The following is a 258,155-nucleotide window of genomic DNA, read 5'->3' on the forward strand; positions in this document are numbered from 1 at the left end:
AAATGTGAGGGTCGGACCACCGCTGATCACATATTGATGTGCTATCTTGAAGAAAAAACCTTTAACACAACAGAATAAAATAGTCATTATTTGAAATATGAGAATTCCCTATACACTTTAGCTCTTAAGACTTATATAGAATATAGCATAAGAAACATGATACAATAATAATTTCTGGTTCAGGACATGCTAAAAGATGAAAAAACTTTCATGTGCTCCGTATGGCACCAAATTCTCTCACATAAGTAATGCTTCTAGTAAAGAATACTTCCATAAAGCAGCACGTTTAAGGGAGACATTTCCTCAATCTGTTGCAGGAAAATTTTATGGGCCAGTTTGTGGAAGACCCGACTAGAGGTGAAGCTCTGTTGGATCTGGTCATTTCTAATAATGCAGATCTTGTTGGGAATGTCAATGTTCGTGAAAACCTCGGTAACAGTGATCACAATATAGTTATATTTAACCTATACTGTAAAAAACAAACGCAGGCTGGGAGGGCAAAAACATTTAATTTTAACCCCTTAATGACCAGCCTATTTTAAACCTTTTTATTTTTGCGTTGACATAGCTGCATAAGGTCTTGTTTTTTGCGGGACAAGTTGTATTTTTTAATAGCACCATTTTGAGGTACATTTATTTATTGATTAACTTTTATTTGGGGGGAAATAGAAAAAAACCTGAAATTTCGCCACTCTTTTTCGCGTCTTAAATCTACGCCGTTTACCGTGTGATATAAATAACACAATAACTTTATTCAGCGGGTTGTTACGATTGCAACTATACCAAATTTGTATAGTTTTTGTATGTTTTACTACTTTTACACAGGAAAAACGCATTTTTTTTCAAAATTATTTGTTTTTGTGTCTCCATATTTGAAGAGCCGTAACGTTTTTATTTTTTCGCCGATGCGGTTGTATGAGGGCTTTTTTTTTGCGGGAAGACTTGTAGTTTTTATTGGTACCATTTTGGAGTAGATGCGACTTTTTGATCACTTTTTATCACATCTTTTTAAAGTCAGTATTCACAGAAAACAGCAATTTTTCCATAGTTTTTTATTACATTTTTTACTGCGTTCACCGTGCAGGTTAAATAATGTAATAGATTTATAGTCGGGGTCGTTACGGACGCAGCAATACCAAATATGTGTAACTTTTTAACTTTATTTTGTTTTTTTAATAGTAAAGCAGTTTGTAAGGGGAAAAGCTGGGTTTTTCATTTTTTTTCACATTTTTTTTTAAATTAACTTTATTAAACTTTCTTTTCACTTTTTAACTAGTCGCACTAGGGGACTACAATATGCGATTCTGCGATCGCATTTATAATACACTGCAATACTTTTGTATTGCAGTGTATTACTGCCTGTCCGTTTAACACGGACAGGCATCTGCTAGGTCATGCCTGCGGCATGATCTAGCAGGCATTCACTCCAGGCAGACCTGGGGGCCTTTATTAGGCCCCCGGCTGCCATTGGAGACACAGACACTCGGCGATCATATCGCCGGGTGTCGGTGGGAGAGAGAGGGAGCTCCCTCCCTCTCTCCAAAACCACTCAGATGCGTGGCACTATTGTGCACCGCATCTGAGGGGTTAAACGGGTGAGATCGATACTAATATCGATCTCACCCGGCAGAGCAGGGACGCTCCCAGCCCTCAGCTGCCTCTGGCTCCCTGCTCTGTTTACTTATTCCGATGCCGCGACGTAAAAAGTCTATGGCATCGGAATAAGGCCCGTTAGTGACCGACGTAGAAACACGATGGGCCGGTCACTAACTGGTTAAGAAAGTCAATTTCCCCAGGATGAGGGCTGTAATTCAGGACATAGACTGGGAAGAACTAATGTTAAATAATGGTACAAATGATAAATGGGAGATTTTAAAATCTACTTTGGGTAATTATAGTGCAAAATTTATTCCTATAGGTAACAAGTATAAACAACTAAAATTAAACCCCACATGGCTTACACCTTCTGTAAAAAGGGCAATACATGACAAAAAAAGGGCATTTGAAAAATACAAATCTGAGGGTACAGTTGCAGCCTTATTAAATTAAAAAGAGCTTAATAAAATCTGTAAAAAGGTAATAAAATCAGCAAAAATACAAAATGAAAGGCAGGTGGCCAAGGAAAGTAAAACAAATCCCAAAAAATTCTTCATGTATATAAATGCAAAAAAGCCAAGGTCTGAACATGTAGGACCCCTAGATAGTGGTAATGGGGAGTTGATCACAGGGGATCAAGAGAAGGCAGAGTTACTAAATGGGTTCTTTAGCTCTGTATATACAACTGAAGAAAGAGCAGCTGATGTAGCCGGTGCCAGTGCTGTTAATATATCAGCTAATATACTGAATTGGATGAATGTCGATCTGGTCCAAGCTAAATTAAATAAAATACATGTACACAAGGCCCCGGGACCAGAGGGGTTACACCCTAGAGTTCTGAAAGAGCTTAGTTCAGTTATTTCTGTCCCCCTCTTCATAATATTTAGAGATTCTCTAGTGACTGGTATAGTGCCAAGGGACTGGCGCAGGGCAAATGTGGTGCCTATTTTCAAAAAGGGCTCTTGGTCTTCCCCGGGTAATTATAGACCTTTAAGCTTAAAGAGGCTCTGTCACCAGATTTTGCAACCCCTATCTGCTATTGCAGCAGATAGGCGCTGCAATGTAGATTACAGTAACATTTTTATTTTTAAAAAACGAGCATTTTTGGCCAAGTTATGACCATTTTTGTATTTATGCAAATGAGGCTTGCAAAAGTCCAAGTGGGCGTATTTCAAGTAAAAGTCCAAGTGGGCGTGTATTATGTGCGTACATCGGGGCGTTTTTACTACTTTTACTAGCTGGGCGTTCTGACGAGAAGTATCATCCACTTCTCTTCAGAACGCCCATCTTCTGGCAGTGCAGACACAGCCGTGTTCTCGAGAGATCACGCTGTGTCGTCACTCACAGGTCCTGCATCGTGTCGGACGAGCGAGGACACATCGGCACCAGAGGCTACAGTTGATTCTGCAGCAGCATCGGCGTTTGCAGGTAAGTCGATGTAGCTACTTACCTGCAAACGCTGATGCTGCTGCAGAATCAACTGTAGCCTCTGGTGCCGATGTGGCCGACACGATGCAGGACCTGTGAGTGACGACACAGCGTGATCTCTCGAGAACAGGGCTGTGTCTGCACTGCCAGAAGATGGCAGTTAGATCGCTTGCACGATATACTGCAATACTAATGTATTGCAGTATATCGTGATTCTGACAGGCATCTATTAAGCGCTGCCAGTGGCAGGACTTAATAGGTGTACAAAGATGGCGGACCTGGGGGTCTTTATTAGGCCCCCAGGCAGCCATAGCAACCATCATCCCCCTGCGATTGCGTTGCGTGGGGCGCGATGAGCTGTTAGAGCGGGTCGCCCCCCTCTTTCTCACGATTTAAATGCTGCGGTCTGTATTGACCACGGTATTTAACTAGTTAAACTAGCGGGATCGCGCTCAAGCACGATGCCGCTAGTTATTCTGAAGTGTCGGCTGTAACATACAGCCGACACCGGCATCGTATGGAGCGAGCTCACTGCGTGAGCCCGCTCCATACTTTCCCTTCCCGGTTATGACGTAACTGTATGTCATATGTCGGGAAGGGGTTAACATAAATATTTGATTTAAACAATTGGCCATTTTCTGATGACACTTTCCCTTTAACTTGTAGTGCTCCTGAGTTAACAGTTCTAATATATTTATTTTTAACTTCCTAAGGCTGAATTAACACACAGCATTTCTTTCACTACATTTTTGACAGCATTTTTTTTCTGGTAAAAAGATGCTGAAGTCAGATGTTAGTGAAATACTGAAGTCTACAAACACAGCACTTTGGTTTTTGGGTTGAGTATCTTTTATTTTTTTTAAATGCAGTACGCTCTAGGTATGGCCATGTCTAGAATGTTTCAAAATAAACACCAAACGCCACCAAAACGGCGAAAAAATAGTGTGTGTGATTAAGACCCTTTGTAGAAATATCGCCCAGAAAGCTTCAAACGGTACTAAATGATCAATTATTTACACACTAAATCTATTTTTCATAGAGCACATGCAGATTTCCAGTAGCTCTTGAGGCAGCACAGACAAAAAGGTTTTCGTTAACATCTTGATATTCAGAAACTGGGTTAATTGCAAACACAATGCAGCTTTCCAATCCAGCAAATCGCCGGACAGTGTCTACAATGATAGCATCTCGTGAGATATCTTCCGCACGTCTGAAGGGTTTCACCGTTATTCTTCTTTTCTTTGTAAGCTTACGTATCTCTTCACGCAGTGGTCCTACGTATTGGCTGGTATGGTTTTCTGTGCTGCATAAAATAGCGATATCGCTTTGTGTGTAACCCTTAGAAAGATATCTCTCACAGTTTTGAGAGACATACTTTACGATGTCATCATGCACCAGGTACTTTATTTCACAAAATCCCTGTATCCCATGGCAACACCCACTCCTTTCTATCAGCTCAACCAAAAAAGGATCCTTAGCTTTGTCAGCAATATTTTTCATTTCTTCAAGAATTTTGGTGTATATTATCTGAGGGCTCCGAACCACCTTAGTTAAAATTTGCTTATTCTGCAATTTGCGTTCTGGCAGACCAGTCAATACATTGTGGTATGACTGAAAATAGTCCAGGAAAACCCAAAATACACCATCAGACTTCCAAACAATATCTTTTGCTTTTCCAAACCAATTACCTTCCTTTTGGCGAAAGTTTTGAGCCTCATCAGCTACAATGTGTTTGACGTTAATGTGTTCCTGAGTTACAAACCTCATACGTGTCATGGCCTGACAGATGTTGTAACTCCTGAAAATGAAAAAAAAAACCATATGGTTAAAATAATACATATAACGGTCATGTAGTCAAAGAAATAATTTTATTGTCAGTAACACCTGAATTTGATAAATGTAAGAAGATGGAGCACCCATGAGTTTATAGATATAGGTTTTTTAACACACAAAAAAAAATCTAAAAAGATAAGGAAAGACCTTCCATTAGAGGAAATATCTACAATAAATTTGCTAAAGGAAATCGGTCACAGTAAAGCCCTATTACACCAGCCCATAAGCGGCTAGCACCGATCAACGAGACATCGTTGATCGGCGCTCGTTTGCTCCTGTCACACGGAGCTATGGATGGGGACGAGTGGTCGTTACTCCGATCGCTTGTCTCCATACATTATTACCATGCCGGCGCCGCGTCTCCGTTTACAAAGGGAGATGTGCTGCCGAAAACGATAATAGTTTGCTTTTTAAAATGATACGATCAGCAGATGAACGATTGTTTGCTCGGTTATCTACTGATCGCTGCCCTGTTTACATAGGGCAATTATCGGCAACGAGCGTTCTACAAGCGCTCGTCTTCCCGATAATCACCCAGTGTAAAACCCCCTTTAGAAAGAGTTCCCTGTATATTAAATGAACAATACCACATGGCTGCATTCACTGCACCTTACATACTAGTTTGTTAATAGGGACACATGGTCCCACTTAGAATGGCCAATTAACCTACAGGGCATACTTTCCAGTGGTGCCCAAATGAGGCGTGCCCACTGCCTTGTTTATCTATTGGCATCCTTTAGATATCCCAAGTTAAACAGATACGTCTAAGGCTGCCACTAGGAGGAGAAAACAGAATCTGGATTTATATGACCAATTAGGTTCAATGGGAGCTGTAACATCCATCTTTAGTTTGTTTCCTCAAGTAGCAACTTTGTTGCAGAAATGACTGTATTTAATGTGTAACTTCAACTTAAATCAACACAGAATTGTAGGCCTAAGGGCATGCTCACATCAGCGTTAGGTTCCGTTGATGGGTTCAATCAAACCTTATGGAGCGGAGACAAACGGCAACCATTAGCAACGGAAGCATTACCATTGAAATCAATGGTACAATGCAAACGGAAGCTCTGGTTTTCGTTTGCTTTTCCTTAGATGGGTTCCAACGGAAAGGTCTGACAGAACCCATTATCGGAAACCGTAGTTTTGAAATGATAGTTACTTTCATAAATCTTTATAATGGTCAAAATTCTATTTTTCTGCTATGTTTTTCTCCGGTGCATACCCATAGATCTCCAAGCTTACAGACTACAAACAAATCTGTATGTAGTCTGAACCCGCAGTTATGTATTATTTTACACCATAAACTCCCTCTTCTACCGTCTTTAAGTTAGGAGGAAGAGGAGACAAATGGAACATATGACTGCAGAATGAAACAAACATGGAGTCTACATAGAAGTAAGACGCAAAATGGTAGCATATTCCAAATCCTGATTATTTGCTAAACTGTTTCATTTCTGATTTTAAGTGCATTGGAGCAATACATTTTTTTTCTTCCATAGGTACACAAAGTTCTGTCTGTCTACAGCCACCATTAGGGGGCGCTCACTGCATACAGATGAATACAGCTTCTAGAGAACGCAAAAAAGTGCATTTTCACCAAGTTTCCTCTAGTGGTTGTTGCAGTTAGCCAGTAGTATTCCAGCGGGGCAAGTGAATTTGCAGATATATTTTAGACTTGTAAAAATGAATAAGTCAAATTGCTATATTTACCTCACATAATCTCTTAATGGTTTATTCTCACAAATATAGAGAATATCATCAGTTGAACAATTCCGCATATTTTTTATTCTCTTGATTATCTCCAGAGCAATAACAGTCTTTCCCGTTCCTGGTGGTCCATGCACAAAGAAAATCTCGTTAAATAATTTCTTTGACAACACTTTATACTGTTCTATGGTAAGAAGGTTGAAGTACTCAATTCCAATCTTGTCCCTTAGCATGTTTCTAAAGCTGAGAATCACTATTGTAAGTGACTGCAGTAATGCTTTCACAGTGACCAAATTATTTAATTTGTATGTTACTGGATACTCAATATCAGGCCAGAAGCTTAATTTTTCATGCTTATCATCTAGACACAGTATTGCAGGGATTACACATAACTTTCCAGCGTAGCTTCCAACATTGATTAACTTTTGCTTCAAGGCGAAGGCTGTTCTTTTTGTATAGTCAAATTCCTTTTCAGAAACCTCAGAATTGAAGACAGAGTATAGTGTTGGATAGTTGTTCGGTGATAAAAGCAAAACGTCGCACACAACATTTGGGCTACTCTTCTGATCTACATCCACAGCCCAGCTCCTGGATACAAGGAGTACTGCCCCAGAATTTGGCAGTATAGTATTCATCTTGTCTTCCAAGCCAGGGTGCTCTGCTTTAAGCACCTCATACAATTTATCTGGTTTTATGATTAATCCATTCTCAATACCTGTGAGGTAGGACAAGCAAAAAAAAAAAAAAATTATTTATACCATTGAAAGAATTTCACCAAAGAACAATAACCATCCTAGTATCATTATAGTGCCTGAGTTTCTCTCTTGTGACGAATATCTTGATCTTTTATGACTAATGCCCTATACCAGATATAAATGGTTACATAGTATGTTAAAAAAATAAATATGTATTTTTCAGTTAAGATTCATAGGATTCTACTCGCCCCAAAGTTTTTTTTTTTATAACATTATTTTATTGGTTTTCAAAATAAAAGTAAACATAAGTGAAGCAGTACATTCGGCAGTAAAATGAAACAATCATAAATGCCAGTATAAAATCTCATATATCATACAGAAGAAGATGGTATGAGTCCATTGGCCGAATTAGCCGATGCGTTGTAGCAAATTTAACAACGGAGTTAACAAAGTGTAACAAAATTTAACAACCCCCCTCCCCCCGCCCTATGACATCTAGATAATGCAATTTCAGGGTTACATAGAAAAAAAAAGAGATAATCACAAGTACAGGAGAGTATCATGGACTCACAGCATCCCCATAATGTTACTACCTACATATGCGCCTCAGCTTACTCCTTCAGAACTCCCAACGTCCCTGCCACTGCCCTCGTCAAGTACCAAGAAGTAGAATAAAAGGGCACCATCAGATCTTTAATCTCAGAGGGCTGGAAATGGTTACATATAAAAGTTTTCCATTTTTTTGAAAAACTTCGAGGAACAAAATTCTGCAGTACGCATAATTTCCAGTCTATCCATAGAAATACACTTTTTCATTTGTCATATAACCTCAGCAATTGATGGTATCTGCGGTTTAAGCCAAAGGGCGGGTAGGGATCTTTTGGCCACCAGAAGGAAGGCATGTAAAGCATCTGGAATGCTCGGGAGTACCGGAAATACATGAAACAAAAGAGGTAGCGGCTCCATTTCAAGAGATAACCCCCATGTATCTCTTATGACCTCTACTATCTCCTTCCAATACATAAATTATTTAGGACAAGACCACAGCCCATGAAACAGATTTGTCTTGGGAGAATGGCATCTTGGACAAGCCACCAGTCTATCCAGGAAATTAGGATGGGGGGGTATGTCAAATCCATAGATAGCCCTATGGAGGAATTTAAAGTGTGTTTCTCGTCATTGTTCACAAATGACTGCTTTACGCACACAAGCCCACCCCTCTAGTAATTGCTGCGTAAGATCCAGAGAAGGTATCTCCCTATTCTAAACCTTAAACATTGTGGAAGAGGTGGCTTTGGTAAGCGCTTCTCTCAGTTTACGATAAAGAAAGGACAAGGAAGATTTAACAGGTGGATCCAGGATTAACGTATCTAAGAGATTCCCAGAGCATTCCGGAGCAATATCATGTATCCTCGCCTTCAGAAAAAATATTAGTTGGCAGTAAGCTAAGTGGTGGCGTGAGGAGACATTCTTTGAGACTTGTAGTTCTTGGAAAGTAATGTAACGACTGTCAGTGGAATGCAACAAATGGCTCAATCTAGATATCCCCAACAAGTGTAATTCATGAAAATGAGGGTTCTCCCTCCCTTGTGGAAATTCTGGATGACCCCATAAACTCATATGCTTGGAGATGTGTTGAGGGGGACCTAGAAGAGATCTAATGGACTTCCAAGCCATAATGGTGTCCCGAAGCAGGATACGATGTTCCGAAATGAAGTGTGTAATAAAGAGGACAGATGTAAAGGAGCCACCACCCCTGCCTCTAGAGTGTAATTAGAGTAGAAATTCAATCCTTGCAACCAATCAAGGCTATGACGTGCTAAGCATGCTAAATTGTAGCGGCGAAGGTCAGGAATATTAACTCCCCCCCCCTCCTTCGGTACCATGAGTTTAAGGGCAATTCTATGTCGTTTTTTATTCCAAATGTAAGAGGAGAACATTGAATTCATCTTCATGATGTCAGTGTGTTTCAGAAGGAGAGGAATTGTCTGCATTGGGTAGAGTAATCTTGGGAAGCTAACCATTTTCAGAAGATGACATCGTCCTATAAAGGAAAGGGGTAAGTGTTGCCAGCGCTGTAGGTCGTAATTTTATTCATAATTGGTGGGTAATTGAGAGTGTACAATGTATCGGGAGAGCGGCCAATATATATGCCTAGATACTTAATAGATGACTTGGCTATAGTCACCGGAATATTCAATGCAGAGAGAGAGGGCTTAATACCTTTGCCGGACAGGTCTTACAGTTCGCATTTTGTGACATTAATTTTGAAACCCGAGTGACATTTAAAATCTTTCAAAAGATCGAATATACGAGAGAGATCATGGAGAGGATAAGATAAGAACACCAAGACATCGTCAGCAAAGAAAGATGCCTTAAGAACTTCGGTTCCCACTTTGATACCTTTAATGTTATCATCAGCCTTCAATGTGCGGATAAAGGGTTCTAAAGCAAGGTTAAAGAGGAGTGGCGAAAGCGGACAGCCCTGCCGTGTCCCTCTGGATAATGGGATCGATGAGGATAGAAAACCTGGAGTATATATATTTGCAGACGGCGTTGAGTAAAAGGCACGAATAAAGGAACGGAAAGGCCCCACAATGCTCATAGAGTCCAATGTTCTACTCAGCCAATCCCAACTAACCATATCAAAGGCTTTTTCAGCATCAATAGTGAGGATAGCTGGGGATGAGTGTGCAGAAGGATTGACTTTAATATCATCAAGGACAGTAAGTATCTTACGAATGTTAGACACCGCTGAGCGGCCTTTCACAAAACCCACTTGAGTAGGAGAGATTAATCGAGGGAGTATAGTAGCTAGTCTATCTGGCATAATTTTAGAAATCAACTTTAAATCGGAGTTGATTAACGAAATTGGGCGATAGGAGGAGGCTAATTCAGGATCTTTTCCTGGTTTTGGTAGCACCTTATGTATGCAACATTGGAGGAAGCAGGAATTTGGTGGCCTGACATATATCCATTATATAAACGAGTCAAACAAGGTGTAATCTGGTCTCTCAGGATCTTAAAATATTCGCTTGCGTAACCATCAGGACCCGGTGCTTTCTGGAGTTTCAAGGAATCTATACATGTTTTCAGTTCTGCTTCTGTAATAGGAGAATTTAAGAGGGTTTTTTCCTCTTCCGTGAGAGCAGGTAAATTCAAGGACTCAAAAGCGGAAGGGAGCGAGTCCGAATTATGTGGAGGTCTAGCATATAAATCATCATCAAATTGTCTCAAAATGGTATTAATCTGTTTTGGATGTGTATGTGACTGCCCATCTTTATTGTTCAAAGAAGTAATATGAGTCTGTGATCCCGCAGGTCTGGACAAACGGGCCAATAATCTCCCCGCTTTATTACCATAACGAAACAGTTTAGCTTCCAAAGCCGAACGCTTCAGCCTCTCCCCTTTGTCCATCCACAGTTCATATTCCCCCTTTGCTTTCTGCCAAGCATCTTTATATTGTGGAGTTGGAGTGGCCTGAAAGCGGGTGTAGGCCTGTCTTAGTGCAAAGCTAAATTCCGCTATTTTTTTCTTTGTCTGAGATTTAAATTTTGCAACATATGCTATAAGATGACCTCTCATAACCACTTTTGAGGTATCCCAGAATAATTGAGAGTCTAGTGAATGAGCCTCATTAGTGGTTTCAAACTCTAGCCACCATCCCTTGAGCAGAGTCTGGAACGACTCATCTGATGCCAGATTGCCTGGGAATCGCCACAGAATATCCGTGCCCCTAGGAAAGAAATCATGTATGTCTAGAGTTACTGGAGAATGATCCGAAATAACCATAGCTTCAATGTCGCAGCGATGTATCCGCTGTAGGAGAGAGGTCGATACTAAAGTGTAGTCTATACGCGACCATGATTGTTGAGCGTGTGAGTAGTGGGTATACTCCCTACCGTCAGGATGATATATAGGCGCCAGGAGTCATGCAGGCCTGTTTCGGCAAGAAAATTTTGTAGTGTGGTGTCTTTAGGATGTACTGTTAAGAGTGTGGGTTTATTATCGTTACGCCTATCCTCCGCGGGTTGTAGCACCACGTTCAGGTCACCACCCACAAGTTTAGTTGGATTAGGATCTGCCACAAGTACATTACTCAGAGTGTGAAAAAAGGGGGGACTACGGACATTTGGACCATATACATTGTAGATACTAATAGAATCTGTAGGACCAGTAAGTTGCACATTTACCCACCTTCCCTCTAAGTCGGATGTAGTGCTCGAGACCGAATAAGGGAGATTTTTACGTATGAGTATAAGAACTCCGGCCTTAGAATGCTGGGCAGGGGACCCATAGACATGAACTACCCACAACTTTTGCATACGATGATAATCTGAAGCTGTAAGATACGTTTCTTGGAGAAGCGCGATGTCTGTTTTTAGTCGTTTGAGATGGCGCAGAACCATCATGCGCTTATGTGGCGACTTGAGCCCTTTAATGTTCCACGATACTATTCTCATAAACAAGTAACATTAGTGGCATATCTTTGTGGATGTCTAAGAGCATAAACTCCCCTTTAAACCAAAAATATATAACCAAAGTGGTATCTAACAATGGGAATACCCCACAACATGGTAGTCTATGCAAAAGTGTACCAACCATGTGTTTGTGTCGTTGAACTTCACTTATTTCCGACATATAAAGATACAACTGTCGTGCAAAGAGTTAGAGCAATAACGGAGAGCTGTTCCTATCTATCTAAACCGCTGGTGTGGGTGTAGTGCTACATATACATGCACAAGATGTAGTAACAGAAGATAAATAAGCTAACATATGGCTTCAGAAGTGCCATATCGAGCATGACATGTAACAGATATAAGAGTTTCAAATATCATTAACCACAGAGCATTACAATCTTATATTAATAAAAAGGATATCCTGCCCAAGTCGTGGTCGTCTTCGAAAACTTGGCCACTTCTGATTAGGCGCCGGTCATGGAAGTTGTTGCAGGAGATTTAGAAGTCTTTGTGGTTTGAGTGTCGAAGATGAGAAACCGTCCGATGAAGAGTTGTCGTCTCTGGTCTTCTCACGCGATTCAATAACCGGAATGTGTGGAGAAGACGGAAGTTCAGCAGATATGGGCTCCAAGATGGCCGCTGCTGCTTCCGGTGAATAAAAGGTATCGTAGGAGCCATCTTTGTTAGCAACCTTTAGGATTGCTGGGTATAGTAATGCAAACTTGACTTGTCGTTTGTACAAGGCTGAACAAATCTGGGAGAAAGCTCGTCGTTTTTTCGTGACTTCCGCTGAGAAGTCACCGAAGATCAAAATGCGATGTCCTTTGTAATCCAGACCCTCACGCCTGCTTTTAAAGGCCTTTAATAAAGACATTCTGTCCGAGTAATCTAAGTATTTCACAATGACTTGACGCGGTCTGTCTCTCTGCATTTGTTTTTCTCCTGCGGCGGGACGGAGATCCGGCCCGACTCTATGAGCACGCTCCACCTTGCACGGCTGGCGAATCCCCAAAGCGTCAGGTAGGTCTAATTCACACAGGCGCCGTAGATCTTTTGCCAACACCGACTCTGGCAGTCCCACTATACACAGGTTATTTCTACGAGACCTGTTTTCCAGGTCTTCAACTCTTTCCCAGAGCTTCTGGTTTTCTAATCTCGTGTCCTGAACTAGTTGACGGAGATCTATAAAGTCAGTGTCCACGTGATGCATGGCTATCTCCACCGCCTCTAATCTTTCTCCCTGCTTCGTCACAGTGTCATGCAGTTGAGACAGAGAAGTATTTACTTTCTTAGAGAGGGAGTCTTGCAAGTCTGGGGATATCAGCTGTGCTACTGCAATCGCCAGTTGTTTATAGTCGAGATTAAGTGGAGACTCACCAGCTGTCGAGGCAGACGCGAGTTGTGGGACCTCAGGCTCAGCCGAGGAACTTTGCAGGGAAGTTTCATCCGCCATGATGGTTGTCTGGTCGACCACGCGGCTCTGTTTGCTCTGCGCTCTGGATTTGCCCTTGATATGGACAAATCTATCCATACACCCACACAGTAAACTCCCGTGCTGATGAAGATAAGGTTCAGTCGTCCCAGCGGTGTGTAGTGAGATCTGACAGAGAGATTATTGGTTTTAGAGTAGGAGCGCTCTCACTTGTGCGTCCTCACATGCCGGGACCGGAAGTCCCAAAGTTTATTTTACCTGGTACCGTTAGATCTCCCGCAACTGCCATTTCAGTAGTACTGAGCTGTTTTAGCAGCGCCACTGATTGGAGGAGAGCTGCTGACTGACAGGCGATCATAACGATAATTTTCCAGAAGAAAATCAATAAGAAATAATTGTCATTAATCGGTCACACTGCCACAGTTTGAGAAGCACCCGCTTATATGACTCTAGACGCATATAGGTTTGTGTGTGTATGTGTTAGATCTCAGAAGTTATGTAGCCAATGCGCCTAGAATTTTTTTTCTTGTAGCCTAGCTTTTTCGGTTTTTCTCTGTTAATGTCTATGGATATTTTTTTATAACCTGGTTCCTGGAGTCTTTTTCCAGAAAACAATGTAGCGGTGTACGGACTCAATAGAAAGTCTATAAGTCCATACACCGCTACATCGGCTTTCCGGAAAAAGCCGAACAGAAACAAAGCGGCTGAACGATCACACGAGCACTTCTGCAGCTTCGTTTTAACGATTGGTGTGGGGTCAAGGTGCTTGGACCCCCACACTATAACATGTCAGAAGTTTGAATATTTAGTTACCCTTTAACTTGTTATTTCAAAAAATACAATAAGGTACATACAAGTACAACACAGAAAACATATCGTGCTGTATTAAGCACATTGGACATCGACATGTCCAGTATTATGTCAGTTCAGCAATTTTAAGAAAGGAAAGTAGAGAGACAAAAAAAAACGGAAAAATAACTTCTAGTGTGATCTACAAGGTAATGGGCTTCCAGAAAATAGAGAGATATTTTCGTTTTCTTCTCTAAGCGGACAGCATATTAGATGAACAACCCAATGAGTGAACCTTTTGATCAGTTCATATTTTGTGGCTAAACCTAAACTTCCATACATTTTAGGAAACAAAGGATTGTCTCATGAAGTGGCTGTCCCTGTAATGCATACATATTCAGGGGCGTAGCTAGGGGGGGGGACAGGCGGGGCATGTGCCCTGAGCGCAACCCGGTGGTAGGGAAGGGGGAGGGGCGCCGAAGAGAAGCTGATCGCTGCTGATAGGCGCCCCGTATGTCGGACATCTGCAGCAGCTTAGGAAGAGCCAGGACATTACGGCGTTCTGACTGGGGTCTGTGACGGCCAGGCAGTGGACCAGTCCAGTCACCTGACCTCACGTCAGTGACATGAGGTCAGATGACAGGTCAGGGGACAGGTCCACTCCCGTGCTGCACCCTCCCAGCATCTGCCTCTACTCTGTGCTCTGTCGAGAAGCAGAGAGGAAGCTCCGCCCACACACAGCCCGTCCTGACCTGTGATGCTGTCAGCAAGGAGACATGGTGAGTGTCTGTGTGTGTAGTGTGTGTCTCCGTGTTTGTATGTGTATAAGTTACAGAGTGTGTGTGTGTCTCTGCATGTGTTTGTCTCTTACATCTACTACATTATCTGTAGTCAGAGAGTTATCTCTGTGTTATCTGTGGTGTTACATAGGACTGCAGGTAACATCTACTACATTATCTGTAGTCAGAGAGTTATCTCTGTGTTATCTGTGGTGTTACATAGGACTGCAGGTAACATCTACTACATTATCTGTACTGTGTGCTAAATTACAATCTCAGCTGTGCTACACAGTACAGATAATGTAGTAGTGTTACCTGCAGTCCTATGCAACACCACAGATAACACAGTGATAACTCTCTAAATACAGATAGTAGTGTTACCTGCAGTCCTATGTAACACCACAGATAACACAGTGATAACTCTGATTACAGATCATGTAGTAGCTGTTGCCTGCAGTCCTATGTAACACCACAGATAACACATTGTGCTAAATTACAATCTCAGCTCTGCTACAATGTGTTATCTGTGGTGTTACATAGGACTGCAGGTAACACTACTATCTGTATTTAGAGAGTTATCACTGTGTTATCTGTGGTGTTACATAGGACTGTAGGTAACACTACTATCTGTATTTAGAGAGTTATCACTGTGTTATCTGTGGTGTTACATGGGACTGCAGGTAACATCTACTACATTATCTGTGCTGTGTACATATGTGCCTGTGTGGGTATATATGGGTCTGTTTGTGAATGTGTCTTTGTGCTTGTATATATGTGCCTTTTATGTATTTGTATATGTTCCTGTCTGTGTATTTATCTATCGGTGTGTGTGTATATGTGTCTGTACGTCTATATATTTACCTGTATGTATGTATTCCAGTATGTGTGTATGTATATTTGTCTGTATGTCTAAATATCTGTCTTTATGCATGTACAGTATATATGTTCCAGCGTGTCCATATATGTGGTTAATTTTTGGTTTGTGTAGGGGGCGGCAATAGAGAGTCCCGCACAGGGCGCCATCCAACCTAAGGCCGGCCCTGGCTGTCACCAACCCTAGTCAGAAGAAACTCAGCCGCCGCCTGCGCCGCATGACCTCCTCGGCTCCTCCGGTAAGTCACACCAGGCAGAGCGGAGAGTGGTAGCGGTAGGCTACCGCTCACCAGTCTGTTCACAGTGTGGCGCTAAGTACAAGGTGTGGCGCTATTTAAAAGGGGGGGAATGTGGCACTATTTACAAGGGGGGGGGGGGGAGTGTGGCGCTATTTACAAAGGGGGGGAGTGTGCTTCTATCTACAAGGGGGGAAGCCGGCTGTGCGTGGCACTATCTACAAGGGGGGCTGTGTGGCACTATCTACAAGGGGGGGGGGAGTGTGGCACTATCTACAAGGGGGGGGAGTGTGCTGCTATTTACAAAGGGGCAGCGGGCTGTGTGTGGCACTATCTACAAGGGGGGGGGGGTGCTGCTATCTACAAGGGGGAAGCCGGCTGTGTGTGGAACTATCTACAAGGGGGGGGGGGAGTGTGCTGCTATCTACTAGGGGGGAAGCGGGCTGTGTATGGCACTATCTACAAGGGGGGCTGTGTGGCGCTATCTACAGGGGGTTGTGTGTGGCCTCTTTAATTAATTTTCTTTTAAATTTATTTTTATGTTAATTACATTATAGAACTATATCGCTTGTAAAATGTAGAAATGCTTTTATACTCGAGTTACATTAAAAAAATTGTGAAAAAAAATTACATCTCATTGATTGGTAGGGAAAGAAAACATGGCGAGGGGGAAGGAGATGTCGGGAAATAAGTTGGGGGGGGGGGGGGGCGGCAATCTGGATCTTTGCCCCGGGTGCAGGAGAACCTAGTTACGCCTCTGACATATTTTACATATAGGTAAGTTCATATGTGGTAGACTTGTTGTAAAAAAGTTTTAAAAAATATATTCTATATGTCGGAATGGGGTTGTTTTTGCAGCATCCACGTGGATTTTTCCAAGGGGCTATCCCAGAATAAAAAATTAATTTGTTTTGTTATTTATGTTATTTTAGAAAAATGCTCCAGTTGCGATATATTCCCTTTAACTCATTATAATGGTGCCCCTTGGTGTTTAATCTGTATAGTAACGTGCACGTCCTCCTACTGAGCTGAATGAGGGAGGACGCAAATGCTCAGTTCTATTCTCCAACAGCTTGTTAGAATGTCTCCTCACTTTTAGTACACAACACTGGACAACTTCTTTGATGACATATTGGGTTGGTTTCCTATTTGTCATTATAGCATTATTATAATGCCTAATTTTACATTACTGTCTAAGACCTCACTTTTTTTTTTTACAAAAACATGAATGCATGGCATTGCTTAAAACAGTTTCTGTTTTTAGTGGTGGTGTGAATGGAGAAAGATTGCCCTCAGACCCTTGTGCAATGTTTACCATATTTAGATTTTTGAGGTAGGAAAGGGAGCAGGGGTTTCCTAGAGAATGGAAAACTTCTTCAGGGTAATAAGGTTATGAATCACTGCCCTAATGTATATGAACCCCAAAGCTTCATTTACATAACACATTTTTGGAGTCTGTATTAGCTCCATATTAAAGTAGATGTTAGTCAATGTAGTTATTCACCTGGCCTTAAATTCTTAGCATAGGTCATCAATATCAGATCAGTGGGGGTCCCACTCCCAGCACCCTCGCCGATCAGCTTATTGAAGGGCAACCCCTTTAAAATGCAGAGATTGCTCTATGAGCAGCCATGTTACAGTCGTATATATAAGGACATACACAGTGTTCAACCATAACATTAAAACCACTGGCGTGTGATGAGAATAACATTGATTATCTCGGAACAATGGCTTCTGTCAAGAGGTCGGATATATTAGGCAGCAAGTGAACAGTGTAGCGCTGTCGGCGCTCACCGTTATCTGGCTTCCCCTAGCAGCCACCAGCATTTATTATCTATGTGGCGGCGTCCTGCTCCTCCTTCCCGGGGACACCGGCATGTACTGCTCCCATCTGTGCCTCGCTCCGGTAGGGTGGGTGCGCACACGCCCACGAGACCTCTTAAAGGGCCAGCATGCGCACCACTATATCTCTCCCTATATGTGCACCCTGTCCTACATAAGTCCGTCCTGTACTCCTTCCTGTGCCTGAGCGTTGTTGTGTCTACCCATGTTCGTTTAGCAAATGGTCCCTTAGTTGTATCCTGTTCTCAGTGTTCCCATATCCTGTGTCCCGTATCCAGTATTTGTGCTTGTTCCTGAGGGAAATCTAGTGTTGAAGTCGATTTCATCCTCTTTGCCACGTGTCATCTGCCACGCCAAGTGTCATCCGCCACGCCAAGTATCATCTGTGCCAAAGTGTCTCCTACTCCACGTGTCTGTCAGAACCTCTGTACAGGTACTGTAGTTCGAGACTTTCATTGTAGTTTGGCCAGCTGCTACGGCAGAGCGGCCCAATGGGCCCACATACCCCACAGCTGTGACAGTATGCTCAGGCCAGACGTGACAAACAGTCAGTTCTTGATGTTGATGTGTTGGGAGCAGGAAAAATGGGCAAGTGTAAGGTTCTGAGCGCCCAAGGTCAAAGTGTGATGGCTAAAGACTGGGTCAGAGCATCTCCAATACGGCAGATTTGTGGGGAGTTCTCTGTATGCAGTGGGTACTATGTACCAAAAGTGCATCAAGGAAGGACAATGGGTGAACCGGCAACAGGGTTATGGGCACCCAAGGCTCATTGATACGTTTGGGGATTGAAGGCTAACCCACAAAAGAGCTACTGTAGCGCATATTGCTGATAACGTTAATGCTGGTTATGATTAAAAGGCGTTAGGGCACACAGTGTATCACAACTTGCTGCGTTTAGAGCTGTGTAGCCACAGACTGGTCAGAGTGCCCTTGCTGATCCCTGTTCACCACCGAAAGCGCCTATAGTGAGCATCAGAACTGGACCATGGAGCAATAGAAGAAGGTGACCTGTTTGATCAATCAGCTTTTATTTAGAAATGAACCATATAGCAATGGAAGAAGATGGCCTGTGTCTGATGAATCACATTTTCTTTTACATCATGTGGACAGCCGGGTGCTTCGCTTACCTGCAGAAGAGATGGCACCAGGATGCACCATGGGAAGAAACAAAGTCAGCGTTGGCAGTGTGATGGACTAGGCAATGTTCTGCTGGGAAAACTTAGGTCCTGGCATTTATGTGGATGTTACTTTGGCACGTACCAAGTACCTTAACATTGTTGCAGACCAAGTACATGCCTTAATTGCAACTGATTTGTAGGCTTGAGAAAGTGCATCGACGCGAAACAGCTGTTGCCTGTGTAGTACTCCCTGTTTTTACCCACTTTTTCTAAAAAATAACAATTAAAAGAAAACTTCATTGGGTGAGTGCCACTCTTTCCCTCTACTTGGAGATACTGTTTGGACTTGCTGTTTCCTGAGTTGAGCACCCCTTGCATTACTTGACCTGCTGGAATTCCTAGGCAGTTACTGTCCTCCGCCTGAGGCCTCATGCACACGGCCGTGCCCATAATCACTGCCCACCATTGTGGTCACGGCCGGGCGCATTTGCGTGCCGTGCTCCCATACAAAGTATAGGAGAACGGCCCGTAAAAAACGAAAAGTAAGACATGTTCCATAATTCCCGGCACGGTTCTACGGCACGGACACCTATCCGTAGCGATACGGAAAGGTGTCCGCGACCAATAAAACCAGGCGGGTCCGTAATTGCGGACCATATTGCGGTCCGCAATTACAGAGTTTTTTTACGGTCGCGTGTATGGGGCCTGAAGGACTGTTACCCCATGCAGTGCCAACCCACTCTCTCCTGTTTTACTTAATCACAACTAGATTTCCTAATGTCAGTGGCCTTTCAGAAGGATAATCCACCCTGCCACACTGCAAAAATTGTTTAAGAATAGTTTGAGGAACATGACAAAGTGTTCAAGGTGTTGACTTGGCCTCCAAATTCCCCAGATCTCAATCTGATTGAGAACTGTGGGTTGTGAAAGAAAAAGAACTCCGATCCATGGAGGCACTAACTCGCAACTTATAGATCGCCATATATACAGATTTATCACCAGATACCACAGGACACTTTCAGAGGTTTTCTGGAGTCCATGTCTCAATGGGTCAGAGCGGGTTAGGTAGCACGAGGTGGACCTTCACAGCATTAGGCAGGTGGCTTAATGTTACCGCTGAATGGCGTGTGTATATATATATATATATATATATATACACATGCATACATACACACATACACACACACACACACACACACACACACACACACACACACACACACACACACACACACACACACACACACACACACACACACACACACTTTATTGAAATTGCAAAACCAAGAAGTGAAAGCCATAAGGTTATTCCAATTGAGGAAGTGGCAGGTGTAGATGTGCAAATAATCAGATTTTGAAGCTCCTAGCTCCAATATGTGGCAGATGGGAGTGGCATAAAAGTCAGCTTGAAAGCAAAGTTTTTCAGCCACATGAAACCTCAAAAATCAGATTGAGTGGTGTGGGATGATTGTGTGATTCCTCCTGTTCGTCGATGTGCCAGTTATCGCTACTTTTCAAACTGAGTGGGACAGAATCCTTGAACTGTGAGAACTTGGTTTATCACTCTGGAAGATTAATACGCGCCTCATATCAGCGTTGCGTGTCCCGGAGGCTGGGGGAACAACGACGAACGGGAATGACAAGAGGTGCGCGTAGGTGAACCTCTGCACGGATGGATCGTCTGATTGGAAAAATGGCACGTAGTGATCCATTCTGTACTGCAAGTTAAATAAGACGTCACATTCCAAGCCTAGGGCGGTAACCAGTGTCGACACAAACCATCAGAAGGCGTTTGAACGTCATTGGGCTATGAGCCAGAATTCCAGCTACAGGTGTTCCATTGACCACATGACAACGCTTTCAAAGGCTATCATGGTGCACAGCAAGACGGCAATGGAGGTCTATCCTCTTCAGCAATGAGTCCTGGTTTTGTCTCGGACACAAGGATAGCCAGAGATTGGTCTGGAGATCACGTGGGCAACGCCATGAAGAGGTCTTACTCCCGGTATAATGGTGTGTGGGGGGGGGTATAATATACGGTAGCCGGACCCCTCTAGTTCTAATTTCAGGTACACTAACAGCTTGGCCTTACATTGATTTGGTCATGGAACCAGTGGAACGGTCATTTCTCCAAAGTATCATAGAAGCCGTCTTTTAATAGGACAACGTCAGTACGCATGTTGCTCGTGCTACTGTGAGCAGCCTGCGTGGCCTAAATATGCTACCATGGCCTGCAGCGTCTCCGGACTTGTCTCCCATCGAGCACATCTGGGACATTATTGGTCGGATTTGCAAAGGGAGCTGCCAGCTGTCAATCTTGATGATTTGCGTGCCCAAGTGCATTCAGCATGGCATAACATTCCTCAGACAACCATTAACAACCTCATTGATAGGATGCCAAGGCGTGTAAGTACGTGTATTTCTGCACGTAGTGCTCATACTTTGTTTTCATTTGCATATCATTAACAGGTCTATTGATCCTGTGATTTCCACAATTCCAAAACGTTATAGATAGATAGATATGCACTCCTCCCATTCTGCCCTGGGTGATATTAATCAGTTCAATGCTGGATCCTACCATCCCCAGATATATGTAGGCTTAGTCCCAGTTCTGGGTGTATGTGCAGAGTAGATTTCCACCTATGGAGGACGCCTTGTCGTGGCAGGTGGGAAAACACAATTTGATCAAAACGTGTACTAAGAACCTCCCTATTGGAAGTAGATTTAGCAGTAATGCATATTTATTTATATTTAGTGGCTTAGGCGACATTAGTGTTCGCAGTGTGCTGTCGCCATTTTCTTGTGTGCTATCTATATTTATAGATATAGAGATCTATAGATATATACATACAAGTAGAAAGCAGTTGAACTCACCACAGAAAAAATTAATAAGCAGGTGCCAAGCAAGTAGTCCCAATCCAAAGACTGTATAAATATATGAAGAAAATTGTGCAGCACTCAAATTGAAAACATTTAGTTTATTCAGCCAACATCAGACAGTGCAACGGTCCAATCCAACATTGGGACCATGCTTGAGAAAGGCCCCAATGTGGGATTGAAACGTTGCACTGTCTGATGTTGGCTGATTAAACTACATTTTTACAGTTTGAGTGCTGCAAGATTTTCTTATATATATATATATACACACATATATATATTTATATTTTATGTCCAAATTTTAATGTGGTCATGTCAGTGAGGCATTGCTGTAACAATGTTTCATTTACTGTGCAATTTGCTACTTTGTCATGGTTTACATTTTACTAAATAAAACTAGTTTAAGAAAAGACAAAAACTGCAGTAATTGCAGATAATTATTTTTTTAGAAGTACATACTGCCAAACAGACTGTCTTGTAACTCCTGTAAAGGTTCCAGGCCTTTCTTTATGTACACTGGCTTAGCCAGAGGTGGTCTGTCATCAATGGCTAGTCTTTCAAACTGTGACTCCAGAGAAGGCTCTATGAAAGCAACATATTAACAAATTAATTAGGAAAGTGTTAAAATTGTCAAACAAATGTAATAAAACAGCAGATAGAAATAAAAGGTCATAAAAAGTGCAAAAAGTTCTAGGAATAACATCTACCGTATGTAATACACAAAATGTGCTCCAACATTTTGATCAGCCAGTGTAAATGTAAAGTTGTATTCACACAGGTGTAATATGTATATTTTCTGTTGAGAACAGGATAAGATCTGTCAGGACAAAGCAGGGAAACCTTTCTCAAAGTTTTGGGCTTGTGAAATGTTTGCTTGAATAATATTATATTGGAGGGATCTGATCCCATCCTTGGCAAAAAATATGCAGCTCTAGTACGGAGGCATATAAAGCCATCTGACTGAAGCCCATGGAAGACAAGTCCGGTGTGCCTAATATTCATCCTTTTTTTTTCCCCTCTATAAATTGTTTGTTATGTCTCCATCTACTGAAATACAGATTAGCATTTTAGGCTGCCAATACACATTATATTGTGTTCGTGGATTACCGATCCACCGATTGTCTAACGGGGCCTCCCTACTTTCTTCCAATGGCAAATGTCAGGGTAAAAGAGGAACGAACATGATGGATTTTACTATGGCTAATTTTAACATTCCTATCTATCAGAGACTTAAACATGCACGACCGAGTGTGCATGTTTATGGGTCGGTCGGTCTAGATAGCTGTACAGTGTAACCAGGTTGAGGGGGCTTAGCCTGGCAGCAGTGGTTCTGTTGGGCTGCATCCTCTACATGTCCTTGATATTAGAGCAGGGGCTCAGTTGCATGAAGTCACTGTGAAGTGCATGGGGGGTGGGGGGTTATGTACTAAGAACCTCATGTTAATTTTTTTTTTACGTTGCATAAATAGATCACTGTAAAAAATGTTAAGACCATTTTCTTTTCCTTTTTGTAATAAATGCACATATTTAATTGCCACATTTTTGAGCCTCAATATATAAGAAGTTGGTAAATTGAAAGGGTTATAGTGGAAATCACTCTGGTGATCTTTTCACATAATAACAGTGATGTAGGATATGTCACATACAGCTAAATGGGGGCATTTTACCCTCTTCCTACCAGTGTAGCTAAAGCCGTCTGCACTAAAGTGTTTTGTTTTTCTTGTATAAGGCCAGAGCTACATAGGTGATACTGCTGAAGGAACAGCATTGCCCGCAATGCATCCATGTAGAGCTTTGTCATAACCACATGAAACCCTAGTTTCCCCATTGTTTCCGTTTTTACTGCAATCTGACAGTCAGAGTAGTTTAGCATCCATACTGGAGATGATGGATTGCTAATGTGGGGTGTAAAACGGCATTTCAGGGGGTGCCACAAAGCGTGGCTTGTGTCCTTGAGTGACATGTGTGCTTTGAGAAGTGGTAGTAGATGGTTGTCTTGTTGGTTATTCAATCAAAAGGAGAAAATGACAGAATTAACATATAAGTAAAGTAAGTAACTTATTGTCAGAGGACTGCTTTTAAAATCATTATAACGCATCATCTAACATATTCATTGTATATTATTTGAAATTCACGTTCATCCGCAGTATTGTATTCGGTTTCATTTGTAGGCGGTGCGAACATTAATCAACATTTCCTTGAGGTGCGTGGCATAGAAAATTAACGAGGCTCTGTCACCACATTATAAGTGTCCTGTCTCCTACATAAGGAGATCGGCGCTGTAATGTAGGTGACAGTAATGCTTTTTACTTAAAAAAAACAATCTGTTTTCACCACTTTATTAGCGATTTTAGATTTATGCTAATGAGTTGCTTAATGCCCAAGTGGGCATATTTTTACTTTAGACCAAGTGGGCGTTGTACAGAGGAGTGTATGACGCTGACCAATCAGCGTCATGCACTCCTCTCCATTCATTTAGTCAGCACACAGGGATCCTTTTATACTGTCTTATACTGACACATTAATGATACTGAAGTGTTTAGACAGTGAATAGACATTCCACGGGATGTCCATTCACAATCTCTGCACTTCGTTACTCTGTCTGTGGTAGTTACAGCAGAGGAAGGGTAATCTCGCGAGATTACGGTGTAGATGACAGGTTACAACGAGATTACGCTTCCTCTGCTGTAACTACCACAGAAACAGTAACAAAGTGCAGAGATTGTGAATAGACATCCCGTGGAATGTCTATTCACTGTCTAAACACTTCAGTATCGATAATGTGTTCGTATAAGACAGCACATAGTGATCTAAATGGATCCCTATGCGCTGCCTAAATGAATGGAGAGGAGTGCATCACGCTGATTGGTCAGCGTCATACACTCCTCTGTACAACGCCCACTTGGTCTAAAGTAAAAACACGCCCACTTGGGCATTAAGCAACTCATTAGCATAAATCTAAATTAGCTAATAAAGTGGTGAAAACAGATTGTTTTTTTTAAATAAAAAGCACTGCTGTCACCTACATTATAGCGCCCATCTCCATATGTAGGAGACAGGGCACTTATAATGTGGTGACAGAGACTCTTTAAGGAAACCACTGCTGCAGATATAAGGTGGGGCTGGCACATCGTACCGCAGAATAGCCGACATTTATATACATCTTATAACACAATGTCTATAAGAAAACAAAAATCATTTACCTGGACCCTGGTTGGCCAAGATCTTCACCCACTCAGATGCAGTCAGCTGCTTTGCTTGCAGATGTTCTTCCAAACAGTTGTCAGCTTTAGAATCTAAGATCCAAGACTGAGGATCCTTCACGAAGCCGAGGCAACAGAATGGCTTCACTTCCAAAAAAATTACATATCCTGAATGCTTGTTCCCATCCAAAACATCTTTAATTGTGAGAGTGTAAAACTCATTTTCTGCTTCGCAGTCACCGAGGTGGGCAAATCTCATACTTTTCAAATCTTCTCTAATAAAAATTTCAAGATCTGAACCTTTGGTTTCTCTTCCACAACCTCTTACTGTTCTTTTATCATCTACTCCAATAATCAGGCACCCTCCATCACTGTTTCCAAATACTGAGAAATATAGTTTCATTACTTCTTTGATTCTTTTCGGTGAGCTTTCTGTGGAAAAGTCTTTGAATTCAACATGCTTTGATTCTCCAAGATCCAGTTTTTCACCCAGACATAAAAATTCTTTTGCTAGCAAACGTTCCATGACACGACACTTACCAAATGGGACCGTGGAAAAGCGAGCACGCTTTCCTATTCCTTGTGACTTTTTTTCTATTAGGTCCATCACCTGCCTAACATTTGCCAATTTCTTTGAGGTGAAGTTTCGAATATATACACCAGTATCTAGAGCACAAAGCATGGGACCTTTTTTTTTCACACCCCAGCTTTTAACAAATATAAATAGATATAATCCATGCTGAGAAATATCATAGTATTCGTCCTCATCTTCGTCATATATCAGTTTATTTAATGTGCATTCAAGATCCAGCCCTAACCCATCTGTACTGTAATTGAAATCTTCATCATCGCTTTCAATCAATACTATTCCTCCTCCAGAGTTTAGTAAGGCACATACAGCTTTACTTATATTTCCTCCCTGACATAAACGTTTTTCTTTATTCATGTTTTTTCTTCGCCCTTCACCCAGCGTGGCTTTGTCCGTATAAAACAATTTATCAGGGTATTTAAATACTTGTCTTAAATAATGGCAACTAGGGAGAGAATAAAAAAACAAGTTATGTTATCAATATAATTAATAATTACTTGTACATTACTCTAGATTACAGTGTTTCTCAAATGTTCCTAAACCAGGTACCCCCTACTCAAATAAATTACCTCTGAGTACTCACAAGGCTATGATCATACACTGTGCTGGGCATTAGAAGCACAGAATGAAGACAGTGCAAGTATCCTCTAGAGACAACCAGGCACCACAGGTTGAAAACCTCAGCTTTAGGCCTCATGCACACTTCCATCACCGTTTTCACGGCGGTTTCTCACGGATCCGTGTGTCCGTTATGATATCCGTGTGTCTGTCCTGTGTTTCCGTTTCAAACGGACGTCATGCTTCCGTCAAAAAAACGGAAGGTATTGAACTTTATTTGAACTTGTCACATGTCCCAGTCTGTGAAGTTTTGCAGTTGCTAGGGCAACGGATCCGTCAAAAACGGACGGCACATGGAAGCCTTTCGTGTGCCGCCTGTTTTTTTTGACGGACCCATTGACTTCTATTGGCCCACGGTCACGGAATCACTGACAAAAGTAGGACATACTCTACTTTTGACGTAACGGAACAACGGATCAGTCAAAATAAATTGCTGTTTGTACCCACGGCATGGCTTAGAAGGGAAGGAGCGTTATTTGGGTTTTGTAGCTCAAATTTTGCTAGAATGGTTTGCAGCGCCATGTCACATTTGCAAAGCCCCTGCGGGACCAAGTCACCACCAAAAATGACCCAATTTGGGAAACTACACCCCTGAAGGCATTTATTGAGGGGTATAGTGAGCATTTTGACGCCACAGGTTTTTTTGCAGAATTTAGTGTAATTATGTTTTGAAATTAAATTAAATTTTTCGGATAAAATGTGGAAATTTTTACAAGGAATAAAGGAGAAAATGCACCCCAACATTTGAAACCCAATTTCTCCCGATTACGGCAATATCCCATATGTGGTAATAAACTGCTTTTTGGTCCCAAAGCAGGGCTCAGAAGGGAAGGAGCGCCATTTGGCTTTTAAAGAGGCTCTTTCACCAGATTTTGCAACCCCTATCTGCTATTGCAGCAGATAGGCGCTGCAATGTAGATTACAGTAACGTTTTTATTTTTTAAAAAACGAGCATTTTTGGCCAAGTTATGACCATTTTTGTATTTATGCAAATGAGGCTTGCAAAAGTACAACTGGGCGTGTTTACAGTAAAAGTACAACTGGGCGTGTATTATGTGCGTACATGGGGCGTGTTTACTACTTTTACTAGCTGGGCGTTAGGAATGGGAGTGTATGATGCTGACGAATCAGCATCATCCACTTCTGTTCGTTAACACCCAGCTTCTGGCAGTGCAGACACACAGCGTGTTCTCGAGAGATCACGCTGTGACGTCACTCACTTCCTGCCCCAGGTCCTGCATCGTGTCGGCCACATCGGCACCAGAGGTTACAGTTGATTCTGCAGCAGCATCAGCGTTTGCAGGTAAGTAGCTACATCGACTTACCTGCAAACGCCGATGCTGCTGCAGAATCAACTGTAGCCTCTGGTGCCGATGTAGCCGTCACGATGCAGGACCTGTGAGTGACGTCACAGATCTGCACTGTCAGAAGCTGGGCGTTCTGAAGAGAAGAGGATGTTACTTCTCTTCAGAGCGCCCAGCTAGTGAAAGTATTAAAAACGCCCCGATGTACGCACATAATACACGCCCACTTGGACTTTTACTTTTAAACACACCCACTTGGACTTTTGCAAGCCTCATTTGCATAACTACAAAAATGGTCATAACTTGGCCAAAAATGCTCGTTTTTTTAAAATAAAAACGTTACTGTAATCTACATTGCAGCGCCGATCTGCTGCAATAGCAGATAGGGGTTGCAAAATCTGGTGCCAGAGCCTCTTTAAAGCTCAAGTTTTGTTGGAATAGTTCTTGGTCGTCCTGTCGCATTTGCAAAGCCCCTGAGGAAACAAAACAGTGAAAACCCCCAAAAAGTGTCCCCATTTTGGAAACTAAAGCCCTCAAGGAATTTATTGAGTGGTATAGTGAGCATTTAGACCCCACAGGTTTTTGAATATCAACATTTTATTACACTAAAATATTGAATTTTTTAATTTCCACAAGGGATAAAGGAGAAAAAGCACCCCAACATTTGTAAAGCAATTTCTCCTGAGTACGGCAATACTCAACATGTGCTCATAAACTGCATTTATCATTTGCCTGGACATATGACAGGGCTCAGAAGTGAACAGCACCATATGCATTTGAGGCCTATATTGGTGATTTTCACAGCCTAGGCCCACAATTGCTGGGTTCCGAGGTCAAATAGTAAAACAATCCCACAAGTAGCGACCCCTATCTTGGAAACTACTAAAGTAGGACATTTTAAGGGGTGTAGTGAGCATTTTAACCCAACGTGTTTTTTCATTAGAAATGAATGCACAGCGGATGGTGCAAAGTAAAAATTCCAATTTTCCGTTGTTATGCCATTCTAGTACACAATATGTTGTGCCCAGTTTGTTCCACTGAAGTACCTCATAAAATATTAAGCGGGTTCTCCCAAGTATGTGGGAGTTTAGGTGGCGCTATCTACAGGGGAGTGTTCCAATCTACAGGGGGGGGGGGCACTATATACAGCAGGGATGGAGTAGCAGCGGGGGCTCCCTCTAGGAGGGGAATCCCCAGATAGAGAGCTATCTGCAGGAGGGTTGCGCTATCTACAGGGGGTAGTGTGTGGCGCTATCTTCAGTGGTGGGTGTAGCTCTTAAAGTCCAGGCAGACATGAGAGTGCAACGCTGCTCACACTGAAGCAGCACTACACTCATTAACCCGTTAGTGACCGGCCCATAGTCTTTTTCCGTCGGTCACTAACGGGCCTTATTCCGATGCCATAGACTTTTTACGTCGCAGCATCGGAATAAGTAAACAGAGCAGGGAACTGTCAAATCTCCCTGCTCTCAGCTGCCAGAGGCAGCTGGGGGCATCTCTGCTCTGCCGGGTGAGATCGATATTAGCATCGATCTCACCCGTTTAACCCCTCAGATGCAGCGCTCAATAGCGAGCACCGCATCTGAGTGGTTTTGGAGAGAGGGAGGGAGCTCCCTCTCATCCCACCAACACCCGGCGATAAGATCACCGAGTGTCTGTGTCTCCAATGGCAGCCGGGGGCCTAATAAAGGCCCCCAGGTCTGCCTGTTATGAATGCCTGCTAGATCATGCCGCAGGCATGACCTAGCAGATGCCTGTCCGTTTTAAACGGACATGCATAATACACTGCAATACAAAAGTATTGCAGTGTATTATAATAGCGATCGGAGGATCGCATAGTGAAGTCCCCTAGTGGGACTAGTAAAAAAGTAAAAAAAAAAGTTTAACAAAGTTAATAAAAAAAAAATGTGAACAATTTTTTAAAAACCCACTTTTTCCCCTTACAAAATGCTTTACTATTAAAAACCCAAAATAAAGTTAAAAAGTTACACATATTTGGTATCGCTGTGTCCGTAACGACCCCGACTATAAATCTATTACATTACTTAACCCGCACGGTGAACGCCGTAAAAAATTAAATAAAAAAACGACTGAAAAATTGCTGTTTTCTGTGAATCCTGACTTTAAAAAAATGTGCTTAAAAAGTGATCAAAAAGTCACATCTACTCCAAAATGGTACCAATAAAAACTACAAGTCTTCCCGCAAAAAAAAAAGCCCTCATACAACTGCATCGGCGAAAAACTAAAAACGTTACGGCTCTTCAAATATGGAGACACAAAAACAAATAATTTTGAAAAAAAAGCGTTTTTCCTGTGTAAAAGTGGTAAAACATACAAAAACGATACAAATTTGGTATCGTTGCAATCGTAACAACCCGCTGAATAAACTTATTGTGTTATTTATACCACACGGTAAACGGCGTAGATTTAGCACACAAAAAAGAGTGGCGAAATTTCAGATTTTTTTCTATCCCCCCCCCAAAAAAGTTAATCAATAAATAATATGTACCTCAAAATGGTGCTATTAAAAAATACAACTTGTCCCGCAAAAAACAAGACCTTATACAGCTATGTCGACGCAAAAATAAAAAAGTTATAGCTCTTGGAATGCGACGATGGAAAAACGTAAAAAATAGCCTGGTCATTAAGGTCTAAAATAGGCTGGTCATTAAGGAGTTAAACCCCGTTCAAGGCTGTCAACGTTTATACACGTGGCAACTGCATCGGGCGTCGGCAGTTGGAATATATATATAGCTGTATGGCAGTCGTGAAGAGGTTAAAGTGTTTTTTTTTTTTAGTAAAAGTGTAAAAAATAAAGAAAAACGACACATATATGGCATAGCCACAATAGTAATGACCCAAAAAATAAAGTTAGAATATTATTTAAACCGCAAGGTGAACACCGTAAAAAACGCAAATAACAACGGCAAAATTGGTATTTTTTCCATTCCCCCCCCAAAAAAATAAAAGGTTAATCAATAAGTCCCATGTACCCCAAAATGGTAGCAATGAAGTCCCGGAAAAAACAATCCGTCATATGGCAACATCGACGGAAAAATATAAAGTTATGGCTCTTGGAAAGCGGCGATGCAAGATCAAATCATTTTAGTTCAAAAGTGTTTTTATTCTGCAAAAGTAGTAAAACATAAAAGAAACTATGCATATTTGGTATTGGCGTAATCGTACCGACCCACCAAATAAAGGTAGCATGATATTTACGCCGCATGGTGAATGGCGCAGAAATGCATAGAACAATGGCTAAATTGCTGATTTTTTATATTCCCCAAAAAAAGTTAATCAAAATATACTATATAAACCAAAATGGTGCCATTGAAAAATACAACTTGTCCCGCAAAAAAACAAGTCCTCATACTGCCATGTCGACGGGAAAATAAAAAAAGTTATAGCTCTTTGAATGTGACGTTGGAAAAACTAAAAAAAATTGCTTGGTCTTTAAAGAGGCTTATGTTACCACATTATAAGTGCCCTGTCTTCTACATAATGTGATCAGCGCTGTAATGTAGATTACAGCAGTGTTTTTTATTTAGAAAAACGATCATTTTTGACGGAGTTACGACCTATTTTAGATTTATGCTAATGACTTTCTTAATGACCAACTTGGCATGTTTTTACTTTTGACTAAGTGGGCGTTGTACAGAGGAGTGTATGACGCTGACCAATCAGCGTCATACACTTCTCTCCATTCATTTATTCTGCACATAGTGAACAACGCAGGTTTACTATGTGCAGTTACTCAAGTGTCCTGACAATGAATAGACATTACCTCCAGCCAGGACGGGATGTGTATTCAGAATCCTGACACTTCTCTGACGTCTGTGGTTGATTTACAGCACAACAGGCGTAGTCTCGATGTAAATGACAGTTTACTGACTATGCCTGCTGTGCCGTAAATCAACCACAGACGTCAGAGAAGTGTCAGGATTCTGAATACAAATCCCGTCCTGGCTGGAGGTAATGTCTATTCATTGTCAGGACCATAATATAATTAACTTCCACTTATCTTTTAATAGGATGTTTTGTGGAGGAGCCACAAAAACACTGAACTTCAGGAAGGCAAAATTTGATCAGCTTACCTTATGGGAATAAAAGTGCTAGGAACAGGAGAAAACCAATGTGGATAAATAAAAATGTAAAGGGGGCAATAAATTATAGAAAGAAAAGTATTTTTAAACTATTAAAACAGGAAGGTAGTGAAGAAGCGGTAAATAGATATAAATTATGTAAAACACAGATAAAGATAGCAAAGCAGGAGACAGAGGGACTCATTGCCAAAGAAAGAAAAACTAACCCTAAAATGTTCTTCAATTACATAAATAATAAAAGGGCTTAGGCCCCATGCACACGACCGTATTTTTTCCCACCCGTAAATACTGGCGTAAATACGGGTCCGGTGTCACACGTATTCGACCCGTTTTGCACCAGTATTTACGGACCCGTGCCCGTAAATATGGGTCCCGTGTCACCCGTATTCCACCCGTATTTACGGGCACGTTTTTGGCTGCAAAATAGCACTGCACTAATCGGCAGCCCTTCTCTCTATCCGTGCAGGATAGAGAAGGGACAGCCCTTTCTGTAATAAAAGTTAAAGAAATTCATACTTACTCAGCCGTTGTCTTGGTGACGCGTCCCTCTCTTCACATCCAGCCCGACCTCCCTGGATGACGCGGCAGTCCATGTGACCGCTGCAGCCAGTGATTGACCTGTGATTGGCTGCAGCGGTCACATGGGCTGAAACGTCATCCAGAGAAGTCGGGCCGGATGTCGAGAGGGACGCGTCACCAAGGCAACGGCCGGGAGACCGGACTGGAGGAAGCAGGAAGTTCTCGGTAAGTATGAAAGTCTTTTTTTTTACAGGTTGCTGTATATTCTAATCGGAATTCACTGTCCAGGGTGCTGAAAGAGTTACTGCCGATCAGTTAACTCTTTCAGCACCCTGGACAGTGACTATTTACCGACGTCACCTAGCAACGCTGCCGTAATGACGGTTGCACACACGTAGCCACCCGTCATTACGGGAGCTCCATAGAGTTCTATGGGCTGTCCGTGCCGTTATTACGGCCTGAAATAGGACATGTTCTATCTTTTTCAGCGGCACGGGCACCTTCCCGTAAGAAAACGGGAAGGTACCCGTGGCCAATAGAAGTCTATGAGCCCGTTATTACGGGTCGTAATTACGACCCGTAATAACGGGTGTTTTTACGGTCGTGTGCATGAGGCCTAAATCTGGAAATATTGTCTCTTTAAAAAGCAATGAGGGAGAAATTATGGAGGAAAAAGCTAATTTGTTAATCATTTTCCTGGCTCTTAGAGCAGGGGGTCAGCTTCTGAACACACTCCATACTTACCCCCTCCCGGCAATGATGTACCTATATGTCGAATGTCAGGTATGGGTTAATGACATGCCACAGATAGTCTGGTTTTACATGGTGCATTCCTGTTAACTGAATACCTTAGTGGGTTCAGACCATTCTACTTAGTAAACTTGCTTTTAGTGATTATAGTTTACTTTAACTTGCTTTTGTTTTGCTTAGCTAAGGCCCTGTTCACATCAGCGTGGTCTTTCCGTTGATGGGTTCTGTCTGAGGTTTCCTTTGACGGAAAGGCAAACGGAAACCATAGCTTCCGTTTGCATCACCATTGATCTCAACGGTGACTGATACTTCGCTAATGGTTTCCGTTTGTCACCGCTGTGAAGGGGTTCAGTTTTTTTTGCCGGAATCAATACCGCAGTCAACTGTCCTATTGATTCCGTAACAAAAACCACGCTGATGTGGACAGGCCCTAATAACTTTCTCTGAAGTGCCTCATATCTGACACCACACAAATCTGCCTTTTAACTGTTGCTAAAATTGCAGTTGTCTGACAATCTGCGCGGTCCAGCAATGTAAACCGCAATGCTTTCAACTGGAAGCGGATTCCTTTTGTTGAACTGGAAATGTCTTATATTTCAGATGCTGCACTGTAATGATATCTTTATAAGAGTATTCGCTAGGTTTAGCATGGGACACCATATATTGGACAATATAATAGTTCTAACAATGTCTTGGTGCCTATGACACTCAGCAGCACAGCACGTTTCTGACCAGCATCAGACACTCCATATGCTAAAAGGCTCATATTTTACCTGGAAACACATAAAGGGCTGGAGACATCATATTCCCCCATTTGATCGATAGTAGACATTTTATAGGTGCAGTATTAAATAAGTAAAGTATTGCATTAACTGAAAATCAATATTTTCTTTAAAGGGGTTTTCCATTCCCTAAAAATTGCTAGCCTATCCTCAGGATAGGCCATCAGTATCCGATGGGTCGGGGTCCAAATTCCGGGACCCCACCGATCAGCTGTTTTGAAGGGGGTGCACTGCTCGTACGAGCGCTGCTTCCCCCTCATTTCTACTTGCTCACTGTGAATTGTTGACACGGATGTAGCGGCGATTCACAGGTATTGCAGCCTATTCTCCCATTCACTTCAATGACAGAAAAAGGCTGCATTACTGTGAGTCGCCGCTAAATGTGTGTTGACCAATAACAGTGAGCAAGTAGAAATGAAGGGGAAGCAGCGCTCGTACGAGCGCTGAACCCCCTTCCAAACAGCTGATCAGCAAGGTTCCCAGGATTTGGACACCAACCCATCAGATATTAATGGCCTATCCTGAGGATAGGCCATAAATTTTTAGGGAATGGAGAACCCCTTTAATCCAACTGAATTCTGTGTAATATTATGACTTAGCGTCGTCATCGCCAAGTTCTGAGTTTATTATTAAATGAAACTAACAGTTAACAGCTGTATATAATCGTTTTTTCTAGTCAGCAAAAATGGAGGAATGGACATAAAACCAAGTATAAATATACGATAAAAGAACATACTAATAAGGGACATTGCTTTACAAACCTCCAGCAACAATGCCCTCTAGTGACACTGGAGAATAATTCAATATATAACAATACAAAACAATGTTAATAACTTACTCCGGATCTTTCAGCAGCACGGATGGCAAGCCTGTGTTTGTGGAAATTGTTCCAAGAGGTGTTCTGCATAAAAAAGTGGCATTATTAATAAAATATAAAGTTTCTAATAATAGTCCACTTGTGGCATACTGATAAGATATGTGGGGTCCAATATGCTAGGATCCCTACCAATTGCTAAAATGAAGTGGCTGTAGCACTCCACAAAGAGTCGCGCCCTTTCGACTGCGCTCAGTTTTAATAGATCAGGTCAACCCATAGACTATAATGGGCTGGTGTATTCAAAGAAAACCCAAGCATGGCCATCAGGAGCAGCAACTCCTTCATTTTAATGATTGATGGGGTCCAGTGATCACACCCTCACCGATTATATATGTACGGCATAAAAAAAAATAAGAATGTGGAGAAAAACTGTTTTAGATAGGTGCTGCACTTTAAACAAACTTTGCATAAATTAATAGTTCAAAGGGGTTTTCCCAGACAGTAAAAATTGATGGCCTATCCTCAGGATAGGCTATAACTAGCTGATGGGTCAGGGTCCAAATCCCGGGACCCCCGCCGATAAGCTGTCTTGAAGGGGCCGCGGGGCTTGTACGAGCACTGCTTCACCTTAATTTTCTTCTTGTTCAATGTGAATGTTCGACAAGCATTCAGCGGCGGATCACAGGTGTTGCAGCCTTCTTCATCCATTAATGTGAAGGGGAGAAGAAGGCTACAATACCTGTGAATCGCTGCTAAATGCGTGTCGAAGATTTACAGTGAGCAAGAAGAAATGAAGGGGAAGCAGCGCTTTTACGAGTGCTGCGGCCCCTTCAAAACAGCTGATCGACGGGGGTCCTGGGAGTTGGACCCCGACTCTTCAGCTATTGATGGCCTATCCTGAGGATAGGCCATCAATTTTCACTGGCTGGAAAACCACTTTAAGCGAATATTAGAAACTTCGTAACATATCTTATTAGAGAAAAATGTGTCTTTCTCTACTTATCAGGCTTCTATAGCCCCCCCCCCCCCTAACTGTTTACACACTCGAAATTTACTTCTATTACCGTCTTGTCTTAGGCAGGCCATACACTGACAGCTATTCCTTCCGACTCCCCCATGCACATGCGAGTGTGCATGTGTCTTCAATGCAGAGAAGGGAGAAAGTCACTGCCAGACCCCTGTCAAAGCGGCTTATCTACTAATGAGCAAAAGGATTAAGGATTTTAAAATTCAACATGCCCAAAATTCCTCTCCCCGTCATCTGCCATCGTGGCGAGAGTCGGGACACTTCAGTGCTGTCTAAATCGGCGGGTTCCGCCGATTTACATCTAATACGTATGGCCAGACTTAGATAAGATGGGCTCTCAGCTCACTTAAGGATCAGGTTACGGCTGCCCATAGAAATCTATGGAGAGGGGAGGAGGAGGAGAGCAGGAGCAGAGTGAGAGAGAGGAGAAAGCTTCATGGTGTTATGTCACCCCAGTGCTGGATGCTCAGCTACACTGCTCATAACTGCTGTATAATCTCCTCCATGCTGCAGCATCTTCTACATATATATGTAATAGATAGAGACAGAAGGTTTCTCCTCTTCTATGGGTACTATGTATAGAAGACATGATGAAAGCCTTTAAGGCTCCACCTACTGGCTCAGAGAAGACTGCAAATTACAGATAGAGCCTGCAGAGGGGAAAACATAGGACAGCTTATTCTGAAAAGTCATCTCAAAGTATAGGTACGCTTTAAGCTTTTCATAACAAAATCTCTGACATGCGATCACTTGACAGTGAAGCTCAATGTATTAAAAGGAGATGTTAGAAATGTTGTAAATTCTTTGTCAAACATATTTACTGTGTACTGGTGTCATTTCTGACCACGTCACCAGGATAATATATTTTTTAATCAATCTTCCTTCTTTCTCTGCAAACCCATTTCTAATGGTCAGTTTTTAATGAGCTAAGCTCAAGAAGTGTTGGGCACTACCTACTATAATGTTCTTTCATGTTCAACAGTACCCAACCCTGCCCACCAAGTTCTGTGCCTACTTCTAATAAACTAGCAGAGGGTTCTGATCAGTCTCCTGGGTGAGATCCCCATGTTCTCCAGCCTCAATAATATGATCAATCTGCTCCTTCATAAGATATGGAGTACTTGCAGCATGTGAGTTAAATTTTGTACCATTTTCAAGGTATTAGTATATGATTGCAAGCGATCCTATGTATGGCCAGACTGATAATTATCAAGAACTGGATTGCACCAGAACCCCCAGATATAAATGAATTGCTGAATTTGTGTAATAAGGTTAAAGAACATGAACGCATATGTCATAATGATAAGATGAAGTATTGGGAGGGCACGTGGGGAAAATGGTAAAATAAGGGTGTTGTTTTTTTTTGGTGAGTTTATACATTGTAGCAGACTGATACATTGTGGGAAACTATAAAGAGATTTGTGCATCTGCTGCTAATGTACATGTCACAGAGCATTGCCTACATCGGATACAATTGTATTCACTTCTTAGTTGAGAGCAGGACTAGTTATGAGTTTGCAGACTCTGAACGTAAACAAGAATGTTCTCATTCACTGACAACAAGCAAATATCCTGAAAATTGTGAGGGATTGAAAAAAACAAAGTATATTAAAAAGTTAAAAAAATTGAATTGACACAATTATTTACATAAACCAGAAATCCCATTTAATCAAGATCTGGTGTGACATATAAGGAGAACTTAGCGTGTGGAGGCACAACGTGTCTCTGTTCTATGATCCCTCTTTCTTGCTCCATAGTTGATGTTGTTTTCAGTGAGTGCAGAGTTTCTGAACAGTTAAAAACAGTGTAATAGCCAGGTATCTTTAACAAGATATATTACAAAGTTTATTATTTTTGCACTCTATTGACATGAAAAAACACATTAACCCTTAATGACCCGGCCTGAAATGGCATTAATAACCAGCTAATTATTTTTATTTTTTTCGTTTTTTCCTATTTGTCTTTAAGCAGCCATAACTTTTTTTATTTTTTCATTGATGTGGCTTGTATGAGACCTTGGTTTATGTGGGAGAGATTGTATTTTTTTTTTTTCCGTTTGGGTGTACAAAATAGTTACTGTGTAAGTTATGTAATTTATTGTTGTCGTGTGAATATAGGAAAAAGCGATTTTCAGCATTGTTTATTTTTTATCCTGTTCCCGTTTCACGCTAAATAACCAGTTAAATTAAGTCTTCATGTTATTACAGTCGTGGTGATACCTAATATGTGTAGGTTTTTTGTTGAAGTTGGGACAATAGAATATACTTTATACTAATAATTTTTTTTAATCCCTTGAAGGGATAACATTTTTACCACTATTTTTTTTAATTATAATGTATTAGCGTACTCCTGTATGTTGATGTATTACTGTTTCACTATAACACAGGCTGGTCTTAGGGCAACACATACTGAAAAGACAGCCCTGGGGTCCTTTCCAGGTCCCCACGGCTGACTGCAGAGAATTTCCCCAGTCTCTGACCGCATCACCGGGTTTCTGGTGACGTGATTGAAGAGGGGGGTCCCCTTTTATCCTGCCTCGGTCACAGACTGCGGGGATCAAAGGGTTAAACAGCTGGGGTCAAAGTTTTCTGTATTCACTTGTCTTCTTTTGGTTCAGGAGCTGTTAGTTACTCGCTCATAAGCCTTTACTACAGCAACGCCAAAAGACGTCGCTGTAAACTAAGGATCTGCACGGCCTGCCATCAAAAGACGGTGGGAAGTCGTTAAGGGGTTAAACAATACTTATGCTTTAAGCCACTTCCCTATGGGTCAAATCTGCTATTGAATTTCCTCAGTGTTGGCAGCTTTTCAGCTCCTCTGTTAGGGCAGAGCTATGATCAGTGACTGCAGCTTAGCTACATGGTAGTCTGAGCTGCAAAGCAAGTCTGAAGTTGTCTGAAGCACACCATGTGCCTCAACAGTAAATCAGGCTGCTGCTCTATTCCCCTCATGCTTCAACTTTGTGTGTTTACATTGGCTGCTGTGTATAAGCACACCAGGAAGACAATGCATGGTGAGTTGTTTGCCTTAAGTATTCGGGTATGTGCACACACAAAATAAAAAACGTCAAAATACGGAGCGGTTTTCAAGGGAAAACAGCTTCTGATTGTCAGACGTTTTTTATTCAAAGTCGCATTTTTCACGGCCGTTTTTGGAGCTGTTTTTCTATAGTCTATGAAAAAGGCTCCAAAAACGTCTGAAGAAGTGACATTCACTTCTTTTTCACGGCCGTTTTGAGAAACGGCCACGTAAAAAACGCCCCGTCGGAACTTCTGCTTCTGATGTTTCAGCCATTTTTCTGGACGTTTACGGCCAGAAAAACGGCTGAACACACTACGTGTGCACATACCCTTACATGAATATAAACTACAACTAACTTCTTAACGACCGGGCCTGAAAAGGCCTTAATGACCCGCTAAATTTTTCCGTTTTTGCCGCTCTGCCTTTCAGCAGCAATAACTTTTTTATGTTTTCATTAACGTGACTGTATGAGGCCTTGTTTTATACAGGAGAAATTCACTGTGTAAGTTATATTATTTATTTTTACTGCGTGTATAAAGGAAAAAGTGATTCTCAGCATCTTTTTTTTTAATTATTATTATTTACCCCGTTCACGTCTCATGCTAAATAACCTGTTAAATTAATTATTCAGGTTATTAGAGTTGTGTAGATACCTAACACCTGTAGTTTTTTTGTTTTTATATAATGTGTGGGCAATAAAATACACTTTATGCAAAATAATGCCTTTTTTTTAACATTTTTTTATTTACCGTATTTTTCGGACTATAAGAGGCACTTTTTATCAAGTATAAATCTTAAAAAGTCCCTGCAACTTATAGTCGGCAGTCAAGTGACCCGGCTGCGCCAGACTTCTTTAAAGAAGCACTCCACTTTTGTCGCCTAAGTGATCTTCACTCCGACCTGTCTGGAGTCACTGTGCTTTTCAGTAAACCGGAACTCAGGCTCTCAATGCATTTCTAAGGGAGCCAGAACGAGGCTCCATAGGAATGCATTGAGAGCCTCACTTCCAGTTTTCTGAAAAGCAGAGATTCCAGATCAGGTCAGAATGAAGATCACGGGAGCGGCGCTGGACCCGAAAACGACACGATGTAGGGATCGGTAAGTATTTCTTAACACAGCACTCCACTGAAACACCAATGTACAAATGGAGTATGCAATAAAAGAAAAAAGTGGAGTGCTTCTTTAACCCTTTCCCGACCCATGACATGCCGACAATTCCCCCAAGCACAATGTAAAAAAAAATAATAAAATTGGTATCGCTGCGTCCGTAAAAGTCTGAACTAATACAATATACCACTGTTTAACTTGGATGGTGAACAGAGTAAATTTTATTAATAATACCAAAATCATTGTTTTTTGGTCACCTTGTTGATAAAAAAAAATAGAAATGAAAAGTGATAAAAAAAATCGTATGTACCAAAAAATGGTGGCAATAAATACTACAGCTTGTCCCGCAAAAAAATAAGCCCTCACACCGCTCAAACGATGAAAAAATATAAAAGTTATGGCTCTCCGAATGTGATGAAACAGAACAATTTATTTTTTTAACAACTAGATTTTTCTTTGTAAAAGTAGTAAAATATTAAATAATTGAGTACGTCTTATAGTCCGAAAAATACGGTATTTATTATTATTTTTTAATCCCATTAACCCCTTACCGACATTTTCCGTATGGGTACGCCATGGAAAGCATTGACTTCCCGCATTTTGCCGTACCCATACGCCAAATGTTTGGCACCGGCTCAGAAGCTGAGCCGGTGCCATCATCGTCGGATCTCAGCTGTATCTTACAGCTGACATCCGACTGTAACAGCGGGGACAGAAATTAGCTGCGATCCCCGCCATTAACCCCTTAAGTGCAGCGCTCAAACGCGATCGCTGCACTTAAGGTGTTTGCAGCTCATCGGAACCCCAGCAATGAAATTGCCGGGGTTCCGGTGGCTTCAATGGCAACCGGAGGCCTAATACTGGCCTCCTGGTCTGCCTAGCACGGAAACCGGTCAAGATCCGCCCGGCGGCGGAGCCTGATCGGCTTCCGTAGCCGCCGGCAAGATGGCGCCGGGTCAGGAGCTGATCCGGCGTCATCAGCGGTGGAAGTCAGCTGTATGTTACAGCTGACATCCACCTGTAACGGCAGGAACCGGAGCTAGCACCGATCCCTGCCATTAACCCCGTCGATGCAGCAATCGAAAGCGATTTCTGCATCGTAGCGGTTACTAGCAGATCGCCAGCCCTGACAGGCAATCGGGACTGGCGATTGCTGCTATGGCAACAGGAGACACAATGGCCTCCTTTTCTGCCATTACAGAAGCCGATTAGGCTCCGCCGGGAGGCGAAGCCTAATCGGCTTGCTGTCAGTGAATAACCGACAGATCTAATACATTGCACTACGTAGGTAGTGCACTGTATTAGGAAAAAATAAATCGGACAGCTGGACCTTCAAGTCCCCTAGTGGGACTTGAGAAAAAGTGTAAAAAAAGTGTAAAAAAAAAAGTGAAAAAAATAAAAGTATGAAAACAATAAAAGTTGCAAGTAATAAAATAATAGTAAAAGGGGTATTGTGTTTTATCAAGTCCTTTTATTATTGAAAAAAAATAATAAACCATGCGTATTTGGTATCTCCACGACCGTAACGACCTGAGGTATCAAAATATTATATTATTTATTGCACGCGGTGAACCGCATTAAAAAAACAACGTAAAAAACTATACCAGAGATTCTGTTTTTTGGTCACTTTGACCTATAAATATTGGAATAAAAAAAGATCAAAAAGTCGCACGTATTCCAAAAACGGTACCTATAAAAACTATAGCTCGTCTTGCAAAAAACAAACCCTCATACAGCTGCGTCAACAAAAAAATGTAAACGTTATGGTTCTCACAACTAAATTATTTTTAGAAAAGTAGTTTTGTTGTGCAAAAAGTTGCAAAACATAAAAAAGTCCTATAAGGCTATGTTCACACGGAGTATTTTGGGGGAGGAATATCTGCCTCAAAATTCCGTTTGGAACTTTGAGGCAGATATTCCTCTCCCTGCACGCCGATTTTCGCGGCAATTATCGCGCCGTTTTTCGCCCGCGGCCATTGAGCGCCGCGGGCATAAAACAGCGAGAAATACGCTTTCTCCTGCCTCCCATTGAAGTCAATGGGAGGTCAGAGGCGGAAGCGCCCGAAGATAGGGCATGTCGCTTCTTTTTCCCGCGAGGCAGTTTTACTGCTCGCGGGAAAAAGACGCCGACGCCTCCCATTGAAATCAATGGGAGGCGTTCTCGGGCCGCTTTTGCCGAGTTTTGCGACGCGGTTTCCGCGTCAAAAAACTCGGCAAAATACCCCGTGTGAACATAGCCTAAAATAGGTATCGCCGGAATCGTACTGACCCGCAGAATAAAGTTAACATGTAATTTATAACGCTTGGTGAACGCTGTATAAAAAAACAAAATAAAACTATGGCAGAATTGTGGTTTTTTGTTTATCTGGTCTCCCAAAAAATAAGGTAAAAGGTGATCAAAAAGTCGCATGTACCCCAAAATGGTACCAATAATAACTACAGCTCGTCTCACAAAAAAAAGCCCTCATACAACTACGTCTATGAAAAAATAAAATTAGTTACGGCTCCAATAAGTCAGGAAATAAAAAATATGCAGTTGTTTGAAGAGGCGATTTATCAAGGACCAAAAATTAGGGAACCAGGAAAGGGAGGGCCCAAACATGTCCGCTGGAAGCGACGGTGCCCGTATTATACCAGGACAACACTTTCCCAGCAAAATTCCCGAAACTGCAAAGGTGCGGAGTGTGGACCAAAAGGGGCCTAAGAAAGGAAGCCATATATCAGTGCGACACCGGCCTGTGCAGAAAGGATTGCTTCACAGCGTAACACACATCTATGGATTATTTTTTACCCCATTATTATACCACCTGACTATGCCCCTTATATACTCCGCCCGGCTTACATGTACCCCCACATTATAAACGGAAACACCAGCAATACTCAAACAAAACTACTACCAAGCAATATCCGCTCTCCAAAAGCCAAATGGCGCTCCCTCCGCTCTGAACCCTACAGCGTGCCCAAACAGCAGTTTCCTTCCACATATATGGCATCGTCATACCCGGGAGAACCCTTTTAACAATTTTTGGGGTGTGTGTCTCCAGTGGCATAAGCTGGGCATGACATATTTGCCACTGAAATGCATATCTAGGGAAAAATCTACATTTTTAATTTGCACCATCCCCAGTGCAATCATTTATGGAAAAGACCTGTGGGGTGAAATGCTCACTACACCCCTTAATAAATGCCTTGAGGGGTGCAGTTTCCATAATGGGGTCACTTCTCAGGGGTTTCTTTTTATTATTTCACATCTGAGCCTCTGCAATTGTGAACCACTACTTTGTAAATCGCCAAATTAGGCCTCAATTTCGAATGGTACTCTCTCACTCCTGAGCCCTGCCGTATGTCCAGGCAAAAGATTAGGGCCACATGTAGGGTGTTTCTAAAACCGGGAAACACTGCATAATAATTAGAGGGCTGTCTTGTTATGGTGGCACAAGCCGGGCACCACATATTGGCATATCTATGGAAAAAATCCCATTTTCACTCTGCAACATGGAGTGCACACTAATTTCTACAAAACACCTGCGGGGTTAACATGCTCACTACACCACTAGGTAAATGCATTGAGGGGTGTAGTTTCCAAAATGGGGTCACTTCTGGGGGGGTTTCCACTGTTTTGGTCCCACAGGCGCCCAGAAAGCAATCCAGCAAAATCTGCACTCCAAATGGCGCTCCTTCCCTTCTGAGCCCTGCCGTGTGCCCAAATAGCAGTTTCTGACCACATATGGGGTATTGCCGTACTCGGGAGAAATTGCTTTACAAATGTTGGGTTCTTTTTTTTCCTTTATTTGTGGAGAAAATGAAAGATTTTGTGCTAAAGCTACGTTTTATTGAAGAAAAAGGATTGTTTTTATTTTCACTGGCCGATTCTAATAAATTCTATGAAACATCTATGGGGTCTAAACGCTCACTATACCCCTAGATAATTTCATCAATGGGTGTAGTTTCCAAAATGGGGTCACTTGTGGGGGGTTTCCACTGTTTTGTCCCCTCAGGGGCTTTGCAAATGTGACATGGCCTCCGCAAACCATTCCTGCTAAATGTGATCTCCAAAAGCCAAATAGCGCTCTTTCACTTCTAAGCCCCGCCGTGTGTCCAAACAGCCATTTATGACCACATGTGGGGTATTGTTTTACTCAGGAGAAATTGCTTTACAAATTTTGCGGTGCTTTTTCTCCTTCAGTCCTTGTGGAAATTAGAAAAAATTAGCTAAATCTACATTTAATTTGAAAAAAATGTAGATTTTTATTTTCCGGGCCTAATTCCAATAATTTCTGCAAAAAACCTGAGGGGTCAAAACGCTCACTATACCCCTAGATAATTTCATCAATGGGTGTAGTTTCCAAAATGGGGTCACTTGTGGGGGGTTTCCACTGTTTTGTCCCCTCAGGGGCTTTGTAAATGGGACATGGCCTCCGCAAACCATTCCTGCTAAATGTGAACTCCAAAAACCAAATGGTGCTCCATCTCTTCGGAGCCCTGCCGTGTGTCCAAACAGCCGTTTATTACCACATGTGGGGTATTGTTTTACTCGGGAGAAATTGCTTTACAAATTTGGTGGTGCTTTTTCTCCTTTAGTCCTTGTGGAAATGAGAAAAAAAAATGCTAAACCTACATTTTCTTTGAAAAAAATGTAGATATTAATTTTCACGGCCTAATTCCAATAATTTCTGTAAAAAACCTGTGCGGTCAAAATGCTCACTACACCTCTAGACAATTTCCTTTAGGTGTGTAGTTTCCCAAATGGGGTCACTTTTGGAGGATTTACACTGTTTTGGCACCGCAAGAGCCCTTCAAACCTGACATGGTGCCTAAAATATATCGTAATAAAAATAAGGCCCCAAAATCCACTAGGTGCTCCTTTGCTTCTGTGGCCGGTACTTCAGTCCAGTAGCACGCTAGGGCCACATGTGGGATATTTCCTAAACTGCAGAACCTGGGCAATAAATATTGAGTTGCATTTCTCTGGTAAAACTTTCTGTGTTATAAAGAAAATTGGATTAAACATTAATTTCTGCAAAAAAATATGAAATTTGTAAATTTCACCTCTACTTTGCTTCAATTCCTGTGAAAAGTCTAAAGGGTTAAGAAATTTTCTAAATGCTGTTTTTAATACTTTGAGGGGTGACGTTTTTAAAATGGGGTGACTTTTTGGGGGTTTCTAATATATAAGGAACTCAAAGCCACTTCACAACTGAACTGGCCCCTGTAAAAATAGCCTTTTGAAATTTTCTTGAAAATGTCAGAAATTGCTGCTAAAGTTCAAAGCCTTGTAACGTCCTAGAAAAATAAAAGGATGTTCAAAAAACGATGCCAGTTAGGGCAGCTCATAGTGTGTCCTAACATCAGGCAAACTGAACAGACAGTCCTGGGGTCCTTTCTAGGTCCCCATGGCTGACTGCAGAGGGATTCCCTCATCTTATCGTGTCACCGGTTTTCGGGTGATGTGATCAAAAAGGGGAGTTCCTTTTGATCATGCCACGGTCAAAGACCGCGGCGATCAATGGGTTAAACAGCTGTGGTCAAATGTTTTCCGACCCCAGCTGTATTCAGCAGGCTGCTCTAAGTTCAGGAGCGCTCATCAGCCTCTTCTACAGTGATGCCAAAAGACGTCGCTGTAGACAAAGCACCAGCACCGCCTGCCATCAAAAGACGGTGGGCGGTCGTTAAGGAATTAACTAAACCACCAGAATTTGGAGTTACGCTTTAAAGAGTCTCTGTCACCACATTGTAAGTGGCCTATCTCCTATATAAGGAGATCGGCGCTATAATGTAGGTGACAGTAATGCTTTTTATTTAGAAAAACAATCTATTTTAAACCACTTTGTGGGCGTTGTACAGGAGTGTATGACGCTGACCAATCAGCATCATTCACTCCTCTCCATTCATTTACACTGCACTAGCGATATAGCTATATCGCTATGTGCAGCCACATACACAAACACTAACATTACTAGTGTCCTGATAATGCGTAATCCCGTTTGAAATTACAGGTTACATCGTAATTTCGCGAGATTACGTTTGCCTTGCTGGAATCTCACAGAAAAGATTCAGAAGTGTCAGGATTCTGAATAAACATCACGTCCTGGTTGGTAGTGATGTATATTCATTACCAGGACACTACAGTAATGTTAGTGTTTGTGTATGTGGCTGCACATAACGATATAACTATATCGCTAGTGCAGTGTAAATGAATGGAGAGAAGTGTATGACGCTGATTGGTCAGCGTCATACACTCCTCTGTACAACGCCCACTTGTTCTAAAGTAAAAACACGTCCACTTGGGCATTAATAAACTCATTAGCATAAAGCTAAAAATCGCTCATAAAGTGGTTTAAAATAGATCGTTTTCTAAATAAAAAGCATTACTGTCACCTATATTATAGCGCCGATCTCCTTATGTAGGAGATAGGGCACTTATAATGTGGTGACAGAGCCTCTTTAAAAGGTGTATATCCACACGCTATGCCTTAAATGCTTGATAGTTACTGCTTGCTGAGCTATTTCCATAACTCGCCTATTTCATGGCCGCCTCTCCACTGACTTCGGTACAATTCTAAGCGATAGGACTCACATCTCTGAAGCATTTATTGCATATCTTGTGGATTTTTTTATTAATTATTTGCTTCCTAAATGCAAAATGTAACAACTTTCTAAATAGTCTTGGTTGAAAATTTCCTACCATTTCTATAATTTAGCTTACTATTCCAAGTCTTGCTCCATATAGGCTTCACTTACCTCTGAGTCATCTTTTTTTTACTAAAAATCACGTTGGCAGAAACGCTATCACACACCTACAAATACAAAGAAAATAGTCAACTTAAAAAGATGCCATCACGAACATAAAGAATGATGTCTTACATTCAAAACAAAAGCTAAGCTTACTGATACATTATTTCATAAAATAATAAACACTATATAATAGATTTGTAACTATATTTGAATATGTTTGTTGTGGTTGTTAAAGAGGTTCTGTCACCACATTATAAGTGGCCTATCTTGTACATAATGCGATCGGCGCTGTAATGTAGATTACAGCAGTGTTTTTTATTTAGAAAAACGATCAATTTTGCCGTTGAGTTATGACCTATTTTAGATTTATGCTAATGACTTTCTTAATAGACAACTGGGAGTGTTTTACTTTTTGACCAAGTGGGCGTTGTGGAGAGAAGTGTATGACGCTGACCAATCAGTGACCAATCAGCGTCATACACTTCCCTCCATTCATTTATTCAGCACATAGTGATCCTGTGTTGTTCACATACTCATACATTAATGTTACAGAAGTGCCTCGAGCGTTAATAGACATCGCGTCCAGCCAGGACGGGATGTCTATTCATCACTGCCGACACTTCGGTAAGGTTTGTGTGGAACTTACAGCACAGCAAGCGTAATCTCGCGAGATCACGCTTGCTGTCATTAACTCCCACACTAACGTTACCGAAGCGTCGGCAGTGATGAATAGCAAAAAATGGACAAGGAGGCAGCATGCTTGAGAAAGGTCCTGAGGGATTGAAACGTTGTATGGGTGATTAAAGGTTTTCTACGTTTTATTGGAAGTGCTGCCTCCTTGGACCGGGTTCTGAAGAGGCGTGCACCGCTCTAGCGGTTCAGTGCTGTGGTAACTCTCTACTTTTGGCAGTGTTGAATAGACATCCCGTCCTGGCTGGACGCAATGTCTATTAACTCTCAAGGCACTTCTGTAACATTAATGTATGAGTATGTGAATAGCACAGGGTCACTATGTGCTGAATAAATGAATGGAGAGAAGTGTATGACGCTGATTGGTCAATGATTGGTCAGCGTCATACACTTCTCTCCACAACGCCCACTTGGTCAAAAAGTAAAACACGCCCAGTTGTCCATTAAGAAAGTCATTAGCAAAAATCCAAAATAGGTTCGTTTTTCTAAATAAAAAGCACTGCTGTAATCTACATTACAGCGCTGATCGCATCATGTACAATATAGGCCACTTATAATGTGGTTACAGAGCCTCTTTAAGTATATTCTCACTCAGCTGTTATCTAAGCCAGAGTCTCACTACGATAAAGCGGCTGTCACGATTCTGGGGTTATGCGGACCCACTAAACTGCTCCTCTGTAGCAGAGTAGCAGCTAACCAAACGACAGTCAATGGAAAGACTAAGTACAAGAGTACCTGTATGAGAGTCCAGAGAAACACGATATGTAGCAGATGCTTTGGCACTGATGATTCGTGGCACAGACGATACTTGGAGTGGCAGATGACACAGGAAGTGGCAGATGACACAAACACGACTCCAGCACTGACTTCAGCTTAGGAACAAACACAGTTACTGGATAAGGGATACGGGAACACTGGGAACAGGATACAACTAAGGGACCATTTGCTTAACCCCTTTACGCACCAGGACGCACCGGTACGTCCTGCATTGAAGTGCTTTAAGGCACAGGGACGTACCGGTGCGTCCTGGCTAAAAACTGTCACCCTGTCAAATGACAAGGTGACAGAACTGTGCCGTCAACTGTTTATGACAGTTGACCGACACAGTAAGACGGCAGGGGACCATTCACAGCGGTCTCCTGCCGGCGATCGCTGTCATTGGTCAGTCAAATCAGACTGGCCAATCACGGCTCCATGACGTAAGGCATGTGATGGCGCTGGCTCAGCTTGAGCAAGCGCTATCACCGCCGGTAATCAGATGTCCGGCACCCCTCTGTAATGTCCAGGACCGGAGCTAGGCTCCGATCTAGCCGATTAACCCCTTCGATGCATCGATCAACGCGATCGATGCATTGAAGTGTCTTGTAGCCTGTCGGCAACCACGATGGTTGCCACGGGTGTCAGCTGTTTGTCACAGCTGACATCGTGCTCTAACGGCCAGGACCGGAGCTAGGCTCCGATCCGGCCGATTAACCCCTTAGATGCAGCTATCGCTGCATCTAAGTGATTAGACCGCACGCTATGGTTGCTAATGACAACCATCGGCACACGCGGGTGTTCCGATGGTTGCTATGGCAACCATAGCCTAACAATCGCTTCCTAGTACGGGAGGCGAAACCTAATAGGCTTGCTGTCAGTGAATAGCTGACAGCTCTAATACACTGCACTATGTAGGTAGTGCAGTGTATTAGAATAGCGATCAGGGCTTCATGCCTTCAAGTTCCCTAGTGGGAAACAAAAAAAAGGTAAAACAAGTTAATAAAAATGTTGTAAAAAAGTTAACAAAAAATAAGTTTCATAAAAAAAATAAGTTGCAAAAAACACTAACAGCCTTTTTTCCTATAATAAGTATTTTATTATAGGAAAAACATAAAAAAAAGTACACATATGTGGTATCACCGCGTCCGTAACGACCCAAACTATAACAATATCACGCTATTTTACCCGTACGGTGAACACCGTAAAAAAAAAAAAAAACGATTCCAGAATCGCTGTTTGTTAGTCACTACCCCTCGCAAAACACAATAAAAAAAGGGATCTAAAAGTTGCATGTACCCCAAAATGATACCATTAAAAACTGAAGCCCGTCCCGCAAAAAACAAGCCCTCCCGCAGCTTTTTTGACGGAAAAATAAAAAAGTTATGGCTCTCAGAATCTGGTGACACCAAAAATAAATTTGAAACAAGTGATTTTATCATGCAGACGCTGCAAAGCATAAGAGAAACTATATACATCTGGTATCGCCGTAATCGTGCCGACCCGCAGAATAAAGTCAAATTGTCATTCATAGCGCATGGCGAACGCCGTACATTTTTTTTATAAAAAACATCAGAATTGCAGGTTTTTGGTCACCTTTCTTGCCAAAAAAATTAAATACAAAGTGATCAAAAAAATCGCATGTACCCCAAAATGGTACCAATGAAAACTACAGATTGTCCCGCAACAAATAAGCCCTCACACAGCTCCGGTGGAGAAAAAATAAAGACGTTCTGGCTCTCAGAATATGGCAATGCAAAATGTGCAGTGTCCAAAAGCGGATAAGATCTGGCACCATTTATCAGTGCGACACAGGCCACATATCTGCGGATTATTATTTATTTACCCCATTATTACACCCTCTTATTATGCCCCTGATGTTCTCCGCACAGATTACATATGCCCCCACATCATAACTGAAATACCAGCGAAACCCCAAACAAAACTGCCACTAAGCAAAATCCACGCTCCAAAAGCCAAATGGCGCCTCTCCCTACTGAGCCCCACAGCGTGCCCAACGGGCAGTTTACGTCCACATACATGGCATCGCCATACCCGGGAGAACCCGCTTAACAGTTTGAGGTATTTGTCTTCAGTGGCATGAACTGGGCACAAAATATTGTGCACTAAAATGGCACATACCTGTGGAAATTTGCAATTTTCACTTTGCACCATCCACTGAGCATTCATTTATTATAGAAAAAAAAACCCGTGTGGTCAAAATGCTCACTACACCCGTTAATAAAATGCCTTCAGGGGTGCAGTTTCCAAAATGGGGGTCATTACTTGGGGGTTTGTTTTACTATTTGACCTCAGAGCCCTGCCGTTGTGGGCTAATGCTGCGAAAATCACCAAAATAGGTCTCACATGCGCCTTTCACGCCTAAGCCCTGTCATATATCCAGGCAAATGATATATGCCTTGAGGGGTGTAGTTTACAAAATGGGGTCACTTCTCAGGGTTTTACACTCTACTCTGGTACCTAAGAATGCTCTGCAAATGCGACATGGCGCCTATACACCAGTCCAGCAAAATCGGTGCTCTAAAAGCCACATGGCACTCCTTCCATTTTGAGCTCTGCCATGTGCCCAAACAGCAGTTTAGTGCCACACATGGGGTATTGCCGTACTCGGGAGAAATTGGGTAACAAATTATGTGTGTTTTTTTCTAATATTACTGCTTGTGGAAAAAAAATTGGGTGCAAAACTACATATTTTTGGGGGAGAAAAAAAATTTTTCATTTTCACTGCCTCATTCTAATACAATCTATGAAACACCTGTGGGATCAAAATGCTCAGTACACCCCTAGATTATTACCCTGAGGGGTATAGTTTCCAAAATGGAGTCACATCTCAGGGGTTTCTACTGTACGGGTACCTCAGGGGCTCTGCAAATGCGACATGGCGCCCAAAAAACAATCAACCAAAATCTACATGCCAAGTAGCACTCCTGCCATTCTGAGCCCTGTGGTGTATCCAAGCAGCAGTTTATGACTACATGTGGGGTATTGCCGTACTCGGGAGAAATTGGTTTACAATTGTTGGGGCGCTTTATCTCCTTTATTCCTTGTGAAAATGAAAAAAATTCAAGATTTTAGTGGAAAGAATGTAGATTTTCATTTTCACTGCATAATTCCAATAATTCAGCAAAAAAACTGTGGGGTCAAAATGCTCACTATACCGCTAGATAAATTCCACGAGGGGTATAGTTTCCCAAATGGGGTCACTTTTGCCGAGTTTGCACTATTTTGGCCCCTCAGTGGCTCTGCAAATGTGACATGGGGCCGCAAACCATTCTAGCAAAACTTTAGCTCCAAAAGTCAAATGGCGCTCCGTCCTTTCTAAGCCTTGCCGAGTGTCCAAACAGCAGTTTATTACCACATATGGGGTATTTCTGTGCTCAGAAGAGTTTGCTTTACAAATATTGGGGTGTTTTTTTTCCTTTATCTATTGTAAAAATGAAAAAATCTGGGCTAAAACGACATTTTATTAGAAAAAAATTTAGATTTTCAATTTCACGGCATAAAGTTCAGCAAAAACCGTGTAGGGTCAAAATGCTAACTATACCGCTAGAAAAATTCCTTGAGGGGTGTAGTTTCCAAAATGGGGTCACTTTTGGGGAGTTTCCACTGTTAGGCTGGGTTCACACGTGGCGGAATTTCACTTGAATTCCGCTGCGGACACTCCGCAGCGTTAATCCGCAGCGTAGCCGTTTCTCTATTGACTTCCACTTCTATTTAGAAGTGTTCGTTTAGACGAGGCGTAAAATTCCGCTGCGGAGCATAGGCTGCAGAGCGGAATTTGATGTCCGCAGCATGCTCTGTCTGTTGCGGACCAGTGGCGGACTGGTTGCAGACTCATGGCGGAATTTCTCCATTGACTTCAATGGAGATTCTAAATTCCGCAATGAAGTCCGCAGCTGTCATGCACATGTTATGTGTGCTGCGGATGCGTCTTGCTTTTTTGACATGACATTTCTTCATTCTGGCTGGACCTATGTATTTCTAGGTCTACAGCCAGACTGAGGAAGTCAATGGGGCTCCCGGAATTACGGGAGCGTTGCTAGGAGACGTCAGTAAATAGTCACTGTCCAGGGTGCTGAAAGAGTTAAGCGATAGGCAGTAACTGTTTCTGCACCCTGGACAGTGACTACCGATCCCAATATACAGCAACCTGTCAAAAAAATAGAAGTTCATACTTACCGAGAACTCCCTGCTTCTGTCTCCTGTCCGGCTTCCCAGGATGACGTTTCAGTCTAAGTGACGGCTGCAGCCAATCACAGGCTGCAGCGGTCACATGGACTGCCGCGTCATCCAGGGAGGTCGGGCTGGATGCCGAAAGAGGGACGCGTCACCAAGACAACGGCCGGTAAGTATGAAATTTGTTTACTTTCACTAGGGAAAGTGCTGGCCCTTCTCTCTATCCTGCACTGATACAGAGAAGGGAAGCACTTTTCCCGCAGTCCGCAGCAGCTAGTCTGATTCAATTTACTGCACATTTTGGGCAGATCCGCCGCAGAATCTGCAACGCAGATTCTGTGCGGCATTGATGCGGACAGTTGCGGAGGAAATCCGCCACGTGTGGCCATGCCCTTATGGTCCCTCCAGGGCTTTGCAAACACGACATGGCACCGAAAACCAATGCAGCAAAATCTGCGCTCCAAAATCCAAATGGCCCTCGTTCCCTTCTGAGCCCTGCCGTAGGTCCAAACAGCAGTTTATTACTACATATGGGGTATTGCCGTAATCGGGAGACATTGCTTTACAAATGTTTGGGTGCTTTTTCTCCTTTATTCCTTGTAAAATCTAAAACATTGTATGCTTTTTCAGAAAAAAAGTAGATTTTCATTTTCACAGACCAGTTCCAATAAATTTAGCAAAAAACCTGTGGGCTAAAAATGCTAACTATACCTTTTGAAAAATTCCTTGAGGGGTGTAGTTTCCAAAATGGGGTCACTTTTGGGGAGTTTCCACTGTTTTGGCACCACAAGACCTCTTCAAACCTGACATGGTGCCTAAAATATATTCTAATAAAATAGAGGCCCCAAAATCCACCAGGAGCTCCTTTGCTTCGCAGGCCTGTGTTTCAGTCCATTACCACACTAGGGCCACATGTGGGATATTTCTAAAAATTGCAGAATCTGGGCAATAAATATTGAGTTGCATTTCTCTGGTAAAACCTTCTGTGTTACAGAAAAAACTGTATTACAAATGAATTTAGTAAAAAAAAATAGAAATTTGTAAATTTCACCTCTACTTTGCTTTATTTCCTGTGAAATGCCTAAAGGGTTAAAAAAAAATCTGAATGTGGTTTTGAATACTTTGAGGGGTGCAGTTTTTAAATGGGGTGTTTTATAGGGGGTTTCTAATATATAAGGCCCTCAAAGACACTTCAGAACTGAACTGGTCCCTGAAAAAATGGCCTATTGAAATTTTCTTGAAAATGCGAGAAATTGCAGCTAAAGTTCTAAGCCTTGTAACGTCCTAGAAAAATAAAAGCACGTTCAAAAAACTATGCAAACATAAAGTAGACATATGGGAAATGTTAACTAGTAAATATTTTGTGTGGTATTACGATCTGTTTTACAAGCAGATACATTACAATTTAGAAAAATGCAGATTTTTGCAAATTTTCTCTAAATTTTGGTGTTTTTTACAAATAAATATTGAATTTAACGACAAAATTTTTTCAGTATCATAAAGTACAATATGTCACGAGAAAACAATCTCAGAATCGCTTGGATAGGTAAAAGCATTCCGGAGTTATTACCACATAAAGTGACACATGTCAGATTTTCAAAAATCATCTGTGTCCTAGAAGCCAAAACAGGCTGTGTCCTTAACCCCTTCAGGACACAGCCTGTTTTGGCCTTGTGGACACAGCCTATTTTTTCAAATCTGACATGTGTCACTTTATGTGGTAATAACTCCGGAATGCTTTTACCTATCTAAGCGATTCTGAGATTGTTTTCTCGTGACATATTGTACTTTATGTTAGTGAAAAAATTTGGTCGATAAATTCAATATTTATTTGTGAAAAACTTCAAATTTTAGCAAAAATTTGCAAAAATTAGCATTTTTCTAAATTTAAATGTATTTGCTTGTGAAACAGATAGTAATACCACACAAAATAGTTACTAGTTAAAATCCCCCATATGCCTACTTTATGTTTGCATCATTTTTTTTCACGTACTTTTATTTTTCTAGGACGTTACGAGGCTTAGAACTTTAGCAGCAATTTCTCATATTTTCAATAAAATTTCAAAAGGCTATTTTTTCAGGGACCAGTTCAGTTCTGAAGTGGCTTTGAGGGCCTTATATATTAGAAAGTCCCCATAAATCACCCCATTTTGAAAACTGTACCCATAAGGGATTCAAACCCACATTCAGAAAATATTTTAACCCTTTAGGCGTTTCACAGGAATTAAGGCAAAGTAGAGGTGAAATTTACAAATTTCATTTTTTTTGCCGAAATTCATTTGTAATAAAAAAAAAAATCTGTAATACAGAAGGTTTTACCAGGGAAACGCAACTCAATATTTATTGCCCAGATTCTACAGATTTTAGAAATATCCAACATGTGGCCCTAGTGTCCTAATGGACTGAAACACAGGCCTCAGAAGCAAAGGTTTGAGGAGGTCTTGTGGTACCTAAACAGCCGAAACACCCCCAAAGTGACCCCATTTTGGAAACTACACCCCTCAAGGCATTTTTCTAGGGGTATAGTTAGCATATTGACACCACAGTTTTTTTGCAGAATTTAGTGGAATTAGTCTGTGAAGATGAAAATCACCTATTTTTCTGTGGAAACATAGAATTTTTTCATTTTTACAAGGAATAAAGGAGAAAAAGTACCCCAAAATTTGTAAAGCAATTTCTCCCGATTACGGCAATACCCCATATGTGGTCGTAAACTGATGTTTGGACCAACAGCAGGGCTCAGAAGGGAGGGAGCGCCTTTTGGATTTTGGAGCGCAGATTTTGCTGGATTGGTTTTCAGTGCCATGTCGGGTTTGCAACGCCCCGGAGGGACCAAAACAGTGGAAACCCGCCAAGTGACCCCATTTTGGAATCTACACCCCTCAAGGAATTTTTCTAGTGGTATAGTGAGCATTTTGGCCCCTCAGGATCTTTTTTAGAGCTAGGGTGACCAAAAAACAGCGATTTTGGCGCTTTAAATTCTTTATTTATTACAGCGTTCACCGTGCGCAATAAATTACGTTTTAATTTATTCTGCCGGTCGGTACGATTACGGCGATACCATATGTGTATAGTTTTTTTTAAGTTTTGCAGCATTTGCACAATAAAATTAAGTTTCTATAAAATAATTTATTTTCTGGGACACCCTATTCTGAGCCGTAACTTTTTTATTTTTTCGTCAAAAAAGCTGTGGGAGGTCTTGTTTTTTGCGGGACGGGTTGTAGTTTTTATTGGTACCATTTTGGGGTAAATGCGACTTTTTGATCACTTTTTATTCTATATCTCGGGAGGGGTGGTGACCAAAAAATAGCGATGCTGACAGTTTTCCGTTTATTTTGTTTGCGGCGTTCACCGTGCGAAAAAATTAACATTATAGTTTCATAGATTGAGTCGTTAGGAACGCGGCGATACCAAATATGTGTACTTTTTTTTAACGTTTTCATTTTTTCCCTATAATAAATGACTTATTATAGGAAAACAAAACCTTTTATTTTTACACTTTTATAAAACATTTTTATTAACTTTTCTTTTACTTTTTACACTTTCTTTTTTTTACCTGCAGCTTTGATCGCTGCTAGAATACATTACACTACCTAGGTAGTGTAATGTATTCCAACTGTCAGTGTGACGTCACAGTCACTCTGACAGTTGGTCTACGAGGATCAGCAGAGGCTGATCCTCATAGGCTGACATACATGGCAGACCTGGGGGCCGTTGTCTGGCCCCCGGGTGCCATCACAAGCATCAGAAGCCCCCACGATTGTATGGGGGCTGCTGATGCGCTACAAACCCACTACATGCGGAGATCGCAATCGAGCCCCGCATGTAACGGGTTAATTGCCGAAATCAGCGGCGATGAGCTGCTGATCGGCAACACTGGAGAGTGTCAGCTGTCGGGGACAGCTGATCTCCAAGTTCCCGATGCACACTGTCGCCGACAGTGTGCATCGGGAACGGCACAGTGACTTTCTGTCACTCTGACAGGAAGCCTATCAGGACCAGCCGAAGGTTGGTCCTGATGGGCTTCCGTCCATGGCAGACCCGGAAGCCATTGTTTGGCTTCCGTTTGCCATACTAACTATCGGCAGACCCCGCGATTTCGGACGGGGGTCTGCCGATATGTTAGAAACCCCTAAAATTCGGCGATTGCACCCGATCGCCGAATTTAAGGGGTTAATGCTCCGAAATCAGCGGCAAAGGACCGCTGGCCGGCAAGAGGGGAGTGTCAGCTGTCGGCGACAGCTGACCTCCTGGTTCCCAGTGCACACTGTTGCCGACAGTGTGCACCGGGATTAACTCAGTTGTACGTCCTCGTGCGGGAAGTAACTTCCCGCAACGACGGACAGTTACGTCCTGGTGCGGATAGGGGTTAACGAACATAGAAAGACAACAACAACAACGCACAGGCAAGGAGGAAGAGGGCAGAGATCCATTTTATAGTCCAGGGAACATTTTACTGGTATGCGCGCTGGCCCTTTAAGGTCGGGGATAAGCGCACACCCTAGTGGAGGCAGAGGACAGCTGCCGCTGCGTGTGCCAGCGTCTCTGGAGAGGGAGACGTCAGCATGAAGAAACAGTCCTGCAGTGAGACATGCCGGCGGTCAGCTTCCGCTGGCACAATAGTGGCCATACACATTAGATATATGTTGGCCGAACCTGCCAATTTTAGTAGGACTGGTCGATTATCTCTTCTCTTTATTGAAAACACTCAGCTGAACGTGCATGTGTATGGGGAAGTCGGGAGGAATAGCTATACAAAGTGTATGGCCAGTTTAAGACTATTTTGAACTCTCTGGCTTATTTCTGGTTATGCCATGAGAAAAAAACAAAACTGAAAAAACATGCTGTGTCCGAGTACTTACAGTACATTGATCAGACTACATCAATGTCCCAAAGGGAGATTTTCCTCAACAAGCTACTGTCTATCCATGCCTGCTTATAAATGGCAACCTTTAGAAACCTGCCTTCGGATGGGTAATACAAAATAACAAATAAGCAACCATTCACTTATGCCTATATGGCATCACTGTAACATTACTTGTCAAAGCAGATTATGCAGGAATCAAGCTACTTTTGAATACCAGCAGCTTCCTGCTCTCTACACGGCCTGTAGACTGTAATGGGGAGGTAACTTACTTGTAGGATAAGGATATGTTCACACGGAGTATTTTGGGGGAGGAATATCTGCCTCAAAGCTCCAAACGGAATTTTGAGGCAGATATTCCTCCCCCAAAATACTCCGTGTGAATAGCAATGATCGCGCCGTTTTTCGCCCGCGGCCATTGAGCGCCGCGGGCAGAAAACACGCTTTCTCCTGCCTCCCATTGAAGTCAATGGGAGGTCGGAGGCGGAAGCGCCCGAAGATAGGGCATGTCGCTTCTTTTTCCCGCGAGGCAGTTTTACTGCTCGCGGGAAAAAGACGCCGACGCCTCCCATTGAAATCAATGGGAGGCGTTCTCGGGGAGTTTCTGCCGAGTTTTGCGACGCGGTTTCCGCGTCAATAAACTCGGCAAAAGACCCCGTGTGAACATAGCCTAACAGTGTATTAGCAGTGCCTAGTTAAAGAGGCTCTGTCACCAGATTTTGCAACCCCTATCTGCTATTGCAGCAGATCGGCGCTGCAATGTAGATTACAGTAACGTTTTTATTTTTTAAAAACTAGAATTTTTGGCAAAGTTATGACCATTTTTGTATTTATGCAAATGAGGCTTGCAAAAGTCCAAGTGGGCGTGTATTATGTGCGTACATCGGGGCGTGTTTACTACTTTTACTAGCTGGGCGTTCTGATCAGAAGTATCATCCACTTCTCTTCAGAACGCCCAGCTTCTGGCAGTGCAGACACAGCCGTGTTCTCGAGCGATCACGCTGTGTCGTCACTCACAGGTCCTGCATCGTGTCGGTCACATCGGCACCAGAGGCTACAGTTGATTCTGCAGCAGCATCAGCGTTTGCAGGTAAGTAGCTACATCGACTTACCTGCAAACGCCGATGCTGCTGCAGAATCAACTGTAGCCTCTGGTGCCGATGTGTCCTCGCTCGTCTGACACGATGCAGGACCTGTGAGTGACGTCACAGATCTGCACTGCCAGAAGCTGGGCGTTCTGAAGAGAAGTGGATGATACTTCTCGTCAGAACGCCCAGCTAGTAAAAGTAGTAAACACGCCCCGATGTACGCACATAATACACGCCCAGTTGGACTTTTACTTTAAACACGCCCACTTGGACTTTTGCAAGCCTCATTTGCATAAATACAAAAATGGTCATAACTTGGCCAAAAATGCTCGTTTTTTAAAAATAAAAACGTTACTGTTATCTACATTGCAGCGCCTATCTGCTGCAATAGCAGATAGGGGTTGCAAAATCTGGTGACAGAGCCTCTTTAACCCCTTCTTGACATTTGTCGTATGGATACGTCATGGAAAGCTAGTGCTCCCCGCATTTTGCCGTATCCATACGACAAATGGTGGACACCATCCCTGGGTGTCAGATGCATGTTATAGCTGACACCCTGGGGTAATGGCGAGCATTAACCCCTTAAATGTAGCGTTCAAACGCGATCGCTGCATTTAAGGTGTTTGCAGCTCATTGGTACCCCAGCAATGAAATTGCCGAGGTGCTGGTTGCTGCAAAGGCAACCGATATGCCTAGTACGGAAGACTTTCATGCCCCAACCGGAGGCAATGCCTAAAAGGCTTCCGTAGCCGTCGGCAAGATGGCATCGGCTCAGGAGCCGAGCCGGCATCATCAGCGGTGGATGTCAGCTGTATGTTACAGCTGACATCCACCTGCAACGGCAGGAACTGGAACTAGTTCCGGTTCCTGCCATTAACCCCCTACATGATCGATGCATCTTTGTGGAAGGCAGCAGATCGGCAGCCCTGCCACGCTATAGCAGCGCTGCCGACTGCTGCTACAGCAACAGGAGGCCTAACAATTGACTCCTGCTCTGTTATTACAGAAGCCGATTAGGCCCCACCTGGAGGCGAAGCCTTATCGGCTTGCTGTCAGTGAATGACTGACACATCTAATACATTGCACTACGTAGGTCTTATTATTTTCAAAGTTATGAGCATTTTCTAAATATGCTAATGTGGCTCTAATAGCCAAGTAGGAGGTGACTCTTTCTTTTCACTCTGGGCGGTGTAATGTTTTCTGTATGACGCTGTCCAATCCGCATACAGCATCTCCCCTTTCCTGCCCAGCAACACAGCGTGATCATATAGTATACCGCTTCAATTCCCGACTGTGTATTCAACTTGTGATACCTCCGGTTGTGTCACAGAGAACTGTGATCCTGGTGGCACCTCTTCTTTCATATACCACCAGAACCACTTTTCTAGGTTGTCCACAGCCGGAGATATGGCTATTTGAAGTGATCCTCCTTCCCTCCAGCCTCAGTCTCTCACACTGTGTGAAGCAGCTTCATGCTGATAGGACAGCGTCAGAGGCTGTGAGGTGACTCCACCTCAGGAGAATCGCTGGTGTTGACACCTACTTGTCTTGTTAAGCCTCATTTGCATATTTAGACAAAAACGTATAACTTTTAAAATAATAAAAATTTTGGGACACAATTTTCACTAGCATTGTCAATGTGACAGCGCCTATTAGATTACCCAGTAGATAGGGCATCACTAAACTAGTGACAGAACATGTGCAGCTGAGTGCAGCATGTTATAGGAAAGGCTTCACAAACACCGTCTCACGTAAAATTATTTCTCTAACTCCCTCCGTTATTTACATATCGGTGCCGTTATATTTGGCGCCCGATATGTGAATAAGCCCCTGAACAGTCAATGGGGCATTGACACTGTCCAATCAGCTGCGGACAGTATCAGGGCTGCTAGCGCTGTGTTCTTTGTGCTGCAGGTAGCGTGGGCGCACGTGAACGCACGGCCGTTCGCGCGCACATCGACGGATATAAGTAGATCTCCTCGTCTGCTTCTTGTCTCTGCTTCTTCTCCTCCTCCCGTGGCGGCGGGAGTGATGACGTCAATGTGTGAGCGAACAGCCGTGCGGGAGAGAACAAAGCACCAGCCGTCCTGACACTGTCCGCAGCTGATTGGACAGTGTCAGAGAGGAGACATCACGCCCCCTTGCCTTTTAGTTAGATAGAAATGCCCCATTGACTGTTCAGGGGCTTATTCACATATCGGGCGCCAAATATTACGGTAAATAACGGAGGAAGTTAGAAAAATAATTTTACGTGAGACAGTGTTTGTGAAGCTTTTCCTATTACTTGCTGCACATGTTTGAAAGGTTCTCTTTAAAAGAGGTCACAGTGAAGTGGTGAATGGGCTTATACAGTTTAATCAAAATGTGTACTAAGAACAGACTGCTCATCTTTTACATGGCAGCAATAGATCACTGTATGGATTGGATGTGTGGACCGCGTCTTTTCTTGTGTTGTAATATAATTTTACATGTAACATCAATCTGGTCACTCAACACAACGTCTGAACTCGGCCTGAAAGGCGTACTGGAAAAGGGCGTGGTTATGACAACAGCTGCTGCCACCTACGTACTTTAGTAGTTGTCCTGGGGTGGGGACATTACGGGGCTAAAGCAGCCGACATGCTGAATAAACACAATTCCCATCTTATCATTGAAACATTTAGCCCATGCATATTAACACCCAAAAGACAGTTTTCCAATACAGCCGGATTACCGACAGAGCGGAGAACCTTCTTCTTCCGCGTCCGGAGTTATATTTGAATTTCCCGCCTGCGTGATAAGAGCGTCAGGTCAGGGGGTGTGGCCAGTCAGGGGGTGTGGTCAGTTAGGGGTGTGAGGCTCCGGAGGAGGCAATGTTATGCAGCGCTTACTCAGTCCGCATATGTTTGTATGGCTATGTTCGTGGACAGCGCGCCGCTTTTTACTGTATTGCTATCAATAAAGATGTGTTCTTATTTGGAAAAAAAAAGCAATAGACGTGATCTGACGTCAATACTCACGAAGCCCGCCTCTGTACGCACGCAACGTACACGCCATTTTACGCAAAGGTCACGTAGCGCTCCGCCCACTTACGAGCCTTAAAAGGACCAGAGGGTAGAGTTTCGTACACATCGGTTGCTGGAAGAGGTGAAAAGCGAGAGCACGCCACATACAGGTGAGACCGCGATGCGCAAAACGATGGAGCCGAGGGAAGCATTCTATAGACCAGTGCGCAGGCGTGACTTCCATCTGTTAGGCTTCTTTACAGACGATAGAGCTACGTGCGTTTTATTAGGTCGCCCTTGATTGCTTGTTCTCAGCTGTGATGAGTAGGATATAGTATGACCTGGTATTGCAACCGTTAAATGTGCTTTGACCAGTAAATGATCACTTAATCTTCTCTCTGAGCTGAGACACGGGCGTGTCAGGTAGTCTATGAGCTTCTATTATCGCGCTGTATTACACCTCCTAGTGTGACTGGTGCCCTGGAACTGAGACTCAATGCACTAGACATTTTACCTGGCACTCTGGAAAGGGGCACGATGCTTGATCGTCTGGTTCCCTTAGGGGTTGTCCACGATTAGAAAATACTCTACTCTCACTTGAATGGGATTGAGTTGTAATACCTGATACAGGCCATAGCGATAAGTGGTGGTGTTTCTGGGGGTTTTGTTAAAGTTTATTTATTTATATTTTCTTTTGGAAAATCCCTTTAACCCCTTAATGACCAGCCTATTTTGGACCTTAATGACCAAGCTATTTTTTAAGTTTTTCCATCGTCGCATTCCATGAGCTATAACTTTTTTATTTTTGCGTCGACATAGCTGTATAAGGTCTTGTTTTTTGCGGGACAAGTTGTATTTTTTAATAGCACCATTTTGAGGTACATATTATTTATTGATTAACTTTTTTTTGGGGGGGGAATAGAAAAAACACTGAAATTTCGCCACGATTTTTCGTGTCTTAAGTCTACGCCGTTTACCGTGTGATATAAATAACACTAACTTTATTCAGTGGGTTGTTACGATTGCAACGATACCAAATTTGTATAGTTTTTGTATGTTTTCCTACTTTTACACAGTAAACGCTTTTTTTTCAAAATTATTTGTTTTTGTCTCCATATTTGAAGAGCCGTAATGTTTTTATTTTTTCGCCGATGCAGTTGTATGAGGGCTTTTTTGCGGGAAGACTTGTCGTTTTTATTAGTACCATTTTGGAGTAGATGCGACTTTTTGATCACTTTTTATAACTTTTTTTTTTAAGTCAGGATTAAGAGAAAACAGCAATTTTTCCATAGTTTATTAAATTTTTTACGGCGTTCACCGTGCGGGTTAAATAATGTAATAGATTTATAGTGGGGGTCGTTACGGACGCGGCGATACCAAATATGCGTATTTTTTTTCATTTAGTTTGTTTTTTTAATAGTAAAGCATTTTGTAAGGGGAAAAGCTGGGTTCATTTTTTTTTTTCACTTTTTTTTTTTAAATTAACTTTATTAAACTTTTTTTTTTTTCTTTTTTACTAGTCCCACTAGGGGACTATAATTTGCGATTCTCCGATCACTATTATAATACACTGCAATACTTCTGTATTGCAGTGTATTACTGCCTGTTAGTTTAAAACGGACAGGCATCTGCTAGGTCATGCCAGAGGCATGATCTAGCAGGCATTCATGTCAGGCAGACCTGGGGGCCTTTATTAGGCACCCGGCTGCCATAGAAGACACTAGGCGATCGTATCGCCGGGTGTCGGTGGGAGAGAGGGAGCTCCGTCCCTCTCTCCGAAACCACTCTGATGCGGTGCTCGCTATTGCGCACCGCATCTGAGGGGTTAAACATGTGAGATCGATACTAATATCGATCTCACACGGCAGAGCAGGGACGCCCCCAGCCCTCAGCTGCCTCTAGCAGCTGAGAGCAGGGAGATTTGACAGCTCCCTGCTCGGTTTACTCATTCTGACGCAGTGCCATAAAAAGGCACATGCATCAGAATAAAGCCCGTTACTGGCCGCCGTTAAAAGGCGTATTGGCGGTCACTAACGAGTTAAAGAGGTTCTGTCACCAGATTATAAGTGCCCTATCTCCTACATAATCTGATCAGTGGTTTTTATTTTGAAAAACGATTATTGAGCAAGTTATGAGCAATTTTAGATTTATGCTAATTAGTTTCTTAATAGACAACTGGGCGTGTTTTTACTTTTGACCAAGTGGGTGTTGTAGAGAGGAGTGTATGAGGGTGACCAATCAGCTTCATACAATTCTCATTGTTCCAGCCCAGCATGATCCACAGCACAATCACACTAACAATGGGCTGCAACAATGAGAAGTGTATGAAGCTGATTAGTCACTGATTGGTCAGCCTCCTAGACTCCTCTCTACAACGCCCAGTTGTACATTACCTTGGTCAAAGTGAAAACACGCCCAGTTGTCCATTGAGAAACTCATTCGCATAAATCTAAAATTGCTCAATAATCGTTTTAAAAATAAAAACCACTTATCTACATTACAGCGCTGATCAGATTATGTAGGAGACAGAGCATTTATATTGTGGTGACAGAGCCTCTTTAAATTAAATGGGGTCTTCCTAAAGTTGGATTGGTCATACAGTTTGGGAGCATTTTCAATAACACTGGGCAATCGCCAACTCACTAATGTAGTAAAGTGGCTTCTGAGGCCGTTTCAATTTGTCTTTGGTAATGCTCTTTCCTAAGGGAAGGTGTCATGATTTTTTATTTTTTGTAATGCTTTTTATATAATGTCAACAAATTGTAGTTATGTTGTCACTTTCAACGTTTTAATGTATTCTTACTTCTCTATGGGCTGCCATTTTTTTTTTTCATCTGTCGATTAACGACACATACTAAGATGCTATACAGCACATACAAGCCCACAGAGAATGCGAACGGGAGCCGTTCCGTTCTCAGGAGCGTGCACCGTCTCTGAACTGCACGTGCGCAGTTCCCACTCAGACCAGAAAGAAGCTTGTTCATAGAGCGAAATCCGGCGCCATTTTCATGTGGAACGGAAGCCGCTGCCAGACAGTACGATGACTACTTCCGGCCATATGTTAGAGGCTCTGTCACCACATTATAAGTGGCCTATATTGTACATGATGTGATCGGCGCTGTAATGTAGATTACAGCAGTGTTTTTTATTTAGAAAAACGATCATTTTTGACGGAGTTATGACCTATATTAGCTTTATGCTAATGAGTTTCTCAATGGACAACTGGGTGTGTTTTACTTTATGGCCAAGTGGGTGTTGTGGAGAGAAGTGTATGACGCTGACCAATCAGTGACCAATCAGCATCATACACTTCTCCCCATTCATTTACACAGCACATAATGATATAGCTATATCGCTATGTGCAGCCACATAAACACAGTATAACGTTACTGCTGTGTCCTGACAATGAATATACATTACCTCCAGTCAGGACGTGATGTGTATTCAGAATTCTGACACTTCTGTAGCGTCTCTGAGATTTTCAGCAAGGCAAGCGTAATCTCGCGAGATTACGATGTAACCTGTAATTTCAAATGAGATTACGCTTGCCTTGCTGTAAATCTCCGATGTCACAGAAGTGACAGAATTCTGAATATACATTACCTCCAGTCAGGACTTGACGTGTATTCAGAATCCTGACACTTCTGTAGCATCTGTGTGAGATTATAGCACAGCACAGTGAGATCTCGCTGTAAATTACAGTTTACAGCGTAATCTCGCGAGACTACTCCTGCTATGTACCCCCTGAGGAAGCCAAAGATAGCGAAACGCGCGTTGGGGTTGTACTGTGGACCTTCCAGCACGGACATATCGTGAGACTCCCACCTTTTAATGGGTAAGACAGCATCAATATAACTGATCACCATACAAGTACTGAGTTTCCCTATGTCACTATATTTTGGCCAGGCATTTATCCACTGTTGCCACAAACATTAGGACATCAAGAACTAGCAGTATATGACCCACTTGGTTGAGATATTCTATATACTTTATTGTATGGGTAGTGAATTTGGGTCTGCCCTAATATACCACTCCTTTATTGAATTTTGTCCTGTGCTGTATTGTATACCACGGTATTAGTACTAGAGTCTTCTTATGATGTGTTTTTAAATGTATGTTATTTTCTATCAATAAAATTTATATATTCTTGTATACTTAGACGCTATAGCTCTCTTCCTTCGGTATGGTTCTATAATTATGGAGCAGTCTATTTGATATAATATGGGGGGAAGTTGGTTCTCCAAACTTTACCTAGCCTGTAACCAACATATGCTTAGAGTTTATATATCTATACTCCTGCTATGCTGTAAATCATGGAGAAGTGCAGAGAAGTGGTCAGGATTCTGAATAGACATCACATCCTGGCTGGACGTATTGTATATTCACTGTCAGGACACTTGAGTAACGTTATACTGTGTTTATGTGGCTGCACATAGCGATATAGCTATATCGCTATCTGCTGTGTAAATGAATGGAGAGAAGTGTATGACGCTGATTGGTCAGCGTCATACACTTCTCTCCACAACGCCCACTTGGCCAAAAAGTAAAACACGCCCAGTTGTTCATTAAGGAACTCATTAGCATAAAGCTAATATAGGTCATAAATGATGGTTTTTCTAAATAAACTGCTGTAATCTACATTACAGCACCGATCACATCATGTACAATATAGGCCACTTATAATGTGGTGACAGCCTCGTTAAACGAAGGTGCAAGGAAGAGTAGCGTAGGTGGCAAGAACTTGCTAGATGAGCGGAGGCAGGAGCATGTAATTTGTTAGTTTATGATGTGCGACTGTGATACAGTCTGCTGAGCCCTGTATCTAATCCCATCGTGTGTGATATTGTCTGCTGAGCTGTGTATCTAAACCCGTCATGTGTGATACTGTCTGCTGTGCTGTGTATCTAATCCATCATGTGTGATACTGTCTGCTGAGCCCCTGTATGTAATGCTGTATGGTAGTTGGCAGAGACGCGGCGGCGTGTTAGAATTTTCCAAATCATCTGTAGATAATTGGTTGTATTTCTATATTTATTTTTTTAGTGTTTGTTTTTTGTTTGTTTTTTAGGAGAAGGACCGCGCCAGTCAGGAGTGAAGGTAGCGGAGTGGCTTAGCACGGCGTGGACGTACAGGGCATTTTGAGCAGCAGTACCCAGGATTTTTAGAAAGTAAGTATGACAGGTCCAAGGGAGTTCACCGGATTTTAGAGAATACATCTAGAGAAACATAGTGAAACCCACATTGGTAACACCTAATGAATAACAACTTTCAGACTTGCCTCAGAATGGTGTGAAGGTGGTTACTGCTGCTCCATTCACACAACTGCCATGCTATTACGTGTGCAACACCTCCTTATGTGTGGCAACATTCCTCCCATTCACTCTATTCATGTGGTACAGGTTTCTCGTGGTCTTTGGCCTATGCTCAAAAGTGCACCTACGACTGCAAGTAACCCCGACCATGTCAAGCAGCCACTGACATCTGTAATATTCCAATTGTTTTATGGTCCGGTTTGAAGGAGATTTCCATGCTGGGGGACTTCTGATCCCTGTCATGTAGAATTACAAGTTGATGCTTGGTTTCGTTCTGCCATGGTAAAACTTTGCTTCGTGCGGCAGATCTTTGTGAACTGGGAAAGTGGCGGAGTGGTGAGACAGGGAACGCATTTTAAACCAGCTACCATGTTGCACATATTTCACCGATTGAAGGGGATAAAACCAATTATTAATTGATTTCATTCTTCTATAGGAAATATTACTTTGGCATGTCAAATGATTGGCAGTACCAGGATTTTTTTTATGCACAATTTATTTGACTACAGAACAAAATAATAATTTATGTTCTGGATGTAATTCATATATTTGTGTTTGATGAAAGACACTTTGTGTTGCTTTGCAATCCACTTAGGGTTTCATCAAAAAAATAGAACTTGGTTTAGAAATGTTGTTGTCTTTGATTCCCTGTCCCTATTCCAGCCCAAATACGAGTAATTTTTGCTAAATCACACATCTGCTCTGCCAATGCCACGGAGATGGTGAAACTGTCTGGCACTGCGGCCTTTGACTGTTTTGCAGTGATAGTGCCACATATGACTCCTTATTTTTCAGCCTTGATGAACAGTCCATTCCCTGTGCCAAACCGTTACCTAGAAACTATTTTACATTTCCCAAACCTAATCGTACACATGACATATAGCTGTCACCCACCACAGTCAGTATTTATGGAACACTTTTAGGAAACAGAACCCAACCATCCGTCATTGTAAGGCCCCCTGCACACGAACGTGCTTTTGTGGCCGCAATTCCCCCGAAAATCCACGGGAGAATTGCGGCCCCATTCATTTCTATGGGGCCATGCACACGACCGTGGTTTATACGGTCTGTGCATGGCCCGGAAGACTGCACCGCAGAAAGAACGGACATGTCTTATTACGGCCGTGTTCTGCGGTCCGGGCTCATAGAAAATAATGTCATGTGCATTGCCGGCGATTTGCGGGCGTCTTGTGGCTGACAATCCGCTGCCGGCCGACCTGAAAATCACGGCCGTGCACATGACTACGGTCGTGTGCATGATTCCTTACCCAACCGTCCGTCATTGTAATTATATCGTTATACTTTCAGTCGAGTGCATTCATGATTTTGGCATATAAATACAGCGACTGAACCAGACATGGTTATCCATGTTTTTGGTTTGTCATCTTGGTTGATGTTGTAGTAATTGACTCGTATCACTCCCAACAACAAAGGTATTGTACCTACAGTAAATCCTCCAAGTTCCTCACACAAGGTCATCTATTCAGCTGTAAGTGGTTATGCATTTATTTTTCAAATGCCAAATATGTAATCCTACATAATAGTGAAAAATCTAAACTGCAAAACTTATACAAACTGTAGCTAGATACCTCCATGTCTCAACCTGTGTTGTGTGTATTTTTAAGTTATGGCTCCGAAGAGAAATCGGAAATCCGGTGATGAGAACAAAATGAGACCAAAAAGAATTCCACCCACTTTTACCCCAGAGGAGAAAGAAAAAAGAGCCCAGGACGTAAGACTTTGTGCAGTTGATGTGTTCTGTTCTTCACTGTGCTATCTGTTTTTTTTTGTTTTTTTTTAAAGATATCACGCTGACTCATTTCTATGGGGCCACACACACTTCCATCTAGCGGTTCTAACAAAATCTAAGGGTATGTTCACACGGCGGGGGTCCGTAACGGCTGAAATTACGGGGATGTTTCAGCCTGAAAACATCCCCGTAATTTCAGCCGTACCGGCATGTGCAGGCGCTTGAACGCCGCGTCAATTACGGCCGTAATTAGCGCTGCTATTCATTGGAGTCAATGAATAGCGGCTCCAATTACGGCCAAAGAAGTGACAGGTCACTTCTTCTACGCGGGCGTCTATTTACGCGCCGTCATTTGACAGCGGCGCGTAAATATACGCCTCGTGTGAACAGACAAACGTCTGCCCATTGCTTTCAATGGGCAGATGTTTGTCAGCGCTATTGAGGCGCTATTTTCGGGCGTAATTCGGGGCAAAAACGCCAGATTTACGTCCGTAAATAGGCTGTGTGAACATACCCTAAAAGGTACTATTCCTGTCTGTTTTTGCTGGAACCGTCTCGGCCATTCCATTCTTTGTCGTGTCCTATATTTTGTGCCTTTTCACTCACCTTGTCGCCTGTTGCAGTAAATGGAGCGCACACTGAACATACGTATGCGACTGTGTGAAAAACACATGCCACTCTCATCAGTGATGAATAACGCAATGCACATGTAGTGATTTCCGTACGTTTCTTACATGATAAAATCTGTCATGCTCCTAAATGTAGACTTACAGTACATTTTACAGTGACAACATTTTTTTTTTTAGAGAGAGATATTATATCAGGAGCTTCGTGAACGGTGCAGATTCTATCAAGATCCCGATCGAATTCTGGCAGTGCAGCCTATGAGAAAAAGACAAGAACGACGTCCATTGCCATCAGTAAGAACTGTAGCATCGTGGTTAAAGTGTGGTAAATGTATGAATTTGCCTACTGAAGAGGAATGCGTCTGTTGTCGAGATATACGCGGTAAACTGAACAAACAGGAACAAGTAGACGAGCCTATGCCGTGCATTACAGAGCACCCTACTTTTATTGACATGTGTCTCAACAAGGAGAAACTTTCACTCTGTGAAATGTATCGACGTTTTGGTCCAACACGTACACCTCCACTGGATAACAGGTAACCACATTAGTTTGTGACATTATTTGGTAGCTCTGGTCTTGTAATTTTAGCATTGTTTAACCAATGATGCGAATGTGAACATAGCCTTATGCCTGTAATATATATATTTTTTTTTAAATATTTTGATTTTGAGCTGCATGCATGTGGCTAACATGTATATGTCAGCCCAAATTCTTAATGTGATTAGTGTAAGACTAGCAGTAAACTATGATCGTATAACACGCTGCAATCTACCTATGCGTGTCGCCACAGCCTTTGCGAGTTCTTATGTTTGCAGATTCTCCAGTCAATAATATGACCATGTTGGGGTTGACAGTATAAGGTTGCTCTCTGTATAGTGTTCAAATGTGACTGACTAAAAATTTTGCTTTGCACTTTTACTAACACATTTTTTTTTTTTTTTTACTCCTGTATAGATCGTTACGGAAGGCGGCTTATCGAATGTTCACTCTGTGGGATCACAAATACCTTGGACCAAATCACTACAGTACGATACCAGCATGTGCTGTCCGTAAAGTCAGAGAAATGTTTCCCAAAGAAATCCAGATACCTAGGGTTCAGACAAGCCACGGACTATAATAATGCTTCTGATATGGCAGGTTTATGAATTTTTTGTTGTAATGGAATGGTTTCACGTTTTAGTTTCCTATGTATATTTTTGAAAGAAAATCATTTATTTGTGTCAAACACCAGAACAGATTTTAAATAAAGAGATGTTGAAAATTATTTACGATGGCTTATTTTTTCTAACATAGTAACACAGGATAAGTATTGTACATAATAGAAAATAATAGACTAAAAAGTGCTGGTCTGATTCCAAGGAAGGCAAAAACCCCCAGGTTTGCAGAGGCCAATAGCCCCCTAATTTCTAAAGGTCTTCACTCTTGACTGGCGCAGTTCTTCTCCAAAAAAAAAAGCACTCAAAAAAAGGAAGGAAATTACAAATCTAATTATCTACATATCATTTGGACAATTGTGTATTTGTATACAAACATGTCACCACTTCTCTGCCAACTACCCCACACAAGACAAGCCAACACTAATCACTTTGTCTGCACGTGGATCACGAACTTCACTTTTCCAACCATGGGTGAGTGGACTCTTCCCTGGCTGTATCTGGTGATCCCAGATGAATAGCCTTGCACACTCTGCACATCCTGCTTATATATCGCAGTTATACTTGATGGTACTCCTTTCTGTTCTTGGGGACTTGTGTACAGTACATTTAGACAATATTAAAGAGGCTCTGTCACCAGATTTTGCAACCCCTATCTGCTATTGCAGCAGATAGGCGCTGCAATGTAGATAACAGTAAAGTTTTTATTTTTAAAAAACGAGCATTTTTGGCCAAGTTATGACCATTTTTGTAATTATGCAAATGAGGCTTGCAAAAGTCCAAGTGGGTGTGTTTAAAAGTAAAAGTCCAAGTGGGCGTGTATTAGGTGCGTACATCGGGGCGTTTTTAATACTTTTACTAGCTGGGCGCTGTGAAGAGAAGTAACATCCTCTTCTCTTCAGAACGCACAGCTTGTGACAGTGCAGATCTGTGACGTCACTCACAGGTCCTGCATCGTGACGGCCACATCGGCAGCAGAGGCTACAGTTGATTCTGCATCAGCGTTTGCAGGTAAGATCGACTTACCTGCAAACGCTGATGCTGCTGCAGAATCAACTGTAGCCTCTGGTGCCGATGTGGCCGTCACGATGCAGGACCTGTGAGTGACGTCACAGATCTGCACTGTCACAAGCTGGGCGTTCTGAAGAGAAGAGGATGTTACTTCTCATCAGAGCGCCCAGCTAGTGAAAGTATTAAAAACGCCCCGATGTACGCACATAATACACACCCACTTGGACTTTTACTTTTAAACACACCCACTTGGACTTTTGCAAGCCTCATTTGCATAACTACAAAAATGGTCATAACTTGGCCAAAAATGCTCGTTTTTTTAAAATAAAAACGTTACTGTAATCTACATTGCAGCGCCTATCTGCTGCAATAGCAGATAGGGGTTGCAAAATCTGGTGACAGAGCCTCTTTAAGATTTGATGTCTTTTCCTCCTGAGCAGCTTTCTGATTTTTCTGATGCTGTTTCAACTGTAGGATGTGTATTTGAGTAAGTGGTTTCCTGACTTGGATTCCCCCCCCCCCCCCCCCTACTTTTTGGAGTGATACAGTTAGAGCAGTGTGAGATTTAAAATTAGCAGCTGCTTTTGCAATTACCTACTAGTTACTATCATATTACATACCTGTATCCTTCTGTGCTATCTATTGTTATGCTCATGTCCCCATGGTCATATATATTACTTGTTATTATATATTACTTGTTAGTGACCCATATGCAATTTCTTCTTTTTTAGAAACCTCGCCATGTTTTTGATATGTAAATTATATGTAATAAAATTTATTTTTTGTACTTTACATATAGCTTTAAAGGAACAGTGTCATCACAAATTATTTTTTTATATGTTAAAGATGTTAGTGCTTTATTAAAAACGTTTATATTCATTTGTGTGTTTGTGTTTAACTTTTTCCTATTTTTACACTTTTTCTTCCCTATGGGGGCTGCCATTTTTTGTTCCATTTCTGTGTGTCGATTAACGACACATACAGACATGGAATACGGCAGCCACAGTCCCATAGGGACTGCGACCGGCTCCCGTCTCATTGACTTCAGTGTACGGCGTCTGTGTGGGAACTGCGCATGCGCCGCTCCCACACCGTCCAATTCGAAATTGGCGCCGTCCGGCGCCATTTTCCTGTGGACCGGAAGTCGCGGCCGGACAATAATATTACTACTTCCGGTCGCGGCTTCCGGATTTGTGCACTTGCACCAGCGGCAGCAAACGGAGCGGACGGGCCGGAGGGAGCCGCGGCGGCAGGAGCAGGTAAGAGATTTCAATGTATGTTCGTGTTTGTGTGTTACTACTGTATGTAAACCTACTACACTGTGTGTTCGCTCAAAAAATGGCGACACACAGTGTAGGAGGTTACACCGTTCAAACCCCTCGTTTATCCCGGCACTAGCCAGGATCAAGGAGGGGGGGATGCTGAGAGCTCACTAGAGCGAGGGCTTTTTACCCAATTTTGCAAAGCTGCAATTTTGGGAATAGCTCCATCTAGTGACCAAAAATGGGTAGTATTATAAATTAGAATTTATATTTCCTGACTCGTGAAAAAAATAAAAAAAATGTGAACAATGTTTAATCACCCACACACTAAATGTTTAATTTTTAAAAAAAAAACATGTTTTTCTGGCAACACATTCCCTTTAAGGACTTTTTTTTTTTTTTTCTCAATTTATGCTATGAATCAGCGAGTCTGCTATTTTGCGACATTTTGGGGGTGCCTTACACCAATGTTGGCTGCACCTAACCAGTTATCTGTCCCTGTGAGACATTTGTTTATAATCACGCCTCCCTGTGTGTACGGTGGCCCACAGCCTCCCTGTGTGTACGGTGGCCCACAGCCTCCCTGTGTGTACGGTGGCCCACAGCCTCCCTGTGTGTACGGTGGCCCACAGCCTCCCTGTGTGTACGGTGGCCCACAGCCTCCCTGTGTGTACGGTGGCCCACAGCCTCCCTGTGTGTACGGTGGCCCACAGCCTCCCTGTGTGTACGGTGGCCCACAGCCTCCCTGTGTGTACGGTGGCCCACAGCCTCCCTGTGTGTACGGTGGCCCACAGCCTCCCTGTGTGTACGGTGGCCCACAGCCTCCCTGTGTGTACGGTGGCCCACAGCCTCCCTGTGTGTACGGTGGCCCACAGCCTCCCTGTGTGTACGGTGGCCCACAGCCTCCCTGTGTGTACGGTGGCCCACAGCCTCCCTGTGTGTACGGTGGCCCACAGCCTCCCTGTGTGTACGGTGGCCCACAGCCTCCCTGTGTGTACGGTGGCCCACAGCCTCCCTGTGTGTACGGTGGCCCACAGCCTCCCTGTGTGTACGGTGGCCCACAGCCTCCCTGTGTGTACGGTGGCCCACAGCCTCCCTGTGTGTACGGTGGCCCACAGCCTCCCTGTGTGTACGGTGGCCCACAGCCTCCCTGTGTGTACGGTGGCCCACAGCCTCCCTGTGTGTACGGTGGCCCACAGCCTCCCTGTGTGTACGGTGGCCCACAGCCTCCCTGTGTGTACGGTGGCCCACAGCCTCCCTGTGTGTACGGTGGCCCACAGCCTCCCTGTGTGTACGGTGGCCCACAGCCTCCCTGTGTGTACGGTGGCCCACAGCCTCCCTGTGTGTACGGTGGCCCACAGCCTCCCTGTGTGTACGGTGGCCCACAGCCTCCCTGTGTGTACGGTGGCCCACAGCCTCCCTGTGTGTACGGTGGCCCACAGCCTCCCTGTGTGTACGGTGGCCCACAGCCTCCCTGTGTGTACGGTGGCCCACAGCCTCCCTGTGTGTACGGTGGCCCACAGCCTCCCTGTGTGTACCGTGGCCCACAGCCTCCCTGTGTGTACCGTGGCCCACAGCCTCCCTGTGTGTACCCTACTGAACAAAAAGACAATGCGGAACAGGGGAAGTAGAGACTCCTAGCATCATAAATGTCTGTTACCTACAGCACCTGTAGCATGGTGACACGGCCCCACTACTATCATGTGTATTCGTGCCGCCACCGCTCCTAACCCCATCTCCGCATTACCCCATCACATAATTACCTACCTTGCATAATTACTCGTCTCCTTGCCTCGCTGCTCGATGGTCTCCTCACTGTAGAACAGGGGTCTCAAGCCCGCGGGCCGCATGCAGCCCCTGGTGCTGTCATCTGCAGCCCGCGGGACACAGCCGCTAGTATCGGCTCTGCTCCGAGACTCTGGAATTCCCTGACATCGCTGTTCACATATGAACAGCGATGTCTGGGGCTTCCCCAGAGCCGGAGTCCCGAGCAGAGCGCTGGTGTCGGCTCTGCTCCTGGACTCTGGAATTCCCTGACATCGCTGTCCACATATGGACAGTGTGTCAGGGTCTTCCCCAGAGCGGAGTCCCGGGCAGAGCGCTATTATCGGCTGCTCCGGGACTCTGGGGAAGCCTCTGACATCGCTGTCCATACATCGACAATGTCAGGGGCTTCCCCAGAGCAGGAGTCCCAGTGATGTCAGGAGCACAGCTGGAGTCCCAGGAAGAGCCTACTAGCTCTGGGCAAGCCCCTGACATCACTGGGGCAGCCTCTACAGAGGGCGCTGGGGCCGCCTCTACAGAGGGCGCTGGGGCCGCCTCTACAGAGGGCGCTGGGGCCGCCTCTACAGAGGGCGCTGGGGCCGCCTCTACAGAGGGCGCTGCCCAATCTTGACATGTGTGCTAACTGAGCTGCCGGACTGTATTTAGCGACACTTAAACTGGAAAGCTGGATTGTTGAAATAAGCACGTGGAGAAATATCTCAAATTTTAAACCTAGCGGTATTATTATAGTAATGTAGTATTATTATAGTAATATAGTGTTATAGTAGTTCAAATAACTAATTGATTAACAATAATTTTGTATTGTATCAAATTTGAAAGTAATGCGGCCCGTCAACTTCCCATTTTTTCTATATGCGGCCCACTTACCCGGCCGAGTTTGAGACCCCTGCTCTAGATGAATAAGGGATACTGGATCCAACTGACGAGATCCAAGTAAGGCTTCGTTCACATCTGCGCCAGGATCCCGTTCCGACATTCCGTTGGAGCTTTCCGTCGAAACCGGACCCTGGCTGACACCAAAACCAAAGGAAGCAAGGTTCCCGTCGTTTTGACGGAATCAATAGCATAGTCGACAACGCTATTGATTCCGACAAATGGAAACCATTGGCACCGGAACCATCACAATTGAAACCTTTGGTTTCCATTTGTGTCAATCAGGGTCCCGTTCCGACGGAAAGCTCTGGCGGCGCGTCGGAACGGGACCCCGGCGCATATGTGAATGAAGCCTAAGGGTGCCTTCACATATATAAGGGCCTGTTCACATCACCGTTCATTTCCATTCTGGGGTCCCGTCGGAGGTTTTCATCGGATGAACCCCGCAACGGAAAGTGAAAGCACAGCTTCCGGTTCAGTCAACATTGATCTCAATGGTGACGGAAACATCGCTAATGGTTTCCGTTCGTCACCATTCCGGCAGGTTTCCGGTTTTCCAACGGCATCAATAGCGGAGTCGACTGCTCTATTGATTTCGACAGAAAACAGGAAACCTGCCGGAATGGTGACGAACGGAAACCATTAGCGATGTTTCTGTCACCATTGAGATCAATGGTGACTGAAACGGAAGCTGTGCTTTCACTTTCCGTTGCGGGGTTCACCCGACGGAAACCTCCGACGGAACCCCAGAATGGAAATGAACGGTGATGTGAACAGGCCCTTAGTTGCATCAGCACTGGTTTTTTGTCTCAAGTGATTACAACTGATGCAAAAACGGATGCAAAAATTGATCAGTTGCCATCAGGCTTTATCACAATTTTTACTACAAAACCATCAGTTGTCATTTGTTGTCATCAGTTTTTACCATCCGTTTTTAACATCAGTTTTTACCATCAGTTTTTACCACAATGGTCCACAAAAAAGAGACAGTCTAGGGCAGGGGTCTCAAGCACGCGGCCCGCGGGCCGCATGTGGCCCCTGGGGCTGTCATCTGCGGCCCGCGGGACGCAGAACCGCTAGTATCGGCTCTGCTCCGAGACTCTGGAATTCCCTGACATCGCTGTCCACATATGAACAGCGATGTCTGGGGCTTCCCCAGAGCCGGAGTCCCGAGCAGAGCGCTGGTGTCGGCTCTGCTCCGGGACTCTGTGGAATTCCCTGACATCGCTGTCCACATATGAACAGCGATGTCTGGGGCTTCCCCAGAGCTGGAGTCCCGAGCAGAGCGCTGGTGTCGGCTCTGCTCCGGGACTCTGTGGAATTCCCTGACATCGCTGCCCATATATGGACAGTGTGTCAGGGTCTTGCCCAGAGCGGAGCAGAGCAGAGCGCTGGTGTCGGCTCTGCTGCTGGACTCTGTGGAATTCCCTGACATCGCTGTCCACATATGAACAGCGATGTCTGGGGCTTCCCCAGAGCCGGAGTCCTGAGCAGAGCGCTGGTGTCGGCTCTGCTCCGGGACTCTGTGGAATTCCCTGACATCGCTGTCCACATATGAACAGCGATGTCTGGGGCTTCCCCAGAGCCGGAGTCCCGAGCAGAGCGCTGGTGTCGGCTCTGCTTCGGGACTCCAGGGAAGCCTCTGACATCGCTGTCCATACATCGACAATGATGTCAGGGGCTTCCCCAGAGCAGGAGTCCCAGTGATGTCAGGAGCACAGCTGGAGTCCCAGGAAGAGCCTACTAGCGCTCTGCCTGGGACTCCAGCTCTGGGCAAGCCCCTGACATCACTGGGGCAGCCTCTACAGAGGGCACTGGGGCATCCTCTACAGAGGGCACTGTGGCAGCCTCTACAGAGGGCACTGTGGCAGCCTCTACAGAGGGCACTGTGGCAGCCTCTACAGAGGGCACTGTGGCAGCCTCTACAGAGGGCACTTTGGCAGCCTCTACAGAGGGCACTGTGGCGTTATCTACAAGTGGATGTGGGACAGTATCTGAAGAGGACACTGTCATTATCTAGGGGTGTGTTGCATTATCTACAGCGGGCACTGTGGCCTTATCTACAGCGGGCACTGTGGCCTTATCTACAGCGGGCACTGTGGCCTTATCTACAGCGGGCACTGTGGCCTTATCTACAGCGGGCACTGTGGCCTTATCTACAGGTGTGTTGCATTATCCACAGAGGGCACTGCGGCAGCATCCACAGTGGGCACTGCGGCAGCATCCACAGTGGGCACTGCGGCAGCTTCCACAGTGGGCACTGCGGCAGCATCCACAGAGGGCACTGCGGCACTATCTAAAAAGGGGCTGCCCAATCTTGACATGTGTGCTAACTGAGCCGCCGGACTGCATTTAGCGACACTTAAACTGGAAAGCTGGATTGTTGAAATAAGCACGTGGAGAAATATCTCAAATTTTAAACTTAGCGGTATTATTATAGTAATATAGTGTTATAGTAGTTCAAATAACTAATTGATTAACAATAATTTTGTATTGTATAAAATTTGAAAGTAATGCGTCAACTTCCCATTTTTTCTATATGCGGCCCACTTACCCGGCCGAGTTTGAGACCCCTGCTGTAGAACCTCCTACCACTGTGCAGTCGCTCAGAAAATGGCGGCACACACATGTAGGTGGTTTGAATACCTTCAAACCCCTCCCCCGCCTGGCACTAGGCAGAAGAAGGGAGGGGGGGATTGTGTGAGGACACTAGAGGATGTGTAAACCCCAAATTTGCAGCAGAAATCCAATGAGGTTGCTTTACCACAGTGACCATGCTGCAATCTTGGGAATTGCTCCCTCTAGAGGCCAGCACGTGGAAATTTTATAAATTAGTATCTAATTTATAATTTCTGACTTGTGAAAAAATGAAAACAATGTGTAATCAGTTATATACTAATTGTTTAGCTGAATAAAAAAAAAAAAAAAAAGTTGTAGCGACACATTCCCTTTAACCTAAAACTAACCTTCCCCTTGTCAACTTTTGTCCGGGATATACGATACCGTAAATCGTATAAGAGACTGCCGTTTTTTTTTTCTTTCATTTACTGTTTTCTTAAGGGGATTTTGGTCTTTTAATAATAGAAGTAACTGCGGTAAGGGTCCATTCACATGTTTTCACAGCAATTTGGTGTGTTTTTCAATGTGGTAGCAGTGAAAATAAAACTGCATAAAAAACCACCAAATTGTGGTGAAACAGCTTGCAGTTCTAACCGCACCGCAACCACAATGTGTGAATAAACCCTAGGGGTGCCTTCACACAGAGCGGCTTTTTTGTTTGTGTAGTCTTTACAATGATTGTGCATAGCTTTTAATTTTTTTTAATTTTTTTTTACACAAACGCTGCGGTCAAATGTTAGCTGGAAGTCAACTGGAAAATAACGAACACTTTCCCCCTTTTTTTTTTTTTTTTTGCAATGTGTAGCTGAGAATTCTGCTGTGGAAGTTCCACAGCGTATCCTGCCTTTGGGAACGTAACCTTGGGTTGGATACTCTGCGTAAAAACTGCGCGGCGTATCCAACCTGGAACTTGCGACCTGTTTTCAAACTGAATTTCCGCTGTGGAAAAATAGCGCTCATATTTACGTGGGGTCTTCTCTGCTTGTAGTCCGGCCTCCTACGATTACGTTGGAGGCCATTTGACGCTGCAGCCTGTGATTGGCGCTAGCAGTCACACAGGCTAAAATGTCATACCAGGAGGCTGGACTGCAGGAAGGGGAGCATTCTGGGTAAGTGATTATCATTTTATTTATTTTTTATTTCCAGAGTTGCGACTTTTGCAGTGTAATCGCTGCAAAAATCGCAACACTTGGCTTTCTGTTGCGGGTTTTGCATCCCCATTGAACGCAATAGAGAACCACAACAGGAAATCAACAAATGCAGCATAAATTTACATGCAGCGGAGTTCAATTCTGCACTGCAGGTCAATGTATTAACTTTTACACTGCGTTTTTTCCGCAGCGTGGGCGGGAGTTTCTAAATCTCATATTTTGCTGCTACTGTAAATGCTGCATAATTTACACACTTCCGTTGCGGAAATCTCGCAGCGTTTACACTACGTGGGAACCCGGCCTTAGGCTGGATTCATATGGGATAGGAACCCTGCAGATTTTCTGCATCAATGTGCGGTTCTTGCCATGGCCTTCAACCCTTCTGCATTGAAAATGGTGAAATTTGCAATAAACATCAGAACACAATCTGCATGCTGCAGTGCCCTGATGAAAGCCTTTTGTCTTTAAGGGGTTCAGTCAGTGTCCATGGGTCTTCGGCATTTTACTGGATCAGTGTTGCGCCTCTAGCAGAGCCTCCATCTCTGATGTCAATATATCATTAGTTGCTGTTAGCTCCAGTGGTCCCTGCAGCGAGGGCTTACGACATCATTCATGTAACCACTTCAACCAATCACTGGTGTTTGACCACTAAGGCCAGTGATTGGCTGTGGTCGTTATGTGAATGTGTGATGTCATCACTGCAGGATTGGCAGTGGCCACTGCTGGAGCAGCGGGGGATTTAACAGATTAGAAACTACATTAACACCAGTTAGGTCTGTAAATTTAAAGAGGCTCTGTCACCAGATTAAAAGTGCCCTATCTCCTACATAATGTGATCGGCGCTGTAATGTAGATAACAGTGGTTTTTATTTTGAAAAACGATCATTTTTTAGCAAGTTATGAGCAATTTTAGATTTTTGCTAAATAGTTTCTTAACCCCCTCCCGCCCAATCACGTACAGTTACGTGATTAAAACTGGTGGCTTAACACCTTTTCACGTAACTACGTGATGGAGATGAAGCTGGCTCAAGAGCTGAGCCAGCGACATCACCGCCGGGTGACAGCTGTATGTTACAGCTGTCACCCTGAGGTATCGGCCAGGACCGGAGCTAGCCTCCGATCCGGCCGATTAACCCCTCAGATGCTGCATTCAATAGAGATCGCAGCATGTGAGGAGTTTTTATAGCGACCAGCACCCCAGCAACGTGATCGCTGGGTTGCCGGTGGCTGCAATGGCTATCGGAGGGGTAATACTTACCTCCCGGTCCGCGAGTAACGGAATCCTCCTATGCCCCGTCGTCGGCGGGGCCCAGGAGGCTTCCGGTACCATCGGCAAGATGGCGCCGGCGTCATCCACTGTATGTTACAGAGGACACCCCGATCTATCGCCAGGAACCGGAGCCAGCTCCGATTCCTGGCATTAACCCCTTCGATGCAGCGATCCATTGTGATCGCTGCATCCTAGAGGTTTGTAGCAAATCTGCAGCTTTGCCACACGATGGCAAGGCTGGCGACTGCTACTATGGCAACAGGAGCCCTAACAATGGACTCCTGTCTGCCATTACGTAAGCTGATTAGACCCCGCCCAGAGGCGGAGCCTGATCGGCTTGCTGTCAGTGAACAACTGACACTTCCAATACATTGCACTACATAGGTAGTGCAATGTATTAGAACATCAAACAAACAGTTGGACCTTCAAGTCCCCTACAGGGGCTAAAAAAAAAGTGTAAAGAAAAAAAAAAGTTAAAATAAAACTTGTAAGACATACAATAAAAGTTTCAAGTAATAAAATAAAACACAATCGCCCTTTTTCCCTTATAAAGTCATTTATTATTGAAAAAAATAATAAGCCATACATATTTAGTATCGCTGCGACCGTAATGACAAACTATAAAAATATTATGTTTATCCCGCACAGTGAATGGCGTAAAAAAAAAACTCAAACACTGCCATAATTACTGTTTTGTTTGGTCACTGTCTTCCAAAAATTGAAATAAAAAGTGATCAAAAAGTCGCATGTATCCAAAAATGGTACCTATAAAATCTATACCTCGTCTCGCAAAAAAAAAAACCCTCACACAGCTCCGTCGACAAAAAAATGTAAAAGTTATGGCGCTCACAACATGGCGACAGAAAAAATACATTCTCTTTCCAAAAGTAATTTTATTGTGCAAAAAGTTATAAAAAAGTTCTATAAATTAGGTATCGCCGGAATCGTACTGACCCGCAGAATAAAGGTAACGTAGATTATAACGCATGGTGAACGCTGTATATAAAAAAAAAAACAGCAATTCTGCCATAGTTTTTTAGTTTGTTTTTTTTAGTCACCTTGCCTCCCAAAAAAAGGATAACAAGTGATCAAAAAGTTGCATGTACCCCAATATGGTACCAATAAAAGCTACAGCTAGTCCCGTAAAAAAAAGACCCCTCATACCACTACATCTATGAAAAAATAAAATAAGTTAAGGCTCCAATAAGTCAGGAAAGAACAATATCCAGTTGTGCCGGCCCGAGGGGAACACTTCTTCTGTTTCAAAAGGCGATGTATCAAGGCACTAAAATTAGGGAACCAGGAAGGGGAGGGCCCAAACATGTCCGCTGGAAGCGAGGGCGCCCGTATTATACCAGGACAACACTTTCCCGGCAAAATTCCCCAAACTGCAAAGGTGCGGCGTGTGAACCAAAAGGGGGATAAGAAAGGACGCCAGATATCAGTGCGACACCGGCCTGTGCAGAAAGGATCAATCAGAGCGTAACACACATCTATGGATTATTTTATTATTTTTACCTTATACCACCTGACTATGCCCCTGATGTACTAGGCCGAGCTCACATAAGCCCCACGTTATAAACAGAAACAACAGTGATACTCCAAACAAAACTATTACCAAGCAAATTACACGCTCCAAAAGCCAAATGGCGCTCCCACCCAACTGAGCCCTACCAGCATGCCCAAACAGCTGTTTACGTCCACATATATGGCATCGCCATACCCGGGAGAACCTTTTTACAATTTTTGAGGTGTGTGTCCCCAGTGGCATAAGCTGGGCACGACAATATTGGACAATGAATTGGCATATCTAGGGAAAAATTTAAATTTGTATCTTCGGCAGCGCAATCATTTATGGAAAAAACACGTGGGGTGAAGATGCTCTTAATAAATGCCTTGAGGGGTGCAGTTTCCAAAATGGGGTCACTTCTCAGGGGTTTCTTTTATTTAACATCAAAGCCTCTGCAATTGTGAACCAATACTTTATATGTCGCCAAATTAGGCCTCAATTTTACATGGTACGCTTTCACTCCTGAGCTCTGTCGAATGTCCAGGCAAAAGATTAGGGCCGCACGTAGGGTGTTTCTAAAACCGGGAAACACTGCATAATAATTGAGAGCTGTCTTGTTATGGTGGCACAAGCTGGGCACCACATATTGGCGTATCTAAGGAAAAATTCCCACTTTCACTCTCCCACATCGTGTGCACACGAATTTCTGCAAAACACCTGTGTGGTTAACATGCTCACTACACCCCTAGGTGAATACCTTGAGGGTGTTGTTTCCAAAATGGGGTCACTTCTGGGGGGGATCCACTGTTTTGGTCCCACAGGGACTTTGCAAATGCGACATAGCGACCAGAAACCAAATGCAGCAAAATCTGTACACCAAAAGCAAATGGCGCTCCTTCCCTTCTGAGCCCTGCCGTGTGCCCAAACAGCAGTTTATGACTACGTGTGGGGTATTGCCGTACTTCAGAGAAGTTGCTTTACAAATGTTGGGGTTCTTTTTTTCCTTTATTTGTTGAGAAAATTAAAAATTTGGAGCTAAAGCTACATCTTATTGAAGAAAAAAGATTATTTTTTTTTTTCACTGCCCAATTCTAATAAAATCTATGAAACACCTGTGGGGTCAAAATGCTCACTACACCCCTAGATGGATTCCTCAAGGGGTGTAGTTTTCTCAATGGAGTAACTTTTTTGGCGTTTTCACTGTTTTGGTCCCTTAGGGGCTCTGCAAATGCGACATGGCCTCCGCAAACCATTCCTGCTAAATTTGAGCTCCAAAAGCCAAATGGCGCTCTTTCCCTTCTAAGCCCTGCCGTGGGTCCAAACAGCTATTTATTACCACATGCGGGGTATTGTTTTACTCGGGAGAAATTGCTTTACAAATGTTGCAGTGCTTTTTCTCCTTTAGTCCTTGTGGAAATTAGAAATAATTAGCTAAACCTACATTTTCTTTGAAGGAATGTAGATTTTAATTTTCACGGCCTACTTCCAATAATTTCTGCAAAAAACTTGCGGGGTCAAAATGCTCACTATACCCCTAGATAATTTCCTCAAGGAGTGTAGTTAGCCAAATGGGGTCACTTTTGGTGGATTTCTACTGTTTTGGCACCGAAAGAGCCCTGCAAACCTGACATGGTGCCTAAAATATTTTCTAATAAAAAGGAGGCCCAAAATCCACTATGTGCTCCTTTGCTTCTGAGGACGGTATTTCAGTCCATTACCACACTAGGGCCACATGTGGGATATTTCTAAAAACTGAAAAATCTGGGCAATATATATTGAGTTGCATTTCTCTGGTAAAAACTTCTGTGTTATAGAAAAAATAGATTAAAAATTAATTTCTGCAAAAAAAAAAAAAATGAAATTTGAAAATTTCACCTCTACGTTGATTTAATTCCTGTGAAACGTTTAACGGGTTAAGAAACTTTCTAAATGCTGTTTTGAATACTTTGAGGGGTGAAGTTTTTAAAATGGGGTGACTTTTTGGCGGTTTCTAAAAAATAAGGTCCTAAAAGCCGCTTCACAACTGAACTGGCCACTGTAAAAATAGCCTTTTGAATTTTTTTTGAAAATGTGAGAAATTGCTGCTAAAGTTCTAAGCCTTGTGACGTCATAGAAAAATAAAAGGATGTTCAAAAAACGATGCCAATCTAAAGTAGACATATGGGTGATGTTAATTAGCCACAATTTTGTGTGGTATAACTGCCTGTCTTACAAGCAGATACATTTACATTTAGAAAAATGCTAATTTTTGCAATTTTTCACCAAATTTTGGTGTTTTTCACTGATAAATATTGAATTTATCGACCAAATTTTTCCACTATCATAAAGTCCAATGTCTCACGAGAAAACAATCTCAGAATCGCTTTGATAGGTAAAAGTATTCCGGAGTTATTACCACATAAAGTGAAATATGTCAGATTTATACACCACTCTGGAGGAATGCTTACTTGGGGGAATTGGGTAAATTGGAAGGGATGCAGGGGTGGGAGCAGCGAGGCATAATACGATTGAGTCAGTTGTACGAGGGAGGCATACTTAAATCTTTTCAGCAAATGAGGGAGGAGTTTCAACTGGACTCCCGCATGTTCTATCAGTACCTGCAGATTCGGCACGCTGTGCAGACACAAGCGGTCAGTATGGACCTGACGATGCACGCCGCGGGGGTGTTGGAGCATATTGCAAAAGCAGTAACGTCAAAAGGATTAATTTCATTGGTTTATCGCAGGTTATTGGTGGAACATCTGGGGGATCCTATGGCACCAGTGAAAGCTGTATGGGAGAGGGATGTGGGTCCTATTACAACAGACCACTGGGAGGCGGTATTGGCAGCAACATGTACTTTGTCCATTAATGTAGCACAACGAAGATCGCAGTTGTTTCTGATACGTAGGGTGTATAGGACCCCGTGGGTGCTGAAACAAATGGGATTAAGAGCGGATGCCAAGTGCCCTAGGTGCCCGGAAGAAAAAGCAGACATCCTTCATATGTTCTGGACATGCGGGAGGTTGGGGAGTCTGTGGACGGAAATATTGGAACTAGTGGGGAGAGTGTTTGAGGTACAGATCCCATGGGATCCTGTGGTAATGCTGCTAGGGTATGTTGGAGATTTGGTGGGAGATAGGATGTCAGGGTTGGCAATTGCTAAAATACTGTATCAAGTTAGGAAAGGAATAGCAAAGCACTGGCTGGATGCGGAGCCACCATCAAAACAAGAAATCATAGGGGCACTTAACTCACAGGTTCTGATGGAATATAGGATATACTCCAAGAGGGGGTCCAGGGTCAAGTTTGACAAACAATGGGCTAGGTGGATTGATCAATCTGGGTATGCTTCTGTGGAGCTAATGACATTAAGGCAACAAGTGCAGGTATAGGGCCACTGACGGGGGGGTGCATACAGAGAGCAGGGGTAAAATGGGGAATGGAAAAGGGGAAGAGAAGGGGAGAGAATTGGAAAAGTGGTACTGAGTAGACCGGCTGGGGGGATACAAGGGGGAGTTGGGGGGAAGGGAATGTTTGGTTGGATGTAAATAATCGGGTCTGTTGAAATTTGCTTATACACTGTATGAGAACGTACAATGACCTGTAAAAATGTGGAGTTTTTTGAATAAAATTGAACTGATTAAAAAAAAGAAATATGTCAGATTTGAAAAAATGGTTCTGGTCCTGAAGGCCAAAATGAGCTTGGTCCTGAAGGGGTTAATAGACAACTGGGTGTGTTTTTACTTTTTACCAACTGGGTGTTGTACAGAGGAGTGTATGACGCTGACCAATCAGTGACGAATCGGCGTCACACTTCTCATCGTTCCAGCCCATTGTTACAGTGTGATTGTGCAATGAAAGCAGCTGGGCTGGAACAATGAGAAGTGTATGACGCTGATTGGTCACGGATTGGTCAGCGTCATACACTCCTCTGTACAATGCCCAGTTGGTAAAAAGTAAAAATACGCCCAGTTGGTCATTAAGAAACTAATTAGCATAAATCTAAAATTGCCCATAACGTGCTCAAAAATGATCGTGTTTCAAAATAACCACTTATCAGATTATGCAAGAGATTGGGCACTTGTAATCTGGTGACAGAGCCTCTTTAACCTCTATCGTGGGTAAGATTTTTGAAGGTTTTCTAATAGATGGTATCCTTGAGTATCTCATATAACTGCATATATCCGTATGGGTTTATGAGGGATCGGTCCTGTCAAACTAACCTGGTCCGCTTCTATGAGGAAGTCAGCGCTAGACAGAACCTGGGTAAGTTACTGGCTGTCAAATATTTGAGTTTTTCCATAGCATTAGTCATTCTATCGTCCTAAATGATGCTTAGGGTATGTGCACAAGATAACGGCAAATACGTCTGAAATTACGGAGCTGTTTTCAGGAGAAAACAGCTCCTGAATTTCAGACGTAATTGCTCGTACTAGTCTTTTTCGCGGCGTCCATTACGGACGTAATTGGAGTTTTTTTTCAATGGAGTCAATGAAAAACGGCTCCAATTACGTCCCAAGAAGTGTCCTGCACTTCTTTTGATGAGCGGTCTTTTTTTTTTTTTACACGTCGTCTTTTGACAGCGACACGTAAAATGACAGGTCGGCGGCATAGTACATCGTGAATGGGCAGATGTTTGTCGGCGTAATGGAGGTGGTTTTTTTCAGACGTAATTCGGGGCGTAAAACGCCCGAATTACGTCTGAAACTTGGTCGTGTGAGCCCAGCCTTATTGTGCAGGTTGTTATGGTTGTGACTATACCAAATGTGTGTAACTTTTGGGACTTACACTAAATAAAATATTTATTTATTTAAAAAAAAAAAGTAATTTGTTGTTTTTATATGGGACTTTATTTTGAGGTTCCTCTGATCTCTGCCGTTAGAGCTGGGCTGTGCTTTATTACTTAACTTGTTTTAGTATTCACACAATGGAGGACTGAATTCTACAACTTCTGCATTACAAATGGATCTGGAGAAGTTGGAGGCTTGGGCAGAAAGTGGAAAATTGGGATTGATCAGTGAAAAATAAAGTTATGGACTTGGGAAGAGAAAATACAAGTCCCCATTACGTACTAAATGGGTAATACTCAAATAGAAAAAGACTTAGGAATTTTAGTTGACAGTAAATTTAACTGTAGCAGCCAGTGTCGGGCAGTTGTTGCCAAGGCAAGTAAGATCATGGGGTGCATCAAAAGGGTATAGATGCACATAATGAGAACATGGTTCTACCACTTTACAAATCTCTAAGACCGCTTGAGTGGGTTTAAAGGCGGGCAATTAAAGTAATAAATGTGAACGGTGAACTACAGTATCCAGAAACATGATTGTAATTAGGGAAGTTTAGAAAAGATGGATGAGGGGTGACCTAATAACTATGTATAAATACTTTAAAAGGGGCTGTCCAGGCTGGGGGGTGTTTTTTTTTATACTGATTACTGGTATTGGTATATGATCGTGGGGGGGTCTGACACCTGGACACTTCACTGATCAGCTGGTCCAGCTACCTCTGGGTGCCGGAAGCAAATGACTCTGACCGCTGTATGGCAGCTGTGGTGGGTTACTATTTACTTGATCTATTTATACCTTGGGATTGTAAGGGCCCTTTTACATCGGCCAATTATCGGGTAAGCAAGCATTCACAGGTGGGGAAGAGCAATCCTAGTTACAAGTGCTCGTCCCCATACGTAGATCCTTGTGAAAGGAGCAAACTATCGTGGATCAACGAGCGGTCTCGTTGATCTGCGCTCGCTTACATGGCATCCCTCGGGCCATGTAAGCATACCGTAACTATAACAAGGGGCCTCCTTTAGCGAAAAGAATGATAACCTGGTGGGTACAGTAGACCCCAATGGTTTTATTACTAGAGTGCTAACCAGAGGGGACTCCAAGGAAATGTGCTGCATGCTAAGCACCATGTCGCTATTGCCCAATTTGCCAAGAGATGTCACCTGGCAGGCTTCAACTATAAGATTTTTATATTGGACACGAAGTTGGTCGTATTAGGGCAAGTCATTTAAAGTGTACTTCCAACGTTGCTGAAGTCCTAGTCTGCCAGAAGTTTCCATCTGGTGCCAACAGACGCAGTTGGTGGACTTGTGCTCCTAAGCAACGCTAAGGCCAGGTTCCCACAGGTTGGATATGCTGCATAAAACTGGCTTTAGCTTATCTGAAGTGAAATCACTACAGTGCAACTAGGTTGTTTTTAACCACTCAGCCCTTCTTGAAGCGAGACCTTTTGACCGGGTTCCCACAAGTCTGATACTCTGCGTAAAAACGACTACACATTCCGTCCTTAAAACAGCACCACATTGTGGTGCAGTTTTTCGGATGGCATTTCCACTGCGGTAAGCAGCATATAGGAAAAAATAAATTGCCCATACTTGCCTAGGCAGTTATCCTGGTAGCGTGGCTGTCCGGTCCGGCCTCCCAATCCACAGTATAATGTAACGTTTCAGTGCAACAAAACCTTCGTCATTTAGCCTGAGGATGGACTCCATACATGAATTTCATGCTCACTTTTTTTTTTTACATTAAAAATTAAGTGGGGTATTTATCAATGGATCCTTGTGTTAAAATAACAGATCGCAATAATTTATTACATGTCACCCAGTCGCTATTAAAAGATTGCTCTCCGCTTAAATGTGTAAGTTGCATAGTGTCCAACGACAAGAAAACTGTTATGCATTAATGAGATGCAACAAAAATTCACTAATAGGAGATAATTTCCGCAAGGTACTGGAATCTTACAAAACCCCCCCAAGGATCCCCAAACCCAGTGAGCCTTTGTACAAATGGTATCCTTTTTAGTCTTTTCATCCATTTGCATATAAGATTCATAACGTGATTCAAAATCAATGGTCTATTCTTCATAGTTCAGGTGTTTAAAGAACCTTTCTTTTCGTTGTTACCAGAATTTAAGAACTAATTTGATTCAAAACAATAAATTGTTCAAAACTCACTAAACCTCGACGGCGTTTTTTTCAGACACAAAATAGAGGCACTTTTCCTTCCCGCCACTGTTCTCAGTATATGATCGTATTGAAGGGAATGAAGTGTGTCATCCCTTGACAGGAAAGGGTTTCCCCATAAAGGGTTTTTTCATGTGAGTCACCTTTCATTGTCTACACCAAGGGTCTCAAGCACGCGGCCCGTGGGGCTGTCATCTGCGGCCCGCGGGACACAGAGCCGCTAGTATCGGCTCTGCTCCGAGACTCTGGAATTCCCTGACATCGCTGTCCATATATGGACAGTGATGTCAGGAGAAGAGCTGGAATCCCAGGCTGCACTCACAACTCTACTATTATATCATGTACTTTACTCCAGTCACATCCAGAGCTGCAGTCATCACTCTACTGTAACATGTTATACTCCAGTCACATCCAGAGCTGCAGTCACCACTCTACTGAAACATGTTATACTCCAGTCACATCCAGAGCTGCACTCACAACTCTACTGTAACATCATGTACTATACTCCAGAGACATCCACAGCTACACTCACAACTCTACTATTATATCATGTACTTTACTCCAGTCACATCTAGAGCTGCAGTCACCACTCTACTGTAACATGCTATACTCCAGTCACATCCAGAGCTGCACTCACAACTCTACTGTAACATCATGTACTATACTCCAGAGACATCCACAGCTACACTCACAACTCTACTGCAAGATCAGTAGATGCAGATGCAAACATCTTGTCTTATACGCCAAACAAATCCAGAGCTCCAGTCACAACTCTACTATTATATAATGTGCTATACTCCAGTTACATCCAGAGCTGCAGTCACAACTGTACTGTAACATCAGGTCCCATACTCCAAACAAATCCAGAGCTGCAGTCACAAATCTACTGTAGTTCGAGTGCTAGAAGCGGCTCTGCTCCGGGACTCCAGCTCTGGGCAAGACCCTGACATCACTGTGGTAGCATCTGCGGAGGGCACTGTGGCCTTATCTAGGGGTGTGTTGCATTATCTACAGAGGACTCTGTGGCAGCATCTACAGAGGGCACAGCTGCAGCATCCACAGAGGGCACTGAGGCAGCATCCACAGAGGGCACTGTGGCACTATCTAAAAAGGGGCTGCCCAATCTTGACATGTGTGTCTGCCAAACGCTGCTAACTGAGCCGCCGGACTACATTTAGTGACACTTAAACTGGAAATCTGGATTGTTGAAATAAGCGCGTGGAGAAATATCTCAAATTTTAAAACTAGCGCTATTATTATAGTAATGTAGTATTATTATTATAGTAATATAGTGTTATAGTAGATCAAATAACTGATTCATAATAATTTTGTATTGTATCAAATTTGAAAGTAATGCGGCCCGTCAACTTCCCATTTTTTCTATATGCGGCCCACTTGCCCGGCCGAGTTTGAGACCCCTGGTCTACACCATTAAATGCCCTTGCGGTCTTGAATATGTTAAAGACTACCCAACATATACTGTACGAGACCGCATTTCTCAGCATAAATCCATGATCATGTGCAAGAATCTACTATTACCCTATCACTTTGATAGAACAGGCCATACAGTAAAACAGTAAAAATTCCGGAATAGGTGTTTGCATCACGTAAAGGAGGGGAACCTGTAAAAAGGTTGTAGCTTAGAGAAGCATTCTGGATCCATGTTATGCAGTGGTTAGAACCTCGAGGGCTCAATAGGGAATATGATATACACAGATTTTGCTAATCGGATATCATTTTTATTTTTGGAAGCGATGTATCTTCTATTTATGGGGGAAACGAATCTATTCATAATTAAATATTTTATTAAAATGGGTTTTTAATTTTTATCTCTATTCTCATAGGCTCATTAGAACTTAAGGAAAATATTTTAAAAAAAGATGCCCTAACATTATTTGATTGCATCATGTAGGATATGCATTTCGTCTGAATGATTAAAGAAGTACGATAGTTTGGCTATCATATGTTATACCTTTACCAGTGTATAGTTGTGCATACGGAATTACATATAGTACTGCATCTAAATAGACCGTTTTCATATTGCAACGAGACAGACGTTAATTGTGATTGACTCGTCACATATGTCATTATGTAGGTCACATGATAGGAATTTTGAATATAAAAAAACAGCGATTTGGATCAGTATATAGCGCATATCCCCTTAGCAACGGATATCGTATATACGAATGTTTGGTTTTCGATTTTCTTCCTTGATCTACAAATGGAAATCCGGTAAGACCACTATGTACTTATCTAGGAGTAGAGTTATAAGTAATGTCAGTCTATTCTCATGGGTATTGTATTTAAAAGGGTTGTCCGAGATTTATTTATTTTTTTTACATTTAAAACCACATTGCACATATTTACAATTTCATAATATACTCACCCTTGCAATCTTGCTTCGGTTCTTCACTCTGGCTGCTTTCTCCTGCTCATCACATGAGCTCCTACGACACATTTTCTGCCTCCTCCACTGTCGTGTCGTATACCGTTCACATGGTCTCGGACCAGAGAGACTTCGGATGGTAGACACGTCACGTCACTGATGACGTGTCGTTTCTGCGGGTGCTTGTTCTTTAGTGCCCGCCCAGCCTAAGTAGTTGTTCACTGTGAGCACGCCTGTGCGTGTTCACAGTGAACAAGGACGGCACCTGCGAAACACAACCACTTGTAGATACCCCCCACAAACGCCTTTATATACATAGCACCACTGTGGCCGGTGATTCCAGTCCAGAACGGATCGCTTGATGTCTCTGTACCTAACTATGATGCTAGGAGCCCGGCTCCCTGCAGTGTGTTCGGTCCGGGATTAGCGGCCGAAATACGTTCCGTCCATTACGGACATAACATGGTCGTGTGAATCCAGCCTCAGGGTATGTTCACACAGCTTATTTTTGGCCGTTCTTCGGGCCCAAAAATCGGAAGCAGAACGCCTCCAAACATCTGCCCATCAAAAACGACGTTCTGTTCCGATGTGCCATTTTTTTATGCTGCCTTTTTGAAAAACGGCCGCGTAAAAAAACGGCCGCGGAAAAGAAGTGGATGTCTCTTCTTGAGACGTTTTTGGAGCCTTTTTCATAGACTTTTAGAAAACGGCCCCAAAAACGGCCGTAGGGTATGTTCACATGCTTAGCAAAAAACATCTGAAAATATGGAGCTATTTTCAAGGGAAAACAGCTCCTGATTTTCAGCAGTTTTTTTAGTAACTCGTGTTTTTCTCGGCTGTTTTTCTATAGTCAATGAAAAACAGCTCAAGAAGTGAGTTTTTATAAACTGTTGCGTAAAAAAAACAGCCCGTTGGAACAGAACGCCATATTTCTTATTGAAATCAATGGGCAGATGTTTGGAGGCGTTCTGCCTCTAATATTTCGTCCGTTTACGGCCGAAAATAAGCCGTGTGAACATAATCTTAGTCTTTTTGTAAGCTATGTGTATATCTACATTGCCCTCAAAGAAGTTCTTCAGAGAATATACTCTCATCAGTCTTTTGCTCTTGGAGCTTATAATGGTATTTCCTTACCACAAACTTGCACCAACAGAGACCTCTCCAGTTTAAGCTTATCAATTTTTATTCGGGTCATGGTTAAAAAAGTTCATATGCAAAATTGAAGCAGGAGTGTCGCTATCTATGTCTAGAGGGATTGATATATCAGAACTTATTGTCAGGTATTTGCTACAAGTCTAAAAGCTGATATACCTGGAGATATTTTCCCCTACCCAAACTTTGCAGTGCACAGTGCCTATTTAAATGAATGAGTAACCGGTTGTATTAAAGGGGTCGTCCTACAAATCACATTTATCGGCTGTTTATAGTGATATACTGGTTTCGTCAGCCCCGTCCAATAGATAAAGCGGCAGTACACATGCTTGATCGGCGCTCCACTGAACTCCTCACCATGGTTAAACAGGATTCCCCTAGATTTATTACATGACGCTCGTGGGGAAATCCCCTTTTAGGCAGCAGTATTTTTTATCAGTATTTATACTTTTTTCTTTGTGTAGCTCCTGCTCCTGGTTTTGGCTTACAAATACTGCCATGTGAATGAGGCCTAATCTCTGCTGCAGCTTTGGATAATGGAGGGGGGGGGGGGGCTGAGTGAGGGAATCCTTTTTTCTATGTTCTTGTAGGTTATATAGAACAAGGTTGTTTTTATCTGTTATTTAGGGGTCCAGGAAAATTGATATCCTATCATCAGGATAGGCCATCAATATCTGATCGGTCAGGATCTGACTCCTGGTACCGCTGACTATCAGCTGTCTTGAAGGGGCTTCAGCACTCGTATTCACTTTAATGTGTGAAGACACTGACACTGATACTGTGAACCGCCACTACACGTGTGTTGGCGATTCACAGTGTGCGGAGTAAAGAAAATGGAGGGGAACCAGTGCTCGTACAAGCATTGCGGCTGCTTCAAAATAGCTGATTGGTCGGGGTCTGACTCTTGGCACCCCCATCAATCAGATATTGATGACTATCCGGCGGATAGGCCATTCATTTCTTAGGACTGGACTACCACATTAAAGGTCATCTCCTGCCCCACTTGATGGCTTCCTGAATGGCCATTTATAAGCAGCTTTGTATCCTAATAAGGGCACCATGATTTTGCATGCCCCCCCCCCCTTCATATCAAGTAAAGAAATGCTAACTACTGCACCTGACAACTGCGAGCAAGCGACATGTCCTGTTATGCCACTGTATTGTGTTGGAAGATCCATGCGCTTAGCAACTAAATAAAAATTTTCACATAGGAATGTTTTTCTTCCCTGTTCCCCTTCCTTTGGGACCAGAATTGCTAGTAATGTGAAACTATATGCGCCCTCACCACTTGCATCTAATATTAAAACATGTCTCCATAACTGTATATAGCAGCTGGCATCCTGCAATAGCCTGAACATAATCAAATGAACAGTAGTGCTAGTTGTTTATTTAACCCTCTATAGGCCTACCTAACAAATAATTACAATGGGGAAACGTTGCCCATTAAATGGTTTGTAAATGAAGGGCAAACCATGAAATTCATCTAATGCAGGTATGTCTGCGTCAAAGAAAGAGCTGCTCTTTTCTATGTATGTACAGTAGTTTCCCATATTGAATAGACCCACTTCTTCAGGCCGGGCTTGTGGCAGTACTGAAGAATCCTTTTAGCTGCAAAGCTATGCTGGGAATGGTGGCAAATAATCCTATAGAATGGTAGCCCTGCCCTGTAGCCATAGAAAAAAGACCTATAGAACAGATTTCATAGAAAATTTATACAGAAATACAAAATAAAAAGTCTTATTCTAGACTTGGCCAAATGTTACAAAACTCCTCTAAGGGTATATTCACACGTGCCAGATTTGTTGCAGAAATATCTGCAGCTATCCTATTCATTTGGGCTTGCAGAAATCTATGCACAAATATGGAATTGATTTTCAGTTGCAGACATTTTTGGAAAAATTTCCCCCGTGTAAATATACCATAACTGAGTTGAGAGTTGACTGCAGCACGGTCATAATTGTACATATATGGAAAAATTACTGTTACTATGTGTAAAAACTATATTTTTTAATGCTGATAGCACGGTATTCAGTGATCTCCACGCACATCGCTATGCAGTAGTATCACCCACGTTTGCGTCCATATTCCGCTGTAGATTTTGTGCTTGCTGCAGAATCAACCCCATTGAGATAAATCAAACTGATTTTCTGCAACAAAATCTGCAGTGTGCAAAGGGCCTTACATTGTAAATACTAGTAACACAGTATTGACCAGTACACTCTGAATCATTTGTAAAGATCTGTATACATGTAGCAGTTATCGTTAAAGGGGTATTCCGATTACAAGAAGTTACCCCCTATCTGTAAGGCTTGCTGATCGGTGGGTGTCCGACAGCTCTGACCCCCACAGTTTACGAGAACGGGGAGCCCGAACTGGCCCAAACCCTGAGTTTGCACCGAGCAGCAGGTCGCTCATACGCGCTGCTGCTGCATTCATTCTCTATATAGATAGCCGAGTGCAGTGTCCAAGAGGTCCGATACCCACTGATCAGAAAGTTACCCCTTACCCTACGGATAGAGGGTAACTTGTAACCGGAATACCCCTTTAAGGGAATAAACGTATCTTATATATAGTGTATGCATCAAATTTAGATGGTTGTGACTTTTTCTGAATGGAGAGCGTAACCAATAAACCATGCATTTTTAACACAAAAGAAAAGCGTCAGACCATGGAGGGATCAGTGCTATGCGCTTTCTGTAACTGGTGAAGATTTTACTCTTTGGAGAAAGTAGGCCGTATATCGGCAAACAGAGGTCACTGGACCTCCGTTTTGGTAGGTGAGGGTCCCAGAGATAGGAACGACACCTATAAGGTATTTATGACATACCCTGTGGATAAGCCATAAATGCTCAAGATTGTTGCTACACCTTATTGAAAGTGGTATTAATAGGGATGTCTGCTGGCGATAAAAAGTACTACATAAGGCTGGGTTCACACGAGCATGTTACGGCCGTAAAGGACGGAACGTATTTCGGCCGCAAGTCCCGGATCGAACACACTGCAGGGAGCCGGGCTCCTAGCATCATAGTTATGTACGACGCTAGGAGTCCCTGCCTCTCTGGGGAACTACTGTCCCGTACTGAAAACATGATTACTGTACAGGACAGTTGTCCCGCAGCGAGGCAGGGACTCCTAGCATCGTACATAACTATGATGCTAGGAGCCCGGCTCCCTGCACGGTGTTCGGTCCGGGACTTGCGGCCGAAATACGTTCCGTCCATTACGGACGTAATGTGCTCGTGTGAATCCAGCCTAATGGGACGGAGTCTGGCCGTACTACTAAAGGGCCGCTGAGTAAGTGAGCTCCGTCGGTAGCCCTGTTACAGCAGCTCATAGCGACATTCCACGACCCGGAACACACTTCACAACCTCTCCCCTCACTCCTGGAACTTGGAGGAATCAGGGTGAGGAGGAACTGTGCCAAATCCGGTCCACGTCGCCTTTCAAGATGGTGCCAGCTGCAGCTCTCCCACACTGTCTGCTGATCCTGAGAGGGAGAATGCACATTCCTCTCCCTGCTCGTCCCCGGCTCGCAGCGATGTCTCGCAGCACAGGTAAGGACCACAGATTGTCACCACATGCCTCCCCTTCATCCAGGGGCCCTGCTCAAAGATAGAGCACATGTACAACCAGCTCAGAAAATGGTGCCCTTACAGATGAGACGGTGACTATCTCTAAATGGGACTTGCATACGTTATCTCCTACTGAGAATCCAGTCACTGAAATAGTTCTAAAAGGCAGGTTACTATCCCTGCAAAAGCACCTGTGCTCTGATATGGGGAAATTAATCCATGGGCTGCAAAAGGACATTGATGATCTGGGCAATCACACTACACACATGGAAAACAAAATGGGTGACTTCTCTATTGCTTATAACTCCGCTGAGGGGGACATTAGATGGCACAAAGATAAGGTCACTGACCTAGAGGACAGATCGCATTGGAATAATATCAAGTTTCGGGGAATCCCTGATGATGTTCAACCCTCGGATCTAACAGTCATCCTGCACAATTTGTTTAAAGCTCTTCTTCCTATGGCTACCATTGCCGACTTTGTCATAGGCTGCGCTCACCGCATCCCTAAAGTCAAATCTGCACCTGACAATGCAACTTGCTACAAGCAGCCCGTTAGATGACCTCGCTACTGGATCCGTTTGCCCACATTCTGCTGAACCCTGACCTCTCAGCTGCTACATGGCAAACCTGTCACACATTTTCCAGTGACGAGAGCTCTCCAAAATGTGTCTATTCCATACAAGTGGGGCTTTCCAACAAAGCTGATTATCACCCGACGAGGCGTGCTACACACAGTGCATTCGGTGGAAGATGGTTTATTGCTGTTATTTAAGTGGAATATTGCTTTGACAAACTCGCTTCCCATAACTACTTCTATAGCCCCTAGGAAAGTTCATGATCGATGGCGAACCGCTGGAAAATGATGGAACCACTCTTAAAGCGCTTATGTGGTGACATCATGTCTTACTCCGTGGTTGTGGAAGCCCCGCTCAAAGTTGGGCTGACTGTTGTTCGAGCTCAATGTTCGCCCCAATGGAAGAATAAAACCCTGTTCACTGGGTGACGTCAATCTTGTTCCTTTTGACTTTTTTTTTATTTTTCATTGCTGTATGTTTTTCTTGTTGTTTTCTTACTCCCATATCTTTAGATTCACCCTTCATGTCGGGTATGCCGATATTCCGCGTCTTGGTTTTTGTTACATTCTGCGAGATGTGAGTAGTGACACATCTTCTAATACATGGTGTCATCTCCTGGTTACAATGTGCACACTTTATAAAGGTTCTTAAATGGCAGTCACGGTATCTTCCATTAATGTGAAGGGTCTTAAAGAGGCTCTGTCACCCGATTATCAAATCCCTATCTCCTATTGCATGTGATCGGCGCTGCAATGTAGACAACAGTAAAGTTTTTTTGTTTTTAAAAACGATCATTTTTGGCCAAGTTATGCGCTATTTTATATTTATGCAAATGAGCCTTTCTAATGGACAACTGGGCGTGTTTTCTCTTATTTCCAACTGGCCGTGTTTTCTCTTATTTGCAACTGGGTTTGTATTGTGTTTGTAACATCTGGGCGTGTTTACTTGTTTTACTAGCTGGGCGTTGTTAATAGAAGTGTTTGTCAGCATCATATGTCAGCATCATACACTTCTATTCACAACGCCCAGCTAGTAAAACAAGTAAACACACCCAGATGTTACAAACAAAATACACGTCCAGTTGGAAATAAGAGAAAACACGCCCAGTTGGAAATAAGAGAAAACACGCCCAGTTGTCCATAAGGGTATGTTCACACGGCGGGGGTCCGTAACGGCTGAAATTACGGGGATGTTTCAGCCTGAAAACATCCCCGTAATTTCAGCCGTACCGGCATGTGAAGGCGCTTGAACGCCGCGTCAATTACGGCCGTAATCAGCGCTGCTATTCATTGGAGTCAATGAATAGCGGCTCCAATTACGGCCAAAGAAGTGACAGGTCACTTCTTCTACGCGGGCGTCTATTTACGCGCCGTCATTTGACAGCGGCGCGTATATATACGCCTCGTGTGAACAGACAAACGTCTGCCCATTGCTTTCAATGGGCAGATGTTTGTCAGCGCTATTGAGGCGCTATTTTCGGGCGTAATTCGGGGCAAAAACGCCCGATTTACGTCCGTAAATAGGCCGTGTGAACATACCCTTAGAAAGGCTCATTTGCATAAATATAAAATTGCTCATAACTTGGCCAAAAATGATCGTTTTTAAAAAAAACAACAACTTTACTGTTATCTACATTGCAGCGCCGATCACATGCAATAGGAGATCGGGATTTCAGAATCCGGTGACAGAGCCTCTTTAATAGTCCCTACAAAAGACACCTTATGTGGAAGGAGGCACTATCATTAACATGTGATGTTTTGTTTGCCCAAGAAACTGTCTTTCATAGTGAGAAAACCCCCAGATGTAAATCATCTTAAATTCCGACATGTGTACTTCTGCTTCAATGGCTAGTAGAAAAAAAAAAGGGGATTTATGATCGCTATCAACTCTAATGTAGCATTCTCTTTTGTGCACTCTATTTCTGATAGGCAGGGTAGGTTTCTTATTCTTATCTGTGAAGTTAACCATGTTAAATTTACCATAGTTAATGTATACGCTCCAAATTCAAAACAGAATGAATTCGTATCCAAGGTATTTGCAAAAATTAGGAGGGTATCGTAGGGCCTTGTCTTGATCAGTGGTAATTTCAACAATGTTATGTTCCCAGATCTTGATTCCTCAGTCAAGACGAGGCCTTCCTCATCTATTTAGGGTTTGACTGTCCGGTAGGGTTATCTGGATGTATGGAGGTGTTTACATGGTACGGAAAAAGACTACACATTTTCCTCCAATAGTCATTCCTCTTACTCTAGGATAGATATGTTTCTGGTAGGAAGGCATGACCTCCTCAAAACCTCTAATGCTAAGATTGGCCTGATTACGTGGTCCGATCACACTCCTATCCGAATATCCCCTCTGTCTGGAGTGCGCATAAAGCCTACATGAGGGGGTTGCTGCACGTATTAAAAGAATGTACAACCATGAAACGTCTCGCCTTATCTCCAAAATTGCAGATCTTGAGAAGTTAAATAAACGGTCCACTTCCAGTACTGTCACCGGGGAGCTTCAGACCCTGCGTTCTGAACTCCGCTTAGTTTTACTGAACGCACATGAGTATATTTTGCAAAGATATAAACTTAACTTCTATGCCCATAATAATAAACCTGGGAGGTTTCTAGCCAAACAGCTGAAATCAAGACAGGCTGGACAAAGGATAGCTTTTCTGAGATCCCCTGCGGGTCAAAAAAAATAATACTGCCCGGAGAGGTTGTGGCACAGTTTAGGGAATACTACTACTACTAAAATTTGGGCTTACTGGGCAAATTAACTACGCTATAATGGCCTTATACCCCAAAACCTCAGGAAGGGTCTTCTCTGGTTACCTGCCTCAACCCTTCGAATGGTACCCATTAAGGTTGTCCTCTTTCACCACTTATTTTTGCACTAGTTATGGAACTGCTGGTGGAAGCTATTAGGGCGAATAAAAAATATTCAAGGATTAGTAGTTGGCACCACAGAACACAAAATAAGCCTGTACACGGACAATGCCATTCTGACCCTATCTAATCCACATACCTCTTTACTAGAAGCACATGCCATGTTACGTAATTTTGGCGCTTTATCGTACTATAAAGTGAATGATAAAAAAATCCCAGATCTTACACCTGGGCATTCCCCCTAGGCTCCGCTTAGCACTAACACAGGAATTTCCCTACCAATGGAACTCCAAGTCTATCAAATATTTAGGTATTAAGTTAATCTCCCCTAGTTCAGCTCTTTACCAAGAGAATTTTAGGTCTTTATTACAGCCCGTGCCCAAGCAACTTAGCCCGTATGCAAAAGGTACAGTTATCTTGGGCTGGCAAAATAGCAGTGTTCAAGATGATTGTGTATCCCCTCGCGCTCAGGCGGTAGGATAGCACTTATTAGATGCCAGAAGCGCAATTGCTAAATCATGGCAAAGTCCGATAGCCCATTCTCTCTTGGAGATTTGGGCTCATGTTAAACAGAGTCTGTCACCAGAATGTCCGAGTTAAACTAGTAATAGGGTATTATAGAGAAGACTAACCGGTTTCTGATGATTATTCTCTGCTTACTGCCTCCTTTGAAGAGAAATAAGTTTTATGATGTTTATGCTAATGAGCATTTAGGTGCAATGAGGGCGTTACCATTGCACCTCAATGCTCTTACTTCGCTCCCCATTCAACCCTCCCTTCTTACATTGATTGACAGGGCCAGGCAGTGTAATCGGCGCGTTCATGTCTAGCCCAGTACTATCTGTAATGTGCGCGCACCCCTGCTCTTCACTTGGCGCATGCGCAGTACGATCTCTTTGCTAGATGTTCTGATTGGCAGTACTGCGCATGCGCCGAATAAAGAGCAGGTACGCGCGCGCATTACAGATAGTACGAGGCCGGGCATGAATGCGCTGATTACGCTGCCTGGCCCCTGTCAATCAATGTAGGGAGGGGGGGGGGGGTTGAACTGGGTAGCGACGTAGGAACATTTAGGTGCAAGGGTAATGCCCTCATTGCACCTAAATGCTCATTCGCATAAACTTAATAAAAAGTATTTCTCTACAAAGGACGCAGAATGTGAAAAACGCTAGAGACAGGTTAGTCTCCTCTACAATACCCTGTTACTAGTTTAATATGGCCATTCTGGTGACAGACTTCCTTTAATATTGCACACAAAATGGAGTCACAATACGCAGCCTACACTTCACCTCAGGGAAAATTGTGAAAAGATGTGCCTGTTGGGATTGGGAGTTCCTATGATGTGAGCCTCTTATAGGCCTAGAGTAGTCTGAATAGATGGTAGGTGTGTTTCCCTGTCCTTGCCTGGGAATGGAGGAGTGTTGATGTACCCGGCTGCAGGAGCCTCACAGTACACGGGTGTGTTTAACGGATCTATATTAGTTTGTGCTGCTCACTTCAATGATTTGTTCATCTTTTCTCTTATTTCTAGTTTGTTTGTTGGAACCAATGTAACCTTAGGCCATACTTTGCTACATCAACAATGTTATATATTCATAACGACGACTATTGTAAAATTCAAACATACTGTTTATTTTCACTCAAAGTTTCATGTCTACCTGTGATTTGTATCAGTTGTTTTTGCAACTCACAACATATTACTGATTGTGATGTATACATTGGCAATACTTTATTTGATGTCTTTCTTGTATACTTTTCTGTAAAACCCAATAAAAAAAAAAAAAAAAAAGTACTACGTAATGAAAAGTTGACACCTTGTAGTCATATCAGTTTTTTGCCACAATTTTCACCACAGTAAAGAACGCTGTGAACACAGATTAATAAACCAGAGTTGAAATATGTTTACATTCATTATAGACCTTAAAAAAGGAATATATTTTACCAATTAAAACCTAAATATTAATATAATCATTCCAGCATTCAGAACTCATGATTTTTCAGTCACTGCAGTTGTAGTATTTTTTCTTTTTAAGAAATTATAAATATGCATACGATTTATATTAAAGGGTAACTAAACTGTCAGAAGTTTTGATCGAGTCTGAGCACAGAGACCCGATCACTAAAACGAAGCGGCAGAAGCGCTCGGGGGTGCACTAAGCCGCTTAGCTTCTGATAGGGGTTTCTCAGAAAGGTGTACGGGCCCGTAGACTTCCTATTGAGTCCATACACCGTTACCTCAGCTTTCCGAGAAAATCCGATCAGAAACAAAGCAGCTCAGCGATCACCCGAGCGCTTCGGCCGCTTAATTTTAGCGATCGGTGTCTCAGTGCTTATGCCCCCACCGATCAAAACTTCTGACATCACTATGACGTCAGAACTCTTCTGAAAGTTTAGTTACCACTTAAAGGAAAAAATACTAAGTAAACTATTTGTGAAAAAGATGCAATTTTTACAAATGTCTGTGTGGTTATTTTTTATTTTTAGGTGGTAAAGTGATTGTCTAGGCTTATGTCTAAAACAATACCAAAAAGAAACCTCTATATAAAATCGGAGGCATACAAAAGGTACATTAAAAGCCCATAATATTCCATGGGTGCCCTACTGCGACTTTGTACAAAACGGAGCTGTAATATGGCTGTGTGCATTAAGACTCCAGCTTTATGTGAATCAAACTTGCTGTTTTAGCACTCATGCACGCAGCTGTATTACGGATCCGTTTTGTACAACATCGTAATACAGCTTCCATAGATGTCCATGAACCCTCTACTGCAAACTTCCAATTTCATACACAGGTTTTTTTCTGTCAGATTCTATACAAATCCAACAGAAAAATGGTGGCATACTCCATTGTACTCCGTATGTGCATAGCTCCCTGCTAAAGGAGCAGTGTCCGTGCACAGGGCTCTGCCAGGAGCTTTGTGCCCAGACCTGAATCACGACATGCATGATGCGTTCACTGCCTAAACATACCTTGTCCATCAAACAGTTCTATGCAAACGTTCTTATGTAAAAGTGTATTTAAACAAACCATGGTCCAAATCTGCTAAATTCACGGGCCAGATTTTAGCATGGTTTACGAGAATGTATTGATTGTTTATCACAGTTTATATTGACAGAGAAAATTCCTCTATAAAAACACATCTAAACAGTCATTTGAAGTTAGAAAATATCACATTTGAGCATTATCCTTCATCCATATTTCATCTTTCACATTCTACTGTTAAAGGGCTTGTCCGAGATTAAATGACTGTGTTAATGCTTGTAATTTCTAAATGTAAATACATTTGTAATATACTTAAATTTTCCAAAGTGGCCCCGTTTCCAGATCCTGCCGTGGGGAACTTGACGGGTGAAATCACTCTCTGCACTGGCTCTGGCCGCTTTGTTGATCTTGAATTCTTTGCCGTGTATGGCCTGTTCTGCTTCACAGCCCGTAACGGGCATGCACTGTCACTGCTGTTTTCGCGGTCCCTGCTGTTCTCTAGATAACAGCAGGGGCCGCGCATGCGCGTTACAACAGAATAAGCCAATATACACCACGTGACAAGTGACGTGTCGTGTACCCGGAAAATGATTCAAGATCAACAAAGTGGCAGACCCAGTGCAGAGAGAGACGTCACCCGTCAAGTTCCCCACGGCAGGATCTGAAAACGGGGCCAGTTTGGAAAATGTAAGTATATTACAAATGTATTCACATTTATACATTGCAAGCATTAACACAAAGTCATTTAATCTCAGACAACCCCTTTAAATAAATATCTTGTTGGTAGGAAGTAAAATAAATTACTTTGTCAATTCCCGTTATAAAGCGTCGACCAAAATTCTGCATCTAGATTCGAATATCAGTAATTCAAATATTAAAAAGCTCATTCCATTTCTTCACGGAAATAACAAAAATTAATTCTAATCACATTTTAGTGTCTTTAAACAATACGGTAGCTTCTGTTTTGTCAAACATCTGCAATTCTTGCTGTGGTTCTGTCTACATCTAACACGGTGCTGGACCAATCCCAGGAGCCAAAGTATTGAATGGCCCTAAAAATTTGCCAACGTTGCGGGTAGTTCTCAAGATTGGCTTCTCGAGTGGACAAACTGACTCCCAAAGCCTACAGTTGTCTTTTCATCCCTAGTCTAACCATCAGGCGTATAGAGTCGTATTAGATGCTGTAGCTCAGTAGGGAAGCCACTTACTGGGCATCGCTGATGATTTTTCACATAGTAATAAGCACATCGGTAGCAGAAGACATAGCCGGAGGTGCCCAGAGCCGTATCGTTAACTCTTACTTTACGACAAAGTGGGCAAACAGTCTTTAATTTAGGCAGGAGAGGGGAATAGGTTTCCAGATCAAAATGAATGGGAGCGGAGGGGGGTGGCAATGTGTTCATAGACTTAACAGTCTCTTGGTTTTCGGCTGAGTACCACCATTCTAGAAACTGCAGGAAGAACACACCCAGTGATAAGCTGGAAGATAAGGTCATAGATACGCCACAAAGAGCTTTCTTCAGTATGCTGCCCACACTAGGGGAAAAATAAAAAACAAATGTTATGTTAAAGTCCGGAAAGAGTAAAAAAAAAAAAAATCCAATTAGTTATTTTTTCTAATACAAGGGCTCATTCACATTGCCATCTTACGGTTTTTACATCCTCCACATTGTATGGAGCTTTAATAGGGCACCCATAGACTACTATTAGGCCCTACTGTACCTCGGTTTGTTTCTGTAAGAAATCAGAGGCAAACAGATAAAATATAAAAAAAAAGCTTTTAAAAGGGACAATCTCATCGTGAGGAGACGCAGGGACTCCATATGCTGCCATACAGCCCCCAGTATCCAGCTTGGCTGTGTGCATGAGGCCTAACTGCAAGACTTACTCTAGTTCCAATAACAAGTTTCATTGGGGGGGGGGGTTTGATAAAACAACTTACACTAAATGATAGTGTAGTAAAGGACACAATAATTATTATGTTCAGCTATTTTAACCATGTAATTGCGAACCGTTGCATAAAAAAAAAAAAAGCATTCAGCCATGCAATCTTCAAACACAAAGAATAGTGAAGTAAGAGTGTTTTGTACTGAAGAATTCAAAGACATGAACATTCAACATGGTATGGTCATAGGATGCCACCTTTTCAAGTAAGGCCAAATTCAGATGAACCTGAGGAAAATCGGACGTGAAAAACTGCAGTTTTTCACTACTGAGTTGCCCCTGTGCGGGTCCCATTTTCACGGATCCGCATAGACTTGAGTCTACGGAGGGATCTGTGAATACGGAACAAAATAGGACACGTTCTATTATTTCAACAAACCCTTCACATGGTCCGAGGAAACAACGGCCCTATTGAAATACATGAGTCCTTTAATTAACAGCCGTCACTCTGGCGTGTACCACGTTCGTCTGAATTCGGCCTACGTTTGTTAAAATTCTGCCCCGTAAGACTGGTTACTCTTCCAGAATGGCACATTGTACCTTTATTTAAGAATCTATAGTCCAGGTGTTCTATTGAACCGAATTTATGGAACCAAAGATCATCTGTACTTGAGCCAATTAGGGCTGGGGCGACTTTTAGTCATCCGAATGATTATAAAATCACTACGGGACTTCAACTGTTCTTACAAGCAAGCTTTCCCCCATAGAAATCAATTGAAGTCCTTCACCCGCATCTAAAATGCGTTGTGTAACCAGAGCCTAAAGCGGTTGTGGCTGAATGAATGAACTCCAGGATCTCAGGGAAAGTCTTCACATAAAGGAGGTGGGGGTGGGGTTGTAGCACCAATGGAGGCACCAGGTCCACATATTATTAAACTACATGTCCAAAAATAAGTCTACTCCCTGACAGGAGAAGATAGAAGCTTAGCTGGTACTTTTTCTTTAAAACAACGTTTCTGGAAAACATGATCATTAAAAGGGATTTATCAGCCTTCTTTATATTAATGTCTTTATAAGATGCCATAATAGCGCTATGTTAGTGGATACAGCGGCACCAACTGAAGGATCACCCAAATGCCAGATCGGGGGCATTGGAAATATATTAATAAATAAATAAAATAGCACGGCCCTCTTGCTGACTGGACCTAAAAGGGTCACCTGACCAGCTCAACAACTTCTTTATTCCCATGAAAGGTGTCTAGGCAAATCGATAAAATGGTAGAATTTAGACGTTACCCTACTGTTTAACTCCTTATGGTAAGTCTATATTATTAGGAAATCATTTTTGTTGGATGTGATATAAGTCCTAATATTGTTTGTGGTTGGTTGTTGTCAGTAAACGAATGACAACATGAAAAGCTGTAGTCACACGGATTATCACAAATCTTAATTTCTGTACTGAAGATTGTATTACGGAACATACAGAATATCTCTCTGTAAACCCGAATGAAGGACTTTGTTAGTATGACGGTATCCACTTACCTGAGAGCAGACGGTGTCGAGGCCGTCTTTTCTGAAGTAGCATCCATGGCTTGTAAATCTTCCAGTGTAAGTCTAGCGAGCTGCACTCCAGCCAAGCGGAGAAGCGGTGAGTGATGACTTGTATTCCACAGAATATATCTCAGCTGATAAAAAAGAAACAAGCCTTCCCAGGACAGTTTGACAAAGGGGTAGGATGCAAGAAATGCCTTATAACATCTTTTACTAAAGGAAGCTGCGTTTTGTATAGAATAATCCTCTTCCTCTCGCAGTCTTTTAACAAACTTCTCCAGTTTCACTCGTAGGTAAGGTACGAGCACCAGCAGCACGAGGGACCTCCAATACTCCTTCCGTTGCAGAGTATGTTGCCCACTGCTTTTTGCCATGGCTACCCTCTTTAGTCCATAGAAGTTCTCAGAGAAAGAGGCACTGGCCCATGACAAGTAGTGCTGCTGGAGAAGCAGATCAAGCAGGGTATAAAATTCATCAAACCATCTCCACAAAGGGCCAAAGCTTGCAGGGTTTGATTCTGCAAGGACCTGTAAGATGGGCATAAAGTTAATGACATTTTGTGCCGCAACAGTCCATGCCGATTAATGATTTATGGTGTATTCACACATGAAGCTTATGCTATATTTTTGATGCGTTTGTCTTGCATTTTTGTCACTTTTTTTTGTACAAATGTTTTTTTCTTTTTTTTTTTAAAAGTGACAAAACTTGCATGTGAGAATACACCCTTACATTATAATATGCGATTATATTAGCCACTATTTTAGTTTACGTTCGTGTGCAATCTGTGTATTTGTTCAAAAGTTATATTCACTATCCTTCAATTATATAAATGGCTCTTTTGTACACAAAAAAATGTAATAGCTTACTATTTTTTGAAGGATTATTGCTGCTACATGCCAGAAACATGCAAAATCTCTATGCCTACGTCCTTATGTCAACACTATACAGGGCCGTAAGATACATAAAGTAATGGAGATGGTGAAAATACGGCAAATTGTACCAAATTTATTAAAATGTCATATGTGGAATAATGTATTTGGTGCAAATTTTCTAGGCATGATATTGAGCAATGGATGCACCCACCTCTTGACCTTGTCTAAGTATGCTGGTGGTTCAGGTCCCCACTGCCAGAGAACAAACTGTCATACAAATGCAAAAAAAACTTTTTGGACCTATAGTCTCCTATCAGGCTGAGTAATCTATAACGCTCATTGAGAGGAACCTATCATACCAAAGTAAACTTTACCAAAGTGCCAGTGAAGTTAGGCTCTGTTCAAATCTGCATTGGAGGCTCCGTTAGGGGCCTCCGTCGCAGATCCAGCAGGGATTACCAGAGACAATAGCTTGTTTCCATTAGAATCATGGACACTCCGACGGAACCCATTAAAGTCAATGGGTTCCGGCGGAAACAGGCGGTGACCACTGTGCAACTGAACCGTTGGTTCCGTTATGCCCTTGTTCTGCTCTGACGGAGCAGAACAACGGAACTGCACAATGCAGATGTGATCATAGCCTTAGCTGTCATCTGTGGGGAAACCTAGTGGCAAATGTTCCATTTCCCTGCAGCACCACCACCATGGAAATGAAAGGGGTTATCCTTAGGATTGGCCACGGCGCTCCAGCAAGCGCAGAGTCCACTTAATTGTTTACTAGACACAGCTTCGTACTTTTGAATGGGTTTTCCCCATCTCAGCCATTTATGGCATATTCATAGGATATGGCATAAATGTCTGATAGATGCGGGTCCCAGCCCTGGGGTGCAGAATCCAGGCGGGGACTACTGGAGAGAGGGTCGTGCGTGCTGCTCTCTCCAATCTATTCAATGGGAGTTATGGAAACACCTGAGGAGCGCTTGCTCGTCTGTTTCTTGAACTCCCACTGAAAAGAATGGAGAGCCGCAGCACGCGCGACCCTCTCTCTACCAGCCCCCAACTAGATTCTGCAGCCAGAGGCCACCACACCAGCTAAGACGAGGGTGGGAGACTTCTGTTCTCGATATAGGTGCTGGTCCCAGAGCTGGATATGCCATAGATGGAAAAACCGCTTTAATAGCGGCTGTGCCTGGTATCACAGCTCACTATAGCTTCATACCGTTCAAGTGAATAGGACTGAGCTAGAATAACTGGCACAGCCGCTACCAAAAGTACAGCGTTGTGCAGCAAACGGAGATGTGTAAACAATGAAGGGGATGCAACGCTCGTCAAAGCCCCTTCAAACAGCTGATCGGCAGCCGTGCCATGAGTCGGACCCTCACCGATCTAATATTGATGGCTGTCCATGTAATGCTGGGTCCTCCACAGGTGCTCTTTGTAGCGCCTCTACACTGTGGCTAATAAGTGAGGGTCTTGAAGATTGATCCCCTGTATGAATTTAGAATTCTCTGATAGGGTATTTAAAATGAATTTTCTAAACCATACAATCCCTTTAACAAAAGGACTTTACTGCCACAGGATTCCTTTTGGTTCGTGCATTTGAATATATTTGTTAGAGCATCTCTTAGAAAAATTTGGCCATTTGTGAATTCTATTTGTATTTCAATTCCTCACGACTATTAAGCTTTCGGTGCATGAAGTATATTAGTTCATGATAAAACATAATACAGCTGGAAAACACAATAACAGGGTTTATACTATGCATTTCCCTTCTGTACAGCTTCATCTTCTACAGTTCGGCTGACGGTATCAAAAAGAGAGCTGCTTACAGATGTAGTTAACACACAATGGGCAGAGCGTAAACTCATTGGCATTGTAGAGCACGATCCAAAACCATCATATAGCACCAAAATAATATCCTGTAATAGGGGCACAGACTTACGTTAATGAAGGATGCCAGGTCACTGCAGTCTACCGAAGATACCCTAATGATTGATCATGGCAGTCGGGTGTGCAGTCAAGGGGGGATTTGTCAGGTCAAGGTGTACAAATGTTTTTATCCTTTTAGCCCTTACCTTAACAATATGATGCAATGCAGGTCTCACCGCTGCCATCAAGCTCTCCTGTGCCACAACTTCAAAAATAGAGGGTCGATCATCGTCTGTGGAAGCTGTAGTGATGTGAGCCCCAAGTTCAGCCATTTTCTGGATTTTTTTTTTGTCAAAGTCTTGTTTAGAATCCAAGACCGTTAAACCTATGAATATAGTCTGGATGTTCCTATGTAAATAAACATGGTTATTTAGTATTTTCTAAATTAATTAACATGTTACTTGGATATATATTCCTTGCCTCTAGATATGGCTGAATTATAGAAAATGAACAAAACATTATGGATGACCTTTGCTGCCCGCCACATAATGGACCAGATGTTCTTCATATTACGATCACGCTGTGCTATTTTCTGGGACATTCAGTAGTGCGTGTCATACACCCCAACCACTGATCGAAGTGGCAGAAAACATTTAAGGCATGACTGACAGATGGCATATCCCTAGGACTACCATCGATATGTGATCAATGGGACCCAAGTGATCAAGAGAACTTGTTTCCAGACACAGTGACATTGAATGGGGTTAACTTGTGAGGTACGGTGTGTGGGCTGCGATCTCTTGATCGATGTGGCCCCCAGAACCCCACCGATCACATATCCTATCAATGTGAGAGGTCATACAACCCATTTTAATAAAAATCAGTCACACTTGGTGTGATTGGAGACCACAATGATAAATGTGGAGTGGTCCTTTATAAATAAAATTAGAAGAATACCATTTGTTTTGTTGAATTACTATTTTTCCAAGTGACGCATAAGATCTGCGCAAAACAAACATCAAATACAATAAGGCCACAAACCTGGGGTCGCCGCATTATTAGATAGCTGCACGTTAGACAAGGTATTCATTTATTTTGTGGACCCTAAACAAAGTGCACAAAAACAACAGTGTAGATTTGCGGCGCCTACAGGATCATCGCGTGTGGCCTACTCTATGTCATACATCACTTTGAGTAATTTTCCGCAAAAATTGACAACGAACGTGAGTACTGCTGGTTCCAGTGACGATATTGATACATATGGTCCCTTGTAATTGCCCCCTTGTTTATTCTGTTGTAGAAGGGGCACATACTTACGTATATGAGGGATGTCAGGTCACTGCAGTCTACTGAAGAACTGAAAAGTAGCAAGATCCCCTGAGGCAGGTGAAGGACGTACAGTGCATGCTAGGGTTAAAGGTGAAAACACACGTGTAGCAGGTAATTGGCAAAGCCACAGCATGGCAGCAGCTGCTACACAGTGAATTAAGATGCAGCCTTCAGCTTACACTCCGGATCTGTCTTCTCCTTATGGAGGAAGAACACCAAAACAATCTGCGTCCCCGAGGCTCACTTACAACATCGCTTCTATGCTTGGCACGGGCATTGACAGCCGCAGAAAATTGACTTCCTGTGTTTGAACCGCAGACAGTGCACTTGTGTGGAACGCAGGGGGAGAAGCCGAAGACGTACTTCCGGTCTGTGAAACGCAGGTGGGCGCTCTGCGTGAACTCTTGGTTTCCGGAGCCGCTGTCTGGAAGCTCGAATCTCTGGGCTTGTCTGTTTCCGGCTGCCAGTTACATCCCGGTGCTGAACCCTTGTTTTTCCAGCAGGTGAGTAGCAACAGGGACAAGCCGGGCACAGTGTCACTTCTATCTCAATATAACGGGAGGCAGCAGGGAGCCGCCTGTATAAAGCGCTGGCTCTGATGTCATACGATGGATGATGCCCCTTTAAATTTCCTATATTATCCATCCTACCTATGTCTTTCTACTGAATCCCCAATTCCTAAGAGTCAGGAGAATATAGAGGAAGACTGTGAATCCAGTGACCTCAATAGAAATGAACCGTCCAGGAGAGCTGCCAGCAGGCTTTATATTGACCGTTATTGTGGTATATCTATAGAATGCGCTATATGTCACAGGGCTGGTGGAATTATTGATTTTCATGGGTGGTACAATTAATATTTATTATATTTGTATTCACCTTTTTTACTTTGCCTGTTGATGAAAGAGGTAAGAAAAAGAATGCAGTAAAAAAAAACGCGTGCGGTGCAAAACCACTTAAACAGCTGATTTTTCCAGGCAGAATTGTCTGCCTGCAAAAAAAACTCTGTGTGAACTAGGCCTAAGGGCGGATTTACACGAACGTGTAATACGTCCGTGCAACGCGTGTGATTTTCACGCGTGTCGTACGCACCTATATTAGTCTATGGGGCCGTGCAGACTGTCAGTGATTTTTGCGAAGCGTGAGTCCGCTGCGTAAAACTAACGACATGTCCTATATTTCTGCATTTTTCACGCATCACGCACCCATTGAAGTCAATGGGTGCGTGAAAATCACGCGCAGTGGTGGCTCAGTGGGTTGCAGTCCTGGGCAACAATATGTGCATAGAGACTGTATGTTCTCCCTATGTTTGCATAGGTTTCCTCCTACACTCCAATTAATCTTCCTGTCAAATTGTCCCTAGTACCGGGACTGATGTGAATAGCGCCAATCTCTGTACAGCACTGCGCGATATGTTAGCGCTATATAAGTAACAGGAAAAAAAATAAACCATTTGTCCCTCCCCGGTATATTTATCAGTCATTATCATATTATAACATAAAGAAGAGAGGCTTGGGAGGAAATGCATACACTTTATCAGATATTCCCTATTTTACTAATGTGATGTGTTTTCTGTATGTGTGTACTAGGCACAAATATGTCTTGGTGTCTTTACAGCAGTGCAGTAGAGCGAGACATCTTGGCACGTTTTCTTCAAATTTGTTATATCTAAACTAAAATCACAGTCTACACTAAATCAATCCCCAGTGAACATGTCCTTCATTGCAGCACCCATGAAAGTTGTCACCTAACTTCTCCGGGCTTCTGAATATATACTTACATGGTGGGAAAGGACTGTAATTCAGGAGTCTGGGAAAGCTGAGTGACAACCTCTATGGGAGGTCATTTTGCTTGTCACACTGCTTTTCCACAAACACATTCAGGCCTCTTTCACACACACTTTTAGGGCGGATTTACACGAGCGTGTGTGTTTTGCGCATGCAAAAACGTGGCGTTTTGTGTGCACAAAATGCACTTAACATCTCCGTGTGGCATCACATAGGATGTGTGGCTGCGTGGTTTTCGCGCAGCCGCCATCATTATGACACTCCGTTTGGATGTTTGTAAACAGAAAAGCAGATGGTGCTTTTCTGTTTTCATTCATACTTTTGACAGCTGTTGCGTGAATCATGCGCGTCACACTGAAGTGCTTCCGTGTGGTGCGCGTGATTTTCACGCACCCATTGACTTCAATGGGTGCGTGATGCGTGAAAAATGCAGAAATATAGGACATGTCGTTAGTTTTACGCAGCGGACTCACGCTTCGCAAAAATCACTGACAGTCTGCACGGCCCCATAGACTAATATAGGTGCGTACGACACGCGTGAAAATCACACGCGTTGCACGGACGTATTACACGTTCGTGTAAATCCGCCCTTAGGCCTAGTTCACACAGAGTTTTTTTTGCAGGCAGACAATTCTGCCTGGAAAAATCAGCTGTTTAAGTGGTTTTGCACCGCACGCGTTTTTTTTTACTGCATTCTTTTTCTTACCTCTTTCATCAACAGGCAAAGTAAAAAAACGCAAGCAGTTTAAAAAACAAAATACGCGTCCTAAAGCGCCGTGGCCAGTCACTGTGTTTTTTTTCCATCTCCCATTGATTTTAATAGGGGTTCTCTGGCAGAAAACGCCTCAAGATAGGTCATGCCACTTCTTTTTGCCCCGAGCGTTTTTATTTCCGCTCGCAGGAAAAAAACACCTCCGTCTCCCATTGAAATCAATTGGAGGCGTTTTTTGACGCGGTTTCCGAGTGTCTCAGTGAACGGGACAGAACTGTGCCTTTTTTTCCTCTCCAAAAGAGAGGTTAGTTGTGCCTAGCATGTGTTTAATATGGGGAACTAGATTGTGCGCGCCATTGGGGACAGGGACTCATGAAAATCTCTGTACAGCGCTGACGAGCAAGTGACAGGGAATAAAATTTTTTTTTAGCAGTAGACCTCCGATTGAGCAGCAGTAGATCCTAGATATTAGGTCACCAGGATGATTTCCTGCTGGCTCCCTTAGGGTATGTTCACACGGCCAAATTTCAGACGTATACGAGGCGTATTATGCCTCGTTTTACGTCTGAAAATAGGGCTACAATACGTCGGCAAACATCTGCCCATTCATTTGAATGGGTTTGCCGACGTACTGTGCAGACGACCTGTTATTTAAGCGTCGTCGTTTGACAGCTGTCAAACGACGACTCGTAAAAATACAGCCTCGTCAAAAGAAGTGCAGGACACTTCTTTCAGACGTTTTTGGAGCTGTTTTCTCATAGACTCCAATGAAAACAGCTCCAAAAACGGACGTAAAAAACGCTGCGAAAACGGCGCGAAAAACGCAGCGAAAAATGCGAGTTGGTAAAAAAACGTCTGAAAAGCAGGGTCTGTTTTCCCTTGAAAACAGCTCTGGATTTTCAGACGTTTTGGTTGACTACGTGTGAACATACCCTTACAGAAGTGGGAAAACTGTCTCTTCATAGGTTTATGTTCTTGTCTAGTGAAAGGACCATTGATAAATCATGTGACTAGTCCTATTAGTTATTGTGACACACATTCTGATGGCTATAGCACTATAGGGTAGTAGCACGGTCATGTATGAGGAGAAAGTGCAATAAGTAACTAGCTGTCACTTTAAGGGCCTGTCCACATGTAACGGAATTGCTGCAGAAATGGTGTGGATTTTGCTGCATTTTTTACAATGTTGGGAGATGGTGACATCTCTGAAAAATGCAATTCTGCACACTTTCCACAGCAGGAAATGACATGCTGCGGTCCGAAAAATACGCACCGCAGGTCAATTTCTGCTCTGAATTTTTACGCGGCGTGTGGATGAGATTTGTTAAATCTCATCCACTTTGCTGCTACTGTATTCTGCTGCGTATTTTCCCTCCACAATTCCTGACAGAAAATATGCAGCAATTCCGCTACGTGTGGACAAGCCCTTAGGGTATGTTCACACGTAGCGTAAATACCGCAGAAAATCTGCAGCATAATACAGTAACAAATATAAAAAAAAAACTATATAAATTTGGTATCACCGTAATCGTATTGAGATGCAGAGTAAAACGAAAGTTGTCGTTTTTACTGCACGGTGAAAGACTTAAAAACAAAACCCCAAAAACAATGGAGGAATCACAGTTTTTTCCAATTTCAGCCCGCAAATTATTTTTTTTCAGTTTCCCAGTACATTATATGGTACTTTAAATGGTGTTAATACAAACTACAACTCCTCCCTCCAGAAAATAAGCCCTCACACCACTCTATTGACGGAAAAATAAAAAAAATTATGGCTCTTGGAAGGCGGGGGGTGAAAAACGAAAATGAAAAAGCAAAAAAGGATCAGTCCTGAAAGGGTTAATTAATTTCTAATGAAAAACCATTTATGACCACATATGGGGTATTGTCGTAATCGGGAGAAATTGCTTTACAAATCATGGGGTGCTTTTCCTCTTTTATCCCCTGTGAAAATCAAAAAATCAACATTTTAGTGGACAAAAATATTGATATTCATTTTCACGGCCTAATTCCACTAAATACCATAAAAAAAACTTTGGGGTCAAAATGCTCACTATACCCCTAGAAAAATTCCTTGAGGGGTGTAGTTTCAAAAATAGGGTCACTTTTGGGGGGTTTCCACTGTTTTGGTCCCTCTGGGGCGTTGCAAACCCGACATGGCACTGAAAACCAATCCAGCAAAATCTGCGCTCCAAAATCCAAATGGCGCCCCTTCCCTTCTAAGCCCTGCTGTGGGACCAAACAGCAGTTTATTACCACATATGGGGTATTGCCGTAATCAGAAACAATTGCTTTACAAATGTTGGGTGGCTTTTTCTCCTTGATTCCTTGTAAAAATGAAAAAATTCTGTTTCCACAGAAATAAAAGGTGATTTTCATCTTCACAGACTAATTCCACTAAATTCTGCCAAAAACTTGTGGGGTCAAAAGTCTAACTATACCCCTAGAAAAATGCCTTGAGGGGTATAGTTTCCAAAATGGGGTCACTTTTGGGGGGTTTCGACTGTTTAGGTACCACAAGACCTCTTCAAGCCTGACATGGTGCCTAAAATATATTCCTAAAAAAAAAGGAGGCCCCACAATCCTCTATGTGCTCCTTTACTTCGGAGGCCGGTGCTTCAGTCCATTAGCGCACTAGGGCCACATGTTGGATATTTCTAAAAACTGCAGAATCTGGGCAATAAATATTGAGTTGCTTTTCTCTGGGGGAGAGCATTTGGACTGTGCAGATGTTGTCCTGAAAGGGCTCAAACTCAGGATCCCGCTAAGCACCCGGATAGTAGAAAACATGCTTGCATATCTTACTAGCGCAAATCATTTCAGGCTGGACAAATTGTTGATCCCTGTACGAGCAGTACATAAAAATATACCAAGTATATTCTGCTATGACTACCACTTCTGATCGCGTTGGCAGTTTCTTTGCCCACACATTTTCTTCAGTGCACAGTTTGCCATATGTATGCACGACTGGAGCCGGAGTTCCAGGGTGAATATCTCTGTGGCAGATGTGAGCATGTTGTTCACCTGGAATCTCGTATTAGAGATCTGGAGGAGCAGAATGCAACACTGAGGAGGATAGACAATTTTGAGCGGAGCTTGCTGCTCACAGAGCATGCAGTTAGTGGGTTACAACTGGAGGGTGAAGACATGGGTGAGCAGGATCAGGTAAGTAGCTGGGTTAATGTAGTTAGGGGCAGTAGAAAGGGGTCAAAGACAAGGAAGGCCGATCCGGTTTCTGACATTCCAGGCAAAATTGCCAAGTTGGGTGATGATGCGGGGGTGTCAGTCTCAGAAATGGCAGCCCTAGTGGATACTGATCTCCCTAACAGCCGGGAGAACAGCCCAGCTAGTAGTCGGCGGGATGGTAATGCAGGTAAGCCAAGACAATTGATAGTCGTAGGGGATTCTATAATCAGGAAGACGGATAGAATAATTTGTCGCCAAGACCACCTCAACCGAATGGTTTGCTGTCTCCCTGGTGCCAGGGTTCGGCATGTGGTGGAACGGGTGGACAAATTGCTGGGAGGGGCTGGTGATGATCCAGCTGTCGTGGTCCATGTCGGTACCAACGACAGAATAAATGGTAGGTGGAGGAGCCTTAAGAATAATTTTAAAGAACTAGGCTACAAGCTGAAGGGAAGGACCTCCAAAGTAGTATTCTCAGGAATACTGCCTGTGCCATGCGCATCACAGGAAAGACAGCGGGAGCTCAGGGAGTTAAATGCATGGCTGAAGTCTTGGTGTAGAGGAGAAGGATTTGGGTTCCTAGAGCACTGGGCTGACTTTTCATTGGGGTACAAACTGTATTCTGCAGATGATTTGCACCTAAATGGAAGGGGGTCCGCTGTGCTGGGGGAGAGAATTCTAGCTGGGGTGGCGGAGTATTTAAACTAGGGCTGAGGAGGGAGGTCAATGTAGAAAAAAAAGGGGTAGCCAGGTTAGAGAGGGGTCAGACTATATTGGTGGGGGGAGAAACAGAATGTGGGGAGAGGACTAGACAACAGGATAAGGAGATCCTTTCGTTACAAAACATCAATGTAAATAAAAAGGCCCGATTAATGTCAAATCACATTTCTGATAATAAAAGTGAAAAACTGACAGGCAAGTTAAAGTGTATGTTCACAAATGCCAGAAGTCTAGCAAGCAAAATGGGGGAGCTGGAGGCCTTGATACTGGAAGAAAATATAGATATAGTTGGTGTTGCTGAAACATGGCTGGACTCTTCACATGACTGGGCTGTAAATCTACCGGGTTTTACACTTTTTCGGAAAGACAGGACAAATAGGAAAGGTGGTGGTGTATGTCTGTATGTGAGAAGTGATATGAAGGCGAGTGTGAAAGAGACAATAGTGGGTGAATACTGTGAGGAGGTTGAAACCTTGTGGGTGGAACTAGAAAGGGAGGTAAACACTGAAAAAATTACTTTTGGTGTAATCTATAGACCCCCCAATATAACTGAGGAGATGGAAGTTCAGCTATATAAACAGATGGAGCGGGCTGCACAGGTGGGTACTGTAGTGATAATGGGAGATTTTAATTTCCGGGATATTAATTGGTGTCATGGTTCGGCTTCAACTGCAAAGGGGAGACATTTCCTCAACCTGTTGCAGGAAAATTTTATGGGCCAGTTTGTGGAAGACCCGACTAGAGGTGAAGCTCTGTTGGATCTGGTCATTTCTAATAATGCAGATCTTGTTGGGAATGTCAATGTTCGTGAAAACCTCGGTAACAGTGATCATAATATAGTTACATTTTACCTATACTGTAAAAAACAAACACAGGCTGGGAGGGCAAAAACATTTAATTTTAAGAAAGCCAATTTCCCCAGGATGAGGGCTGCAATTCAGGATATAGACTGGGAAGATCTAATGTCAAATAATGGAACAAATGATAAATGGGAGATTTTCAAATCTACTTTGAGTTATTATAGTGCAAAATTTATTCCTACAGGTAACAAGTATAAACGACTCAAATTAAACCCCACATGGCTTACACATTCTGTGAAAGGGGCAATACATGACAAAAAAAGGGCATTTAAAAAATACAAATCTGAGGGTACAGCTGTAGCCTTTGTAAAATATAAGGAGCTTAATAAAATCTGTAAAAATGTAATAAAATTAGCAAAAATACAAAATGAAAGGCAGGTGGCCAAGGATAGTAAAACAAATCCCAAAAAATTCTTCAAGCATATAAATACAAAAAAGCCCAGGTCTGAACATGTGGGACCCCTAGATAATGGTAATGGGGAGTTGATCACAGGGGATCAAGAGAAGGCAGAGTTACTAAATGGGTTCTTTAGCTCTGTATATACAACTGAAGAAGGAGCAGCTGATGTAGCCGGTGCCAGTGCTGTTAATATATCAGTTGATATACTGAATTGGATGAATGTAGAGATGGTCCAAGCTAAATTAAATAAAATAAATGTGCACAAGGCCCCGGGACCAGATGGGTTACACCCTAGAGTTCTTAAAGAGCTTAGTCCAGTTATTTCTGTCCCCCTTTTCATAATATTCAGAGAATCTCTAGTGACTGGTATAGTGCCAAGGGACTGGCGCAGGGCAAATGTGGTGCCTATTTTCAAAAAGGGCTCTATGTCTTCCCCGGGTAATTATAGACCAGTAAGCTTAACATCCATCGTGGGGAAAATGTTTGAGGGGCTATTGAGGGACTATATACAGGATTATGTGACAATAAATAGCATTATAAGTGACAGCCAGCACGGTTTTACTAAGGACAGAAGTTTTCAAACTAACCTAATCTGTTTTTATGAAGAGGTGAGCAGAAGTCTAGACAGAGGGGCCGCTGTGGATTTAGTGTTTTTGGACTTTGCAAAGGCATTTGACACTGTCCCCCATAGACGCCTAATGGGTAAATTACGGACTATAGGTTTAGAAAATATAGTTTGTAATTGGATTGAGAATTGGCTCAAGGACCGTATCCAGAGAGTTGTGGTCAATGATTCCTACTCTGAATGGTCACCGGTTATAAGTGGTGTACCCCAGGGTTCAGTGCTGGGACCCCTACTATTCAACTTATTTATTAATGATATAGAGGATGGGATTAATAGCACTATTTCTATTTTTGCAGATGACACCAAGCTATGCAATATAGTTCAGACTATGGAAGATGTTCATGAATTACAGGCAGATTTAAACAAACTAAGTGTTTGGGCGTCCACTTGGCAGATGAAGTTTAATGTAGATAAATGTAAAGTTATGCATCTGGGTACCAACAACCTGCATGCATCATATGTCCTAGGGGGAGCTACACTGGCGGATTCACTTGTTGAGAAGGATCTGGGTGTACTTGTAAATCATAAACTCAATAACAGCATGCAGTGTCAATCAGCTGCTTCAAAGGCCAGCAGGATATTGTCGTGTATTAAAAGAGGCATGGACTCGCGGGACAGGGATGTAATATTACCACTTTACAAAGCATTTGTGAGGCCTCATCTAGAATATGCAGTCCAGTTCTGGGCTCCAGTTCATAGAAAGGATGCCCTGGAGTTGGAAAAAATACAAAGAAGAGCAACGAAGCTAATTAGGGGCATGGAGAATTTAAGTTATGAGGAAAGATTGAAAGAATTAAACCTATTTAGCCTTGAAAAAAGACGACTAAGGGGGGACATGATTAACTTATATAAATATATTAATGGCACATACAAAAAATATGGTCAAATCCTGTTCCTTGTAAAACCCCCTCAAAAAACAAGGGGGCACTCCCTCCGTCTGGAGAAAAAAAGGTTCAAGCTGCAGAGGCGACAAGGCTTCTTTACCGTGAGAACTGTGAATCTATGGAATAGCCTACCGCAGGAGCTGGTCACAGCAGGGACAGTAGATGGCTTTAAAAAAGGGTTAGATAATTTCCTAGAACAAAAAAATATTAGCTCCTATGTGTAGAAATTTTTCCTTCCCTTTTCCCTTCCCTTGGTTGAACTTGATGGACATGTGTCTTTTTTCAGCCGTACTAACTATGTAACTATGTAACATTATCAGCACTGTAGTTATACGGCACAGTGTGGAAAACTACTCCCGCTGGTGCTGTACTAAAACGGCAGATCAGTTAATCGACACATACAGAGATGAAAAAAAAAATGGCAGCCCCCATAAGTAAAAGTCAGAAAAAAGTAGAACACAAAAACACAAATAAATAAAATTAATTTTAACAACATACTAAAAGCAATATTATATAAAAAACATTTTTTTGCGACACCTTCCCTTTAACATCTCCTGACTTTTGACCCTAGCCTTGCAAAACCCTGAAAACATGTGCAACACCCTGCTGTGTGGGTGTGTGTAGGAAGTGTAGGGCCATGATGTCAATGTAAAAGGTTTGATGTATAGTTGCCCTGACATGTATTGCAGAGTGCGACCAGATAACTGATTCTACCTGCAAATTGCCAAATGGCAACAAAATACCCGTTTCCCACTCTACTTATAGTAGATAATATTTGTTTTTGGATGTGTCTGCAGATCGCATCCTATAGAGCAAATTGAGCTAGATGGCAATTATTTAAAAAGCAATCAATGCCCCCCGACATGTTTCACCGTAGATAAGGCGTCTTCAGGGGTATATGGGGCAATCGACCTAAAAGTCTGACTATGCTGCATCTCCGGACCATTCCAAACTTGGCGGCATGATGGAGGGGGATGTAGTTTGCTCGATCGGGGCACTTGGGAATTATGGGGCAACTATAAAGTATTAAAGATTATAGTCTTAGCAATTTAATGTTTATATTCTGTTTATGTCTGTCTTCTATAGGTGCCTGAAGAGAACGTGCAAACATGACTGATTCAAAGTATTTCACCACAAACAAGAAAGGTGTGGTATTTTTGGGATTTTATTTACTGACATAAATGGACCTATTTGTAAAATATCTAAAAGGCTAGTCGAGATTATTAGTTCACTATTTAAAGGGGTTTTTCCACGAGGGACAATTATGACATATCCATAGGATATCAGAAAAAAGGAGATTTTTGAAGCAGCACTAGTCCCGAGTATGATGCGGTGCACGCTGTCAAGCCAGGCAAACCCACTCCAGCACGATGTATATCCAAAGAAGTAGTAGGACAACAGCACACGTCTTCAAATCATCAAAGTGGTTTTATTGTCAAGACATCCACAAACATGTGGATGTCTTGACAATAAAACCACTTTGATGATTTGAAGACGTGTGCTGTTGTCCTACTACTTCTTTGGATATCCATAGGATATGTCATAAATGTCAGATAGATGCGGGTCCCATCTCTGGGACCCGCACCTATCTCTAGAATGGGCCCCTAAACTTTGTTCTACCTCTGTGTTTTTCGGCTGATTTTCCACCATGAAGGTGAAAACAGCGTAGCTCGCTGTTTACGTATGCCCCATAGAACTGAATGGTAGTTACAGAAACAGAGTAACTCGCATGCTACGCTGCTTCTGTAACTGCTATTCACTACTATGGGAGTTACGGAAACAGCGTAGCTCAGCGAGCTGCGCTATTTTCGGAACTCCCGACCATAAAGTCAGGAAGTGGCTGGGAGTCAACGATAGCAGACACAGCTAGAACGGGGTTTAGGGTGGCCTATTCTAGAGATAGGTGCTGTTCCCAAAGGTGGGACCCTAATCTATCTGACATTTATGACAAATCCTGTGGATATGTCATTAACGTCCCTCATGGGAAAACCCCTTTAATACTTGAATATGCAAAAAATTCATTTTGTCTGCCATCAGCATAACTAGCGCTCCTATATTACATTGGATGAGCGCGCACGTCTTCACAGGAGCATGTAGATCCAGTGTGTGGAGCTTCTTAAAGTTTTTCCATAATCAATATTTATCACCTATTTACAGGATAGGGGCTAAATATCAGATTTGTGGGGGTCTGACCGCTGGGACCCCCACGATCACAATATGAATGGAGCGGTACTGTGCATGGTCGGCCACCGCTCCATTTATTTCTATGGGGGTGCCATCATCGGCAGCCCCATAGAAATTAATGGAGGCGGTGGCCGAACATGCGCAGTATCGCTCCATTCCTATGGAGCTCCGGAAAGATAAGCCTGTTCTTGTGATCGGTGGAGTCCCAGCGGTCGGACCCCCACTGATCATATATTGATGATGGCAAAATCCCTTTAAACCATTAGGATGGGGCCTATTTTGTCTTTCAGGATGCAGCAATTCTATTTATTTTTTTTGCTTTTCATGGTTGCATTTTAAGAGCCATAATTTTTTTACTTTTCTGTCAATGGAGCTGTGTGAGGGCTTGATTTTTGCCGGTTGAGTTAGTTTTCATTGGGGTATATACGACGTTTTTATTGCTGTTTATTCGGATTAGCAAAAAACAGCAATTATGACATTTTTATTTTGTTTTTACGGAGTTTACTGTAAATTGTCATTTTTGTTTTACTTGACTTTTTTTTTTTCCAAATGTTTTGTCTTTTTCTCTTTTTTTTTATTGTTAATATTTTTAAATATTTTATTGTTACTTTTTATTTTATTTTTTATAATATTTCACCCCCCCCACCACTAAAACACTAGACTGTGCAATCTCTTGATCGCTTCTATAATACAATCCCTCTGTCTCACAATTCAACCATCTTGGGCCCCATACACACGACCGTATTTTCATCTATCCCCAAATACTGTCCGTAAATATGGATCCATATTTCATCCGTGTATACAGAAGGGTGGCCGTAAATACGGTCCGTATTGCATGCGTATTCAATCCGTATATACGGATCCGCAAAAAAAAAGAGGAAGGATGCAAATGATGTCATCAACATGTTGCATAGCAACGGACAGGAATAGGACAGGAATAGGACAGGTTCTATAATTTTTTCAGCACGGACACCCATCAGTAAAAATACTGAAAGGCGTCCGTGGCCAATAGAAAGGAATGGGTCTGTAATTACTGTCAGTAATTCTGATATAAAATACTTTCGTGTGCATGGAGCCTAAGGCCCCATGCAATTTTGGACCCATTCTGTTCTATTGGCCGCGGACACCTTTCCGTATCGCTACTTATGGGTGTTCCGAAAATTATGGAACATGTCCGTTATTTTGCTTTTTGCGGACTGTGCTCATACTTTGTATGGGAGCACGGCTCAAAAATGAGGGCGGCATTCGGCGGCCGGCCGTGCCCGCAATCGTGGGCCGTGATTACGGGCACGGCCATGTGCATGGGGCCTTAGGGATTAAAAAATGTCCGTGTCCGCTGTAAAATACATCCAGCACCGCAAATGATCATGCCGCCACCGCTCCTTCACTCGGACATACATTTACGTCATTTCGCGGGTACTTCATAGTTCCCATGACGTAAATGTACATCCTGGGGAGTACAAAGTAAATATATGTCATTGGGCTCGAAGGGGTTAATGAGCTACCCGAATGTATTTAAGCCCTGCTTACTTTAACAAATGTGCAAAAAATGATTAGGCATACTAAGAAATAATTCGAATTGTCAGCTCTATTATAATTAGCAGAGTTTCCGTCTAAGATTAATTGCCTTTTCCAGGTAAACCTCATCTAATTTTGTGCTTTCCAACCTGCAAACTGTTTGCTTGACTATTTAAATTTTTCTTCTTCATATTATATTTGATAAATGGTTCTCTCTTTATTTCCTTCTGTTCCTGAATAAGTGTCTAATACTGCATGGACACATATATTATTTGTCTGATTTTAGGAGAGATCTTCGAATTGAAGGCAGAATTGAATAATGAAAAGAAGGAGAAGCGCAAGGAAGCTGTGAAGAAGGTCATTGCTGCGATGACTGTTGGCAAGGATGTGAGGTAATGTGAAACCTTCTTCACAATGATTCTAAAGCATGTCTGTCACGAAAATTTCCATTTTCTGTCTTTGGAGCAATCATTATAGAGTCATGTAATAAATATATTCTATTGTGGGACTGAGATTTTCTTCCAGTTACTTACACTGCATCTTAACTAAACGGCTGGTGACGAATAGTCATGAGGGGTTCTTGTCAAGCCCTCATAGAATAAAGGGTTTAGTAGATGATTGGTCGATCATGCCACCTGACATACTATGCTCAATCTGATTGGTCAGAGCCCTCAATCCAGCTCCAGCCTTTAGACTCATTCAGACACAAACCATTATTCTAGACCCATTCATGTGAAAATTACTCAAAAATGGCAGTCACTGAAAAAGTAAAATATATATTTTCCTGAATATCCACAGGGGGATACTGATTACACCCCAAAATTGGTGGCAGATATACTTTAACATGTATTTAGAGCATAAAATAACATAATTTTACAATTTATAGTCTCTGCATTCTAATGTTTGGCCTCAATTGAAGGGTTAAGGTCCCTTTTACACTGGCCAATATTGGACGTAAAAACGAGCGCTGATAAAAGTATCCAGGCTTATACTATAAGGTCCCGGTAGACTCCTATGGGCCACACGTATAGCAGAAGAGTGTCTGTATGGCATATGTTTGGCTGGATTATGTTTAGATGCTTTTGTTTTTTTCCTTCAACTACTAAAAAGCATAGTTGACTACACTTTTCATCCCAAGAGGATAACGAAAAAAGTGCACCCTAAAGTGAATATCCACCATTAAATACCATTTTAACTTTTTATTTTTTATTTGAATAGGTTAAAAATGATGTGCTGATTCGTTTTTTTTTAACCCCTTGACGCAATATCATGTACGTGATATGCGTCATAGCGAAGTATGGAGCGCGCTCCATACTCAGCGGGTGTCAGCTGTGTATTACAGCTGACATCCGGGACGAACGGCCAGGAACAGCGATCGCGTTGTTCCTGGTAGTTTAAGCCCTCAAATGCTGCGGTCAATCGAGACCCCAGCATCTGAAGCTTTGAAAGGAGGGGGCAGACCACTCCGACATCTCATCGGTGCCACCACAACGCGATCAGGGATGCCGATGGTTGTCGTAGCATCCCAGGGGCCTAGTGAAGGCCCCCAGGACTGCCTTCTGCCTCTGCAGTGTTCTCTGATCATGTTTAACCCCTCAAATGCGGCGGGCAATAGCGAACGTTGCATCTGAGTGGTTTTAGAGAGAGGGGGCTCCCTCTCTCACCCCATCGACACCCCGCGATGCAATCGAGGGGTGCCGATGGTTTTTATAGCTGCCTTTATTAAATGCCTGTTGGCCATACCAGAGGCATGGCCTAACAGATGCCTGTCAGTTTTACACTGACAGGCATAATACACTGCAATACAGAAGTATTGCAGTGTATTATAAAAGCAATCAAAAGATCGCACAGTAAAGTCCCCTAGTGGGACTAAGAAACATTTGAAATAAATAAATAAAAGTCCCAAGTAAAAAAATAAAAATGAAAGACCCACTTAACACATATTTGGTATCGCCGTGGCCGTAACGACCTCAACTATTAAACTGTTGCATTATTTAACCCGCACGGTAAACAGCGTAATAAAATAAAAAACAATACCAGAATTGCAGTTCTCTGTTCATCCTACAGTCGCATGTACGTCAAAATCGTAACAATAATAACTAGAAGTCGTCCCGCAAAAAAAAGCCCTCATAGATCTATGTCAGCAGAAAAATAAAAAAGTTATGGCTCTTAACCCCTTAACGCACCATGACGTAACTGTACGTCATGGTGAGCAGTAAGTTCGCGCACCTTAACGTACAGTTACGTCAGTGCTTTGACAGTTAACCGCCGCGCGGCGCTACACCGCAGCGGCGGTTAACTGTGCAGGGTGTCAGCCCTGCTCTCCCCGTTGCCGATCAGCGGCCTGTCGCCGCTGATTTCGGCAGTTAACCCCTTAATTGCGGCGCTCGATTTTGAACGCCACAATTAAGGTCTTTAGCGCCGATCGGCAGCCCCCATGTGAAATCACGGGGGCTGGCGATGGTACCCATGGCAACCGGACGCCAGACAATGGCTTCCGGGTTGCCATGTACAGAAGCCTATGAGGACCACCCCGAGGGTGGTCGTCGTAGGCTTCCTGTCAGTGTGACTCTCACGTCACAATGACAGTTGGAATGCATTACACTACGTGTGTAGTGTAATGTATTCCAGCAGCGATGAGAGCTGCAAGTCTAAGTGTCCCCTAGTGGGACAAGTGAAAAAAGTAAAAAAAAGAATAAAAATGTTTTAAAAAAAGTGTAAAAATAAAAGTTATAAGTGACATAAACAAGAACTGCTTTTTTTCCTATTATAAGTCTTTTATTATAGGAAAAAAAATGAATACGTAAAAAAAAAGCACACATATTTGGTATCACCGCGTTCGTAACGACCCCAACTATAAAACTATAATATTTTTCCCGCACAGTGAATGCCGCAAAAAAAATAAACGAAAAACAATGCCAGAATCACTATTTTTTGGTCACCACCCCTCACAAAATATGTAATAAACAGTGATCAAAAAGTCGCATGTACGCCAAAATAGTACCGATACAAACTACAACCCGTCCCGCAAAAAACAAGCCCTTACACAGCTTTTTTGACTGAAAAATAAAAAAGTTATGGCTCTCAGAATACGGTGACACAGAAAATAAATTATTTTCTAAATAAGTTATTTTATTGCTCAAACGCTGCAAAACATAAAAAAACGTATATACAAATGGTATCGCCGTAATCGTACCGACCCGCAGAATAAAGTATAATAGTCATTTATAGCCCAGGGTAAACGCCGTCAAAAATAAATAAAAATCATTGTCAGAATTGATGGTTTTTGGTCACCTGGCTTGCCGAAAAATTGAATAAAAAGTGATCAACAAAATCGCATGTACCCCAAAATGGTACCAATGAAAATTACAGATTGTCCCGCAACAAATAAGCCCTCACACGGCTCCGGTGGTGAAAAAATAAAAAAAGTTCCGGCTCCCAGATTATGGCGATGCAAAATGTGCAGAGTGTTCCAAAAGTGGATAAGATCGGGCACCATTTATCAGTGCGACACTGGCCACATATCTGTGGGTTATTATTTATTTACAACCATTATTATACCCTCTTATTATGCCCCTGATGTACTCTGCCCAGCCTACATTTGCCCCAACATTATAAACTGAAATACCAGCAAAACGCCAGAGCTACTACCAAGCAAAATATGCACTCCAAAAGCCAAATGGCGTCCCTCCCTTCTGAGCCCTACAGCGTGCCCAAACAGCCGTTTATGTCCACCGATATGGCATCGTACCAAAAAATGGTACCAATAAAAACTACAGCTCGTCCCGCAAAAATAAGCCCCCACACCGCTCTATTGACAGAAAAATAAAAAAGTAGTGGCTCTTGGAAAGTGGGGAAGAAAAAACGAAAAAGCAAAACATGAATCAGTTCGTAAAGGGTTAATTACTTTCTAATGAAAAAACATTTATGACCACATGTGGGGTATTGCCGTACTCGGGAGAAATTGCTTTACAAACGTTGGGGTGCATTTTCTCCTTTATCCTTTGTGAAATTGAAAAAATTCAACATTTTAGTGGAAATAATGTTGATATTAATTTTCACGGCCTAATTCTAATAAATTCTGCAAAAGACGTGTGGGGCCTAAATGCTCACTATACCCCTAGATAGATTCCTTAAGTGGTGTAGTTTCCCAAATGGGGTTACTTTTGGGGGGCTTCCACTGTTTCGGTCTCTCAGGGGCTTTGCAAATTCGACATGACACCCAAAAACTATTCCAGCTAAATTTGAGCTCCAAAAGCCAAATAGCGCTCCTTCCCTTCTAAGCCCCGGTGTGGGTCCAAACAGTAGTTTATTACCACATATGGGGTATTTACGTAATCAGGAGAAATTGTTTTACAAATGTTGGGGCGCTTTTTCTCCTTTATTCCTTGTAAAAATTAAAAATGGCTACCTTTTTTCAGAAAAAAAAGTAGATTTTCATCTTCACATACTAATTCAAATAAATTTAGCAAAAAAACTGTGGGTTCAAAATGCTAACTATACCCATAGATAAATTCCTTGAGGGGTATAGTTTCCAAAATGGGGTCACTATTGGGGGGTTTCCACGGTTTTCATCCCTCCAGTGCATTGCAAACGCGACATGGCACTGAAAACTATTCCAGCAAAATCAGAAATCCAAAATCCAAATGGTGCTCCTTCTCTTCTGAGGCCTGCTGTGGGTCCAAACAGCAATTTATTACCACATATGGGGTATTGCTATAATCGGAAGACATTGCTTTACATATGTTGGGGTGTTTTTTCTACTTTATTCCTTGTAAAAATTTAAATTTCCTAAGTTTTTCACAAAAAAAGTAGGTTTTCACTTTCACATACTAATTCAAATAAATTTAGCAAAAAAACTGTGGGTTCAAAATGCTAACTATAGCCATAGATAAATTCCTTGAGGGGTATAGTTTCCAAAATGGGGTCACTTTTGGGGTGTTTCCACTGTTTTGGCAGCACAAGGCCTCCTCACACCTGACATGGTACCTAAAATATATTCTAATAAAATAGAGGCCCAAAATCCACTAGGTGCTCCTTTGCTTCTGAGGCCTGTGTTTCAGTCCATGACCGCGCTAGGGCCACATGTGGGGTATTTCTAAAAACTGCAGAATCTGGGCAATAAATATTGAGTTGCATTTCTTGGGTAAAACCTTCTGTGGTATAGAAAAAATTTATTACAAATGAATTTTTGAAGAAAAAAAATGAAATTTGTAAATTTCACCTCTACTTTGCTTTAATTCCTGTGAAACGCCTAAAGGGCTAAAATACTTTGTGAATGCTGTTTTGATTACTTTGAGGGGTGCAGTTTTCAAAATGGGGTGATTTATGGTGACTTTCTAATATATAAGGCCCTCAAAGCCACTTCCGAACTGAACTGGTCCCTGAAAAAATAGCCTTTTGAAATTTTCTTGAAAATATGAGAAATTGCTGCTAAAGTTCTAAGCGTTGTAACGTCCTAGAAAAATAAAAGGATGTTCAAAAAACGACGCAAACATAAAGTAGACATATGGGAAATATAAACTAGTATGTATTTTGTGTGGTATTACTATCTGTTTTACAAGTAAATACATTAAAATTTCGAAAAATGCTAATTTTTGCTAATTTTCTCTAAATCTTGGCGTTTCTTACAAATAAATATTGAATTTAACGACAAAATTTTTTCAGTATCATAAAGTACAACATGTCACGAGAAAACAATCCCAGAATCGCTTGGATAGGTAAAAGCATTCTGGAGTTATTACCACATAAAGTGACACATGTCAGATTTGCAAAAATGGGGCTGGTCCTGAAGGCCAAAACAGGCTTAGACACTAAGGGGTTAAAATATGGCGATACAAAAACAAATAGAAAAATGTAGAAAAAAAGTGTTTTTTTACTGTGTAAAAGTAGTAAAACATAAAAAAAACTAGATAAGTTTAGTATCGCCGCCGTCATAACGGCCTGCTGAATAAAGTTATTACATTATTTATACCAGACGGTAAAAGGCGTAAATTTGAGACGCACAAAAGTGGCAAAATGTCAGTTTTTTTTCCTATTACCCCACCAAAAAGTTAACAAAATGTAATCAATAAATTATAAGTACCGCAAAATAGTGCTATTAAAAATTACAAGATGTCCCGCAAAAAACAAGTCCCTATACAGCTATGTCGACGGAAAAACTAAAAAGTTATAGCTGTTTGAATGCGAAGATGGAAATACGGTTCTTAAAAAATTGCTTGTTCATTAACCCTTTCATGCCGACAATCTGTAGATTCACATCCTATTCGCATATACCCCGTGCAACGATGACGTGAATCTGCAGACCTCTGCTTCTGCCGGTATAGCGCTGGGGAGATCGCTCTGACGCCGGTGGTGTCAGTGTCCGCAGCTCCCCAGCATTCTGTTCTCTGACAGCCAAACCGATTGGTTCGACTACAGAGAATATGATCGCCATTTTTAACTGTTTCCCGACCGCACACAGTAAATTCACGTCGGTGCTTGCTGGGCTCTGTGCAGCGCCGACGTGAATTCACAGTGGGTATTAAAAGTGCGAACCGGGTGTCTGAGTAGTGCTGACACCCGGATCGCGCTGTTAAATCCTGTTAATGTCCCGATCATGTGATCGCAGGGAAAGTTTGTTGTAGCAACAAACTGGAAAGTTTATTTCTACAACAAACTTTCCCGGGGACCGATTGCGGGTGCTGCCGTCGGTTGCATGTCAAAACCGGAGGCCATACAACGGCCTCCGGGTCTGCCATGCACGGAAGTATATGAGGACTTGCCGGATGCTGGTCCTCATAGGCTTCCTGTCAGTGTGACTCTCAGCTACACACACACCCGTTTATAACACGTTACACTACCTAGGTAGTGTAATGTATTATAGCAGCAATCAGTGCTGCAGGTCTTCAAGTAAAGAAAGCAAAAAAAAAAAAAAGTTATAAAAATGTTTTATAAAAGTGTAAAAACCAAAAATGCTTTTTTCCTATAATAAGTCTTTCAAATTAAAACGTTAAAGTACACATATTTGGTATCTCCGGGTTCGTAACGACCCAAACTATAATAAGATTTTTCCCGCACGGTGAACACCGCAACATTTTTTTTGAAAACAATTCCAGCATCACTATTTTGTTTGGTCATCACCCCTCCCAAAATATAGAATAAAAAGTGATCAAAAAGTCACATGTACCCCAAAACAGTACCAATAAAAACTACAACCCATCCCGCAAAAAACAAGCCCTTACACAGCTTTTTTGACTGAAAAATAAAAGTTATGGCGCTCAGAATATGGTGACACAAAAAATAAAATAATTTTATCAAAAAGTGATTTTATTGCGCAAATTCCACAAAACATAAACAAAACTATATACATATGGTATCGCTGTAATCGTATAGACCCGCAGAATAAAGTAAAATGTCATTTATAGCGCACGGTGAACGCTGCAAAAAAAGAAAAAACATTGTCAAAATGTATGTTTTTATTTTTGTCACTTTGCTTGCCAAAAGATCAAATAAAAAGTGATGTACCCTAAAATTGTACCAATGAAAACTACAGATTGTAACGTAACAAATAAGCCCTCGCACGTCTCCGGTGGAGAAAAAATAAAGTCTGGTGCTCAGAATATAGCGACAGAAATTGTGTAGAGCGTTCCAAAAGCGGATAAGATTGGGCACCATTTATCAGTGCGACACCGGCCACATATCTATGAATTATTATTTACCCCATTATTATACCCTCTTATTATGCCCTGATGTACTCCGCACAGATTACATATGCCCCCACATTATAAACTGAAGTACCAGCAAAACCCCAAACAGAAATATTACCAAGCAAAATCTGCGCTCCAAAAGCCAAATGCCGCTCCCTCCCTTCTGAGTTCTGCCATGAGTCCAAACAGCAGTTTATTATTACATATGGGGTATTGCCGTAATCGGGAGAAGTTTTTGGGTGCTTTTTATTCTATATTCCTTGTAAAAATTTACATTTTTATATTTTTTCAGAAAAAAAGTAGATTTTAATTTTCACAGACTAACTCCAATAAATATAGTAAAAGGCCTGTCGGGTCAAGATGCTAACTATACCCCTAGATAAATGCCTTGAGGGGTGTAGTTTTCAAAACCATGTCACTTTTGGGGAGTTTCCACGGTTTTGGAACCACAAGACCTCTTCAAACTTGACATGGTGCCTAAAATATATTCTAAAAAAAGGAGGCCCCAAAATCCACTAGGTGCTTTTTTGCTTCGGAGGCCGGTGCTTCAGTCCATTAGGACACTAGGGCCACATGTGGGACGTTTCTAAAAACTGCAGTATTTGGGCAATAAATATTGAGTTGCGTTTCTCTGGTAAAACCTTCTGTGTTACAGAATTTTTTTTATTACATAGGAATTTCGGCAAAAAAAATTACATTTGTAAACGTCACCTAAATGGTTAAAACACTTTGTGAATGCTGTTTTGAATACTTTGAGGGGTGCAGTTTTTAAAATGGGGTGATTTATGGGGTCTATCTAGTACATAAGGCCCTCAAAGCCACTTCAGAACTGAACGGATCCTTGAAAAAAATTGCCTTTTGAAATTTTCTTGAAAATGTCAGAAATTGCTGCTAAAGTTCTAAGCCTTGTAACGTCCTATAAAAATAAAATAATGCTCAAAAAACAATGCAAACATAAAGCAGACGTATGGGGGATGTTAATTAGCAACAATTTTGTGTGGTATTACTATCTGTCTTACAAGCAGATACATTTAAAATGAGAAAAATCATAATTTTTGCAAATTTTAGTGTTTTTCACAAATAAGCAATGAATTTATTGACCAAATTTTGTCCACTAAAATAAAGTACAATATGTCAAGAGAAAACAATCTCCGAATCGCTTGGATAGGCAAAAGCATTCCAGAGTTATTACCACATAAAATGACACATGTCAGATTTGAAAAAATGGTGCTGGTCCCCAATGGCCAAAATGACATTGGTCCTGAAAGGGTTAAAGGGGTATTCCCGTCTTGAAGATCATACTTCAATAGGTTCCTTATGTAAATTAATAAAACTTAGCGATTACCCTTATTTATTTTTTTTACACCGTTTCTGAGATATTCCTCCTCTTGGATCTGATGTCCTTTTCTTTGTATATTGTCTGTTTCCAATAGATGCGACCACCACCAGGATCCTGCAGCAGTGGCCGCGCATGCGCAGATGCGCCTTTACATCTTTCTATTTCTCTGGCCGGGTTCTCAGTAGCGCGCATTGGTCTCGCATGTGCAGAAACTCCTGGCCCGGCCACCTCTCTCCTTTACAATATAAGTGAATAGGACAGGTCTCAGCCCAGCCCCCCCTCCGCTATAGAAGTGAATAGGAACGGCTCCCTGGCATGTGAAGTAGCCGGAGAGCCGTCCACGGCACTGCCGAGACTACTATAGCAGAGCCCTTATCAGGGCTTTCACACTTGTGCTTGCTCCTAATCTCTGTTATCTCTATATGTAAATATAGAGATATCAGAATGAACTTTGGAGCAAACAAAAATAGTTTTTATTACTGTGGACAAATTTAGGAGACCGGAACACTGAACTGGAGAAAGAGGGGAGAGGACATTGTACTTTTACACAGCTCATAGAGAATGATAACGAGGGAGGAACGAGTAAACCTCCTGTTAGAAGTTATTTTGGCACTATGTTACTGTATAATCCCAATACTGCATGTAGCAGCATCGGGAGCATGCATGCTGATGCAAGTGGTGCTGTGATATTTTCACAGCGCCATCTGCTGGTTATGTGAATGGAAAGATCTTTGTACCGCCCACTCAAGCAGAAATGATAGGGAACAAGGTGTTGGACCTGTAGTGTGATTATGGGGGAAAGGTCAAACAATGGAGGGGTGTAATATATTTATTTTTGATAAATAAGATTTAGCTTATAAAAAAATAATAATTAAAGAGAGAAGATGGGAATAACCCTTTAAGGTTTAAAATACATTAAGGGGTTAAGTGTACATGCAGAGAATTTGGAGTATCAGAAAAACAAACCACAACTATAAAGTTATATTAAGAATTTATTGTGTTTAGAATTTGAACCTATTTAGAATAAAAAACAAAAACTATATATTATTCAATGGGGGAAATTCACAGAGTGACCATAATGAATAGCTATAACAAAAAACACCTCCAATTGTACCAGAATTTACTCCTCCAGTGTTGTGAGCCATTCGCTGAGGATTTCCTCCAGAAGACTTTTGCAGAAAGATTGCGTTTCAGGGAATTTTGTGGGATCGTTTAGTTGCCATTATTTAAAGCAGCACTATCGCTCTAACGTTGTTGGCCTGTACTTGAAGGGGTATTCCCATCTCTTTAATCCATTCTCATATGACCGCCAACCTAAATATGTATACTTTCCTATATACCTTGAGTGTCCAGTTGGCCAGATATTTCTCCACATCGAACCTGGACCCTTCTCTTTGACAGCTAACACAGTGGTCCTGCAGAGGTGGCCGCACTTGTGCAGTGTTCTCCCATTTCTTTGGCCAGGGTTGTGGGAGTGCGCCTGCTGGCGCAATCGCAGTAGCTCCTGACCCGGTCACTTATCAGCAGCTCCATCGAGGTCTTTGGACTGCACTAGCCCAGTAGCAGTACATTAGTGCTGCACACCAGGAGTACGCAAGTTCAGGGCAGTAGCATGACGAGATCATCACGTTGCCCTGAACTGTCAATCAGACTGAGGAGTACCGTCCCCCTCAGAGAGCAAAAAACGCGGAATTGGCAGGTAGCAGCGGACATGGCGTGCAGGTAAATGGGGAGACGGGAATACGCCTTTAAAATAGGTAATCAATGTTTGATCGGTGGGTTCCAACCCGGCGCTGTTCTGCAGTATGAAAGGGCCATGTCACTTCTTCAAGCACCGTGTTCACTTCATTGTACTGCTGTGCCTTGTACTGAAACTCATCCCATTCAAGGGAATAATAGGATGAATTGTATGACTTTGCAGGAACAATTGGTTTGATATTGCATTATTGCTGGTCCAAAATGAAAGAATAATCTGACTTTGGGTGTGCTCACGTCAGCGTTCGGTTTCCGTTGATGGGTTCAGTAAGACCATTCCGTTGAAGAAACCCACGAACGGAAAGGCAAACGGAAACCATAACTTCCGTTTGCATTACCATTGATTTCAATGGTAATGCTTCCGTTGCAAATGTTTTCCGTTTGTCTCCATTCCGTAAGGTTTCCGTTTTTTTTGCCGGAATAAATAGCGCAGTCAACTGTGCTATTTATTCCGTCAAAAACAACGGAACCCAACCTCTGATGTGAACATGCCCTTTATTGTGCTCTCTAGCCATTGTGTTACCATGGACCCTTTAAGTGAGCCATATTCTCTGCCAGCTGACCAGCCAATAAGGGCAATTGGCTCTAAGCAGGTGGATATGGTTGAATCCCTAAAGAAGTTTCTATTAAAACCATACATTAAAAAGACACTTCTCTTCTTTATTAACTGTAAGTGTTTTATGTATTGCAGTTCTTTGTTTCCGGACGTGGTGAATTGTATGCAAACAGACAACCTGGAGCTAAAGAAACTTGTGTATCTTTACCTGATGAACTATGCAAAGAGCCAGCCGGACATGGCTATTATGGCCGTGAACAGCTTTGTCAAGGTAGCCGCATTCTTCAACTATTTTTCCATTATGTCCATAAATTAAAATGATAATTGCATTGTTAGTTAGGTAATGTCCAATAAAAGGGTTGTGCAATTAGGACTATCCCTACTCATATTCCCTCTCAGAGTATATTGATGTCACATAGAGGGGTCCGTGTTCAGGATCCCCCTGTAGTAACCAGAGCGGAGAACTTTTATTAAATTGATAGGCATTCTATATGCATTTTAAAGGACGAGTGTCACGGAAAAAATTTTTTTGCTATCAATTTGCATTTAGTGTTTTATTATAAAATCTTTTATTTATGTGTGTGTTTGTGTTTTACTTTTTTCTTTTTTCTAACTTTTACTTCACTATGGGGGCTGCCATTTTGTTTTTCATCTCTGTATGTGTCGATTAACGCAAATACAGAGATGGAATACGGCAGCTACAGTGCATAGGAGTCAATGAAGGGGAGCCGTTCCATTGACTTTGCTCTATGGCTCTGTACTGCGCAGACGCAGGTCAGAGTCACACAGCAGAGCAGCTGTTTGCAGGGAGAGAGCAGGCGCCATCTTGAAGACAAGCTGCACTGCAGGTAAGATGTGCGTCTCTGCATGTCCCACTCTCTATCTCACAGACCCCCGCTCTCGTGACCCCCGACGGGCTCCCCCCTAACGCCCCCCCCCCTTGTATGAAGGACACATGATGAAACTGTACTGGGAAAGCCCTGAACGATAAATCTCTAGTTGTGCTGAGACTGTTTGGGGATGTGACTAATGAACCTCTCAGTCTCAGCACAATTAGAGAGATTTACCGTTCAGGGGTCTGGGAAAGCTGGGTGACCACCATTACCCCTCCTACTGGAGTGTGAGAGGTTCATTAGTGTCATCCCCAAACACTCCAGTAGGAGTAATGGTGGTCACCCAGCTTTCCCAGACCCCTGAACGATAAATCTCTCTAGTTGTGCTGAGACTGAGAGGTTCATTAGTCACATTCCCAAACAGTCTCAGCACAACTAGAGAGATTTATCGTTCAGGGGTCTGGGAAAGCTGGGTGACCACCATTACCCCTCCTACTGGAGTGTGAGAGGTTCATTAGTCACATCCCTAAACACTCCAGTATGAGGGGTAATGGTGGTCACCCAGCTTTCCCAGACGCAGATATAACCAGGAAAGGGCTGGATGGACGGGCTGAGGGTGCACAGGGTTTTTGGTGATCCCCCTCTGTCATATGATCGGACCTAGGTTACCGGTTCATCAGACGGGGTTCATGTAACTATAAATCTGTCCATAACAAGAGACAGTGCACTCAGGATAAGCCCTGCCCTCTTGCCGTAGTTGTGTGGTTCTGTCTGCAGTGATGGCGGTGGGTGGCTCTGACACCCGCCTCCCCCGTCGGGTCATCTCAGGACAGAAGGGGTGTCCGGATTGGAGAGACAGCGCCGCACCTGTCCTCAGGTTGTGTCTGGTATTGCAGTTCACCTCCATTGAAGTGAATAGGACAGAGCTGTAATACCATACACGACCTGAGGACAGGTGCGGCGCCATGTTTCCCTGGACGACCCCTTTAAGACTTTTCCCGTGTGTGTGTGTGTGTGTGTGTGGCAGAGCGGAGTGTGCACGGGTGCCGCTGATACTTCATAGCCGCTTATCAGCTGTTTTGAAGAATCAGCGGCGAGCACCCCCCCACACACACACAAATCCCCCAAACACGCAAAATCAAGTGTAATCAAGCGTTTTTTATGTGTTTTTTTTTTGCACGTAAAATGTGCAAAAAAAAAACATGTCAAATACACGGCGTGTGAACCGGTCAACTGAAAAGTCATTCACTTCACTTTCATCATTTTAAGGCTGGGTTCACACGACCTATTTTCAGGCGTAAACGAGGCGTTTTACGCCTCAATTTACGCCTGAAAAGACGGCTCCAATACGTCGGCAAACATCTGCCCATTCATTTGAATGGGTTTGCCGACGTACTGTGCCGACGACCTGTCATTTTACGCGTCGCTGTCAAAAGACGGCGCGTAAAATAACAGCCTCGGCGAAGAAGTGCAGGACACTTCTTGGGACGTAATTTGAGCCGTTTTTCATTAAATTCAATGAATTACGGCCGTAATTGACGCCTCGCAAAACGCGAGTACGAGCAATTACGTCTGAAATGACGGAGCTGTTTTCTCCTGAAAACAGCTCCGTCATTTCAGACGTAAATGCAGTTAGCGTGTGCACATACCCTAAGGGTATGTTCACACACAATGTTTTCAGCTGAAAAATCGGAAGCAGAACGCCTACAAGCATCTGCGCATTGGTTTCAATGGGAAATACGGCGTTCTGTTCCGACAGGGCGTTTTTTACGTGGTAGTTTTCCAAAAACGGCACATAAAAAGACGCCCGACCAAAATGAAGTGCACATCACTTCTTGGGACGTTTTTGGAGCCGTTTTTCATTGACTTTATAGAAAAACAGCTCCAAAAATGGCCGTTAAAAAAAGCGAGTTTGATTAAAAAATGGCTGAAAATCAGGAGCTGTTTTCCCTTTGTTTAGTAAGCGTGTGAACATACACTTAGCCTTTTGGTGGGTCCTATAACTTCTTACAGCTGCAGAATCACACCCAATATGGCTGCCGGACACGGCTTAGCAATTTGAAGACACCTTTTCCTGGCTTGTGAGAGGGGGGGTGAGGTTCCCTCCCACATTTACAGCAGCTGTGAGTCAGGTTGCTTTGCCTTATTCACCTTGCTGTAATTCTGGGAAGTGCTCCCCCTGGTGGCTAACATTGGAAAACATGTCAAATTATTATTGAATTTTTAATACTTTCCACCATACAGAAAAAAAAAAAAAATACAGCAAAAAAACTTAAAAAATATAATAGAAATAAGTAACGACACTTAAAAAAAAAAAAAAAAGGTTTAATTTGCGACACATTCCCTTTAAGGCTACGTTTGGCATAGGTTTGATGTATACTCCGGGAAAAGCTTTCGATGTGTACATTACATATACAGGTTGTGGCATCCGTTGCCCATAGGCTATAAGGTTATCCGTTTAATGGATACGTCAGGAAAAGCTATGGAAAAGCTCATGATGTATAGGTTTAACAGATGTCTGTGACAGGTGCCATAGAGTGGCATCAGTCACCCATAGGTTACTATGTTAAAAACCCCAAAAAATACACTTTTAACATATACTTTTTTTTTCACGGGATGGAATCCAAAAGGACACTTTTTTTTTTGTTGCCTCTGTCTGACAATGGAGACCTATGGAGCTTTCCCGACGTTCATGTTATTCTGCCTATCTAATTCAAGCTTTATTTATTATTTTATATATTTTTTTGTTACATTAGTGGGTGCTCCTACATTTGTTGAGCGCTCTCCCTTTCCCTTAACTTTTTTTTATGGGAGCTGTTAGTAAGCACACGTCCTGCTTCAATCTTGAAATAAAAACGAATTCCTCCGGTATAGGAGTCTATGTGAAAGTGTAACCTATTTAAAATATTTCAGAGGGAAAATGTAATCTTATTTGTTTTAGATAGGTAGACCAAACCGTGTGGTGCACTTTGAGCCGTATGTTCAGTTTGAAAATCCTCAGCATTTTCTAAAATCCACATGCCGTAGAAAATCCTATTTACATTTATTTTGGTATCTTTAGTATGGATTTTTGGTGCAGAGTCCTTGCTGAAAATCTGATATTTTTCTTTACTAAATTAACCTATGTACTGACCTAGAAGGGCACAATATTTTACAGAACAATTCTTGTAGCGACCCAACCATTGTGTTTTTTTTATTTTATAGGATTGTGAGGACCCAAACCCTTTGATTCGAGCTTTGGCTGTTCGTACCATGGGCTGCATTCGTGTAGATAAGATCACAGAGTACCTCTGCGAGCCTTTGCGCAAGTGCCTAAAGGATGAAGATCCATATGTGCGCAAGACAGCAGCCGTGTGTGTTGCCAAGCTTCATGACATCAATGCACAGATGGTGGAAGATCAGGGTTTCTTGGACTCCTTACGTGACCTCATAGCAGACTCCAACCCCATGGTAAGCTCTACCAGAGACCTCCGTTATTCTCCTTTTCTCTTATCTCTCATATTATTTAAAGAGAATCTGTCGGCAGTTTTGAGGCATTTAAAACTGCTGACGGCGCATTATAGGGGAAGTTGGATCACAGAAAAACCGACATTTAATCCCCCATGCCCCGCTGACGCACATGCTAATCTCTGTGTGACGGCTCTAGCAGCCAATGAGGAGACCGCTAAAGCTGTCACATTGTTAGTGCCCTATCTCCTATATAAGGAGATCGGCGCTGTTATGTAGGTGACAGTAATGCTTTTTATTTAGAAAAACGATCTATTTGAAACCACTTTATGAGCGATTTTTAGCTTTATGCTAATGAGTTTCTTAATGCCCAAGTGGGCGTGTTTTACTTTAGACCAAGTGGGCGTTGTACAGAGGAGTGTATGACTCTGACCAATCAGCGTCATGCACTTCTCTCCATTCATTTACACTGCACTAGCAATATAGTTATATCGTTCTGTGCAGCTACATACACAAACACTAACATTATTGTAGTGTCCTGATAATGAATATACATCACTACCAGCCAGGACGTGATGTGTATTCAGAATCCTGACACTTCTGAATCTTTTCTGTGAGATTCCAGCAAGGCAAGCGTAATCTCGTTTGAAATGACAGGTTACATCGCAATCTCGCGAGATTACGCTTGCCTTGCTGGAATCTCACAGAAAAGATTCAGAAGTGTCAGGATTCTGAATACACATCACGTCCTGGCTGGTAGTGATGTATATTCATTATCAGGACACTGTAGTAATGTTATAGTGTGTGTATGAAGCTGCACATAACGATATAACTATATCGCTAGTGCAGTGTAAATGAATGGAGAGAAGTGCATGACGCTGATTGGTCACTGATTGGTCAGCGTCATACACTCCTCTGTACAACACCCACTTGGTCTAACGTAAAAACACGCCCACTTGGGCATTAAGAAACTCATTAGCATAAAGCTAAAAATTGCTCATAAAGTGGCTTAAAATAGATAGTTTTTCGAAATAAAAAGCATTACTGTCACGTATATTATAGCACCGATCTCCTTATGTAGGAGATAGGGCACTTATAATGTGGTGACAGAGTCTCTTTAATTGTAATCTAGGTTGCATGTTCAAATAATCGGGATTTTGATTTAGGTCATAATCGCCCAGCCCTAGTTTGGCGGCCTCAAAACTGCTGACAGATTCCATTTTATACAGTTTTCGCAACTCTGTAATTTTAATTGAAATTGATAATGATCATGTTTTGGTGTGTGTCCTTTCCGTCTTGATTACAGAAGTTTCAGAATGCCCCATGTTGTCGTAATTGACAAAATGTTGCTACGGCCTAGTGGATGCACAGACTCCTTGGGGGACGGAGCAGAATGTTGGCTGCAAATTTCTAACTTTTTTTTTTTTGTCTGGCCTATTTGTGCGATTTGTCCAAATTTCAGACTATCCCTTTAATTTAGAAAACTATTTATTCATTTATTCAGACAATGAGTGAGAGGCTGTGCCCCACCTGAATGTTCATGTATGTATGTTGTGTTTTTTTTTTTGTTTTTTTTATAATTTACCCTTCCTATGTTTGTGATCACTTGATGTTCGTATTTAGCTGGTGCATTTACATTTGCTGCTCTGCCCCTTATGTTGTTCTTGTCTTTGTTTATCTTCCATAGAAATTGGTGTAATATTTCTGTGACGTCTCTACACGAGACGGCTTTATTGTGATACTGTTGGATTTAAGATAATTCTGTTCTTTACGCTAAGTAGACTGGAATAGGTTTTGGCACACTTGGCCTGTGGTTTCTGTTGTTTTGGCATGCATCTGTAGCTGGTTGCCTAGCAACGTGCTGTCTCTACTCTAGATGACTCTGCATGAAGTGATACTCAGGGTGAAGACAGTGTTTATTGGTTGCTTGGCAACTTGACTCGTTCCCTTTAGGTCATTCTATCCTGTTTAGAACTTAAATCCGTTTTTCTGCTTTAAAAAATAAGTCTTATGTAAACTTTGTTTTAGAATTAACTTAAAATTAAGGTCGCTTCATGTTAAAGAGCGAACAGATTTATAGGAAAATCTTCCCTCCTGCTAATAAATAGAAAATGTCATGCAGCTGACCATGTCAATGCACAAATCTGTACAGGGCTGTAAGTTTGGGGTGCATATTCCCAATATATAATTCTTGGGGGGTGGGGGGTTTGTAGATAACTTCTGGCATGTAAGGATGGGCTAGGGCTCCTGCTCTGGGTCTCCTATATACCATTGTTCTGCCGTTATTAACCGGCCAAACCTTGCTTAGGGGTCAGCTCACACCGAGTTTTTTTACGCGGTAACCGCGTCGGAAAACGCGCAAAAAAACAGCCGAAAATACCTCCCATTGATTTCAATGGAAGGCGGAGGCGTTTTTTCCCCGCGAGCAAAAAAAACATCTCGCGGGAAAAAGAAGCGACATGCCATATCTTCGGGCGTTTACGTCTCTGACCTCCCATTGACCTCAATAGGAGGCAGAGAAAGCGTATTTCGCTGAGTTTTTTGCCCATCGGCGCTCAATTGTCGCGGTGAAAGCTGGCGTGCCGTCAGAGCTAAATCTGCCTAAAAATTCCAAATGGAATTTTGAGGCAGATTTTCTGCCTGCAAAAAACTCTGTGTGAACCCAGCCTTAAACCGATAGCCTGGGTCTCAAAGGAAGGTTGGCAGACAAGGTTAAGGACACTGCCGCAGCTACGAAAAGACTTGTACTGGAGTGTCCTGAAGCATGATCTCCAATCTCTCCATCCCCTTAAGCCAGAGACACCAACGAAGGTGTACCTTAAAACAGATCTCCGATCAGTCACTGGGGCCATAACTGCTTGCTGCACCTACCTTACTGATAAACTGGGAGGTGAAGATAGATAAAGAACTTCTGCGCCAAAATCTTTGAGAACTGCAACAGGCCGAGACCCACATCTTGCAGGTAGATGATACTACTACACGTACAATGCCCAAAAATATCCTTAATAACAGAACTGTATGCCAGCAACCTCTCATTTATTTGTATTGTTTGCCCTGTCCCATATGGCTGCCACCTCAATTTACCTGTGGTTTATACCGGTCTATCAGATCCTGGGCAGTGTGTTTGCCTGTGGTGCACTACAACCTAGCTCCAGGGGCTTCTCCGTTATATCTGCCACATTTAGTACAGGACGCGAGGTGTCCTAGCTGCACTTACTCTCTTATTGGACTGCTCAAAGCTTGTAGTTTTGCTTCCTTCGGTTAATTTGGTTTGTTTGCAGACCTAATTTATATGGTGTACTTCTCGATTATTGCTATATTACGTGTATGGTTTACATGATATTAGATAATCTCAGGGAGTAACATGATTCCACTGTTAGAACTGTCTACTGCTATAATATGCTTAGACAACGAGATGATGATCTATATGTCATGGAATGTTAAGGGTCTGGGGTCTCTTAGAAATTTGAAAATATTGCCCTTGTATATTTGGTCCCGAACTCATGCAAATCGATTAAAAAAAAACATGGGTCCAGTGCGCAGCGCTGAAACACTGGCCGCGGGTCCTGCTACTGCCGGCAGTTCCCGCCACCAGGTTTGTTACCTTGTCCGGCGGACTGTCCCTCCTCCAGGCCGCTGGCGTCTGCTTGTGTCCCCTTCCTTGTGGCTGCACTGTTCTTAATAAAAAATGCCTCACCAATCACTGTTGCTCCCCAAGACTATTTAAGGCACATTCACCAGGTTCCTGAGCAATATTGGAACAACCTAGTGTTATTCAGCAAAGGTTCCTGTATGCATCTGATCCTGTCTGCCATTGCTATCAGTTATCAGCCTGTATCCAGTTATCCGTTACTACCCTGTATCCTGTTTGCTCTTGCTATCCGTTATCAGCCTGTATCTGGTTATCCATTACCAGCCTGTATCCAGTCCGCTGTTGCTATCTTTAGTCAGCCTGTACCAGTCCGTATCTAGTCTGCTGTTGCTATCAGTTATCTGCCAGTGTCTAGCTACCTGCCTGTGTCCTGCTATCCGCTGTCCCTCCATGACCAGTGTTCTGTTATCAGCTTCCATTCAGCTGCCCGCTGTCATTCTGACTCCAATTTTTGGTGACAAGCCTGAAGCATCCACCCATCAAGGTACCATCTGCGAGTGCCTGTTTCTGGTCTGTGTGGCATGCAGCTACTCCGCAGGGACCACCTCTAAAGGTAGCAACCTGGTAGCCTCCCTGCAGGGAAGACCAGATGCCTGCATTGGCGTTAAAGGGTGAAAACTGAGGAGTCTACTTAGATAACACCATGGCCCTAAACCAAACCTGTAGAGTAGCCCAGTTGGTCCACAAACCTGCTGGTCGTTACAAGCCCATAGGATTTTAAACCACAATTGGTAATAACCCTTAAAAATAAATGCCAAAAACTACTATTAAAATAAATAAGACCCGTAGAAACAATAATTAGTGGATATTAAATTGGCCACGGCCATCTTTATTAAAGATCAACTATTAAAGATCAAGTAAACAATAAAAATTCATCAAATTATTTAAAATACTTCAACTTATTATTCACATCGTAGTTCAGCCATTAACTTAGACTAAACTGAGTTACGAACTACCTGTCCATGCGCCAAGGTGAGTGACTTGCCCCAATTTCTAATAATAGATAGAACCCTAAGGGAGGGAGGGCAGTGAGCACAGAAGCCAGCTGTCCTAAAGGGTTTGAAGATGACCGCTCCCAACCCCAGGACCCTTCTAATAGGTGGGTCGCATGGACTTACTAATCCAATGGCCCACCTGTAACTGGGCAGAGGATATGGCTTAAAGGGGTTTTCCACCTTCTGACAACTGATGACCTATCCACTGGATAGGTTATCAGTACATGATCTTTGGGAGTCCGACACCCGAACCCCGCACAGATCAGCTGGGCCGATACCCCCGTGCATTAGACGTACATGCCGGAAGCACTTCTCTCCGGCCACATAAAAGCGGTGGAGCTGCAGTACTGCTTCTCTGCCCCTATTCAAGTGAATAGGAGTGGACATGCAGTTCTGCAGCACGGCCGCTATGCTATGTACGGAGCCAACTGCTTCCGGGCTCCGTACATAGCTATTACATTGAGAAAAAAAGTGCTTGCAAGTGCGTGAAAAACACATGCCACACGCAAAGCACACTGATGCAAAACGCAAAGCACACGGACAGATTTACGCTCATGTGAATGTATCCTAACTATTTTACACCTCACGGCTCATTTTCCTATTGCCTATTCACTTGCTCAACTGCTTTGTATGGGAGTCCTCAATCTGAAGCTGAACCCCAGGCTGGATAGACATTGTTTCCTTTCCGACCAGCAATCCGATCCTACTCATCTTTCCATGTTTCTGGGTGAGATGGGCTGGATTTAAATTTCCAGATAAGTTGTCATTCTTTGGCAGAACTATTAATAGACCTGCTTTATCCAGGATTGATTATATGCTGGACAATGCAGGCATTTGCTCCTCTGTACAAGTCATAAAGTATCAGTGGAAGTGTATACCAAGTATTCAGACCTGGTTTCTCCTGCGCTTCTAAAAATTTATGTTTATTCTTTTCAACAAGGGAGGCTGCATGACTGGCCATATAATGCAGCCGGAGAATGATCCCTTAGAATTTCGGCCTTCTGTATTGGTTTTGTTGCTCAATCTCGACTATATTTTAGTTTAATATATTGGCGAAATGCCTTAATTTTGTTATAACCTCAATAGTCGGGATTGATCAATTGGGCTTTCTTCCAGGCACATCATTGACGGATAACATCAGATGATAACTACTAAAATAGGGCGCTCCATGGTGAAGGATTGGACTTAAAAGCTATGGAAATCTTTTGCAGTTTTTTTTTTTTTACTAAAACAATGTGGTATAGTGCAACTTTGTCATTTTTGTTTTTATTAAAAAATATTTTACTTTTTGAGATACAGCTTATATGTTTCCTGGATACATAGAAGCTGTATCTTGCGCTGAAAGCCGAATCTATCAGGTCAGCGGGACTGACAGCTTCAGTGACAGCGGGTCCTATTTTGAACTTGGATGTGATCGATAATGGGTGTATACTGTGTGTCAGAGACACGCAGGACCCGCTGTCACCGAATCAGTCAGTCCTGCTGATCTGACGGATTCGGGTTTCAGATCAAGATACAGCTTCTAAGTATCCAGGATTTTTTTTTAAATATAAACAAATTGCAAAGTTGCACTAAACACTATAATACATTGTTTTAGTAAAGAAAAAAAGTCTTCAAAGGTTTCCATAGCCTTTTAAGCATCTTTAGCTAACTTGGTTTTGGTTTAAATGTTTTGTGCAAAGATTTCACTCTATTTCCCTCTTGGCTGAAATACCTGTCAAAGCTGCCCCTCTTATTTGTATTGGCAATTGAGGCTTTGCAATTGTGAGCCAGGCAGGATCATATCTATAAACCAATCTGTGTTAGGCCTCAAATGGAAACCATTGGGCTTTATTCAGATGACTTATTACTATTGTTAGCCCAGCCAATGGCTCCTATGCAGCACACTTTATCTTTAGTTGATGAGTAGGGGAAGTGCCCTGAGCTATTTATAAATTAGCAGAAGTCTTTTTTTTTTCAATCTATCGAATAATTCCCTGGAGTACCCTAGTGAAATACGTTGATTTAAGATGGTAGATTTCTTTAGCTAACTTTTAATATTTCAGCCATACTTTATTTTTTGCGAGACAACTTTAAAACATGGAGCTCCCTTCTGCTTTCAGTAGCAGGTAGAATTAGGCGGGATTGGAAATGCTGCAGATTTTGTGTGCAGAAAATCGGCAGCGGATTGCAGTCCCAGCCATGTGGAAGGGATTTAAACAAATCTCATCCACATGCTGTGGAAAATCAGAGCGTTCTGTTCTGGCTGTTCCCTCTGGATTTAACCCCTTTGCAGGAACAACCCTATTCAGATGAGTTTAACTGATGTTTAGTGGCAAAAATTTCTGCAACAAAATCTTCAGCGTGTGCAAGGGGTCTAAGGGGTAAAATCCACAGCAAAATTTGCACTCCTTTCCGTCCCATGTGAATCCAGCCTAAGGCCCCATGCACACGACATGTTCTATATTTAGGCGTTTTTCGCGCATCACGCACCCATTGAAGTCAATGGGTGCGTGAAAATCACGCGCACCCCACGAAAGCCCTTCCGTGGGACGCGCGTTATTCGCGCAACAACAGTAAAAGAATGAATGTAAACAGAAAAGCACCACGTGCTTTTCTGTTTACAAACATCCAAACAGAGTGTCATAAAAATGGCGGCTGTGCGAAAAGCTCGCAGCCGCGAATCCATATGAACAGGATACACGTAGCTGCCACGCGCGCAAAACGCACACGTTCGTCTGAATCCGCACTAAGTTTGTATCCCGCATTCCTTGATGCGATTAGATATAGACCCATGCGTGAGATCATACAGTCTCGTTAATTGAGAGTCTGAGAGAGACTAGTTCAAATCATGTTCCCATTTACTCACGAAGGGAGGTGGAGGTTGCGTCAGGGGACACACCAACATAGCCTAGATGGAGGACAGGGCATGTCGCACTGAACCCTTAGCAGCACAGAGGGTTTCCAATGGTGTGTTGGAACGGGAGAAGGAGTATGGGGATGGAAGGAAGATAAGGAAATGATGGAGTTGGTTCACTCTCCAGAATCCCAATGGACACAGGTCAGAAGTAGAATTAAGAGACTCCAGTGAGGGCCAAGAATCCCCTTACAGAAAATGAGTGTCCCAAAATCGGCCAGAGGATGCCCATCTCCGAAATACAGGGCCCGACAGGCTTGGTGTGAAAGAGGGATGGCCCAATATTGGAAGCAAAGGAGAAGGATAGGGTAGAAATTGGTCCTCAGTAGACTTTTTGATTACTGCCAAGGTGGGTGAAATGATGGGATTGGGAGGGTAAAGAAAAGTCTGGTAACCAGGGTAGAATCTGAAGAGGGGAGGAGCAAAAATGCGATTCCAGTGGGACCCATAATTTGGTATCAGCATTACGATGCCAGTCTACTAACCTGTTGAGATGAGTGGCTCTGTAGTAGGCATAAACATCGGGTAATCCAATTCCCTCATGTCTTTTAGTTCTATGTAGTAACGACTTTGAAATTCTAGCTGATTTATTATTCCATACAAGTTTGAAGAGGGAGGCAATTACATTGAAGTAAGAGCGAGGAATATGGATGGGAAGGGCCTGAAACAAATAAAGTATCCTAGGAAGAACATTCATCTTCAGTATCGAACGACGACTAAACCATGTAAAGGTACCTGGAGTCCACCTATCTAGGTCTTTTTTAACAGAGGATAGCAGGTGAGAAAAGTTATCTCGGTAGAGTTCTGACGTGTGTGGGGTAAGTTGAGCCCCCAGGTATTGTAGCGTTGACGGGGACCATTTGAACGGGAAAGATGAGGCTAAAGAAGCAAGGGCCGTCTGGGTTAGAGACATATTAAGGGCTTCTAATTTCTGGAGATTAACTTTATAGTTCGATAGGGCTGTATATTGAGAGAGTTCAGAAATGGGGTTTGGAAGAGAAATTAACTGTTTGGATAAGAAAAATAAAGTCATTGGCGTATTCAGCAATTTTATGCGTAGTGTCACCAACCTGGACTTCTGTAATATCAGCATTCTGTCGAATGCGTCTAAGGAGAGGCTTTAACGTGAGTATAAAAATGAGAGGGGACAGCCTTGACATGTACCATTCGTGATGGGGAAATAGTCACAGAGTACGGCAATAATATTAACTGCCGCAGATGGGTGTGAGTATAAACATCCAATCCATCGGAGCATGTTGGATCCAAGTCCTATGTGCTTCAGGGTCTGGGTAAGGGATTTCCAATTCACTTGATCAAAGGCCTTTTCGGCATCAGTGGAAAGGAGAACGGCCGGGACAGGGGAGGTGGAAAGGTAAAGAAGGATGTCAATGGCCCTAGTAGTATTGTCTCTAGCCTCTCTGGTGGGCATGAATGCAACCTGATCTTGATGGATGATGTGTTGGAGTAAGGGTTAAGATGGGTCTTTACTATCTTTGGGGATAACTGAAATGTGGGCCCTGAGCGTGTCTGGAGGGAGGATAGTATTTGTGGCAAGGGAACTATAGGCAGAGAGAAAATGAGTTTAAAGGTCAGGCAGGAAGTTTTTGTAATATGACCACGTGAGCCCACCCGGACCTGGGGCTTTGCCCGTACGGGATTCTTTAAAAGCGAGCTCGAGTTCAGGAAGTGTGATAGGATCCTCCAGAACCTAGAGAGAATCCTGGGGGGAAGTGGGAAGGTCTGAAGATTGTAGATAAGTCTATGGAGATTTGACACTCAGGGCCTGCGGATGAGGGGGGAATTAATATTATAAAGCGTGGAGTAATAGGACTGGAAGGTATCTGCTATGTGGGAAGAAAGTGTATATTTGTGTCCGTGTTCATCCGAAATGTGGCAAATAAACAAGCGTGCCCTCTGTAGTCGCAGGACTTGAGCCAAAGTTTTCCCCGGCTTGTTCCAAAACTCAAAAAGTGACAATTTAGCCAGAGAGGCTTTCGCATGGAAAAGGGACAAGTTTTGAAGCTGTTCTCTAAGTTGACAGAGTTCAATTTTAGTCTGAAGCGCAAGGGAGCATTTATGAGCTTTCTCCAAGGTACCGGTCTTGGAAAGTAAGTCTGTGAACTGAGAGTTCCTCAGTCGTTTAATCCGAGCGCCATGTTTAATGAACGTTCCTCTAATAAAGCATTTATGGGTTTCCCAAACCATCGGGGAGGAGACATCCTATGTTGTGTTATTGGAAAAGAACTCCTGGAGATCTGTGCGTATACAATTCAATACTGTTGGGTCTTTCATTGAGACGCCATCTCCAAGAGCGTGGTTGAGAGGATGGGAGGATAAGTAACTTGGATATTGAGGCAATGGCCTGAGAAGTATCAATGTGAGCATACTGCAATAAGGAAAAGTAAGTGTGGGATAGAAATAGATAGTCAATGCGTGAGTATGAATCCTGTACGTGAGAGAAATGTGAGTAATCCAGAGTAGAGGGGTATAACAGGTGCCACGTATCCAACAGTTGAAAGTGATGTAGGGTAACCTTGGCTTTTCGAAGAAATACATACGGTAGGTGAGAGGAGCCGTTAGAGGTATCAAGCAAAGGATCGAGAGCCATGTTAAGATCCCCCCCCCTCCCGAAGACAACCACCCCTCCGGGAAATCCTCTACCTCCCGGAGCATGCTATCTAAGAAGCGATACTGTCTAGTGTTGGGGAGATGCGCCGTACCAAACGTAAAAATAGTCTACCGTCTTAACTTTGACAAAAATATAACATCCCGCTTCATCACGGCGACAGTCCTTATAAGCCCAAGGTGTAGTGCGAGCAATTAGAATTTAAACTCCTTTAGTTTTAGAGTCGGGAGCAGCTTTGGAAGACGTCTGAAAGTCTCCTATCCGATAGTCCCGGGATCTGATCTTATCGAAAATGGGTTTCTTGTAAGAAGGTTACAGAAGCACGCTTCTTTCATAGAAGGTGGAGCAAGGAGGGAGATTAAGGCCTTTTACGTTCAGGGACACCGTGATGAGTGGATCCATCTATCTGTCAGTAGCAGGAAAAGAAAAAAGAGGGTAGACTGGGCAAGAGAGTAAAGCGCAAGAAGAAAGGGAAGAGAAAAAGGACTCAAAGTGGGCCTATGTATACAATGGAGAGACTGTAAGTGCAGAGACTATCCAGCAGAAAACTGCCAGCCGGACAGTATCCGATAAAATTGTAGAGCACGTAGAAGGAATGAACAAAGCAAGTCGCTCCAAAGAGAGACCAAACAACGGCTAAAAAAGGAAAGTATACTGTATACTAGAGACAGGATATAATTACATCATAACAATATAACCTAGTATGCATACCAAGGGGGGAGGAAAATGTCAGGAAAGAAACCGAGAGTACTGCAGGAAGTTAGGAAGGGGAAAGGTAAGATAACAGTGACAAGACGGAAGGAAAAGACACATGGGAGAAGGAAGAGGTAGTTATGTCTACCGATTTAAACCCTATGTTATTTGCCTTCGCAAGGGAACTGGGAAGGTAGGGACTAGAGGGAGAACAGCGAATCTCTGATGAACCAGACATGTATACACAGTACCAAAAATGAGAGGTGCATGTTGCAAATAACGTATAAACAGTAGGCAAACGGGGATTGTGTCAAAATGGAAGTACAATAGCTGCCCGAAGAGATCAAGCAAGTTAAGGATGTCTCCAACAAATATGCAATACATATTAACTCGTATAAGAACTCCGAGAACTGGCACATCCTAGAAATTCGGGTACATCATTAACACAAAACCCACGTTCTTATACTGCCCTTGGAGAGGGCATAATATGTCTATCCGTGGGCAAAGAATCAGTACTCACAAAGTTCTATCGACACTGGGGAAAATAAGTGTGGATTCGGGCCGTGGGAAGGGTAAGAGGGCCCCTGGTCGGAGGGTTCCCAGCCAAAGCACCATCAGCAGGATGGACCATATAGACTTGCCAAGGAAGGGCTGGTGATCTGTCCAAGTTGGGACGGTAAGGGGCTCGCAGGAAAAGTAAGTTGACTGTCCTGTCTGGGACTGGTATGGGGTTCACCCTAGAAAGGCAAATGCATCTTGTTGGTCCTCAGAAGATGATATGAAAGTTATGGCCCCAACGATATGAGGTACCTGCCTCGCGGGTCTTATCCAGCAGGGGCTTCACCATTCGTCGTATGTTGGGTGCGTCGTGAAACATCTGATAGTAGACTTCTAGAAGCACCTTTATGTGCAATTGTTCCCGGATCCCAAGCTTAGCAAACCAGAGCTTCTTTTTGCTGGAAAAAATGGGCACGGCAGAGGACATCCCACGAGCCACTTCTGTTTCGATCTTGTACCCTAGATCTATACACCCTATGAACTCTTGAGTTCCAGGTCATCCTAGTCCGCTAAGACCAACATCTTGCGAAATAGGGTAATGACAGAGTGCCATAAGTCGGCGTTACTCACCAATTCTGGCAGGCCTCGAATTTTGATGTGATTGCGGGGGCCCCGATTTTCCAAGTCCTCAATATGGAGAGTGAGGTCGCTCAGCAAAGTAGAATGAGACTGTAATGTAGTCGTAAGATTAGAGAGAGAGCTATCCAGATCTTGGGATCATTGTTGAACCTGTGCAACTGTAGTGCAGATTTGTTCAACAGTCTGCTCAATGGCGGAGATGTCCCTGGCATGGTGCTCTTCAAGGCGGGAAAATTGAGCCTACAAATTCACCCTGGTAGGGAGAGCCTGTAAAGATATGTTCACACGCAGTGGTTTCAGACGTTATTCGGGCTTTTTACGCCTCGATTTACGCCTGAAAAAATGTCCCTAATACGCCTACAAACATCTGCCCATTGCCTGCAATAGGTTTTACGATGTTCTGTTCCCACGAGACTCACAAGTATCAAAATACGGTGCGTAAAATGACGGCTCGTCAAAAGAAGTGCAGGACACTTCTTGGGACGTTTTTGGAGGCGTTTTTCATTGACTCCATTAAAAAACAGCTCCAAAAATGGGCATAAAAAATGCAGCGAGTTGTTAAAAAAACCGATTGAAAATCAGGAGCTGTTTTCGCCTGAAAACAGCTCCGTATTTTCAGTTGTTTTTGCTCATTACGTGTGAACATACCCTAACATTTTCCGAGGTTCCGACAGCAGTGGGACATCAGCCGAGGGGTCCTCAACGCCAATGGAGTGAGACATCGAACCTCGGGTTTAAGGTAGGAACATAGCCGGTACAGGTTGGCTTAGAGCGCAGGGGCTGGGAGGCCCTCGCAAAGAAGGTTGCCTGTTCTTCGGCGTGGGTGCTATGATGGGTCGAGGAGAAGGGGAATCTCCTGCAGATTGACTGGAATAATATGCCAGCGAGGCAACTGGGGTGGCTGGGGTTTTAGGGTCTGGTTTCTTTCCCTTTGGCATGCTTTGTGTGAAAGGTAAGTTATGAAAAGTCTCTGTAGTTAAGCTGCGGTCTCGGCGCTCCAAAAGAAAGCAGCCTGACTCCGCCATGTCCAAACCACGCCCCGCGGTAGAACATTTTTAATTAAGACCTAATGTTTTCTAAAAGTAGGCACCTGGCACATTGTCAAAATGCCACTCAGCACTTTATACATACAAGCACCGTCATGCAATTTTGTGTTTAAAGTTTAATTATTCACACAAAAATGCATAAAATTGTATATTTGACGCTGAAAGTGTGGCCCAAGCTGAAAAAAAGATGAACCGCGCATCCTAAAAAGGTTTTTAATAAGTGACATATCACTTATACATACACTATATGGACAAAAGTATTCATTGAATTCAGGTATTTCATTCAGTCCCATTGCCACAGGTGTATAAAATCCAGCACCTCACCATGCAGTCGCCTTTACAATCATTTGTGAAAGAATAGTTCGTTCTAAAGAGCTCACTGAATTTCAGCGTGGTACTGTTAACAGAATGCCACCGTTGTAACAAGTCAGTTTGTGAAATGTTTTCCCTCCTAGATATTCCACAGTTAACTGTGAGTGGTAGTATTGCAAAGTGGAAGCATTTAGGAACCACAACAACTCAGCCACGAGGTCGCAGAGCACGTAAAGTTAGAGCGGGATCACCGAGTGCTGAGGCGCATAGAGCATAAAAGTCACCAACGTTCTGCTGACTCAACAACTGCAGAGTTACAAACTTCCTCTTGTATTAACATCCTCACAAAGTGCATAAAAAACTGTAAGTGTGAGGTCATAGCTCTTATACAAAGTCTAAGGCCTCATGCATACTTCCGTTGGCTGTCATACGGCTTGTTAATGACGGATCCGTGAAACACGGACCGCACACAGATGGCTTCCGTGTGCAGTCCGTTATTTCACAGACCAAATCAATGAAAAAGCCGAGACTGTTCCGTCAAAAGCGGACAGGAGTAGGACCTATCCTGTTTTTGAGGGAGTGGCAACACGGTTCCGTTAATACAACGTTGGTGTGCATGGCCCCATTGAAATGAATGTCAGGGTGCTGTCAGTTAAAAAAACGGATAGCACCCTGACGAAAATAACTGAAGTGGGCATGAGGCCTTAGGTCCAGTTCACATGCCGTTTTTTGAATCTGCACCAAAAAAAAACCCTGAATTTTTCTCCATTGACTTAAATGGGAGGTATTTGACTTAAAGGGAATGTCGCTAGAAAATTGTTTTTTCGTTTTTTTTAGTTAAACAATTATTATTTGAGTTTTAATTGGTTTAATTTTTTTAATTTTTTTCAAGTCAGGAAGTATTATAAATTAGGTTTTCATTTATAACATTTACATGTGCTGGCCACTAGAGGGAGCAGTTCCCAAAATTGCAGCATTGTCAATGTGGTAAAGCAACCTCATTGCTCTATGCTGCAAATTTGGGGTAGACACACTCTCTCTAGTGTCCTCACACAATCCCCCCTCCCTTATTGTGGCTACTGCCAGGAGAAGGAGGAGTTTTAATCTTCAAACCTCCTACACTATGGGCCGCCATTTTCTGAGTGACTGCACAATGTAGGAGGATTAGATACATTGCTCAGCAGACAGTATCACACGAACATAATACACAAATCACGAACATAACTTACCTGCTCCTGCCGCCTCCGCTCCTATGCCTTGCGCCTTCGCTTCCTTGAATATATGGCCGGATGCCACGGCCGGAGGTCATCATCTTACTGTCCAGCAGCGGCTTCCGGTCCACATGAAAATGGCGCCGGATTTCGCTCTGCTAACTAGCTTCGTTTTGGTCTATGTGGGAGCGGTGCAAGCGCAGTTCCCACACAGACGGCGTATGCTGCAGTGAATGGAACGGCTCCCGTTCGCATTCTCTATGGGGTTGTATGTGCCGTATGCCATCTCTGTATGTGTCGTTAATCGACACATACAGAGATGGAAAAAAAAAAATGGCAGCCCCCATAGAGAAGTAAAAGTAAGAAAAGTAGAACACAAATAAATAAAATTTATTTTAATATCATACTAAAAGCAATATTATAAAAAAATAATAATAATTTCATGACTCCTTCCCTTTGAATGGGGGTTGTTGTTTTTTTACCGGGCGGTTTCTGTTAATTCCTGGAAAATAAAGCATTATGCCCTAGCTTTAAAGAGGCTCTGTCACCAGATTTTGCAACCCCTATCTGCTATTGCAGCAGATCGGCGCTGCAATGTAGATTACAGTAACGTTTTTATTTTTAAAAAACTAGCATTTTTGGCCAAGTTATGACCATTTTTGTATTTATGCAAATGAGGCTTGCAAAAGTCCAAGTGGGCGTGTTTACAGTAAAAGTACAAGTGGGCGTGTATTATGTGCGTACATCGGGGCGTTTTTACTACTTTTACTAGCTGGGTGTTCTGACGAGAAGTATCATCCACTTCTCTTCAGAACGCCCAGCTTCTGGCAGTGCAGACACAGCGTGTTCTAGAGAGATCACGCTGTGACGTCCCTCACTTCCTGCCCCAGGTCCTGCATCGTGTCGGACGAGCGAGGACACATCGGCACCAGAGGCTACAGTTGATTCTGCATCAGCGTTTGCAGGTAAGTCGATGTAGCTACTTACCTGCAAACGCTGATGCTGCTGCAGAATCAACTGTAGCCTCTGGTGCCGATGTGGCCGACACGATGCAGGACCTGGGGCAGGAAGTGAGGGACGTCACAGCATGATCTCTCGAGAACACGCTGTGTCTGCACTGCCAGAAGCTGGGCGTTCTGAAGAGAAGTGGATGATACTTCTATACACAACGCCCAGCTAGTAAAAGTAGTAAAAACGCCCCGATGTACGCACATAATACACGCCCACTTGGACTTTTACTTTAAACACGCCCACTTGGACTTTTGCAAGCCTCATTTACATAAATACAAAAATGGTCATAACTTGGCCAAAAATGCTCGTTTTTTAAAAATAAAAACGTTACTGTAATCTACATTGCAGCTCCGATCTGCTGCAATAGCAGATAGGGGTTGCAAAATCTGGTGACAGAGCCTCTTTAAGTGGTTTCCACTTTTTAAAACTAATCGAAATCAATGGAAGGCAGAAAAAAAACACTGTTTGTTTGGAGAGGTTTTTGACATGCTCCTTGACCAAAAACCACCTTGCGGTTTATCTATTTACTAAATTAAAAAAAAATAAAAAATAGCGTGCACTTGAAAATCTGCCTTGAAAAATTTCAGAAGGAAATTTTGAGGCAAATCTTTTCTGCTTGACAAAAAGCACCGTCTGCACATACTCTGAGACTGTGTCGTAAAACGGCTCCATTTTGCTGCGATTCTTCGAAAATGTTTGCCAACAAACGCAAATTTACCGCAACGTGTGAACATAGCCTAATCCATAATCGCAAATCCCTAATCTAATGCCTTAACTCATACTGCTTTTTTTTTTTCTGTGGAGCGAATTGGATACTATCGTTTATGGCGACCGTTAGCGGATGAGAATGTCTTTTCTGACTGATGGAAATGTTTTCCTTCGATCAAAAATGTATTCGACATTCCTCTCTAGTAATAATAGTTATTGCTATGACTGTACCGGGTAGCAGGTATCACTTGAAAAGCGGACAGTAAGTTTTACGCAAAACATCTAGCATGAACAGGATAGGGACATAGTAAATCACATAGATTTTATTGATATATGTGTATGATGCAAGTGTTCAATGTGACTTATTTGATGACGAGATCTGTTTGCTGGTAAATGTGTGGGTAGTGGAAACAAGAAACGGCCAATAAATGGCCTAATAAGACGCAGAGGGGTGATTAGATGGGCTACAGCTCCTCTTCTCTCTCTCTCATTTATTTATTTATTTTTTTATAGAAAAGAAGACCCCTATATGTGACCGTAAGATTGGTTTTCTTTTAAATTAGTTTTATTTAAAATGTTGCAGACAGGATGAAGGGCAAACAAGTGCACCAAGAAAATAAAGTATATTACATCACATGGGATACAGAAAGGAAAAAAAAGAAGGGAAGGGGTAATCAGCAATATTCAAAACTGTTATACAGTTCGTCAATAATATCTCTTAACCCCTAGGCGCACCACGACGCAACTGTACGTCCGAGCGGCCAGTGTCTTAGCGCACAAGGACGTACAGTTACTGCGCGGTTCCCGGTGCACACTGTCGGCGGCAGTGTGCACAGGGAATGGGGAGGACAGCTGTCACTCCCCAGTCACGGGGATTGGACCCGTAAAAGCGGTCCAATGCCGGTGATCGATGTAACCGGTGGATCTGTACAGATCCACCGATTACATAATTTCTGCAGACAAAGTGTAAAAAAATGTTCCGGGACTTGTAATTAGTCCCGAAATGGTTACTATAGACACCCCCCCTGCCTGCCCGTTGACCCATGTGACCGGCAATGGACCAATAGCAGTGGCCATTGCCAGCGATTGCCTTGATAGCTGGGTCTGAACAGACCCACCTATCATAGTTCATTCTCTGCCGGGGGTGGGTAAAACCCCCTCCCCCGACAGCTAACATTCCCCAGTCACCGGCATTGGACCCGTAAAAGCGGTCTAATGCCAGTGATCAATGTAATCGGCGGATCTGTACAGATCCACCGATTACATCGCTTCTGCAAATAAAGTGTTGAAACCTGTTTCTGGACTTGAAATTAGTCCGGAAACAGTTACTATGGCCCCCCCCCCCCTTGCCCCATGCCCCATGTGACCGGCAATGGACCAGTAGCAGTGGTTCATTGCCGGCGAGTGCTGTGATTGGGGAGTCTGTTCAGACCCACCAATCACAGTGCGGTCTTCACCCAGGGCGGGTGAAAAATACCGGACACAGGCTCTGATCTCTTAGTTGGTAAAGAGAAGTTGGAGAGATCAGAGCCTGTGTCGTGTTGTGTGCCCCACACAAAGTTAAAATCAGAATCAACCCCTAATTTCCCTCTCCCCTCTTCCTAGTGTGTGACCCCGCACACCTCCCAGTGTATAAGGGAGATTTTCATTTTTATTTTTTTTCATCTAATTTGTTAGCATCAATCCGTAGCGTCAGTTGTCAGTGTCAATCCGTCACTGTCAGTCTCGTCACTTGTCAGTCAGCGATCGTGTCAGTTAGTAAGTGGTACTAAGTATTATAAACAAAAAAAATAGTTTGTTCGTGTTTAGTATTTTCTGTTAAATTTAAAAAAACAAAACGTAGTGTTAGTGTCTTAGTGTGAAAAAACGAAAAAAATAAACTTTGTTATACAACGGTTTATTATAGCTGCGTGTGTATAAACTACATATGTATTTACACACAAATTAATAAAATGGCTGCGGAGCGTTACTCCGCTGAAGAGGCGTATGCCATGATCGCATCCGATACGGACTCCGTGAGCGGTGAGGAACCAGAGTTCTTTCTATCCTCCACCTCCTCTAGTGACAGCGAGGAACCTCCTCGTAGTCGCAGGAGGGTTAGTGCCCAGATTCTGCCTGACACTGAAACTGCCGTTCTGCCTGACCCTGGTACTGCCAGCAGTGATTGGTCACCCCCAACTAATTACACCCCCCAAATCCCAGAATTTACTGCTGCGGCTGGAATTCATTTGCAGACGGAAAGACTGCCTGTAATTGGATATTTCAAATTGTTCTTTACCGACAATTTGATAGAGCTCATGGTGGACCAAACCAACCTCTACACCCACCAATTTATAGCCGAACACCCAAACTCGTTTTATGCCCAGCCCAATCGTTGGCAACCAACTAATTGTGCAGAAATGCAACAATATTGGGGGTTAGTCCTCAACATGGGTCTCCGTAAAAAGGCCAAAGTGAGATCCTACTGGTCCACGGAAATTCTTTATCATTGTCCACTGTACCGCAATACAATGACCAGACCCCACTTTGAGGCAATCCAAAAATGTCTGCACTTTAGTGACAACTCCCTATGCCCCCCCCCCCTCCCCAGGATGACACCAATTCTGACAGACTTTTTAAAATTAGGCCCCTCATAAACTTTTTTTCCCAAAAGTTTCCCTAAATCTACACCCCCGACAAAGAGATTTCAGTTGATGAATCCCTTGTGCACTCCAAGGGTAGGCTGAAGTTTCGCCAATATTTGCCCAATAAGCGTGCCAGGTACGGGATCAAGGTCTACAAACTGTGTGAGTCTGAGACCGGATACACACATGCTTTCCGGATCTATGAGGGGAAGGACAGGACAATACAGCCCCCAAATTGTCCCCCCGTACTGTCCACAACAGGGAAGATCGTGTGGGACCTCCTACACCCGCTGTTAGATCAGGGGTACAACTTGTATTTGGACTACTGGTACACAAGTGTACCCCTGTTCAAATGTCTAAAAGACAAAAAAACTGTGGCATGTGGCACGGTCCAAAAAAAAACAAACCAGCGGCACCTACCCAAGACCCTCATCGGCCAATCCCTGCAAATTGGAGAAATTAGGGCATTGCTGCAGGATGGGGTCCTGTGTTTGAAATACCGGGATAAAAAAATATGTATGCATGCTGACATCTATCCATGATGCCAGCTGCACCCCTGTCCCCACACGTGGATTCACATCATCCACGATGAAGCCTATGTTCATTCAGTAACCGTACAGTGCCATGCGGAAAAGCAAAATTTGGTACAAAAAATTGTCAGTGTACCTTGTACAGATGGCACTATACAATTAATTTTTAATTTTCCGTAAAGCTGGCCACCCGGGTACCTACTTGGAGTACCAAGAAAAAAATTATAAAATGTCTATTGCTTGGAGACGAGGTGGGGGAAACATCTGCTGCTTCAAGTAGTTCTTGCCGTATCGTTCCTTGGCAGCACTTTCCAAGTGAAGTGCCTGCAACACCAAAAAAGGTGCCGTGTCTGTGCAAAAAGGGGTATCCGTATGGATACCATATATCAGTGCGACAGCTGTCCATCTAAACCCGGACTCTGCATGATGGACTGCTTCCGCATCTTCCACACCTCCCTGGATTAATTTTTTTTATAATTTTGAAACCCCCATACCTCCCTTTATCATTCTGGTCTTTTACCCATTTTTAAAATTGGACACACAAAAAAAAAACTTGTTTTAAAACGAAAAACTCTTATTATACCCCTAGATGAATACCTAATACTATAACAAATGTGTATGATCTGCACAATTTTTTAGGCCTATGCTTGTGGCTAAAAATCATACAAGTAAAAATAAGGCCTCAAAATCCTTGTGGTGCTTCTTCACTTCCAGGGACTGCTATGTGTCCAGACAACATATTTAGACCACTTTGGGGGTATTTCTAACGTAAGAAGAAATACCCCAATAAATATTGTGGCGCTTTACTTCACTTATATGCTGTGTCTGAAAAATCTGCCTATATAAATGGCGCATTTGTAAAAATGGTAACATTATATTTTTTAAGCCAGAAAAACTATTGGGGTCATAAAAGTGATCACACCCCTACATAAATTCTTTGAGGGGTGCAGTTTCCAAAATGGGGTCACTTCACTGTACTGGTACCTCAGGAGCTGTGCAAACGCAACATGGCACCTGAAAACCATTCCAGCAAAATCTGTGCTACAAATTGCGCTCCTTCTCTTCTGAGCCCTGCCGTGGGTCCAAACAACAGTTTATTATCACATATGGGGCATTGCCGTAATCAGGAGAAATTGCTTTGCAAATGTTGGGGTGCTTTTTCTCCGTCATTTACATCTTCACAGTTTATTTCCACTAAATTCTGCAAAAAACCTGTGGGGTCAAAATGCTAACTATACCACTAGAAAAATTCCTTGAGGGGTGTAGTTTCCAAAATGGGGTAACCTTTGGGGGGTTTCCACTGTTTTCATCCCTCAAGGGCGTTGCAAACACGACATGCCACCGACAACCATTCCAGCAAAATCTCCTCCCAAAAATCCAAATGTTGCTCCTACGTTTCTGAGCCCTGCTGTGGGTCTAAACAGCAGTTTATTACCACATATGGGGTATTGCCGTAATCGGGAGAAATTGCTTTACAAATGTTAGGGTGCTTTTTCTCTGTCATTCCTTTTAAAATTCTATGTTTTTTCAGAAAAAAAGTCGATTTACATCTTCACAGTCTATTTCCACTAAATTCTGCAAAAAAACTGTGGGGTCAAAATGCTAACTATACCACTAGAAAAATTCCTTGAGGGGTGTAGTTTCCAAAATGGGGTCACTTTTGGGGGGTTTCCACTGCTTTGGCACCATAAGATCTCTTCAAACCTGACATGGTGCCTAAAATATAATTTAAAAAAAAGGAGGCCCCAAAATCCACTAGGTGCTCCTTTGACCTGAGACCTGTGTTTCAGTCCAGTAGCGCACTAGGGCCACATGTGGGATATTTCTAAAAACTGCAGAATCTGGGCAATAAATATTGAGATGCGTTTCTCTGGTAAAACCTTCTGTTTTACAGAAAAAAATGTATTACAAATGAATATCAGCCAAAAAAAAAATTCAATTCTAAAATTTCACCTCTACATTGATTTAATTCCTGTGAAACGCCTAAAGGGTTAAGAGACTTTGTGAATGCTGTTTTGAATACTTTGAGGGTGCAGTTTTTAAAATGGGGTGATTTATGGGGGTTTCTAATATATAAGGCCCTCAAAGCCACTTCAGAACTGAACTGGTCCCTGAAAAAAAAAAAACTTTTGTCATATTCTTGAAAATTTGAGAAATTGCTGCTAAAGTTCTAATCGTTGTAACATCCTAAAAAATTAAAAGTATGTTCAAAAAACGATGCAAACATAAAGTAGACATGTGGGAAATGTTAATTAGTAACTATTTTGTGTGGTATTACTATCTGTTTTACAAGCAGATACACTTAAATTTATTTTAAAAAAAATTATATTTTTTGCAAATTTTCTCAAATTTTGGTGTTTTTCACAAATAATGTTCCTCTACATCAAAAGTCTCTGGAGTATCTAACAAGCGACCCCATACCTTGAAGAATTTATCCGGACACCCTCTATGTTGATATACTAATCGTTCATATGTTATTACCTTATTGACAAGACCTCTCCATTGAGCAACCGAGGGCGTGTTATCAGCCATCCAGCGAATAGCTATGGCCTTCCTAGCCAAAAACAAGGTTTCTGCCAAGAAAATTCGCATGTAGTGTGGCCAAATTTCTTCATCTAAGATACCAAATAAAGCCATCTTAGGGGAAATGGGGACGGTAAAAGGGAGGATAAGAAGTTAAATATTTATGCCCAAAAGTCAGAAATATATGGACAGTTCCACATAAGATGCCAGAAATCTGCATCCAAACAATGGCACCTTTGACACTCCGTTGTGGGTATTCTACCCCTTTTATGCAGTCTAATAGGGGTCAAATAGGATTGGTGTACAATATACCACTGTATCAATTTATTATTTATCGCTGGAGAAACCGACATATGAGAGCTAAACACTGCATCTTTATCTTCCAATGTAAGATCTGGAATTTGCACCAACCATCTATCAAATACAGGCAACGGCACCGAAGTGAGCTTGGAAGAGGGTAGATGGGTGTACAGTGCTGATATGGCCCTTAGGTCCCTGCGATTTCAAGATTCCAATAAGAGGATAGTCAGATATAACACTAATGTTTGGCGGAAACTGGGAGTGGAGAGCATGGCGAAGCTGAAAGTATCTATACCGCCTTACGTGTGGGAAGTCATGAGCTTCTCAAAGGAGCCCTCAGCAAAAACGTCTCTAACTTTCCCTACACCTAAGTCCTGCCAAAAACACGGGTCTGTTATACGAAGTAGTGAAGGTAGGGTAGGATTGTTCCACAGAGGCAGTTCCGGGAGAACCTCAGTATAATGCAATCCATTTTTTGCATCACGCCATACTTTTAAAGCCATTCTATGTAAAGGAAGCAACTCTGCAGGTCGTGTAAAATGAGGGTACTCTAAGTAACTGATAAGAGTGTTACCCGCCACCAGAGAGGCCAGATACCTAGTTGAGTCCAACAGAGGTTCATCTAAGAACCAATCCCTAATGCCTCGCAACTGGCCAGCTAAGTAATAAATGTGCAAGTCAGACAGTGCCATTCCCCCCATCCGCTTTGGGGCACTGTAGGGTAGTGAGTTTAAGTTTAGCACGAGAGGAGCCTCAGATGAATGTAATGAACAAGGAGTGCAATGAACGAAAATATGACTGAGGGACAGGAACTGGCATGTGTTGTAGTATATACAAGCATTTAGGTTGGATGACCATCTTAATCAAGTTGATCCGACCAGCAATCGACAATGGTAATTTAGACCTCAACTTAAATTGCAGATTTATGTGAGTTAGTAACGGACCTATAGTTGCAGCCATCACCCCATTGTGGTCGAGAACCATCTCCATTCCCAAATATGTAAACCTGCAAACCACTTCCAAACCACATCGTGACCCTATCGGATCCAATGGTGGAGTAGAGGCTGTATACATTATAGCTGACTTTTGCCAATTTACCCTTAACCCTGAGAATCTGTAGAAAGTGTCAAGTAAATTAACAGCAATGCCAAAGGACTCAGTAGGATTACTTAGGAAAACGACCATGTCATCTGCATATAGACCCACCACACTAGTAACCCCCCTTCACTGCACACCAGTTATCATAGGGGTAGACCATAAACGAATCGCTATAGCCTCTATAGCTATCGCAAATAAGGCTGGCGATAGCGGGCAACCCTGTCTTGTTCCCCTGGCGAGGGGGAAGGAGTCGGAAGGAATGCCATTTACCACTACATTAGCCCTAGGAGACTGTTCCAGGTTATAAATTGAGGTCCAAAGCCAAGACCATAAGATTGTTAAGGTGGGGGTGATAGCATGAACAAAAGTTAATGTTACACCTTCCCCAGGGGTCACCAGAAGCTATAAAGTGACGGAAAGATCAGATTCTGCTTCTCTTTCTGCATGCTATCAGAACGTCCCTCTAATTGTCCCTTCTCCACAGACTGAAGTGAGAACTGCTGTAACTGAGGCTGTGATCTAGCCTGAGCTAGAGACTTTAGAGTTAAGGACCTAAAAAATACGTCCTTGGCTACTGAAGTGCCTCACTGTCCGGACGTATGAGACGGGTACTTGGCAGCAAAAGGGTTAAAAAAATGACTCTATGGCACTCCAAAAATGCAACTCAGATGACATTGCCAGATTTGTCTCTAATTTAGGCTACAATAGGGTTGGGCAATTATGACCTAAAACAAAATCACGATTAATTGAACATGTAACCTCGATAACGATTATGTAGGCCACACCCCTTTTTGCATGCTACGCTATTAAATTAATATCCCCTGAGCCTGCTGTATAGTATTGTATATAATATACCCCTTGACACTACCCCCACACTGTATAGTGCCCCCATAATTCTCCCCACACGGTATAATGCCCCTATTGCTGCTTCCACAAATTATTATGCCCCCCATAGCTGCCCCCACACAATATAATGCCCCCCCCATAGCTGCCCCACAGTATAATGCCCCCACAACTGCCTGCCATACGGCATAATGTCCCCCATAACTGCCCCAACAGTATAATGCCCCATAACTGCCCACCACACGGTATATTGTCCCCCATAACTGCCCTCCACACAGTATAATGACCCCCATAACTGCCCTCCACACAGTATAATGTCCCCCATAACTGTCCTCCACACAGTATAATGTCCCCCATAACTGCCATCCACACAGTATAATGTCCCCCATAACTGCCCTCCACGCAGTATAATGTCCCCCATAACTGCCCTCCATGCAGTATAATGTCCCCCATAACTGCCCCCACAGTATAATGCCCCCATAACTGCCTGCCCCACAGTGTCTGCCATAACTGCCCTCCACACAGTATAATGCCCCCATAACTGCTCTCCACACAGTATAATGCCCCCATAACTGCTCTCCACACCGTATAATGCCCCCATAACTGCCCTCCACACAGTATAATGCCCCCATAACTGCTCTCCACACAGTATAATGCCCCCATAACTGCTCTCCACACCGTATAATGCCCCCATAACTGCTCTCCACACCGTATAATGCCCCCATAACTGCCCTCCACACAGTATAATGCCCCCATAACTGCTCTCCACACAGTATAATGCCCCCATAACTGCTCTCCACACCGTATAATGCCCCCATAACTGCTCTCCACACAGTATAATGCCCCCATAACTGCTCTCCACACAGTATAATGCCCCCATAACTGCTCTCCACACCGTATAATGCCCCCATAACTGCCCTCCACACAGTATAATGCCCCCATAACTGCTCTCCACACAGTATAATGCCCCCATAACTTCTCTCCACACCGTATAATGTTCCCCATAACTGCCCTCCGCACAGTATAATGCCCCCATAACGGTCCTCCACACAGTATAATGCCCCCATAACGGTCCTCCACACAGTATAATGCCCCCATAACTGCCCTCCACACAGTATAATGCCCCCATAACTGCCCTCCACACAGTATAATGCCCCCATAACTGCTCTCCACACCGTATAATGTTCCCCATAACTGCCCTCCGCACAGTATAATGCTCCCATAACTGCCCTCCACACCGTATAATGCCCCCATAACTGTCCTCCACACCATATAATGCCCCCATAACTGCCCTCCACACAGTAGGATGCCCCCATAGCTGCCTCTAGACAGTATAATTCCCCCATGACTGACTTCTATGCAGTATAATACCCCCCATAACTGCTCCCATAGCTGCCCCCCATGCTGTATAATGTCCCCAATAGTGCCTGATAAAATAATATACATACTCCCCTAACCCCGTTCCATTGACGAGTGGAGGAGCTCCCTCTGCTCCTCTGGTCTGTCCAGCTCGGCGCAGACCGGCACGATGACGTCACTGCCTCGCGTCCTTCGATACATAGTGATTAGTAGAGCAGGGACCTTACGGATTCAACTGTATTTGCGTTCTGAAGATGCAGATACAGTTTAAACCTGGAAAAAATAATTGTTAAAAGCGAAATTCACAAGATGACGTTGATTGATTGCGCTGAAGTTCGATTATTTTTCCATTAATTTCCCAGCCCTAGGCTACATTCAAACTTACTTTTTCCCTGTACGTTTGACGTATAGATGCCATTATAGCCTTTGGGTGATGGATGCGTTAAACGGATGCAGTTCAGTGTGAAAACAGCCTTAAGCCCCCTTCACATCACATTTATTACACTACATTTGACATATATGTATATGGGGAGCTCTTCCCGGCGTATATATCAAACGTAGGCTGTGACGGATGCTCGAACAGTGGCATCCTTCACCATAGACTATCATTTTATACGTTAAATGGATACATCATGAACTGGGGACATGAGAATTCATCACGTATCTGTTAAACGGATACTACTATTGGGCATCAGTCACAGGCAACCGTCACCCATAGACATTTATGTGGTATCCGTGCAATGGATACGTTATGAAAAGCTATTAAAAAGCGTGTGCTATACATTGGCATAGTCACCCATAGGCTCCCATTTAAAAAATTTATATATTTTATACCGCGCAGTATCCGATTTTGCAGGATGGAATAGCAGTCTACTCTGCTATTCCATACCTCAGGAAATTGAAAGTATGCTGGCGTATACCAGCCCGACTGAGGCCAAAAGGACATGAAGCCCTATGTACACGTGTAGCGTGTATGCTGGGAGCTTTCCAGATGTACACAAATAAATGTGATGTGAAAAGGGCCTTAGCAGGGTAAAGCAGATATCTTCATACATGGTTAGCAGAGCCATTTCCCTTTTCCCTCCCAAATTCATTTAGCGTTTTACTTGATAATAACTTCCATGTGTCCCATCTTGATGGCGCATCAAACATTTTCCTGTAAATTTCTTCCAATCCCTCTTCATACCTGTGGCGGGATCAGCTGACCTAGGGTTTTACCGACATTATTTCGAGCTCTCCACCCTGGGATAATAGGCTTGACTAGACTTCGCCATCTGTTCAATTCTGGCGCCAAAAGCCCAATACCTAGATAAATACCTACCCTCGCTCGCTTATTTCCAATTACCTGTTCATTGGATTCTTCTTTTCTTGAATTCCAGCAGTACTGGATTAGAACGGTATCTTTTCAAATTTGGGATAGCTGGAAAACCCTGACCCCTACGTTTCATATAACAGTATATTTGGAAATGACTATTCAACAGGCTAAATTAATAAATGACTGCACCACATCTATAGACCACAGGAGGGCAGCATACAGTTTAGAATTACAAGTGTAGAACGCAAACCATTTCTTCCAGTTGTTTTTTTTTTACTAATGAATTTAACTTGACACAAAATTCTAATTTCTCTTGTCTTATTTTTTGATTGATCCTTGTTTCTCTGTAGCCTTGGGCCACAAATGCAAATTCTGCCATTTAAAAACTGTTCTACTGCTAGTTGGTGGAGGGCTAACACTGCATCACCCATAGCAACACCTCTGCATGCATCGGATCTTAAAGAGAACCTATCACCACTTTATTTTACCCCACTACAAAATAAAATGAATACAGGGGAGTGCACAGGACTATGCTTAAGGTTACCTCTTCGTCTAAAGAATTCTCTATAGTGGAGTCCAAATTTTCTCTTGATACTAGGCCGAAGCATTCTTTTGCGAGTTACATTATATAATCAACCCCACCTAAGGCCTCATGCACACGACCGTAGCCATGTGTAGGGCCGTGATTTTCGGGTCAGCCGGCCACGGTGTGTCACCTGCGAGCTGTCCACAAATCGCGGGCCGTGCACATGGCTGCGGCCATTATTTTCAATGAGCCTGGACCGCAGAACACAGCCGTAATAAGACATGTCCGTTCTTTCTGCGGTGCGGGCTCTTGGGCCATGCACGGACCGTGAAAACCACGGTTGTATGCATGGCCCCATAGGAATGAATGGGGCCGCAATTCTCCCGTGGATTTTCGGGGGAATTGTGGCCGCAAAAGCACGTTTGTTAGTGATTGTCTACTCTGGGCTCACGGCAGGAGAGATTTGTGGGTTTCGGTGTCCCCTGCAATTTATACCATTAATAACTGGTAACTTCTACCATTGTTTACAATTTCCCTCTGTGTATTTCATAAGGGCAAAGGTGGTGAGAGGTGCCCGTCAGTGCATGGCGTTGGCGTACACTGTGAGTGATTTAAGGAGCCTGACATCCATTTAGTATAGTATACCTATACTAGGAGATCTCTCCACAAGTCTCCAGGACAGGACCTGCGCCATATGATGACAACAGTGATTTGATGCAAACGGACAACTCTTCCAAGCAAAAGACTCAATGTTTTGCAGTGGTGCTGTGAGACCGCATGGTCATACCAGGCCGCTCTGACGTTAACCCCTGCATCACCACATATGCCTGTCTTAGAGCCTAGCATTATTTTCTTAAATATGTCTGCGTTCACTGTTTTTTTTCCTTTTCTTTCTGGCTTGCATGTGCGCACACTCTTTGATAATGTTTTAATAGGTTGGTAAGTGGAAGATTCCTATTAATCAGAGTCATATTACACCTCATTAGCTGCGTTACACACTCATTTAATTCCCAATTACCCTGTGACAGTAACAAAGCAGCCTGATGTCCCTGCTCTTATTCCTCCTGAACTATCTGCTCTAGCTTTGCTTTTTCTGCTTGCTCAATGCCCACTGTTTGTCAGGGCACACGTCCGTTTTAGCAGTGGTGTGTAGTGCCACACAATAGGATGGAGGTCACTGCTAAATTAGGCTACATGCACACACTGCGTAATTTAGTGCAGATAATCTGCATCAAAACCGCAGGTATAATCCGTACCTGATAGTGCGTTTTTGAGTGCGGTTTTTAAGCGGAAATAGGTGCGTTTTTATTCAATGCAGATTTTGGTGTGTTTTTTTTACAATTAACATGCTGCGGATTTTAAAACAGTCACCGCAGGTCAATTTATCGTTTAGATAAGATGACTTCAATTCTCATTTACTTTGCTGGTGCTGTATTACGCTTTGGATTTGCCACGGAAAAATATGCGCAGCAAATCCGCACGTAATAAGCATAGTGTACGTTCAGACTCGGGGAGCTTTATCTCTTTCAAGTTCACCAAGAACCATATCGTCTATATCCGTATGGGAGTATGTGACGTATGTATGAATGGTGCTATAAAAAGGTACAGCCAAGCCCATGTAAATTTGCACACACTGAGGCTTTTATTTTTACAAAGCAGCAATACTTCTGACGTAGACCTGTTAGACTGTGAGTACTTTGGGCCTATAGCTTTATTAAATGTTGACTTTAAGCTCCTAACCAGAATTTTAGCCTCTAGATCGAGCTCCGTCATCCTATTTTTAGTCCACCTTTTAGATAGACTTCATACTTGGCAAGTCCACCCCAAACAATATAAACTATGCTAACGGTTGGACGGTATTGGATTTGGGCCTTGGTTTTACAAGACATCGTCGAGGCCTTTGATTCAAGAGTAGACTTTCTTGATGGGTTGTCTGTGAATATTTGTTTAATATTACGGCAGGACCCCCTAAATCAGGGCGTATCCCTAAGAGAATGGGAAGACCGTATGGATTTTTCTTGCTAGTCTACCTACAACCCTTCCCGCTGCTATAGAATTTAGGGCCTACGCCAGATTATATATAAACTGGGATAGATCTGGACATGTGCCTTTTGGACAGATCGCCATTGATTGCACCTTAAGAGATCTTTGTTCTCAAAATGTTTTCTACTCCTTTAGACATACAATTCAAATTCAACCTCCCTAAGACATTTTCTTCTGCTTCCGAGACATGGTTTCAGCTGTAAATACTCATCTGGTATAGGATTACATGAGCTCATGTGGAGGTTGTAGACAGATGAAATCACAATTTCCAACACTCACTGATGGTTTAAGACCTGCGTTATTGGAATCACACGTAAAAGTATCACCATCTGGTAATAACAAAATGATTATACGTCAAACCTATTTTACTCCTGTACGATGGGACGGGCTTCATTGACCGCATGCCCACAATGTGGAGTTGTTTCCCAATTCTGGTCAACAGTGGTAGACTTTCCTCTGCTTTCCGGTTCCTCGTCTCCCAGAGGTCGGTTTGTTGGGGCTCCTGCAGGAAGAGGATTAGTCACGTTATATGCTTATATTTCTGAGGGAATCTCTTTTTCTAGCTGGTGAATGTAGAGCTTTGAGGTGATACAGTCCAGTAGTTCCCTCTCTCAGCATGTAAAAACTACATGTGAAGCAATTATTTATTAACACCACTGTCCGACTAAATTTGGGGTACATGGTGGTGTTTTCCTTTGACTCGTTACGCACCCACACCCCCCTCCCCCCGATGCCTTGTTACTTTGGCAAGACAATTCCCTACCAACACAACCTTCGTGTTCACAACCTTTCTAGTGTACTGTAACTAACGCCTGGATACATTTCTCTCCCATTTTTCTGCTTTTGCTTTTATGTGCCTGATCTCATTTATCTGCTTAAAGGGGTTTCCGAGTTAGCAGCATATAAAAAAATCATTTTATATATTTCCTCTTGTATACACAACATTAATGTATAAGAATAAATAGTTGAACTTACCCCCTTTTTTTTTTTTTTTTTTTTTTTAATTTTCGCGCCATTTGTTTACATCTATTCCAGGTTTGTTGATGTTTCTTGCTGCTAATACTAAATTTCCATGAATACATTGCAGGCTGTAATGAGTGTGCATGTTGCTCTTCCCAACATTTCATGTGTGTCTTCCTTGCTTGCCCCCCCATCAGTCCTGTGTATAACCCCCATCAGCCCTGTATATAACCCCCAACAACTCTGTATATAACGCTAACAGTGACTTGCATTTGATGCGCGGGCACAAAGATAAAGGCGCCGCCCCGGAAACGAGACGTCATCAGTGACATGTCGTATACCCTTCTATGTCTCTCTGCTCGGAGACCATGTGATGGGTATACGGCACGTCAGTGAAGAAGTCTCAAAACGTGACGACAGAGGTTATGTGGAGAGCAGAAGCAAAATTCAAAGATTAAGTATGTGAACATATTAAAATGGTGTGCAATATAGAAATAAAATTTAAATTTTAATTTTATTAAAGAGGCTCTGTCACCACATTATAAGTGGCCTATATTGCACATGATGTAATTGGCGCTGTAATGTGGATTACAGCAGTGTTTTTTATTAAGAAAAAGGATAATTTTTAACAGAGTTATGATCTATATTCGCTTTATGCTAATAAGTTTCTCAATGGACAACTGGGCGTGTTTTACTTTTTGGCCAAGTGGGTGTTGTACAGAGGAGTGTATGACGCTGACCAATCAGTGACCAATCAGCGTCATACACTTCTCTCCATTCATTTACACAGCACATAGCGATATAAATATATCGCTATGTGCAGCCACATAAACACACTATAACGTTACTACAGTGTCCTGACAATGAATATACAATACGTCCAGCCAGGATGTGATGTCTATTCATTCTCCAGACACTTCTCTAATACAATCCCGACACTACATCACATCAGGCGTAATCTCGCAAGATTACGATGTAACCTGTCATTTGATACGAGATTACGCTTGCCTTGCTGTAACTATCACAGAGACGCTACAGAAGTGACAGGATTTTGAATACACATCACGTCCTGGCTGGAGGTAATGTATATTCATAGTCAGGACACTGCGTTATAGTGTGTTTATGTGGCTGCACATGGCGATCTAGCTATGTGCAGTGTAAATGAATGGGGAGAAGTGTATGACGCTGATTGAGCACTGATTGGTCAGCGTCATACACTTCTCTCCACAACGCCCACTTGGCCAAAAAGCAAAACACGCCCAGTTGTCCATTGAGAAACACATTAGCATAAAGCTAATATAGGTCATAACTCCGTCAAAAATGATCATTTTTCGAAATAAAACACACTGCTGTAATCTACATTACAGCACCGATCACATCATGTACAATATACTTATAATGTGGTGACAGAGCCTCTTTAATATCTTATTCACCCAAACGTATTTCACGTCCGTGTGCTGTCCGTTTAGATATTGGACAGCACAATTACCAATGAAATTCAGTGGGGCTATTCACGCGTCTGTGTTTTTTCACGGAGCATGTGTGCGCTGCGTGAAACTCGCCCCATGTCCTATTCTGGTCCATTTTTGCGGATCAGACTTGCCTATTGAAGTCTATCCCCGTGCTGTCTGTTTTTCACGCATCAATCCCTAAAGAAATGAAGAGGAAAAAAAGGAAATAAAATCAGTGCTTGCAGAGGAGAAAAACGAACGAGAAAAACAGATGACACGCGGACAGTCCAAAACGGCAGACTTTTTTGCAGACGTTCTGCGAATAAGTCCCTAGAAATGACCTATTTTCAGACGTAATGGAGGCATTTCATGCCTCGAATTACGTCTGAAAAAACGGCACCAATACGTCGGCAAACATCTGCCCATTACTTTCAATGGGCTTTACGATGTACTGTGCCGACGACCTGTCCTTTTACACGTCGCTGTCAAAAGACGGCTCGTAAAATTACAGCCTCGTCAAAAGAAGTGCAGGACACTTCTTGGGACGTTTTTGGAGCCGTTTTCTCATAGACTCCTATGAAAACCGCTCCAAAAACGGCCGTAAAAAACGCTGCTAAAATGCTGCGAAAAACGCGAGTTGCTTAAAAAACGTATGAAAATCGGGCCGTTTTCCCTTGAAAACAGCTCCGTATTTTGAGACGTTTTTGACTCTACGTGTGAACATACCCTAATTGTATGTTGTATATATTTCATGTGATCTGTGTATCTTATGCAAAATGTTGACGTTTATGTACTTTATTTTGGTTTCCGTTTAAAAGAAAGAGTTTAAAATGGCACACGCTGTCTCGTAGAAGGAAAGTGCTGGTTGGGTAGGAGAGCTGCATATGGCAGCTCACTAGGGGTAGCATCTAGCGCACCACCAGTCAGGGCTTTCTTTAACAAGAAATTGCTGAATAACGTTAGTGAAAGTCAATGTCCCCTGTTGAGATAGGCGTCAACAAGATCTACTGACAAAGATATGAAATTCTAATCAAGGGGCAAATATATATCTGAATGTACACAGTGACTCCCACTGACATTGTAGTATTGTAAATGCATTTTAGGAGACAATAGTTTAATGAGGGCCCGTCCCCTCTCCTGACTTGTCTATTTTTTAGTAAATACATTTATTCCTCACAAAATAACAATTCTGGGGCATCTCTTAGAACTCTGGATTGCGCTGGTCCACTGTTATTCCTACTGGAAATTTATGAATAAATTGATAACTGGGTGTTCCCATTTGGGGGGGTGTCCCTACATAGATTAACAATGTCTAATCAGTGCTGACAGTGAAACTGTAGGACACGCCCCTTTGATAAGGGGAATGTTAACACTCGGTTGTCAAATTATATTTCTAGGAGGAATAACAGATGAACGGTACAACGCAGAGTCCTAAGAAAAGATAATCCAGAATTGTTATATTATGGATAATACAAGTATTTACTGAAACAGACATGTCAGGAGAGGTAACAGATCCTCTTTAACATTCTTAGAGGATGTATAAATTTCCCTAATATAAAGGGAGCTGTCCAAGTGACATATTTCCTTTTAAATGTCCCTCACTTCAGATCACTATTGGAACAGTAGGCAGTATGAGAGTACAAGTGATCGGATGCTATTTCAGGGAAATATTTTTAAAGCCCCAAGATATAACAAATGCATGTAATCTGAGTTTATGAGCATGTAGTGTTCAGAATCTGCAGTCGCTCTGCTTGGTTAATATGTCTTTTCATGTGTCACCCTGTGAAGTCTGGAGATATAAACATTGCTATCCTTCTCAGACACTCTTCCAAATCTTCTGTTTTCGGAGATAGCTGTGTCTAGGCTTTGACTACTGATTTGTCAATGAGAGACACTTGAGTGTAGAAGTCATCCGATGAAGTATAACTGATGGCTTTATAATGGGCTTCTCCTTTATTTTCTTAATGAAACGCTCTACTCTTTCGGCTCTCACTAAACAGACGCTCACACTTTATTCTACGAGATAAACACTATATGATTGCTGCAATCGCAGTAAAACAGCTAATACATCATATGAGTCATTATAAAAGAATAGATGTCCGCAATAGTAAATGCTACTATGTTTGACTTTGTTGCCCATCTATGATTTTTCGTCTGAAAATCTGTTACTTTGGGCTGACACTATCATTTATAGTGATTGAGAGAAATGTGTAAATGAAAAACATTTTTTTTATCTGGACGATCTCCAGCGGCACAAATTCAGTCCTAATGGAGCCGTGTGTTGTCATGGAAATTCCTGGCGTAAGTTCAAATAATGTTTTTCATATGTGCTACGGCTTATATTTCATAATGTTATAACTTTATACATTCTTTCCATGCTAAATACTTATCCTCGTTTTACTGTCCAGGTGGTAGCCAATGCCGTAGCTGCACTGTCTGAAATCAGCGAGTCCCATCCCAATAGTAACCTGCTTGACCTGAATCCACAAAACATCAGCAAACTGCTGACTGCGCTGAACGAATGCACAGAATGGGGCCAAATCTTCATTTTGGACTGTCTCTCTAACTACAATCCCAAGGATGAGAGGGAGGCACAAAGGTAAGTAGCAAATTGGATTAATTTCTCTTAGTTATGGTTTCGTTTACATAACTTGTAATGGGCCGTGTAAACAAGCGTCGATCGATGAGATCGCTTGTCGACCAACTTTTCCATCTGCACCTTTCACGAGATGCTGTAATCGGTAGTATATGGGGACGAGCGATCGTTACTATCGTTCATCCCCGTGCATTTCCTTCATGTCGGCAGCACATCTCCCTGTTTTCACAGGGAGCAATGATCGGGAACGAGTGTTTATATTAACGCTCGTTTGCCCCATCGCTGGCCAATGTAAAAGGGCATTTACATATCTTTTGTTCTCAAGTGTCCCTGTGTTGAATCCGTTCTTGTTTTTTTCAGCATCTGTGAACGTGTCACTCCACGCCTGTCTCATGCGAATTCTGCAGTAGTTCTGTCTGCTGTCAAAGTCTTGATGAAGTTCCTAGAACTGTTACCTAAAGACTCCGATTATTACACCATGCTTCTGAAGAAGTTAGCACCTCCTTTGGTAACCCTACTTTCCGGGGAGCCTGAAGTCCAGTATGTGGCTCTAAGAAATATCAACCTTATTGTCCAAAAAAGGTAAGCAACATAATGGATTGGAGAGCTTGACAGATTTCAAATGATTGTATATTGTCTATAGGTTGCTGTAGATTAATTTGGTTTCATACATGTTTGTAGTGCCCTCTATGGAAAGATTTAATATTATGACCATTGTCCGTTTTAATTGACCGGCCAGGTTTTCTAGCCAAGCCACCTGATCTTGTTGGAAAGCGGCTGAAGCAGCTGAATTATATCTCTGTTTTATGTTGGCTGACTGATTCTCAATGTAAACATTTCCTGCAAAACAAATAGTCCGGAGACTTCAGGACTAAGCCTGTCGCATGTTAGTGATTCATAAACAACAGTACTTGTCATCTAACAATAATTCCCATACTATTATACTCAGTAACTGTATATATGTATATTTACATTATGCACCTACACATTCGATGATATGGAGAAAAAAAAACAACTTTTGATATGTTGAAAAAAGAAACATTGTATACCTTCCAAACCTGTTTAGTGACCAGAGGTTACGGGTTTCTGGGATGGACCTGTAGGATGAATGTTTAAAAATGTTTATCTTATATATTTTACTTTATGTTCAATATGATGGTACATGAAAATATCTCTACTTTATAACTGGTATGCTGTAACGCTACATTGTCAACCTTTTGTAGTGAAGAATACATGATTTGTACACTTCTACTCTGGCAGCCCCTTATCCTTACTGCAAGGGGGAGCATTTGGGTACATATGCCTTGCATCCCAAGTAGAGCATATATGGGGTTAATTATCACTTATGTGTCCTTACACCAGGCCAGAGATTCTGAAGCAAGAAATCAAGGTCTTCTTTGTCAAATACAATGATCCCATATATGTGAAATTGGAGAAACTGGATATCATGATACGACTAGCATCGCAGGCCAACATTGCTCAGGTTAGTGTCTCATGTTCCATGCACTCCTACCTGGAAAAAGCGTACGATATTTCATTTAATATATAATTTTATTCTATTGTGCCTGATTCATTGCTTGTAAAACTGCATGACACCTCGGAGACTAGAAGTGTGGTGGGCACAGGCTTCTAAACGTAATTGGAGCTGTAAAGCTAGCTGTAGTAAATTTTGATGGTGTCCACCGACAATCTAATGTTTGTCACTCCCCAACAGTCTTCTGCGCCATAGCAGAAAAAAAATCTGTCCAGTTGCCCTTTCTTGAGATCATCAATCCCAGCCATTTTAAGCAGCCTCTTCTCTCCATGAACTTATTAGGCTATGGCTAGATGGGAACTTTGGTCGCAACACAGGTCGCCCGTTCAAAGATAGCTGTGTCACTCTGAATACATCGCTGTAATGAAAGTGAATGAGGCTGCGTTACTACCTGTAAGTTGGCGTGACCAGTGCCAGAAAGTCAAACTTGATGGATTTCTTGTGGCTGTCAAGTTGCGGGCAACTTGTGGATCGCAATGTGACGACAGTCACTTTCATTTCTGCGATGTACACAGCGTGACACAGCGATCTTTGGACGCTCGACCTGTGTCGCAGCCAAAGTCACTTAGTAGTCCTAGCCTTCAACAAATAAAGTTATTAAACAAAACACATTTGTATGTATTGTACAATGAATAGGTTGGTGAGTGTATATATAAAATTGCCATTATACTGGATACATTTCTTTATGCAGAGGACAATACTACAAACCTATGCTTGGACCTGCAGTCTGTTATAGTCGAAGCAGTTGGTCTGTGCAGTTTCCTTGTACATGTACTACTTGTGAAACCTTGACCCCAAAACATTAGCAAAAAATGTTTTCTGTTTCGATTCAATTTGGTTGAGTTGTTTAATAACAAAATCTGAATTAGCAATGAGATGCAATATATATAATATATATAGTTTTCCTATTCTGCAGGTGTTGGCTGAACTGAAAGAATATGCTACTGAAGTGGATGTTGATTTTGTTAGGAAAGCAGTTCGTGCCATTGGAAGATGTGCCATCAAAGTTGAAGTAAGATCTTCAGAAGTTATCTTTTAGTGAATTTTTACTATTTTCTTTAGCTGATTGGTAGTCTGCTTTTTCCAACATATTTAGATTTTTATTTTTTGGGGCTGGACTATGTACTACTATTAAATAAAATGGAAGACCATTATTCCATTAGTAGATTACCTTTCTTTTTCCCCATAGCAATCTGCAGAGCGTTGTGTGAGCACACTCCTCGACCTCATTCAGACCAAAGTCAACTATGTGGTACAAGAGGCTATTGTGGTCATCCGAGACATCTTCCGCAAGTACCCCAACAAGTATGTTAGTTGTCTTAGTGAATTTATAGATGTATGATTGATTTGTCATAAATAAAGCTCGGTTATGAAAATGTAATCATGTGGTTCCCTCTGTTTGTGACAGGTATGAAAGCATCATTGCCACTTTATGTGAGAATTTAGATTCCCTGGATGAGCCTGATGCCCGGGCAGCCATGATCTGGATTGTAGGAGAGTATGCAGAGCGCATTGATAATGCTGATGAGCTGCTGGAGAGCTTTTTGGAAGGATTCCATGATGAAAGCACACAGGTAACGAGTCTATAGGTTCAACTCCACTGACTGTTGTTCTAATCTTGGTGACCATTGGCTCCCCTTATGTGTTCTCTATCTTTGCTGGTGAAATAGGAGACTTTTGACTATCTGTATTATCTCCCTTTACTCTGTTCATAGTCCATTATCTCGGTTTCCTATATAGCCCGCCTACTTTGTATTGTTCCTTTTGTATTGTTACTATGTACAGTGAAGGAAATAAGTATTTGATCCCTTGCTGATTTTGTAAGTTTGCCCACTGTCAAAGACATGAACAGTCTAGAATTTTTAGGCTAGGTTAATTTTACCAGTGAAAGATAGATTATATTTTAAAAAAAAACAAAAAAAACAAACAGAAAATCACATAGTCAAAATTATATATATTTATTTGCATTGTGCACAGAGAAATAAGTATTTGATCCCCTACCAACCATTAAGAGTTCAGCCTCCTCCAGACCAGTTACACGCTCCAAATCAACTTGGTGCCTGCATTAAAGACAGCTGTCTTAAATGGTCACTTGTATAAAAGACTTCTGTCCACAGACTCAATTAATCAGTCTACAACATGGGCAAGACCAAAGCGCTTTCTAAGGATGTCAGGGACAAGATCATAGACCTGCACAAGGCTGGAATGGGCTACAAAACCATAAGTAAGACGCTGGGTGAGAAGGAGACAACTGTTGGTGCAATAGTAAGAAAATGGAAGACATACAAAATGACTGTCAATCGACATGGATCTGGGGCTCCATGCAAAATCTCACCTCGTGGGGTATCCTTGATCCTGAGGAAGGTGAGAGCTCAGCCGAAAACTACACGGGGGGAACTTGTTAATGATCTCAAGGCAGCTGGGACCACAGTCACCAAGAAAACCATTGGTAACACATTACGCCGTAATGGATTAAAATCCTGCAGTGCCCGCAAGGTCCCCCTGCTCAAGAAGGCGCATGTACAGGCCCGTCTGAAGTTTGCAAATGAACATCTGGATGATTCTGAGAGTGATTGGGAGAAGGTGCTGTGGTCAGATGAGACTAAAATTGAGCTCTTTGGCATTAACGCAACTCGCCGTGTTTGGAGGAAGAGAAATGCTGCCTATGACCCAAAGAACACCGTCCCCACTGTCAAGCATGGAGGTGGAAAAATTATGTTTTGGGGGTGTTTCTCTGTTAAGGGCACAGGACTACTTCACCGCATCAATGGGAGAATGGATGGAGCCATGTACCGTCAAATCCTGAGTGACAACCTCCTTCCCTCCACGAGGATATTAAAAATGGCTCGTGGCTGGGTCTTCCAGCACGTCAATGACCCGAAACATACAGCCAAGGCAACAAAGGAGTGGCTCAAAAAGAAGCACATTAAGGTCATGGAGTGGCCTAGCCAGTCTCCAGACCTTAATCCCATCGAAAACTTATGGAGGGAGCTGAAGATCCGAGTTGCCAAGCGACAGCCTCAAAATCTTAATGATTTACAGATGATCTGTAAAGAGGAGTGGGCCAAAATTCCATCTACCATGTCTGCAAACCTCATCATCAACTACAAAAAACGTCTGACTGCTGTGCTTGCCAACAAGGGTTTTGCCACCAAGTATTAAGCCTTGTTTGCCAAAAGGATCAAATACTTATTTCTCTGTGCACAATGCAAATAAATATATATAATTTTGACAATGTGATTTTCATTTTTTTTTTTTTTTTATGTATATAATCTATCTCTCACTGGTAAAATTAACCTAGACTAAAAATTCTAGACTGTTCATGTCTTTGACAGTGGGCAAACTTACAAAATCAGCAAGGGATCAAATACCTATTTCCTTCACTGTATACACACTCCAGTCCTTCACACACCAGAGGAGTAACACACAACCCTCGCAGATACTTAAATATATAACGATACTTTACTCATAACATAGAAGTGACAAGCAATTTACATTACATCAAGATACAATACATTACATAGAGAACACAACCACACACAGCCACCTCCTTTTCCTACCTTCCCTGGGCACTTTGCACATGTAACTAGTAATGTGTATGTTTATATAATATAAATCCAGATCCCAACCCTATACGGTCTCCTGGTACTACACCTATAACCGAAGTCACATTGAAAACCTGACATGTACATATAGAGACTCATGCATAAGCAGCATATATATATTCTACTCATCTATAATCCGCATGAGATTCCTATAATATCTCTATGTACTGTACATATGTAAAGTCTGCTGTAATGTTATTATACTTATATTCATATACATACACAGAAGGCACACATATGATATAACTTATCTTGTCCCTGATGTTCAGTTCTGATCGTCCAGGGCTGGCAGGAAAAGAGAGAGAACCAAGAACTTCACATGGCCTATATGTTCCTATCCCTGAATTGACTCTGCCCATTCCATTGATTCCTCTTTAAGACCACCCATATACCTTCCAATGTGCATCTGTACAGTATAGGTAAATGTATTCCCAGTATGCCCAGCTGTCTCTACATCCAGTTTACAGTGGCTCCTTCCCGTACGGAGGTCCATTATAATGCTAATAAGGCAGTAGATAAGAATCTATGACCAAATGGCTTCTGAGCATACTGCCACCTCAATGGGTGAACACCACTGAATAATATCAGTATATACTATATCTGATTACCAGGTATATTTTATGTGGTCATAAGACAGAGTGTCTGGATGGGAACAATGTTCTCCTGTAACAGCTGGGAAGCAGTGGAACATATTGAAGGATTCGCATGGTGACTGAGAATTCAGTCAAGTGTCAGGAACATTTATGCAGTTTTTATCTTGTTTTAAAAGTCTCTTCTTCATTCTTTTTGTTTCCCTTAGGTGCAACTGACTCTTCTGACTGCCATTGTTAAACTATTTTTGAAGAAGCCCTCCGAGACCCAGGAGCTAGTACAGCAAGTCCTGAGTCTTGCTACACAGGTATGACTGCACCATCTTCCAAATATTTTTTTTTTAATATATAGATCACTACTTCTTGTAAACTACTTTTTCAACTTTAAGACCATACTTTGTACAATTTATGTTTTTTTTCTAGAATTTTTAAAAAATGACATTTAATCAGCTATAATTTTATATGTAATAAATAGGTAACATTCCTATGCAAGAGCCGGGGTACAGTTTTGGTATTAAACACTATACACAAGTCACTACTTATGGGTATTGCTTACCTGCTTTTTATTTTCTTCAGCGTTGTTTGTTATCGGCTTTTTACCACTGCTTCATTAGGGCATAGCTATAATCCGTGACTCCGTGCCTAAAGGTTGACCCAAATAAGTATCATCAAAGGCTGTCTTTTTCTGTATCCCTGTGCTTTACACTGCACTTCTGCTTGCTGAGATGTATTGCTCTGTATAAGCACAAGCTCACAAAGCAGTCAATCCTTTGGAAACTAAAATCCATAACAGCAAGGATATAGTAGAATGCGAGTTACGCCTACTCTTTCATGAAATAGAAATATATAAAGTTGACTGCAAGTGTCACCGTGTATCTCTCATACAGTATGATCAGTCATACACTGCAAATTCCTCTGTGTTGCAAACACATTGTAACTGGAAATTTGTTAAGAAATGTTCTGGTAATTTGTCCAAACATCTAAAGGGGTATTTCAAAATTATGGCAACCTAGCAGTTTTTTTTCTTTAACATCCGAGACCTTTAATCTTGCTATTTGAGAAAGTCCAAAAAGCCCCTTTGAACAGCTATACAAGTATAAAACAGCAATCCTATATTTTCCTTGCTAAACAGATGAGGGCAGTGGAACATGTGGATCATATACTTTTACATTGAAAGCAGTGAGCAGCGTGGGCTGAGAGGCACTGCCTCTTTCAGAACTATTTGTGCCCAGCTGTTATGTACTTGCAGCCCCCTGCCGCATCTAATAAGTGGTTCCAGTAATCTGAATATCAGCCTTTAAGCTCCGTCATCAATCGGAAGCACACAGATTTTGACCTTTTAAAGAGGCTAACGTTGAATAGTAACACTTGTGTGGTTTATAAAACGGTTTGCAAGAGAAGCCTATGGTCAGTCGTGTCCCGATTTATTATTAAACTGCTGAATGAACAATCTGTATTTAATGCATGGTATTCTTTTATGGTCACTCTTAGATCAATTGGTTGTGCTACCTCTAATAAGAACCAGATCTATTATAACTATATAACTATTGCAGTCTGGCTCTTCCATTTCTGTAAATGGCAGAACAATGGAAATCTGAGAACCTGGACACATTAAGGTGCCAATGATCGGTCAACGATCAACGGATAAACAATTTAACGCTTGTTGATTGGCTGATCTGATTCTTTATGCAGAATTAAATATTATTGTTGTCGTCCGCACGTCTCCCAGTGTAAACATTGAGATGTGCTACCGACATGATGGAAATGTTGGGGGACTGTAGTAACGATCGCTCGCCCCCATACATAGGTCCTTGTTAAAGGAGCAAACGAACACCGATCAACGAGCTGCCTTGTTGAACGGTCCATATCGGTCGTTGTAATAGGACCTTTTAGTCTTCTATTCATGTGGATATAACAAAGATTAATTTATTTTAACTGAAATCGTACAATACAAGTAAATCCCGCTGTCGCTTTAAAAGACAAGAAAATTACTTTTTGTCCATATGGAAATGATCAATTGGCTGTAAGCATTAGGGCAACTATGCTGTCATTATTGTGTTAGCTTTCTATTTCAGAACTCTGAAATATAACTTGACATTCAGACCCAGGTTCTTGCTTTATCTGGTTTTGAGATATAAACTTGCAATTCCCTCTGCAGCTTCTTTAGTGCAGAAGCTCTGAATCCTTGAAATCCTCCAATTCTTCTTTATTTTCACTGCGAAGATTTACTGAGCTTCTCTGGTATATCGTTTTATTCCTACCACCTTTGAAATAGTGTCTGGGAATAAAATTTGGGAAACAAGAGGCAAGAGCTTCAAAAAGGTCTAAAGCTAATTCATAGAGTTGTATTCAGATGCATACTTTATTCACCTTTTATTTTTCATTGGTTATTCTGCCAGCATCCTTTCAACTGCAATCACTTTGCTTTATTTGTGGATCATCTTAAAAAAAACTAAAATTAGTTGTGGGGGTGATTCGTGGAATGTTCATAAATGTTGTTAACTAGAAGGACTTCAAGTGCAGCTTAACGTTTAACAAACTTCTGACATGTCATAGTGACATGTTAGAAGTTTGGATTGGTGGGGGTCCGAGCACTGAGACCCCCACCAATCGCTAGAACAAAGCAGCTGAAGTGCTCGTGTGAGCGATGAGCCGCTTCGTGTCTGTTCGGCTATTTCCGGAAATAAATATATCTGAATACGGACTCAATAGAAAGTCTATGAGCCCGTACTCTGATACATCGGCTTTCCGGAAAAAGCCGAACGGACACGAAGCAGCTGAGCACTCACACGAGCACTTCAGCTGCTTCGTTCTAGCGATTGGTGGGGGTCTCAGTGCTCAGACCCCCACCAATCCAAACTTCTAACATGTCACTATGACATGTAAGAACTTTGTCAAACATTTAGCTACACTTTAATGATTTTTGTTTTCACTAAGATGTTATACTGTGAATGCTTTAAAAACCATTTCCCATATTAAGTCCCTCATCTACAACAGTCCCCCAGCCAGTATGGCAAACATGACTACCATGAATAGCCCATCTTCTTTATTGCTTCACGCCCATTAAAAGTTTCATGCCTGTTTGTCTTAAATGGTTACTGTAATTTCAGCAAGCTTTCCGTAAATCAATAGTACAAACGACTATAAGAAACTTTGTAATATATCTTATTAGAGAAGATTGCCTTTTTCTCCACTTATGAGCCACTTCTTCGCCCCCTTCTGCTTCTAGTAAGTGTTCTGCTGTCTCACCCCAGTCCTGGATTTACAGTAACACTGCTTGGAACTGCTGTATAACCTCCTTCATATTGCTGCTGCTGCTGCTTCTATGTGTGTGTGAGAGAGAGGTAGGGGAGCAGGATCTCCTCTTCTCTGTGTGGGCAGTGTATAGTAGGCATGTTCGCATTTAGACCCCACCCGCTAGGTCAGGGAGTACTGTAAATGATAGAAAAAGCCAGCAGAGGGGAAAACCATGGCTAAAATAATGTCATATACAAGTCAAATAATGGCTAGAAATAGTGTTTATCCTCATGTACACACACATGACTACTTATTCTGAAATGATAGGGTGTACTTTAAGCCTAGGTATATATCCACCTTCTACAGCACTCCATGTGTACAGAGCCATGAGCATAAACTGTGTTTTCAGTAAAAACTCTGTGATCATTGACTTTGTCTACTTCCATCATACTTTCTTACTCTTGTAGATAAAACTTTGTATATTGATTTTAACATACATTTCAGAACAAAGTCATAGGGAGGGGGAGTGGGCACTACTGTACTGGAGTTTCCACAATTATTCACAACACTTGTAACATCAGTGGTTCCAGGTTCATCTTCGGGTGGTGCTCCGAAATAAAGCATATTGTCAAAGTTTAACATAACAGTGGTAGAGGAGAAAAACATGTGGCACTCACCCAGATGCAGTAAAAGTCCTTTATTATGACTGGAGGGAGGACGAACAGACCGCTACATTTACTGACTTTTTCACGCTCAAAGGCACTTCTTTTGGTCAGAAGTAGCGCCTTTGAGCGCAAAGCAGTCTGTAACCGTAGCGGTCTGTTCGTCCTCCCTCCACAGTCCTTGTCTGATGCCATAATAAAGGACTTTCACTGCATCTGGGTTTGTCCTCCCTCCATGTTTGATGCCATAATAAAGGACTTTTACTGCATCTGGGTGGGTGCCGCATGTTTTTCTCCCCTACCACTGTTCTGTAAAATCAATATACACGTTCATCAAATTGAGAAGGTGATTAGGCTGAATATACCTGATGAGTTTGTCACATAAATTGGTCTGCCCTTTAGGGAGACCACTTGTGATATTTGATCTCATTTTTAGGCAATTTTATTGTAACACTATTGAAGACTTTGTAAGTGTTGTATTTTTAAAGACCCATCTTTTGCTCTTTATTTAGGATTCTGATAACCCTGACCTACGTGACAGAGGTTACATTTACTGGCGTTTACTGTCTACTGACCCGGTCACTGCCAAGGAAGTAGTACTTTCAGAGAAGCCTTTGATCTCGGAGGAAACCGATTTGATTGAACCCACTCTGTTGGATGAGTTGATTTGCCACATTGGTTCTCTAGCTTCCGTTTATCACAAACCACCCAATGCTTTTGTTGAAGGCAGCCATGGAGTTCATCGTAAACACCTTCCCATTCAGCATGGAAGGTGAGTTTTGTAACCCATATGAAATGATGTACCCTTTTGTTTTCTATAAGAATACCTTTGGTTAACCACTCACTCCTCCTTAGAGTAATGTATACTTAAAGGGTTTGTCCAGTTTGAGAGCTGTTTTTATACTGATGACCTATAGACAGGATAGGACATCCGTATATGATCGGTGGGGGTATGACACCCGGACCGATCAGCCATTCCGGCTGCCAGAAGCAATGCGGTGGTCGGCCCTGGAAGCAGAAGGCTCCGACCACTATATAGCTGTTGTTCTGCCGTACTTCTACTCTGTTCCTATTCAAGTAAATTGGAGCAGAGCTGTAGTATCCTAGCACAGCCACTATACAGTGGTGGGAGCTATCTGCTTTTGGCATGCCCACTTCATAACTTCTGGCTGACTCCGGATCAGCTGATCGGTGTGGAGTCTGGGTGTCGGATCCCCACCGATCATATACTTATGACCTATCCTGTGGATATGTCATCAGAGTAAAAAAACAACCACCAAGCTGGGCAACACCTCCAAGGGTATTGTTTCATCAATATTCTACTGTATGTTGAGAAGAAGCAAAACATCCTGCCCTGTTATACACCAACTTTCATATAATGTCTTCAGTCCAATGAACTAGTTTCATGAGAAATGTATAACTTTAGGATCCTGTAGTGGGATGTTAAACTTTAATAACCTTGAACTACATCATTTGTTTTCCAACTGTGGTACAAGTAAGTGAGCGTTTCTTATACAAGTTTTGTTTGATCACCTTTTTAATTGGATTTTCGAAGGTATAAATCCAGATGGATATTCAAATACGAATGATGGATATTTGATTTTGACTGATAAGTACCAGAAAAGCTGTTTGTTGTATATTCTAAGCCTTCTCGGTGGATAAGTCTTAGTGGATTGAGATATTATCAACAGTTTTTTATCAGAGTTTGAGAATGCTATGAAGCAGTTATGACTGCTCTAATCGCTTGTCCTGACGTCGTCTCTGTCTTGCTAGGTCGGGTAACTCTTACAACTAATGCATGTCTGTTTATAACCGGTCAAGTCCAAATGGAGATGTTAACCTGTTCTAGTGAAATTGACATTAAGTTTACATATTCTATATAAACCCCTGGTATGTTATAGACCATTATAAAAGACTTTTATCTGTGTCCCCAAAGCTTATGATGACATTGATCTGGTATTGAAAATCGTGAGGCTTGCTTTCAAACTTTGCAACTAAAACAGCAACCGTAAAAAAGATGTGCCTCTGTTCAAATGAATCCCTGCATACTCATAGTTGTTGTTGTTATTATTATCAGACATGTAAAGTTTCAATACCTCATACAACTGTAACAACTCATCCATGCAAATAAAAAGTAGACCCAATTTGACAATTGTCAAATCTGTATGGTACAGTACTAAAATGACTAATCCCGACCGAGAGAAATTTGTGTACAACTTTAAAGAAGACCTGTGCAGGCTTGTCCACATGTAACGGAATTGCTGCGTTTTTGTTTTGTTTTTTCCGTCCGGAATTGCAGAAAAATTCCGTACAGAAATTCACCAGCAGTGCGTAATTTTTAATGTAAATTATTGCTGCGCAAAATGGACTGATTTCCTGCGTTTTTCCTTATAGAAATCAATAAGGAACCTTAATTCCTCAGCAAACTGCAATGCACTGCATAATTTCCTGTGGAAACGCTGCATAACTCATTACAGGGGGTGGAAATTACATCACAGGAAGAAAAAATGTCACCATCACACAGCCCTTGAAAAAAAAACGCAGTAAAGATCTGCACTATTTTCCGCAGTAAAAAACACATGAAATGGTGCGGATCTTTTGCTAGTTGATGCATAATTGCTGCGGAAGTTTTCCGCAGCAATTTCATTACATGTGGTCAAACCCTTATAATTCTGGGTTTTTTTTGGGCACATTTCAGGAATATTATTTTTAAAACTTTTAGAACATGCAGTACTTTAAATGGTTTTCCCAGACTTTATATTGATGGCTTATCCTTAGGATAGGTCATCAATGTAAGATACGTGGGGGTCTGACTTCCAGCACCTCCTCAGATCAGCTGACTGATCTCGCTGCGGCATCTTCACTGTTTACCGGGCACAGCGCCGTACACTTCCGTAGCGGCTGTGCCTGGGATTGCATCTAAGTCCCATTCACTTGAATGGGACTAGAACTGCAATCTGAGATACAGCTCCTACGGAAGTGTACGGTGTGGTGCGCGAAAACGGTGTCCCCGTAGCCAGCTTATCGGAGGTGATGGGAGTTAGACCCCCACCGATCTTGTATTGATGACCTATCCTAAGATTTGCCATCAATGTAAAAGTCCTGAAAAACCTAGTCCTGGTGTTTTTAGATATAAGGATGTGTTTCTCAGACTTTAGAGACATGTCCCTTCTGATGTGCCTAAACTTTCACTCAAGGCTTTAAAGTTCGATTTGGTCTATCTCACATTATTTCCCAATTGGTCCTAATAGGGAGTGCACTAGAAAAGCAGCTGAACAGGACAAGTGTTACTTTTGCAGGGTCAGGGTTAATATATTGAAAATTGTGGCACCCATTAAATGTTCTCAATACACACTGGAAGTACTGCTGTACATATAGCTTAAAAAAACAGGCTGAAAGTTAACTTTAGGCCACTATAGTTAATTTGAGATGAAGGAAATGGAAGTTTAGAGATTCTCTCAAACATCCTAATTCTAAATTGAAAAATATTGTAACACTAGTAAGATCAGAATAAGTATGATATTGCTATAGTATTATATCAATTTACAACGATAATTGGTTGCTGAATTTATAGGCTTTGTAAACCTTTTGTAGACTTTTTGTAACACAAAATTTTGTTCTAAACGTTTTTCTAATTAACTTTTCTTAAAACAGTCTTTCCTTTTTGTGATGCAGCTTCTATGTATTCACTATAAATATAAGCTGCTTAGCGCCATTGCTAGCCGACTCTATCAGTCTGCTGGACCGACAACTTGTCTGACAGCAGCTCCTGTGTTCCTCTGACACACAGAATAACCCGAATACCAATCACATCTACAATAAGTTTATGAACTTTGACACACCGGGTAACCCTAATACCGATTACATCTGAGACACAAAGGAGTTGCTGTCAACTGAGCTGTCGGTTCAGCAAACTGACGGATTCGGCTTACAGCGCTATTCAGCTTTTATGTATAGTTCATACATAGAAACTGCATGGCAAGAAGAATTTTTACTAAAAGTCAATTAGAAAAATGTTTTTAAGCACCAAATAATACATTTAATAATAATAATAATAATAATAATAAAAAGACCACAAATGCTTACCCATGACCGAACACATCCATGTACAGGAATCGAGTAATATTTTATTACACCCACATATCTTCTCAGATTTCTTTGGAGATGAGAGAGCTTTTAATCTGTTAGAAGTGTTTCCCATATGAAATGCATCCTAGTGCCAACATCTGAAAATGGTTTTAAAAGCTTTTTCTCCCCTTTCAATAGTCCATGATTAGTCTGCTGTAAAGTATGGAAATATGTCTGCTGATAGCTGTGCTAAGATATTTTTCTCCTACTGTGTCATTTTCAGCATTGATATCGGGGACAGCCCAGTAGGACCTGCTCCAACGGTTTCCCTTGAACAACCTCAGGTCATTCCCTCGCAAGGAGACCTCCTTGGTGACCTTCTCAATCTAGATCTTGGACCACCAGGAAATGTCCCACAAGTATCTACGATGCAGATGGGAGCTGTGGATCTCCTGGGCGGAGGTCTAGACAGTCTGGTAAGAAATTTCCTGTTTTCTTATGATTAAAGAAATGTGTTGTATAAATACGTTATCCCACTGTATATTTCAAGCTTTCTTAACAAATGATGCAGATAGGCCGACCAATATTTCCAGCTTCGTTTTCATTAGTGACACTTGTGTTTTTGTGCTGTATGTGTTTCTTGTTGTCTCTCCCAAGTAGGTTTAGAATGAATTTACATATATATTTTTGTTTTTTAAATTGTGACGGTGTGTCCCGGCAGAGACATGGTTAAGACACAAATTTAGTGACCCTAGACTCTGTTTGTGACTCGTCTGGACCACTCTGTTCTCCAGACATTAGAAGCGCCGCTCACGGTGGGGATGTTAGCTTCGCTTTTCAGCTGGTAATTGTCAGGGACTTTATTTTCGCTGTTGTAGGCACTGATTGTTGTTTTCTACAGTTCAGCTGTCTCTCCGCTGACAGTAACCTTTTTGCTTCTTTCCTCCTGTGTCCCGCCTTCCCTTGCAGATGGGAGAGGATACGCAATGGGTAACTGGTTTTCACTCAGTAGTATACTGATAAACTGGCATTATCGTTCTCCCCTCCTTCCATTGGTGTTTATTACAGACGCTTGTTCCCTCTCATCAGGCAGCTCGCATGCATGGTCATTAACATTCGGCTGTGAACATTATGTTCGGAAGCTTTCAGTTTAGCCTGACTAAGCACAATCCTTTCCTTCCCTTGCACACAACCTGTAACCTTTAGAAACTCTACATACCGTGCCTTTGCCAAAGTATTAAGCACCCCTCCCCACCCCCGGTGTTTTTCCTGCTTTTGTTGCAGTAAAATGGAATTTAGATTTTATGTAATGGACCTTCCAAAATACTCCACATGTTTTAGAGTGGGATAAAAAAATACCCTGTTTTATAATTTTTTTAAAAAAGATAATAAAGTTGTGAGTGCATATGTATTCACCCCCCTTTGCTATGAAACCCCTAAGGATGGGGTTTAATGGCGTGGTGAAAATGCTTTTTTTTTTTTTCTTCTGCTGCGACGTATGAACCCAGTCTGAAAAAGATGTATCAAAGCAATTCAATTCTGAAGCCACATTATTCATTCCCCTGTGTGCGATCAAGTGTCACATGATCTATCGAATACATTCCTAATTGAGACAGCAACACCAAAATTCACAGACCAAGTCAGGAGGGCATTAATCATAGATTTAACAAAAAACATAACACTAAAGGAGCTCCAAAGATCCACAGGGGAGATGGAAATATCTGTTCATAGGATCACTATAATCCGTACACTCCACAGATTGTGGCTTTGTAGAAGAGTGGCCAGAAAAAAGCCATTACTTAGGCCTCATGCACACAAACGTATTTTTTCCCTCCCGTAAATACTGGCGTAAATACGGATCCTTGGTCACACGTATTCGACCCGTATTGCACCAGTAAAATACCCGCAAATACGGGTCTGGTGTCACTCGTATTCCACCCGTATTTACGGGCACGTTTTCTCTGCAAAATTGCACTGAAGTAATCGGCAGCCCTTCTCTCTATCAGTGCTGGATAGAGAGAAGGGACAGCCCTTTCCATAGTAAAAGTAAAAGAAATTCATACTTACCCGGCCGTTGTCTTGGTGACGCGTCCCTCTCGACATCCCTGGATGACGCGGCAGTCCATGTGACCGCTGCAGCCTGTGAGTGGCCTGTGATTGGCTGCAGCGGGTACATGGGCTGAAATGTCATCCCAGGAGGCCGGACTGAAGGAAGAAGCAGGGAGTTCTGGGTAAGTATGAACGTCTTTTTTTTTTTTTTTTTTTTTTTTAATTTATTACAGGTTGATCTATATTGTGATCAGTAGTTTCTGTCCAGGGTGCTGAAAGTTACTGCCGATCGTTTAACTCTTTCAGCACCCTGGACAGTGACTATTTACTGATGTCGCCTAGCAACGATCCCGTAATTACGGGTGCACACACGTAGTCACCCATAATTACGGGAGTCCCATAGACTTCTATGGGGCTGGCCGTGCCGTAATTACTGCCTGAAATAGGACATGTTCTATATTTTTCAACGGCACGGGCACCTTCCCATGCACATGTCACTTACCCATGACAGAGTGTGAGTGGCTGGCGTCCACCCCTAGGTGGACGCCAGCCACTCACACTCTGTCATGGGTAAGTGACATGTGCATATTATGCACAGTTCATTAGGATACACATTTATACATTTAGTTCCTGTTATTTGATGTACTGTACTTTTCTTTGGAACGGTGATGTACTACTGCCCTAGATACACTGGGTAGACTCATCACCAATGTATATATACCTTTGATGCATTTGTCTCCTATTACCTCTTAGTGACCCATGTTTGGCTGTTTCTATGCCACCATTACTGTTACTTTACACTGGTGTACTCAGCCTGTTCGCACAGTGCTGTGCTGTGTGATAGTTGTTCTGGCTGTCCATTTTCTCTTGTGGTTTACATCTCTATTAATTTTATACATGTGTTTATTTTAATTTATTCAATAAACTTTCATATTTTTTAACTCATTTTTTGTGTGTCAGACTCCTAGTTATAGGTTTTGTTGTATATTTAGCGGGTCCACCGTTACCGCCATGCTTATTTTGGGCCTGAGGCTCAGTTCCCGACAGGGCCTGCACATTCTTGTGATGGGCCATTCACCATGAACTTTCTAGGGAACTGTTTGGTGTCCTCCATTTAGGTATAGTATTCAATAAAGTGGCCAAGGAAGAAGGGATACATTAGAAAAAAAATAGAAGCATTACTCACCTCACAAGATCCCCGGCGTTTCATTGCCACAACTCCGGTCCTCCCCGCTGCTATTTATTGACATGGCAGCAGCGATGACATGCTCGTATACCCACATTTTTGCTGCAGCCAATCACTGGCCTCAGCGGTCCTACACTGTATACCCACTGAGACCAGTGATTGGCTGCAGCGATCACGTGGGTATTTAAGCACGTCATCGCTGCACCTGTATCCATAAAAAGCAGTGGGGGGACCGGAGCCTCGGTGCTGGAATGCCGAGGGATCTGTGAGGTGATTAATGTTTTTTTTTTTTTTCTAATGCACCCTTATTTATTTCAGTTACTTATATAGCGCCAACATATTCCGCAGCTCTCTACAGAGGTCCTCTTTTTACTGTCCCCATTGGGGCTCACAATCTAAATCCTTTCTTCCTTGACCACTATTTTGAATAAGTCGGGAAAACACCTTCAAATATTTAGCGTCGCAATAAAAAATATTTTGCACCTTCAAAATGATAGGCATGTTGTGTAAATGGTACAAACCCCCCAAAATCTATTTTTATTGAAGGTTGTAATACAACAAAATAGGAAATACACCAAAGGGATGAATACTTTCGCAAGGCAGTAGACCATTATATCCCCATGTTGTCTACTTTAACTCTGTCACGTGTCACTTGCATTTCACACCGTTTTTATTGCTTTGCATCCCCAGACTAAGGTTTAAAACAGCTTTCAAGTTTAAATAGCTTAAATTGTAAAAGAGGGAATTTATCAACTGATTTGCGCCAGTATTTTGACGTAGAAAAGTTGCAGATTATGGTGCACGCCTTATTTGCACTATAATTTGCAACTCTCCTCTCAAAACGTTTAAAAAGTGGAGAGAAATGTGGGCGGAGTTTAATGGGAGAGGCCGTGACCAACAGCAGTCCTACGAATTTATTACGTTTTAAGCCAAAAAATGGCAGAAATCTACGCCTGCTTGTTGGAGGCTTCTTTGCATGCAGTGCTATTTTGGCCGAACGAACAACAGATGCCATGATGGAAACCCAACTAAACTTATTACGGAACTGAATAACAAAAAAACCTAGTGCAGATGTGAACAGGGCTTTTGAAGTGATCTTCGTTTTTCCCGCTATGACATAAAATGTTCAGCTTCTGCCATTAATGGCTGCCTCACATTATATGATTTTATGTGTGGTCATGGAATTGCAGCTGGCAGCCCTCTAATTTTAGCTTTTGCTTCCTTTGCCTCTCTTTATTTCGGAGGAGGGATTTGTTCTGTACTGTATTTATTGATATTGATACCAACACCGCTCTGGATGTCTGTCAATACCTATAGGGTAAGTTTACACACGGCAGAATTGTTACAGGAATTATACATCTGAATGGGGTTTGTCAATATACATGCACATCCTTATTTAGATGTGTGGAACAGTTTTTCTATCAATGATTTTTTTGCAACAAATCTTCCGCGTGTGAACATATCCTAATGGGCCTTCTGTCAGTATTTAATAAGTGTCATATTTATACATTTTTCAAACAACCAGTTATTCTCTTCTCTACTTCGGAGCAAGTGTGTCGTCATCTCTGTAAAGGGGAGGAATGTGGTTTGACAGGCCCTCTTTATGACAGGCCCTCTTTATGACAGGCCCTCTTTATGACAGGCCCTCTTTGTGACAGGCCCTCTTTGTGACAGGCCCTCTTTGTGACAGGCCCTCTTTGTGACCGGTCCTCTTTGTGACCGGTCCTCTTTGTGACCGGTCCTCTTTGTGACCGGTCCTCTTTGTGACCGGTCCTCTTTGTGACCTGTCCTCTTTGTGACCTGTCCTCTTTGTGACCTGTCCTCTTTGTGACCTGTCCTCTTTGTGACCTGTCCTCTTTGTGACCTGTCCTCTTTGTGACCTGTCCTCTTTGTGACCGGTCCTCTTTGTGACCTGTCCTCTTTGTGACCTGTCCTCTTTGTGACCTGTCCTCTTTGTGACCTGTCCTCTTTGTGACCTGTCCTCTTTGTGACAGGTCCTCTTTGTGACAGGTCCTCTTTAACTTGACACCTGGTGTGGATTCTGTTTGTTTTTAAACCTATAGGGTTCATTTTTACACGTAAAGCATTACATTTGTTTAAAAGTCAGACTGACCAACTCTACCTGAATGCTGCATGAAGTATACAGCACATAGACCTAGCGAAGTAGTGGAGTAATAAGCATTTCAATGCTGCAGAACTGTGTGGAATAAGAAATCTTTGGGACCTTCACATGGCCATATTTTCAGTCTTTTGTTTTATCCTATGTCTCCAAAAATGGGAAAAAAATCCAAGCAGACGAAAAATACGACCATTGAATACATAATGCTGTTTAGGTGTCTTTTTTTTTTTTCCTTCTGAAAAGTGTCTGCCCACATAAAAGACCAGACAAAGAGGAAGATTTCTTTTTTTTTTTTTTGGGGTAATTGGTACATTGGGGGAGTGGGTACTGGGTTTCTTGTATATTTCTTGTATACTGCTGCCTTGTTTGTATTATCATATTCACTGTGTCCACCACTAATGTCCGTCCTGCACTAAACCTGGTTAAAGAGAACATTCTTACATTAGTATTAGATTTGTATTCTGCTCCACTTTGGATGAACTTCTAAGACCCGTCATGAAATCCATCATTACCTTTTGTTTTTTGTTTGCAAACTGTGCTGGAAATGTAACATGAATGTTTGCTTTACAGCTGGGAAGCGATCTCGGAGGTGGAATCGGTGGAAGTCCTGCGGTAAGATCATGTTTCCTGAATAGGAACAGCACCTACCTTTCCCTTGTTTTATTTTTCCCTTGATTTATGAAGTAATTTTAAAACTCAAAATGATAAATCTTCTTATTTTCACATTTAGGTCTTCCATAGACCACAGGTGTATAGTATACGTATTTAACGGTGTCCAAATAAATTTATTCTGGCATTTTTGCCGATTATCAGGAAAGAAGATGTGATGGCATAGTGGGACGCAGCTGTAGCTGATAAATGGACTGGAGGGAAATATATTACTTCAGATGGGCTGTGTTCCCTATATACTGTGAGCGCTGATTATGGATGCTCACAACTATACTTAGAGCAAAACAATCCGCTTTCCATCTGGTATTCTAAAGAGACAGAATTTGAAGACATGCTACCCCCAATATACCGAAATGCTTAACTTGTGATATTTTAAGGAGATCTGTTCAAGTGCACCATGGGATAGGAACAGGCCTGAATGGCACATATAAAAAATATTGTGCCGTTTTGCTAATAGTTTAAAAAAAATAAAAGGATATAGCGGACTCCCGCTCCTCCCACCGCCGCACTAGTGAGTAACGGCTGCTGTCTATACATGCAGATACAAGGCAGCTGTCACTCAATAGTGAGGGAGGCGCGGGGAACGCTCTCTGCATGAGTACAGAGGACTATGAGCCTATTGGCACAAGACCTGTGCCTATACCATGCTGCCGTTTTCATGGTGACGGATCTACATTAACCCCAATGTTGAATACAATTGCTGCTCTGTACTTGTCTCTGACAAAAAAACTAAAGGCAGGACCATAAGATTTTATCAAAGCTGAGATCTGATTGGTTGCTACGAGCAACTACTCCACTTTCTCCTTGTACTAGTTTTGATAAATCTCCCTCAATGTCTTTTTATTTAAACAAATAGACCTTCATCTGGCTGTTCGATCTTTATTATAATGCAAATTAAAGAAAAGCTTATATACAGTTAACATTCCATACTTAAATAAGTAAAATAGTAATACTTGCTGTTGGACACCCCCCCTTCCTGCACCAGAAAGTCTGCTGGAAGAAAGCACACCCTCACTAGAAAGTGTTTGAGTTGAACAGTTTGCCAAATCCAAACCGAAAATAATAATAATAAAAAAATAAAATACAGTACAACGTCCATACTAAACTGCCAGATTTCCTGGTGAAACTATGTTCTCTCCCACAACAGATAGAAGAATTTATAGTGAAGCTCCACCTCTCAGAAATTGTAGGGCCTCATGCACACGAACGTGTATTTGCGTCCGCAATTCATCCTGCAGAAATGCGGATGAATTGCGGATCCATTCATTTTTATGGGCTCATGCACACGACCGTGGTTTACCACAAAAACTCAGGACAAGTCATTTAACGGTCCGCAACTGCGGTCCGGCCCCATTGAAAAAAAAGCACATCTTCTTTATGCAGGGTCCATGAATTGCGGATGGCCTGCGTTTGACACTCTGCAGCTGTCCGTTCCATAATCACGGAACGTGCACATGGCTACGGCCGTGTGCATGAGGCCACATGCTAAACTGGGTTCACATATACCAGTTGTTTTATCCCTGACCTGGACACAAATGAAGACCAAGTTTGTATACCAAAATTTCTCCTATAGGAAAGCATGGCATCCCTCAGCGTTTATGTACCACGCTGGAAGCAAACCAAACCGGATCGATGGACATATGTAAAGTGGGTCTTAGGATTACTCTCATTAGCTTCACAACTGATCACAGTCTGCTGAATGCTTGCTTGAGAAATACAACTTTCCTCCCTAGTTTACTTCAAAACTACATTATCAACAGAAATTGTACTTAGAGCATATATCAAACCATCAGGTATGACAATGATTATCAGAAATCCAAAAATATACCTGATGTAAAGAATAACACCAAGTGGACATTGTGGTCCATTCACTATTTTGAATTTGACTTTTGTTAAACTTTGAAAAATTTTCAATAAAGCGAGTTAAAAAAAAAAAAAAGAATAACACCAAGTAGACAACAAAATAAAATATGTAAATCTTTATTATCCCATACGGGAGAAATTACCCACAAAAACCATAAAAACCTGACGAAGGAAGCGAAATGCGCGTCGAGGTGGTCCTCGGATCGGAGTGTGTTCCTTTTACCATGTCCACTTCAGGTAAATGACGATCTATTTAGACCTTGATAGACTTTGATGCATTTTTGCATAATTATTGAGTCATATCTTGCCGTTTATAGTTGATCATTCTAGATATTGGATCTTCTGGCTATTTTACTAGTATGTCTTATGCTGTCATCTTGTTATAACATATGGTCATTTTCATGGGACTTGGTGCACATTCCCATCCGGGGTGTTTTTAGTTCTGTGTATTTTAAATGTATGGTTTTTGTGGGTAATTTCTCCTGTATGGGATAATAAAGATTTACATATTTTATTTTGTTGTCTACCTGGTGTTATTCTTTACATCAGGTATATTTTTGGATTACTTCCAAACTACAGACTGGCATCCAGACTACAGACTGGCATCCAGACTACAGACTGGCATCCAGACTACAGACTGGCATCCAGACTACAGACTGGCATCCAGACTACAGACTGGCATCCAGACTACAGACTGGCATCCAGACTACAGACTGGCATCCAGACTACAGACTGGCATCCAGACTACAGACTGGCATCCAGACTACAGACTGGCATCCAGACTACAGACTGGCATCCAGACTACAGACTGGCATCCAGACTACAGACTGGCATCCAGACTACAGACTGGCATCCAGACTACAGACTGGCATCCAGACTACAGACTGGTAAAAATTAGTCTGCAGTCTGCTAACAGAAAGAGAAGCTGCAAGGAATTGTAAATGTCATTGACCAGGATAGAGTAGATTCCAGATACTTACCATTAGCTGCTCCTTAAAGAGGCTCTGTCACCAGATTATAAGTGTCCTATCTCCTACATAATCTGATCAGTGCTGTAATGTAGATAACAGCAGTGGTTTTTATTTTGAAAAACGATCATTTTTTTTAGCAAGTTATGAGCAATTTTAGATTTAGTTTCTCAATAGACAACTGGGCGTGTTTTTACTTTTGACCAAGTGGGCGTTGTACAGAGGAGTGTATGAGGCTGACCAATTAGTGACCAATCAGTGTCATACACTTGTCATTGTTCCAGCCCAGCTTCTTTCACTGCACAATCTCACTGCACAGTGAGATTGTGCAGTGAAAGAAGCTGGGCTGGAACAATGAGAAGTGTATGACACTGATTGGTCACTAATTGGTCAGCCTCATACACTCCTCTGTACAACGCCCACTTGGTCAAAAGTAAAAACACGCCCAGTTGTCTATTGAGAAACTAAATCTAAAATTGCTCATAACTTGAAAAAAAATGATCGTTTTTCAAAATAAAAACCACTGCTGTTATCTACATTCCAGCGCCGATCAGATTATGTAGGAGATAGAGCATTTATAATCTGGTGACAGAGCCTCTTTAAGCAAATCTCTAACCATGAATAACCGTAAACTGGTATGTGCATTTAATTTTGGTAAAAATTAATTTTTCCTTTGAAACATCGTAAAGCTGCATGTATGTGACGGAGTAGAATCATTTTATACAATATTTGGTACCTCTTAGAATCTTACGTTAATAGGACAAACTAGTTATTGAAATTTCCACCTATCACTTTTTTGTTTCTCAGGTTGGGCAAACTTTCATTCCTTCCTCTGTTCCTGCTACCTTTGCCCCATCCCCTACTCCAGCCGTGGTCAGTAGTGGACTCAATGATTTGTTTGAACTTTCTACCGGTATAGGCATGGCTCCAGGAGGATTTGTCTCAACAAAAGCTGTAAGTATTACTCACACCGTTTTCTTTTAGTGACGGTAATGGATTTCCCTTTTGGTTGGTGTCCTCCTTAAATTTTCCTAAAAACAAAGTATACCTTGATACATATGAATTGCTTTTACCTTCATAGATCATTGCTCTAAGATGCAATGTAGTTAGCAAAGGGAATGTTATGTAATATTCATTGGTGTTTTAAATGATAACATATTGTACCTAACCTTTCTTGTATGGAGCACAGCAAGTGTTTTTCTTTGCAAACAATTAGTTCTTCATCCCCTGCAGTGAAGTTTAGTCAAATTGACAAATGTTCTTCTTGTGGTAATAGTCAATTACTTGCAGTTTGTAGAAGTCTTTCTAAAAGGACTATAGTCGGGAAGGCTTCTGAGTTCAGGAGATTCAACATCTGGGGGACGGTAACTACCCATAACTCAATTCTTAAAGGGGTTTTACACTGGACGATTATCGGGCAGACGAGCGTTCATAGAACGCTTGTTGTCGACGATTGCCCTGTGTAACGCTCGATCATCTGCTGGCCGCATCGTTTTACAAAAGTGAAATGTTATCGTTGTCGGCAGCACATCTCCCTGTCTAAACAAGGAGACGCGCTGCCGGCATGATAATGTATGGGGACGAGCGATCGGAGTAACGACCGCTCATCCCCATCCATAGCTCCGTGTGATAGGAGCAAACAAGTGCCGATCAATGATGCCTCGTTGATCGCTGCACCGGCCACTTATCGGCCGGTGCAAAAGGGCCTTAACTGAGCCTCATATGCGAATACGTTTGCAAACAAAAGGTGAAACAGCTGCCTATAGCAACCTGTCAGATAACGTCTTTAATTTCGTAACCTTTCACTGGAAATTATTATAGCTCAAACCTGACTGGTTGCTAAAGACAATATCTCCACTTTTTTGCCCACTGGAGTAAGATACAAGAAATTTATTAAGAGGCACATAAATGTGTCGCATCTTGGGATGTCCTTGTGCCACAAACTGAAATCGATGCCAGCAACAAGTTGGTGTCGATTTTTGCTATAATTTACACCAAAGTGGTGTAAACCGGTTGATGAATTCCCCCCATTGTGTAAATGCGTGTTTACAGTATATATGTGAGTGTATAGATGAAACCTGTTAATATAAGGCAACTGGTAATTCAGATTTTGATGTACTTGACTTGTACTTATTAAAAACAAGTATATTGCAAGACATCAGATACATATCACTAACATTTGACTTCTTGCTCCGTTTAATAAGTGTGCTTTGCAATTCCTTTTAAATGCATTTGGTAGAAGAAACATTGAGTCAGTTTGTTTATTGGTTAATGTATCAGTAATTCTCATGTGCGCCATTTACTAGGTTTGGCTGCCTGCTGTAAAAGCAAAGGGGCTGGAGATCTCGGGCACATTTTCGCATAGACAGGGGCACATCTACATGGACATGAATTTCACCAACAAGGCCCTGCAACATATGACTGACTTTGCCATCCAGTTTAACAAGAATAGGTAAAGTTAGATTCCTGAAGAAGCAAAGAAAGCATTTTGTACTGTTTACTTTCGTTTTACTTGATGATTTTTGATTTATTTGAATTTACTTATTTTTATTGTTAATATGGCATTTAGGTTTAAATAAACACTAAATTGTAGTAGAAATTTGCGATTTACCTGTGTTTCTGCAGTCCTCATGCTTTGTGTCCATAAGTTGGTCTAATGTTAACAAATGTGTGGGAAAGATGAATAGATGCAATATACTGTATCAATGTTGCGCTATTTTCTATATATATGAATCCATCAGCCATTGTTAGCCAAGCCTTTTGTCCCAAGGGGGTGACGTCAAGAGCGTCTCCAAAGCCGGATTCTCCGGCCAGAGCGTCGGCAGCACTCTGGCTGGTGACTCCGGCTCTGGAATAGCCCCTGACTTTACTCTCCATAAATATGGGGTTTCTCCAGGGGTGGAATCTTCGGACAAAGTGTTGCCGACGCTCTGGCCAGGGACTCCAGCAATGCAAAGCTCCTAACATCACTGTCCATATGGACTGCAGCAATGCAAAGCTCCTAACATCACTGTCCATATATGGACAGTGACGTCAGGATCTTCTCTAGAGCTGGAGTCTCCAGCCAGAGCGCTTTCGTTGCTCTGGCTGGGGACTACGTCAATGAAAAGCTATTGACATCACTGTCCATATATGAACAGATACGTCAGGAGCTTCCCCCAGGCACAGCGCTTCAGGTAGTTCTCTGCCTGGGGGATCGGGCAACGTATCCTACTGTATACATATACAGTGGGATACGTTTCAGCCTTCCATCCGAGGTATATATCCGAAGTCCTCCCAACGTGTACCTGTGATGGAAGGCTATAACATACTGTGAACAGGGCCTAAGACTCTGTAAGCAATCTCCCCCGTTACTCCCTGTTCTTTTGTGGGGTGGGGGGTGCTTGTACTCCAGCACTTCCTACAGGCTAAAAATCGATGAGATTTCCCTGTCACTTGACTCCCAGTCATGTCAGCTGCCATAAAGTGCAATCACTCTGCTGTACTGACTACACAAGAAGGAAGTGTGTGTCTCCAATATGGCCAATAGGGAAGGTTTTAGAAATAAAAAATAAATACCTACAACATTTAAAATAAAAACTAAATATATGATACATTCCCTTTAAGGGGTTAAGGAATAAATGTGGCAATAGACTTTGCCGAAAGTCTAATATCTATAAGGGAAAGTAGAATCTAGTAGATTTGAAGTGGGGAAAATTTATCCGATTTAGTTTTATACTTGTTTATCCAAAAATGAGCATTGCCAGAGTTGTCTGGCAGCCGATCCTTTTCCTCCAATTTATTGAAATCGGGCAGTCAGAGCTGAGAATAGTAGGTGTAGTTATCCCCACCAGAAGCAAATCAAGCCAACGAAGACTGCTTCATGAATATAATGTAGACCTATTTCTACTGTCATTCACTTACAACCAGGTGCAAAATGATGCTTTTCCTCTTTTATTTCAGCTTTGGTGTAATACCTAGTGCCCCACTGGCTATACATACACCCCTCATGCCAAACCAAAGCATTGACATTTCCCTTCCTCTCAATACTCTGGGACCGGTCATGAAAATGGAGCCACTTAACAACCTCCAGGTAAATTACATAATTTTTGCTATTGGTATACATTTAGCATATCATGGAGCCGGGATGTGATGTCCTTGTTACTTCTGGCTTTTGTATTACTATATAGATAAGACGCCAAATAGCAGCAGACGTTGTGAGCTTAGACAATAATAAGAAAATGCTGTATGTGTCCAAAGATGGGACTCATACCCACTGAAGCATATTTACCGTATGAAAAAGCAGCTCAGCTGGGAGCACTGGTTCATGTATTCCCATTGAGCCATCTGCTCACCCTATTTATTTTTACCGATGCATTTACAAAAATCAATTAGTTTGTAATACCCATGCCAGACATGTCATTACTGCCTGCCATCTCCTACATGGCTGTAGTGCTCCTGTGGCAACATTCCATATTGGTGGCACCCAATGCAGCTGGCAATGTGCCCTAGTATCACATCCCAATCTGTGACTAATAATTTTCTTCTAGTGATGAAAATTCTAGAATACATCTTAAAGAGCTTTTGCAGTGTATAATTGCATATAAAACATCAGCGTAAGATTTTATTTTGCAGCTCATGTCATTGATTTGTGGACTTATATAACTTTTTTTAAAGGGTTATTCCCATCTTTATAAATCGATTTTATTTTGCTCAAGCTTGTAAAAATATGAATTTTTATAATTTCCGTTATTTTTCAAAATTATGTACTTTTCCTATTATTTCCTGTGAAATTCTTGTTCATTACTTCTATGTTTATTGCTCGTTGTCTAGGGATCCCGCCACCATTGCTTTCCTCTAGCGGTGGCTGCGCTTGCACAATGATATCCTCTCCGTCCTTAGGAGAGGATATCAGTATTATCGTGAACGCGCATATCGGCGCATTAGATGCCGGCCCGGCCACCTCTCGGGTGTATGCATCAGTGGTCGGCTCCAGGTCCTGCAACCATATATGATCTTATATCTTATGCCGCTAGTGGGGTGAAGTGGTTTTACTAGAGTTGTTACAGGTGTTCACACGGGTGGAGGGGGAGCGTTGGTTCTGCGAGGGGGGGAAGTGGATTTCCACGAGGGGGGAAGTGGGTTACCGAGAAGGGTGGCGGAGGTGCAGTGAAATTCAAAGTGGTACTAGAAAACTATCTAAAACTATCTAGGGAATGGGGAGGTGGTCGTCTCAAACAAGCTTACCATGCCTGGTTGAGCCGATCGTTCTCCCGATGCTGCTAGAACTAGATTATCTAGCAACGTCGGGAGCGTGCACAGTGCAGAGCGGCTTGGTTGACATCGAGCCACTCACGCCCCCTTACCAGCACTAGCTGAGTTATCAAGTTGGGAAAAAAGGTTAGGGAACAAATTTTTTACCAATTTTAACAACACTAGATTTAGAATTTTATTTAGGTTTAGGATGCATTTAAAAAAAAATATGACTAGACTTGGGAATAACCCTTTAACTCCTTAACCCCTTAGTGACCACTAATACGCCTTTTCACGTGAGTCACTAATGGGCTTTAGGCTAGGCTGACGCCTTTTCACGTCAGCCTAGTCTAAGTCCCTGCACGGGTCTCCCGTGCAGGCAGGAGCCGGGGCTCTGCTGTCTGATGACAGCTGAGCTCCTGCTCCAACGCCCGCGATCGAAGTTTACTTCGATCGCGACCGTTTAACCCGTTAAATGCCGCCGTCAATAGCGACCGCGGCATTTAACTTTGTTTACAGAGGGAGTGCGCTCCCTCTGTCACCCATCGGCGGCCCGCGAATGCAATCGCGGGTCTCCGATGGGGTGTCATGGCAGCCGGGGGCCTGATAAAAGCCCCCAGGTCTGCCCTGGACATATGCCTGTTAGGACGCGCCGGAGGCACGTCCTAACAGATTGCCTGTCAGATTTACACTGACAGGCAATAATGCTCTGGTATACGAAGTATACCAGAGCATTATAGCAGCGATCGGAATATCGCACAGTAAAGTCCCCTAGTGGGACTAATAAAATCAGTCATCAAAGTGAAATAAAGATTATTAATAAAAAGTACAGTAAAAAAATAAATAAAACCTTTTTTTTCCATAAAAAGTGGTTTTATTTAGTAAAAGTGTAAAAAAAGAAAAAAGTACACATATGTGGTATCGCCGCGACCGTAATGACTCCATTAATAAAGTTAATATGTAATTTAAACCGCAAAGTGAACACCGCAAAAAACCATGGCGAAATTGCAATTTTTTCCCATTGCCCCCCAAAAAAGTCATAATAAAAATGAATCAATAAGTCCCATGCACCCCAAAACAGTACCATTCAAAACTACGTCTTGTCCCGCAGAAAACAAGCCCAAAAAATCACTACATTGATGGGAAAATAAAAAAATTACAGCTCTTGGAAAGCGACGATGCAAAAGCAAATAATTTTAGTTCAAAAGTGTTTTTATTGTGCAAAAGTCGTAAAACATAAAAAAACCTCTACATATGTGGTATCGCCGTAATCGTACCGACCCATAGAATAAAGGTAACATGTTATTTACGTCGCATAGTGAACGGCGTCAATTTAAAAACGCATAGAACAATGGCGGAATTTCAGTTTTTTTTTATAATCCCCCCCCAAAAAGGTTAATAAAAGTTAATATAAAAATTATATGTACCCAAAAATGGTGCCATTAAAAAGCACAACTAATCCCGCAAAAAACAAGTCCTCATACAGCTATGTAGACGAAAAAATAAAAAAGCTATAGCTCTTTGAATGCGACTATAGAAAAACGAATAAAATAGCTTGGTCATTAGGGCCTAAAATGGGCTGGTCACTAAGGGGTTAAAGAGGTTCTGTCAAAACATTATAAGTGCCCTATCTCCTACATAATCTGATCGGCGCTGTAATGTAGATAAGTGTTTTTTATTTTGAAAAACGATCAATTTTGAGCAAGTTATGATAAATTTTAGATTTATGCTAATTAGTTTCTTGATAGGCAACTGGGCGTTTTTTTACCTTTTGACCAACTGGGCGTTGTAAAGAGAAGTGTATGACGCTGACCAATCCGCGTCATACACTTCTCTCCATTCATGTCCATTTGTATTCACCGCGCAGCGATATCACGCTGTGCTGTCACATACACCCACATTAACTTTACTGAAGTGTCTTGAGAGTGAATAGACCTCACCTCCAGCCAAGACGAGATGTCTATTCACACTGCCGACACTTCGGTAAAGTTTCTGTGGGACTTAATCATAGCACAGTGTGATCACGCTGTGCAGTGAATACAAATGAACATGAATGGAGAGAAGTGTATGACGCTGATTGGTCAGCGTCATACACTTCTCTTTAAAACGCCCAGTAGGTCAAAAGGTAAAAACACGCCAGTTGTCTATTCAGAAACAAATTAGCATAAATCTAAAATTGCTCATAACTTGCTCAAAATTGATCGTTTTTCAAAATAAAAACCACTGTTATCTACATTACAGCGCAGATCAGATTATGTAGGAGATAGGGCACTTATAATGTGGTGACCAGAGCCTCTTTAATGACGTGGCCGAGTTTGGGCCTTAAGGCTCAGACCCCATTTTTCAAATCTGACATGTCACTTTATGTGGTAATAACTCAGAATCGCTTGGATAGGTATAAGCATTTCAGAGATTGTTTTCTCGTGACAGATTGGACTTTAGGTTAGTGGTAAAATTTGGTCGATATATTCAGTGTTTATTTATGAAAAATAGCAACATTTTGAGAAAATTTTGAAAAATGTGCATTTTTCTGAATTTAAATGTATCTGCTTGTAAGACAGATAGTAATACCACACAAAATAGTTACTAGTTAACATTCCCCATATGTCTACTTTATGTTTGCATTGTTTTTTTTTAACATTCTTTTCTTTTTCTAGGGCGTTACAAGGCTTAGAACATAAGCAGCAATTTCTCATATTTTGAATACAATTTCAAAAGCCTTTTTTTTTAAAGTTACCAGTTCAGTTCTGAAGTGGTTTTGAGCATCTTCTATATATTAGAAACCCCCATAAAAAACTCCATTTTAAAAACTATGCCCCCTCAAAGTATTCAAAACAGCATTCAGAAAGTTTCTGAACCATTTAGGCGTTTCAGAGTAATTTAAAGCAAAGTAGAGGTGACATTTACAAATTTCTTTTTTTTGTCAGAAAATCCTTCTTCTTCAGTTTTTTTCTGTAAAACAAGGTTTTACCTGAGAAATGCAACTCAATATTTATTGCCCAGATTCTGCAGTTTTAGGAAATATCCCACATGTTGCCCTAGTGTGCTAATAGACTGAAGCACCGGCCTCAGAAGCAAAGGAGCACCTGGTAGATTTTGGGTAGATCGGGTAGATTTTTATTAGAATATATTTTAGGCACCATGTCAGGTTTGAAGAGGTCTTGTGCCAAAACAGTGGGAAAACCCCCAAAAGTGGCCCCATTTGGCAAACTACAGCCCTCAAGGAATTTATCGAGGGGTATAGTGGGAATTTGGACCCCAGTTTTTTTTTTTTTATGCATTTTGTGGAATTAGGCTGTGCAATTGAAACGACATATTTTTCCAATAAAAGGTACACATTTTTAATTTTGATAAGGAATAAAAAAGAAAAAGCACCCTAACTTTTTAAAAACAATTTCTCCTGATTACGGCAATACCCCATATGTGGTCATACACTGCTGGTTGGACAAACGGCAGCGCTCCAGATAGATTTTGCTGGATTGGTTTCTGAGCGTTATGTCACATTTGCAGAGCTTCTGAGATACCAGTACAGGGGAAACCCTTTAAAAGTGCCCCTATTTTGGAAATTAGACCCCTTGAGGAATTCATTGTAGTTTTCTTGGGGTGCATGCGACTTTTTGATCAGTTTTTATTCTATTTTTTATGAGGCATGGTGACTAAAAAACAGCAATTCTTCTATTGTTTTTTATTTTTTACAACTTTCACCGTGCGCTATAAATGACATATTCACTTTATTCTGCGGGGCGATACGATTACGGCGATACCAGATGTTTATAGTTTTTTTTATGTCTTATGGCGTTTTCGCAATAAAATAATTTTTATAAAAAATAATTAACTTTTTTTGTTGACATATTCTAAGAGCCATAACTTTTTTATTTTTCCATCAAGTAAGCCGTGTGAGGGCTTGTTTTTTGTGTAACTAAATTTTTGGGTACATGCAACTTCTTTATCTCTTTTTATTCAATTTTTTGGGAGGTGAAGTGACCAAAAAATTGTGATTCTGGTATGGTATATTATTATTTTCTTTTAAGGCGTTCACCGCGCGGGATAAATAACCAAATAGTTTTGTAGTTCATGCCGTTACGGACGCGGCGATACTAATTATGTATAGTTTATTTATTCTATTTTTAATAATAAAAGACTGATCAGGGAAGAAGGGGGATTTTAACTTGTTACTTTTTAACTTAAATAATTTTTTTTTTTATACAACTTTTTTTTAACTTTTTTTTTTTGGTCCCACTAGGGGACTTGAAGGCAGGAGACCCTGATCGCAATAGTGCAGTGTATTAGAGCTGTCAGCCACTCCCTGCCGGAGGCCATTGGTGCCCGCGATAATGTTGCGGGACGTCAATGGTGCTTTAACCCCTAAAAATCTGCGATCGCTATTGAATGCGGCTTCTAAGGGGTTAATCGGTGGGGACCACCACGATCGATCCCTGCACACTGAGCTATGATAGCCTGCTATTGGAAACCGATGCCGGGGAAACACACACGCCAGGGAAAGATGGCGCTATGTGAAATCAGGTCAGTACTATTACTGAGCTGAGCGCGAATGATGCTCTCAGCACGATGTAATAGTACTGAGCTGAGCGGGAAGGGTTATCTGGATTTTATGCAGTTATAATTGCTTTTTCTCCATATAGGGTTCTGTACTATTAACTGCGGTGACCACACATAACTATACCTTTGTTTGCTGTCTTGCATCTGACCCTTTACCCAGCTTTTCATAAAGCAGAACAATTTTCCGAGAAGCTGTATGGTTATTGCATTTTAGGAAAGCACTGTCCAGTTTTCTTTTTATGGAGGTAGAATGAGACACAGACACACATACACTTGCACATATCACCAGTGAACAACTTAATTTGTGCATTGTGATAACTCAGTGTAGGGGACTTATTAATACTGGAGCACCGTCCGAGTGTTGAGCCAGTCTCTCCCCTATGTAGTGTGCGCTTTATTCATCGAGAGGGCGCACGCTTAATAACGCCAGGTTAATGAAAAAGTGGCAATAAAAACCCCAAAACCACCTGATACACGATCCACATTGCGTGTAACTCTAAAGCCACATATACTTTTCCAACACATTTAAATATGTCAGGGGAAAAAAGTGGGGCATGGTCTTCATGTGCATGTTAGATCCTAAAACCATATTTTTCAATATATTTACAGACACTAGGAAAAAAAAATGTAGGCTCGGCCCAGTGGGCTATATCCTCTCCTGTTACACCAAGCTACTCCGTTTTAGCCTAGTGTCTTTTAGACTGTTTGCATGGCTGTGATTTTTCTGCCCACCCTCGGGGACTTCTCTAGGACGTCCCATGGTGCTGTGTCCCCCAATGAATGATTTAACGAGAAAATCTGATTTTTGTACTCACTGTAATATTCCTTTCTCGTTGCATTCATTGAGGGACACAGGTGCCACACCCTTCTTTGTGGATTTTTCTTTTTTTAAATCAAACAACTGTTTATTGAAAATACACAATATACATCTGTCATCTGCTATAAATCCACTTTTAGCAGAAAAATAAAATTTACATTACACATATCTTTTCTTATAAATTCTGTGTATACATTACATATTTCCCATATGGTTCTTTAATAACATCCCCACCCCCCAACCTTAACTCCCTTCCACACCCCTTCCCCCCCTGCGCGTCCATGTCTCTATCCCTTGATATATCTCACTCCACTTTTATTGACCTCCCAATCCATAGTATTGTGCCCATTTACCCCATTGCTTATCATATTTATGAATCGCTCCACGTTTCATATATATTCTTCGCTCCAAAGCCACCGTACAAGTAACATAACTCACTAGTTCAGAAACCTCCGGGGGATCCCCCTGTAGCCAGTATTTAGCAATCAATTTTCTTGCGTGATATAGTACTTTTTTAATGGATAACAGTTCAGCCCTATCTTCTTCCACCCCTCCCATGCAGCCCAACAGGTATATCTTAGGATCCAGTGGGAATTCCCTGCCATATATCCGAAACACCATTTCTTTAATCTCTCCCCAGTATCCGTGCAGCCTCGGACAACTCCAGAACATGTGTTTCAGATCTGCCCCATCCAATAAACATCTTTGACATTCCATTGTAGATCTAAGCCGCATTTGCCAGAGCACCTTGGGTGTTCTATATACTCTGTGTAGGAGAAAAAGTTGCGACCTCCTATGCGCCACACTAAGGGAGAGGACTTTCGGTGACTCTAATATTTCCCCCCACTCGTCCTCTGTCAATGTTCCCACATCTCTTTCCCATTTTGTTTTAACTTCTGCCATCGGATCTCCTAGAAATTTGAGAAGCAGCAGTTTGTGCTTGTGCCGCATGCAGCAGTTGAAGGTATTGATAAAATAACCTATGGGGGAGGCCAAACTCTTCCTGAAGCTGTGAGAAAGGTTTAAAAATTCCCTCATCATATAGCTGACTCACCATTCGAACTCCATTTTGCTCCCACTCCTGAAATCCCTCCAGTGTGCTAAACTCCCAAAGGTATGGATTGTTCCAGATGGGCATGTAATTAGAGCACCCCGTAACTCCCAGTAAGGCCTTACATTCCCACCAAACCTTATGAAGCAATAACAAGGTAGGTTTTCCTCTCGCCTCCCTCTTCAATTTATGGGATTCCTTTGTGGATTTTTCTAGTTTTTTCCCAGGTGGTTCTGGGGGATTTTCCCGCGTCCTGGACGTGTTGGTATTTTGGTTATTTTGTTTATTTTGTTTTAGGCTCTCCTACTGCTTTTGGTACAAACTGAGTAGTGTGGTGTAACAGGAGAGGATATAGCCCACTGGGTGGAGCCAACACTTGTTTTTTCCTAGTGGCAGGGGCATATACCCATGGTGCTGTGTCCCCCAATGAATTCAATGAGAAAGGGATTTTACAGTCAGTAAAAAAATCTGTTTTGTTTACCACAGATATAAGGCCTATTTTTTCATATTTCTATTTTCTTACCTACTGTATTATTAAAACATACCTCCAGTGATCAGTATGTAAATTCAAAGTTTTGCATCTAGAATGTAAAACATGAGTGCTCTCTGTTTATTAGCTTCATTCACTTGCAGACTGCACACTAATTTAGGTATGGGGCATAGTAGAAGGAGACTTATGGGCCGTGAAAACGAGCCCCGATCGATGAGACAACTCGTTGATCGGCGCTCGTTTGCTTCTTTCACAAGGAGCTATGATCATTAATGTATGGGGACGAGTGCTCGTTACTATGATAATTTGTCCCATGTTTACATCATGTTGGCAACCGAAACCGATATAATTTATTGCTGCATAATGCCTCGTGCACTCTTCCATCACCGTTTTCACGGCTCAATGGATCAGTGTGCTTCCTGTGTGTACTCTTCTGTGTTTCAGTTTCCGAGAGGAAACCGTTCCCATTCACACTATGTACACTATATTGTGAGCGCCGCACATGGTATTACCTGTCCAGCGGTAGTCACTATCCAGGGTGCTGAAAGAGTTACTGACGATCAGTGCAGCCCCTGGACAAAGACTACCACTGGACGGTGAGTACCATGCGCGGTGCTCACAATATAGATTATTAATGTTTCATTTAAAAAAACCTGCAACAAAAAAAAAGTTACTACTTACCCAGAATTCCCTGCTATTTCCTCAAGTCCGGCCTCCTGAGATGACGTTTCAGACCATGTGACCGCTGCAGCCAATCACAGGCTGCAGCGGTCACAAAGACTGCCGTGTCATCCAGGGAGGTCGGACTGGATGTCAGAAGAGGGACGCGTCACCAAGACAACGGCCGGGGTACGTATGAACTTATTTTTCTTTCTATCGCTGCGTTCCAGCACTGATCGGTAGCCTCTTCTCTCTATCAGTGCTGATAGAGAGAAGGGGCTGCCGATTAGTGCAGTGCAATATCTGTCTCTGTGTACCGCTGCCTGCCCGGCCATTGCTAGGCAACAGCTCCGTCACACACGGACGGCACACGGATGCCTTCCGTGTGCTTTCAGTTTTTTTGACGCACCCATTGATTTGTATGGGCCACACGGTCATGGAATCCCGGACAAAAGTCGGACATGCTCTACTTTTGTCGGAACGGAACAGTCAAAAAAACCTGAAGTGTGCATGGCCCCATTGTAATGAATGGGTCAGGGTGCTAGCCGTCAAAAAAACGGCTAGCTCCCTCAAGGAAAAAATGGAAGTGGGCATGAGGCCTAAAAGATGCAATCAGCCGATGATTGAGCAGGGCGCTGATCAGGAATGTGCGTTCATATGAACACTCGTTTGCCCGATCATTGGCCTGTGTAAAAGGGCCTTTAAAGTACTGCTGCCCTTTACTTCCTTCTCACTGAGAGATAGAGCCAAATAACTTTCCTTAAGGGTATGTTTACACTTTATTTTTTTTCGTCAGGCGTGTTTCTGAGCGTAAATGCCTTGAAATACGCCTGGAAAAACCCTAGCAAAACACCTGCAAACCGTTTCCCGTTGATTTCAATGAGAAATACACTGTGCTGTTCACATGAGTCTAATTTTTACGCTGCTGATTTAAAAAAAATAAAAATTAAACACCTCGTAAAAAGAAGTAGCATGTCACTTCTTGAGGCGTTTTTGGAGCTAATTTTCCACTAAGGCCCAGCTCTTACACAGTCTTTTTACGCTGTTTTTGTCTGAATCGGCGCCAAAAACTGTCCGAAACCGCCTCCCATTGATTTTCAATGGGACGCGGTTTTTCAGTGGCAATTTTTAGCCGGTCGCAATAAAGCGGCATGCTCTTTCTTGCCGCAGTTCTGCCTATGACCTCCCATTGAAATCAATGGGAATCAGAGAAAGCGTGTTTTGCTGCGGTTTTTGCACGCGGCACTCAATGGCGGCAAGAACTTGCAGGCAGGTCAAAATCTGTCTCAAAATTGCAAATTTTCTTTGTGTGAACATACCCTTACTCTTGCTAAAACAGGGAATTACAAGCAGTTTATCTGTCTGTAGAGGGAACCTGCTAGCTAATAAAGTTCACTTTGGCACAGTTTCAAGCTAGCGCTCCCTGCAGTGTACTAACAAGCTGCAAGTGTACTGTGAGCTAGCAGATTTGTAGAAGCAGTGACTGTGCCTGGGCTGCAGCTGCACTATATCGATAACGTGGCAGACAATGATCACAACTTCCGGTTAGTGAATTAGGAAGAAAGTGAGGATTGAAGCGCACGCTTTAATTCATCTTAGAATCTCCGGTCCTGGAGCCCATTAAGAAACAATATTAGGAGTTTACCTTGAACCAGGACATGAGTATCATTGCGTGATATACATTTTATATTTAAGTAGGATGGCATTTTAGCTGTATTGGGTTGTCATAGCATCGCGCTACTGTTCTGTGTCTAGTAAATAACAATATTGTTTTGTAGTCCCTTATTCTGCGCTGCATTGTGTTCTGTTAAATTTGCTTATAGCTTATGGAACATGTCATTTTATCATAGTAGGCTGAATTATAGACATTAATATGATCACATCAAGTCAGCTGAATAGACCTGTTAACTGAATAAAACATTTTCTTATATTCTTATGGCTTCAGTCTTTAGATTGTGCTTTTGTAGCCCGGCAATGACATGGGGACATTCAGAGCACCACGACATGTTCATTAATGTGACAGCAGTGCAGATAGTGAGACAACAGTCCATCCCCTCCACCCACAGAGCGGTTATCTTCCACCGGGACTCCGCACATTGGTTTTGCATACACGTATATCAATAATTGCACGAGCTTTTAAATCCTGGTGACATAATTTAACCCTTTGTAGAATTATATGACCGTCTTGTATCTCAGAACAGCAATGCTGGTCTTCAGGAATGTAAGGAGATGATATAAATGGTTATTAAAATATATTTTTTGTCTTATTTTCATCATATAACTGACTGCAATACATTGTATCCTATTCCTATTTAGAAATAAATAAATAAAGAATGCTTCTAAGCCATTCCTGTCGGTAATAACCCGAAAGGGCCTTCATTTATTTATAGAACTGTGTATAAGTACAGATGTCACTTCTGTTCACGCGCTCGAGAGAATGATTTAGAAACAGTCAAGCCGAGATGAAGGGTTAATGGATGTTATGAACCCTTTAGATCAGCTGTGGGATCTCGGATGCCGGGGTCAGGGCGCTAGTTGTAAATCTAGCAAGTTAATTCTTGGTTCTCGCTCTTGTGTGTGATAGGTGGCCGTGAAAAACAACATTGATGTTTTCTACTTCAGTTGTCTCATCCCTCTACACGTACTGTTTGTGGAAGATGGCAAAATGGGTAAGAGGCAATTCTGCATGCAGGGCACTTTACCATGGGGGGATGGGGGACCTTTTATACATCATTAGCCTGATTCACATGTTGGTAATCGAATACAATTATTCTTCTGGTTCACGGGATTGACATTTTTATCTTGTATCTTTCGTGATGCAGGATGAATCTGTACTATACCCATGAGTATTGATTGTCCTGATCTAATCTGCTACTGACAACCGCCCTGCTGACCACTCCGTCTGCGCCGACCAATATGTGAACCCCAAGACCAGCATTACACATTGATGCCCATTTTTTCTTAGTAACTGATCCATTCAATACAAATAATTCTAGACATTATACACTCGTCTTTTACAAAATGCGTAGAAGCATGAGTCGTTTTTGAGAAACTGGGACACAGTGCTGCCATTCATTGACCAGATGGTAGAAAAATAAAAAAAGACAAGAACAGTATATGGCATGGGTACTGTGCCCTTCAGCTTCATGGTAGCTTCTTGTTATGTAACAGTCACATTTATATTTCTCATAACCATTGAGGATGCTTGTGAATTTCTCAATGTATTTTTTGGTGTATAATAATCTATTCTGTTCTGCTTTTATTCTTTAGAGAGGCAAGTCTTCCTGGCCACATGGAAAGATATACCTAATGAAAATGAACTGCAGTTCCAGATCAAAGAGTGCCATCTGAATGCGGGTTAGTTCTAAATAACTGATCCGAAATCCGTTTTGTATTTATGTGCAGATTACACTATTAGGAAATTCTGCGTTAATAGATTGGGCCTCCATTTAGCACCCTTCACCTTTTAGCCAAAGCGGAGAGTGACAACAAAATGCACCTATTGCACTGGAGGACTCGGTATGTCCATGCATTACACAGACGGCTCATGGATTACAATGGGAACTGTGTAATGCTTCATTTTCTCCTGTGGTGGCGCTGCAGTGGAATTGAAACCTTGCTGCCGGGTTACCTTACAGATTACAGTTGATCGCTAAGGATCCCAGCAGTGGGACAACCTGTGATCAATTTATCACAAGTAGAGCCTTCTAACAAAAAGGGATTGTCCGAAGTGAACTACCGCCTTTATGTTGGAGCATGTACAAGCTTTAATTTTTATATTATTTTATTTGATCAATGTTTCAGAGGATACCTACCAGCGATTGCTTAATACTTCAGTGTAGTGTACTGGGGCTGCTGCAAAAGAAAATAGAAAATGATTGATCCATGCTACAACCCATTCAGAGTTCACAAGGAAATATATTATACACGTAGCTATAGTGCCAGATGACTTCGTACATTTCTTATTACTTTTATAACACTACCAAGACCACGTCAAGCACCAGAAAGATTGCTCTATGTAGCCTAGGTGCTTTATGAGCTTTGAAATAAAAAGCCAGTATAATACCAATTATATTTATTTTACTCACAAATAACAGGTTATGTTCACTTGATATCATGATTCTGTTAATCAAATGTTCCTTATCCATGAATCTTTTAAAAATAAAAACTGTAATGACCGTGTGAACAGAACCTTACTCATTAGCTTGAAAATAAACAATTTTAATGGTGTTGGTGAAAGGGACATTTTGTTCTGGATGAAGATCGCAAATTGTATTTGTGTCTTGATGTCCTAGCACTATGACCTCTACAGTTCAGATATAAAACATGAATAGGTTTAGAATAGTCCATGTCTTTAAAGTGGTGGAGAGCTACCGTTGTAAGGCCCCATGCACACGACCGTAGATTTAGTCCGTAATTACGGTCTGCAATTACGGACCCATTCACTTCTATTATCCACGGACACCTTCTTGTAGATTTACGGAAAGGTGACTGGGCCATGGAAGCCTTCCGTAAAAAATAGGACGTCCTATTTTTTTTTATTTTACGTACCGTGCTCCCATACTTTATAATGGGAGCATGTGGACGACTGTTCGCGGCCTCCTATGCCCGTAATCATGGACCGTGATTACAGGCACGTTCGTGTGCATGGGGCCTAACTGGAGGGAGTCTTAAGATCTACTTGGTACCAAGTTGTGAAAGGACCATGGGAGGATTGATGTGTAAGTTATAAGGGCTGTTGCTAGGGTCTTAAAATACATGGTCCCTGGATAGATATTACTTTTTAAAACAGTGAGGAATTGGCCCACAATTTATATTAGAAAGTTGCATAATTTTACATTATAAAATGATTAAGCTTATTTAAAGCGGCTCTGTCACCACATTATAAGTGGCCTATATTGCACATGATGTGATCGGCGCTGTAATGTAGATTACAGCAGTGTTCTTTATTTAGAAAAACAATCATTTTTTTACGGAGTTATGACCTATTTTAGCTTTATGCTAATGACTTTCTTAATGAACAACTGGGCGTGTTTTACTTTTTGGCCAAGTGGGCGTTGTGGAGGGAAGTGTATGACGCTGACCAATCAGCGTCATACACTTCTCCCCATTCATTTATACAGCACATAGCGATACAGCTATATCGCTATGTGCTGCCACATAAACACACTATAACGTTACTGCAGTGTCCTGACAATGATTATACATTACCTCCAGCCAGGACGTGATGTGTATTCAGAATCCTGACAGTTTGCTAACACAACCCCGACACTACAGCACAGCAAGCGTAATCTCGTTTGAAATGACAGTTTACAGCGTAATCTCATGAGATTACGCTTGCTGTGATGTAGTGTCTGGATTGTGTTAACGAAGTTTCAGGATTCTGAATAGACATGACGTCCTGGCTGGAGGTAATGTATATTCCTTGTCAGGACACTGCAGTAACGTTATAGTGTGTTTGTGTGGCTGCACATAGCGATACAGCTATATCGCTATGTGCTGTGCAAATGAATGGAGAGAAGTGTATGACGCTGATTGGTCACTGATTGGTCAGCGTCATACCATCCTCTGTACAACGCCCACTTGGTCAAAATGTAAAACACGCCCAGTTGTTCATTAAGAAACTCATTAGCATAAAGCTAATATAGGTCATAACTCCGTCAAAAGTGATCGTTTTTCTAAATAAAAAACACTGCTGTAATGTACATTATAGCGCCAATCACATCATGTACAATATAGGCCACTTATAATGTGGTGACAGAGCCTCTTTAAGTACAACCGGAATTTCAATGTAATGATTTGATGATTCTTATTACGTTGATTCATGTTTTTTGCTAAATTGGTTTGTTTGCGCTTCCAAAAGAAGCTACCATGGGCTTTGTTTTATTTTCTGGGTATATAGTGTGACATCGCTCCTCCTATCCGTAGATAAGAATGTAACCCTTATTGCAGACCAAATTTTCTGCTTTTCTTATTTGTCAACATATTCCAAAGTGCTGGATCAGAACCGTGCTTGCCTTGTTTTCTGCGGTTTCCGCCTATTTCCAACTATATATATTGTCCTTCCTACATCCTCACATGTCAGTTCAGTCCGTTCCTTCTCTCCTGCAACATGATGAAGAGTAGAGAGCATTTGAGAAAACATCGTAGCTGATCCAGTTCAGCGGCTCGGGAGAGAGAGTGTGCGCGATGCCAGCTAAAAATAGTACAGGTCATGTGACAATCTACTGGCATTATATCTGAGAAGAGTTATTAACCCATGGACTCCTAGGGAATTCTCGGCAGTATTGCGAGGGGCCGCAGGATTTCTACACACAGAACAAAGGCTTGCACAGCAGTGCAGTGTTTGTGATGCTGCGAGACTAACACAATGACTTGCTCTATGCAGGAACAATTTTCGGGACTGAGAACCTTTGAATGAAACGTTATTCTGTTAGTATCATCTCTTGGCCTGCAGCAGGGGTATGGTATGGTTGGGTAACAAGTCCTTGGAAATGACTCCGAGTCTACATGCATGCAGATGCATACTGTATGTAAAAAATACACGGATAATGCCAACCTGGGCCGGGCCGTCTAGTGTCAGTGGTATTTCAGATTGCTTCCAGCTCTCACTATATCTTTACACTGATTTCTCATGCATAACAAAGTAATGAACACTGGCTAGATGGGTAAGGCTTAGGTGGCCGTAGGCCGAGGTCATATATCCCAACATGTAAATGCAGCTCTATTTTGTCATACAGATGGCTAACAGTTTGTGTTGGTAAATTCTGTTCTGTATGTGTTTGGAAGCATTTGATTATGAAGATTCCCTATATACACCTTTTTAGTGTGCGTCTGCTTTGAGAACTGTGTATAATATTTATTAATACATGGGCTTCGTTGGCTTTCTGAGCCTCGCTGACTTGTACATTGCATCTGAACTTGATTTAGGCTAATTCCTTTTATCATGTAAATGCTGTGTCTTAAGTTGTTCATTGTTCAGAAAACATTACAAGGTAACAGATAGTGTATTCATTGTAAAAATAAAAAAAATAACATTTTGTAAAACAAAAAGTTATCCTGAGCAGAGCCTAAAGGTCCTATTACACGGCCCGATATGGGTCCTGAAAACGAGCGACGATCAACGAGACAAGTCGTTGATCGTCGATTTTGTTTTGCTCCTTTCACAATAAGCAATCATTGGTTAAGTATGGGCACAAGAGATCGTTACTACGATCCCTCGTCCCCATACATTTCCATCATGTCGGCAGCATAACTCCCTGTTTACACTGGGAGATGTGCTGCCGACAACTATAATATTTAATGCTGCATAAACTAGCAGATCAGCCGATAAACGAGCATTGGCTGATCGTTGCCCTGTTTACAGAAGGCAATGTTTAGGAACAAGCATTCATATGAATGCTCGTTTGCTTGACCAATCGCCCGTGTAAAAGGGCCTTAAAGCGTGTTTTTCACGAATGTATGGCTACAACCAATCATTAATACGATCGTTTGTCCCCATTCATTTGCATTTTGTCGGCAGGACTTTCTCTGTTTACACGGGGAGATGTGCTGCCGACAAGTGACCATTTTTATGGGGCCGCATTAAAGATCCAAACAATTGAAAGATTTAAGTCCTCATTCACACGACCGTAGCCATGTGCACGGCCGTGATTTCCGTGTTGGCCGGCCACGGAGTGACAGCCGCGAGCCGCCCGCAAATCGTGGGCCGTGCACATGGCCGCGGCCATTATTTTCAATGAGCCCGGACAGGAATGAATGGGGCCGCAATTCTCCAGTGGATTTTCGGGGGAATTGCGGCCGCAAAAGCACGTTCGTGTGCATGGGGCCTAAGAAAATCACAGTGCAATATACCCATTCTCTAACATAAGAGAAGTATTAGATCCCTGAGCTCTGCACCACCAATGCTTATAAAGGGGTTGTCCTGCTTCAGCAAATTAATGTTATTCTTTTTCCAATATACTTTCTGTATTAATACCTCCATGATTTTTTAAGATCTCTGCTTGCTGTTATTCAGTAGGGATGTTTTTTTTTTGGGGCTGAAACCAGACAACCACTTTATATTAGCCAAGTTATGGCAGCAATTTCTTTTATACTGCATCCAGTATTGGTAGCATGCATTTACCATGCATATTATGTGTATGGAAAGACTTTTATTTTGTAGTTGTTTTAGTAATATTTTACATTATATTCTTTTCTGAAAGCAAATTATTAAATGGCTCCTTTAAGTGAAAAATGTGGTCAGTAATTTTTTTTTTTTTTCTATGTCAAATGTCTTTTATGCAAAAATAAGTGTTAAAATGCTTTTCATGTTTTGTAAAGACATTTCGCATCTAGTGGGAGGAAAATGGGAAGACTTTGTGAGTAGGTTAGGGATGGCAGGTTTTATTAGAGCAGAAAAACAAAGCAGACACTGATTAGTAAAACTTTATTACTGCCTAAGGGGATAATAGAAGCGCCATTTGCGAAAGACATCCCCCCCCCCCCTCATATCAGCTGAAACCATTCCTTGTTTAACTGGAAGGGCCATTCATTTGATGAATGTCTGCCGTGTAATACTACAACTGCTACAGCCGGCTGCCATAATAGCTGATCGCCAGGGGTTTCATAAGTCGGACCTGCAGCCATTATAGCCATCATTCTTTAAAAGGGGTTGTCATGGTAAGACGAGCCCTTTAAAAGATGGTACAGTGGTATGGTTGTCACTAGTACATCACGGGCTGTGTTTTCTTATACATACACATCCACACTACAGTTTATTCAGCTTGCAGTTAGGTCCCAGAACAAATTGTGTAGTATTACACAAATTAAATTCATACAAAAGTTTAGAACATTTTTGAATAGTAGAATTCAGTTATTTTCAACTGAATTGACTAAACTAGTGGAAGTTGTTTTGTAGAGAACTCTTTTTATCCTGCGATTGCAAGCATTTGTTCTAAAGCACTTTCCGGTTTCATCCCTTCTTCATTATTGTAGTACAATCGTTTTATTCTTGTCATTGCGCTGCACGTTTTGGGTAACTGCTTAGCATAGTTTTTTTTATAGTGTTCCAAAGATGAATCATTGACAATTGCTTCAATTTCGAATGACATCAGTCACAGTGTTCCTTTGTATAGCACTTGTGCACTGATCAAACGTTTCATTATTGTGTAGCTGAAAAACAAATTCACTTTTCCTTCCTTTTCAGACACGGTTTCCAGCAAGCTGCAGAATAACAATGTTTACACTATTGCAAAGAGAAATGTGGAAGGACAGGACATGCTGTACCAGTCCCTCAAACTCACCAATGGCATCTGGATTTTGGCAGAGCTGCGGATCCAGCCTGGAAACCCTAATTACACTGTAAGTATATGCTATATATGATAGAGTGTTAAACCGGAAATATTGATCATATTCACATATGCTGCGCGCATACAGCAATTGGGCATACTCATACAAAATTTGGCTTCTTGGTACCACAGCCATTCTTTTGGAAGCCCGTGTGTTTATGGCTAGATTCACACATGCATCTTTATCCAAAGCCAGGAGAGGATCATAAAGTAAGTAGAGTTGTCACGATACCAAAATTTGGACTTCGATACCGATACTTTGTGTAGTATTGCGATTCTCGATACCAAAACGATATTTGCCAACAATAACAAAAAATAAGTTCTTCCTTTTTCTGATGTGAGGCACGTGGTGTGGTGAATTTTGAATGTGCCTCACATTACTGGTAATTAACCCCGTCATGTTTCTCAGTCATAATGGACAACATTGGGTTAATGTGTAAGGAACATGATGGGGTTAATTACTAATAATGTAAGGCACATGGTGGTTAAATTCATAATACCTTGTGCCTCACGTTAATAAGTGAAAGAAAGCAGTTTTTATTTTATTTTTTTACAGCGTACGCATCATAAATTACGCTATAAATTGTTGTTGAGACTTTTATTTTAATGTTTATTGTAAAAAATGTGTATGTGTATTTTTTTTATTTAACAATACTTTGTTTTTACTTTTTAATGTCCTGGCATATATCTATATACTAAATAGTACACAGGCAGTTGTTAGGACATACCTAAGTATGCCCTAACAGGAAATATGGTAAGACAGCCCTGGGGTCCCTTAGTGGACCCTGGGCTGTCTGTCCATATATGGTATGTCCCTCAATCGCGTCACAGGCATTCCCTGTGACGCGATCCAAAGGGCATCCCCCTTCTCATTTACCCCTTGAATGCTGCAGTCCGCTTTGATCGCAGCATTCAGGGGAATAGCAGCGGAGATGAGAGGTTTCTCTGATCTCCACCGTTAAAGCGGGGCATGGGGTGTGTAATACAGCCATTGCCCCGCTCCTGAAAATAAGTGTGGGTGCGTGGTCAGCATGAGGTGATGTGGGCGTGCGGTGGCACAGGCACTGAAGACAGAACATGGGGGTGTTTTTCAGTGCGCCCGCCATGTTCTGTCTTCAGTGCCGGCGCTCATTAGTGCAGCGCTGGCCGCATCACATCATGCTGACTGCGCACACACTTGTCAGGACTCCGGGGCGGGACAATGGCTGTATTACACAGCCGCAGCCCCGCTCTGACTACATTCATGTGTTACTATACTTAGCTGTGCGGCAGCACAGCATAGTATCGAAATAAATGAAATAACGGTATCGAACCATTTGAGGGTGCACGGTATCGAAACAGTATCGAAGTTTCGATGCATCGTGCAACCCTAAAGGTAAGTATAAAGGTCTTATAATTGTTCTCTTTTGGATCCACTCCTGGCAAAAAAAATAAAAAAAGAAAAACTTGCTCGTTTAAAATCTTCAGGTACGTCTGGACATCTAATATTAAAGCTGATTGGTTCTATTTTTATCAGAACAGCTATGTAGCAATGTGTAAAGAGGAAAAGCGCAAGTATGGATTTATGTATAATTATCACTGTTTGCCAAGAAACCGTAAATGTAATTTTGTTACTTTAATAATGTAGTGGTTAATGTGAAGCTCTGCCTTTTTAAACCTTTTAAATATAATAACAATAATAGGCAATGGCGCTATCAGCGTTTTCGTACCTTAATGTTACTGAAGTGAGGGAACATTCTAGTAATTACACTATCAGGTCTGATGGATTTCATTTTCTAGGTCACTGTCCTGCAGGGCTTCTGTATTCTATCAATGGAGACCGTTGTAAAGCATGTGAGCTCATTGCACAGCCTCTCTGAGCACTCCGGAGAGAATAGTCTACTGTAAACCGTGCTTGTGGGATAGTGATGGTGACCTTGAATTCCCAGAAGCCCTGCTGGGTTACTACTAGTTCTCTCTCACTTGTAAAAGGAGTAATTAATTTAGTAACACTTTATTGGGGTGTAGTTGATGTGATGGGATTGAGGTCAGAGCTCTGTGTAGGCCACTCCAGTTCCTCCACACCAAACTCGTCAAAACATGTCTTTATGGATCTCACTTTGTGCACAATCGTGCTGGAACAGGAAAGCCCTTCCCGAAAACACTTTCCACAAAGTTGGAAGCACACAATGGTCTAAAAACGTTTTTGTATGCTGTAACATTAACATTACCCTTCAGTGAAAATAAGGGGCCTAGCCCAAACTCTGAAAAACCGCTCCAGACCATTATCGCTTCTCCAGGAAAAACTTCAGTAAGCGCTTTGCGTTTCAGTAGGTAGCATTCTCTAGGCGTCTGCCAAATTCAGATTCATTCATCAGACTGCCAGTGAAACGTGATCCATTACTCCAGAGAACACGTTTCCACTGCTGCAGAGTCCAATGGTGGCGCTACTGCAATAGTTCCACTGTGGAAACCCATTTCATGAAGCTCCTGACACACAGTTCCACAGGCAGTTTGGAACTCTTTAATGAGTGATGAAACAGAAGATAAACCATTTTTACTCAGCACTTCAGCACTCTGTGGCCTGCTCTGTGAGTTTGCGTGATCCACCGCTTTGTTGATGAGCTGTTATTATTTTTCGCCGCTTCCACCACACATTACTAGCACTCCTATATGATTGGGGCAAATCTAGCCCATCAAAATTCTCACAAACGAACTTCATCTGCAAAGGTGGCATCCTATGACATTGACACGTTTAAAGTCACTGAACACTTTAGTACGACCCATACTACTACCACCAATGTTTGCCTATAGAGCTAGCATAGCTGTGTGCTTGATTTTATGCAGCGGTTTGCCATGGGTGTGACTGAAACACCTGAACTCAATAATTAGGCGGGGTGTCTATGAATCTTTGACTATACAGTGTGCTATTCATGTAGTTTTCAGAAGCTCCACACACTACATTCAATTAATTGACTCTTAGTTGGTCTTTTAAAGGGAATGTATTATCAGAAACTGACCTATTATTTAAATCAAGTTTTTATTATAATTTTTAATGTGACTATCTATATAGTTTTCATACCAACCATTAGAGCAGACACAATAGACTGACTCGGTTTCCTTCAACTTACTTGTCAGCTTTACTGTGCAGACTGGGACATGGTCAGCAGAGGGTGAGCAATTAAATGATAGGCCTGTTGTAGTGACTAAAAAATAGAACTAATATTAAATACATGAGACATTCACTTGTAACATTTGTGTTTCTCTTTCTGCAGCTTTCCCTGAAGTGTCGTGCTCCAGAGGTGTGTAACTATGTGTACCAGGTGTATGACTCCATCTTGAAGAGCTAAATGTGAAAGTGTGGACGCCGACCTCTCTCAGATGAATACTAACTATTTCTCATGTAACTTGTCTGTCTACTCCACTATTCTTACAGTGTACAGGATTGTACGTTCCAACACTTAACACCTCTGATGGCAAGGTCTCTCTTTGCAATGGAGCAAATAGGAAAAAGCACTTGTTAAGTATAGACAGGGATACATAAAAATCGATAAAGGTGGCAGCCATCTTTAGAGGGTACTGGCCGCGTGTGGTTGCACAGACTCCTCTTTTACTTTATGTGTACACAGCAATATACATATAGACCAATATATACTTCATTTACTACAAATGTTTTCTTCTATATGATGCTCTTGACATGTTAATCCAGTGCCGTTAAATATTTATGATTCTGCATTGCATAGATGTTTCTTGCCGATGTAATCCTAATCACCATTGTAAATTAGAAAAACTAGTAGTTGTAAATTTAGGTTGGAAATATTGTGTATGTTTGCGTACCCAAGCCCTGTCTGCTTACTGTGAACTGCACCAAAAGCATCTCGTATCAACGAAATCTATATTTACATACTTATCAGTGCACATGTCTAGCCTATAGTTTAACAACCTCCCAATAAAACAAATAATGACCAGATGAGTGTGTCTAGATTGGTGCCATTTGTGTTCCTATTCTTGTGAATTGTGTTCAATCACCCATCCCCAATACATGTACATTCCGTGCCAATGGTCAGTGTATTGCAGCATGTCGCTTGTTTATCGTAAAATCTAATTTCTTATGTTGCGAAGAGATCTTACAACATTGACTGTATCAATAAAATGTATTTCAGAATATCATCAGTTGATTTGATTTTTTTTGTGTGTGATAAATGTGGATTTCTATCCTAGAATTACTGTATATGACTAGATAAATGACCTCCCTTACCCTTCAGAGTAAGGGAATGTATATAGTCAAACCTAACCTCCAAAATGTCGTCTTTTGTAAAATGTATGTTCTCTTTTAGTGCTAGTAAAGTTACTTTAACGTAAATCTCCAGGTAAATTTTAATTATTAGTAAAAATGGTCTCCTAGGGTCATATAACATACCAGGTCCATTAATTTGATCACTCTTGTCCCCCCAAACACTGTACACTATAGTTCCTATGTTACTGGGCTGTCTGTAGATGTAGCCCCCTTCGCTGACATCACTCTCTTGGCTGAAGCTGCATCACACATTACTTCATTTTCTGCCCTCTGCATCCACATTGCAAATAAAACTAGTAATACGGAGAGCTCTCTTTTCCTTTTCAGACAATTTTCTCTGCGTTCTGGCAGCAGGTAAAATGGAGCCGAGAGCTCTCAATCTCACCACTATACCACCCTGATATGTTAAATGACACTAGTACGTCAATTTTACAAATTAGGAACATTTTCCCATAGTCACACTTTAAAGTAAATAGTTAGCCCCTTGCTGACATTGGACGTAACTGTACATCATGGTCGGCAAGGTTTTTTTTAGAAATTTGCCATAACTATACTGAATGCTGATGGTGCGGGCTCAGAAGCTGAGCCCGCACCATCAGCATGTGGGTGTCAGATGAATACTACAACTGACACTCTGCTGTAACGGCAGGTATCGGTTCTATCTCCGATCCTGGCTCTTTAATCCCTTAGATGTCATGGTCAATGTCGACCGCAGCATCTGAGTGTGCCCGCCTCTGTACCCCATAACCCCTCCTTGATGTGATCACAGGGCGTAGGGTGGGGGTGTAAGTCACTATTGTAGCAAGGAAGTGGCTGTCTGGTCTGCCTGTACAGAAGTCCACATAAGTAGTGTAATGTAATTTACCTGCGATCAGATGATCAGGCCTTCAAGTCCCCTTGTTGGACTAATAAAAAAAAAAATTAGAAAGATTAAAAAACTAAACATTAAGTTATTTTCACATAAGTTTTATTATTGGGAAAAAATAAAATAAACTACATAATTGGTATCGCCTTGTCCATAATGGCCTAAACTATAAAACTATCATGTTATTTATCTTACACGGTGAACGTAGGGCCAGAATTGTTTGGGGTTTTTTTTGGTCACCTTGCCTCTCACAAACAAATTGAATAAAAAGTGATCAAAAAGTCACATGTACCCTAATAATGTACCAATAAAAACGACAGTCTGTCCAGAAAAAAATGAACCCTTCACGCAGCTTTGTCGACATAAAACTAAAAAAGGTATGGGTCTTCAAATAGGGTGACACAGAAAACTATTTAAAAAAAAATATATATCTTTATTGTGGAAAAGCCATAAAACAAAAAATATATATATATATATATATATTTGGTATCCCTGTAATCCTATCGACCTGCAGAACCAAGTTAACATGTAGGTTATGGTGCACTGTGAACGCCGAAACAAAATGGAATAAAAAACAATTCCTGAATTCCTGAACTGACTTTTGGTCGCCTTGCCTTCCAAAAAAATGGAATAAAAAGCAGCATGTACCCCAAAATGGTGCAAATAAAAACTACAGCTTTTCTCTCAAAATCAAGTCCTCACCCAGCTCTATCGACGGAAAAATAAAAAAGTTATGGCTCTAGTAAGGCGGGGATGAAAAAAACATCCTGTTGTGTAGGCCAGAAGGAAAAATTAGTTGTGGTTATCAGGGCATTAATCTTTGGGAATCGGGAAGGGGAGGGCTCAAGCACATCTGCCGGAAGCAAGGACACCCGTATTCTACAAGGACAACACTTTTCCAGCGAAGTTTGCCAAACTACAATTATGGAAAGGTCCCAAAAAAGGTGCAGAGTGTGTCACAAAAGGGGGATAAGAATGGACACCATTTATCAGTGCAACACTGGCCTGTGCATAAAATATTGCTTTAAAACATATATTTTATTTTATTTTTTAACCCATTTTTATACCATTAAAACTGCAATCAATACTACTAACATGTCAAATCCAAAGTTTACATCAACAGATATGGCATTGCTTCAGCCATGATTAAGGATGCTTGCAGCGTCTGAAACGCGTAGGCTCTCTAAAAACTACTACAATTTTCCTTACACTACCAGGATTGCACGCTGTGCACCCAAGTCCTGATTTTAACTAGTCAAACATATTGGCCCATTAAACTTGGAAACTAGTTCCATTTCATCGCATTTTCCATGCTGGATCCAACCTCGTTCTTCCTAGTTATGGCATTGCCATACCTTTGGAGAACCCGCTTAACAATTTATGGAGTATGTGGCACAAGGTGGGCACAGCATATTGCACATTGAAATGGCATATCAGTGGGAAAGTTTCACTTTCCACCATCCGCTACGTATTAATTTCTGGTCTAAATGCTCACTACACCCCTTGATAAATGCCTTTAGGGGTTTCGTTTCCAAAATGGGGTCACTTTTTGGGGGTTCTTATTATTTCACTTCAGAGCCTCTGCAATTGTGAACTAATGTTGTGTAAATTTGCCAAATTTAGTAGAGGAGCTACAAAAACACAACTTCAGAAATGCCAATTTTCATCGGCTAAGGACCTTAATTGCATAAACTGGGACAATGTCCTCAAACATAAAAGTATACAAACTCAATGAGACATATTTAAAAGCCTCTTAAATATGTTCTGATATATACCTTATGGGAACAAACACGTTAGAAAAAGGAGGAAACCGATGTGGTTAAATAAAATTGTAAGGATGGCAATAAATGCTAAAAAGAAAGCGTTTAATAAAGCAAGACGGTAGTGAAGAGGCATTAAATAATTATAAAGAAAAGGATAAGTTGTGTAAAAGACAAATAAAGGCATCAAAAATGTAAACAGACACGTTGCCAAAGAAAGTTAAAGTGTAGCTAAACGTTTAACAAACTTCTGACATGTCATAGTGACGTCAGAAGTTTGGATTGGTGGGGTCTGGGCACGGGGACCCCCACCAATCGCTAAAACTAAGCAGCTGAATTGCTCATGTGAGTTCTCGGCCACTTTCGTGTCTGTTTGGCTTTTTCCGGAAAGCCCATGTATTGGAGTATGGGCCCATAGACTTTCTATTGGTGGAGGAAGACGAGGAAACGGCAGAACACTAAAATACACAAATCACCGGGTTCGGATGGCATACACCCCTTCGTCTTGCAGGAATTAAGTGCTGTGATAGGCAGACCCCTGTCTTTAATATTTAAAGGCTATGTACACCTTTGAAAACTTTTTATTTAATGAAAAGCAACTTTGTCATTACATTTTCTTAAAAATTATTTTTACTTTGAGATACAGCTGCTTTGTCTTCTGTATACGTAGCAGCTGTATCTAGCGCTAAACCTGTATCCATCAGGTCAGCAGCACTGATGAGTTCAGTGACAGTGGGTCCTGCGTGTTTCTGACACACAGGATCCACCTGTTATCAATCATAACATAGATGTGATGGATAACTGGTGGATCCAGTGTCGCAGGACCTGCTGACACTGAACCCGTCAGACCAGCTGACTTGACGGATACGGGTCTTAGCGCATTATACAGCTGCTCTGTATACAGGATACAAAGCAGCTGTATCTCAAAAAGTAAAAATTATTTTTAATAAAATGTAACTACAAAGTTACACCAATCACACTGATATACATTTTAATAAAAAAAAACAAAAAAACACGTTTTCAAAGGTGTACATAGCCTTTAAGGATTCTATCATGACAGGGTCTGTTCCACAGGGCTGGGTATAGCAAATGCGAGGCTAATTCAAAAAGTGACCCCGGAAGCCTGTAAGTTTAACCTCCATTGTGGGTAAAACATTTGAGGGTTTTCTAATAGATGCTATCTTGGAGTATCACGATGAAAATAAACTTATAATGCAGCATCAGCATGGGTTTATGTGGGATCGGTCCTGTCAAAACTAATCTGATCAGCTTCTATGAGGAGATCATTTCTAGACTGGACCTGGTCTGTAGATGTGGTGTATCTAGACTTTTCAAAGCATTTGATACAGTGCCGCATAAAAGGTTGAAAATACTTGGACTATGGGAGAGTATGTATAATTGGGTTAACAACAGGCTCAGTGATAGAAAACAGAGGGTGGTTATTAATGGTACATACTCAGAGTGGGTCGCAGTTACCAGTGGGTTCCACAGGGGTCAGTATTGGGCACTCTTTAATATGTTTATTAATGTACCCTTGTAGAGGGTTTACGGAGTATAATTTCAATATTTGCAGATGATATTAAGTTCCAAAGTAATAACTACAGAGTAGAAAATACATAATATTGCAGAGGGATTTGGGGAAGCTGAAGGTGTGGGCAGAGAAATTACAAATTAAAGAGGCTCTGTCACCAGATTTTGCAGCCCCTATCTGCTATTGCAGCAGATAGGCGCTGCAATGTAGATTACAGTAACGTTTTTATTTTTAAAAAACGAGCATTTTTGGCCAAGTTATGGCCATTTTTGTATTTATGCAAATGAGGCTTGCAAAAGTCCAAGTGGGCGTGTTGAAAAGTAAAAGTACAACTGGGCGTGTATTATGTGCGTACATCTGGGCGTGTTTACTACTTTTACTAGCTGGGCTTTCTGACAAGAAGTATCATCCACTTCTCTTCACAACGCCCAGCTTCTAGCAGTGCAGATCTGTGACGTCACTCACAGGTCCTGCATCGTGTCGGCCACATCGGCACCAGAGGCTACAGTTGATTCTGCAGCAGCATCAGCGTTTGCAGGTAAGTAGCTACATCGATTTACCTGCAAACGCCGATGCTGCTGCAGAATCATCTGTAGCCTCTGGTGCCGATGTGTCCTCGCTCGTCTGACACGATGCAGGACCTGGGGAAGTGACGTCACAGCGTGATCTCTCGAGAACACGGCTGTGTCTGCACTGCCAGAAGCTGGGCGTTCTGAAGTGAAGTGGATGATACTTCGCGTCAGAAAGCCCAGCTAGTAAAAGTAGTAAACACGCCCCGATGTACGCACACAATACACGCCCAGTTGTACTTTTACTTTTAAACACGCCCAGTTGTACTTTTGCAAGCCTCATTTGCATAAATACAAAAATGGTCATAACTTGGCCAAAAATGCTCGTTTTTTTAAAATAAAAACGTTACTGTAATCTACATTGCAGCGCCGATCTGCTGCAATAGCAGATAGGGGTTGCAAAATCTGGTGACAGAGCCTCTTTAAGTTTAACGTGGATAAATGTACGGTTATGCACTTGAGCCAAGGAAACAAATTTTACAATTATGCATTAAATTGTAAAACACTGGGTAAAGCTGCCAAGATAAAAGACTTGGGGATATTGGTGGACAGTAACCTTAACTTTAGCAACCAGTGCCAGACAGCTGCTGCCAAGGCAAACAAAATTTTGGGATGAATCAAGAGGCATAGATGCACATGAAAAAGAATATAGTTTTGCCTCTATGTAAATCTCTAGTCAGACCACATATGGAATATTGTGTACAGTTTTGGGTACCAGTGTATAAGAAGAACATAGCTCAGCTAGAGCAGGTGAAAAGAATGGCGACCAAGGAATGAGTGGATTGCAGTACGAAAAAAAGGTTATCAAACTTGGGGTTATTCAGTCGCTGCCTCGCTGCGGGAAAACTGTCCCGTACTGAAAACGGAGAGGCAGGGACTCCTAGCGTCATAGATAACGATGATGATAAGCGCCCAGCTCCCTGCAGTGTGCTCAGTCCGGGAAATACTGCCAACATACGGACCCTATATCCCGGACTGAACACACTCGTGTGAATACGGCCTTACGTGTATATGTCATGCCTTTACTTTCTACTTTCCCTTATATATAGATTTGAGCTATACAGTACTTACTATATTTATAAATAAGTTATTGGAAACTTTGATCGTGATGGGAATAAAGCCCAAACTAAGGCAAATAGAATTAAATTTTAGGGGAACATACATTTCCTTAAATAGCACAATATTTATTTAAGGCTGAAATGGTTAGCAGATCTTCAAGCAGTCCTTACCTGTGCTTTGTAATGAAAGCTGAAAATGGCATGGACCTTTTTGTTCCTGTCTATAATTGTGTTTTATCCCCCTCTAGAATGGATGGGTGTTTTGTTTTCCTCGGTTAGGCTGGTATACTTTTTGCTTTTTATTCCATTATGTGACTTTAAGCAATAAAACGAAATTTTTGTTTGGATAAAGATATCCAAAAAAGGCGACACATCTTTGTGGGTTATTTCAGTAGGAATCTTAACTCGTGAAATATACAGTTAGACAATATTCACGGCTGTATTCTGACTGTGTGAATGCTGTATATTTCACACCAAAACGGGCTCAGAACCTATACCTTGGGAACACTGGAAAACCACATCGTAAGGGCTTATTCAGACGAACGGGATATACGTCAGTGCAACGCGCGTGATTTTCACGTGCGTCGCACGGACCTATATTAGTCTATGGGGCCGTGCAGACAGTTGCGTGATTTTTACGGACTGAGTCCGCTGTGAAAAACTCATGACATGTCCGTTCTTTGAGCGTATTTCGCATATCACGCACCCATTGAAGTCAATGGGTGCGTGAAAATCACGCGCATCACACGGAAGCACTTCCGCGGGACGCGCATGATTTGCCAACAGCTGTAAAACTATGAATGAAAACAGAAAAGCACACACTCGTGTGAATCTGGCCTAACAGATTAGATCCACAGGGGGGAAAAGAAAACCTGGACCGCGCATCCACTTGCTATATTTGATCTATTGCGGCTCAGCAAAATAAAATGTACGAACATGGGGTTCTTAGTAAACATTTTGATCAAACTGTATAAGCCCACTTGCCACTTCACGGCGACCACTTTCAAGTGGGACCCTACTCTTCCAAGTGCAGTATTCCATGGCAACAATGCCGCTGCAACACCGCATCGGCAGAGGGAGCAACCCAGGAGACCAACAGCACCCATGTTGCCAGTCTAAGCTGCTTTGGCTCTGGACCACGTCCCCCCACAGATACAGCACTACAGCACCACAACAACAAAAGATAACACACCATACCACAAAAAAATAAACAGATGGAAAAAACTCACCTTTCCTTGTAGTCTCAGGGGCTAACTGAGAACATTTAGGTAGCCCAGGTGTTTTTAATAGCAGGAAGCTGCATAAAAAGGGTTCCTACCTAATTGTTCTCAGTTGGATACAGAACTACTGGTAAAATGTTAAGCTATCAATTCATATCATCATTTTTTTTTTTAACTACTTATAATGTGTCCCATACGTTGTATGAAGGAGTGGTCGAAGACGGTCACTCATCTTTTCTCCTTAGCTCCCATAGAGTTGTATGGAGCAGCAGTGCAAATGCTCAACCACTGCTCCATAAAACCTTTCCTCACTCCTGATCTGCTGGTGGGGTGGGACTGGGGAACTTCATCGCAGCTGTCAGACCCCCATCAATCTAAGATTTATTACCTCTGGACCTGTGGACAGGTAAAGTGTTCACAGCTGGAATACCCCTCTAAGATGATGCAGTAGGTTTACATGTCTTCCTGTGTAAGGGTATGTTCACACGTCAAACAGGCATAAAATACAAAGCTGTTTCCAAGGGAAAACCGCCTCTGATTTTCAGCCATTTTTATGCATCAAGCGTTTTTTGAAGAGTTTTTTTATGGCCGTTTTTGGAGCTGTTTTTCTATTAAGACAATGAAAAACGGCTGAAGAAGTGACATGCACTTCTTTTTTACGCACCATTTTTACAAACAGCCACATAAAAAACAGCCCCGTGGGAACGAAATGCCGTTTTTTCCATTTAAAGCAATGGGCGGATGTTTGGAGGTGTTCAGCCTCCGTATTTTTAGCCATTTTCGGGGCGTTTATGGCCCGAAAAATGGCTGAAAATAAACTGTGTGAGCATACCCTAAAACCACATATAACATATTGTTAAATTTAGCAGAGCTGAGATTGCCACTTGGCACATTGTTCTGTGATCTTAGAAACACAATACTGCTACATCTGTGCAGAAGTAGAATACCTGAGTTTGTAACTTCACACCATGGGGGGGAGTTAATCATCTTTTCTACACCAGTTTTCATCTTACTCCTGCGGGCTTTATGCTTAATGGGCAATTATTGGGCAGACAAGCATTCGTAGAACGCTCGTTGCCGATAATTGCCCTGTGTAAATAGGGCAGCGATCAGCAGATGAACGAGAGAATGCTCATTCATCTGCTCATTGTATCGTTTTAAAAAAGTTAAATATTATCACTGCCTACATGATAATGTATGTGGACGATTGATCGGAGTAACGACCGCTCGTCTCCATCCATAGCTCCGTGTGACAGGAGCAAACGAGCGCCGATCAACGAGCTTTCTCATTGATCGGCGCTCGTTGCATCGGCCAAAATTGGCTGGTGTAAATAGGGCCTTGAGACTGGTGTGTGAAACACCAGTCTTACTAAATCTGTCCCACTGTGATGTAATGACAATATACCTGTGGTTATCACAGCTAAACCTAGTGAGTTATCGCATTGTACAAAAGGAAAATAAACCATTCAATAAACAACTCGGCACTGCTACATCTGTATACTATATCATCAGCCCTTGATATGACTGAGACTCATTTCTGATAATAATAATAATATAATAATCATGTATCTGGTTTGAACGTGTTCTTGACTCTGGATCCTACAATCAGAGATTAAAGAAATAGTAGGTTCTAAACTCTCTGCTTGCCTCATAGAATGAGCAGCGGGCAAGCTCACCACATTTATAAACGTCTTTCTATTTTTATCCATGCTGTGAACGACTACATCCTAACAAGCTGTCTTTGCCGTGTGCCTCATACTAAGACTTCCCATGGGCACGTCCTCCGAGAAGCAGCTGCCAAGCTTAAATGAACGCGGCACAATATTAGTTGATTAAAGTCTCAGCTTCTCATGACGTCTTTTTGCAGCAGACAGAATGAAAGTAATGTTCATTGTTCCAATATGATAAATATATAGTAATCTTCATACATTATCTTAACACTCTGATACAGTTGTCCTGATATGTGGAGAAGGGAACTTTCATTTAGGTTTATTATGCCATATAGGCTTGGATTTCTAAAGAAATGATCTATCAAACTTCAAATCAATTGATACTTGCAACTGATTAATACACCAGATTGAAGCCATATACCACATGACATCTGTCAAGTTCCACAGTTTGGAACCATGCCACCAAATATCAGATCACACTGCTATCTTCCTTCAACACCCTGCACCAATATAATTAGAAAGTAAATTGACTAGATTTATTTGATTTATTTTATATTGTGCCAAAATATTCTGCAGCGCTGTACAGAGATTGGCACTAATCACATCAGTCCCTGTCCCCAATTGGGCTCACAATCTAATTATGTTATCTCAGACACATACATGCTACCGCCGACTTTTAAAGAAGGATAAATAACCTATCTACATATTTTTGGAATGTGGGAGAAACACATAAAGAACATACAAACTCCATGTAGATTTTGACCTTGATCAGATTCAAGCTCAGGACCCAGTGCTGCAAGGCAACAGTGTTAACCATCGAGCCATCATGCTGCCCGAGGCTAGTGAGAAGTTACTTATTCAGAGAAATATATATATACCTATGATACATATATCTATATATATATATATATATAAAATCCCCCCAAAAAAATGAAGAGGCAGCACTCCAAGGAAATTGGTGAAAAACAGTGGTGTGTTTATTCACCCCAGGCAGGCAATGTTTCGATCCGTCTCTATGGGATCTATACTATATGGGTTCAGCAGCGGACCCCCGGTCTTTGTTCTCCCGGCTATTCCCGTACTCTGCAGGTGTATGTATATTGCTGCTTAAATGTGATTATCCTGATTGTATTGACTTCTATTTATGCTTATATGCCAATCTGTGCAAAAGTTTCATACTTAGTACCTGCTCTAAAATTATTTATGCATTTTAGCATTTTGGGGGATCGCTTGACCGGATTACTATTTGGTTGTCCTGCTGCGCTATTGTTCCGATTCCATCTTTTATCCTGCGAGGGTTATGCTATTTTATTATGTTTAATGTTGTCTGTTTGCATTTGTCTAATTGACATTAATAAAGGATCTTTTGTATTTTTTTCAACTATATGGTCGTGTCCGTTTCTTTCTTTGGTTTAATGTTGATGATTATGGCTAACATGGTTAATGAAAACCCAAAATTTAGTGTCTCAGAAAATTTGAATATTGGGTAAAAGTCGAAGATTGTAGACTCATGGCGTCACACTCTAACCAGCTAATCAACACAAAACACCTGCAAAGGTTTCCTAAGCCTCTAAAGTGTAGGTAAACGTTCGGCAAACTTCTGACATGTTATAGTGACGTCAGAAGTTTGGATTGGTGGGGGTCTGAGCACTGAGACCCCCACCAATCGCTAGAACGAAGCAGCTCGTGTAAGAGCTCAGCTGCTTCGTTTCTGTTCGGCTTTTTCCGGAAAGCCGATGTATCGGAGTACGGGCTCATAGACTTTCTATTGAGTCCGTACACGATACATTTATTTCCGGAAAAAGCCGAACAGACACGAAGCAGCTGAGCGCTCACACGAATGCTTCAGCTGCTTCGTTCTAGCGATTAGTGGGGGTCTCAGTGCTCAGACCCCCACCAATCCAAACTTCTGATATGCCACTATGACATGTCAGAAGTTTGCCGAACGTTTAGCTACACTTTAACAGGTTCCTGACCACCAGCTGTGTATATAGGTCCGGCGGTCGGGGCCCTTAAAACCCACGCATATACTATTTGCGGCGCGGGTTTTAGCTTGCTGCCCGACCGATCAGGCAGCTGAATGTCGGGTCTCTGGCAGTCAGTGACAGCCGTGGACTCTGAGGAGAAGATAAAGGCAGCTTCTATCTTCTCTGATCTCTTCTGCACAGCGCTCAAATAAAGGCATATGATCGCCGGGTGGCGTTAGTGGCAGACTGCTGCTGGGTCTTACTAGACCCAGGACGGCCCTATTAGTGACAATAGTCACTATGAGAGTGCTGATTTTCCCAGTTACAGTGGAAAAACGTGGTGTAAAAGAAGAAAAAATATATATATAACAGTCAGACAAAGGTCTTTTCTGACCTTTGAGTGACAGACCATAATAATAAAAAAATAAAAGTTAAAAAAGTGCAAAAAATAAATAATAAATACACATAAAATACCCACCCCAAAAAAACGTTGTCACCCCACCAATCATTGTCGTAACGCTAGCCCTGAGCCAATTACCCTAATATAGACATGTAATATATCAAAATTTACGGAAGACAATGACGATCACAAATAAAAGGTCTAGTTTAGGGTTAAAACTGTATTATTACCAGAAAAAAAATTGCTAAAATGTAAAAAAGCTTATTTTTTTACTATTATTTTCAAACTTTAAGCCTAAAAATTCTAAAATCACGTCGCTAGCTCAACAAATAAAAAAGTTATAGCTGTTTAATGAACGCATGCTAAAAATGGTTAAACGGTATCTGGTCCTGAAGGCTCAAAATAGCCCGGTCCTGAATCGGTTAAAAGGACTGGTCTGTTGCTCAGTGGTCCAAAGTCCTGTTTTCAGTTGAAAGTAAATTTTGCATTTCATTTGGATTTCAGATCCTTGGTTCCCACGGGAGATAAGCCGCTGCCATAGATCACATACTATATGACAAACTAAAGTCATGTAATATATGGAATAACCACTGACACTACTATCCTGGTGACAGCCGCATACATTGTACTCGTTGTCACGTATATATTAGCATTAATGGAATTTAAAACTAGGGGACTGAGTACATTTCACTTGGCATTTGGCAATTTTCTTTTTGGTTGATTCATTGTTCTTTTTTTGTAATTGGTTGTTAATAGTAAATAAACAAATCATTTATTACATTCAGGTCATTTCAGTAAAACGTTTGACAATATTATGTTATATATTCTTAATAATTAACACGTTAGTGACCGGCCCATAGTCTTTTTACGTCGGTCACTAACGGGCTTTATTCCGATGCCATAGACTTTTTACGTCGCGGCATCGGAATAAAATAGCGCCGCCGGGGGGAGGTTTAGCTCCCTGCTCTCAGCTGCCGAAGGTAGAGAGCAGTGACTGGGAACTGCTGTTTGCGGACCGCCGTTACAATGAATGTGCCGATGCAAATTAGGTTTTTATCTCCTCTCACCATGTATGTTTGGTGAGAGGAGATAAAAAAACTGCTTGTTAGGCCCCCTGCTGCCACCAATCGTGTCCCCCGCCCCCCCCCCCGTGCCCCCCCCCCCGTCCCTAACTGTGGGTAAAAAAAAATGGCGTACGCATGCGCTGTCAGTGTAAGGCAGCTATTCTGCCTGTTCATAGAAACTGATTAGGGACCCTGATAATTGGTCCCTGATCAGATGGTCACTGTGATATACCTATCACAGTGACCATAGTCCCATATTTACACAATACAGCACAGGATTTATGATCTTTCCCTCCCTCCTCTCACTGTAGTTGATCTGTGAGAGGAGAGAGAGAAATACTATACAAATCTTGTGCTGTATTATACTGTAAAATACACCACATACTTGCCAGTGTTCCAATATTATCCGTATATTGTCCGTAATCACCCCAGATTACCCGTAATCACCCCAGATTACCCGTAATCACGCCAGATTACCCGTAATTACTTATCTCCGTAATTCTTTTTTTTTTTCGCTGAATTCGTTTTAGTTGCTGTAATTAACTGCGATTTACCGTATTTTTTTTATTTTATTCAGTTAGTGTTGTGTCTATATTATATATAAAAAAAAATCCCCCAAAAATTTTTTAAATACAAAAAAAAATAACAATTTACTTGTTAGTTTAGAGTTATAAAATAATGACCCGCAGAATGTTCTCTGCAGAGCAGGCGTACACCATGCTGTGCTCTAGCAGTTCTGGCAGTGATACGGACACTGCGTCAGAAGTAGAACTTGGCTCAGAAAGCGACTTCTGCCACTGGACCCCCCAGCCCTATGGTGGTGGACGCAGCTGTCACCGGTGAAGGGTCAGGAGCAGGGCCTAGTACTCAAGTCCCTCCTGCAATGTGGGATCCTGCAGTTTCTTTCTCCCCCAAATTCCGCCATTTACAGCGACTCCAGGCATCAACTCTGATGTCACAAATTTTACCCCCTATAATTTTAATTTGTTTATAGGCGATCAGGTCCTGGAACTAATTGTCCAGCAGACGAATTTATACGCAAGGCAATTTGTCACCCAAAATCCCAGGTCTTACTATTCCAGAGGATGGATCCCCACAACCATCTGTGAAATTAAAATTTTTGGGGGAATTACACTAAATATGGGGATAGTAAAAAAAAACTTCTATCCGCTCCTACTGGGCTACCAGCGCTATCCATAGCACCCCTGTATTTGCTGCTGTCATGGGCCGAACGCGCTATGAGACTCTAATGCGCTTCATGCACTTCTCGGACAACTCACAAATCCCCCCAAGAAGTGACCCAGGCCATGATCGCCTCAACAAGTTGAGACCCCTCATCTCCCTCCTATCTGAGTCTTTTCTAAATTTGTACACCCCAGGACAAAAAATAGCGGTAGACGAGTCCCTTATGTCCTTCAAGGGCCGTCTATCGTTTCGCCAATACATCCCCTCCAAAAGAGCCCGATACGGAGTGAAACTCTATAAGGTGTGCGAGAGCACAACGGGCTACACCTGTGCCTTTTTTATATATGAGGGCAGGGACCGCCACCTTAATCCCCCAGGATGCCCAGAGGATATTGGCATTAGTGGGAAAATTGTCTGGGAACTCATGGTGCCATTCCTACAGAAAGGGTACCATGTGTACACCGACAATTACTACACCAGTGTCCCCCTGTATAAGTCCCTCCATGCTGCGAATACAGGGGCCTGTGGGACGGTGCGCAAAAATAGAGTCGGCTTCCCTCAACAACTGGTGTCCAGGCGACTAGTAAGGGGTGCGTCACTCTTATTCACCAGTGATCAGTTGCTCGCAGTCAAATGGAGTGACAAAAAGGATGTGTACATGCTCTCCACCGTGCACGAGGACACCACAGTGGCAGTGAGAGAGAGGGGCGCTACCTCTGATAAGAGGAAACCGGTCTGCGTGGTGGACTATAACAAGTTCATGGGGGGAGTCGATCTATCTGACCAGGTCCTACAACCGTACCTGGTCAAGCGCAAAACTAGGGCCTGGTATAAAAAGGTAGCGATCTACCTCATCCAGATGGCTACTTACAACAGCTATGTGCTCTACAAGACCCAGGGAACGCTCAGCTTCCTCCAGTATCAGGAGAAAATTATAGAGCACCTCCTGTTTGACTCCCTCGCACCTGGAGAATCCTTTGAGTCAGAGAATGTCAAAAGGCTCACTGAGCGCCACTTCCTTCACCCCGTTCCTGCCACTGAGAATAAGGAATACCCCCAAAAGAGATGCCGGGTGTGCAGTAAACACGGAAGGAGGAGGGATACCCGGTTTTACTGCCCCATGTGCCCTTCAAATCCAGGCCTGTGCAACTTCCCCTGTTTTGAGACCTACCACACGGTTTCTAATTATTAATTTTATCTATAATTTAGGGAACACCAAAAAGGGTGGGGTGGGGGGGGATTCTTTTTAGGGAGTCAATTTCATTTATTCATATTTTTTTTTAGTTTCTGGGCTTTCCAAGGGAGGGAGGGATTCTCATGGGGAGGTAGTAAATTATTTATTTCAGACTGTAAAACTAATTTTCCCCTTTTTGATTTTTTTTATACATTTCTTGGACAATTAAATACAGGACTTGATCACTCACAAATGAATACGGTTTATTGTGCAGGAGCCCACATCTGTCTATTCAGAACATGGACCCCACAAGTGTTCTTGAAATAAAAAATAAATGTGGGCATTGCATTTATTAGTAGATAAATCCAACACCTGCGGCCCGTGCCGCCCCTGAATTAGTGGAAGTCGTGCATTTTAGCAATGGTTACAAGAATAAAGTGAGGACGTATTTCCTTGTTCTGATGACTATGTCCTGCCACATACAGCTGTTACATTCCTAATTCTGTACCGTGATATGGGCATGATATTTATTTTTTTTGGAGGATCTCTAATAATTGAGCTGTTCCTTGTCAATACACCATGGGCTTTGTTACGGTTCTTCTGGAAATACTGACATCATTTTGGGGATTTGTGATCCTTTACTGTTCCTATAGATGGTTTTGGACATTGCCCCTCTATATATTCTGTAGGTGATTGGTTGTTTTGTGCACATAGCGGTTTCTACCTTGCCGGGCAGGGGCCTGTTATGGTGTACCGCGTCACTTGGCACATTCGTCCCTCATAAGGATTGATGGAGCTAAAGAGACGTTGTACAACCAGTCACTGAAAAAAAAAACCTTGTCATGGCAGCCCTGCAGGTGTTCTTCTATCTAGTGAACAGACTCGAGTTTGCTACATAGTTGGATACATTTTCCTCCATTTGTTTGAAGATATTGCCTGTCACTCCAGTACAGTTTATTTTTTCCTCTCTGACTGATTTTATATTAGAACAGAATTCTGTCCACAATGACATCATAATGGCACCAACTGCTTCTTCAGCAAGACATAGTCATAAGTACAGGCAAATACGTCTATAGCAACATGTATCCGTTATGAATGCACGGCTTCACTTCTCTTCTGTATGCCGCACAAATTTATTAATGTGGCATATTTCTAACAAAATAACCTTCTACCACGTCTCCTCTATTTCATGTGGAAACGTAATAAGAGTTTGAAGAAAACATTATATACCCATAGTGTCTGAAATAATACCCATTATTTCCTCCTTTAAAAAATGTTTTGTCCGCATGTCCACTACACCACTAGATGAATACCTTTAGGGATTTAGTTTTTAAAATGGGGTCATTTCTGCGTGGTTTTTTTTTCTGTTCAGGCTGCTCAATGCCTCTAAATGCATGATATGGGGCCTAGAATTTATTCAATTGTGCCCTGAAAGCCAAATGGTGCTCCCTCTCTTTTTGGCCCAGCCACACGTCTAATAAGCAGATTGGGGCAACAATGGGAGTATTTTTGAAAACAGGAGAAACCGGGTGATAGATTTTGGGGTGTGTTTCTTCATTTTCATGTTCGCTTTACAAAGAAATCGGTCTTCAAACTGATACTTTTATGAAAAAAGTGTTTTTTGTTTTTTTTCACCTGCTATGCATTAAATTTAGCAAAAAACTGTGGTGTCAAAATACTCACTACACCCCTAGATAAATACCTTAAGGGGTCTAGTTTTCTAAATGGGGTCGTTTATGGGGAGTTTCTATCGTTCTGGTAGTTCAAAACCTCTCCAAATATACAGTGGGGCCTAAACATTTTCAAGCAAAGTGTGAGTCCTGAAAGCCTCCGGGTGCTCCCTTTCTTTCGGGCCGTGCTGTGTGTCAAGGCAACACATTAGGGTCACAATGGGGGCATTTTTGAAAACAGGAGAAACAGGGTGATAGATTTTGGGGTGTGTTTCTTCATTCTTATGGTCGCTTTACACAGACATCGGTCTTCAAAGTGATACTTTTATATAAAAAGTGGTTGTTTTTTTTTTATTTCACCTGCTATGCATTCAATTTAGCAAAAAACTGTGCAGTCAAAATACTTACAACACCCCTTAATAAATACCTTAAGGGGTCTAGTTTTCTAAATGGGGTAGTTTCTGGGGAGTTTCTATCGTTCTGGTAGTTCAAAACCTCTCCAAATATACAGTGGGGCCTAAAACATTTTCAAGCAAAATATGAGTCCTGAGAAAGCCTCCGGGTGCTCCCTTCCTTTCGGGCCCTGCTGTGTGTCCAGGCAACGCATTAGGGTCACAATGGGGGCATTTTTGAAAACAGGAGAAACAGGTTGATAGATTTTGGCGTGTGTTTCTTCATTCTTATGGTCGCTTTACACAGAAACCGGTCTTCAAAGTCATATTTATGAAAAAAGTGATTTTTTTTATTTTTTTTCACCTGCTATGCATTAAATTTAGCAAAAAACTGTGGGGTCAAAATACTCACTACACCCCTAGATAAATACTTTAAGGGGTCTAGTTTTCTAAATGGGGTCGTTTATGGGGAGTTTCTATCGTTCTGGTAGTTCAAAACCTCTCCAAATGTACAGTGGGGCCTAAAACATTTTCAAGCAAAATATGAGACCTGAAAGTCTCCGGGTGTTCCCTTCCTTTCGGGCCCTGCCGTGTGTCCAGGCAATGCATTCGGGTCACAATGTGGGCATTTTTGAAAACAGGAGAAACAGGGTGATAGATTTAAAATAGTGAGATTATATTTTTTTACGCCTGCTTTGCATGAATTCTTACAAAAAAACTGTGCAGTCAAAATACTTACAACACCCCTTAATAAATACCTTAAGGGGTGTAGTTGCAAAATGGGGTCACTTGTGGGGGTTTCCACCATTCTGACACCTATGAGCCTCTGAAAACCTGGCTTGGTGCAGGAAAACCAAATGTACTTCAAAATGTATAAAATTATTACTAAATTTGTAAGTCTTCTTAATTGCTCAAAAAATATTTTTTTTTTCAAAAGTGCTGCCAAAATAGAGTAAAGAGATGGAAATATATATTTAATAAAAAAAATTGTACAGTATGTATGTACATATGTGACATATTGCCGTTAAAAATAGGGAAAAATGATAATTTTTACAAAACTTCTTCAAATTTTCTATTTTTTTATTAATTTCCGCAAATCGTTTCAGTCTACTTTTACCACTAAAATAAAGTACAACATGTGACGAAAAAACAATGTCAGAATTACTTGGATATTCAAAACTTTCGCAGAGTTATTCTCTGATAAAGTCAGACATACCAGATTTAAAGAGGCTCTGTCACCAGATTATAAATGCCCTATCTCCTACATAATCTGATCGGCGCTGGAATGTAGATAACAGCAGTGGTTTTTATTTTGAAAAACGATCATTTTTGAGCAAGTTATGAGCTAGTTTAGATTTAGTTTCTTAATGCCCAACTGGGCGTGTTTTTACTTTTGACCAAGTGGGTGTTGTAAAGAAGTCTATGAGGCTGACCAATCAGTGACCAATCAGCCTCATACACTTCTCATTGTTCCAGCCCAGCTTCTTTCACTGCACAATCTCACTGTGCTGTGGATCATGCTGGGCTGGAACAATGAGAAGTGCAGGACACTGATTGGTCACTGATTGGTCAGCCTCATACACTTCTTTACAACACCCACTTGGTCAAAAGTAAAAACATGCCCAGTTGGGCATTAAGAAACTAAATCTAAAATTGCTCATAACTTGCTCAAAAATGATCGTTTTTCAAAATAAAAACCACTGCTGTTATCTACATTCCAGCGCCGATCAGATTATGTAGGAGACAGGGCACTTATAATCTGGTGACAGAGCCTCTTTAACAAATCTGGCTTGGTCATTAAGCTCCAAACAGGCCCGGTCATTAAGGGGTTAATGTATTGTTATTTTTCAATGGGACAGAAAAGGGTTGTCTGCTTCTATACTGGAACATACCGTATGCTGTATGTGTGTGTGTGTCATTTTAATTTTGCGTTGTCATGTGGGTTGTTTTTTTCTGCTTACTGGGTTATAAATTAATATCAGGTTAGGGATTATGTAGTCATTATTATGGAGACAAATGGGATGGACTTGATTCAATTTACATAAAACAAAAATAATTTGTGATAATTGTCACAACAATGTAATACAAAGACAGACAGTAGTATCTAAATAGGCTACGAGCAGCCAACATAGATCAAACAATTCTACCATGGAATGATTATATTAGCAATGTAAACGTGACAGCACTGAATGAATTGTACGCTAACTGTGAATTAGAAATTCTAATGCCACTAAAGAGCTTTAGAATAAAGTCTAGTTTATTTTTATATATTTCGTTTTAATGTACTGCTTTGGTAAAAATGCTAATTCAAACAATTATAGAAGGAAGATTTTACATTTTAAAATTAATCGTTCTGTACTTCCTGCAAAATCCTCTCTGAATTGTTCTTGAGCGTAGATGTTTCAAGACATAATACGCTTTTGTTTGACCATGACTACCATACGGCTTTTCATGGTGCTCATTAAAGGGTAACTAAACGTTCAAAAAACTTCTATGTCATAGTGGCATGTCATAAGTTTTAATCGGTGGGGGTCTGAACAGTGGGACCCCCACCGAACACTTAAACGAAGTGGCAGAGGCACTTGTATGAGCGCCGAACCGCTTAGTTTTTCGGAATTGGTGTACAGGCTCATAGACTTTCTATTTTGCCCCTAAATCATTTGCTCGGCTTTCCAAGAAAAGCCGATCAGAAACTAAGCGGTTCAGCGCTCACCCAAGCTCTTCTGCGGCTTAGTTTTAGTGTCAGACATGTCAGAAGTTTTTTGAACGTTTATTTACCCTTTAAGGGTATTTATGCCACAGCGCTGTGTAAAGGCGACACTTTGACACAAGCCCGACGCGGCACACCGGGCTGGTGTTGGGCTGTCTAAAGACAGCTGGGCAGTTAAACTAGTAGTGGGTGTGATCAAAATTAGCATCCATCACGCCCATTTAATCCCTTAGATGACGCAGTCAATAGCGGGGTGCCAATGTTTTTTAAGGCAGCCGGGGGCCTAACAAAGGCCTAATAGAATGCCTGTCAGTTTTGCACTGACAGCATAATAAACTGCAATACAGAAGTATTGCAGTGTATTATAAAAGCAATCAAATGATCGCATAGTAAAGTCCCATAGGGGGACTAAACTAAAAGAGACATTTTCTAATGAAGATTATAATAAACAGTGACAGGTCTAGTAGATTGGTAGATCTTGAACCCTTACTAAATTAGAGAATTAGTATGAAAGAGTTGTATACCTGATCATGGGCATCAACTCATGAACATAAATACAAGCAGATGGTCCCGGATTGGTTTACAATAAGGAACCGTTATCACGCATCCCCCATGGACTAGAGCAGGGGTCTCAAGCACACGGCCCGCGGGCCGCATGCGGCCCCTGGGGCTGTCATCTGCGGCCCGCGACCCACAGAGCCGCTAGACTCTGGAATTCCCTGACATCGCTGTCCACATATGGACAGTGTGTCAGGGTCTTCCCCAGAGCGGAGTCCCTTGCAGAGCGCTAGTATCGGCTCTGCTTCGGAACTCTGTGGAATCCCCTGACATTGCTGTCCATATATGGACAGTGAGTCAGGGTCTTCCCCAGAGCAGAGTCCCGAGCAGAGCGCTAGTACAGGCTCTGCTCTGGGACTCTGTGGAATTCCCCGACATCGCTGTCCATATATGGACAGTGTGTCAGGGTCTTCCCCAGAGCGGAGTCCCAAGCAGAGCGCTAGTACAGGCTCTGCTCCGGGACTCTGTGGAAATCCCTGACATCGCTGTACATATATGGACAGTGTGTCAGGGTCTTCCCCAGAGCGGAGTCCCATGCAGAGCGCTAGTATCGGCTCTGCTCCGGGACTCTGTGGAATTCCCTGACATTGCTGTCCATATATGGACAGTGTGTCAGGGTCTTCCCCAGAGCGGAGTCCCGAGCAGAGCGCTAGTACAGGCTCTGCACCGGGACTCTGTGGAATTCCCTGACATCGCTGTCCATATATGGACAGTGTGTCAGGGTCTTCCCCAGAGCGGAATCCCGAGCAGAGCGCTAGTACAGGCTCTGCTCCAGGACTCTGTGGAATTCCCTGACATCGCTGTCCATATATGGACAGTGTGTCAGGGTCTTCCCCAGAGCAGAGTTCCGGGCAGAGCGCTAGTACAGGCTCTGCTCCGGGACTCTGTGGAATTCCCTGACATAGCTGTCCATATATGGACAGTGTGTCAGGGTCTTCCCCAGAGCGGAGTCCCAAGCAGAGCACTAGTATCGGCTCTGCTCCGGGACTCTGTGTAATTCCCTGACATCGCTGTCCATATATGGACAGTGTGTCAGGGTCTTCCCCAGAGCAGAGACCTGAGCAGAGCGCTAGTATCGGCTCTGCTCCGGGACTCTGTCGAATTCCCTGACATCGGTGTCCTTGTTTGGACACGCGATGTCTGGGGCTTCCCCAGAGCCGGAGTCCCGTGCAGAGCTCTAGCACAGGCTCTGCAGTGGGACTCTGTGGAATTCCCTGACATCGCTGTCCATATATGTACAGTGTGTCAGGGTCTTCCCCAGAGCGGAGTCCCAAGCAGAGCGCTAGTACAGGCTCTGCTCCGGGACTCTGTGGAAATCCCTGACATCGCTGTACATATATGGACAGTGTGTCAGGGTCTTCCCCAGAGCGGAGTCCCGAGCAGAGCGCTAGTACAGGCTCTGCACCGGGACTCTGTGGAATTCCCTGACATCGCTGTCCATATATGGACAGTGTGTCAGGGTCTTCCCCAGAGCGGAGTCCCGAGCAGAGCGCTAGTACAGGCTCTGCTCCAGGACTCTGTGGAATTCCCTGACATCGCTGTCCATATATGGACAGTGTGTCAGGGTCTTCCCCAGAGCAGAGTTCCGGCCAGAGCGCTAGTACAGGCTCTGCTCCGGGACTCTGTGGAATTCCCTGACATAGCTGTCCATATATGGACAGTGTGTCAGGGTCTTCCCCAGAGCGGAGTCCCGTGCAGAGCGCTAGTATCGGCTCTGCTCCGGGACTCTGTGGAATTCCCTGACATCGCTGTCCATATATGGACAGTGTGTCAGGGTCTTCCCCAAAGCGGAGTCCCGAGCAGAGCGCTAGTACAGGCTCTGCAGTGGGACTCTGTGGAATTCCCTGACATCGCTGTCCATATATGTACAGTGTGTCAGGGTCTTCCCCAGAGCAGAGTTCCGGGCAGAGCGCTAGTACAGGCTCTGCTCCGGGACTCTGTGGAATTCCCTGACATCGCTGTCCATATATGGACAGTGTGTCAGGGTCTTCCCCAGAGCAGAGTCCCGGGCAGAGCGCTAGTACAGGCTCTGCTCCGGGACTCTGTGGATATTCCCTGACATCGCTGTCCATATATGGACAGTGTGTCAGCGTCTTCCCCAGAGAGGAGTCCCGAGCAGAGCGCTAGTACAGGCTCTGCTCCGGGACTCTGTGGAATTCCCCAGAGCAGGAGTCCCAGTGATGTCAGGACCACAGCTTGAGTCCCAGGAAGAGCCTACTAGCGCTCTGCCCGGGACTGCAGCTCTGGGGTTGCCCCTGACATCTCTGTCCATATATGGACAGTGATGTCAGGAGCAGAGCTGGAATCCCAGGCAGAGTGCTAGAAGAGGCTCTGCTCCGGGACTCCAGCTCTGGGCAAGCCCCTGACATCACTGTGGCAGCATCTGCGGAGGGCACTGTGGCAGCATCTGCGGCAGCATCTACAGGGGGCATTGCGGCAGCATCTACAGAGGGCACTGTGGCAGCATCTACAGAAGACTCTGCGGCAGCATCTACAGAAGACTCTGCGGCAGCATCTACAGAAGACTCTGCGGCAGCATCTACAGAAGACTATGCGGCAGCATCCACAGAAGACTCTGCGGCAGCATCCACAGAAGACTCTGCGGCATCATCCACAGAAGACTCTGCGGCAGCATTCACAGAAGACTCTATGGCAGCATCCACAGAAGACCCTGCGGAATCATCCACAGAGGGCACTGCGGCAGCATCCACAGAGAGCACTGCGGCAGCATTTACAGAGGGCACAGTGGCACTATCTAAAAAGGGGCTGCCCAATCTTGACATGTGTGTCTGCCAAACGCTGCCAACTGAGTCGCCGGACAGCATTTAGCGACACTTAAACTGGAAAACTGGATTGTTGAAATAAGCACGTGAAGAAATATCTCAAATTTTAAACCTAGCGGTATTATTATACTAATGTAGTATTCATTTTATAGTAATGTAGTATTATTATTATTATAGTAATAGAGTGTTATAGTAGTTAAAATAAGTAATTTATTAACAATAATTTTGTGTTGTATCAAATTTGAAAGTAATGCGGCCCGTCAACTTCCCATTTTTTCTATATACGGCCCACTTACCCTGCCGAGTTTGAGACCCCTGGACTAGAGTCTATGGAGGGATGAGCGAAGTGTAAAAAATAGGACATGTGCTATTTTTTCACAAACCCTTCACACGCTCCGTTGAAACAACGGTCAGGTGAACAGCCCCATTGAAGTACATGAGTCCGTGTGACGGCCGTTGTTTTAACAGCCATCACACGGACTACATATATGCTCGTCTGAATAAGTCCTTAGTGTCAGGTTTCAAAAACAGAAACTCTTGTGTCCCAGAAAGTAGCTGTTCTTGTTGAGATACTGGTGCTGCTGGACAGCTCCAATGCTGAATCTATTGTATAGGTTCTCTCAAGTCTTGCCACTTGAAATTCCTTCCTTGATTACTTATTTTTGGCTTCCTTTGCCTAGCCCTTGCAGTTCCTCCTTGCCAGACTATTGAGTTTCCTGCATCTATTCCATTTCATTGCTGCCTTACTCTATAAAATACTGTTGCTTATTTGTGTACCGAACCTGGATTGTTTCCTGACCAGTGACCATGGCTCTGCCTTAAAGAGGCTCTGTCACCACATTATAAGTGCCCTATCTTGTACATAATGTGATCAGCCCTGTAATGTAGATTACAGCGTTGTTTTTATTTAGAAAAACAATAATTTTTGACGAAGTTATGACCTATATTAGCTTTATGCTAATGGGTTTCTTAATGACCAACTGGGCGTGTTTTACTTTTTGACCAAGTGGGCGTTGTGGAGAGAAGTGTATGACGCTGACCAATCAGTGACCAATCAGCGTCATACACTTCCCTCCATTCATTTACACGGCATATAGTGATCTTATTAGATCACTATGTGCAGCCACATACACACACTAACGTTACTCAAGTGTACTGAGACTTAATAGACATCACTGCCAACCAGGACGTGATGTCTATTCAGAATCCTGACACTTCGCTAAAGTTTGTGTGTCATTTACAGCACAGCAAATCGAGATGTCGCTAGGCTGTCATTTACAGCGTAATCTCGCGATATTACACTTGCTGTGCTGTAAATGACACTACAGCGCCGATCATATTATGTAGAAGATAGGGCACTTATAATGTGGTGACAGAGCCTCTTTAAGCCACAAACTGCGTATCTGTGTACTGAACTTGGATTGTTTCCTGACCACGTCTCTGCCTTACTCTACAAAATGTTGCGGCTTATCTGTGTACCGAACCTGAACTGTTACTTGTCCACTCTTGCTATTATCACCCCCCTACCAATTTGTTTCAGCCACTGGACTCCAGATCTACATTTAAAACTTGATAGTTAGCGTGATGGCTGACAAATGATCAGAGCATGAGGGCACGATAGTAGCACACACACTCATCCACATAAGTCGGAAATGCAGAACTGGGGCACGGAGGCATCAAACATCAGTCTAGACCCCTACATTTAATTCAGACCACAGGCTAGACCCCTAAATTAATTTGTCCCCAGACCGGATTCTTCTATTTAATTACCTCTCCTCGCTTTTATTCCCTTCTAGTATCAGCCTACACACCCAATGTCCTAATGCTGGGCAGCTTCAGGACCTTGTGTGCTGGGCCCCCCCTGACTGAGGCGCTTAATGTGGCAGGTGGCCTGTGGGTTCCTAGGCTTTAGGGCCTGGTCGTAACTGCGACCGTGGCAACCTCTATAGTTACACCACTGTAATCTAGTGGGGTTTCACAGGTGTCAGTATTGGGCCCTTTTTAGTATGTTTTTTAATTACCTTGTAGAGAGATAACAAAGTATAATTTCACTATTTGCAGATGATACTAAGCTCTGTTAACTAATCAACACAGAGGAGGATAATGTAACACAACAGAGGGATTTGGGGAAGCTGTAGGTTTGGGCAGAGAAATGGCAATAAGTTTAAGGGTGTGTTCACACGCTTAGCAAAAAACGTTTGAAAATACGGAGCTGTTTTTCTATAGAGTCAATGAAAAACAGCTCCAAAAAAGTTTTTAAGAAGTGACATGCACTTCTTATTCGCAGCTGTTTTTGTACATGGCTGTTCTTCAAAACGACCGAGTAAAAAAACAGCCCGTTGGAACAGAACGACGTATTTCTCATTGAAATCAGTGGGCAGATGTTTGGAGGCGTTATGTTTCCGATTATTCGGCCATTTTTTGGCCATTTATGGACTGAAAAATGGCTGAAAAGAAGCCGTGTGAACATGCCCTAATGTGGATAAATGTAAGGTTATACAATTGGGCTTAGGAAACAAATTATACAATTAAGCATTAAAGGAAAGGTGTCATTAATTTTTTTTTTTATTAATTTATGCGTTTTTAAATAATAATATTTTATATGTACTTTATTTTTTCAAATGAAATGTTTTTTTTTATTAACACTTTTTTCATTTACTGGGGGCTGCCATGTTTTATTTCATCTGTGTATATGTCTCTTAACGACACTGCAGTGCATGGGACATAACGCATGGGACCCGTTCATTACGTTCTCTGCCTCTGCCGTCTCGCTCTGTACTGCGCATGTGCAGTTCAGAGCAACGCAGGATAGAAGCTGGTTTGTAGGGGGAAAGCCAGCACCATTTTGGAGAAGACCGGCTGAAGGTAAGGTGTGTGCGTGTGTGTGGGGGTTTGTGTGTGTGTCTCTGTCTGTGTGTGTGTGGCGCGGTTGCATGTTTGGGGGGGTTTGTGTGTGCTCGCCGTTGTTCCTTCAAAACAGCTAATTGGCGGCTATGAAGGATCAGCGGCACATGAGCGATGCTGATCCTTCACAGACGCTTATCCGCTGTTTTGAAGGATCAACGGCGAGAACCGCTGCTCCGTCGAGTGCCCCCCCACACACACAAACCCCCCTAAACATGCAGGTAAGGTGTGTGTGCGGGTGTGTGTGTGTTTGGGGGGGAGGTGTTGTGTGTGTGTGTGGGGGGGGTTGTGTGTGTGTGGGTCTGTGTGTGGCACAGTTGCATGTTTGGAGGGGGTTTGTGTGTGGGGGGCGCTCGACAGAGCAGCGGTGGTTGCCGCTGTTCCTTTAATACAGCTGATTGGCGGCTATGAAGGATCAGCGGCACACGAGCACCGCTGATTCTTCACAACCGCTTATCAGCTGTTTTGAAAGATCAGTGGCAAGCACCACTACTCCGTCGAGTGCACCACACACACAAACCCCCCAAACATGCAGGTAAGGTGTGTGGATGCGTGGTTTTGTGTGTAGGGGTCTGTGTATGGCACGGTTGCATGTGTGGGGGGGCGGGGGTTAGTGAGGGGGCGCTCGACGGAGCAGCTGTGCTCGCCGCTGTTTCTGCAAAACAGCTGATTTAGCAGCTATGAAGGATCAGCGGCACACGAGCGCCGCTGATCCTTCACAGCCGCTTATCAGCTGTTTTGACGGTTCAGTGGCTAGCACCGTTGCTCCGTCGTTCCCTGCTCCTACTGTGAACCGCCGTGTAACTACATGGCAATTCACAGTAGGAGCAAGGAATGAAGAAGCAGCGGCATATTACTAACGTTTTTTGTTTTTGCTTTGCAGGTTCCACTGGACCGTTTGGACTACGTTGTAGATTCGTTGGACTACTTTGATGATCTACTTTTTTTATTTTATTTGAAATAAAATGGTGTAAGAAAGTTGTGTGGGGGAGTTTTTATTTCAACAAAAAATTATTTTCTTATGTTTTTTTTTAATACTTTATTACCAACTTAGTAATGGCAGTTGTCTGTTTGACGACGTCCATTACTAAGGCAGGGCTTAGTGTTAGCCAGTAAAAAAGCTAGCACTAACCCCCATTATTATCCCCGGTACCCACCGCCACTAGGGGTATCGGCAATAGTCGGGTACGATTCAGTACCCGATCATTTGTAGTGATGGCTGGGCACTGGGACGGTCTCAGGCAGGTATTATGAGGCTGGTAAGGGCCAAAAACAGTGGCCCTTCCCACCCTGGTAATGCTAGGCTGCAGCTGTTTTATTGTATCTGGCTGGTTATGAAAATGGGGGGACCCCACGTCATTTAAAAAAACAACAAAAAACAAACAAATAAATTGACAAAAACTACGTGAGCCCCCCCCTTTTCATAACCAGCCAAATACAATAAAGCAGCCGCAGCAGATTTATTCATTGACATATCGGGAGTCGGGGAGCAATTTTTCCCTAATGAGGAAATTGGCATCAACCTCATGGGGGTTTTGGCTTCCTCTGGATTAACACAATAGGATTATAGGTTGGACCTGTGTCTTTTTTGAACCTTATCAACTACTATTCTAGACAATTGAGAATCTGTCATCCGGCGAGTCTGCATTTATGTATACATATTCAGTTAATCTTGTTTGATGACATTCACTGATTCAGAAGTGCAACAAAGACCACTGTTCCTATTATGTACAAAAAAGTGAGCAAGGAAGCAGCACTCCAGAGGTAAGAAAGGTTTATTCACCACCACATCTCGGCGCAACGTTTCACCCTCACAATGAGGGCATTTTTAAAGAGGCTCTGTCACCAGATTTTGCAGCCCCTATCTGCTATTGCAGCAGATCGGCGCTGCAATGTAGATTACAGTAACGTTTTTATTTTTTAAAAACGAGCATTTTTGGCCAAGTTATGACCATTTTCGTATTTATGCAAATGAGGCTTGCAAAAGTACAACTGGGCGTGTTGAAAAGTAAAAGTACAACTGGGCGTGTATTATGTGCGTACATCGGGGCGTGTTTACTACTATTACTAGCTGGGCGTTGTGTATAGAAGTGTCATCCACTTCTCTTCACAACGCCCAGCTTCTGGCAGTGCAGCACTGTGACGTCACTCACAGGTCCTGCATCGTGTCGGCACCAGAGGCTACACTTGATTCTGCAGCAGCATCAGCATTTGCAGGTAAGTAGCTACATCGACTTACCTGCAAACGCTGATGCTGCTGCAGAATCATCTGTAGCCTCTGGTGCCGACACGATGCAGGACCTGTGAGTGACGTCACAGATCTGCACTGCCAGAAGCTGGGCGTTGTGAAGAGAAGTGGATGACACTTCTATACACAACGCCCAGCTAGTAAAAGTAGTAAACACGCCCCGATGTACGCACATAATACACGCCCACTTGGACTTTTACTTTTCAACACGCCCAGTTGTACTTTTGCAAGCCTCATTTGCATAAATACGAAAATGGTCATAACTTGGCCAAAAATGCTCGTTTTTTAAAAATAAAAACGTTACTGTAATCTACATTGCAGCGCCGATCTGCTGCAATAGCAGCTAGGGGTTGCAAAATCTGGTGACAGAGCCTCTTTAAGCATCTGTTCCTATTATATCACCCCCTTGGATATTGTAAGATTGTAAGCAGATTCCTCTCTCCCTATGTTTACATTGTAACATTGTATCTGATTGTGATTATATATCACTCTAGCCTATAACTTATTGTACAGCGCTGCCGAAAATATTGGTGCTTTATAAACAAAATTCTATTATTATTATTATTATTATTATTATAAGTTACTTCTCAGCACAGAAAAAAATCTTGTTTGACAGAAGAACCTGCAGAGAAACCTAAGAGATGATGACAGATAGATAGATAGATAGATAGATAGATAGACAGACAGACAGTCAGACAGACAGATAGATAGATATGAGATAGATAGATATGAGATAGATAGATATGAGATAGATAGATATGAGATAGATAGATAGATAGATAGATAGATAGATAGATAGATAGATAGATAGATAGATAGACACATAGATAGATAGATAGATAGATAGATAGATAGATAGATAGATAGATAGATAGATAGATAGATAGATAGATAGATGATAGATAGATAGATAGATAGATAGATAGATAGATAGATAGATAGATAGATAGACACATAGATAGATAGATAGATAGATAGATAGATAGATAGATAGATAGATAGATAGATAGATAGATAGATAGATAGATAGATAGATGATAGATAGATAGATAGATAGATCACAATCCAAAGAAAAACAGTCCTATTTAAAACCAAGATAAATTTTTATATAAAATTAGCTATTACTGTTTTTTTACTGCAAATATTATATTTAAATTAAACGTGTGTGCGTTGCTTTAACTACATTTATAAAATACTCTGAATATTTGAAATGGGAATTAATTCAGCACAAAGATTGGCTTATTGTTATTTACATAAAACATCAAACGCTGCATTTACATAAAACTTCAAACACTACTTATAACATAACACAAGATTTTCCAAGTTCTGTGTATTGAGGTAGGAGCAAAATTGACAAATCAAAACCAAATATAGATCTCAAATACTGCAAATACATAGGTGCAATAGTATTATGCTAATTCATAAAGATTACAAATCAGGCTGCAAATCCATAAGGGACACAAGAAGATAGTAGTGCGTGACGAGAGGACAGTCTCAAGACATTAATATAAATGTAACACATCTGTCAGCGCAGTCAGGAATAATCACGTTCTCCATGTCCATTACGGCACTAACACAGCTTAATAAGAAGACATATCTATGGGTGTCCTTACCTGCAAACCGAAAACAGATCAATGTGCGTCCAAACTTGATAAAATAAATATGCCCATACCAGTAAACCCCACTATAGGCTGAGCTGTCAAAGATTCATTGCTTATTTAATGGGAAGCCGTATTACATCAAGGAGCCAGAACTAGTTTTATACAGAAGGTTGCAATTTTAAAGCACTGCAATAGAGGAAACATACCTAGAGCTGAAATTATTACTGCAGCAGAAAACAGACTTTTTCTCTATTGTAAGAACTGTCCATGGTCCATTTCTCAACAGTTTTCTATTTAAACAGAATGGGGCAAATGTACAAGTGTCTGGGTCTAAAAAGAGTCCAAAAAATTGTTGTTTTTTTATGTTTTCACCTCACTAGACACTATTTATTAAAAGCGTTGTGAAATAAGGGGAATGGTTTAGCAGGAAATGGGAAAATTTGCACTAAACTCTGGAGCAAAATAAGCCAAATCAAAAGCAGTATAAAGAAAAGAAAAGTGTCTAAGGGCCTGTTCACATCAGCGTTCGCTTTCCGTTCCGGGGTTCCGTCGGAGGTTTCCGTCGGGTGAACCCCGCAACGGAAAGTGAAATCACAGCTTCCGTTTCAGTCACCATTGATATCAATGGTGACGGAAACATCGCTAATGGTTTCTGTTCGTCACCATTTTGGCAGGTTTCCGGTTTTCCGACGGAATCAATAGCGCAGTCGACTGAAACGGAAGCTGTGGTTTCACTTTCACTTTCCGTTGCGACGGAAACCTCAGACGGAACCCCGGAACGGAAAGCGAACGGTGATGTGAACAGGCCCTAACTTGTCATGCAACAAAATTATCATGCAGCATGCACCGCTGTGATAAATTTGGCGCATTATGTGCCTACCCGTCTAAGTTTACGCTGTCTAACTAGTAGACAGCATAAGTAAATGTGGACCATTGTCTGATTAAGAAACCTCTTTTTCAAATATTCTATAGGAGAATTCTGAATTAATGGAGGGTGGGTCCCATTCAGGGGACAAAGAGCTGCAAAAGGCATCTCTCTCTGAATGACCTGGCACATCTGTGCCTTACACAGACAGACTATTGATTTCAATTAGAAGTTTTTTTACTAGTCACAATTTTTTATCAGTCTACCTAGGGGACTTGAACTAGCGATCGTTGGAATGCTTGCACAATATACTGTAATACTTACGTATTGCAGTATATTGTGCTTTTTACCGGCTCCTATTAAAGGCTTAATAGGAGCACAAAGATAGCAGACCTGTGGGCCTTTGTTAGGCACCCACTTTGCCATAACAACCATCGGCACCCAAAAATCGGGTCACCCCCCTGTTTACAATATTGAAAATGGAAATAACTCCAATCCTGGTCGTTTAACCAATCCCTGGCATTGCAGTAAGGCGTCGGCTTTAAAATATGACCGACATCCACTAAAGGCTGGGTTCACACAACCTATTTTCAGGCGTAAACGAGGCGTATTATGCCCCTATTTACGCCTAAAAATACGGCTCCAATACGTTAGCAAACATCTGCCCATTCATTTGAATGGGTTTGCCGACATTCTGTGCCGACGACCTGTCATTTACGCGTCGTCGTTTGACAGCTGTAAAATGACTGCCTCGTCAAAGAAGTGCAGGACACTTCTTTGGACGTTTTTAGAGCCGTTTTCTCATAGACTCCAATGAAAACAGCTCCAAAAACGGACATAAGAAACTGAGCGAAAACGCGAGTTGCTCAAAAAACGTCTGAAAATCAGGGTCTGTTTTCCCTTGAAAACAGCTCCGTATTTTCAGACGTTTTTGGTCACTACGTGGTCACTACCCTAAGGGTATGTGTACACGATGAGAGGCTTTTACGTCTGAAAAGACAGACTGTTTTCAGGAGAAAACAGCTGCCTCTTTTCAGCCATAAAAGCTCCTCTTCGTATTATGCGAGGCGTCTGTGACGCTCGTAAATCTTGAGTTGCTCTTCATTGAGTTCAATGAAGAACGTTTCAAATTACGTTGCAAAGAAGTGTCTTGCACTTCTTTGCCAAGGCAGTCAATTTCCGCGTCGTCGTTTGACAGCTGTCAAACGACGACGCGTAAATTACAGGTCGTCTGCACAGTACGTCGGCAAACCCATTCAAATGAATGGGCAGATGTTTGGCAACGTTTTGTAGCCCTATTTTCAGACGTAAATCGAGGCATAATACGCCTCGTTTACGCCTGAAAATAAGTCGTGTGAACCCAGCCTAAGAATGGAGCGGGCTCAGCTAATGAGCCCGCTCCATACTTCCCCTTTTCCAGATTTGATATAAGGGTATGTTCACACGCTTAACAAAAAACGTCTGAAAATACGGAGCTGTTTTCAGAGAATACAGCCTCTGATTTTCAGGTGTTTTTGAAGCTGAATATGAAGCTTCTTTTAAATTGGAGCATTATTTGAGGCTTCTTTTCAGACTTCTTTTGAGGCGTTTTTCATAGGGTTCAATGGAAAATTCATCTCCAAAAAACGCCTGAAGAAGTGACATGCACTTCTTTTTACGGAGCGTCTTTTTGCGCTCTGTTTTTTAAAACAGCGGCGTAAAAAGACGCCCCGTATGAACTAAATGCTGTTTTTCCCATTGATTTCAATGGGCAGATGTTTGTAGGTGTTCAGCTTCCGTATTTTCAGGACAAGAAAAGTCTCCCTGGAGACATATTTTAATTACATTTATTAAGTGGAGTAGGAGAAATCTCACAAATTTATGGCGCAAATCTATGTCTGAGACGTGCGCCTTTTAATAAATTTACACTCAAAAATTCTAAAATGCAGTAAGGCCTAGGTTCACATCTTGTTATTGAATTACGTTTAGTGTGTAAGTTGGGAAAGCTTTCAGTGTACATGCTAAACATGTACATAGGGCTTTTGACCGCCGTTTTTCTTCTTTTTTTGAAGGATGGAATAGCGTAGTAGACTATGCTATTCCATCCTGAGATATTACGCAAAGAAAATGTATTCTGTGCGGTTTTAACATGGGAGTTTTTGAGTGATGTATGCCACTGTATAGCATCCATCACAGGTATATGTTAAGCGTATACGTCAGGGAGCTTCCCCAGTACGAGTCCTTGAGAAGAGCATCACATAGCGTTTGGATTGGGGATTCAGGCCCTGGGGAAGCTCCTGACATCATTGTCTATATATGGACAGTGATTTCAAAAGCTTCTCCAGGGCCAGAGTCCCAAGCAATAGTGCTCCTGATGCTCTACCCATGACTCCAGCATCGTAAAGTTCCTGACATCACTGTCAATATATGGACAGTGACCTCAGTAGCTTCGCCAGGGCCAATGTCCCCAGCCAGAGCACTTCCCATGCTCTGGCCAGAGACTCTGGTGTTAGAAAACTCCTGACATCACTGTCCATATATGAAGAGTGGGGGTGTCATAAAAGCTCCTATAGGTGTAATGTGTAGGTGCCCCAATACTTTTGTCTATATATCGAATTCCTTTTGTATCTGTACTAATTATGTAACTATTCAAAATCAATACAAACTTATGGAAAAAAAAAAAAAGATGCAAAAGGACCTAACAAACATTGCAAAACATCTGACATGGTTGGATTCTTAGCCTTAAAGGGTTATTCCCAAGTTGAATCAAATTTTTTTTTTAGACATTCTAAGCAGGAAATGAATTTTAAAACATTTGCTGTTCAAAAATTTAAAAAATTCATTTCCTAAGTACCTTTTTTTTACAATTGATAACTCAGCAAGTGCTGGATATCTTTTAAAAAAAGGGGTGTGAGCGGCTCGATGTCAATCAAGCCGCTCCGCTCTGCAGTGTGCGCGCTCCCGACGTTGCTAGATACTGTAGTTCTAGCAACATTGGGAGAATGTTCGTCTCAAGCGGGCATGGTAAGCCCAATTGAGACGAACTTACCGTGAATGTCAACTACACTACCCTACACTACACTACACTACACTACATCCACCCCGTTTCGGCAACCAACTTTTCCCCCACCCACCCTCTCACTACATGTAATATCTGTAGTCGCCGTACCGGTGCTGCATCAGCACCCGGCGAACAACAAAAAATATATTAAAAAAAATAAACTCACCTAAGACATCCCTACGGAGCTCTGAAAGGTCCCGTCACTTGCCATCTTCCTTCTTCTTGGCGCCGCTCGCATTCATAGTAACAATGCGTTGTAGCGCAGATGACGTAATCATATCAGGCACACGTGATTACGTCATCTGCGCCCACCGCTCTGTTATTTTGAATGGGATCAGTAAGAAGAAAAGTGACGGGACCGTTCAGATCTTCGTGGGAACGTCTTAGGTGAGTTTATTTTTGTATGTATGTGTATATGTGCATGTATGTATGTATGTATGTATGTATGCATGTGTGTATGTTTGCATGTATGTATGTATGTATGTATGTATGTTGCCATGTATGTGTATATGTGCATGTATGTATGTATGTATGTATGTATGTATGTATGTATGCATGTTGCCATGTATGTATGTTGTCATGTGTATATGTATGTATGTATGTATGTATGTATGTATGTATGTTGGCATGTATGTATGTTGGCATATATGTATATATGTGCATGTTAGTATATATGTGCATGTTGGTATATATGTGTATGTTAGTATGTATGTTTGCATGTATGTATGTATGTTTTCATATATGTATGTTGGCATGTATGTAAGTATCTATGTGCATGTATGCATGTATGTTTGCATGTATGTAGTCATGTATGTATGTTGTCATGTATGTGTATATGTGTCAGGTCCGTATATCAGGGAAGCTCCTTTCTCCCTGTCATTTCACACCGAATAACCACCTCTGTAAATTGAAAGCTGAAGGCATGCCTGGAAAGAAGTGAACGAGTCAGAAATGTTCGCTACACAACTTTCCCTTCATCAGAAAAAAGGAGAACTGAACTTTATTCAGAACAAAGAAACAGACAGAGGAGACACATTGGCTCCTCTGCTGTAAGTTTTCCTGTACATTCTTCTGCACACTCCTCTTTGCATTCCAGGGGGCGGTGTCTTCCATAGGCGTGTTATGCAGGCTCTTTGTGCTCCATGAGTCCAATCTCTTTGTGTAATATACTGAATATATATATATATATATATGTAAGGATAATATTTTTCAAACAATATACATGGTAATGATCCCTGACATATGTGTATGTATGTATGTATGTATGTATGCATGTTGCCATGTATGTATGTATGTATGTATGTATGTATGTATGTATGTGTATATGTGCATGCATGCATGTATGTATGTATGTATGTATGTATGTTGGCATGTATGTATGTTGGCATGTATGTATATATGTGCATGTTAGTATATATGTGCATGTTAGTATGTATGTTTACATGTATGTATGTTTGCATGTATGTATGTATGTTGTCATTTATGTATGTGTATATGTGCATGTATGTATGTATGTATGTATGTATGTTGTCATGTATGTATGTATGTATGTATGTATGTATGTATGTATGTATGTATGTATGTGTGTTGTCATGTATGTGTATATGTGCATGTATGTATGTATGTATGTTGTCATGTATGTATGTGTATATGTGCAAGTATGTTTGCATGTACACTACCGTTCAAAAGTTTGGGGTCACCCAGACAATTTTGTGTTTTCCATGAAAACTCACACTTATATTTATCGAATGAGTTGCAAAATTACTAGAAAATATAGTCAAGACATTGACAAGGTTAGAAATAATGATTTTTATTTGAAATAATAATTTTCTCCTTCAAACTTTGATTTCATCAAAGAATGCTCCATTTGCAGCAATTACAGCATTGCAGACCTTTGGCATTCTAGCTGTTAATTTGCTGAGGTAATCGGGAAAATTTTCCCCCCATGATTCCAGATGGCCCTCCCACAAGTTGGATTAACTTGATGGGCACTTCTTGCGTACCATACGGTCAAGCTGCTCCCACAACAGCTCTATGGGGTTGAGATCTGGTGACTGCGCTGGCCACTCCATTACAGATAGAATACCAGCTGCCTGCTTCTTCCCTAAATAGTTCTTGCATAATTTGGAGGTGTGCTTTGGGTCATTGTCCTGTTGTAGGATGAAATTGGCTCCAATCAAGCGCTGTCCAGAGGGTATGAGCATGGCGTTGCAAAATGGAGTGATAGCCTTCCTTATTCAAAATCCCTTTTACCTTGTGCAAATCTCCCACTTTACCAGCACCAAAGCAACCCCAGACCATCACATTACCTCCATCATGCTTGACAGATGGCGTCAGGCACTCTTCCAGCATCTTTTCAGTTGTTCTGCGTCTCACAAATGTTCTTCTGTGTGATCCAAACACCTCAAACTTCGATTCGTCTGTCCATAACACTTTTTCCCAATCTTCCTCTCTCCAATGTCTGTGTGCTTTTGCCCATATTAATCTTTTCCTTTTATTAGCCAGTCTCAGATATGGCTTTTTCTTTGCCACTCTGCCCTGAAGGCCAGCATCCCAGAGTCACCTCTTCACTGTAGACGTTGACACTGGCGTTTTGCGGGTACTATTTAATGAAGCTGCCAGTTGAGGACCTGTGAGGCGTCTATTTCTCAAACTAGAGACTCTAATGTACTTGTCTTGTTGCTCAGTTGTGCAGCGGGGCCTCCCACTTCTCTTTCTACTCTGGATAGAGCATGTGTGTGCTGTCCTCTGAAGGGAGTAGTACACACCGCTGTAGGAAATCTTCAGTTTCTTGGCAATTTCTCGCATGGGATAGCCTTAATTTCTAAGAACAAGAATAGACTGTCGAGTTTCACATGAAAGCTCTCTTTTTCTAGCCATTTTGAGAGTTTAATCGAAACCACAAATGTAATGCTCCAGATTCTCAACTAGCTCAAAAGAAGGTCAGTTTTATAGCTCCTCTAAACAGAAAAACAGTTTTCAGTGGTGCTAACATAATTTCACAACGGTTTTCAAGTGCTTTCTAATAATCCATTAGCCTTCTAACACAGTTAGCAAACACAATGTACCATTAGAACACTGGAGTGATGGTTGCTGGAAATGGGCCTCTATACACCTATGTATATATTGCATTAAAAACCAGACGTTTGCAGCTAGAATAGTCATTTAGCACATTAACAATGTATAGAGTGTATTTTTGATTAATTTAATGTTCTCTTCGTTGAAAAAAACGGTGCTTTTCTTTCAAAAATAAGGAAATTTCTAAGTGACCCTAAACTTTTGAACGGTAGTGTATGTATGTATGTATGCTTGCATGTATGTTGGCATGTATGTATGTGTGCATGTATGTTTGTATGGTTGCTTGTATGTATGTTTGCATGTATGTATGTTTGCATGTATGTATATATGTGCATGTTAGTATGTATGTTTGCATGTATGTATGTATGTATGTTGTCATTTATGTGTATATGTGCATGTATGTATGTTTGCATGTATGTATTTATGTATGTATGTATGTATGTATGTATGTATGTTATCATGTATGTATGTATGTATGTATGTGTATATGTGCATGTATGCTTGCATGCATGTTGGCATGTATGTATATGTGTGCATGTATGTTTTTATGTATGGTTGCTTGTATGTATGTTTGCATGTATGTATGTATGTATGTATGTATGTATGTATGTATGTATGTATGTTGTCATGCATGTTGTCATGTATGTATATATGTGCATGTATGTGTGTATGTTTGCATGTTAGTATATATGTGCATGTTAGTATGTATGTTTGCATGTATGTATGTTTGCATGTATGTATGCATGTATGTATATATGTTGTCATGTATGTATGTATGTATGTATGTA

General features: G+C 42.2%; 3 protein-coding genes, 1 long non-coding RNA gene and 1 other non-coding gene across 8 annotated transcripts; 3 read left to right on the forward strand and 2 right to left on the reverse strand.

Annotated features, from left to right (window-relative positions):
- Nucleotides 1–3,537: 3,537 nt before the first annotated feature.
- On the reverse strand, nt 3,538–60,612 carry LOC142741064 (schlafen family member 9-like). The gene is made up of 8 exons (XM_075850456.1): nt 60,549–60,612; nt 47,666–47,802; nt 46,247–46,302; nt 34,372–34,434; nt 24,869–25,902; nt 22,125–22,247; nt 6,568–7,279; nt 3,538–4,822 (listed from the first exon to the last, which is right to left on the reverse strand). The coding sequence occupies exons 3-8, from the start codon at nt 46,255–46,257 to the stop codon at nt 4,051–4,053; spliced, it is 2,715 nt and encodes a 904-aa protein (XP_075706571.1). The 5' UTR covers nt 46,258–46,302; nt 47,666–47,802; nt 60,549–60,612; the 3' UTR covers nt 3,538–4,050.
- Nucleotides 60,613–60,724: 112 nt separating this feature from the next.
- On the forward strand, nt 60,725–69,772 carry LOC142741065 (uncharacterized). Of its 3 annotated transcripts, none has more exons than XR_012880986.1 (5): nt 60,725–60,989; nt 65,863–65,987; nt 67,757–67,863; nt 68,688–69,043; nt 69,463–69,772. It is a non-coding gene; the product is annotated as an uncharacterized LOC142741065 (long non-coding RNA). The 3 variants fall into 3 exon arrangements; XR_012880985.1 differs by having other exon boundaries at nt 60,728–60,989; nt 65,888–65,987; XR_012880987.1 differs by lacking the exon at nt 60,725–60,989 and adding an exon at nt 61,116–61,242 and having other exon boundaries at nt 65,888–65,987.
- Nucleotides 61,133–61,225, forward strand: LOC142747816 (Z30 small nucleolar RNA). Its single transcript, XR_012882052.1, has one exon. It is a non-coding gene; the product is annotated as a Z30 small nucleolar RNA (small nucleolar RNA).
- Nucleotides 69,773–100,264: 30,492 nt separating the features above from the next.
- Nucleotides 100,265–109,476, reverse strand: PEX12 (peroxisomal biogenesis factor 12). Its single transcript, XM_075853013.1, has 4 exons — nt 109,133–109,476; nt 108,022–108,223; nt 105,066–105,601; nt 100,265–103,175 (listed from the first exon to the last, which is right to left on the reverse strand). Exons 2-4 carry the CDS (start codon nt 108,145–108,147, stop codon nt 102,788–102,790), a joined length of 1,050 nt encoding a protein of 349 aa, XP_075709128.1. The 5' UTR covers nt 108,148–108,223; nt 109,133–109,476; the 3' UTR covers nt 100,265–102,787.
- A 37-nt stretch (nt 109,477–109,513) lies between these two features.
- AP2B1 (adaptor related protein complex 2 subunit beta 1) lies at nt 109,514–220,928 on the forward strand. 2 transcript variants are annotated; one of them, XM_075853011.1, is made up of 23 exons: nt 109,514–109,647; nt 119,402–119,461; nt 122,304–122,409; nt 133,491–133,626; nt 137,393–137,638; nt 171,903–172,093; nt 172,451–172,672; nt 173,453–173,573; nt 174,541–174,636; nt 174,814–174,929; nt 175,033–175,198; nt 178,029–178,127; nt 182,231–182,490; nt 186,070–186,262; nt 186,756–186,776; nt 191,711–191,752; nt 195,448–195,594; nt 196,947–197,092; nt 198,583–198,712; nt 210,035–210,119; nt 210,721–210,807; nt 216,638–216,792; nt 220,034–220,928. In XM_075853011.1, exons 2-23 carry the CDS (start codon nt 119,425–119,427, stop codon nt 220,106–220,108), a joined length of 2,877 nt encoding a protein of 958 aa, XP_075709126.1. In that variant the 5' UTR covers nt 109,514–109,647; nt 119,402–119,424; the 3' UTR covers nt 220,109–220,928. The 2 variants fall into 2 exon arrangements, with proteins under 2 accessions (XP_075709126.1, XP_075709127.1); XM_075853012.1 differs by lacking the exon at nt 186,756–186,776.
- Nucleotides 220,929–258,155: the final 37,227 nt, after the last annotated feature.

Source organism: Rhinoderma darwinii, chromosome 2 (genome assembly GCF_050947455.1).
Source record: "Rhinoderma darwinii isolate aRhiDar2 chromosome 2, aRhiDar2.hap1, whole genome shotgun sequence".
Classification (NCBI taxonomy): Eukaryota; Metazoa; Chordata; class Amphibia; order Anura; family Rhinodermatidae; genus Rhinoderma; species Rhinoderma darwinii.

What these genes read in the sequence shown, in the direction of transcription:
- AP2B1 (XM_075853011.1), top strand. Translation starts at nt 119,425, where the DNA reads ATGACTGATTCAAAGTATTTCACCACAAACAAGAAAG. An exon ending in CTTCCCATTCAGCATGGAAG is followed by an intron (nt 182,491 to 186,069) that starts GTGAGTTTTGTA and finishes TGTCATTTTCAG; the next exon opens with CATTGATATCGGGGACAGCC. An exon ending in GATTTGTCTCAACAAAAGCT is followed by an intron (nt 195,595 to 196,946) that starts GTAAGTATTACT and finishes GCCATTTACTAG; the next exon opens with GTTTGGCTGCCTGCTGTAAA.
- LOC142741064 (XM_075850456.1), bottom strand. An exon ending in CTTGGCCAACCAGGGTCCAG is followed by an intron (nt 22,248 to 24,868) that starts GTAAATGATTTT and finishes TTGCTTTCATAG; the next exon opens with AGCCTTCTCTGGAGTCACAG. An exon ending in CCATTAAGAGATTATGTGAG is followed by an intron (nt 4,823 to 6,567) that starts GTAAATATAGCA and finishes TTTCATTTTCAG; the next exon opens with GAGTTACAACATCTGTCAGG.
- PEX12 (XM_075853013.1), bottom strand. Translation starts at nt 108,147, where the DNA reads ATGGCTGAACTTGGGGCTCACATCACTACAGCTTCCACAGACGATGAT. An exon ending in CATTGCATCATATTGTTAAG is followed by an intron (nt 105,602 to 108,021) that starts GTAAGGGCTAAA and finishes CCCATCTTACAG; the next exon opens with GTCCTTGCAGAATCAAACCC. An exon ending in TCGACACCGTCTGCTCTCAG is followed by an intron (nt 103,176 to 105,065) that starts GTAAGTGGATAC and finishes TTTTTCCCCTAG; the next exon opens with TGTGGGCAGCATACTGAAGA.